The sequence below is a fragment of the Prinia subflava genome, chromosome Z (assembly GCF_021018805.1).
Source record: "Prinia subflava isolate CZ2003 ecotype Zambia chromosome Z, Cam_Psub_1.2, whole genome shotgun sequence".
NCBI classification, from domain to species: Eukaryota; Metazoa; Chordata; class Aves; order Passeriformes; family Cisticolidae; genus Prinia; species Prinia subflava.
In genome coordinates, this window is record NC_086283.1 from 83012865 (window position 1) to 83286700 (window position 273836).

Below are 273836 nucleotides of genomic sequence, written 5' to 3' on the forward strand. Positions count from 1 at the left end.
AGAGAGCCAGGGTGGGTGCAAGCACCCTGCCAGGGCTGAGGGTAGCAAGAATGAGTGGCTGACCCACTGATGCCAAAACCTGGTCTAATGTAGAGCAGCCACAGCTATGATAAACGACCTGGGAAAGTGCCAAAGGAACGGAGCATGGGCATGAGGAAAGGAGGATGAGACCACATGAGAGAGGGCAAGAAGGCATAAGAGCCCGAGTGAGCCACACCATGGGAAGGCCCAGGACATAGAGCCCATCTCATGATGGGGGACCTGCAGACACCATCCCACAGCAGGTCCTGTCCCCTGGCAGGGAACCCACACACCCCCTCCAGCCAGGGTTGTAGAGCCCCTGTGAAATGCTGTGCCTAACCTCTGGGGTCAGAACTCCTCTCCCCCATAAGGAGGGTCAAGCTGTGGGTGCTGAGGCTATGGAAGACGCAAGGCATGCTAGCATGCCTTGCAGCCCGTGCTTCTCCATCAGCATCAAGCTGCATCCAGCAGGCAGCCAGTCTGCAGAGTAAGGTGACATCAAGTTTTTCTCACATCCCCTCTATTTTGTCCCCTTTTTGGAGCAACAGTCTCATTGCTGGTGGGGTTGTACTCCAGCCTCTGTGAGCTATCCCATCTGGCTTGACAGCTGTGGGATGAAGGATGCCATGAAGCAGCTGTCATTCCCTGGGTAGCCCTTTGTCTTCCCTTCCCAGCTCCTGACTGCCTATCTCTTCCTCACCCCTCTGCTCACCTCTCCCCAGGGTCTGGCCATGCCAGTGAGCAGTGAGCATTCATGAGTGGTCATCACTCAGAGCTGGCATCTACCTGCACCTGCCCTAGTGCCCTGGGTACTCTGGTGCTTGAAGCATCCTCAGCGTGCTGGGTAAGGAAAATGCCCACATCCCAGAGCTGCCTCAGGGTCCATAGCATCACTCATTGCAGTTTGGTCCAGTAATAAATTGGGGTTGTGGATTTTTTGGTTGGTTGGTTGTTTTTTTGTTTGGGTTTTGTTGTTGTTGTTGGTTTTTTGTTTTGTTTTGTTTTGGGTTTCTTTTGGTTTGTTTTTTTTTTCTTTTTTGTTTAGAGAGAAAATAAAATACCTTTGGGGAGCAGCAGCCAAACTCCCCAGTGCCTAAAACAGCAATCGCAGCACTTCCTTGGATTTATGGTGTTTGCTTTCACAATGCCAGCCATGATCCTGTTTGCTTCCTGCTCTGCAGCTGCAGCCCCAGCTGAAGGCTCAGGAGAGTCAGGTTTTATAACCCTCCTGGATTCTGCTGATGGCAACTTGTCCAGCATAATTTATTACCCTCCTGCAGTGCTAGGGTGGGCTGTTGTCACCTCATCCCAGCACCACTGGCTTGGGTGCTCTGCCTTACCTATTCATGCCAGGGACCCATCCCTGGCACTGGGCATTCTGCTGCTCTGCTGAGGGATTACTGAGAGAGGAGGCCAGCAGAACTGTGCCCTTGGTGGGTGCAGCATCCAGCTTTTCTCAGACACAGCTACAATCTGTGAGCGAGGCCAGGAAGGAGAGCTCAGTCCTTCCTGCAGAAGGGCACATCCTGAGACATGGATGTGACCTTCTGCGGGATCTGGGGATATTCAAAGGTGGTGACCACTCTTCACTGGCATACACGTAGACAGACACACATGTGATCCCTTATGTTGGGCTCTGCCCAATAAATCAAAGTGACTGAACTTCTAGAGAGGCACTTTTTCCAGCCCCTTTATCCTTTCTGTGGTTCTTCCCCAGGTTTCAGTTGTTCCCCAAGATGTTAGACCAAAAGTGGCTGCTTTCTTTCAGTCTCTGCAGCAAAACCTCCTCCATACGGGCACAGCAGGAGAGGGCGTCAGCTCCTCCTGCCACAGCACCCTCAAGAACACAGGCAGAAGCTCTGAAGCACCAAGTCAAATTGCAAGTACTGCTTTCCAAATAATGAGCCCCCTCCTGTACAACCTGGACAAAAATGTTCTGGATCACCCATGAGGATATGTGTGCTGGGGCCTGATGGGTGCCCAGGAATGTAAAAGTGGGGGAAGGAAAGTGGTCACGAGGGGAGAAGCAGCATCAATAGGCTAAAGGGGGCCACCAGCCCCTTTCCTTATGCACAGTCACAGTATGAATGTTGCTCCACTGCCCTGGTCCCTCTACAATGTGCCAAGAGGTATCCTAATACTCCCCTTTGCATCCGCATTAACCCAGCAATGCACTTAAATGACAAACCCACGAGCCATGAATGATCCTGTGTGGAGGCCCCTAAGCCTCTAAGAGAAACTTCCAGGGCACTGCCTTGGAAGAATCTACCATAGGCTTCATGAAAGCCTCATCGCTTAGGGTGACCAAAAAGGTTTCCCCCAGGGTGTTCTGCAACACGTTAATCTACTTCAGTTTTGCTTTTCCCATTGGCCCGTGGCCCTTGCCCACCTCTATTGTCCATGCATGTTCCCAGTTCGAGAATGTTTCTCCCTTCCCTGTTTTCCCACTGGTTGTGGTATCACTGATGGTCCGCTCCTATGTCCCCTATGGTCACTGCCCTTTGCCTCGCCCTGGTACTGCCCCTGTGTTCAGACCATTGGCTCCTGAGCCCCCTACTTAACCCTGGACATTCCTTTGATCTGGGTCTTTCTGTCTCCCTTTGCTGAGCAAAATAAACCTGGCTGGAATTCTATACAGGATTCCCTTCTTGCTTTCTTCACTGAGCTAACCATGGTGTGTGTAAGCGCAGACTTGAGGGATGGACAGACGCTGCCTGTGTGCGTCCCCCCAAGCGGCTTCTTGAGAGAAGATGCTTTTCTGGGAGAGGTAGTGGCAACCACCATCCCTCTCCAAGCTGCTACAGTCTCATAGCTTTAACTCTATTTTAATGAACTATAATGGCTATAGAAATCCTGAGAATGCCTCTCCATGTCCCTGACGGAGTAGGGGCAATGCCCTCCTACACAGCCAAGAGATACTGTTGCCCCAGGATGAATACTCTTCTGGAAGCCTGTCTAAATCCTGTGGGCCTCTGAGTGAAAACCACCACTTCTTGTTTTTAACATTTGCTGTTCTTGTTGATGAAACAATGATGGATTGTTTCATTGCAGTTACTAGCATGCCAGACTTCTTTTTCCAAACACACAATAGAAATATTAATTAACTGCTCTGATGATGAATACTTTTATCCTCCTTATATAGTAACAACTCTGCACCAAAGGGCAGGTTCCATTTGTCACTGATACATTCCACCATCCCGGCTCACGGCCCAGCGGTCAGCAGGGGAGTGCTCACCATTTCTCTGATTTGTTATCAGCCTTTCCCAACGGATCCCACACTCCCTGCCACTGTCCCCCACCGAGGAACACAGCATCATCTGTGGCACTACAACAGGGCTAGGGTAATTCTCTAAGGGGAAGAAGGGATGCCAGGCCTTCTCCCTCAGCAGCAAGAACTCAAGCTGCACGATGCAATGGGATGGCAAAGGGGCCCAGAGAAAGGGGCCCAGAGCACCAAAGGGAAGGGACTGTTCCTTCAAATCCAAAGGTGGTGAATCCAAAACGGATAAAGTGGATAAAAGGAAGCTTTTTTTTTTTTTTTTTTTTTTTTTTTTTTTTTCTTTTTTTTCTTTTTTTTTTTTTTTTTTCTCTCACTCTCTGCTTAATTAGACTGTCACAGGAAAATCCTGAGGCCAAAATTTAGCAGGATTCAATGAGGGATTGGGCACTTATAGGGATAAGAAAAATATCCAGCTATAATAGTGAATGCCAATACAAATTCTGGAAGGGATATTAAGCCTCACGCGTCAAGGTGTAAATTTATCCCAAACTCTCAGAAAGCAGGGAGCTTAATGCAGGGGCAGATGACCCACATATGCCACTGCTGCTGATGCTGCCTCACTGCCAGCACGGCCTTGCGCTGGCTGAGCCCCCAGCTGGACCATCCCCAGAGCCCTGTTTCCTGCTGCTGGCAGCACCTCTGACAAGGGCTACAAATTTCTTTTGGCAAGTCAGCCCTTTGCTTGTAGCTCTCCGGGGCCATGTGGCTCCCAGGACTCTGACCTCCTTCCTCTTGCACATCCTCTCCCTTTTCCAGCTGATAACAGCCTTATCACTTCTACACAGAGGCAGCCATTCTGGGTGAGGGTCTGTGAGGTCCACAGGCACATGCCTGGGTGATGTGGCATCTTCCCAGAGGTCCATGCTTCCAGTCAACTCCCTTGTTTACCTCTCAGGTTACCTGTTACCCCAAAGCACTTTTGCCTCCTGATTTTATCCCTCCTGTTTCCTGCTTCTGCTGGGGCCAGTCTGCAGCCTGTGAAAGAGGATGCTCAGCTCTGGTACCTTGTGGGTGCTCCAGGTGCACAGGCACAATCCCCCTTCATGGGCACTGCTCAGATGTTCCCCAGTTCTTTCTCTCCTGTTCTGCATCATATACTGTACTGTCTGCTCTGGTCACAGTACCAAATCTGTCAGAGCTCAGTAAGTGTTTGGACAATGTTATTATGCACATTCTTGGGGTGTCCTGTGCCAGGAGTTGGACATAGTGATCCTGATAGGTCCCTTTGAACTCAGTATATTCTGTGATTTTATGATTTTATGATTCTGTGATTCAGTGATTTTAAATCTCCTATCACCCCCCAGCCATGTCTGGCCATGAACCTGGCACGTCTGCAGCCCAGGCTGGGGTGAAAGTGCCAGGATGTAGTACTCAGGAGCTGGGTGCAAGCACATTGCTCCCCAAATGAGGATGGTGCCAGTTGCATCCCACACTGTTAGCAGGATGCTTGTGCAGCTCTGCGAGATGGGAAGCTCCCAAAACCTTGGCTTGCTGTGAAGAAGCAGTGACAGCTCAGCATGACCAAAGGGGAGCCTGGAGCACTCCTGGTCAGGAGCCAGGGTCTCCCGTGCTTGCTGCTTACATGCTCACCACGCTGCAGAGGATAATGCCGCTGGGGACCTTTGGATCTCCCCTGGCTGTGGAGCCTTGCACCCACAGGGGCTTCCAACTGGAGAAATTTCTGGAGGGCATGAATCAGCTTTTCACAGCTTGTTAAAAATCTTGATCCTACCTCTTGTTTTCATGCCTTTCAAATCAGGAAATGAGTTTTACAACTTTTCCAGTGGGGCACAGCTGGTGGCCAGGGTCGTAAAGCTGAACTTTATAAATATCTCTCATTGGGATCAGGGGAAGAGCATTAAAAAGGCAGAGAGAAAGAGAAGGGAAAGGAGCAAAGGCAATAGAGAAGCAAAGCGAACAAGTCCAGCTCAACCATCCATGGCCATGCAAGCACAGAAGATGGGGTGTACTTGGGGCAGGCTTTGTCTGCTTCTTTCCCTCCTTCTCCAGCTGCCAGGCTCCCAGGCCAAATGCTACTTCCAGGCTAAAGGTAAGTGGGGAGGTGAGATGGGAAGAGGCTGGTGGAAAAGGAGGCCTCAGCTTTCCCAGCATGGCAGGGCTCTGCCCTATGCTTGAGAAGTATGGAAGGAACTGTGCTGAATTCAGGAATGGGATCATGGGCCAGTGGTGAATGGAAGGAGCAGTCTATAAACCACAGAACAGCTCCCCAGGGCTCTGGCTGAGAAAAAGCTTTCTGGGCCATGAAGGCTCCTAGCAGGAGCCTGTCTGGGGCCAAGTGTGCAGGACTAGCAGCAAAGGGAGCAGGGTGGCTCACCATCCCTCTGTTGCCTCCACTCAGGGCAGCAGAAATGCCCAGACCCTAAGGGGTGCTGGATTTCTCCTCTCCAGAGAAGCAAGAGCCTTGCTTCTTGCTCTAGACTGATGAGGTAGTGGCGACAGCCACAAGGCAGGGCCAGGAGAGGATGGATGGGTACGTCACCCATGGCAGATGACAGGGCATTCCATATCTGCAGGACAGTGGACAGACCACCGTGTATCTTCCATAACATAAGCTGGGTGAGAGGTCATCATGACACTTCCGTCCCCTCTTTCAGGGCACAGGGGTGTCAAGGAGGCTTCCACTTGCCTCCAGCGCAGGAACATGTGTTCTCATCACCACTGTTTCCTTTGCAGCTCCCTGTGAGTACGAAGGGAAACAGTTCTCCCTTGGGGAATCGTGGCTGAGCACCAACTGCCTGCTCTGCACCTGCCTACACCCCATTGGCGTGGGCTGCTGTGAGACGTGAGTGAGGGGCTGTAATGGGGTGGGCTGTCACTTCACTGCACCCCTGCATCTGAAGTAGGGGGCGTCTGGTGGGTGCAAATGCAGCAGATATCAGAGTCTTGGGAGGGCTGTAGGGCACCAGCTCCCGGGGAACAAGAGGCAGAGGTGGGCAGGACCCCACCAGGGCATGGAGGGTGGTGGGGTGAGTTGGGGCAGTTGGGAAGGGTGTCTCGGCACAGCAAGATGCCCAGATGTGCCAGAAGCCATGTCTCAGCCTGCCTGAGCTGGTCTGGAAGACATCCTGTGCAGGGGGCTGGCAGTAGGAAGCCACTCAGCCCAGTCAGCAGCTTCCCAGCACTAATCAGGGGGTGTGACGGCACCGTGTCCTCTCCCACAGCACCCAGCACCCAATCGATTTCCCTGACTGGTGCGAGGCTCACTACGACTCACAGACCTGCCAGATCTCCGTAGTGCAGAAGGCCAACCCCAGCCTGCCATGCGTGAAGAGCGTGGAGCACGAGTGGGGCTCTGCCGGCTCCCCCGAGCCGCTGGTGAACAAGCTGCTGGGTGCGGGGCTGAGCAGATAGAGGCTCGGCAGGGCTCCGCGCCCCTCGGCGCCGCCCTCCCCCCTCCAGAGCACACCGCCCGCATGCTCCAGACCTGCCCCACCCACCCTGTAGAGGCATCACCGCTGGCACCTTCGAGGGAAACCACTATCCACACACCATGGTACCAAGCTTTGCTTCTGCCTTCAGCTTCCTGAATCAGGGCGCCCTCCCTGTGAGGTGTTCTGCACACTGTGGAAATGCAGATTCTACAGGATCTCCTCCCAGGTGGGCAGAAAACCTTCAGCGACTAAAAAAAGGCTACAGGACTAAATCAGCCTGCCCCCTGCATTCTGATATCCAGCCCCAAGCGAAGCAGCTCCCTACTCCCTCCCAGACCTTTACTCCTCTGCACAGCAGCTGTAGGGAGCTTGCTGGGGTAACCACGGCACCTCGTGCAGCATCCCCACACCCTGTACAGCCCCTTCTCTGCCCCTGGAGTGCGAGGGGCACAGCCCACCTCTGGAACCACTAATGCCCCCACTCCAAAAGCTCCTGGCGTCCCTGGCACTGTAGGCCAGCCCTGGCAACACTACAACAGAGCCAGCTCAGGGTGGGTGGCAGAACAGGATGTCCCCAGGGGAGACCCCCATCCCCACTGGCAAGGGAGCAGGTTGGGGAGGGTTCTGGAAGCAGAAGCAATCCAAGTGCCAGGGTGGAGGCAGCCACCCTAGCATTTGCCCCAGCTGGTGCCATGCCTGTGTTGTGCAGAGCCTTGTGTAGATGTTTCTGTTCTTGCAATAAAGATACTGAACAAAGAGGTCTCCAGCCTGTGACTGCTGTAGAAGTTAGGATGTGTCCAGAACCGGGAACAATGTAGGAATAAGGCTCTTTGGAAAGCTGAGTTTTGCACACTCAGATGTTTATTACGTTACCATACAAAGAGGAAAGCTCATTGGAAGGCTTAGTAAAAATTGGGAGCTGACTGCTGAGCAGGGAGATCTCCATGCCAGCTCTCGGATGCACAGCATGCATTCCCTACAGCCCTCCAGAGACCCAAAGACCAGCGGGATGCCTTCACACCCAGGAGCCCAGGCAGACAACAGCCCAGGGGCTCAGTGCTGCTCAGTTTTGAACAATCACAGTCATACTGACAGAGCACGGGCTTGCATCCTGGTCTCCAGCACATGCCAGCAGCACAAGGCTGGCCTGCCAGGACCTGCCTCCTCCAGGTGAGGGGGCACTAGACTGTATGCATGGGACACTGCTCCAAGAGGCAGGACATGTGCCAGGGCAGTAGAGCAGGCTCTTACCCAGCCCAGGTGGCTACTGTGCTTCACCTGAATGCCAGACCTCTGCTTGCAGGGTCTCTGTAAGGGCAGAGCCTTCACCCAGGGGTGGTATGAAGCTTCACCGGAAGAGCTCCCCTCTCCCCTCCCTGGGCTGGGCCTTTCCCTCTTGGAAGCCCCATATGGGATAAAGGCATATCAGCAATTCCCTGGGAAGGCAGATAGCTTTTTGCTGAGTACCGAGACTTGCACCTTCACCCAGGCAGGAAGGGTCCAGCTCCAGATGACAGTTGCAGCACAAGACTGCATCAAGCAGTGTTCTTCCACCCACTGACAGAGCAGACATGCCCGATGCCCACCTGGACATCACAGATGAATCCAAGGGGACACTGGGATATGTGCACCATAGCACACTGGTGACAGTCCTGCCTGCCATTCCCACTGGTGGCACACGCTTGCAGCTCTGCAGGCCAACAACCTCTCCCTACTTTAGATGGTGATAGAGTTAGTGCTGGAGAACTGAGATACGTAGGAGGCCAGGATGGGGTTGGTGGGAAGAACTTTGATGGGCAAGTCCCAGCTGAAGGTGTCCACTTCTATCTGCTCCACACCAGTCCAGGTGACAGCCTCCGACTGGCTCCCACGAACCAAGCAAGTCTCCGCTGACTCCCCAGAAGTCACAAACTCAAAGTGCAGCCTCCACTTCAGGGACACTGTGGGCAAGAGGGTGGTCAGCACTAAACACCCACAAGGGCATGGACAGCAGCTGTCTCAGCACTGTCTGTTCTGGCAAGGGGACAGCAAATGACCTCACTCACAGAGGCCAACTCCCTCCCAAGGGATACATCCCTGCTGAGCAAGGGCAGGGCTGGGGACATCACAGTCCTCCTGCAGAGACAAGCAGGGGTGGGTCCCTTCCGGGGTACTAACCGACGTTGGTGGTGAATCCTGGGGTTGAGCTGAGTGGGATGGGCAGGCTGAAGCTGCTCTGCGCCGTGTGCAGGCAGGACTCCTGATGGCGGGCGTGCACAGTGAAGGACACGGGCTGCCCCCGTCGGCGCTGGAACTCCTCCTGGATGCTCTCTTCTGTCTGCAGGCTTACTGAGAACTGCAGGGCAATTGGCAGGGTGCCTGCTCTCACAACCTCATACACACCTCATGCAAAGCCTGCAGGCTCCATTTCCCAAATGGACCATTCTCCCCCTCACTTTCCAAGGAGATCCCAGCTGGGTCCCACTAGAAACCCCCACAGCCCAGTACCACCCCAATCCCTTCTTCCCATCCCTCACCCTAAAACCCTGCCTCGCCCCAGTAATCCTTGAGATGGCAATGACCTGCAGACATGGGATATCTCCTTCTGAGAAGTTGAAGGTCCCAATGACATCCTCTCCAATCTTATACACCGTCTTAAAGATGCAGAACGTCCCCACCTTCCCACGAGTGTTGCTGATGTTATAGAGGTCTGTGGAGCAAGAAGAAGGGTAAGGGTTGTGGGAGGACAAGGCTCTGCTCTGTGCAGTGCTCTGGGTAAATGACACGACCCCATGCCTCCTGCCTGGGTGTGACGGTATTCCCTTTGGGAAATTTCTGCAGTGAGCAAGGGCAAACCCTACACTGACTGTGATGTGCTGGGCAAAGGGTCTCTCGGGCTGAAGTAGGCCCTGACCCAAATAGGTCCTAACAGAGCTGCTCCACAGCCATAGCTGGAAATTCACTTTGTCATCAAGAGATATTTTGCAGCTGGCCCTGAGATGTTCTCCATGCCCAGCTTCTTAGGAAGGACAGCAGGTTTGAGCAGGGAATATGACCTACGCAGGCTGCGTCGGGAGGTGGCCACCATGAGCAGTTCTGTCGCTAGGTCTGCCAGGCGAGAATCTTTCTTCAAGCCCTCCTCCTCCTCCAGAAAGGGGTTTGAGGGTGCAACAGCCTCATCCTGTGGGAACTGGTAATCCTTGAGCCCTGGGAAGAAGGTGGGAGTGTCAGCAGGGCAGGGTGCAGCCTGGCTGCCCGCGCAGGGAGGGCAGCGCGTGGCCTTACCGTGCAGCACGAGGACACGGAAGGGCACACGCAGCAGCTTGATGGGAGAGTTGACGCGCTGGCAGCCGATGGTCAGCTTGTACACGTACTTCACAGACTGTCCCCGAAACGAGGGCGGACCATCGACAGGCAGGGTCTCACAGTATGAATCTGCAACAGGTGCAGAAAACTTGATTTCCAAGGCCCGAAGGATCCCACAGCTGTTGTGTGCAGGCTCCCTGCACCAAGTGTTACAACCAGCAGTGCTGAGCTAGGGACAGTGCCTGATGTTTTCTGCTGTCTCCTCTTTCCTCTGGTGGCCAAGCACAACCTGGCTCCCTTGCACCAGGCACACTGCTCCTCACATCACATGCACCATCATCCAGATATTGCTTCCAGCATACACAACCAAACTCTGTCTCCAAAGAATGTGAAATATGTAAAATCCAGGAATACAACGAGAGCTAAACCTACTCGTCACAAGTTCAACCTGAATTTGCCTCTGTGCACTCCTTTACCCGGTGCTCTCACAGCAGCCTGAAACTCAGCAACAAGTTTGTTTCCTCCTGTGTTTTTCTTTGAAGGACTGCAGCTAAATGATCAAGAAACAATTCTGAGACCTTCACAACAACCTGTGGTTTGTCCCTGTTGACAAGCTGATGACTTGACCACAAAGCCTCTGACTCTGAGGGCTCTGAGACACTAGGGCCTGGCTTTCACCACATTCAGCCCTCCTAGAGCCCCTTGGCCACCACACAAACCTCAATGCCTCTTGACACAGTGTGAACACTTCTGCAGCTTTACCAAACCACGCGCTGCATAACAAGAAAGACACAAACAGCGAACTGTGGAAAGTCTCCACCTCTCTGGCTTGCCCACCATAATGCAGATACGCCCTGCCAGAGGAAGGGCTGCATCCTGCTCTGAAACCACAGATCATTCCCTGAATGTTGAGGCTTAGATTAAAAGTTAGGGTTACATTTTAAATATAACTTCTGGATTTAAAATAACAGGACTGGAAGGAAGAAAAAAAGCCTGTGCTAGTGTGTAGTGTCGACAGGATGTCACACCTTAAAACACAAGCCTCTCTTTCTGGACCAGGGTGCAGATAAAGCAGAGAAATATCCTAACAGGGATGAAAATCAGGTATGTCCCAGGAAAGAAGCAGACCTCTGTAATCTCCCTACCAGACTGAACAAGAGTGCTCACAAAGACCTTCATGCCCAGCGAGGATAATTTCAGCAGAGACCACCACAGTCAGAGAAGGATGGACAGTTTGCTACCTGGCACAGGAATGTCAAGACTCAGGAAGTCCTAACTTCCATGCAAATCCCAGAAGGAAGCACATTCCTGGCACTACAGATGCCTTCCTTACCTACCCGCTGTGCCCTCTGGCTGGCCTTCTGGCCTGTGTCCAGGCTGCCTCCATTTCCTCCCCTCTCTGTGATCTACCAAATATTTAAAGGTGTTACAAAAGCAGAGTGGAGGCAAAACAGCCACAGAAATGATTTGAGGACTTGAGAAAAAGCTTCATGGTGACAAATTTAAAGAGCTCAGCCTGCACCATGTGTCAAAGGGCTGGGAGATGAGTCAACTTCAACACATAGGTGCAAGAGCAAGGTATGGGGGAATAAGTTGGTCAGCAAATGAAAACAAGCCCTTTTATCAAGAGACAGTCTGACACAACTTCAGCTGTATGTGCCAGCTCTGGCTGCAGTTTAATAGCATGGTATATTGCTGAAGCAGAATTAAGATTTCTTGGGTTTTCTGGTTTGGTTTTTCTTTCCCCTTCCCAAACTGCGTAGCAAAACTCAAAACTTCTGAAAAACAGGAAATGAAGAATTAAGATACACACCCACACATCCTTAACTCTCCCTCCACGGAGCTGGCAGGAGACCCCAGGAATGGTCTGCACGCATGCCAGCTGCAGTCTTGCGTGAGAGCAGCAGCACCACAGGCTGACGGGATCGGTGTGAACAGCCTGCCAGCGAATGAGTCCAGGGCTGTGATACAAGGATTTCAGTGCTAAAAACGCAGCTCCACCTGTACCCACATCACATGTGATGCATGAAACAGGTGCATCACACAGCCAAGGGGAAAGGCTGTATTGCACAGGCAAGGAACCTCAAAGAATAGAAGAATTTGTGTCTTTCCAGAGGAGCTGCATCCAAGCACCAGGCAGATGCAGGCTACTTGTGCCAGTGCCACCCAGAGGCAGAGAGGACACATACACACATCATGACGTCATTGGAAAGGACAGACAATCCCTAGCTTAGCTGGGGGTTAAATAGCTTCTGCCTGTTAAGCCAGTGAACAGTCAATCCCTCAATCCATTTCAGCCACCTGCAACTTGGGCTGTCGTCAGTGATCTGTTATTCCAGAAACTACCCAGCCTGCCTAAGGTATGCCAGGAAAAGGGACTTCCCTCTGCTCCCAGGGAATGGATGCTCTAGCCTCAAACATGAAAGCAGCAAGGAACACAGGAGAATCTAGGTGAGCCTCAGGCCAGCTAAGATTTCTGCCTCCTCTTCCTTCCTGCTGGCACGGCCAGCTCCTTTCCCCAAGATGCTGCTGTAAAAAAATAAATGAATAACCAGATGTCTTCAGACAACAGCCTCTGCAGTTTAGAGGCACTGCCCCACCCCACTAACCACCAAGCCAAGTCAGCCTGGTTTCATCAGGTCCACCTTTGCCTCCGAGGCCAGAAAGGCAGGAGACACCAGCTTAAAACCAGCATGTCACAACCCTGCAGCTTCTTGGTCTCACTTGCAGCTTTGTTTCCAGTTCTGCAGAGCTCAGTGATGCAGCAGAGCCGGCCCCAGCACAAGCACTGTCTCTCCTCGCCGTGTGCTCTGCAGTGTGAAAGGTCTCCAGCCATTCCCAGCAGATCCCTGGGACAATAACAATGCTCTCCATGCACAGCCTGAGAGGCCTAACATCTCATCACAGGCCCCTGGAAGGCAAAGGAGACCCGACACGACCTGAGCACCTGAGTCACACAGCCAAGAGAGAACAGCACATACTCAGATGTTTCCGCAGCTATCTACTCAGACATGGAGAGCTTTGAGCAAAGAAGATGAGCAGTGCTCGCTTTCACTGCAGGAAAACTATAACATCCAGAAGACTATTATCTCCAGGAAAGCCACAATCTGAAGAGGAAGCACAAACCTTTGGAGGACACCAAGAATACTCCAGTACTCTAAATTCCAAGAATACTCCAGTATGACTGAAGAAATAAAGGTAAAGAAATGCAGGTGTGTGTAGCCATTCATCCTGCTGCAACCAGGTATTTCAAAAATTTTATGCCTTGCACTACACAGTGGACCTGCAGCAAAGGCCACAGGCCAGGCGCAGGACTGAGGAACACGTTGCAGCACACACCCCTAGCGCAGCGGAGAACAGACTCTGGATGATGCAGCAGCTCCTCAGCACTCACACTCCAACCAAAGCACCCTGCCTGTCATGAGCATCAGGATCTCACTTGCAGCATTCAGGCCTGCAAAGCCAGTTTTGAAAGCAGAGCTCTCCTGAGATGAGCTCTGTGAGCAGGGCAAGAGAAGACAGGACTCACAGGACTTGGACTCTCCAGGATCCAGTCGCAAGTCACAGAAGAGGATCTTTGGTGGGGTGGACAGGATACACTGACCCCGCTCTCCTGGAAGAGAATAAGAAACACATGAATGCTGCACAGCCTCAGGCTGTATTCAGGTCAAGCTTTATCTCCATGGGGAGGAACAGGGGGAAGAGAGCCAAGGAGGAAGCATCTCTTGCCCTGGTCATATCATGAGACATTGCCATTGCAGCTGGACAAACAACTGTCATGTTTCAATCCAAGCTAGTGTCACTGCGATTTCAGTATTAACAAGGTATTACAACATCCATCACCAGGAAAGCAACACAAACTTCCCCTCATTTCTATGCACGCTGCACCAAGACACACACATTATGGTCTGCTTGACTCCTGCCCACTGTGCTCTCACTGTCCCTACCCGGCTGACAGGCAGGAGTGGCACTCACCTCTGTTGGGGACAAAGACAGTCTCATTCTCTGCCTGCACGTCGTGCTTGCTGCCGTCAGAGGGAGGGAGTGCCACCCGGTTCTCGCTGGCGTGAAACTGGCAATGGATCTGGGCGCTGGCCCATGCCAGCATCTCACTGAAAGCAAAGAGCAACACTTGTATCTCTGCTTTAAACCTGAATTACAGCAGGCAGGAACTGGGAGAAGAGCAGCTCTGTCCATCCAGCTTGTCTGGAAGGAAGGCCTTGCTTCACCATCACTGAAGCCACTCTCACAGTCCCCTTCCAAACAAGCCTTGGGATTAAGCTCAAGCTGGATGTTGACTCAAAGCCACTTCCACCCCAGCTGCTGACAACAGCTTCACCCACAGCCTGCTCTGTGGCCCAAGGACTCTTTTTAAGCAGCAAAAGCTGCAGTCTGAGCCACAACACCCATCAGCACAGCACTGACACAGCACAAGAAAACACATCTGCCCCAGGAAACATGCTGTACACTCATGGCAGAGGACAACAGGCAGCGGAGGTCAGCAGTCCCTGTCGCCTTCCATGAGGACAAGAGACAAGGTGGCTTGTACAAAACTTCACAGGGATCTTTCAGCAAACAGGCTGAGGTCAAGTGTTCCAAGATCCAGTCCAAAGCCTTCCTTAGTCATTTGTTCATCTTTCTCATCATCCACAGATTGAGACTGGCCACTCGCTGCAGTCTTGGGAGGACACCTCAAGCTGCTGCATGTGGGCCCTGGCAGAGGACACTCAGTCATGAGGAGTTAAATCCCAAGCCAGAAGTGACACATAGAGCAGCACTCTGGTAACAACACCATCATTAAAGAACCGGGCAAATTCTAAAGCAACAAATTCCTGCAACCTGGCCTCAGCTGCCCCTGCCCACAGCACAGAGATGCCCCAAGCTCAACACTCCTTGGGGCAGGCACAGATATGCTCCCTCTGGCTCCACAGCCATCTCACAACCATCCCCCCACATGAACATCAGCTGCTGTTTGTGCCAGACCAAAGAAAGATGCTTATGGGTCTTTCATTAGGACCTACTTCTCCTTATGCAAGGACTTGCTGACGGCAACAGGGGAGGCAAAGGCATCATTTTGACCCCTCTCTGTACAGCCACAGGAATTAAAGTAGGGCCACATATCCAGCACAAAAAATAGTCTCATGTTTTGGACTATAGTTTAGCCAGTGAATAGTTCCTCTGGTGTTTTCTAACATCATGATCTGATTAGTAAGCACCAATAAGAGAACTTTAGGTGGCAGAGGGATTTTTTGTGGCACACGGATGTCCCTCCATGTGACACATCACAGCAGTTACAGGTCTAGATGAACCAGAGAAAAAGGTGTGCTGTATTTGTGTCAGCTGACTAATGATACGCTACCTGATCTTTTGTATGTGCTGGCTGCCCTTATCCAAACACACCTCATTTATTAAACCTAGTTGCTTAGAGCCCTACACCTGTAATTCTGCATTTTCAAAAGTACCAGCATGGCTTTTCCATCAGGGCTACCATATGTTTTTTTGTTGTAAGGTATCTGCTGTATGGAAACAGAGAACTGCTCTTGCTTGAGGCAATGTTTGCTAATTTTATATAAGCTTAGAGTGATTATAGTACCTTCAAGCACCATATTTTGAGTATTTTTTTCTTTCCTTTTCAGTATTGCTTTACAATATGCCACCGGATTGTTTTCATTTTTTCTAGCCAGATACCCAAACCAAATTTGCATGTCCCTTCCTGCCAGCAAAGCCTGCTTGTTCAGCTGGTGCTTGTTCAGCAGTGGAGGATCCTGCACTGGTGCTGAGGTCACTTCCCTCCAGTATTATCTTTCCCCACAACTCCTGTAGCCTACATGGGACATGCTTTGTCTAGCCTCTGGGTAGATGAGATTTGTTTCTTGTACTCTACCATCAAATTAATTTCCCGCCTTTCTTTCAGTTCTGTCCCTGTGCTCAAAATATGGCCCCTCTGTCCCTCCACCTGTCAGCTCCACAACCTTCCAGGCTCTGACAGGTCTATCTGCCTGTTGCAGTCATGGTGCTTTGATCTGGCTCCTGCCTTTACACAACCCACAGCTTCATTTTCCAAACCACCAATCTATTTGGTGTTTCCACTCATTTGACTTAGCCACGCCTCATCTGATTGATCATTTGAGGTCTTCCTTATTAATTTAAAAACTTTTCTTTTTCAAGAGGTAGTCTTCCACAGATCACAACACACCTGAGGTTTTAAATGAAGCTCTCATAAAGGGAGTGCAAACCCCCCAAACTAAGCCACCTGGTACGCTTGTAGCCCCACATATTTCAGAAGCAGGCAAACTAGCTGTTGTCATCACACAAGATGACAAAACTCTGGGAAGCTGGATGCTTATGACACAGCTGAATTTGAAACCCGAACTCAGCAGTCAAAAGGAAACAGGAAGAAAAGATGGGAAGTTAAGGAAGGCAATAAACACAGAAGCCCTCTGCTGCTGAGACTACAGGCCCTGCAAGTGGGCCCACCAACACAATCACATGTGAACATCGTACTGGTGATGAAAACATGATGAACCTGACAAGGCTGGAAACAGACACTTCCCAGGAAGGACTCAAGATGAGAAAGCACTCTCCACTCCCTAAAGAATCAGACAAGGCCACACACTCAGCGGACACGAAGGCTTTGGGTGACTACTTGTGACATGGAGTCACCCCCTGTGAGCCAATATGGGAAGCTCCCATCTTCTCACATTTCCTCAGCACTGCTAAGGGGAAACGCAGTGCTCAAAGGCTGGGCAACAGAAAATGTGGCCGCAGAAGGTGCCCTTTTCATACCTGCCCCTTTGTCTGCCATCTCTGGAGGCAGAGACCACACTGATCTATCCAGCACTGCTAGACAAAAGAGAGCTCCTTCCACAAATGCAGGAAATAATGACGTTGCCTGGATGTTGCTCTATAGGACTGTCACCCTGGCGTGACCAGATATCCTACTTTGACAGCCAGTTTGGCTTCATTTTCTGCCAGTCACTGTCACTGAGGGCTCACCTGAGGGACAGAGAATCTCTAACTGCATACTTCTTTCCTTGTCTGCTTCGTGGGGGCACAAAACCAACAATTACCTCAGCTTAGCCCCCAAAATTGAGATGGCGCAAGGCCTCGTTAAGGGAGTGCCTCGAAAGGGGAAGTCACAAGGGGCTGAGCTGGCACCGTTGCCCCACAATGCAGACATGACTACTACTCCAGAGAGGGGAGAGAGGGTGGGCTGCTCCCTCTGGAGGGACCTAGGCACCTCCAACATTTGGAGGCTCTGTGCATGGACTGGCACAGGCTCCTGTACCTGCTGGCAGAGGTCGATGAGGCTGATAATGGGTTGGTGAAGGTGATCACACACTCCAGCACCTCCCCTGCCAGGAATACGGGCCCGCGGCCCAGCTTGGCCAACACTTCGATCATGGCTTGGACAATCCCGCTGCACACCTGCCAAAAAAAGCCAACAGTGGGCATGTTATCACAGGGTCATAGATTCAAGGAATCACTGAACGGTTTGGGGTGGAAGAGTCCTTAAAGATCATCTTGTTCCAGCTCCAATGCCATGGGCAGGGACACCTCTCACCAGACCAGATTGCTCAGGACCCCATCCAGCCTGGCACTGAACATTTCCAGGGATAAAGCAACCACAATTTCTCTGGGCAACCTGTGCCAGTGCCTCAATACCCTCATAGTAAAGAATTTCTTCTTAATATTTAATCTAAACGTAGATCTTTCAGTTTCAGGCCATCCCCCCTTGTGCTGTCACGGAGGCACAGAGCGCTGGGCAATGTAAGTGAGGGGGAATGGGGACACAGATACATACACAGGAGGTGTGGGGGAAACACGCACAACCCCGTCCTTACAAACACAGACATCTTCCTCCCAGGTCCACATAGTTAAGGGGCATCGGGACACACTGCGATAGTGAGAAAGGACAGCCCTGACATCCCCAACCCCGGTCCCTAACCGTGTCTGCGGTCCCTAACGTAGACACGCACACGGATAACTCCACCCGAGGGATCAGCGACACAGGCCGCAAACTTTCCGCGGCTCCCGCCTCGGGCCCACTCACCACCCGCACAGGCCGCGCTCGCCGTCCGGCACCACTACAGGCCCGGCTCCCCTCAGCCGCTCGGAGGGGATCGGCAGCGCTCGGACAGAGTTCGGCAACGCTCGGGCAGCGCTCGTGTTGTACTCGTCAACACTCGGGTTGTACTCGGCAACACTCGGGTTGTACTCGGCAACACTCGGGTTGTACTCGGCAACACTCGGGTTGTACTCGGCAACACTCGAGTTATACTCGGCAACACTCGGAAGGAATTCGGGCACCCTCAGTCGGCTCACTGGCAGCTATCGGGCAGCGCTCGGTAACTCTCGCACGCCCCTCAGCAGCGCTCGCTCAGCGCTCGGCTACTCTCGGAATCTGCTCGGCCGCGCTCGGCCGGGCGCCCCGGGGACCGGCGTCGGGGCGGGTCCGTGTTTCCGCCGTGCCCCGGGGGTGCGGGCGGGGCGGGGCGGGGCGGTGAAGAAGAGGGCGCGCACGGGGCGGGGGGCGGTGATGGCGGCGGAGGCGGCGGCAGCGGCGGAGGGGCCGCTGATGCGGCGCTACGAGGGGGCAGCGCAGGGCCGCGGCGTGGCGGCAGACGGCTGGCGCGTCTGCCTGGCACACAGCTTCGAGGAGCTGCGGCAGCCCTACGGCGCCGGGGATGTGCCGCTCCGCGATGTCCTGCGGCACATCGGCCTCGCCTTGCGGTACGGCGGGGGATGGAGGGGGCCGGGAAGACACCGGGACGAGGGAGGGCGTCCCGCGGGATACACAGCGTTGCGCTGGAGCCGCTCGGTGCCGCGGGGGCCTCGCCCCGGCTTAGGAGGGCAGAGTCCGGCGGATCACGGAAGGCCCCAGGCTGGCGGGAGCCGCCCGGAGCCACCGGCACCCTCCAGCCTTCCTGGCGCCGGCAATGAGAGCAATTGGTACTGACGGGGCAGCACCCGGCGCTTGGGCTTCTCAAAACGGGGCGAGCTGGGAGGACTGGGGGCATCGCTTGGGGATAAGAGAACCCCATCTCCCACCCCCAGGGCTCCTGGGTGCCGCATCCTCCCCGGCATTGTCCCGGTGCTGGCAGCTGGAGGTTAAGCTGGGGCCAGCCGGGAGAGGTTTGGAGCGCTGTGTGCTGTAGCAGGTTTGGGAACGGGGCACCTTTCCCGGCTTTGCGTTGGAGTGAGCTGGAAGTAACGACGGAGGGCACGCGTGGAAAGCGAGAGTGTTGTTTTAACCTTTAATGCTGGAGTCCGTGTGCTGGCAGTGTTTGTGCAACCGTCAGGCAGAATACTGGGACCAGCGGCGGCATTGCTTATTTCCTTGTGCTGGATTTATGTCTCCTGCCTCCATTTTCTACTGGTGTCCTTGGAGGCAGCTGCTTGCCAAGCTGGTTCCTGCAAAGCTGGATGAAAGGGCAGATTCTGAATTGCTTCGGGGTGCAAGGCATGCTGGTCTGACCTGAGACACCCCGGTGCCAGCCTGGGCATCGGGGAAGGGAGAGTGTGGGTCATGCACCGGAGATAAAGGAAGGCTGCTGGAAAAGCCGCCGTGGCAGGTTGGGATGAGCTGCGTATGTGGGAAAGCATGAAGTTCTGGTGGGGTGAGCAGCGAGGAGAAGCAATCTTTGTTCTCACTGAAGTCTGGAAGTGCCTTTCATCAGTCCTAGGAAAAGGTCTTTGAAAGTGAGAAGCTTGAAGTCAAACTATTGCCTCTTCTGCTGTTCAAGTTTAGGAAGTAATTTAGTTATCTCAAAATAGTTTTGCAATGGCAAGAGCTTTCTTGCTTGGAAATTCCAGCCTCAAGAGTAGAGGAGACAAAGTGCTAGGCTGATGAGAAATACCTATGTGGATTTGAAAATACCTGTGTGGGTTTGATTTAAAACCCAAGGCCAACACCGTTGACTGGAAGGGCAGCCCATTGAGGGATGCAAGAATATATGGGAGGCGGCATGCTCCAGGCATTGGTGGGCACCTCAGCATCTGCCTGGCTGGGGCAGCCAGCTCATGGAAACCTGGGTGCTGGTGCTGTGAGAAGAACCTGGAGCTCAGTTCTGTGTCATGATGCAGGGATCTATGAAGCCCTGCAGACTGGCCTGCCCTTTCCTGAATAACCCATGGTGAGTGGCCCCTGTGCCAGGGATGTTCTGAGAACTTGGAATGGCTTGGTGCATCAAGTGCAAAGTCACTTGGCACAGCTGCTTGTAGCCACTGGGAGTGCCTTGGCAGGTAAAAGCCACTCATTTGAGGTTCAGGACCAGCAGAGAAGCCACCACATCCTGGTTTGACGTTGTTGTGTTGAATTAAACGTGGCAATGGATGCCCTCTTCTGCAGCACCAGCCCTAGATGCAGGTGACATGGCTGGGGGTGTTGACAGTCCTGGGAGAGGATTTTTTGTTAATCAGGGCTCATGGGGGTAACTGGGGCACGTGCACTTCTGGAAAGAATGAGTTGTGCAGAGGACTCAGCTGGGCCTGGCGAGACAGGAGAAGAGTGTGAGTAGCTTTCCGCAGAGTTGGCCCATGTGTCCTGAGAGGGGTCACGGCGTGAATCCAGATCAGCTGGGTGATGTTCAGACAGGTTTTAATTCTACTGCCAGTTTGAAGGGGAAGAAATGCCCTCCAGCCCTGGCGGGGCTTTTGTTGCTACAGAACACAAACTCTTTCTCCTGATTATTCTTCAGCCCTGGCAGAGCTGTTAATAGCCAGCAATTGGGCATTGCCCACTGGATTTCTCTTCTTGGCTTGCATGATTTTGGGAGAAGCTGGCAGGAGAAGAGTTTGCTATTGAGATGGTAAAATGACTTTGGCAGTAAATCCCAAACTTTTTCTACTGTGTTCTGTAAAAACTGCTTCCTGAAATCCATCTCCCGCCTTCTTTCCAAGGAGTCGGGATGCCCCGCTAGGCTGTGCTGCAGCCACTCTTCCTGGGCACCTTATTTCCTGTTGCCAGAAGCCTGCTAGGGAAGCAGCCAGGTTGGTTCCCTGATGCTGAGTTGAAAAAGAATAATAAACATTTCCTTGAGAGAGAGAGCACTGCCAAAACGTTGCCTTGGCAGGGTAAAGCCAGGGCTGCCTTAGCTGGAGAAGAGCAGTTGCAGCAGATACAGCTGGAAGATAGTGGCAGGCCCTGCTTCAGGGCAGTCACGTAGGACAGGCTGGTTCTCATCATGCCCTGAACCTCTGTGAGCAAAACATCCATAGACAGTCAAACACAAAGCTGAGTCTGTAGGATTGGAGAGCAGTTAGGTCCTGTGAGGCTGCAACCCAGAAAATCTCACCCTAAGAAGGATGTGGGGACCTTAGACGTTGGTGAATAAAGGTGAATGCCCCGTAAGCAGCCAAAAAGTCAAGTGTGGGCTGTTTCTGTTTGGGAAGTGTAGTAGTAGAGGTGTCATGGAAGAGCCTCTCCCCCTTGCTCCTGGGTGTACATGTCCCAGGGGGATTATTGCTCATTGCCCATCATTGCCTGTGCTCCGCATCCTGTGAAACAGGGGACAGGTCAGGCTGTGTGCTCCTGGTTAGGGTGGTTTCCTGCTCAGCAGTATGGCGTGTGTCTGCAGGTAGCTCAGGGACACTGCTCACTGTGGGGGCTCCTGTGCCCCCACTGCCCACCCAGGGCCGTGGAGCTGCCAGCTGGGTCTTGCCTGACTGTTTGCTGGGCAAGGTTCAGCAATGTCTGGTCTGGTAGCTGATTTCCATGTGCTGATTATCTCTGTATAGAAGGCTTAACTTGGGGCAGTTTATTAGCTTAAGCCAGTACTTTACAAGCACTGACTCGGAGCCCAGCCCTGTTCCTCTTGCCTAGAGTGCTGCTGGCACACCCACCGCAGGTGTGCCCCTGTTTGGGTGTCTTGATTCCCAGACCTTTGGGTGAGAAATTATCTGATGGGCAGTACCAGTCTGCACAGCTGGTGTGCAGGTGGAGGCAAGTCCCCAGGATCCTGCCAGCTGCAGACAGCAACCATCACTACTTCCAGAGCAAGGCTGTCGTGTGCCCTCTGCCTCTGGTGATGTGGCACTGGGATGTGGTAGTGTATGACAATGAGGATGTGGAGGTAGAAGAGCAAGGCTCTTGTCCCTGGAGCAATGTGTGTCTCCTCTGGACTTGCACCTCTGCTTGCAGGCCTTCCTTGGCAGGACATTGTGTACCAGGTATGGAGGTGGTCCTTGTTGTGCATTCCCACTTCTCCATTAATGTCTGGGAGAGCCTCCGTGATACATGAGCAGGAAGTCCTGCTCTTGAGTTGCCCTTCCAGTCAGTCCTGAGCTGCCTGAACTCTGCCCGCTTGTGCTTACTGACCAGTGCGTGCTTCAGATGGGTGATAAAGCCTTATCACCTGTTGTGCCATGGGCACAGACACACAGGTTCCTATTGTACATCTCTATAAGGAGGGGAAGCTCAACCTGTGCTCATCCTGCTCAGTGACACTGAAGGAATGGTGTTGCTTGCTCCTGACTTCTTCAATACTTCTCTTCCCCTTGCAGATACTTCAGATGGTGGTTCAAGAAAACCCGCATAGAGAAGAAATCCGCCTTCATTGACCTCTTGTGTGCTGTTCCTCTGCAGCAGATCTATGGTCAGCCTCCACTTTGGGCACTGGGATGGGCAGGGATTCACATGGGTTGTCGGGGTGCTAGAGGAAATGAGTCAAGGAGCTTTTTCAGTGTGGGTGGTGTGAGTGGCTCTCCCCTGCGGAGATGCATGGGCAGAGCTCTTCAGCCAGGTGCCGCCGGGGGGAATAATGGGGGGCTGACTATTGGTGTCTTTGCCAGGGTGTCCACTGGGCGGGATCGGGGGAGGCACCATCACCCGTGGCTGGAGGGGAGAGTTCTGCCGCTGGCAGCTGAACCCTGGCCTTTACCACTATGAAACAGTCATCGCCAATCAGGTAGGGTCTTGCAGGGCAGTGAGTGTCACTGCAGCAGCCTGGGCGGTTGGGACCTCTGCCACAGGGCTCATGTCATCCCCTGCATGTGCTCCTCTCCTCCACAGTTCACAGTGTGCCTGCGCTGCAAGGGGCAGACAATTTACCAGCAGGTCTTGTCCGTGGAGAGACCCAGCAGCCTGCAGGGCTGGAACTGGGGCTACTGTGGCCGCTACGCCTTTTACCACGCCCTGTACCCCCGCGCCTGGCTGGTCTACGAGCTGCCGGGGCAGAGCGTGGTGCTCACCTGCCGGCAGATCTCTCCTGTCATCCCCCATGACTACAAGGTAAGGTGATGACGGCATCCGTGAGGGCAGAGCTGCCTGTTAGCCGGGATTCCCAACATTTCCCCGTGTCTGCGCTCAGCTGTGGTGCCAGGCAGGGGAAGCCCCGCAGCCATGCGGGAGCTCGGGATTGCAGCAAGGGATGGCTCAGCACTGCTGCGGTGCCCGTGCTGGCTGCCAGCCCCAGGCGAGGGTGTTGCTGACACGTCTGACCTTCCTCTTACCCCAGCGCAGCACGTGAGCCTGTATCAACCTGCCGAGCAGATGAGCGATGAGACACCGGCTGAGCCCTAAACGGTGCTTTCCGCCTCCTCTCTGCTGCCCGGCGCAGTGTTTGCCAGCCCAGGGCTTCTCTTTTGAATTTTGTCCTGCCTCCCACCCAATTGCTCTGCTCCTGCTGCTGCCGCTCAGCTTGGCAAGAGACTCTGAGACCGAGTTATTCTTGCCAGCGCTCTTGCTCCTGCTGCGTCCTGCAGCGTGTCCCCAGCAGTGGGGGAAATGGTGCTGGAGCAGCAGCCCTGAGGACAGCAGTCTGTGTCTCTGCCAGGACTCCAGCTTGCCGGTGGGAGTGTTCATCTGGGAAGTGGAGAACGGCAGGGATGAGGACGTGGAGGTGTCCATCATGTTCAGCCTGCAGAATGGCACGGGAGCAAAGGAGGACAGGAGCGGCGGGCACTGGAATGAGCCCTTCACCTTCCAGAAGGATGGCGAGCGGGTGGCTGGAGTCCTGCTGCACCACTGCCCGGCCGTGAACCCCTTCACCCTGGCCATCTCTGCCCGGGAGAAGGTAAAGGGCTATCCCTGCTGGGGAGGTTGGGCACCCTGCTGGATGTGGGGGGGCTGTGTGCAGGCAGCTGGTGAAGGATGGGGGTGCAGTGGGTTGGCATTGGCACCGGTTCTCAGTGCTTGCCTGATGCCAAGAGTGGGGACATGACTTCCCTGAGGGCACCCTCTTTGGGGATGGTGTCAGGAGAGCAGCCGAGACAAGAAGTTTGGAGTTGGAGTTGCTGGGCAGCACCTGGGAAGTGAGTGTCATGTCGTGGTGGTGGTGTTGGGAAGCGGAGAGCATTAGTCTTCTCCTCCAAAGTAGCAGCCCCTGATGATGCTCTTGCCTTCCCCAGGCTGGCACGGCCGTCACCCATGTCACGGCATTCAATCCCATGGGATTGGGTAGAGAGGTGTGGCAGGACCTCCTGCAGGATGGCAGGCTGGATTCACCCACCGGTGAGTCCCTCCATCCTCCGTGGGACGGGTGGAGGGGGAGCAGGGGAAACGGGTGGCCATGCTGGTTGTGGACACCCAAGGCAGGGCAGAGTTCTTTCCTGCAGCCTCCTTGGCTGGTAAAAATCTCTCCAGGATGCTGTGGCTTGTTCCCAAATTCAGGCTGTTTCCAAGCTTCCCATTGCTTGTCCTTGCTGTGATTCTTCCAAAGCTGTTCATTCCACGTCCGGACTGTTGTTTGGTATTGGTTACATGTGCCAGTATCTCGTTAGTCTTTGTTTGGTTGCACACTGAATAGAGATTTCTGCTAGGGAGCCGGCCTGCTACCCAGCTACCTTCCCTCAGTTCATGTTTCCAGATAAATGAGCTTTGTCCTGTCAGATTTGTTCCTGCCAGTTTTTATCAGTGCTTGGGTTTTAGTGCTGCCATCACGTGCTGGCCTCTTCCTACTGTAACAGTTCTCTGAATGTCTCAGGTATTCCTTTGATAATTCTACATCCATCCTCACGTCTCTGCTCACTCCGTTTGGAGCAGCCTTGAAGCAGAGTGGCATCTCCAGCCTTTGCTGCTCACCTCCTATTGACATTAAAGGTGACCGTTTCCCTAATGGCAGTCAATTTTTAAACAAGGATAATGCTGACAAACTATTGATGCTGGGTCTTTGCAAGTTTTCTTGAGGCTTAAATTGTGTAAATGAAGTGTTTACTATGTATTTTCTTCCAGAAAAATAAGCTTCCTGCCTAGATGCAATCAGAGCTCTCTGAGCTATTGGGATGTGGTTTTCTTTCATGCATGCCAGACATTATTATAGTCAGGATCTGTGCTTATGTTGCTCTAATGAGTTTACCTTGTACACATGTCAGAACCAGCATATAATTATCCAGCCACCTCAGGGCTTTTCTTAAATACCAGTATGGCTCAAGCACCCTGCAAAAAGCTGGAAACAATGACTGTCCCTAGAAAGTCACAGTGTCTCTGAGTGCAGTGCAGATACAGAGTCATGGGATACTCTGTAGCTTCCATTTGTGCCTGGTGGTTTTTCCTGCCTGATTTGTTCCTGTTCTTGGATAACTGAATCCTTTTAACCGCTCCTGCCATGGAAGGTATTTTTTTTTCTGTGGCAACATCATCCCTTGAAGCCCTGGGCTGTAACTTCCAGGTTGTACAGGGGCTTTGGTATGCCCGCTCTTTTCTCCCTCAAGGTGTGTGTGAACTTCACTTACTCTCCCTTTGGTCTTCCTTGGTTGCTGAAGAATATCTTAATTTTTCCTGGCAGGTAAAAGCAGGCCGACAGAGAAAGGGGAGGTGATAGCAGCAGCAGTGTGTGCCAGCTGCAGGGTGCCTGCCCATGGGCACAAGACACTGGAGCTGGCCCTGGCTTGGGACATGCCCCGTGTTCACTTTGGCTCCAAGGAGAAGCTGCACTTGAGGTAGGTGGGTTGTCTCCAATGGTGTTTGGCTCATGCCCCCAAAGACCCCTTTTCCCTCCTTCTGGACTTGTGTATCATGTGGGGACCTTTTGGCATGCACTCCTTGTGGCTGTGGCTGTGCCAGCTCGGGGAGGGGACCCTTGTGTCCAGCTCCTGCTCCCCAGGGCCCCTGCAGTGGCAGCTGAGTTGTGCTGTTCGCTGTAGCCCAGTGTGCCTCTGTGGTGTCTGTGGGTCTCCCAGGTGGGGCCCACGGGGTGCTCACCAAACCCTCACTTGGCAGGCGGTACACCCGGTTTTTTGGCAGTGAAGGCAATGCCGCTCCTCCCCTGTCCCATTACACCCTGACACACTACGAGGAGTGGGAGAGGAAGATCGAAGCCTGGCAGAATCCCATCCTGGAGAAGAGGTAGGGCAGATGAGAGCACCTTCCCAGTGGCCTCCTGGAGTTGGCTGCTGCAGGAGCATCACCACCTCAGCCTCTGAGGGTGAGCTTCCCTCTTTCCACAGCCAGCTGCCTTCCTGGTACAAGTCGGCTCTCTTCAATGAGCTCTACTTCATGACGGATGGGGGAACCGTGTGGATGGAGGTGCCCCCTGATTGCTGTGCCGAGGACCTGCAGGGGCCAGCGGGGGCAGGACTCTCCCACCTCCTCCCTGTGCTGCGGGAATACGGAAGGTTTGCTTATTTGGAAGGTAACTCACAAGGATGTCAGGGATTCTCCCAACTCAGCCCATCCCATTACTGTAGCCATGTGGTTTTAACCTGCCCTAGGGATGTTTTCCACACTCCAGTGTGTAGGGAGCAATACTATTCCCGGGAGAGCCCCTTGCAGCCCTGAGGGATTTGGCATGAAGTGTTCCCCAGACCCCTGGTGCTCTATGTAGAGAATGAAACCCTCTTGGCATGGGAGCCCCTGAATAGGAGAGATCCCCCTGTTGTGGGCCATGTGGAGGGAGGAGCTTTCCCCCTTTGCCCTCCCCGTGGCAGTCTCCTTCCCCTCACCCTCCGCCCTGTCCTGCCAGGCCAGGAGTACCGGATGTACAACACCTACGATGTCCATTTCTACGCCTCCTTTGCTCTCATCATGCTGTGGCCCAAGCTGCAGATCAGCCTGCAGTATGACATTGGTGAGTGTCCCCAGAGGCCCTGTCTGTGTCCCTGCTCAGGGCTTCAGCGTGGCAAGAGACGCAGAGTGTGAGACAGCTGCTGCTGCTGTAGGGATGTGTGCCATGGAGCCAGCATCCCCCTCCAGCCGCTCTGCTGTGCCCAGGGCTTGCAGCCCTGGAATGTTGCTGCCTCAGCGTGTCAGTGCCCAGCACTGGGGGTGCCTTCTTGCCATGCTGGGGTGCAGAGCTGGCTGTGCCTGCCCTGGGGGAGCCCCGTGTCTTCCCAGCTCTGTCCTTGTCCCTTGCAGGGCAGACACGTGCAGCTATTTGCGGACTCCCCGTGGGAGATGGGCCACAGGCCATTGCTCCAGGCTGAGCAGGGTCCTGCTGACTGGGTTTCCTTCCCAACCCTCCTTTAAGGGGTTAGTGACGGTTGTATGTCCCCTGCTGAGTAGGGGATGGAGGGCAGCCTGTCCCCTCAACCCTTTGCAGAAGGCCGTGATCTTGGAGCTCCAAAGGGCTGCCTGGTGTGCTGGTGTTGATAGCCCTGCCTGTGCTTATGCTTGGACTTTTCTGCAGCAGTTTCTGCTGCCCTTCTTACATGTCCTGCTTTGTCCTCTGCAGCTGTCACTGTGGTGAACGAGGATGTCCAGCCCCGACAGTACCTGATGTGTGGTCAGACAGCCCAGGTGAAGTTGAAGAATGTGGTGCCACATGACATTGGGGACCCAGGTAAGGGGCCTGTGGGGGAACAGAGGGGATGCCAAGCTGTGGGAGATGGGTATGGTGCATGAAATACACTGTTTATTGTTGTCAAGCATTGGAACTGGCTGCCTTGGAAGCTGTGGTGCCACCATCCCTGGTGTATTTCAGAGAAGTGTAGATGTGGCACTTAGGGATGTGGTTCAGTGGTGGCCTTAGCAGTGCTGAGAGTTCTTTTCCAACTTAAATGATTCTGTGATTCTATATTTTCTGGGAATGGAAAGCTGGATGGTGTGGGGTGGTGATGAAGACCGTGCTGCATGGAGCTTTGACAAGGGAGAAGGAGGGAAGTAGCAGGAAGGCTGTTCTTACTAGAGATGGCACAGGGTACAACATATTATTTCAATGCTGTTTGATCACAGCACCCTTGGGTCCTTGCTCCTGTGCAGGAGGAGGGATGTTTTTTGCTTGCTGCCCTGCTGCATTGGTCTGTCCTGGTGTAGGTGATGAGCCATGGCAGCGTGTCAATGCCTACCTGATGCACAACACTGCTGACTGGAAGGACCTCAACCTGAAGTTTGTGCTGCAGGTGTACCGTGACTACTACCTGACACAGGACTCCCTGTACCTGCGGGACATGTGGCCAGTGTGCCAGGTACTGGGAGGTCAGACCACGGAGCATCACCCTTTCCCACTTCCCTCAAGAGCCAAGCAGCTTCCTGAGAGAATGGTTGCTCCCAAGCAGAGTGTGAGGAGCTTCCAGGATGTGAGGGCTGCGTGACCATCTCCTGCCTCTCCCACAGGCTGTGATGGAGTCGGAGCTGAAGTTTGACACAGATAACGATGGGCTCATTGAAAACGGTGGCTTTGCTGACCAGACATATGATGCGTGGGTGGTGCATGGAGCCAGGTGAGCAACGGAGGCAGGTGGGGGTTGGAGCTGGGGGCTGTGGGGTAGGGACGTAGCTCAGAGCTGGGCCCTTGTGTCCCATTTGTCACAGAAGCCTTGAGGTGTCCCGCGTTCCTGATGCTTCTCTCGTTTGGTTCTGGCAGTGCCTACTGCGGTGGACTGTGGCTGGCTGCCGTCTGCATGATGTGCAAGATGGCAGAAGTGCTAGGGGATACTGAGATCGGGCAGAAATACCTGGACATCCTGAACAAGGGCAAGGAGGCCTTTGAGAGGCTGCTCTGGAATGGTGGGTGCTCAGCAGTGGTGAACCACACTCAGCTGGCCGTGTGTCCCTTGGAAGGGAGTGGCTCCTCCTTGAATCATGGAGCCTTGTGGGGAGGAGGGGAAGGAAGGGGTGACACTCTCCCTGTAAGCTGGGGGGAAGGAAGGAAGATGCTGCCCCTCTAAATGGAGAGGAAGGAGCAGGTATCTAGGAGGGAACAGGTGTGGGAAAGAAAGAAGAGTCTTGTGGAAAAAGCAGCTATGCTCCTGCCACACAGGGAAGTGTATAGGGACAGCTCACAGGAGCCAGTATCCTAATCTATTGATTTTAAACTGTTTTCTGCTTTTTCCAGGAAAGTACTACAACTATGATAGCAGTGGAAGTGACACATCCAGCAGCATCATGTCAGACCAGTGTGCTGGGCAGTGGTTTCTTGGAGCTTGTGGTCTGGACCAAGGGGAGTTTGAGGTAAGAGAAAGGGCTGCCTGGTGTGGTTGGGGCGAGATGGGACCTGTGGCAGGAGGGAAGCAGCAGCAGGGCTGCTGCTTGTGTTGGGGATTACTTTTTAGGGCTAGTGTGGGGGGCACCTACCTGCTCTCTCACTCTGCACACCCAAGTGGAGGCTGTTGTATAGATACAGTGAAATTTATCTTAAACCAAAACCCTCTCACAGAGAGGCCATTCTGCAGTGTAACTGCAGATAGCTTTAGCCCCAGTGTGGTTTGCTGTGGGCAAGATGCTATTTTTTTAAAAATGGTAGAAAAAAGTATGAAACTTCCCGTGTTATGCGATGCCTTAAAAAGTCCAAAATTAATATCAGAGGGAACTAAGACTTGTTCCAAGTCCTGAAGGCTGTTCCTCTTCAGTTGCAATGGAAGAATTGGCTGCAGACTCCTCATGTCTGGTGGGATGACCAGAGCAGCTGCTGGTGCTGCAATACCTTAAAGAGAGAGGGCCAGTGGAGAACCACTGGGTTATTTATACCCCGTGGGCAGTTGTCACAGCAAAGCTTTCTGGTGGACATGGGCAGGCAAAGGCCTGGGATGAGTGAAGGGAGGAGTGGCTTTGTCTGTGGAGGGTGACAAACCACTTCACTGTTGAGAAACCAGAGAGGAGCTTCAGGTGACTTTAGCTGGTCATTCCCTCCTGTGTTTAACCCAGTGAGGGGTTGGGGCTGTGCCTGGGGCTCCAGGCAGGATGTGGCCCAGCCCTCCTGCAGCAATACCCTTTTGGGGAGGAAACAGTAAATGTGGTGCTATCCAGAATCTGGCCGGCCTTCCCCCAGCCTCAGCCTTCTGCTGCTGAAGGTGGCACTTCTCCCTGCTCTCTGGTGAGCTCTGAGCTGACTGGAGGCGGGACTGGTGGATTCCTGTCCTCTGTTATATGACATTTCATGGATTTTTTCCATGTATTTTGATCCATTGCCTGGCTGGCATCACTCCTGTCCGTAACCTCGTTAACGTGGCCTTGCTGGGTGCCCAAGTCAGCAGTGAACAAGTCAGAAATGCAACACAAGAACAGCCTGTGCTCCAGTCGTGAAGCAAGTGTGCCCAACAGCCTCTGCCAGAGAAGGGCACAGCAGCCCTTCACTGATTGCCACAGCAGGCCCTGGGCTGATCTCCAGAGCCACACAGGGGAAAAACCTCTACAGGGATGCTTGGCTTGAGCACAGAGAGAATGGATTTGCTGCTTTTGCTTTGAGTCCACCAAAGCTCTCTGGCTGGACTGCCCAGCCCCTCAGCAATCCCAGCCTCTGCTTCCCCAGGCTCTGGTGTCACCAGACTGAAAGTGTCTGGTATGTCCCCAGGCTGTGCTGATGAGCCTCCTGGCTCTTGTCTGCCTTGCAAGTGACAACCGTAAAGCAGATGAGGATGATGTGGTTGGCCAGGCCCACAAAGCAAACCCCCAAGTATTGGGGAAGGGGCTTGGCTGGTGACTGTGGGTGAGAAGCTGTTTTTTGAGATTGACTAGTTGGATGAGCTGTCAGTGTCCTCTTGAGGAATGTGGAATGTGGTTCAGCACTTCTCTGTTAAGTACTTTGGGGGCTTTTTTATCCTTCTGGGGAAAGACATTTCACTTCATCCTGTTATTTTTCTGAGGTGGGAATTTGTTGCTATTGACCCAGCGAGCAGTGTTGCACTTTTCCTCATGGAAAACTTAATCCCCCCTCCAGACCCGGCCTGAGGGGTCCACATGAGCACCAAGCCCATCTCTGTCTGCCCAGGTTTTCCCCAAGAGTCACGTCCTCAGCGCGCTCAAGACCATCTTTGAGAAGAATGTGCTGAGCTTCGCGGGCGGCACCATGGGGGCAGTGAATGGCATGACGCCCGACGGCGTGCCCGACACCTCCAGCGTGCAGTCCAACGAGGTGTGGATCGGGGTGGTCTACTCCCTGGCTGCCACCATGATCCAGGAGGTGAGCGGGAATGGCGCTGCCGCGCTCCCCAGCGTGTGCTGCTTGCACTCCGTGGACGTGCTGATGGTCGTGTTCCGTCTCCTGCAGGGCATGGTGGAGGAAGGCTTCCGCACGGCGGAGGGCTGCTACCGGACGGTTTGGGAACGGCTGGGCATGGCGTTCCAGACACCGGAGGCCTATCGTGAGAAGAAGGTGTACCGCTCGCTGGCCTACATGCGGCCCCTCAGCATCTGGAGCATGCAGCTGGCCCTGGAGCGCCGCGCTGGCCGGGCACCGGCGCCCACACAGCTCCCCGGGGGCCTCACCCACCCTTGAGCCCTGTAGCCCTGGGCAGGGTACTGGGGGCACCACGGGCTGGCGGGGCTGCAGATGGCAGGCAGGGACCCTCCCCTCCCACTCTGTGCTAGTACTCACACTGCTGTTTTCCTTCCCTACCTCCACTACATGCCCCTGACCTCAGGGGGATTCCAGCTGCTGATGCTGAGCACAAGGGGGGACCAGAGGTGTGGGAGATGTCTCCTCAGAGCGTGGTGGGTTAAGGAGTTGCTGCTGGAGCCTGTGCCTCCCCTTCCCCATCGCTCAGGGCTCTGATAGCCGGCAGGTTCCCCAGCCATCCCAAGCTGCAGCTGGTACCTTGTCCAGGGGCACAGGAGACCTCTCTCCTTCAGTCATTGGGCTGGGTAAGGTGGGGATCTGTCCTGCAGGGAAAAAGGGTGTGGGTGAATGTGTGTGTGAGGATATTGAAGTGGTGCACTCAGGCTCGTGGATGCTGTAGTTGTCCTGGGGTGACACTGCACGTACTGACTGGCTCTGCCCCAGGAGGGCCTGTGGCACATACAATCCGAGGGGAGACCCGGCTCCCTGGACGGTGACAATCTGAGCCCAAGAAGCAGGTCCTGGTCTGGTACCATGGCCCCCCTCCCTGTTGGCACCGGGGGCAGGCAGTGGAGCACATTTAAGGGGATAAATCACTTCAGTTCTTAATAAATCTGTCCAGCTGTCTGCTCTCATTTTTCTTCAGTGTCTTCTTTCCACCAGACCAAGCCAAAAGAGGAAATCCTTTCTCCTCCCATGTTTCTTCTTGGGTTGGGCTGGAGGTCTAGGGAGGCAGGGAGGGGACAAGTCCCAATAGTGGTTGTCTCTTGTGGAGTTTTGCTGAAGGGAGCAGGATGTGCTCCAGATGTGGCAGCAGGTAAGACCTGCTTCTTGCTTGGCTCCTGGCTTTGCCCTGCCTTGCATGCAGCAGAGGAGAGCATTCCTCCTGAGAAGGCCTCTGTGGGGAGCAGCTGAGCCACAGGGCTGCGGGCCCTCGACTAAATCGAGTCCCCTCCTGCCCAGCACTGGGCACCTTCCTTTTCCTTCTTTCTCTGCCACGGCAGCTCCTGAGGGCTGTACCATCCTGGTGTGGAGGGGAAAAGCAGGCTCCAGTGCCTGTTCTGCTGTGCCCACAGACACACAGTTCTCCTGGATGGGTACATACTATATCCCTTGGACAGAGAGAGGGACACCCCAGCCTCCTTTCTGTATCAGGTTGCTCTGCCTGCAGTGGGGGCAAAATAACTTGAACAATTCCCTGTTTGCAAAGCTACCAGTGGTGAATGGAGAAAGAGGTATCATGCTGCTTTTGGTATTGAAAATGCTAAGATGAGTGACTCATCAGTCCCCCAAATGAAACAGCCTGATTAATGATGTGAAAAGGTGATAGAACTGGTAAAGAGCCAAGCAACCAGCAAGTGACACTATTGATAATGTATCTAAAGCTGCTGAGCTGCCACAGCTGACAGTCAATCACATTAAACTGTAAAACCTACTCCCAGTTTCTAAGGGCAGGGTCCTTGAACACCCTCCTTCCCAGAGTATGTGTGCAGATTCCTCCCTTGCATGGGGATATCCCCTTCTTGAGGCTGAACCAGAGCAATTTGCCCACAGTTACTGGTATGGGGGAGTAACTTCAGGCTCCACTTTGTAATTTGTTTTGCTAGCCTTAATATTATGAATACTGCTCCAAAATAGTGCATCATACCATAGAAATTGCCATAGCTTCTAATCTGTAGTAGATAACTCTTATTAAGATATTTCTGTCTAATTATCATAATAAATTATTTGATTTTATATAAATATATCTGATTTGCCATCCTCAGTCCTGTGGTACTACATTGTACAAAGTTTCTATTACACCTGTATAATCCTTTAGACATAATCCATTGACAAAACCAAGGGCTGGGTTGGATCCAGCACCGCCCAAACTCTTCACTGGGGAGGATTCCAGAATGCAGGAGAGTCCTTTCTGAACCCCGTGATTCAGTGGGAGGGCTTTCTTAATAAACATTGTCGTAAGCTCCTTTTCCACGTGTGACACTCTCCCGGGCAGACACCCGCACAATCCCATCTCCCAAGGCAGGAGCAGCTGTGTGGGCTAGTTCTGTGCCCACGGACAGGGTTCCTCTCTGGGTGCCATTAGTTACTGGGGTGCCAGCTGGGGGACTCCCCCCTCCCAGCATGGGCAGGGGATTGCTGGCACTGCTGTACCTGAAAACTGCCACTGCAGGGTGAAGCCGAAGGTGGGGTAGCTCTTGTCTGCTGGGCTCCTTTTAGCAGTGACACCAGGATCTACTTTGGGACTGCAACCCTGCAACCACCATGCAGCGGAGCCCAAGAAGGTCCCAGGTGTGTTCAGGGCCAAAAGGGTCATGTAAGAGCCCAGCTCATTTCTCCACAGGCCCTGCAGGTGACCTTGGGGCTTGTGTGGGTGGCTCAGTCAGTGCCAAGGCACAGTCTCACTTTCAGCCTCCCTAAGCAGCCAGATGTGTGTCCCATGGCACAGCCCCTCCACCTGGCAGCTGGGACCAGTGCATGGCCATCAGCTGGGAAAGCAACCCTCAGCCTCTGGGCAGGGCAGAGCTGGAGGTACTGGGTATGCCCCCATAGCAGGGGTAGGTGACCCACAGAACCCCAGGGACAGCTCAGCCAGAGCGGGCAGCCTCCTCAGTCACGGACACTGCCCCGTGGCATGGCACAGCATGGTAGAGGACAGTACACCCAGAACATGCAGCCCCTCAGGCACAAACTCTGTGTGCTGGGATGGCACAGCACAGCATGGCACAGAGGAAACATGCACCTCAGGGATGGCAGCAGCAGGGCGTGCAGCCCCTCAGCCCCCAGCCTGCACCCAGGACAGCACGGCTCGGCACGGCCGGACTCTGCCCCGGAGCTGCCCGTACCTCCCTGCACGCAGCATCACAGGGCACAAGCAGGGCCAGGGCCAGCAGCAGCAGCCCCCCGGGGTCCCTGTGGTGGTGATGGCCATGTGTGGAACCCAGGCTCTGCTCCTTTTATATCAGAGGGGGCTGAGCCTCCTGCCAAGGAGCACCCATGAGGTGGGAGAACCCTGATCCCTCTGGACAGTGATGGGGTCTGAGTGGACACAGAGGGAGGTGGCAGGGAGCATGGCCAGGTCAGCAGGTGAGAACAGCATTAAAGGTATCACAGAGGACATCTGAGGATGTTAAAAATATTCTGTTAAAACAATATATTTAATCATATAGAAGGGTTAGTTGTGATTATCTGTAGAAAATTGCAATGTTATAGGAGTGTTAATAGTGCTTAAAAATGTATTTTAAATATGTTAGCCATATGCAGCCATAGACACCCCCTGCAAGGAGTTACGGGAATTCCTGTCTTTTTCAGGAAAGTGGAGACTGTCATGCACACCAGTTACACTGACTGGAAGTGTCCCACCCTTCCCATCTGGATTCACTATCAGGGATTTCAACCAAACATGGAAACACCCACACTGCACAAGGCCCTGACCAGAGCTGCCACTCACCCACCTGGCAGCAATAAAAAGGAGAGGGAGCAGGAGCATCAGCAGAGACCTGCAAGGAGCACATCCCCAGGTACATCAGCTGTTTGCCTGCTGCAGAGATGGTGCAAGTATCTCCCTTCCTCCTCGTGCTCTTCCTGGCCCTGGGAGCTCACAGCCTCTCTGCAAAAAAGGTACTGTCAGGGTGGGATGCACAGGGTGGGGTGGGCAGAGGGCTGTGGCTGCAGGCACCAGTGCTGAATTCCCTGCTCTCCAGTGCTCCCTGACTGGGCGCTGGGTCAATGATCTGGGCTCCAACATGACCATCACGAGCATGAATGCAAATGGTGACTTCAGCGGCTCCTACTACACAGCTGTGTCAACCACCCTGGAAAAGATCAAGGTGTCACCACTGCTGGGCTCTCAGCACCTCCCAACTCAGCTGAAGCAGCCCACCTTTGGCTTCACCGTCCATTGGACCTTTTCAGGTGCTTAGTCTTAGCATCCTTGTTGTATCCCCAGACCTTCCTTCTGTCCCTCCCTGCAGTGTCCTTGTTGATTCCCTGCCTTCCCCTGCACTATCCCCACCGCTCTCCCTCTCCCCTCCCTGAGGCTCCCAGTCCCAGGGTGTAGCAGAGGCAGCAGGGTAAAGCCTGCACTGCCTGCCCATTTCCCTGTGACACCCCCAGCCCTCTGAGCCCTACTGCCTGCTTTCCCCATCCCCACTGACCCCAGAGGCCGGGGACAGCACGGGTCTGCTGTCCCCTCTGCTGGGGCAGCCACTGACCTGACACCTTGGCCATGCTCCCCTCCGCCTCCGGTCCTGTCCCCGCAGACTCTATCACGGTTTTCACTGGCCAGTGTTTCGTGGATGATGATGGAAAGGAGGTTTTGAGGACCATGTGGCTGCTGAGATCACACGTGGGCAAACGCGGAGACGACTGGAAAGCCACCAGGTGAGCACTCTGTCCCTGCCCTGCACAGGTCCCCTGTGCACCTCCGAGGGGTTGGGGCTGTCACAAATGAGTGTTTTAGGTCACTAAGGAGTCACTCTCACACATGCTAGCAAAAGCATCTTTAATTTCTGTTTGCAAAAGCGCAACTTAGCGAAGTTCCATGGCAAGGTTCACTTGATTTCTTTGTGCATGGGTAAAACATAGGATGGAAAAAAAAGGTTGGAATCAATTCAGAATGATTTACATGGAGACTGGAGTAAATGTGGGAGGACAAGGGTGCTCGTGCACAGCTTCCCTGGATGTCCTGACAAGGTGCAAATGTTTTGGAAGGATGCAGGGCTGGGCCGGCATTGGGTCACTCCTGTGTCCCACCCTTACATCTCCTCTGTCTGTGTCCCCACAGCGTTGGCTACAACGAATTCAAGCGCCTGGAAAAACACATGGAGTGAGGGTGGTAGCATTGGAGTTTCCAGAGATGACGTAGTGCCAGGCTTGTAGCCCTTCCTCCTGCCTCACCTGCTTCTCCCAATAAAGTTTTGCTGCAAACACACACTGTCTTCGCTCTTTCATGGATCAGTGTACTTGTTCCCCTCCCCCACCATGGCACTCCACTGCCTCTCCTACCCCATCTCTGAAGGTCAGTGTGTGACCCATGATGTGATGCTCCATGTCTTGGACTCCTCTTTGTCAGCCCACCCACCACATGGTGCTCCTTGGGACCCCACCTGGTGCAGGTCAGCAGGACCCTGCTCAGCCTGGAGCAATGGCCTGTGGCCCATCTCCCACGGGGAGTCCGCAAACAGCTGCACATGTCTGCCCTGCAAGGGACAAGGACAGAGCTAGGAAGACACGGGGCTCCCCCAGGGCAGGCACAGCCAGCTCTGCACCCCAGCATGGCAAGAAGGCACCCCCAGTGCTGGGCACTGACACGCTGAGGCAGCAACATTCCAGGGCTGCAAGCCCTGGGCACAGCAGAGCGGCTGGAGGGGGATGCTGGCTCCATGGCACACATCCCTACAGCAGCAGCAGCTGTCTCACACTCTGCGTCTCTTGCCACGCTGAAGCCCTGAGCAGGGACACGGACAGGGCCTCTGGGGACACTCACCAATGTCATACTGCAGGCTGATCTGCAGCTTGGGCCACAGCATGATGAGAGCAAAGGAGGCGTAGAAATGGACATCGTAGGTGTTGTACATCCGGTACTCCTGGCCTGGCAGGACAGGGCAGAGGGTGAGGGGAAGGAGACTGCCACTGATAGTGGAAAGTTAGAAATAATAATTTCTGTATAAGTTAACTGCGGGTGTTGGGGGGAAGGTAGAAGACGCAAGGCTTGAACTTGACACAGCCTGGCCTTGGAATGAGCGTCAGCTTTCTGCAACCCGCTTCATACTATGGTTTTAATTGTATCAAGTGTGACTCCAGCCCAGGAGATAATTGAGAAGCTTTCTTTTAACCAAATCAAGTATAACTCAGGGTAAAGCGTAGGTATGATTTAAGATAGTAACTAAGAAATAGGATAACCAGTATCTAGGGGTAGAGGTTAGTTAACATATGTATAATTTGAAATTATAAAAATCACAAATAACTCTGTATTCTTGGGCACAAGATTTGGGCACTGTATGCCCCTGTGTCCCGCCCGCTCAAATAAAGAACCGCATATGATGGCCTTCGTGTGGTTATATGTTTTCCTACGCTAACACCATGGGGAGGGCAAAGGGGAAAGCTCCTCCCTCCACATGGCCCAGAACAGGGGGAGCTCTCCTATTCAGGGGCTCCCATGCCAAGAGGGTTTCATTCTCTACATAGAGCACCAGGGGTCTGGGGAACACTTCATGCCAAATCCCTCAGGGCTGCAAGGGGCTCTCCCGGGAATAGTATTGCTCCCTACACACTGGAGTGTGGAAAACATCCCTAGGGCAGGTTAAAACCACATGGCTACAGTAATGGGATGGGCTGAGTTGGGAGAATCCCTGACATCCTTGTGAGTTACCTTCCAAATAAGCAAACCTTCCGTATTCCCGCAGCACAGGGAGGAGGTGGGAGAGTCCTGCCCCCGCTGGCCCCTGCAGGTCCTCGGCACAGCAATCAGGGGGCACCTCCATCCACACGGTTCCCCCATCCGTCATGAAGTAGAGCTCATTGAAGAGAGCCAACTTGTACCAGGAAGGCAGCTGGCTGTGGAAAGAGGGAAGCTCACCCTCAGAGGCTGAGGTGGTGATGCTCCTGCAGCAGCCAACCCCAGGAGGCCACTGGGAAGGTGCTCTCATCTGCCCTACCTCTTCTCCAGGATGGGATTCTGCCAGGCTTCGATCTTCCTCTCCCATGACTCATAGTGTGATAGGATATAACTAATTGTCAAGAACAGTCTGGATGTGGAATGAACAGCTTTGGAAGAATCACAGCAAGGACAAGCAATGGGAAGCTTGGAAACAGCCTGAATTTGGGAACAAGCCACAGCATCCTGGAGAGATTTTTACCAGCCAAGGAGGCTGCAGGAAAGAACTCTGCCCTGCCTTGGGTGTCCACAACCAGCATGGCCACCCGTTTCCCCTGCTCCCCCTCCACCCGTCCCACGGAGGATGGAGGGACTCACCGGTGGGTGAATCCAGCCTGCCATCCTGCAGGAGGTCCTGCCACACCTCTCTACCCAATCCCATGGGATTGAATGCCGTGACATGGGTGACGGCCGTGCCAGCCTGGGGAAGGCAAGAGCATCATCAGGGGCTGCTACTTTGGAGGAGAAGACTAATGCTCTCCGCTTCCCAACACCACCACCACGACATGACACTCACTTCCCAGGTGCTGCCCAGCAACTCCAACTCCAAACTTCTTGTCTCGGCTGCTCTCCTGACACCATCCCCAAAGAGGGTGCCCTCAGGGAAGTCATGTCCCCACTCTTGGCATCAGGCAAGCACTGAGAACCGGTGCCAATGCCAACCCACTGCACCCCCATCCTTCACCAGCTGCCTGCACACAGCCCCCCCACATCCAGCAGGGTGCCCAACCTCCCCAGCAGGGATAGCCCTTTACCTTCTCCCGGGCAGAGATGGCCAGGGTGAAGGGGTTCACGCTTGGGGCTGGCAGCCAGCACGGGCACCGCAGCAGTGCTGAGCCATCCCTTGCTGCAATCCCGAGCTCCCGCATGGCTGCGGGGCTTCCCCTGCCTGGCACCACAGCTGAGCGCAGACACGGGGAAATGTTGGGAATCCCGGCTAACAGGCAGCTCTGCCCTCACGGATGCCGTCATCACCTTACCTTGTAGTCATGGGGGATGACAGGAGAGATCTGCCGGCAGGTGAGCACCACGCTCTGCCCCGGCAGCTCGTAGACCAGCCAGGCGCGGGGGTACAGGGCGTGGTAAAAGGCGTAGCGGCCACAGTAGCCCCAGTTCCAGCCCTGCAGGCTGCTGGGTCTCTCCACGGACAAGACCTGCTGGTAAATTGTCTGCCCCTTGCAGCGCAGGCACACTGTGAACTGTGGAGGAGAGGAGCACATGCAGGGGATGACATGAGCCCTGTGGCAGAGGTCCCAACCGCCCAGGCTGCTGCAGTGACACTCACTGCCCTGCAAGACCCTACCTGATTGGCGATGACTGTTTCATAGTGGTAAAGGCCAGGGTTCAGCTGCCAGCGGCAGAACTCTCCCCACCAACACTTTTCCTTTAAGAACAGCATAAAAAATGTTTGCAACTTTACACGTGTTGTTTGCTGTCTTAAAAACTCCTACATGATTATGTAAGAGGACCAAGACTTGTTCAGGATCCTAGGTTCTGCGGCTGTTTAGTTGCAATGGAAGAATTGGCTGCAGACTCCTCATGTCTGGTGGGATGACCAGAGCAGCTGCTGGTGCTGCAATACCTTAAAGAGAGAGAGCCAGTGGAGAACCACTGGGTTATTTATACCCCGTGGGCAGTTGTCACAGCAAAGCTTTCTGGTGGACATGGGCAGGCAAAGGCCTGGGATGAGTGAAGGGAGGAGTGGCTTTGTCTGTGGAGGGTGACAAACCACTTCACTGTTGAGAAACCAGAGAGGAGCTTCAGGTGACTTTAGCTGGTCATTCCCTCCTGTGTTTAACCCAGTGAGGGGTTGGGGCTGTGCCTGGGGCTCCAGGCAGGATGTGGCCCAGCCCTCCTGCAGCAATACCCTTTTGGGGAGGAAACAGTAAATGTGGTGCTATCCAGAATCTGGCCGGCCTTCCCCCAGCCTCAGCCTTCTGCTGCTGAAGGTGGCACTTCTCCCTGCTCTCTGGTGAGCTCTGAGCTGACTGGAGGCGGGACTGGTGAATTCCTGTCCTCTGTTATATGACATTTCATGGATTTTTTCCATGTATTTTGATCCATTGCCTGGCTGGCATCACTCCTGTCCGTAACCTCGTTAACGTGGCCTTGCTGGGTGCCCAAGTCAGCAGTGAACAAGTCAGAAATGCAACACAAGAACAGCCTGTGCTCCAGTCGTGAAGCAAGTGTGCCCAACAGCCTCTGCCAGAGAAGGGCACAGCAGCCCTTCACTGATTGCCACAGCAGGCCCTGGGCTGATCTCCAGAGCCACACAGGGGAAAAACCTCTACAGGGATGCTTGGCTTGAGCACAGAGAGAAGGGATTTGCTGCTTTTGCTTTGAGTCCACCAAAGCTCTCTGGCTGGACTGCCCAGCCCCTCAGCAATCCCAGCCTCTGCTTCCCCAGGCTCTGGTGTCACCAGACTGAGAGTAAGTGTCTGGTATGTCCCCAGGCTGTGCTGATGAGCCTCCTGGCTCTTGTCTGCCTTGCAAGTGACAACCGTAAAGCAGATGAGGATGATGTGGTTGGCCAGGCCCACAAAGCAAACCCCCAAGTATTGGGGAAGGGGCTTGGCTGGTGACTGTGGGTGAGAAGCTGTTTTTTGAGATTGACTAGTTGGATGAGCTGTCAGTGTCCTCTTGAGGAATGTGGAATGTGGTTCAGCACTTCTCTGTTAAGTACTTTGGGGGCTTTTTTATCCTTCTGGGGAAAGACATTTCACTTCATCCTGTTATTTTTCTGAGGTGGGAATTTGTTGCTATTGACCCAGCGAGCAGTGTTGCACTTTTCCTCATGGAAAACTTAATCCCCCTCCAGACCCGGCCTGAGGGGTCCACATGAGCACCAAGCCCATCTCTGTCTGCCCAGGTTTTCCCCAAGAGTCACGTCCTCAGCGCGCTCAAGACCATCTTTGAGAAGAATGTGCTGAGCTTCGCGGGCGGCACCATGGGGGCAGTGAATGGCATGACGCCCGACGGCGTGCCCGACACCTCCAGCGTGCAGTCCAACGAGGTGTGGATCGGGGTGGTCTACTCCCTGGCTGCCACCATGATCCAGGAGGTGAGCGGGAATGGCGCTGCCGCGCTCCCCAGCGTGTGCTGCTTGCACTCCGTGGACGTGCTGATGGTCGTGTTCCGTCTCCTGCAGGGCATGGTGGAGGAAGGCTTCCGCACGGCGGAGGGCTGCTACCGGACGGTTTGGGAACGGCTGGGCATGGCGTTCCAGACACCGGAGGCCTATCGTGAGAAGAAGGTGTACCGCTCGCTGGCCTACATGCGGCCCCTCAGCATCTGGAGCATGCAGCTGGCCCTGGAGCGCCGCGCTGGCCGGGCACCGGCGCCCACACAGCTCCCCGGGGGCCTCACCCACCCTTGAGCCCTGTAGCCCTGGGCAGGGTACTGGGGGCACCACGGGCTGGCGGGGCTGCAGATGGCAGGCAGGGACCCTCCCCTCCCACTCTGTGCTAGTACTCACATTGCTGTTTTCCTTCCCTACCTCCACTACATGCCCCTGACCTCAGCCGCTGATGCTGAGCACAAGGGGGGACCAGAGGTGTGGGAGATGTCTCCTCAGAGCGTGGTGGGTTAAGGAGTTGCTGCTGGAGCCTGTGCCTCCCCTTCCCCATCGCTCAGGGCTCTGATAGCCGGCAGGTTCCCCAGCCATCCCAAGCTGCAGCTGGTACCTTGTCCAGGGGCACAGGAGACCTCTCTCCTTCAGTCATTGTGCTGGGTAAGGTGGGGATCCGTCCTGCAGGGAAAAAGGGTGTGGGTGAATGTGTGTGTGAGGATATTGAAGTGGTGCACTCAGGCTCGTGGATGCTGTAGTTGTCCTGGGGTGACACTGCACGTACTGACTGGCTCTGCCCCAGGAGGGCCTGTGGCACATACAATCCGAGGGGAGACCCGGCTCCCTGGACGGTGACAATCTGAGCCCAAGAAGCAGGTCCTGGTCTGGTACCATGGCCCCCCTCCCTGTTGGCACCGGGGGCAGGCAGTGGAGCACATTTAAGGGGATAAATCACTTCAGTTCTTAATAAATCTGTCCAGCTGTCTGCTCTCATTTTTTTTCAGTGTCTTCTTTCCACCAGACCAAGCCAAAAGAGGAAATCCTTTCTCCTCCCATGTTTCTTCTTGGGTTGGGCTGGAGGTCTAGGGAGGCAGGGAGGGGACAAGTCCCAATAGTGGTTGTCTCTTGTGGAGTTTTGCTGAAGGGAGCAGGATGTGCTCCAGATGTGGCAGCAGGTAAGACCTGCTTCTTGCTTGGCTCCTGGCTTTGCCCTGCCTTGCATGCAGCAGAGGAGAGCATTCCTCCTGAGAAGGCCTCTGTGGGGAGCAGCTGAGCCACAGGGCTGCGGGCCCTCGACTAAATCGAGTCCCCTCCTGCCCAGCACTGGGCACCTTCCTTTTCCTTCTTTCTCTGCCACGGCAGCTCCTGAGGGCTGTACCATCCTGGTGTGGAGGGGAAAAGCAGGCTCCAGTGCCTGTTCTGCTGTGCCCACAGACACACAGTTCTCCTGGATGGGTACATACTATATCCCTTGGACAGAGAGAGGGACACCCCAGCCTCCTTTCTGTATCAGGTTGCTCTGCCTGCAGTGGGGGCAAAATAACTTGAACAATTCCCTGTTTGCAAAGCTACCAGTGGTGAATGGAGAAAGAGGTATCATGCTGCTTTTGGTATTGAAAATGCTAAGATGAGTGACTCATCAGTCCCCCAAATGAAACAGCCTGATTAATGATGTGAAAAGGTGATAGAACTGGTAAAGAGCCAAGCAACCAGCAAGTGACACTATTGATAATGTATCTAAAGCTACTGAGCTGCCACAGCTGACAGTCAATCACATTAAACTGTAAAACCTGCTCCCAGTTTCTAAGGGCAGGGTCCTTTAACACCCTCCTTCCCAGAGTATGTGTGCAGATTCCTCCCTTGCATGGGGATATCCCCTTCTTGAGGCTGAACCAGAGCAATTTGCCCACAGTTACTGGTATGGGGGAGTAACTTCAGGCTCCACTTTGTAATTTGTTTTGCTAGCCTTAATATTATGAATACTGCTCCAAAATAGTGCATCATACCATAGAAATTGCCATAGCTTCTAATCTGTAGTAGATAACTCTTATTAAGATATTTCTGTCTAATTATCATAATAAATTATTTGATTTTATATAAATATATCTGATTTGCCATCCTCAGTCCTGTGGTACTACATTGTACAAAGTTTCTATTACACCTGTATAATCCTTTAGACATAATCCATTGACAAAACCAAGGGCTGGGTTGGATCCAGCACCGCCCAAACTCTTCACTGGGGAGGATTCCAGAATGCAGGAGAGTCCTTTCTGAACCCCGTGATTCAGTGGGAGGGCTTTCTTAATAAACATTGTCGTAAGCTCCTTTTCCACGTGTGACACTCTCCCGGGCAGACACCCGCACAATCCCATCTCCCAAGGCAGGAGCAGCTGTGTGGGCTAGTTCTGTGCCCACGGACAGGGTTCCTCTCTGGGTGCCATTAGTTACTGGGGTGCCAGCTGGGGGACTCCCCCCTCCCAGCATGGGCAGGGGATTGCTGGCACTGCTGTACCTGAAAACTGCCACTGCAGGGTGAAGCCGAAGGTGGGGTAGCTCTTGTCTGCTGGGCTCCTTTTAGCAGTGACACCAGGATCTACTTTGGGACTGCAACCCTGCAACCACCATGCAGCGGAGCCCAAGAAGGTCCCAGGTGTGTTCAGGGCCAAAAGGGTCATGTAAGAGCCCAGCTCATTTCTCCACAGGCCCTGCAGGTGACCTTGGGGCTTGTGTGGGTGGCTCAGTCAGTGCCAAGGCACAGTCTCACTTTCAGCCTCCCTAAGCAGCCAGATGTGTGTCCCATGGCACAGCCCCTCCACCTGGCAGCTGGGACCAGTGCATGGCCATCAGCTGGGAAAGCAACCCTCAGCCTCTGGGCAGGGCAGAGCTGGAGGTACTGGGTATGCCCCCATAGCAGGGGTAGGTGACCCACAGAACCCCAGGGACAGCTCAGCCAGAGCGGGCAGCCTCCTCAGTCACGGACACTGCCCCGTGGCATGGCACAGCATGGTAGAGGACAGTACACCCAGAACATGCAGCCCCTCAGGCACAAACTCTGTGTGCTGGGATGGCACAGCACAGCATGGCACAGAGGAAACATGCACCTCAGGGATGGCAGCAGCAGGGCGTGCAGCCCCTCAGCCCCCAGCCTGCACCCAGGACAGCACGGCTCGGCACGGCCGGACTCTGCCCCGGAGCTGCCCGTACCTCCCTGCACGCAGCATCACAGGGCACAAGCAGGGCCAGGGCCAGCAGCAGCAGCCCCCCGGGGTCCCTGTGGTGGTGATGGCCATGTGTGGAACCCAGGCTCTGCTCCTTTTATATCAGAGGGGGCTGAGCCTCCTGCCAAGGAGCACCCATGAGGTGGGAGAACCCTGATCCCTCTGGACAGTGATGGGGTCTGAGTGGACACAGAGGGAGGTGGCAGGGAGCATGGCCAGGTCAGCAGGTGAGAACAGCATTAAAGATATCACAGAGGACATCTGAGGATGTTAAAAATATTCTGTTAAAACAATATATTTAATCATATAGAAGGGTTAGTTGTGATTATCTGTAGAAAATTGCAATGTTATAGGAGTGTTAATAGTGCTTAAAAATGTATTTTAAATATGTTAGCCATATGCAGCCATAGACACCCCCTGCAAGGAGTTACGGGAATTCCTGTCTTTTTCAGGAAAGTGGAGACTGTCATGCACACCAGTTACACTGACTGGAAGTGTCCCACCCTTCCCATCTGGATTCACTATCAGGGATTTCAACCAAATATGGAAACACCCACACTGCACAAGGCCCTGACCAGAGCTGCCACTCACCCACCTGGCAGCAATAAAAAGGAGAGGGAGCAGGAGCATCAGCAGAGACCTGCAAGGAGCACATCCCCAGGTACATCAGCTGTTTGCCTGCTGCAGAGATGGTGCAAGTATCTCCCTTCCTCCTCGTGCTCTTCCTGGCCCTGGGAGCTCACGGCCTCTCTGCAAAAAAGGTACTGTCAGGGTGGGATGCACAGGGTGGGGTGGGCAGAGGGCTGTGGCTGCAGGCACCAGTGCTGAATTCCCTGCTCTCCAGTGCTCCCTGACTGGGCGCTGGGTCAATGATCTGGGCTCCAACATGACCATCACGAGCATGAATGCAAATGGTGACTTCAGCGGCTCCTACTACACAGCTGTGTCAACCACCCTGGAAAAGATCAAGGTGTCACCACTGCTGGGCTCTCAGCACCTCCCAACTCAGCTGAAGCAGCCCACCTTTGGCTTCACCGTCCATTGGACCTTTTCAGGTGCTTAGTCTTAGCATCCTTGTTGTATCCCCAGACCTTCCTTCTGTCCCTCCCTGCAGTGTCCTTGTTGATTCCCTGCCTTCCCCTGCACTATCCCCACCGCTCTCCCTCTCCCCTCCCTGAGGCTCCCAGTCCCAGGGTGTAGTAGAGGCAGCAGGGTAAAGCCTGCACTGCCTGCCCATTTCCCTGTGACACCCCCAGCCCTCTGAGCCCTACTGCCTGCTTTCCCCACCCCCACTGACCCCAGAGGCCGGGGACAGCACGGGTCTGCTGTCCCCTCTGCTGGGGCAGCCACTGACCTGACACCTTGGCCATGCTCCCCTCCGCCTCCGGTCCTGTCCCCGCAGACTCTATCACGGTTTTCACTGGCCAGTGTTTCGTGGATGATGATGGAAAGGAGGTTTTGAGGACCATGTGGCTGCTGAGATCACACGTGGGCAAACGCGGAGATGACTGGAAAGCCACCAGGTGAGCACTCTGTCCCTGCCCTGCACAGGTCCCCTGTGCACCTCCAAGGGGTTGGGGCTGTCACAAATGAGTGTTTTAGGTCACTAAGGAGTCACTCTCACACATGCTAGCAAAAGCATCTTTAATTTCTGTTTGCAAAAGCGCAACTTAGCGAAGTTCCATGGCAAGGTTCACTTGATTTCTTTGTGCATGGGTAAAACATAGGATGGAAAAAAAAGGTTGGAATCAATTCAGAATGATTTACATGGAGACTGGAGTAAATGTGGGAGGACAAGGGTGCTCGTGCACAGCTTCCCTGGATGTCCTGACAAAGTGCAAATGTTTTGGAAGGATGCAGGGCTGGGCCGGCATTGGGTCACTCCTGTGTCCCACCCTTACATCTCCTCTGTCTGTGTCCCCACAGCGTTGGCTACAACGAATTCAAGCGCCTGGAAAAACACATGGAGTGAGGGTGGTAGCATTGGAGTTTCCAGAGATGACGTAGTGCCAGGCTTGTAGCCCTTCCTCCTGCCTCACCTGCTTCTCCCAATAAAGTTTTGCTGCAAACACACACAGTCTTCGCTCTTTCATGGATCAGTGTACTTGTTCCCCTCCCCCACCATGGCACTCCACTGCCTCTCCTACCCCATCTCTGAAGGTCAGTGTGTGACCCATGATGTGATGCTCCATGTCTTGGACTCCTCTTTGTCAGCCCACCCACCACATGGTGCTCCTTGGGACCCCACCTGGTGCAGGTCAGCAGGACCCTGCTCAGCCTGGAGCAATGGCCTGTGGCCCATCTCCCACGGGGAGTCCGCAAATAGCTGCACGTGTCTGCCCTGCAAGGGACAAGGACAGAGCTGGGAAGACACGGGGCTCCCCCAGGGCAGGCACAGCCAGCTCTGCACCCCAGCATGGCAAGAAGGCACCCCCAGTGCTGGGCACTGACACGCTGAGGCAGCAACATTCCAGGGCTGCAAGCCCTGGGCACAGCAGAGCGGCTGGAGGGGGATGCTGGCTCCATGGCACACATCCCTACAGCAGCAGCAGCTGTCTCACACTCTGCGTCTCTTGCCACGCTGAAGCCCTGAGCAGGGACACGGACAGGGCCTCTGGGGACACTCACCAATGTCATACTGCAGGCTGATCTGCAGCTTGGGCCACAGCATGATGAGAGCAAAGGAGGCGTAGAAATGGACATCGTAGGTGTTGTACATCCGGTACTCCTGGCCTGGCAGGACAGGGCAGAGGGTGAGGGGAAGGAGACTGCCACTGATAGTGGAAAGTTAGAAATAATAATTTCTGTATAAGTTAACTGCGGGTGTTGGGGGGAAGGTAGAAGACGCACGGCTTGAACTTGACACAGCCTGGCCTTGGAATGAGCGTCAGCTTTCTGCAACCCGCTTCATACTATGGTTTTAATTGTATCAAGTGTGACTCCAGCCCAGGAGATAATTGAGAAGCTTTGTTTTAACCAAATCAAGTATAACTCAGGGTAAAGCGTAGGTATGATTTAAGATAGTAACTAAGAAATAGGATAACCAGTATCTAGGGGTAGAGGTTAGTTAACATATGTATAATTTGAAATTATAAAAATCACAAATAATTCTGTATTCTTGGGCACAAGATTTGGGCACTGTATGCCCCTGTGTCCCGCGCGCTCAAATAAAGAACCGCATATGATGGCCTTCGTGTGGTTATATGTTTTCCTACGCTAACACCATGGGGAGGGCAAAGGGGAAAGCTCCTCCCTCCACATGGCCCAGAACAGGGGGATCTCTCCTATTCAGGGGCTCCCATGCCAAGAGGGTTTCATTCTCTACATAGAGCACCAGGGGTCTGGGGAACACTTCATGCCAAATCCCTCAGGGCTGCAAGGGGCTCTCCCGGGAATAGTATTGCTCCCTACACACTGGAGTGTGGAAAACATCCCTAGGGCAGGTTAAAACCACATGGCTACAGTAATGGGATGGGCTGAGTTGGGAGAATCCCTGACATCCTTGTGAGTTACCTTCCAAATAAGCAAACCTTCCGTATTCCCGCAGCACAGGGAGGAGGTGGGAGAGTCCTGCCCCCGCTGGCCCCTGCAGGTCCTCGGCACAGCAATCAGGGGGCACCTCCATCCACACGGTTCCCCCATCCGTCATGAAGTAGAGCTCATTGAAGAGAGCCGACTTGTACCAGGAAGGCAGCTGGCTGTGGAAAGAGGGAAGCTCACCCTCAGAGGCTGAGGTGGTGATGCTCCTGCAGCAGCCAACTCCAGGAGGCCACTGGGAAGGTGCTCTCATCTGCCCTACCTCTTCTCCAGGATGGGATTCTGCCAGGCTTCGATCTTCCTCTCCCACTCCTCGTAGTGTGTCAGGGTGTAATGGGACAGGGGAGGAGCGGCATTGCCTTCACTGCCAAAAAACCGGGTGTACCGCCTGCCAAGTGAGGGTTTGGTGAGCACCCCGTGGGCCCCACCTGGGAGACCCACAGACACCACAGAGGCACACTGGGCTACAGCGAACAGCACAACTCAGCTGCCACTGCAGGGGCCCTGGGGAGCAGGAGCTGGACACAAGGGTCCCCTCCCCGAGCTGGCACAGCCACAGCCACAAGGAGTGCATGCCAAAAGGTCCCCACATGATACACAAGTCCAGAAGGAGGGAAAAGGGGTCTTTGGGGGCATGAGCCAAACACCATTGGAGACAACCCACCTACCTCAAGTGCAGCTTCTCCTTGGAGCCAAAGTGAACACGGGGCATGTCCCAAGCCAGGGCCAACTCCAGTGTCTTGTGCCCATGGGCAGGCACCCTGCAGCTGGCACACACTGCTGCTGCTATCACCTCCCCTTTCTCTGTCGGCCTGCTTTTACCTGCCAGGAAAAATTAAGATATTCTTCAGCAACCAAGGAAGACCAAAGGGAGAGTAAGTGAAGTTCACACACACCTTGAGGGAGAAAAGAGCGGGCATACCAAAGCCCCTGTACAACCTGGAAGTTACAGCCCAGGGCTTCAAGGGATGATGTTGCCACAGAAAAAAAAATACCTTCCATGGCAGGAGCGGTTAAAAGGATTCAGTTATCCAAGAACAGGAACAAATCAGGCAGGAAAAACCACCAGGCACAAATGGAAGCTACAGAGTATCCCATGACTCTGTATCTGCACTGCACTCAGAGACACTGTGACTTTCTAGGGACAGTCATTGTTTCCAGCTTTTTGCAGGGTGCTTGAGCCATACTGGTATTTAAGAAAAGCCCTGAGGTGGCTGGATAATTATATGCTGGTTCTGACATGTGTACAAGGTAAACTCATTAGAGCAACATAAGCACAGATCCTGACTATAATAATGTCTGGCATGCATGAAAGAAAACCACATCCCAATAGCCCAGAGAGCTCTGATTGCATCTAGGCAGGAAGCTTATTTTTCTGGAAGAAAATACATAGTAAACACTTCATTTACACAATTTAAGCCTCAAGAAAACTTGCAAAGACCCAGCATCAATAGTTTGTCAGCATTATCCTTGTTTAAAAATTGACTGCCATTAGGGAAACGGTCACCTTTAATGTCAATAGGAGGTGAGCAGCAAAGGCTGGAGATGCCACTCTGCTTCAAGGCTGCTCCAAACGGAGTGAGCAGAGACGTGAGGATGGATGTAGAATTATCAAAGGAATACCTGAGACATTCAGAGAACTGTTACAGTAGGAAGAGGCCAGCACGTGATGGCAGCACTAAAACCCAAGCACTGATAAAAACTGGCAGGAACAAATCTGACAGGACAAAGCTCATTTATCTGGAAACATGAACTGAGGGAAGGTGGCTGGGTAGCAGGCCTGCTCCCTAGCAGAAATCTCTATTCAGTGTGCAACCAAACAAAGACTAACGAGATACTGGCACATGTAACCAATACCAAACAACAGTCCGGACGTGGAATGAACAGCTTTGGAAGAATCACAGCAAGGACAAGCAATGGGAAGCTTGGAAACAGCCTGAATTTGGGAACAAGCCACAGCATCCTGGAGAGATTTTTACCAGCCAAGGAGGCTGCAGGAAAGAACTCTGCCCTGCCTTGGGTGTCCACAACCAGCATGGCCACCCGTTTCCCCTGCTCCCCCTCCACCCGTCCCACGGAGGATGGAGGGACTCACCGGTGGGTGAATCCAGCCTGCCATCCTGCAGGAGGTCCTGCCACACCTCTCTACCCAATCCCATGGGATTGAATGCCGTGACATGGGTGACGGCCGTGCCAGCCTGGGGAAGGCAAGAGCATCATCAGGGGCTGCTACTTTGGAGGAGAAGACTAATGCTCTCCGCTTCCCAACACCACCACCACGACATGACACTCACTTCCCAGGTGCTGCCCAGCAACTCCAACTCCAAACTTCTTGTCTCGGCTGCTCTCCTGACACCATCCCCAAAGAGGGTGCCCTCAGGGAAGTCATGTCCCCACTCTTGGCATCAGGCAAGCGCTGAGAACCGGTGCCAATGCCAACCCACTGCACCCCCATCCTTCACCAGCTGCCTGCACACAGCCCCCCCACATCCAGCAGGGTGCCCAACCTCCCCAGCAGGGATAGCCCTTTACCTTCTCCCGGGCAGAGATGGCCAGGGTGAAGGGGTTCACGCTTGGGGCTGGCAGCCAGCACGGGCACCGCAGCAGTGCTGAGCCATCCCTTGCTGCAATCCTGAGCTCCCGCATGGCTGCGGGGCTTCCCCTGCCTGGCACCACAGCTGAGCGCAGACACGGGGAAATGTTGGGAATCCCGGCTAACAGGCAGCTCTGCCCTCACGGATGCCGTCATCACCTTACCTTGTAGTCATGGGGGATGACAGGAGAGATCTGCCGGCAGGTTAGCACCACGCTCTGCCCCGGCAGCTCGTAGACCAGCCAGGCGCGGGGGTACAGGGCGTGGTAAAAGGCGTAGCGGCCACAGTAGCCCCAGTTCCAGCCCTGCAGGCTGCTGGGTCTCTCCACGGACAAGACCTGCTGGTAAATTGTCTGCCCCTTGCAGCGCAGGCACACTGTGAACTGTGGAGGAGAGGAGCACATGCAGGGGATGACATGAGCCCTGTGGCAGAGGTCCCAACCGCCCAGGCTGCTGCAGTGACACTCACTGCCCTGCAAGACCCTACCTGATTGGCGATGACTGTTTCATAGTGGTAAAGGCCAGGGTTCAGCTGCCAGCGGCAGAACTCTCCCCACCAACACTTTTCCTTTAAGAACAGCATAAAAAATGTTTGCAACTTTACACGTGTTGTTTGCTGTCTTAAAAACTCCTACATGATTATGTAAGAGGACCAAGACTTGTTCAGGATCCTAGGTTCTGCGGCTGTTTAGTTGCAATGGAAGAATTGGCTGCAGAGTCCTCATGTCTGGTGGGATGACCAGAGCAGCTGCTGGTGCTGCAATACCTTAAAGAGAGAGAGCCAGTGGAGAACCACTGGGTTATTTATACCCCGTGGGCAGTTGTCACAGCAAAGCTTTCTGGTGGACATGGGCAGGCAAAGGCCTGGGATGAGTGAAGGGAGGAGTGGCTTTGTCTGTGGAGGGTGACAAACCACTTCACTGTTGAGAAACCAGAGAGGAGCTTCAGGTGACTTTAGCTGGTCATTCCCTCCTGTGTTTAACCCAGTGAGGGGTTGGGGCTGTGCCTGGGGCTCCAGGCAGGATGTGGCCCAGCCCTCCTGCAGCAATACCCTTTTGGGGAGGAAACAGTAAATGTGGTGCTATCCAGAATCTGGCCGGCCTTCCCCCAGCCTCAGCCTTCTGCTGCTGAAGGTGGCACTTCTCCCTGCTCTCTGGTGAGCTCTGAGCTGACTGGAGGCGGGACTGGTGAATTCCTGTCCTCTGTTATATGACATTTCATGGATTTTTTCCATGTATTTTGATCCATTGCCTGGCTGGCATCACTCCTGTCCGTAACCTCGTTAACGTGGCCTTGCTGGGTGCCCAAGTCAGCAGTGAACAAGTCAGAAATGCAACACAAGAACAGCCTGTGCTCCAGTCGTGAAGCAAGTGTGCCCAACAGCCTCTGCCAGAGAAGGGCACAGCAGCCCTTCACTGATTGCCACAGCAGGCCCTGGGCTGATCTCCAGAGCCACACAGGGGAAAAACCTCTACAGGGATGCTTGGCTTGAGCACAGAGAGAAGGGATTTGCTGCTTTTGCTTTGAGTCCACCAAAGCTCTCTGGCTGGACTGCCCAGCCCCTCAGCAATCCCAGCCTCTGCTTCCCCAGGCTCTGGTGTCACCAGACTGAGAGTAAGTGTCTGGCACGTCCCAAGGCTGTGCTGATGAACTTCACAGCTCATCCATATCTTGCAAGTAGATGCTGTGGTTACTCCATGACTTCTGCAATGATAGTTCTTACCTTTATTGTCAGTAATGAAAGTGTTGCAAATGTTATATTCATTTTCAGCTGTTTGCAGGGAATTTTATTCTCATTGTAGCCCTCACTATGCTGCTGCTCTGCTGCTTTTGGCTTGGCATGCAGGTTTTTTCCATGCTCTGGAGCTGGATAGTTGTTTTTGATTTCTTTTTGTTTACGGCTTTCATTTTCTGTTTCTTTGTTCTCTCTTGCTGTTTTGGTAATAGCTTGCTCAGTGTAGTACTTAAGTCTATTCTGAGAAACACTTTGCATTCTTACCTCAGTTTTTTGATTTTTTTTTTCCTTATAGTCAGGGGGAGTTTTTACTTTTTCCTGGTAATTTTCTGAAATAATTGCTTAATCTGGAAGTACAGCTGACCTCTCAGAAGTCTTTAACTTTCTCTTGAGAGAAAAGTTTCAGGTATCTTCATCTAGACACAGTAAACCACCAGGGGTCATGTGTACCTCAGTCTGACCTCTTCATCCCCAGGCTGCCTCTTCTCTCTCTCCCCCTCTAGGTCACAACTCTTTGCATCATCACCTGATTGCAAAACTGAAAGGATTAAAGTACTTTGTAACTCACTCAGACTAAGCTGTTTTTGTTTTTCCTTGACCTGAAGCTGAAATTTTCTTGTACTTTCTTTCACCCAAATTCCCAACAGTTACATAAACAAACCTAGCAGTATCCACAACATGCACTTTGTAGCTGCAAGATAAATTCTGATGTTTATCAGACTGGCTTGGCCATCATTTTTGCCTTTGGCAGAAAACCACCTCCAGGTGATCCTGGACAGTCCTTTGTCCACCTTTGGCCAGTGCCCTATCTTTTGAAGGCACTGTGATGATTCCTGTAGCTGGTGCAGAAGCTGAGAGAACAGCTCAGTGAAGTAGAAAGTGGGGTCCTCAAATAATCCTTATCCTAAGGAACAAGCGCTGGTAACAAAAAACCAGATGCGGGTGGTCTGGTTGGCCAGGTCTCCAAATCAAAATTTCTAGAGTTGTGAGGGCTTGTCTTGGTTTGGAAAGACAGGTATCTTTCAGGGAAAACTGGAGTTTCCCTTGGAATGGAGAGTGTAATACCTCCTCCCTCCAAGTGATTACAATTTTGCAATTAGGAACTTTCAGGCAAAACTATGGGAATAGGAATAACAGTTGTTTACTAGGAATATTAAAAAAAATACAAATGCTGTAGTGCAAAAAAACAAACAAGCAAACAAACAAAAGTCCTAGAAAAGCCTGACAGAGTCAGAGATACAACCTGACACCCTGTTGTCAGGGCTGGAAGCGGTACAAATAAGTCTTCCTGGAGTAACAGATGTTGTATTGTGAAGTAGAGATGATCCTGTAGAAAAAAAAGGGTTCAGTGCTGGTGAGACAGGTCCAGTCTTCTTCTGAGAATTCAGTGGAAAAACCAGCTAGATTGGTGTTTGGGATTGCAGGTTTTATCCCTGTGGAAAGGCTTTGGCTCCTCGCACTGGGTGGTGCATCCCACAATGGAATGAGGTGATGTTATCAGTCATGTGAGAGGCCTTCAATGGCCCATTCACATGGGATGTCCCTCGGAGGAGGATGGGTGGAGGAAGAGATAAGAAGGCATTGCCTTATCTGGTGTTATGAAAAGAAGGCATCCACTCTCTTCCTCCCCTAGAGTTACAAGAGATAAGGAGCAATATCTCCCAACCGGTTTCAACAGATGAAAATAGAATACACTTTTTTGGTTACATTTTTCAACCCAAGACAGGGCTTTAACCAGGGACTGTGGGAGAGAAACTGATTTTGGAGATGCACTAGCTGGATGAGCTGTCAGCCTCCCCAGGAGGAAGGTGGAATGTAGTTCAACACCAGAGTTGTTCATTCACTCAACTGAGCTGAGCAGAACTTTAAAAAATCTTTTTGGGGAAGGAGGGTTTTTCATTTCCTCCTGTTTTTTTCCTGAGGTGCCATTTGGGGACAACTGACCTGGCAAGCAGTGTTGCCCTTTTCCTCATGAAAAATTTATTTCTGCTCTAGACCGAGCCTGATGGGTCCACATGAGCACCAAGCCCAAAGCCCCCCATCTCTGTGTGCTCAAGGCTCTTACAGCTCTTACAGATGGCAAGTTCCCCAGCCATCCCAAGCTGCAGCTGGTACCTTGTCCAGGGGCACAGGAGACCTCTCTCCTTCAGTCATTGTGCTGGGTAAGGTGGGGATCCGTCCTGCAGGGAAAAAGGGTGTGGGAGAATGTGTGTGTGAGGATATTGAAGTGGTGCACTCAGGCTCGTGGATGCTGTAGTTGTCCTGGGGTGACACTGCACGTACTGACTGGCTCTGCCCCAGGAGGGCCTGTGGCACATACAATCCGAGGGGAGACCCGGCTCCCTGGACGGTGACAATCTGAGCCCAAGAAGCAGGTCCTGGTCTGGTACCATGGCCCCCCTCCCTGTTGGCACCGGGGGCAGGCAGTGGAGCACATTTAAGGGGATAAATCACTTCAGTTCTTAATAAATCTGTCCAGCTGTCTGCTCTCATTTTTCTTCAGTGTCTTCTTTGGCAGAGGACCAAACTAGAAGAGAGAGCTCTTGCGATTCCCCTTTATCTTCCTGAACTAGGCTGGAGGTCTAGGGAGGCAGGGAGGGGACAAGTCCCAATAGTGGTTGTCTCTTGTGGAGTTTTGCTGAAGGGAGCAGGATGTGCCTCATTACCCACCTCCCAGAGGTAATGGCAGTAAAGACCTCATCTTTGCTTTCTTCTCTGCTGCCTGCGAGGCACAGTAAGGCCAGGAGTCAGAAAATGCCTCTGTGGGGAGAAGCTGTGCCAGTGGCCGGCCCTGAACCAAACCCTGTGTCCTTTTGCCCAGGGCTGGGCACCTTGCTTCCTTTTCCTCCTTTCTGTGCCAGCACAGCATTTGACAGTTGCACCAGCCCGGTTAGGGAGCGGTGGAGATTAGGGAAGTCTACTGCCCTTCCTGTTGTGTTCCCAGACAGACAGTGCAGGGAACTGTCAGTTTTGATGTATGCCTTGGCCAGTGCTGTGTCACAGCCCCTGCTCCAGCCTCCCTAAGCCGTGGGACTTGGGTCCTGCAAGTGTGGGGTCAGCATGGCCCCTTTTGTGGCACCAGGGAGCAGTGGCATGAGCACCAGCTGGAACAGCACCTCTCCCTCCCCGGGTAGAACAGAACAGAACAGGGAGTGCTGGCTACTCCTCTATACCAGGAGAAGGTAGTCAACCATACCCACAAAGTCAGCACAGCCAGAGCTGGAAATTCCCATGGTCATAGACTCTGCACCATGGGATGGCATTGGAATGGGGTGGGATGGCATTGTAGGGCACAACAAGAGCATACAGCCTGTTAGACAACATGGCACAGCACAGCCAGGGTGTGCAGCCCTCTAGTCTGCACCTGGGACAGCCCAGCATGGCTTGGCATAGCCACACTCTGCCCCAGAGCTGCCTGTACCTCCCTGGATGCAGCATCACGGGGCACGAGCAGGGCCAGGGGTCCCCGTGGTGGTGGCTGTGCTTGGTGCCTGGGCTCTGCTTGCACTGCTGCCCCAAGCCCACTCGGCCCCTTTTTTATAGCAGAGGGGGCTGAGTCTCCTGCTAAGGGACACCCATGGGGTAGGATAGCACAGTCCTCTCTGGAGATGCACAGGAGACCTGTGCAGGGCAGGGACAGGGAGCTCACCTGATCTTGGATAGAGCTGGACAGAAAAAGAGCATGAAGGACATCACAGGGAGGGCAGCAGAGCTCTGTGATCATCACAGGTAGGGCAGGGCATCTCTGAGGACATCACAGTGAAGGGCAGAAGGGCTCTGAGGTCACCACAGGACTGACTATAAGCTCTTTCTGACCACTTTAGAGCTTAGTGTTCCCTAAGTCCTTACCAGCCTTTAGGATTGGGATGGGAAACAACCTATCCTACTTGTTGTGAGCATTCTTCCCTCACTTGTGTGTCTAAGGAGCTAGTGCATGCAGAGGATCACTGTGGTGGCCCAGAGCTGTCAGTGGGCAACAAATGACCTTTTCTTCACTACCCAGGGGAGTGTTCCTGCAACCACACAGGTAGAGAAATAACAATATCCAGGAAGAACAGGTTGTCCTGGATATAGCACTCCCAGAGCAGCTGTTGTCATCCTCATGTGGCAAAGCCCACAGGTGATGGAAAGGGATGGAGATGGAGTCCCTTAGAGTCACTGTGGCAAGGCTGGTGGGATAGGGATGCCAGCACATCAGTGAGGAACACCTGGGGTTCCCACCTCCATTTTTCTTCTGTTGGCAGCTTCCAACAATAGCAGTGATGTCCCGATCCAGCTGGCAAGGAACAAGGGCAGGCACTGAAGCCAGCACAGCTTCTGGCTGCACTGGTGTTGCTTTGACGCACTAACACTGTTTTTTAGCCCCAGGCAATGTACCTTCCAAAGGTTGGAGTTCAGTCTGTATAAAGGGATATTTCTGGTATCTTCTCCACTCTGGGCTGTATCACCTCAATAAGTCTTGTATCTGACAGGTTCAGCTTTCATCAGCTTCTGCGTGGATGTAGCTGAGGGCTGAGAGGACAGTCTCTAGTCACAGACATTCTGCCTGCACCATTGTTTTTCAAGGCTGACTCAACTCCAGTTTGAGCAGCAAGTTAAATTGTTCATTAACTGTTTCTTAGTATTATTCACCAACTCTTAGTTTTCACAACACCCTGAACATACACGGGTTTTAAACCACAACATTGCTGATTTTTAACGTCTTCAGTGCTTCCTGCTTTGGATTTCTTCCATGCCTGTTGGTTGCCCCCACTTCCTGCTGTGCCAGGGCTCAGGTATGGCATTACAGAATTTAGTCATAATGATGATTGCCAGCTCCAGGCCACTTTGCTCTCTGATCTTTGGAGAGCACAAACCCCATGGAGACACCTCAGCACTCAGCTGAGATCAGTCAAGAAACCTGCCTGCTTGAGCACTGAGCTGGTCCATGAACCTGCAAGATAAGCCACAGGGATTGTTAAGTACAGGAAAAAATAAAGGTTATATGAACAAATAAAGAATATTTTCTCTGTGATGCTAAATAAACCTACATCTGTGAATGAGTTGTGGGCTGCCATCAGCAGCACGGAGACTTTGTGTTGTTCATCCACAGGGTTCCAGCAGGAGCTCCCTGAACCATGGTGGTGATGGAGAAGGGATGATGTCTGCCCCTGCTGTCCCCCACGACCTTCCCAGACTGACCTTATTTGTTATCTCAAACGTTGGCAATGCTCTGGCCAGCACCTGCTTGCCAAAAAACAGTCAGAGCAAATGGCAACTAGATGGGAAAACACACATTATTATGTAGTTGATTTCTGAGACAGCAAACACTGGGACAGGATGTCCAGCAAGCAGCCAGCTCTCTCAACAGGGATCTCCTCCAGGCAGGATGCAACAAGGCTGTAGGGCTCCTGCAGGGAGGAGAGGGGGGTGTGAAGGTGCCAACAGCAGAAATACAATGCTGTCCAGCCCAGATAACAATGAATTTTACTGTCAGAGAGAAACCAGGGCTCAAATGAAATGTAAGAGAAAGCAAAGACTGAGAAAAATAAAAATAAATATTGTTTATTTTTGAGACGTTGCAGAGACCTGCCTTGTCTCCAGTTTACAAAAAATATTATTTTCTGGGGAATAGGCTCCATCAGCTTTTGTTAGGATGACTGGGGGGACTAAAATATGTATTTTAGGAGACTGCCTTGAAAACCATTTAGAAAGGGGTGAGAAGCTCTGGGCTGAATCCATTCACTTCAGCCTCCCTGGCCAGAAACAAGTATAAAAGGAATTATGAAAAGATGTTGCTAGAACTGTCTAAGAATCCCTGTGTAAATACTTTTGTCACTCTTAAAATCCAATGTCCCAGAGATTCAGTAAATGTTTGCTTTTCATTAACCAAATAATTTCCTCCCAACACAAACCAGTTTGTAAAAGCAACAGCTTAACACCCACATAAGACCTTTGTTAGACCCATCAGTATTGGGTGTGGGGGGGTGGGGGTGGAGGGGAAAGCCCAGTCCCAAAAGAATTTGGGTTGTAGGTGGGTTGGCATGAGCATGTCTGGGTGAGGAGGAGCAGGGTGAGGCATATACTCCAGCAAATCCTGAAGTCACCAGGGTTAAGGATCCTCAAGACCTGGCAAAGAACTGATGTGGCAAATGGGTGGCAGAATGGACAACAGCTCCAGAGAGGGGTTTTAGAGAGGGGTTTTCCCCGTTGACCATTTCCCGGCAGTCACTGATCAGCAGGAGCCAGGGCACCACTGCAAGGTGCCAGGGGAGCAAGGAGAGACACTTTCAGCACTCACTTCTGGGAATGTTTGCTGCAATTACCCCCTCGTATGGCTGGGAACCACAGATTTGGAAACACCCAGATTGCGCAATGCCCTGGCCAGAGCTGCCAACCACAGCCCTAGCAGCAATAAAAAGGAGAGGGAGCAGGAGCATCAGCAGAGACCTGCAAGGAGCACATCCCCAGGTACATCAGCTGTTTGCCTGCTGCAGAGATGGTGCAAGTATCTCCCTTCCTCCTCGTGCTCTTCCTGGCCCTGGGAGCTCACGGCCTCTCTGCAAAAAAGGTACTGTCAGGGTGGGATGCACAGGGTGGGGTGGGCAGAGGGCTGTGGCTGCAGGCACCAGTGCTGAATTCCCTGCTCTCCAGTGCTTCCTGACTGGGCGCTGGGTCAATGATCTGGGCTCCAACATGACCATCACGAGCATTAATGCAAATGGTGACTTCACTGGCTCCTACCACACTGCTGTGACAGCCACCTCCAACGAGATCAAGGTGTCACCACTGCAAGGGTCCAAACAGAGGGGCACTAACCAGAAGGGCCAGCCCACCTTTGGCTTCACCGTCAACTGGAGCTTTTCAGGTACTTCTTTCTCAGCCTTGTTATGGTATCCTGGACCTCCCCTGCCCTCTCTGTTTTTCTCTTGAAGTTTTTCTGCACTCCCTGCAGTGTCCTTGTTGATTCCCTGCCTTCCCCTGCACTATCCCCACTGCTCTCCCTCGCCACTCCCTGAGGCTCCCCCATCCTTGTCCCTGGAGCTCCTTGGTTGCTGTCAGCTCCCAGTCCCAGGGTGTAGGAGAGGCAGCAGGGGCTGAAGCCTGTGCTGCCTGCCCATCTCCCTGTGACACCCCCAGCCCTCTGAACCCTACTGCCTGCTTTCCCCATCCCCACTGACCCCAGAGGCCGGGGACAGCATGGGTCTGCTGTCCCCTCTGCTGGGGCAGCCACTGACCTGACACCTTGGCCATGCTCCCCTCCACCTCCTGTCCTGCCCCTGCAGACTCTATCACGGTTTTCACTGGCCAGTGTTTCGTGGATGATGATGGAAAGGAGGTTTTGAGGACCATGTGGCTGCTGAGATCTCATGTGGATGACATCAAAAATGACTGGAAATCCACCAGGTGAGCACTCTGTCCCTGCCCTGCACAGGTCCCCTGTGCACCCCCGAGGGGTTGAGGATATCACAAGAGAGTGGTGTAGGTTGCTTACAGAGCCACTCTCACAGGTGCTGGCAAAAGCAAGTTTAATATCTGTTTTAAAAGCACAACTTAACAAAGTTCCATGGCAAGGTTCACTTGATTTCTTTGTGCATGGGTAAAACACAGGAAAAATACCATTCCCAGGGGTCCTGCCAAGGTGCAAATGCGGTAGGGCAATACAGAGCTGGGTGCCTGTTTGGACACTGTCACATCCCTCCCTTACATCTCCTCCTCTCTGTCCCCCAGGGTCGGCACCAACATCTTCACCCGCCTGCAGCCACAGCAGTAAGAGTGGCAGCGGGGCTCCCCCAGGCTGGCAGCGGTGCCAGGGGTGTGGCCCCTGCTTCCGCAGCACCACTTGCTTCTCCCAATAAAGCTTTGCTGCAAATACTCACGGTCTCCTGTCATGGTGTTGCAAAATGTGGGATAAGTAAAATATTTCCTTAGAAAGGTTTGTTCTTTGATTGGTCATTTTATGCTTTCTAGCCTAATCAACAAGAAAGGAGATTTAGTCTGTGAAACAAGCTCTAAGTTATGTTCAGGTATTGGAAAGAGATTTCTACTACTAGGATTCTACTTGGTAGAATTGCCTTGTTAAGGTTTAGGTCTTGATGGGCTTTAATGATCTCAGACCTGGGTGGAGGTTACAAAACTTGGGATGAACAATATATCACTGGTAACGGACATGAAGAATGCAAAATTTACAGGACATTTGGCAAAACCCCCAAGACAAGAAAAAACTAATAAAGACAACTGGATCAGCAAAAACTCAGTGCTGAATGAGCTCTGACAGGGTAGAAGGTAAATTCTGGCAGGGGCAGATCATGACCCACTGAGTCAAGAAACCCACCAAGTCAAGAGAAGAGAAAGGCTGAGCCTGCAGATTAATTAGCATCAGATGCAAGAGAATTCTTAATCAATAGGAGAGAAAATAGTATTTAATAAGAGGAATAAATAACTTGTAGCCAATGAACATTAATGCCTGTGTTTGCTAAAATGTGTAAATACCAAAATGTTTTGATAGTTGGTGTGCTTGATCTTTGGAATAACACGGAGGACCCAGGTTTGCAGAACTAAATAAGTAATCGATGTCTCTCTTAGGGTGCGTAAATACTGCCTTGTTATGCACCAGGTAACAAACCCAGTTTTTCTGGACAACTCTGTCATGGCTTAGCGCACACATTCCCAATACCCCCCGTGGTGTCCTACGGTGCCTCCTGTCAGCATAGCCGGGGCCTGAGGCACGTCCCCTGCTGTGACCCTCCATGGCTCAGAGTCCTCCTTCGCATCCCCCCACCCCACCATGGTCCCTGGGACCCCGAGCTGGCCCAGGGGAACAGGAGCCCGTTCAGCCTGGAGCAGTGGCTGGCTGCCCATCTCCCACCGGGTGTCCCTCGGCCGCTGCCCGGCCACAGCCCCCCTGCTATGAAAGGGCAGCAGCGCCGCAGAGCTGGCACCACACACGGCCACCAGCGCCATGGGGACCGCGGGCTGCTGCTGCTGCTGCTGCCGGCCCTGCTCGTGCCCCGTGATGCAGAGTCCAGGGAGGTACGGGTGGCTCCGGGGCAGAGTCCGGCCATGCCGAGCCGTGCTGTGTTGTCCTGGGTGCAGGCTGGGGTCTGAGGGGCTGCACGCCCTGCTGCTGCCATCCGAGGTGCCCTGGGAATGGCCAAGGGGCTGCCTGCTCCTGCTGTGCTTCCAGGTGCTCTGCCGTGCCCTGCTGCTCCACGCTGGGCTGTGCCACACTCTGCTGTGCCACACTGTCCTTGCTGTGCTCCGCCACCGCTGGGGCACAGTGTGCAGGGCTGACAGGGTTGTGTGTTTTTACCACGCCATGCTGTGCTGTCCTGTGACACCCCAGCACACAGAGTTTGTCTGCTCCTCTTGTGTCCTGCTGTGCCACACCACGGTGCAGTGTCCATGACCGAGGAGGCTGCCCGCTCTGGCTGTGCTGTCCCTGGGGGTTCTGTACCCTGGGGGTACCCAGTACCTCCAGCTCTGCCCTGCCCAGGGAGGGCGAGGTGCTGACCCAGCTGGTGCCCACATGCTGGTCTCAGTTGCCACACAGAGGGGTCATGCTATGGGACACACATCCCACTGCCTAGGGAGGCTGGGGTGGGGAGGAGGGGGAGCTTGGTTCAGGCACTGCCCGAGACACCCACATGACTCCTGCTGTAGCAATGCATCTGTGTAACAGGCTATTTTGATGCACCAGACAAACTGTTCGTGATAAATCTTACCAAGCCACCTGCAGCCTTGTTTTCAGGGTTCTCAGGGACTCATCAAGGTTACTGGGAAAATAATAGGACTAAAGTAAGAACAGAGAGCCTGAGAAACCATCCACAAGGAATGTAAACCCTAGATACAGAAGACACGACATGATGATGGACACTTGACCAATTTGATGTCCTAAAGGAGATGTACCTGTCTCTTGAACCAGTGACTTAGCCAACATAACGTAAACAGTGAACGGCTTCTGGTGAAATCATGTTGGTTTGTTATTCAGTTGCCCATATCCCCCTGCACTCCCGGTCCCCAATGTGACCTGAACGGCCTGTGGAGAAATGAGCTGGGCTCCAGTATGACCATCTTGGCCATGAACATAGCTGGGACCTTCTCCAGCTCCTAGCACACTGCAGTGGCAGCCACCAACAAGCAGATCCTGGTGTCACCCTTGCAAGGGGTCCAGCAGCATCCCAGTGCCAAGAGAGACCCCACATTTGGCTTCACCGTGCAGTGGCAGCGCTCAGGTACAGCAGTGACAGTGATCCTCTGCCCATGCTGGGAGTGGGGATCCCCCATCTGGTGCCCCAAATCCCCTGCAGCACCCAGAGGAACCCTGGCTGTGGGCACAGACAGGCCACACACACATATTCCTGCAGTGGTGGGAGAGCTGTCTGTCTGTGGTGGGTTTCAGGATTGTCTGGAAGAGGTGATGGGGGTGTCCATCTGTCTGTCCAAGGGGCATGGCAGGACTGAACCTCTGTCGGGTTGATGTGGAAGCGGTCCACCCAGCCAACCTGGCAGGGAGGTCCATCTCTCTGTCCAGGGCATGTACCAATGGTGTTTGTCTGTCTGTCTGCCAGGATCAGGTGGCTCAGGCTTCCCTATCTTGAGGTGTAGGCTCTCACCCCACTCTGCCTCTCTTGAACCTTTTCAGACTCCACCACTTCCTTTGTGGGCCAGTGCTTTGTGGATCATCATAGGAAGGAGACACTGGAGACCACATGGCTCCCGCAGGAAGAGGTCTTGTCACACAAGGACACCTGGAAAGCCACAGAGTGAGCTCTGCCCCTGCCTTCTCACCCCACAGCCCTCCCTTTCATCCTGCTGTCACATCTTCCCTGCAGGGTTGGCACTTCCATCTTTACCCACATCAAGTGATAGGAACAGGGACCAGTGCTGCCTGCACCCTGCTGTCCTTCTGCATCCCCAAGTCTCCCCAGTGTCCCAGTCCCAAGCTGGGCTCCTGGCAAGGAAACACACTCTCACCTCGCCCCGCTTCTTCCCAGTGCCTCCCAGCAACCTGCTGGTGGGGCTCCCCATTTCCATACTTGCTGTCCTCACACATGGAGCCAAATAAACCCTTCCCCACATGGCAGAGAGCTGTGTGCCTTGTGTCCCTGGTATACAAGCAGCCACTCTGTGGCCATGAGGAGAGCAAGGTGCTGGCAGGGGAACAACAGAGAAGTGTTTTGGAGGGGCTGGGAAAGATGGGGTTGAGGGACAGAAGTGGGTGATTCTGCTTCCTGATCATGGCTTCAGGCCTCAGCAGGTGCCTTCTTGCCTGTGCACCCATTTGGGATACTCACAGGGGCCCTGTGCCAGGTGGCTCCAGGCAGCACCCACGGTGTGGGGCAGCAGGATACCCCTGACTGTGGGGGTAAAAGGTGCATGTAGGCAAGCCAGCACTCTCACCTGGCCTCATCTGGTGTCTCTGTACCCCTCACTGCCTCATCTTCCCACAAAACTCCATTTCCAGCTACTGCTCTGGTTGGGAGTCTCGGTGCTGCATGCACATATGAGGGAGAGCTGGATGCCAGCCCTCACAGAGGGGAGTCTGGGGTGTTGGGGTAGTCCAAAATCCAGGCTGGATGCTGAGGGCATCAGGAGAGAGACCTAGGACTCCATGGGGCGCTATTGGGCAGACCAGGTGGCTAAAGAAGACAGATACTGAAGGTGTACCTGTTGTATGTATGCAGGTATGCATGTACTTCCCACTGACTGGCTCTCTCCTGATCAGCCACGGGGTGGAACAGGATATGGATCCTTTCAGGATGTTATCTGAACACTAAACTTTATTTTATCAGCACCTTAGGAAAGGAAACAAATCAAACAAGGGCCTGATGCTCTTTGCACTGGTCTAACACTAGACGTCACCAATCCATAATTTCAGCAGCTCACAAATTTCCAGCTCATTAGTTACCTAATCCATGATGCACAGTTCCTAACTCCTGTTCCTGACCACCTCAAGGAGAAGTTGTGTGGGCAGGGAGAGGTGCAAAGGGTGTTAAAGGCAATGCTGCCTGGGGGCTGCAGGGCTGCTGGGGCAAGAGACTGTTGGATGGGGCAGGGACTTTGGGGAAGAAAGCACACAGTGCCCCAAGAAAGTGTCAGGGCCTTTCTGCCATCCTCCTCCTCTGACAGTGTGCCTGTCCTTCCCTAGCCTTCCTCAGCCTTTGCTCTTTTCCCTCATTCCCTGCTGGGCTCTGGTCTGGGGCTGCACCCAGAGTGCACAGACCTGAGACTCTCCAGGGTATGCTTGTACTGACTGAGCACAACGGGTTGATGTGCCTGCTGGTCCTTTGGTCAAAAGTCACACTACATCCTCATCCTCACCCCTGCACCCTCATCCTCATGCCTGCATCCTGCACAGAGCCCTCAGTTCATCCCCATTGATCCTTGGCACTGTCCTGGTCGTGCTGGGCTCGTTCTCCTGCTTCCCCTCTTAAGACATCCAATGTGGCTGCCACCAGCAACATAAGCACCCAAAGACTTCTCCGAGTGGTCTGTTGGGCCTTGTGGAAATGGAGGGTGAGGCTGAGAGCCCTGCACAGTGGGGCATGAGACCACTCAGAACCATGTTGGCCCAGGACATAAGACTGAATTTCTGTCATTTCATTACCCCCACAGTGGCAAATTCCTGGCTTCTGGTTTCTCCTAAGGAGGAAGTCAGTAGGACAGCAAATGATCCAAACATTGTGGTTGCTTAATAAGGAAACTGAAAGTAAAACTGTGGAGTTTACAAGAAACCAGCAGTGGGGGCACCACCCCCTCTGAATCACAATCTGTGCTAATCAGTTGTCCTAACTATTGCACATCCTGTCCCTGACCCTGATGTGATCCTGCCCTTTTACTGACCTTTCATTTGCCTTTTTCTCTTGCCTGTTATGTGCAACCTGGGCTGCTCACCTCCAGTCTGCAATGCCCTACCTAGAGCTTTTCCTGTTGCTGTTGGGGCAGGTTTGCTTCCTTCATCTTCCAGTTCCCTGGACCCACTGCAGATCACCTGCTGTCCCTGCACACATACCTTGCCCAGCCCTCATGACTCTCAGTCCTTCTGTCCATCCCCTGCAGTGACTAGAGGGTGCTTTGGAACACAGGAACTCCTGCAGGGCAGGATGGAAACTTAGAGTCAGCCCTCAACCAACAGGCATGGGGCTAAAGGCCCACAGGCTGGGTGATGTCAGTCAGCAGCCCCCCATAACCCCTCCTGCATCCTTATTTTGCCCATCCCCGTCTCTGTGTCCACCCCTGTTCCAGTCCCCATGCCTACCCTCATCCCTGCCCTGTCCCCATCCCTCCCTACCCTTACTTCCACCCCCATCCCTGACTCTGTTGCTGTCCCCATCCATGTGCACATCCCCCATCCCTCATCCCGACCCTCGTCCCCGCCCCCACCCCAGTTCCCGTTCCCGTTCCCATCCCACCACAACGTACGGCCTCGTCCTGTCTTCATTCCCAGCCTTGTACCCATACCTGTTTTCACCCCTGTCCCTGTTCCCACCGGTCCCTCTCTCCTTTCGTTTCCTTGTCCCAGTACCAGCCTTCCCCGCAGACACGTCCCGAGGCTTTCCCGGAAACCGTGGCGGAGCCGCAGAATAAAAGTCTGTGAGTCACGGTCACGGCGGATTCTTTGCCACCCGAGCTGCAGCCCGAGCTGCATCCCGATGAGCCGCCGCATTTTCTCCGTTCTCGCTCTGCCTGTAGGGGTGTCCGTGGCCGCTGCCGCCTCAGGCTTCCAGGTGGGAGCTCCTGCTGGGAGCACGCCTGGGGATCCCGGTGGTCGGGGTGGGACACGAGTGGCAGACTCGCCGGGGGAGGGGAGCATGATGTGGGAGCTGTAGCGCTTGTTAGGGGTGGGACAAGCGTGGATGACCCACCTGCAGGGGGGAATACTTGGCAACAGGAGGATCCCCTGCTCCAGCGGGTATCCAGACCCTGCCGGGGGAGGTGAGGAAAGTGATGCTCCGGTGTTGTCCGTGTGCCCGGGAGGGATGTGCATGGAGATTCCTTCTCTGGTGCAGGGGCCATGCGTGTGGAAATCCCTCACTTCCCTCACAGGGACTTGGGAAGGAAACTGGGGAAGAAATTAGAGGGAAATTGGGACAGGGGACCCTGCCCCAGCGGGTGACTTGCCCCTGTCTCAGCCAGTGCAGTGTGGGAGAGAACAGGCAGAGCATAGGACTGCAGGTGGGACGTGCAGGGCTCTGGCTGAGACAGAGGCCCCTGTGGATTTGAGGGCTATGCCCATCCCAGTGAGCTTCCCTGTTGTGCTGTATGTGTGCTGAGCACAGCACAGGTACCCACAAACACAGGCAGATGTGCCCTGGATTCACACAGCTCACCTGCCAGGGCTACAGCAGGGGTCCCACCCATGTTCCTGCCTGTCCAGGGCTCCCACCTTTCACTTTTCCTCTTCACCTCTCCCATTTGCTTGGCTTACCCCAGCTTTTGGCCCTCTTGATGTAGCTGAGATAGCAGCAACTTTATGAATCATGTCTTTTAAAAATTAATGCTCGAGCACTCTCAGGACTCCAGAAACACTCTGCAGTGCCACCATCCACAACCTGACCTGTGTTTTTGCTCCTTTTCAAGCTCCTCTGCCAGGAAGGTAAGCACCCTGGGGAGAAAAAGGCCAGTGAGAAAGAGGAAAAGGCAACCAAAAGCAGGAGCTGGCTGGGGAAAGGCACAAGGGATATCAAGGTGAGTGACAGTATCCCACGGGCATCAGGGGTTATGGGCAGGGGGCTTAGCCTGTAAGGGCTGTGTACAGGCAGACCCCAGGGACACATCTGCTTGTCCACAGACATGCAACCTGACCGGCTGGTGGAAGAATGATCTGGGCTCCAAGATGCAAGTGTTCAACGTTGACAATGACGGAACCTTCTTTGGCGAGTACCACACCGCTGTGTCAAGTGCCAAGAAACCCATCCAGCCATCCCCACTGATTGGCTCCCAGCACCTGGATGAGGATGGAAAGTGCACTTTTGGCTTCACTGTCAACTGGAAGAAGTTCTCAGGTCTGTAGTTGCATGATGGCTGTTGTTGGATGGAGTGGTGGGATGGAGAGAGGAGCTCAGGCAGGTCCCAGTGCCCATCCTGATCCCTCTGTTCTCTCTGCTCTCTCCTGTCTCTCCTTCCCTGATCTCTCCCCACTCTGGATGGTGTCTGCAGACAGCAGTACACTTCCCAAAACAAGGTGTGGGTGCGGCAGCAAAAAGGGTTGCTTTGACAACACCTCTGCCACACAGCATTTCCCTGCAAATATTGGAATCCATGCAGGCTCCATGAGCATTAAACCCACTGATGCCTGTGAAGCTCCAAAATCAGCTGGGGTTCTGTTGGGGTGCTAACTGCCACCACTGCTTTAGACTCCACAGCTGTCTTTGTGGGCCAGTGCTTCAATGGGGATGATGGGAAGGAGGTCCTGCACACCTCCTGGTTGCTGCGGGAGAAAGTTGACTTGGAGCCAGATGACTGGAGAGCCACCAGGTGAGCGAGAGTACCCCAGCCCGTCTGGGATCCTTACCCTGCTGCTGGCTGGGTGCCAATGGGCTGCTGCTTCCCCACAGGACCGGCCGGAACACCTTCACTCGAATGGGCTGAAAGGGGGAGAAGCATCTTATTCTGGCAACACTTGGGAGATAGGAGTCCTTTGAGCAGGATCGGTGTGTACCAGCATGCCCTGATGTTTCCAGGTCTGGAGGATGAAGTCTCAAAAAACACCAAATAAATTTAAATGTATTTAAACACAACCTTGTGCAGTCTGTGGATATGTCCTGGAAAAGCAGTGCTAAAACATGGTACAGGGGGGGTGTGGGATGAAACTCTCTTTCCATTATTCTGAGAAGAGACTGGCTCCAAGAAAACCCCTTTTCCAGCCCAAACGGGACGGTGCATCCCCAAAGTAACCCTCTGACACTAACTCTGACCAGCACTCACTTTTCCCTACTGAAAGCCTGGTGAATGTGATGGGAGGGTAAGCTCATCTGTATCCTGGAAACCTGGCTGGAAAGCCAGAGGTCCCTGGCTCTGACACGGCCCTTAAGCAGGCAGGTGATAGATCTTGGCTGCATCCACACTCCTGTAAAGTGCCAAGGGTTGCTCTGTACCAGCCACACAGGGCCAGTAGGTGCAGTACACCCAGCCCAAAACTCTTCCTAGGAAGTGTGATTTACTGGAAAACTAATGACCAGCAAATACCTCTCAAATCTCTGCCCAGTGGACTATGTGAATGACCAAAACAGGCAGTGCCTATGCTGCCTTAGACACTCCTCTAAGCCAAAGCAAATGATTTCCTGGAAATCAGCTCTGGGTCTGAATCTGAAACTTAGTCCTTGTGTCTTTGATTCTCAAAATAACCCGTGAGAGTGCTGCATACTCTGAGTTGGCATACTGCCTGGAATTTGATGAACTTAAAAGTAGGACTGAGCTGCTGGCTCTGCCACCCTTTCTGCTCCCCTGGCTTTTCTGCCACAAATGCTGTGGTGGGAGAGCTTTGCTAACAGCAAATGTGGCTTTAGCAATTTTGCCTGTTCTATGTTTTTGCCCGTCTTGTTGCAAACTTGTATGTGGTTTGCTTCTCACATCTTTCTCCCTGGGGTTCATCTTAACGCTTCTAGAGCAGTGCTGCTGTTCCCTTCCCAGTGCCTCACTGGTATTGCTCCAGCTTTTTCAGTTCCCTTACAGCATTTCTGAGAAGAATGCCTTTACACCAGCCCCTTGCCATGCATTTCTGTATCTGCACAGCCTTTAGCATGCTTTTAGAGGAGGCTGAGAACTGGGAAAAGGAGAGGCAGAGGGACCACAGGACTCTGCTCTCACCTGAGGCATGACAAGCTCAGCAGTGAGGCACCACACTAAGCCTTCAGCCTCACTGCATGCATCCTCCTGACCTCATTATTGCCTTCATGCCAACATTTCCCCAGGGCAGGGCTCTCTTGAGGCTGTGCAGCATTCCCAGGGTGCTTCAGCAAGGCAGCAGTGCTGACCACAGTTGGAGCATCTTGCAAACCCCAGCAGGTAGCCACAGTACTGGTGAGAAAAGTGGCAGCCATGAGCTGGCAGAGCTATTTCCAAGGCCAGTCCCTACACGAGGGCACCCAGCTAGGCTGCAATGCATCCCTGGCACACCTCAGATTTGGGGTAACAGGTGATATGGTGTACCAGGGTGCCTGCAGGCATCTGGGAATGGTTAAGGATGGGGATGTTTCTCCATAGACAGCATCCCTCAGCTCTGGGTTTTATTCAGCTGCAAACCTCTGCTCTCAGTGTTGATCTGCAAACCCAGCACCATCTGTTTCCTTCTAGCACAGCCTCATCAGCAAGGCAAACGTGAGCAGGTCTTCCCCTTCAGCCCCACTGCAGGAAAATCCACTGTTTCTGCTGCATGAGAAGCCTTGATCAGGGGCATTCACACACTGTGAATGCCTCTGGGGGGGGGAGCTTGTGGAGGCAGGAGGAACCTGAAATCATATGGACATGTCTGTGTGGCCCAGCTGTCCATACACCTAGTGTATCAATAAAAAAAATAAACTGAAACCCAAATATATTAGGATCTTGGCATGGGGTGATGCTTTGATGCGTAAGGATCAAATCCCTTCAAACAGATAGTCACTGTTAGAATGGAGAAGGAGTTTCAGCTGCAGGGGTCCTCCAGCACTAACAGGTCTTAACCACACGTGGAAAACTGTCCTACACAAATGTTTCTGCAGGCACTGTTCCTGTCAACTGTTTACAAATGTCCCAACACTGAGCATCTTGGTGCCTGTTGGGGGTTAGATTTGTTTCTTTTTTACTTACAGAATTTTTTCCCCGTAAGTTACTAGAAGACTAACTACTGGGTACTTGTGAGTGCTTGACCAAAGCAAAGAAGTGGCCAAAGGTGAGGGTAGCACCGGGCTACACCCTTTGTTTTTGGGGCTCTGGGAGTTGTCTCTCGGAGAGGGAGGGGATAATGCGGGTTTTTGGGGCAGTTTCTCTCTTTTGCTCTCAGCATCGGAGAGAGGATGGTCGGGCAGCTGCTTGCTGCGGGAAGAGTTCACTGCCATCACTCCGTCCCTTCCTGGGAAATCCACCACCACCTGCTCATGTGCCCAGGAACCCTGAGCTCGCCTCCTCCTGTCCTGCCGGGCTGGCCCTGTCCTGCCGCTGCCGCTTCTTCGGCGCTGCTCGGAGGCTTTTCCGCTCCTCTGTGGCCCCGCACTGCCCTGCCCTGCCGGGACATCCCTGCCAGAGCTCCTCATCTCATCCACCAGCCCGGGACTTTCCATCTTTCCATCCTTCCAGCTCGGCCTCTCGGAGTCCTGCAGGGCACCGAGATCAAACTGGCCCAGGCTTTTTGTGAAAGAAAGCCCTCGAGGTTCCCGGTTCTGTTTATTATTAATGCTGTAGTTGTTGTTTGTTTGCTTTGTCATCCATACTAGCAAAGAGCTGTTATTCCTATCCCCATACCTCTGCCTGAAAGCCCCTTTAATTTTCGAAATTAGAATAATTTGGAGGGAGGGGATTTGAATTCTCCATCTCTAGGGAGGTCCTACCCCTCCCTAGCAGATACCTGTCCTTCAAACCAAGACAGTGCCCAACATCTCCCTCAGTGCAGCTGTTGACCCACCTACGCAGACAGAGCCAGGGAATTCCCAGGTCACTCAAGGGACTGCATGGCTGGTGGGTTTGCGTGCACCAAAACCTGGTACCCCTCCACTCTATAGAGATGATAAAAGAGTAAATTTGATTTTCAAGCCATAACTTCCCTGATGAGTGAAGATACATAGCTCCCATCCCTTCCATCATTTCTGTATGGCCCTCTGGTCAGGACCACATTATACTCTGCTCTTCTGCCTCTCTTCATGGCCCTGTTCCAGCTGTAGCCTTGCCAACCACAGACTGCCATCCTGAGAGAATGGAGGAGCTCCTTAGTTATGTTCTCAGACCTTCCTGGGCCTGGTGTGGAAGCAGGACACACTCCCAGATGTGTTCTGCCTCTCCATCCTACAGCTGAGCTCAAATTTGCCAGTATAAGCCCTTGTGTGGATGAGGGACTGCAGCTTGCCCAGCTTGCCCTACATGGCTCAGAGGGATACTCACTCCTGGCACCCTGCCCCACCCAGGCTGTGCTGTGGCACCAGTGCTGAATCCCCTCCACTGCACTGCACCCTGACCAAGCAGTGGAGGGGCTGGTGGACCTTGGGGGGCTGGAGGGGGGCTTGGGGGGCTGGAGGGGCTTGGAACCCCAAGCAGTGGGTCACTGACCTCGGCTCCAATGTAGCCACCTTGGCTGTGAACAGAAAAGGTAGCTTCACTGGCTGCTACCACGCACCATGAACGAGGTCTGGCTGTCCCTGCTGCCAGCAACACACTTGATGAACCAGAAGAGCCAGCCCACCTTTAGCTGTCAACTAGAGCTTTTCAGCTGCTTCTCCTTTCCCAGCCTTTCTCTTGTATTCTCAGAGCTCCTCTAGTCTCCACTGAGATGTCCTTGGAGTATCCCAGCCCGTCCTCTGATGTCCAGCTCACTTGGGCTCATGCCACCATGCCCTGCATATCCCATGCGTGTTTGAGGTTCCAGCAGGACAGGAGGCTGGGGAGGGAAACATCACCCACAAGCAGTCTTTCCCACTGACAAACTGGGTGCCTAAGAGGGACAGCCCCACCCCTGTCTCATCCCTTCACAGAATGCAGACTCCATCACCGCCTCCATGGGCCAGAGCCTCATAGATGAGCACAGAAAGGAAATACTGAGGACCACATGGATCATGCAAGATGAGGCTGACATACTCGAGGATGAGTGTAAAGCTAGTGGATGGGCTGCAGGGCACTTGTCCATCCTTGCTCTGTGCTCAGGCTGCCCCTGTGGGTATTGCATGGAACCCACAGGGGAGTGCCAAGCCCTGAGCTGGTAGGCAGTGAGTGAGGGACAGTAGTGTTAAGATCCCAAGAGCTTTTGCAGCAAGTCCCCAGGATGGGAACTGAACACAGCTCTATAATTTTTTAATTAAAAGCAAAGTGCAATTTGATCCTGCTTCCTGAGGAAGAGGAGACTTTCGTAGTGTTCAGGCCCAGGAAAGATGAGAAGGATTGTCAAAGCAGATCTTATCCCTTGTGCTTGGGCAGGGGCCAGAGGGGCACCTCACCATCTGGACATGGCCAGATGCCACTTCTGTATTTCCCTGCAGCATTGGGAGTGACATGTTCACCTGGTTAGAGTGGTATCCTAGAGGATGTGTCTGTGCCATGTCCCTGTACAGATGCCAGGCAGTCTGAGCAGCCCCATTACAGCCTCGCACCATCAGGAACTCCTTGGGAAGGGTCAGGCAGGGCCCTGCCCAGCCTCACTGCATCAAGCATGTGGCATCACCTCCCGCGGTGTCCAGGGAGGCACCGTGCACAGAACATACCCTCCACAGGAACAAACAAATTTTAACTTCTACATATCTTCCAGGAAAGCCCCTCTGCACTTGGAAGAATGACTGATTCAAGAGTTCCTGCTGCAGTGACCGTCTTAGGTCCCAAACTCAAAGAAAGCCCAGCACAGCCGTGACGAAAACCAGAAAGAGCAGCAGACGCTTCGGTGCGGGAGGGGAGGGTGAGAGGGCTGAGCCGCTGCGGGCAGACACGTCAGCAGTCAGCAGAGCACGGCTGGCCGCGCTGCGCTTGCTGCAGCCTGTGTTTAGGTGGCAGCACTGGGCCAGCGGCAGCGGGACAGCGCCGAGCCGTGCTCACCCCTGCATCCCCACCTCCCTGCACCGCCGTGCTCATCCCCGCGTTCCTCCGGCGCTGCCCAGGTCAGGCAGACCTCCTCACCTCACCTGGCCTGGGCACGCTGACATCGGGACGCTCACGCCCCAGCTGCCAGCCGTGGCGGCTCCGGTTACAGTCCTATAAAGGAGTTTGGGATGCAGGGCAGAGAGGGAGCCGGGCCGGGTATTTCACAGCCCCGCAGCTATGGGGGGCGGCGCCTTCATCCTGGTCCTCGCCGTGGCCCTGGCAGAGAGTATTGCTCCTGCAGGCAGGAAGGTACGGGGATGGGTGACAATGGGAGCATGGCAGACACGGCACTGGGATGGAGTGTGGGCAGCCAGGAGTTCTCCCTTAAATGCCATTTTAGGCTTAGACAAGCAGGAGAGCTTTGCAAGAACCAAGTCCAGGCAGAGGGCAAGCTACTCCTGGATCACCCTCAGCCACCACGTCAAGAAAGATTTGTTCCCATAAGGGAACCATGCACAGGGCATTCCATCCCCCGGGGTTTGTGCTTGGAAGCACCATGCATGTGGCATCCCCTCTGGCATCTGGGTCTGTGTCTGGGTGTAAGGAGCATGCTGCAGAGCTGGGACGTTCTGAGTTTGCTCCACTATCCTCTCAGCAGCACCCTGGGGCAGTATTTCCCTGAACTGGGATTAGGGATAGTCAATGCCCTGCAACAGCACTCACAGCCGGGCTTGTGGCTCCCCTGGTGTGGGACGGCAGCAGGGATGGCAGGGATGGTTCCCCTGCATGCAGGGAGAGAGAGTATGTGTCTGTATTCCTTCAGTGCCAGCTCAACGGACTGTGGAGGAATGACCAGGACTCACTGATGGAGATTTCCATGTTGAGGGACAATGGGGACTTCCAGGGACAATACCTCACACGAGTAACCCTCTCCGGGGGCTGTGCTCACATCTCCCCCCTGAGAGGTGTCCAGCAGCAGCTTGGAGAAGAGGGCTGGTCCACCTTTGCCTTCACTGTGCGCTGGGACAAGTTCTCCAGTAAGTCCTGGGACACCTGGGGGTGGCACAGCAGTGTCAATGGAAGCCGCACATGCAGCCAGCAGGAATTTTCTTTTGCCAGGAATTCAGCAGGGTGATGCTTTGGTGCAGCTAAGCAGCAACACCTACACAGAATGGGGCTAGGGGGCTTGAACAGGGGAGCTCTTCCTCACCCAACATCTTTGGGGCAACAACGGTGGGTCCAGACCCTGTGAGCACAAGTGGGATGTGGTGCTACAAATCCTGCCTGGTCCGAAGGAGCCACAGGGATGGGCAGGACCACCCCAACATTGGTTTGGGTTTGTGTAGCCACTGGAGCAGGAACACAGCTTTGTCTGGGAGGGGAACAGCTGTGTCCCCAGTGGGGCAGGGGAAGCAGCCGGTTTCCCCACGGATCTCCCAATAAGTGCTTCTTCTCAGATGCCACCACCGCCTTTGTGGGGCAATGCTTTGTGGATGCAGGTGGAAAGGAGACGCTGAGCACCATGTGGCTGCTGCGTGAAGCTGTCGGGTCCCTTGAGGAGGACTGGAAAGCCACGAGGTAGTGAGGGGATATGAGGGGGCACTAATCCCACAGAGGAGTCCTCGCTTGAGGAAACCTGGGGTACATTTAGAGATGCCTCATCACTGCTGCAAGCACTGGCAGCTCCGAGCAGGCTGTGGGTCTGTGGGTCATCCCACAGGAACTCTCAACTCCTCACAGGGTGGGCAGAAATATCTTCACACGTAAACGCACCACAGAAGGAAAGATCCCACCGAACTTGTTCCCTACCTGTGAGACTGTGTCTTCGCCAGCCCCATGATGGGATGGTCTGGCTGCAGCCTAACCCCCCAACAAGGCGAGAAAAACCTGCCTCCCAACTGAGAATAAAATTGAAAAATCATCAGCTGTGGTTGCTTCTTCTTAAAGTCTATCCTTGCTACACCTTCTGTTCCCAGATACTCCTGCTGAGGTGAGGTCTCATCACCACCCTTCTGCAGGGACATCTGCATCTCTCCCTGATCCCACCCATCTGCCTCCCTGGGCTCATTTCCTATCGCATCTAAACCCAAACTTCCACCCTGTGTCATCATTCCCCACCCGCCTGGTGGTGGCAGAGCTAGCAGCAGCATCCTGAATTCATCTCACTTCCTTGCAGTGCCTTTATATCCATTCCCATTAGACCCTTTCCAGTACTGGGACTCCATGCTCTGATGGATTGGGCAATGGAGGCAGCATTATTAGTAGGCTTGAGTTGTTGATTAAGCACTTTGTTTGTCCCGTATGGCACTTCAAGTAAAATGTGCACAAGTTAAAGCCCCTGTCCCACCCCACTCCATCCCACCCCATCCCATCCCCCCGTATTACACTCAGAGATTTTCCTCTTCTCTACCCATTGCATTTTGGCAGTGCCTCTCTATTTGCCTCTGTGGACACCTGCCAAATAGTCAGCTCTTTTGACACAAAGCTTTTGGTAGGTCCATGGGTGAAGAGGAAGCCTCTTGTGGAAGAGCTACAAAAATATCCCAGCCCCAGGGAAGACAGCACCATGGCCACACAGTCCATCGAGCCTGGCCCAGCTCTAGTGAAGCTGCAGCACACTGCCATGAAGTGGAGGGATACCTGCCACCACCCTGGGATCTCTAGCAAGGTGGCTTGTCCCTGCCAAACAACACAGAAAGGCAGGAGCAGGCCAAAAGGACAGGGTGTGGCATCCAGGACAACAGCAAAAGAATCCCCAGGGGAAATTTTTCTGAGTTCCTGTGACAGCCCATGGGTTTGGGACTGAAAAAGACAAAAAGGAGGAGGGATGTATTAGGAGAGGGGTGTTTTCCATTTGGCCCAGTTCTTGAGGCTACCTAGATGAGCGAGAGATGTGCTGAGCAGAAGGTGCCAGAATGTGCCCAGGCTAGCAATGGGCACTGAGAAGTGCCATCCCAAAGGGGCACTCTCCTGCCCCCAGTTTGCACACTGCAGCCCTGCTGCCATGCCCTGCCCCAAATACTGCTGTCTTGGAAACAGCACGTGTTGATTCAGCTGAATTCCACCCGAATTTTCAGCTGCCACAGCCATATGCCTGCTACAGGCATCACAACAAAGGCATGGCTCAGAAAGACAGGGACAGTGCAGACTGCATTTTGCAATCAAAAATCCTTTAGAGCAGCAAACACAGGGAAGAATACGATGTTCTGTGTGTTTAGCAAACTCACTCACTGGGACCTCAGTAATGCTATGCCATTACTTCTTCCTCTAACTCTCATAAAAGTAAGAGCAAAAGCGTCAAAATCAGCAGCTGACATCCAGAAGGGGCTGGAGAAATGTTACTGCTTCTAAAATGAGTAAGCTTTCCCTTCCATGCTGCGCTACAGCACCCTGGTCAGCCAGTAGTACCAGCAAAGCAGGGAGGGCATAAATGAAACAGGTGGTAATTTCCAGCCTTTGTGCATGTTAGGCAGATTCCCAAAGAAGGTATTGATGCTTTCCAGGCTACTATAGGGCCTTAGAAAAAACTTGTGCCCCCACCCCTCTGCCCAGTCGTGCTTATTCCTGCGTTCCTTCAGCCCTGACCAGGTCATGCAGACCTCCTCAGCTCCCTTGCCTGTCCTGGGCACCCTGACATCAAGCCATTCATCTCACAGCTGCCATCCTGGTGCTGATGGGGCTCCAGTTACAGCCCTATAAAGGGTGCTGGGCTGCAGGGCTGGGAGGAGCTCTTAGCAGCCTTGGAGCCATGGGAAGAAGTGCTTTTGCCCTGGTCCTCACCCTTGTCCTGGCAGTATGTGTTGCCCATGTGGAGAGAAAGGTATGGGGACAGATGACAGTGGGGATGTGGTGCTGACATCTTGCTAGACCCCAAAGTCTGCTGCTGGGGCATCTTAACTCAGCAGGGAGTCAGGGCTGGGCTGCTGGAACTGGTAGGAACAATGTTGTGCAGCAATGAGGTTGAGCGGATGGGACTGCTCCTGCAAGGATGCTTCTTGCTGCAGGAAATCATTCAGAGGAAGGCTAACAGAACCATATCACAGACAGTCCTGTTTTTCCCCACAGAGTGTAGGGAAAAGAGTGGACTGCAGCAGTGGGGGGGACTCACTCCCCCTTGGGTGGGTGAAACCATCCAGAACAGCAGCTGAGCTGAATGCAATCAGAGCTCAGGCATGATGCTCACACTGAGATGGGTGATGCTGGTGGCACATCAGGTCGTGGCACACCACTCACTGTTGCAGACATCTCTGGGCAGAGCCAGGGTGGACAGGTGGGAGCGGGATGCCTCCCTCCCTGCCTGGTCCCTCCAACCCACAGTACTAGCCTTGCAGTGTCTTCTCTCTGGGTCATGGCGGAGTGACACCAGCTGCCGGATGGTTGTGTCCACCCTGGACAAGAACAACAGATTCTCCGGTTTTTACCTGCCGGGACCTGCTGCTGGCTACTCAGAACTCCTCACCTCACCACTGGAGGGGTCCCAGCAAGACACAGGGCTGGTCTCACAGCCCACCTTTTCCTTCACCGTGAACTGGCAGCTCCGAGGTAGGCAGCAGGGGCCATCATCCTGCAGCGGGGATGCCAGCAGGGCACAGCGTGACTTTGTGCCTCACTGCCTGACTCACATCCCCTTAAACCCTTCCAGACTCAGAGGCTGCCCGGACAACTGTCTTCCTGGGCCAGTGCTATGTGGACACCAACGGGGAGGAGACCTTGCATGCCCTGTGGCTCCTGCGAGAGGCAGCCAACAGTCCTGCAGAGGACTGGAAAGCCACACGGTGAGTGCTGGGTCCCAGCCACTGCCCTGCCAGGGTCTCCTGTAATTCAGGCTGGAGGTGGGAGAAATCCCATAGGGCGAAGGGTGGGAGGACCATGAGGGTGGAGTGGGTTTGTCACCAGTGATATGCAAGGGCTAAGGAGCATCCGTTTAACATGGTCCACCCCTGCATGCCAGATGTGCCTTTAGGGCAAGGGGATCCCAGGATGGGGTCTGGTCACAGAGGGCCCTCCCTGGGACCTTCTTTCCACTCTCCAAAGCAGAGAGAGAGGAGGAAAAGTGCCAGCACCTGGCACAGCCTTTTCTACAGGCTGTTGGAACCTGTAGTACCACAGTCCACACAACGCTCCACTTGGGTTTCACCTCGGGTTTCCCCTCTACCTGTCACAGCATACATGACCCCATCCAATTTGGTGTTTTCTACAGGATTGGCACCAGCATCTTCACAAGGATAAAATAACAGCAAGTGGGAAAATCCAGCAAGCTCAGGACAGCAGGGAGTTCCTAGGCAGACTTTTCCTGCACCAACATGCTGCACTTTAGCAGCTCTCAGTCCAGAGCTTCATGCTTTCTTAGGCAACTCCACCAGATGCAAAATAAAGGGTTTCTGTGGGGATGCAGGGCTTGGCTCTGTCTTCTGCCCTAACTCAAACTTGTGAGGTTTGTCTCACCCAGCAGCCACTGTCGCACAGGGAGGTTTCATGCTGCACTGGGACTGAAAAAGACAAGGCTGAGGGCAGCAGGGTCCCTGGGGATGGTGACTGTCCCAGCTCCCCTCCCTGGCAGTGTGCAGCAGTACTGTGCATGCAAACGTGATGCTGTGCTCTGGGTAACTTGTCCTTCGGGAGCACTCCCAGATGCCCCTAGAGATGAGGGACAAACAGGGCTGTGGCCAGGCAGAAGGATAAGGCACAGCCCTATGTGCTGCCGTGGCCAGTACTGCAGAGCCTTCCCCGTGTGAGCAGAGCAGAGGAAGCTCTAGGTGCCCGACTGCACGGGGTGGTTGCAAATGACTCTTGCAGAGCCGTCAGCCTCCGGTTCCCAGCCCTGGCGGATGTGCAGGGTGGCAGGCTGCCAGCTGCCTCCCATCCCAGGCCCGGGGAAAGCTCCCAAATACCCCGTCCCCAGAGTCCCTTCGGCAGGGCTGTGTCCCCCAAGTAATGCATGGGGGCGTGTCTCCAGCCAAGACCCTGATGTCCAGACATGGCCAGGTAAAGAGAGTAGGGGAAGGGCACATCTGGTGCTGTCTGGACTTTTTTAGGCATCACAGCACGACCTCTCTGCCCTCTGCCTTAGAGACTCTGCCAAAGCAGTCCTAACACAACCCTTGAGGGTTCAGCAGGCCCAGGGCCAAGGTGTCCAGCTGTGAGAGCTGGGAGGAGGCAGTGGCTCCATCACTGTATTTCCAGCTGCTTTTTAAACCATTTTTCAGATTTCTGTTAGTTTTCTCTTTCCACCAATACCCAGCAGCTGGTGCTAGTGGATAAAAATAGGATGGATGATGATACAGGATTTAGATTTCCCTTAAGAGGTGGATATATCTTGTTTCTGGCACTGACTGAATTTCCCATCTCTCTAAAAAACCCCAATTCATTTAAAAAAAGGGCAAACCTGATTCCTTTAAATATTATTATATTTAGGAAGTATTTTACCTTGGTTACACAGCCCAGGACTTTCTTGGCAATACGAAGCAAATTTCATTTTACGCTTTCACAATTTTCAATACATCATTATCATGAAAAGGAGAAGCTACTCTGATACTTGAGGAGTCACCAAGCAAAAAAGATTCTATTTCCATTGGGTAACACCCATCTGGGACTTTCCAGGGACTGTTCAGGATATTTTGCCCTGAAAAGCTCATGCTTTCAGTCTGCCAGTGTAGTCCCACAATGCTGACATAGGCACTTGCTGGGACTCAAGGGAGATACAGGTTGACGTTGGGCATAACACATGGAACAAGGTGGGACGAAAGCTGGGACCATACTGCCAGCCTAAGGCAAAGTGTGGGGCTCTGTGTGCATGCAAGCAGCACCAGTGCACATGCAGATGATGCTCTGGTCCCTGAAGTATGCTAGGGAAAAGAACAGGGACTGCAGCAAAGAGGACTTGGAGGAGCAAGGAGGGTGGCAGGAATATCAGGTGGCTCCTGCTCCTCTGCTTGATACAATAAAGTCCTCAGACAAAGGACTCATTGTGAGCACTTTTACAATTGCTGCCCTTTAACCCAAGGCATGAGGTCCAGGCTGAGCTTCATTCCTCTCCTCAGCTCAGAGCTGCTTGTTGTGGGACTGACACGAGAACACAGAAAGCAATGAAAAACAGCAGACCTGGGTCCAGACCATGGAGTAACCCTCTCCAAAATTCCCAGCTCCTGGCTCCCAGCCGCCTTTCCCAGAGTTATCTCCTTTCCTGACATCTGGCCAAGCAAGCCAGACTGCTACAAAGAGCAATACTGACCCCAGCGTACCCAGGCAAACACCAGCGCACATGGCTGCTCACAACTTTGCTGGCAACATCACCATTGCATTACTTCACATGGCTCATTCAATATTGATTAGTGCTGGGTCTGGGACACTGTGTAACATCTGTGACACTACACTCTCTTGAACTGCAAAAAAGTGAAACTAAAGGGGGAACAGGCCATTACACACACCAACCTTGAACTGCAAAAAATGAAAGTAGACTGGGAAGAGGACATTATGTACCTTGGCCTCAAACTGCAAAAAATTAAAGTGTAGATGGGGTTCTAGATCTTCCTGATGCCATGCACACCTCCTGGGGAAAGAATTCAAGTAGTTCCCTGGTGATGCTCAAGGGCTGTTAGTCCTGGCCGGGGTAGAGCTGTGACCCAGCCTTGTTGGGAGGCAGAGGCCCTGGGCAAGCCTCTCCTTGGCTGTCTGCCCTCCCGACAGAATGTTGTCTCATACCTTGTTTGTTTTTGCTCCCTGGGTGGGATGCAAGTGTGAAACTTCCTGCACTCACTGCCTTGCTGACTGCCATGCTCCCAAATCCTACATTGGGCTCTGTAGCCTGAGCTCAGGGTCTGCCAGTGCCTCCCGTGGACCCAGTGAACCCAAACAGATGCAGGAACAAGCCCGAATTTAGCAACCTCACAGCAGGCAAGGCCCACCCAGTGGCTGTTGCAGCACCCTGGCTCTGCTCCACTTCCTGCGATTGTGCAGCTCCCCATTACGAAAGCAGCGGTGGGGGCTGACACTGGCTCCTCGCGCTTCCTCCGGGGGAAGCTGCTCGTTTCCGCAGTGCTGAGGGTTGTGTGTGTGTGTGTGTGTGTGTGGTGGGTGCTAGGGTGCTTTTCTCCAGGAGTGCTTTTGCACCCTTGAAGCAGGGTGAGAGCAGAGCAGCAGCCCTGCAAACCCACGCTGTGCTCCAACAAGGCCCTCTGCCGACACACCAACGTGGACTTCCCCTGCATTGGTCTGAGAGGGAGAGCCCCCGAGCCCCCCCGGGTTTCTCCCACAAGGCTCCAAGCCCCAGGTGCAACTCCCAGCCTTCACCCAAAAGCCCAGCACCCTGCCAAAAGCAGAGAGGACACAGTCACACACCATTAATATTTATTTAGACTCTGTTAATGAGGAAGCTATTAATCACTGTTCTGATCCAAACTGAAGCTATCCCTGCTCATTGCAGGGGGAATTTGACTAGGTGACCTTTAGAGGCCCCTTCCAACCCAAACCATTCTATATGAGTCTATGGAATGTCCTGCAGTAGGACAAGGAGAACTCTACAGGTACCACTAAGCTGCACTCTGGCAAAGACACTGCTCACCAGCTCAAAGTGTTTCTGTTCAGCCCAGAACCATTGACTGAATCATCAGCCAGCACAGCAAGGCCTGGGCACACAAGGACATGGCTTTGAAACTGTCCCGTGGCCAGGAAAGCCTTCAAAAGAGCAAGGAGCTGTTTGCTCTCTGAACGTGCTGCCTCAGCAGTCTGGCTCAAGGCATGCCTGCTCCCCGAAGCCCAGAAGCCCGCAGGAGATGAAAGGCTCAGCCCTTACAGTAGGCAAACAGCACACATGGCTCAGGAAGGACCTCCTCTAGCCAGGCTGGGAGCTGTGGCCATGGCTCAAAAGCTGTCAGGAACAGGCAACATGCTGGGTCTGCTGCAGCAGCCAGCGAGACTACTTGTGTGAGAGCACTGAAGGTCAGCTTGCTCCCTCACGCCTAGAAAGCAGGCAGCACTGCAGGATCAAGCAGCAGTGACATGCAACACATGTTTGGGGCCACAACACAGACTAAGAAGTACCTGTTCATCTCCAGCTGGGCAGTAAAGAAGCAGGGCAGTGGCCTCCATCACCAACTGCATCCAGTCGGACCAAGTACTGGCACATCAGTCCAACTGCCTCCACCCTCCCTGCCACAGCCCATCCCCACAAGACACTGGGTGCACTCTGGGCTGCAAGCCACATCAGCAGCTACAGTGGAGTTCTCAGAATTTCCTGTCCCATCTCAGATAGAGCCTGATAAAAAATGTCAGAATGATTCCTCCCTGATAAACCCTTTGAGCTGCTGTCAATCAGGAGAGTATTCAGAAGGACTTGGATAGATAATCTGATAGTGCAGTTCTATCCCTGCCCCACAGGATGCTCAGTATCATCCCAAGGAGCAGGACGCAGCATTGGTCACATCTCATTGGCATGGTGCTGCTGGATGAGAACTCTGTCAGGGTGTTCCATCCACTCCTGACCCTTGGGTTTCCATGGCACCAGCACTGCTGCCGGCAAAGGATCACTCTGGGGTGAGTCTGGCTCAGAGCCTGCTGCTGCTGGAGGGTCAGAGGATGAGTTGCTATTGAAGGATCTGGGACCGGAGTTAAGTGGACTCTGCCCCTCTTCCCATGACTGACTGAGGTTGCCTGACAGCAAGGGATCTCCAGGTTCTGGGCTGAAGCCCTCCAGCTCAGTGTCATGCTGCACATCAGGTGCTCCCTGGTTTGGAAACTCGCGGATCTGCCGTGACAGCACTGTAAGAGAGGTAGAGCCAACCCTGTCATTTCCAGCCTCCCACCCTCCTGTGCTGAGCATGGAGCCACCACAGAGCCCAGAAGAGAGGACAAACTGTTTAACCAGGACTTCCTCTTCCCAGGGGAGGTGGGGAGAGGATGCTGCACAGCTGCCAGCCACAAGCACAGCTTGTGCTCCAAGAGGAACCGGAACTCTCCTGTCCTTGCACCACCCCTGGCACAGGGCCTGCTTTCCAGGCGGGCCTCTGAAACAGGGCTGAGGAAGAGTCCAGAGCTGGGGCAAGACAGTAAGCCAAACCTCGTGGTCACCCCAGGCAAGGAGATGCTGAGTTGGAAGTGCCCCAGAGTTCAGGCTGTCTCTGGGGAAGGTGCTGTGCTCTGAAGGGCAGCAATTCAGCTGGAGCCACACCTCAGCCCCAGCCTGGGCACCTCAGCCGCAACTGCACTCACCCTTGAGCTCCCGCTGCGGCTCTACACTTCCGGGTGAGCGGATGCTGGGGGACAGGACAAGGCAGAAGGACAGAACCACGATCTGGAAACAGAAAGATCATAATAGATCTCAGCAAATGAGATGGAGGAGCAGCACTAAATGCAATAAATGCCTCTCTTCCAAACTTGTGAGGACACCAGAGACTCCTCCACATAAACTAGGGCTGAAGCCACTTACCATGGTGCAGGTTTTTCTTCTGGTAGTTTTGGGTGCAGACCGTCTCACCAAGGCCTGCAGTTTTTGCAACTGCCTGAGCAGTGACCTGCAGTAGAGCAGGAAATGCAGGTTAGCACAGCAGCTGGACCTAGAGCTGAACACTTCCCTCCACTTTCTGCAGCCAGAGACAGGCCACAGTCTTGAGAAGAACAGCCTTCCCCACCACATCTCACACCAAACCCAACAAGACAAACTCACATGTTCTGCTTCTGCAACTGCTGCACCTTCTTCTCCAGTTCATGGTTTTCAGCTGTGCAGGCTGCCACCCTTCAAGAAAGGATGAGGCATGGGGAAAATACAGAGAGATTTTGTTCATCAACACTGCAGACTTAACATTAGTCACCACCTCTAGGTGGCTGAGGCAGACAAAATGGTCCTGGGGTCCACTGGTATCACCTGAAGCAAAGCCCAGAGAGCACCACCTCATACTAGATATGGGAAGGGATGAAGCCCTGCCAGTCCTACAGAGCAGCAGTTGACTAACCCTAATGAATGCTCGCTCCTAGTGGCACACCAGCCCTTCAGATCTGTGACATCAGACTGTATTACTAACTAGTCTGACTTGGAAAACACATTCGACCTGGCAGGTTGGTTATCTGGCTTGAATAGAGCAAGCTCTGGGATATCTCCAAGCACAAGAGCACTAAGCAGGCTTTACACTGATGCTCTGAACCCTCTCCAAAGAGCTGTTGCCCCTGAGGGCTGGCCTCATTTTCTGCCCAGGGTGGCATGAACCCAGCAGCTGAACAGCACAACAGCTTGTGTTTCACCCGCTGTTGTGACAGGCACCCCCTGTTCCTGGACCCAGCAATGTGGTCAGCACAACTAAGGCCACGCAGAAGGGGAGCAGACATTCTGGTACCCACCAGGTCATGTATTCATTCCCTTCCCCTCGTTATCAGGCCCTGAAGGTCCTGTGCACCAAGTACCAAAACAAACAGATTTCTTCTTCTCCTCCATGCCAGCCTGAAAGTCCCTGGGCACCAGGCCCTTCCCTTACCGGCCTTGAAGGTTGCAGGCACACAGCCAGCTCTGTGCTGCTGACAGCCCCATCAGAGAGCAGGGAAGCACAACACCACAGAGTGCACTGTCCACAAAATCAACCAATAACAAAGTCCTAAGAGGCACCTTGGGAGTAGAATTTCTGATGGACAGTTCAGGACCCCACTGCTCAGGGACACATCTACCATTGTCTACTTCCTCCCATAACTGAGGGAGAGACTTGTATCTTTTGTATCACTTTTTAATCTATGTTATGATCATTATATTAATACACAGAATCATCTATTAAGATGTGATCCAATCTGCAGAGGGCCCGGGTGACTAGAAGTTGTAAGTTGAGATGTATTAGAATGCAGATGATTAGAAATTTTAAGTTAAGTTGTATGATAAGTCCTGTATTACACTGCTTATAGACTGTACTACATTGATTCTGCTTGTAGAAATACTGTGCCATTCTAATCACAAATCCTCTGCTATCTGTTACTAATTGTAACATGATAGGAAATTGATTGAAACTACAATTTAGTGCCATCACAATTCTGCCAAGGATTCCTAAAAGAACATATGGGTCCCTTCAGTGTTGGATGACACTGCTGTGACCATACCTGTTTTCCAGGCCATCCACATAGATTTTCCGACGACGACGACTATCCTGAGCTGCCTGCTTGTTCCGAATCTTACGACGCACTTTCCTCAGAACTCGCTCTTCAGCCTGCAAGGATCATCTCGTTAACAGCAATCCCAGGCTGTTGGCAATCCCATCCTCTCAGACCATGCACACATCTCAGTGCCCAGCCTGAGTGCTTGTGTGCTTTGTCCTTCCCACGCCACTGAATAAACTGCAAGGCCTGCTGATGCAGCCAGCAGCTTCCATGATGTAGCAAAAGTAAGGCGTACCTAAGGGAAATGATAAGCACACAGGTCACAAGCCACTAGGCAAGCAGGAAAAAAGAGCTGGTGGCATTTGTGGTGCAACTGCCTCCTGCAAATAATGAGCAGGGAGACTGACAGCAGCCAGAAGCTGCTGTGCATATGGATGACACCCTGGACTCAAAAGGAGGAAAAGGTCACTAAACCCAGATGAACATTGCCCTGAACATAGCACCTGAACAACAATGTTCCCATCAAGGCACTGTCCTGTAGTTTCAAACTCCTACACTACCTGACACATTTGACTGGTCTGTTTAGTCCTAGTGAGGACTCACTTTGGTCAGTGGCAGACAGGTTGGTAATGTAACACCTTCTTTTTCCAGGAGCTGCTTCTCCTCCTCTGTCAGAACCAGCTCTGGGAAGTCAGACTAGAAAACAGCAAAAATAAGCTTACTGAGAATGCAAACTACAGGGAGACCCACCCCAGGCCAGACAGGGCATGCAGCAAACACAAAGAACTGGAATTAGCTCTCCCAAAGCAGTGTCACATTTTCCCTCAGAGATATCCCTCATACAAGCCAAGTCAGTGAGCAGAAACAAAGACTAGGGTCCACAGGCATGGGAGTCAGTACCTGTACAATGGCTCCAGGCACAAGCTGGGGTTCATCTTCCACAGCAACAGCAATAAGGGAACTGGTGCTCTGCTCCAGTGCCTTGCTTGTGCCTTCCAAACCCACCCATGCCCCTGGGAAAGGAAAGATGAGTCAAATGCTGGGCCTCAGTGAGGCAGCACCTGACCAGCCAGCTTTGAGTAGCATGCAACAACAATTTTACAGCAGCAGAAAGCCTCTATTCTTGGCTCTCTCCATTACTGCCCGACACCCACCAAAACAAACCAATATGGGACCGCTTTTCTCTTTTCTGCCTGTAGCCAGGACAGAAAGAGTCCATACACATCACTCACCTAGCTCAATGGTAACGTCTCCTGCCATGTCAGACCTCACACTTTCCGATGCAGGCCAGTCCTGGTGAAGGGAGTAGTTATGATCTACCTGCACAATGTCTCGGCTGGCAAAATTGCTACCAAGGGAACGGGACAGATGCTGATCCCCAGAAATGCTGCTGTCATTGCTGGTAGGCAAATAACTGAGCCTGTCCGGTTCATCTTCTAAGGGGCTCAGCAGTGAGCTGATGAAGTCATCCATCTCCTTGTCCAGGAGCTGCAGAGGAACAGCTTTTACTCAGCAGGGAGACAAACCTCCTAAACCTCAGCTCAGCAGCAATTCCTCACAAAGAACTCACCTCAGGCATTGGCAAGCCCCAGTCTTCCAGCAGACCATTCTGCTCCCCTGGGATTTCAGGGCAAGGAGCATCATCCTTCAGGAGAAAGTCAAGCAGATCCACATCTGCCAGGGCATCCAGTTCCTCTGGGCACGACATCTAAGCAAGACACCCAAAGTGAGCACAGGCACAATGGGAGACACCAGCCTTGCTTTAAGGTGTCTCTCAGACCCTACAGACAAAGTATACCCACACAAAGTCAACTGCAGGGATGGCCAGTTCACAAGTACTTCTCCAGCCATGTTATTATAGCACCACTGGTGACAACAACACAGTACTTTCCCCACAAGGTTATTGTGACCCAGCCACAGGAGCCATGCTCCACCCAGAGCGTAAAAGCTGCAGGATTGAAAAGTGAAACAATCCCAGACTTAATGGTGTGGAGAGCATGCAAGATTCTGCTGTTCCACAGAAGCCTGAAGGTGCCATACCCCCTGCTGTGCAGCCAGCAAGGAGAGCGTCCTGTCCCAGGAAAATTAAGAACAGTCACTGTTGAGGTTTTAACTAAAGGGATTCTGTTAATGATTAAATGATGATCAAATTCTAAGTAATCGATTACTGAACAGAAATTAAATGGTAATCAAATGGTCATTAAGCAATTACTTAAGGGTAACTAGTGAGTGATCTGACAAAGACCTAAATGATGACTTAGTAATTCAGACACCTGTCAAAAGCTGTACTATTTAACACCCTTGTAATAAATAAGTGGATATTGTAATAAATAAATAGATGCGTACATAAAAAATGTCACTAGCACACAATATACCTTCAGGCTGGAAGTAAAATGTTCCTTACCTCACTGCAGAGATCAGACACTGGTAAAGCGTCTCTCAGCCCTGAGGAGTGACCTGGAGAGCTGTCCCTGCTGCCAGAGAGGTCAGGGCCTGGCAGCACCACAGTGGCAGAGCTCAGTGGCTCGAGGTGGCCACAGGTACTTAGAGGGCAGTGAGGGACTTGCAGCTGAACACCACCCTGGCACCTGTGCACCTGTGTGGCTGTGGCAGCTTTAGCTTTGTCTGGTCGCAGCTTGGGCTGCTGCTGTTACGTCCTGGCAAGACATGGCCCAGGAGCCTCGGTCCCTGAGGAGATGCGGCCTTTCATGGCTCTCACCGGGATCAGCCTGGCCGGCTCATGGGTGATGCCTGAGCCAGGGCACCGCTCAGGCTGTCAGAGCACAGGCATCCACTGCACCTCTCCATAAGCACCGCTAAGATTTCACATTTAGCTGTCAAGTGTCACAACCTAGAAAATAAAACCAAGATAGAAAAAATAGAATACCACCAAAACCACCTGAAACCCCACCCAAAACCAGAGGGCCAGGGCAGTCCCCAGCCAGGGCGGCTGTGCCAGCTGACTGGGAGGAGAGCTGTCAGCAGAAAGTGGAGCAGCAAGAGGAAGAGGAGCTGGGCAAAGCCGAGCAATGCCAGGGCCCGTGGTCTCCACAGACTCGGAGGAGTTTCCCCCCAGGAAGCGTGTGCCGGCCAAGCAGCATGGGCAAGACAAGAACAGGAGGAGCAGGTGCGGCAGAAGGAAGGGTGACCGGAGCGCAGGGGCCGGGACACCCACCCGAGGAGAACCAAGCAGCCCCTCTCAGCCCCGGCCGCGAGCCGGACCCCGGATCCCCGGACCTCCTGGACTCTCAGAGCAGCGAATCCGGCACCCCCGTTCGTGCCCGCCGACTGCCGCCCCTCACCTGAGCGCCGCCGCTCCAACGCCCCGCGGTGACGTCACCCCGCCTCCCGGCGGGCCCCGCGCTGTCCCTCCCGCGCTGACGCCCCCGTCCCCCATTGGTTGGGAGGGGAAGGGGGGGGCGCGGGCCGGCGGGAGCGCGCGCGGGGAAAGGAAGGGAGAGGAGGGGATGGAAGAGATGGGTTGAGGGGAGGGCGGTGGGCCCGGGGTCATGCTGGGCTTTGGGGGTGTCCCGGGAAGGGCGGGGGCGCGCGCGCCTTGAGGCGGGGTGCGAGCAGCCGGCGGAGCACGGCCCTGCTGCGCGGGCGCGGAACCGTGCTCAGCCCCGGGGCGTCGGGCCGGGCCGCGCGGTTACGGAGTAGCGCTGTCCGCGGGAGCGGTATGTCCGCGGCGCGGTGTCCGGGCGGAGCGCTGCCACGGGGCACCGTGCGGGGCCATGCCGTGTTCCCCGGCGGCGGGCCGTGCCCCGGCGCATGCGCGGCGGGGGGGCGGGAAGCGGGCGGTGCCGCCCGCCTAACTCCCCTCAGCGTCGCGGGGCCGCCGCGCTGCTCCTGCCCGCTCAAAGGTACGGGGACGGGGGACGGAGGACACACGGTGTCCCGGTAACCGGGGAGGGGGGACTGCGGAGTGGGGTCCTGCGGACCGGCAGCGCCCTGGCTCTCGGGGGACTGCCGGAAACGGATGTCCTGGGGACCCTGCCCCGCACCCCGCCCGGTAAATGGCGGGGCGGCAGGGAGGAAGCAGCTTCCCGGTTCCCGGGGCTTCTCTGCTCCAAGCGGGGCTTGTCCGCGGGGCTGTGGTGACCCGGGGGCTTTAAGGGTTCACTCAGGCTTTGGGGCGTGCCCAGATCGCCCCTGGGGCCGGCGCCACCCCAGCACGGACGCCCACCGGAGGCTCCGGGGCAGCACGGGCTGGCGCGGCCACGTTATCCCTGGCCACGTTATCCCTGAGCCTGCCCTTGCCCTGCCCCACCAGGACCCGGGCTTGGAGTCCGCCCTGGCCGGGCCTGGGCCGGCATCCCCACCTCGGGGTCCCTGGGGACCGGACTGGACAAGCCTGGCCATGGCCAGCGGTCTGTGGACCGTGCGGCGACCTTTGGGGCAGGCTAGGCGCAGCTTTTCCCCCGGCACCCCGTCCACCCTGCCGGGACGTGGGGAAAAGCGAAAGGCAAGGGTGTCTGTGTCCTGTTGCGTGGTTTTGGGTGGGGACACGAGGGCACAACGCTTCCCATAGCCACACCGAAGCCAGGGGAGTGACCGCAACAGCTCCCACCAGGACAGACAGCTAGCCATAGGCTCTGGGTTCCCATGCGGGGTGGGACCGGCCCCAATCGAGGAAGGCCTGGGTCCCCACCATGTCCCGGCCGAAGCAACTAACCAAGCAGGGGAAAACGCTGCCCCTGCATGTTCACTGCTGGATCCTGCCCGAGACCCTGCAAGCTCCCCATCCCTTTGAATCTGCCGGCAGGATGTCTACATGCTTCTACCGTGGCTTCATTGCTGGCTGTTAGACCCATATTTGGTAGCGATAACTGTTTACTCCCTTCTCTCTCCCCTGGCCTCGCTGCTGAGAGGGGGAGGGCGCATATTTTTGGGATCTTTAGTTTTGCCAAAACCTGTGATATGCCCAGTAAAGGGTCCAAACCACCTGCCTCTCCCCAGGTCGTGGGGTGAACCCCCCCGCCAAGTGCTAAGTGAATCTGTGATGGTGCATGTGGAGCACCAGCCAAGCACTCAGTTTGCTTGCTGAATGGCAGCGGCAGGAATCTGGTGTTTCCCGATGTGATGCATCCCATTAGATTTAGGGAAGGGGGAGTGGGAAGACTGAGGAAAGGGGAAGAGGGTCCTGGCCCTTCTTTTCAGAACTGAGCTTTGCTGTCTGTTGGGTGAAATGACCCCAAAATGCAGCCACGCTCTCTTCTTTCTTTCACCTTTCTGCCTGTCTGGGAGCACAGTGCTAGGCAAGTTTCTTGTTGTGGGAAGCATGGGTGCCTGGATCAGTGCATCCTGTGTTTTCCAGAGGTCATGACAGCATCCACTGCACCTCAACCCCTGCTTTTGGAGTCCTGTGCTACAGGGCCAGCTTTCTAAAGATACAGGAGACACTGTGGCTGGAGTCCCAGTGGCCCCCATGTGTGCCTTCACGGGCAGAGGTGCCATGATTTCTGCTCCATGCCTTTGTAGGTCAGGGGATGCCCAGCAGGAGCAGACAGGATGTGAGATGTGTGTGAAATGTGGGCAGTTAATGGCCAGGGCTGCTTCAGCTCAGTGCGTGTGATCAGGCAGGCAAGCTGTGGCTGTGTTCCTCCAGCCCAGCTGTCTGGCCTCTGCCCATTTCCGATGCAGAGCAGGCCTGCCTTCCCTGCAGGTGTCAGAGGATGCTCCTGTCCTAGCTACAGATAACCATTCAGAGTTATGACCGCTCCTAGCAGAGCGGTCACGGGGCTGCTGTGTCTGGCCTTGACAGCTGCTCATGCTCCCCAAGAGCAAGTTTGGCCTTAGCTGGAAGAAACTGTCGTCCCATCTCATGTGGGCATGCAGCTGGGAAAGAGGAACTGGGCTGAACGGTTTCAGCAGCGTGTGACACTAAACCATCTGGGGCTGCTGGCTCAGCCTTCCCATTGGTGCAGGGCTGAGCCCTGTCAACCTCAGTCCCTGCTTTGGCTGTGTATACTGGTCCTGTGCAGGAGAACACAGGAGAACCCAGCCAGATCTAGTCTGGCTTCTTACCAGCTTAATTTTTGACCCTGTTGATGGTGCTGGAGTGCAGATGCTGACATGCTGGCCAACCACTGCTGCAGGCGTTGAGTTTTGGTGGCCTGGTGTTTTCCTGGCTGTGCCAGTGGCTGTACTGACTGGGCTGTGCCTGTGGAAAACCCCAGCACTGGGATGGTTTGCAGCTGATAAAGCTTCCTGCAGCCAGCTCCCAGTCCAAGGGTGGTCTGCAGTGGGGCCTTTCCCAGGTAAAGTTTGATATTGCCATAAAAAAAAAGGAAAAAATCAAACCCTGTTACCAAAACTCTTTTGGAGTATCCCTTAGGAGACGGCGTAATAAAAATGGCAGAGCAGTTGCATCTGAAGATTTGCAGCTTGTTCAAGAAACTCGTCACAAGTGTTCCAGCTGTCTGCAGTTGAATTTGGTTGATTTTGTTGTCTTTTAAGACACAAACCCTCCCCTGTAACCGTTACCACACCAGTGAACTCGTCTGACAAAAATACAGCAATTCCATCACGTGACCAAAACCTCGCTGTCAGTGGTCCCCGGCAGTGACATGGTGGTTCCTTGCGCCACACAGACGGTGCTGTCTGCCCGCAGCCCTGCCTGCACTGGCCCTCCCTCAGGCCTCCACCACTGCTTTGGTTTTGCTCACCTTGCGTGGGGTGAGATGGAGGAAGCCACAGCAGCTCCTGGAGGAAGTGGTGGGACCCCATCAAGGTTACCCCCTCCCCGTCATCATCTTGGGATCAGCTCAGAAGCATGCCCACAGCTCAAAAACGGTTGCACACAGCTTGCTGTACAACGCAGAAGTGTGCTCATCCGGCTGCTCCGGTGCCTTGTCTGACTTTGCATACTGACAATGTGATTGAGAATAGGTTTGACTGAGAATGAGTTTGCTTTCTCCAAAGCTGAGCCAGCAAAAATTTGGTGTATGTTCACTGAGACTTGGTTTGTTTGGGTTTGGTTTTTTTTTTTTTGTCTTTCTAGGGGGACAGCTTGAGTTTCACTATGGGTTTTGTTGTGTTGTTTTTGTTTTTTGTGGTTTTTTTGTTGGTTTTTTTTTCTGGTTTGCACTGCCCAGCTCCCACGCTGTCTCATTTGTTACGTCTAGTCCAGGTTTTCTCTTTCCACATCCAGAGGGGAGAGGTCTGTAGGGGCTGAACTCTGCGTTGATGCCCCTGCACTAGGCAGCAGATTTGCAAACCTTGTGTGATTAGTTGCCACGTTTTGCTGACAAACCTCACCCTGGTTTGAGGAGGCGTCCTTTTGCAGCAGGGAATGTTTCTGCTCTAGACCCTGCTGTCAGCAGAGTTCAACTGCTAGAGCCTGGACTTTTTCCATAGAATATGGAAATTAAAGTGAACCATCTCCCTTTCTCTGAGCTCTTCCTTGATGTCATCAGCATCTTCCCTGCTGAGCTCTGTAATTTTTTTAAAGGTATTTGTGAGTGGGAGGGCTTGAATAGTCATCTTCTGGGGTCTTGGGAAACACATTGACCTCTGTGAATGGTGTGCTAAGGGGTGCCTCTGGTGCAGTGCCTGGTTTTGGAGGCTTTGTGAGGACAAGAGGAGGATGCAGAAATAGTGGTAGATGTCCTGGCTCCTCTCAGTTCCTCTCTACTGTCCAACGTCCTCCACTCCTTCCTCCATGGTCTCTGACCTTGTCTTGTCAGTGGCATGTTCTCCTTTTCCTGCAGAGGGGTGGAAAGCAGCTTTATGCTCAACTTGAGAATATTTTTAGATGTAGAGAAGTTGGCCTGGTGACCGCAGCAGCCTGCCCTGCCTATAAAATACTTGGAAAACCCTTTCCATGACAGGGTGTTCCTCGTAGGTTCAACTCCACAGCTTTGCTAGTGCTTCTGGATACATGGCAATGACACAGGCGGGTGCCTCTGCTACCTCCTTCCCTCTTCCTGATGGGCTCCCTGGCTCTAGAGCTGAAGTGCATTTCATTCCTCAGCAGCGGAGACAGTGGGGGCCACGGGCCTCCGCAGAAACATTGCAGAACAGCTCAGGAATGCAGAGCTGGAGCCGCTCCATGTGCTGGCGGAGGCGGCACGCTCCTTGGTCCCTGCCTCCCACCCTGCACCACCAGCGTGGCTTTATGGCTCTGCAGGAGCAGGGCCCCTGCCCTCTGACTTGCTCCTGGCCAAAACTGGACACGGCTCCTGCCCCTAGGCTGCTCAGGTCTGTGTTTGGAAGCAGCCTGCACTGGTATACCCTCTCCCAGGGGCACCAGAGCTGGCAGCGCCGGGCAGGGATGCACGGACTCACCAAGTGCTGCTGTACTGCGAGGAAGGCTGCCAGCACATTTTGCCCAAGAAGCTTCCCAGGCCAGGCTGAGGATGCAAGATCAGCTTTCTCTGACATCCATAATAGGAAGTCTGGTCGGTGCAAATCAAACTCGTAGAGAATAAGCAGATGTGCATCCCACCACTGCTCTTGCATCCTCCCATCACTGGAGTTTAAGGACATGGCATCCTGGGTCAGCAGAACCGGGGACTCCATTTGTATGAGCACACTCGCAGGGAGGGGAAAAGGCATGTCACTGCTGGAGAGCATCGGGTTGGGGCCAGACAGGGACAGGGTATGCTGAGAAGGGCATGGAGAGGAGCAAAGAACTTGGTAGGGACTCTGAGGCCTTTGGCAACCTGGGAAGGCACCGAAAGCTGTTGCACAGTGGGTAGACCCAAAGGGAAGGGCTCATAAACTGCATCAGGCAAGTGGGACACTTAGAGATGACCTTCTTTTACTTCTGTTATTTCTTTCAGCTTTTACTCTGCAATACAGATACTGCAGTTCTGATTAGGTGTTATTAAAGCTGGTGTTTTGGAGTTCTGTTGAGGGGCACTTTCTCTGAAGGTGCTCTATGCAATCCTTTAAGCCTCAACTCTGGGACTACCTGGAAGGAGATTGTAGTGAGATGGGGGCCAGTGTCTTCTTCCAAGACTGCAGTGACAGGACGAGAGGAAACAGCCTTGAGACAGGGAAAGTTGATATTAGATATCAGAAAAAAAATTTCATTGTTAAGGTGATGAGGCATTGGGATAGGTTGCCCAAGGAGGTGGTAGAGTCACCATCCCTGGAGGTGTTTAAAAGGCATCTGGATCTGGTGGTGGGTGATAGGATCAAGTGATTTAGGAGTTACTGTGGTAGTGCTACGTGGGTGGTTGGACTGCGTGATCTTCCAGCCCTGTGATTCTGTGATTTTATTCTGTGAAGCTGATCCTTCAGGCTGGACCCAGCTTGAGTCCTTTTTCAAATGGCATGGTGTGGTTCTTGTATGCCCATGCAGTGAGACCTGCCACAGGTGCTCCATTGCCCTCTTGTGCATGGTCCTGTGCCCTGGGTTGGTGCGGGAGCTGCTGCCATAGACCCTGATCTCATGAGCACTCCCTGAGTGTGAGTGGTGCTTTTCTCAGGTAATTGTATTTAATGTGTGAATTCAATGCCCTTATCTTACCTCCTTGCACAGCTTCAGGCTTTTCCATCCCTCTGTGTTCAGGCTGCCAACTCAGCACTGTCTGCTGGCAACATGAGGGGTCCTGATAGCTAGAGTAGAGCCCTGCTAGCTCTGGGTCAAAGCTTGGTTTTCCTCTTGTGGCTTCTGTGTCATGGCAGGTTTAATTATAACCCCTTCCATCACGCTCTCACAAATTATCTAGTGTGCTCCCTTCATGCTCACTTCCTCCCCCTGGCAGTATCTCTGTGGAGTACCAGCTGCTGTCACAGGCAAGTAGAATTTTCTTTAGGACCTTAGGCCAAGGAGGTGGGGGTTCCAGTGCTGGTCTCAGGTGCCAGGGTCTGGAAAGTGGGACCTCTCACAGGCCCGCCAGCACAGGCTGCAGTCCTTTCTTGCCACTGGAGGCTGAGTCCTGGCTTTCAGGTGCTGCTGGAGGAGGAGGGAGCAAGCACACTGCACACTGCTGGGGTCAGCAGCCAGAGCTCACCCGTCTGTCTCCTCTGGCAGGTGACGCAGGAGAGGGGACAGTCCAGCCGCCACCATGGTTGCCCTCTCACTGAAGATCAGCATCGGCAATGTGGTGAAGACAATGCAGTTTGAGCCTTCCACCATGGTGTATGATGCCTGCCGGATGATCCGTGAGCGGGTGCCTGAGGCACAGACAGGACACTGTAAGTCCGTGGTGGGAGAGCTGCCATGCCAAGCTGCCTTGGCTTAGTTCCTAGCATTTCACTTGTCTCCCTTTTCTTTTCTATCTGTGCCTCTCTGGCACTATCCCCGAGAAGTGGTGGGGCAGGGGGACTGGGGTCCAAGTCCTCTTGCCCAGTTGACATGAGGGTCTGAGCTTCTCAGTCTCCCTCCTCAACACCCCAGCAGAACGTTTGTGTGTTTAGAAGCTAGGAAACCACATTTGGAAGTGAAATAACTCTTTAAGCAATTTGCATACGCTGCCCTTTTTTTCTTTGCTCTTCTGTCCTATGTGCATTCGTCATCACTAGCTAGGGCTACGTGGGTTTAAACAGTTTCAGGGGTCATAGCAAACATTAATAAACCTTTGAGTTAATTTTTCCTTTCTCGGGATATATATATAATCTCCATTGCGTGTGTCTCCCACTGATAGCGCTCTGCCAGACCCATGCTAGCACTCCGTTACCTTTCTAGGCTGCTTCAACTCCAGGATTTTTTTGCTGCCGCTAGGCTCACAATTTAGCCTATGGCTCATGAGCTCATGATGTGACTCACGCCCACGCGGATGTGGCCTGTCTCCATCGTGGATGGGGGGTTGGAGCTCTGGGATGCTGTCTCAGGGGCTCTCTTCAACCCCTGAAAGCGGCTGTGCCATGGAGGAGAGCAGCAAAGTGGAGGTCAAGAGTCGTGGGAAGAGGAGGGGGAGTGCAGTGACATCTGGGAGCAGCACATTCCTTGAGGCTGAAAGGAAATGCCTTCTTGCACCGTGCCCGGCTGGTCAGCAGTCCAGCAGACCGTGGCTTTCAGCTTCAGCAAGGGACTAGATGTCTTTGGATATGCAGGGCTATAGTGGTGTTGGAAGGAGCATTGCATTTCCTGCTCCTGGGTGTGAGCCAGCCTGTTTATAAAAAAAGCAGCAAGGGGAAGGCCTTAAAGGGAACTTCTTATTCCTGCGTTCCTTTTCAGTTGCTCACAGCTTTTTTTTCCTACGTGTTCCTTGCAGATTTATTTCTCTTTGCTCTCCTTACACTTGGGCGCTTGGGCTCCTTTTTTGAGCTGCCCTGGTTTTTTTGTCACATTTGGGCTGGGGGTAAGTTTCCAGCTCTGCTCTTGCTCTGTCTCAGGAAGTGCCTCTCCCCACCCAACCCACGGATCTGGGGCAAGCTGCTCAGTTTCCAGTGCTTTGGATTTATCCTCTTGGAATTTGTTTTGATAACAGTTTGGTTTTTGGGGTTTTTTTTAACTTCAAAAATAAGACGGCAAGCTTTCATGATTTTTCTGCTCCCTGTTTAGTCAGATCCTAACAGCAGTGTTAGCCAGGCAAGCGCAGGGCGGCTCAGGAATTTGTCCCTCCCCAAAGAGAGCTGCCAACAAGATGACGACTTACAAACATAGCCAACCAAGACAGCCTGCGGCGCAGGATTGTTGCAGAGGTGGAGAAGGACCTTTCCAGGGCAAAGCCAGGCGTGGTTCTGGCCTCTTGCTACGTGAAAACAGGCCTGTCTCTGTCTCTGTGGGTCTGAGCTGGGAAGCCACTGCCCAGGCTCCAGCAGCAGGCGTTTCACCAGGTACCCCACTCTGAGGGAGTTGGATCTGGTGAACAATATTTACTCACCATCTCTGATCACCTTGTAAGCCTTGAGCCCATTCTCCTTCAGCCCTTTCTTCTGCAAATTGAGGAGTCCTAGCTCCTCTAGTCCCTCACACCAAGATTCCATCATTCAAGTTGTCTCTCTGTCTTTTCAAACTGTACTGTGTCCTGAGGAGATGCAGATCCTACCACCAGAGACTACTCAAAGTGTGGATCTTATAGACCAGTTCCCAGCACCCTTCTGGGTGATCTCCAGCATTTTACTACCTTATTTTCACTACTACTACACATTGCACTGAAGATTTCAGAGAGCTGTCAGCCACAACTGCAAGCTCTTCCTTCTGTTGTGTCTGTCAGTTCCAAGTTCAACGATGCGTAGGCATGCTGCAGATGATTTTTTTCCATAGATAACCGTGGTAAAACCTCAGAGCTTGCGTGCCAGCTTTGTTGCCCACTCATTAGGTTTAGGCTCCAATGTTCACAGAGCTGTTGCTTCACCCACTCAGCTGCATCAGTGCATATCCTTGAGCACAGAGTGGCATCGTGGGGCCCTGTGGTGCTCAGGACTACCCTCTCAGAGACTTTACCTGTTTTTTAGCCAATGATTTTGGGCTCTTCCTCTCGGATGAAGACCCAAAGAAAGGAATCTGGCTGGAGGCTGGGAAGGCTCTGGACTACTACATGCTTCGCAATGGGGTAAGTATCCATCCCACATTCTTCCAGCTGCATCCTTTGCTCTGTGGTTGGATGTTTTGCTCGCAGCGTGGAGGTGGTGTGGGTGCCTGCCATGCTGCTTTGCATTGTGCTCTGCAGCACGCCCTGTCACCCCTGCAGTTGCACCGGGCAGGGGGGAGCTGTTGGCCTGGTGGTGGGATTTGGGTGCCCTGCACCGGTGCCACTGCTGGTAGCTGTGCTCCGCTGTGCCTGCAGGATACCATGGAGTACAAGAAGAAGCAGCGGCCCCTGAAGATACGCATGCTGGACGGGACAGTGAAAACGGTGATGGTGGATGACTCCAAAACCGTCACGGACATGCTCATGACAATATGTGCCCGGATTGGTGAGGAGAGGACAGCAACAGGGGGTAGAAGGGAGGTGGGGAGAGAATGGCAGAATCTGACAGGCTTCTGGGGGAGCCGCAGCGGATGGCCTGGCAGCAGGGGTGTCTGAGGGGTGCGTGACACCGGGGAGAGGACATTGCTCTGCACCCCTGCGTTGCTTCATTCTGTGTGTTTGGCAGAACAGTGCTGTTGAGTTTGGTTCTCTGCTCTCCTGCAGGCATCACCAACTATGATGAGTACTCACTTGTACGGGAGATCATGGAAGAGAAGAAGGAAGAAGTTACTGGCACCCTCAAGAAGGACAAGACCTTGCTGCGAGATGAGAAGAAGATGGAGAAGCTCAAGCAGAAATTGCACACAGATGATGAGTGTAGGTGCCTGGATGTGCTGGGAATGGGGTCAGCCTGTGCTGATGGCCTTGGGGAGGGGAGCAGAGACCCCTGTGAGAGGAAAAGGATGTGGAGAGGAACATGTGGATGAGGCAACATGAGCCCACTCTCCTTAAAATATGTTCTGCCTGGGCACCCAGAGGTGCATCACTCAGACATCCATTTCTCACCTATCATAAGCAGCCCTGGGGCTGGGACCAGCCGTGCCTTGGTGCCTGTCCCTGCTCACACCCTGGTATTGTCTGCAGTGAACTGGCTGGATCACGGCCGGACGCTGCGTGAACAAGGCATTGATGACAGCGAAACGCTGCTGCTGCGGCGCAAGTTCTTCTACTCTGATCAGAATGTGGACTCTAGGGATCCTGTGCAGCTCAACCTGCTCTACGTGCAGGTACCGCTTCCCAGAGCACCTGGTTCCATTGCCTCCTGCCAGCCCCTGACAGGGCTGGTGGCTGAAGGTTTTGTCAGGAGCCATGATGCGGGGGGGGGTACTTGGGGATATCCATTTGTCTCCTGGGTAAGAGTACTGGCAATCCCAGCCCTGTCCTCTGTGCACTCCAGAGCTCCTCACAGAATTCCATGTCAGCTCTCTCTGGTAGGAACCATCCTGAAATTCTTCCACTGTTCCTCTCCCAGGCTTGATGCCTGTAGGGAACAGCCTGGTCCTACATACCTCTGTTTCTCAGAGCCACTTCTTTAGGTCTGTAAAACATGTGCTTGATATGGAGGAGAGCAGTGACAGGGCTGCCTGGCTGCCCAGTCCACAATGGTGTCTTCTCTTCCCACACAGGCTCGTGATGACATCCTGAACGGTTCCCACCCTGTCTCCTTTGACAAAGCCTGTGAGTTTGCTGGCCACCAGTGCCAGATCCAGTTTGGGCCATACAATGAGCAGAAGCACAAGCCGGGCTTTCTGGAGTGAGTGTCCTGATGAACCCCTGGGCTTGTTTTGAGGCAGCCGGAGCAGCTTGGCAGCAGCCAGTGCCACACCGCCTTGTGGGTCTCTGTGGGGTTTGGGTGCCTCTGGTGCAACTCCTCTGCTCTGCACAGCACAATGCTCAAATGTAGGGATCCACACCAGCTGTGAGGGGTGGCAGCCCCCGATCCTGCTCCCTCTGGCCAGCCCTATAGGGGCATGCAGTCAGTTGCTGTGGGGGTGGCCCCAGCACACGCTCTGGCCTGCCTTGATGCTGCACAAAGGGCTGTGTTCTCAGCACCTTTACCCCGCTCTTAGCTAGGACAACTCCAAGGACAGCCTTCATAGCTGCAGTAATCTCTCCCACATTCTTACTGCTTCCAAAAACTTCCAGCTTGTGCCCTGGCAGAGACTTGTCTGAGGCTTTGGGTTGGACTTTTTCATAGTCAAGGACAGACAGTGGCTTTGGGCTCTGCTGCCAACAACTCACTTGGCTGTCTCTTGGCAGGCTTAAGGATTTCCTGCCCAAGGAGTACATCAAGCAGAAAGGAGAACGCAAGATCTTCATGGTATGTGCAGTGGGGAGGCTGAGATCTGGACCTTTTGTTCCTCCTCACTAAAGATTGGGGTTCTCCTGTCTGAGGAGGCAGCACAAAACAGTCTGGTGGGTGAGAAACAGGAGCAGGAACTGTAAGTGGGCAGACAATGCAGGTCCTGGGTCTCAGAGATCAGAGCTGGTGCAAGGGATGCTGGTGGGGTGGGGAGAACCCAGAAAGGCTGTGCAGTGTTGTCAAGGCAGAACTGTGGAGCTGGTGTAATGTTCTGTCTTTGCTGTTGCAGGCCCACAAGAGCTGTGGGAACATGAGTGAGATTGAAGCCAAAGTTCGCTATGTGAAGCTTGCCCGTTCCCTCAAGACCTACGGAGTCTCCTTCTTCTTGGTCAAGGTAGAGCAGCTGCTCTCCTGGTCCCACTTCAGACTCACCAAAATTCTGCTTCTTCAGTGTCCATCTGTTGTGTCTCCAGCCACTTCCCCTCAACCTATGTTGCTCCAGATTTTTCTGCATCTCCCCTGTTGCATTTCCCTGTGCACTGCCTTCCTACTCCTTGGTTCATGCTTTTTCTCATTGTCAAGCTACAAGCGATAATTGTCACCACTAGAAAGTGTGCCTTGCGGGTGTTTTGGTAGCTATGGCAGACCTCAGATATCTCTGCCTCGATGGATCCATCCCAGGAATAGCCTACAGCCCTTCTGTTGTGGCCCACAGGAGAAGATGAAGGGGAAGAACAAGCTGGTGCCACGGCTGCTGGGGATCACCAAGGAGAGCGTGATGCGTGTGGACGAGAAGACCAAGGAAGTGATTCAGGAGTGGAGCCTGACCAACATCAAGCGTTGGGCAGCCTCGCCCAAGAGCTTCACCCTGGTAGGGATCAGCTCTGGTCCCCCATGCCTCCTTCCCAATGGTGCCCCTGTCGGGGGCTGCTCTCACTCCAGCCCCTCTCTTGGCTGTTGCTCCATGGTGGCACAGCCTTGCCCTCCTCTGGTGCCTCTCCCAGTGCTTGCTTTGGAGGCTGGTGATTGGGTGCTTAGTGCATACCACAGGGGCTCAGGATGACCGCCAGTGCCCTGCTCCAGTGCTACCCTGTGCCCTGCTATTGCAGGATTTTGGAGATTACCAGGATGGTTACTACTCAGTGCAGACGACGGAAGGGGAACAGATTGCCCAGCTGATTGCTGGCTACATCGATATCATCCTCAAAAAGGTGAGGCTATGCTGAGAAGGGCACTGATAGCTCCCCTCCAGAGAGGTGTACAGAATGTGCCTTCCAGCTGCCCCCAAACAGCCATTGGCAGATGGCACTGCTGGGAAAGCTGGAGACAGGGCAGGGGGACACTGTGACTCTGGTATGGTGCCTGGGGTGCAGGAGGAGGGAAGGGCTTAGGGATATCATTTTCTCTTTCCCTTTGCAGAAAAAGAGCAAAGACCACTTTGGACTGGAGGGTGATGAGGAGTCCACTATGCTGGAAGACTCTGTGTCTCCAAAGAAGTAAGTCTTCCAGGAACAAGGCAGCTGCCAAACAGAAGTTAAATGGAGAGTGTGCTCCAGCGAGGCTTGCAGCACAGCAAGGAGGAAGAGCTGCCACACCCACAGAGCCTAGTGCCAGGGCTGTAGCATCCCTTTACCTGGTATTTCTACCCTTTTCAGGTCAACAGTCATGCAGCAGCAGTTTAACCGTGTAGGCAAGGCAGAGCTGGGCTCAGTGGCCCTGCCAGCCATCATGCGGACAGGAGCTGGAGGGCCAGAAAACTTCCAGGTGGGCACAATGCCACAGCCTCAGCTGCAAATCACCAGTGGCCAGATGCACCGAGGGCACATGCCTCCCCTGGTAAGCTCTCCTTTTGCTCACCATAGGTCACAGACTGTGAGAGGTGTTTGTCAAACTTGTGTAGACCAATCTGTTTGGGTCCATGACCAAGCATTGTCTTGCTGTGAAGAGCAGGGGCTCTGTGCCACTGGCCTTGTATGCTTTTTGGCCTGGCTGAGCCGGCATCCTCCTGCACCTTCTCTGCAAACTTCAGCCATACCCCAGCGTTTTTATCTGGCTAGTGACTGCAGCTTCTCATTCAGGTTGTGGCTGGACAGCCCTGCTAGGTCTGTGATTTGCAGCAGAACGCAGTGCCGTGTTTTGGTGCCACTGTCTCCTGTGCAGCTGGAGCACAGGAGATGGGGGAGCACTTGGAAAAGGCCATGAGGAGGCTGATTTCTTTTGCCCCATGCATCCTGGTGTGGGGGCTTGCCGTGAAAGCCTTGTGGGATCTCACAGCATCTTCTCCCCACTTCCTGAGAGCTGCTTAACTGTGAGACTTTATTGTAATCATGGTGGGATGAGGCATTTTCCAGTGGGAGGTGCAAAGGGAGACTCCCTTTTTGCTAAGTGCATCCCACTTTGTGGAGACCTGCCTAGAGGAGTGCCATCAGCAGCACGTTGCAGGGGAGCATTTGAGCCAAATATGTAATCCTAGATTCCAAGCCTTTGGCATATCTCATTCAGTGTGTCTCTGTGTTGCAGACCTCAGCCCAGCAAGCCCTGACTGGCACTATCAACTCCAGCATGCAGGCTGTGCATGCAGCTCAGGCCACGCTGGATGACTTTGAGACCTTGCCACCTCTTGGGCAGGATGCTGTGAGTGCTGGGTGAAGGTGGGGTGCTGGGGGTGGACCTTGCTGGAAGCTGGGCTGGGTGAGGCTGGCCACATGCGCAGGAGAACTGTTACCTGCTCCTGGGAAGATCTGCCTGAAAAGAAGTGGGATTGTATCCCACTGTGTGGGCAGACATGGAGGGACACTTGGTTATGTTGTTTCATCAGGGTGGACTAGAAAATCTGGGTGGTTACAGGTCTTCCCTCTCTTTTCCTTACGTCTTATTCCTTGCTCTTCTCTGTGTGAGCATGTGTGCAGCAACCCATCACTTCTGCCACCATCTCCTGATCCTCTTCTCCCCATTCAGGCATCAAAAGCTTGGCGCAAAAATAAGATGGATGAGTCAAAACATGAGATCCACTCCCAGGTGGATGCCATAACTGCTGGCACGGCCTCAGTTGTCAACCTTACTGCAGGTATGTGGAGAGTTGGAGTAGAGGGATGCCCCAGTTCAGGAAAACGCTTGATCTCTCTTGTCTGAGCTGAAAGACTCCTGCTCCCTAAAAAGGAAAACCACATCAGTGGCAGGTGTGGAGATGCTCTTGGAGCATCATTTGGAACACGTCCCATCCTGACTCCTCTCTTCCCTGTGCAGGGGATCCAGCAGACACGGACTACACTGCCGTGGGCTGCGCCGTCACCACCATCTCTTCTAACCTGACGGAGATGTCTAAGGGTGTGAAGCTGCTGGCTGCGCTGATGGAGGACGAGGGAGGGAATGGGCGGCAGCTTCTGCAGGCAGCCAAGAACCTGGCAAGCGCCGTCTCAGACCTGCTGAAAACAGCACAGCCTGCCAGTGCTGAGGTAGGGGGCTGGAGGGGCTGTGGGACCAAGAGGAACAGGGAAGCCAAGGGAAACCACTGAGTGAAGTTTAGGGCTTGTTCATGAGCCTGGTGTCAATTTTGCCTTGTTCCCTGCAGCCTCGCCAGAATCTCCTGCAGGCTGCTGGCCTGGTGGGGCAAACCAGCGGGGAGCTGCTGCAGCAGATAGGGGAGAGTGATACTGACCCTCGGTTCCAGGTGAGTGCACCCAGCAGCAACCAGGGACACCCACTCCCTAAAACCATCAGCCTTTGTGCAGGACCTTGCAGGAGAGGTCCAGGCTGAACATTCGCCAGTGCCCGGTTGTAACTTTATAAGGGAGGTGACAGGCCATTGCCCATCTCTGTCTCTAGAGTGATATAACACCTCTTACCTTGTGGATTCTGTGTAGATCCCAGAAAACCGATGTGCTTGGATCCTGCCTGCCTCTGAACCAAAGACGGTAAACAGGCCTGTAGGCTTGGCTTGGTGGTCCCTGCCATCTCCAATGTGAATGGGACTCCTCTGGGAACTATCATCTGAAATCTCTGGAGAAGGGCTCTTGCAAAATTCTACTTTTCTGGTGATTGGATCTCAGAAGTTCATGCACTCGGGTTGCTGCTGGAGCAGGTGCTGCTCTGGAGGTCATCCCTGGCAGCCACCTCAGCTCCTGCCTGCTGCTCTCTGCCTGTGGGAGCTGCCTGCCTGCCTCCATCACAGACCCAGTATGGGTGGAGCCCTGTGTGGCACTTTTTTTAGATGAGCTGACTGCCAACTGGCTTGCTTTGCCAGGATTGTTCCTTCCAGCAAAAAGGAGGTAGCGCACTGTGCTGAGGAGGACAAACTAGACATACTATAGACCAAAATACTCCGGAAAGAAGATATTTCTGTTCATGGCAGCCACACAGCTTCAGCTGAGTAGAGAGGCCTTGAAAGATACCCAAGGGGAGCAGAAAAGCTAGGAGCAGGGCAGGAAGCCATGTTTGGCCATGCAGCAGTGCCACGACAATATCCCCAAAGGCCCGATTTGGGACCTGAAAGACAATTTACAGTCAAGCAGCAGGATGTTCTGCCTCACAGTTGTCAGACCCGAGTGTATGTACTTCCATGGGCACAGATGCGGTGGTTGGGGACTCTGGAATTGGATGCATGCACTCTCCAGTCTTTCCTCCTGTTGTAAAAGGTGATGGATTGCAGTGGGAGTAGTCTTGGCTTGCAGGAGGTGAGGGGATGCTGTGACTCTTCTGGTTTCGTGGCTGGAGGCTTACTTGTTGTGGGGTGCAGGGCCATTTGCTGTGAGCACACACAAAGCAGGAGGCTGGCACCTGCAGCAGGCAGTGAGCCCTGTCCTGCCTAGCAGGGTTATTGCTATTTAGTGGTGGTGCTGCCAGTTTTACCTGCAGTGTACCACAAGGGGCTTGTCCTGAAGGCTGCAGTGCACTGTCACATCTGATGCCTTGCAGGAAAGCAGTTCACCATGTGCTGTGTACCTGCCACCGGAGAGTGGAGGCTGGTTGCCTTGTCACACCTTCCTTTTAGCTTTGGAAATCACAGCAGAGATGTATTCTAGCTTGTCAGCCAACAAGTTAGAATTGAAAATAAAAGTAGTGGGCATACCTGCAGTACAGGTGACTAGCATGAGAGCATCTCCCCCTTGCCTCTTGCTGACAGCTGCCCACAGTGTGGGTGTGCCGTGGCTGGCTTGTGCCTGCTGTTTGGCAGTAAGGGTTTGTCATCTTTTCGCTGTGTTCAAATGTTTGCAAACCAAAATCAAATACAGGCAGTACCGGCAGCGCCTTGCACCAGGTTCTGGCTGTGATATAATTGGGGACTGGTCGTTGCCTGGGGACTGGGTATTGCAGTGATGCTGAGCATTGCCCAAGCTCCTGCGGGTGGTGTTTGTGGCAGTGCAGGCTGCAGCTCAGGGCCAGGCTACAGCCTCACTGCCAGCTGTAGCACACAGTGGAGATGGGGCCAAGGTGTTGCCAACCTTTCCAGGTATTCAGTGCTGCTGGTGCTGGGAAAGAGTGGATGAAAGGCCTCCAAGGGCTCACATTTCCCATCTGAATATTTCACGAGAGCCCTGCAGATGGTTGCGGCTGCTCCCACTGCCATGGCTGCCTTGTTGACCCTTTCTGTCCCTTCCCAGGACATGCTTATGCAGCTGGCAAAGGCGGTGGCCAATGCTGCCGCTGCGCTGGTGCTCAAAGCCAAGAATGTGGCTCAGAAAACAGAGGATGCCGCGCTGCAGACACAGGTGATCGCAGCAGCCACCCAGTGCGCCCTCTCCACCTCCCAGCTGGTGGCCTGCACCAAGGTAAGCAGCAAGGTTAACCCTTGCCTCAGCATGGCTGTGAGCTTCACCTGGATGGGGGGCAGCTTTAGCAGAGTCCTAGGTGTGTCAGGACCACATGTCCTAAGGCAGGACATTGGGAATCTGGCACAAGAAGTGTGGGCTACCTCTTGTTGGAGTCCCAGCCACTGTGCCCCAAGCAATGAGGATCCTCTTTGGAGGAGCAGAAGTTTGGGATAGCTCCTCACAGAGCATACCATGCTTTCTGCCCAGCCTTTCTCCTCCCTTCCAGGTTGTGGCTCCCACAATCAGCTCCCCAGTTTGCCAGGAACAGCTGATTGAGGCTGGCAAGTTGGTGGCCAAATCGGCTGAGGGCTGTGTGGAGGCCTCTAAGGCAGCCACCAGTGATGACCAGCTCCTGAAGCAGGTGGGGGTGGCAGCCACGGCTGTTACCCAGGCCCTGAACGACCTGCTGCAGCACATCAAGCAGCATGCCTTGGGTGGGCAACCCATCGGACGCTACGACCAGGCCACTGACACCATCCTCAATGTTACCGAGAATATATTCAGCTCCATGGGTGATGCAGGTGAGAGTGAGACACCCAGGGCAGAGCACAATGGATAGGGAAGTATTAGAGAGCCTTTGGGACTTGATAACAGGCCACACTTCCATTCTGTTCCAGGGGAAATGGTGCGTCAGGCTCGTATTCTGGCGCAGGCTACCTCTGACCTTGTCAATGCCATCAAAGCTGATGCTGAGGGAGAGACAGACCTGGAGAATTCACGCAAGCTTCTAAGTGCAGCCAAGATCCTGGCTGATGCCACTGCCAAGATGGTGGAGGCTGCCAAGGTCAGTGTGTGGGGGAGGATGGATGCTGGCCTTGGCCTCAGCCCTGTCCAATGCTATTGGCTCAGTGCTGGGTAGGGGATGAGCAGCCTCTGGTTGAGCAGCAGTTCCCATAGCGAGGTCTTGCACTGTGCCAGGGACCTGTGGGCTGGGCTCCTCCTGTGAAGGAGCTTCAGGAAGCTATGGGTTGTAGCAGAGGAGCTGTTACCTCTCCTGCTGCTGTACTCTTCCAGAGAGGCTTTGAACATCTCCTAAGTACCATAAACAGGGCTGCCTTGTGGGAGCCAGAGCAGAGGTGCTACTTCAGGAGGAAAAGTGACTCCATAGTCCTTGAGAGGTGTGATGGGTTTTCTGTTTCCAGGGAGCTGCAGCCCACCCAGACAGTGAGGAGCAGCAGCAGCGGCTGCGTGAGGCAGCAGAAGGGCTCCGCATGGCCACCAATGCTGCAGCCCAGAACGCCATCAAGAAGAAGCTGGTGCACAAGCTGGAGGTGAGATGCTGGGCAAGGATCTGCCGAGGGCAAGCAAGCAGTCAGTAAGCAAGACCTGACCAGGAGCCCCCATATAACTCCTCTTTCCAGAGGGGTAAAGTCCTTTTCATGTACAGTGTGCATGCTGCATCACAGAAAGATCTCCCTTCCCTTGTGTGCACTGTGTTGCTTTGGGGTGCTGGGGATGCTCAGGTGCCACAGGAGTAGGCACAGGAGAAGTTGTCTGGGGGATCTGGGCCCTGATCATGGTGGGGGAGCTCAATACAGACTGCCAGTGTTAACCTGTGCCTCCCTGTGCCAGCATGCAGCCAAGCAGGCCGCCGCCTCGGCCACGCAGACCATTGCTGCCGCTCAGCACGCCTCCTCCTCCAACAAGAACCCTGCTGCGCAGCAGCAACTGGTGCAGAGCTGCAAGGTAAGGGCCTGGGACTGATCCTGCCATCTCCTTTGTTCCCTCTCCCTGTCTTTTCTCCCATCAGCCATACTGGTGCTTCCTGCTCCACCACAGTGGTTAGACTGGGTCCTGGGGTCTTCACATCCTGCAGGAGATGATGTTTCCATCACTGGTCCTGAGTTGAATCCATGTCCTTCTGACTGATTGTCTCCAGTGACCCTTTTCTCTGCTTGCAGGTGGTGGCAGAGCAGATCCCAATGCTGGTGCAAGGTGTACGAGGAAGCCAGTCCCAGCCAGACAGCCCCAGTGCTCAGCTGGCTCTCATTGCTGCCAGCCAGAACTTCCTGCAGGTACCCATGCTGCCCAGAGCCTCCCATGCCAGCTCTGGCATTACAGCTTTCCTACCATGCCTGTCCCTTTTAAGACCCTTGGAGATCTTCTGCTCACAGGCAGCTGAGACGCTGCATGGTTGTCTTCTCACTGCTTTATTTCTGGCCCAACAGCCCGGTGGGAAGATGGTAGCTGCAGCCAAGGCCACTGTCCCCACCATAACGGACCAAGCCTCTGCTATGCAGCTCAGCCAGTGTGCCAAGAACTTGGCTGCAGCTCTAGCTGAGCTCCGCACAGCTGCCCAGAAGGTGAGAGGCTGAGTCGCATCCTGCAGTGAGGCACCAGCTGTGCAGAGCAGTGGGAGATGGTGGGGGCAGCCTGATGGCAGGTTCTGGTGTCTGCTGCAGCCAGGTGGGCTCAGTGGTCACCTGCTCACCTTCCCTTCTGCCCCATCACAGGCTCAGGAGGCATGTGGACCCCTGGAGATAGATTCTGCACTGGGTCTGGTGCAGAGCCTGGAGAGGGACTTGCAGGAAGCCAAGGCAGCGGCCCGTGATGGCAAGCTCAAGCCGCTGCCAGGAGAGACGGTGAGGGTGCAGGGAATGGTGGCTCAGGGTGGACTCTGGGGCAGTGGAGTTGCCAAAAGGTGCAGCTGACCAGCATGTCCCAACTTGGCCTCCCTGCAGATGGAGAAGTGTGCTCAAGACCTGGGGAACAGCACCAAAGCTGTCAGCTCTGCCATCGCTCACCTCTTGGGAGAGGTGGCCCAGGGCAATGAGAACTACACAGGTACTGGCCTCCACCACAAGGCTGGGGGAAGGGGCACTGAGCTGACAGGCACTGACCTCTCCATCTCCCCAGGAATTGCTGCCCGGGAAGTGGCCCAGGCCCTGCGCTCGCTCAGCCAGGCTGCCCGTGGTGTGGCAGCCAACACGTCCGACCCACAGGCACAGAGTGCCATGCTGGAGTGCGCCAGTGATGTCATGGACAAAGCCAACAACCTCATCGAGGAGGCCCGGAAAGCAGTGGCCAAGCCCGGTGACCCAGAGAGCCAGCAGCGCCTGGCCCAGGTGGGGACAGTGGGTACCCCAGTGAGCCCCATCAAGCTATGGGAAGGGTGTGGGGCTGGCTGGGAGGTGGTGACCTCTCTTTGCTTCCCTGCAGGTGGCCAAGGCAGTGTCACAGGCCCTGAATCGCTGTGTTAACTGCCTGCCAGGGCAACGGGATGTGGATGCTGCCATTCGCATGGTGGGAGAGGCCAGCAAGAGGCTGCTCTCAGATTCGGTAAGCTGGGGCAGCAGGGCAAGGGGGAAGTCTTCTGCCAATGCAGGCTGGTCCAACTGCATCAGGTTCCTCTAGCATGTCCCCAAGCATATCCCCAAGACTTTCATCTGCTATCTCCACTCATCTCTCTGCCTCTCCTAACCTTTCTCCTTCCTTCCAGTTCCCTCCCAGCACCAAGAGCTTCCAGGAGGCACAGAGCCAGCTGAACCAGGCAGCAGCAGGGCTCAATCAGTCCGCCAACGAGCTGGTGCAGGCGTCGCGTGGCACCCCTCAAGATCTGGCCAAGTCCTCTGGCAAATTCGGCCATGACTTCAATGAATTCCTGCAGGCAGGAGTAGAGATGGCCAGCCAGTCCCCGGTGAGAGGAAATGCCTGTTGAGGCATCCTGAATGCAGGGAGAGATTTGGGATGTCTGAGAAGGTGGCTGACCAAAGGCAGGGTGACCAGGCAGTGGTGGTTGGGGTGGCTGTGGCAAATGCAGCCAAGGAAATGGGGACAGGAGCTGTGCAAAATCACAGCAACAGGGAGAAGGTGGCTTGGGTTAGTTCAGCAAGAACTCACGTAGCCTTGCTGTTGGTGGACAATTTGGACAAGGGAACTAGCTCAGCTTGAAAATCCCCAGAGAAGACCCAGGATGGGTGTGGACTTTAAAAAGGTGCTGCAGAAAACTCATCTTGGCTTCTTGCAGAATAAGGAGGACCAGGCACAGGTGGTGTCAAACTTGAAGAGCATTTCCATGTCCTCCAGCAAGCTGCTGCTGGCTGCAAAGGCTCTCTCTGCTGACCCTGCTGCCCCCAACCTCAAGAATCAGCTGGCAGCAGCAGCACGGTGAGAGGAACTGCTCCCTGACAGCTGCTGGCCATAGCGGTGGGGCTGGGTGATAGGGCAGGCATTGATCTGTGGATCTTTCTCCCATGTCCCTGGTAGGGCTGTGACAGACAGCATTAACCAGCTGATCACCATGTGCACTCAGCAGGCCCCAGGCCAGAAGGAATGTGACAATGCCCTGCGGGAGCTGGAGGTAAGAAGCCACATATTGACAAGGGCACTGGAGGGCTCAGATGTTGGGTGTGGGGGGAGCTGCACCCCACTGCAAGCAACAGGAGGGGATGAAGAGGAGGTGCAAGTAGAGGATGCAGAACTTTCCTCTGGGTGTGACACCTGTGTCCCTGCAGACGGTGAAGGAATTGTTGGAGAACCCCACCCAGACTGTCAATGACATGTCGTACTTCAACTGCCTTGACAGTGTCATGGAGAACTCCAAGGTAAGCCCTGAATCAAGGTCTGGGGGAGAACAGGGAGGGCGTGGGAAGAATATGGGAACAAAAGAAAAGGTCATTCCTGCCCTAACAATGAAGCATAGCGAGCTGTGATCCTGGGAGCACTGCGGGAGTCAGACTGTCCCTAACCCGTGTGTGGTGTGTCCTGCAGGTGCTGGGAGAGTCCATGGCTGGCATCTCCCAGAATGCCAAGAACAGCAAACTGCCCGAGTTTGGTGAGTCCATCAGTGCCGCCTCCAAAGCTCTCTGTGGGCTGACAGAAGCAGCTGCCCAGGTGAGACACACTCAGTCCAAGCCCTGAGCCTTACCCCAGGGGCACAGTTGTTGCATGCACCCCAGCCTTGTCCTTCCAAATCAGTGGGAAATACTGCCAGACTCCTTGGCAGCCCATGCAAGTGTATACCTCCCTGTGTACCTCCCTGCAGTGTGCAGGCTCTCTCTCACCACGTCTCCCATGCTCCTAGGCTGCCTACCTTGTGGGGGTGTCAGACCCCAATAGCCAGGCTGGACAGCAGGGCTTGGTGGACCCCACTCAGTTTGCTAGAGCTAACCAAGCCATCCAGATGGCCTGCCAGAACCTAGTGGACCCTGCCTGTACTCAGTCCCAGGTGAGTGTGGGGTGGGGCTCTATAACAGGTATTTGCTTGCATCAAAAGGAGTATGAGGCTAGTTGAAAGTGCTGCATCCCAAGAGTTGGCCAAGATAATGGCTAGTCTTACCAGGCCCCATCAGCTGCACTGAGAACCAGCTGGTAGCTTTGGTGCAATGGTGGTAGTGCAGACAGGTGACTCTGTGGGCATGCAGGAGCTTGGTGATCCTTCTTGGGTCCAAAAAGGGATACCTGTGGTCACTGGTACCTTACATAGGGTGGGTGAGAGGGGAGAGCTGTAGGAATCATGTGTCATGGTGGATCCTACCTTACTCTGCTTTCCCCTGCAGGTGCTGTCAGCAGCTACCATTGTAGCAAAACACACCTCAGCTCTGTGCAACACATGCCGTCTGGCGTCCTCCCGCACTGCCAATCCCGTGGCCAAGCGCCAGTTTGTCCAGTCGGCCAAGGAGGTGGCCAACAGCACGGCCAACCTGGTGAAGACCATCAAGGTGCAGAGTCCTTTCAGAGGCAGTGTGGTGGTGGTGGGATTTGGGGTACAGTGGGGGTTGGGTAATTGCTCTGGTCTCTCCACACCAGGCCCTGGATGGCGAGTTCAACGAAGAGAACCGGGAGCGCTGCCGTGCTGCTACTGCCCCTCTTATAGAGGCTGTGGATAACCTGACAGCCTTTGCCTCCAACCCAGAGTTTGCCACCGTTCCTGCTCAGATCAGCCCAGAGGTGGGATGCTGCTGGGACAGGGAGGATGGAGTCTGGCTGTGACAGGCTCTGTTCTGGGGTGAAGAGAAACTGCCTTCCCCAAGCCAGGGGGGGCCTGCACTGAGGGGGTGTGATAGGGAGGTGCCAGCAAGCCTTCAGCTTCAAAGGGCTGCTCCAGGGTGAGGGTGCATGGGAGAGAGAGCAGCTTCCCATGCATACTCCCGTACCTCACCAGCCTGTTGTCTCCCTGTGCAGGGCCGCAGAGCCATGGAGCCCATTGTCATTTCAGCCAAGACCATGCTGGAGAGCTCTGCTGGCCTCATCCAGACTGCCCGCTCTCTGGCTGTCAACCCCAAGGACCCACCACAGTGGTCGGTGCTCGCTGGCCACTCGCGTACAGTCTCAGACTCCATCAAGAAGCTGATCACCAATATGAGGTGAGCAGAGTTGTTCTGTGGCTGTGTCTCTGTCCCTGCTGGCACATAGCCTTGCCCTGAGCAAGCATTCGTGGGGATGTTTTGGGTCAGCATTCGTGGGGATGTTTTGGGTCATCATCTCCTTGGATGCAGCTGGAGCAGGCAGGCAAGGGACGGGATGGAAGACGCTATCCCTTTTGTCCTTCCGGGAGCTACTCCTCCAGTTCTCACATAGGTTGGTGAGAACACACATGGATGTGCCCAGGCTCTATGACACTGGGTTTTCCCAAAGCCCAGGAGAGGGGTCTTGCCCCTCACCAGCACCAGCTGAAACTGGGGGTGAAGAGGTGGTGTAGCAGCTGCCAGTGCTTGGCTGATTCATCTGTTGCTCAGGGACAAAGCTCCAGGACAGCGGGAGTGTGATGAGGCCATTGAGGTCCTGAACAGATGCCTGCGGGAGGTGGACCAGGCATCCCTCGCTGCCATCAGCCAGCAACTGGCTCCCCGCCAAGATATTTCCCAGGAGGTGGGTCATGGACATGCTGTGGACGAGCCTAAGTGACTGGGCATCCTTCCCCGGGCTCTCAGCAGCATGAAGGGACCCCAGCCCTGCTTCAGCCACATGCAACATACTCTCTTTGCACAGGCATTGCACAATCAGATGATCACAGCTGTCCAGGAGATCAGCAACCTGATCGAACCAGTGGCTGCTGCAGCACGGGCCGAGGCCTCGCAGCTGGGGCACAAGGTAGTGGGGGGTGTGGCACTTGGTGCCTGGGGAGGAGAGGTGCAACGCAGCTGGGGCTGGAAGCTGCTGGTGCTGACACTGCTCTTCCCTAGGTGTCCCAGATGGCTCAGTATTTTGAACCACTCATTATGGCAGCTGTGGGCGCTGCCTCCAAAACACCCAACCACCAGCAGCAGATGAACCTCCTGGACCAGACCAAAACACTGGCTGAATCTGCCTTGCAGATGCTGTACACAGCCAAGGAAGCTGGTGGGAACCCCAAGGTGAGCAAGAGGGGCACGTGTCAGTGGCATGCCCTCCTTTGCATGTGAGTGCTGCATGGTGCACACACATGTGCCAGACATGGAAAACTCATGGCCAGTGTGCAGCATTCCTGTTGGGAGGGGAGCTACTGCCTGCCTTCCGTCACTCTTGCTTCTCCTTGCAGCAAGCTGCCCACACTCAGGAGGCTCTGGAAGAGGCTGTACAGATGATGAAGGAAGCGGTGGAGGATCTGACCACTACCCTGAATGAGGCAGCCAGTGCTGCAGGTGTTGTGGGGGGCATGGTGGACTCCATCACCCAAGCTATCAACCAGGTGAGGGGAACAGGGAGAGGACCTGGACAGGGCTGGGTTTGGGAGAGAGGAAGAGTCAGGGTCAAACTCTACAAGCTAAAGACCTTGTGGGTCAGAGGTGGAGCCAGAATCTCCTGATGGTCTCTTGCAGCTGGACGAGGGCCCCATGGGTGAGCCAGAAGGTACCTTTGTGGATTACCAGACCACAATGGTGAAGACAGCCAAGGCTATTGCAATGACTGTGCAGGAAATGGTGAGTGCAAGCAAGCCTGTCACTGTAGAATGCACTGCCTGCCATTCAGTCAGGCTGCTGCCCTCCTTGCCCTGTCCAACTCCTGCTTTTCTTCCATCAACAGGTCACCAAATCCACCACCAACCCAGATGAGCTGGGCATACTGGCCAACCAACTCACCCATGAGTATGGGCAACTGGCACAAGAGGCCAAGCCAGCTGCCCTCACTGCCGAGAACGAGGAGGTGAGAGCCTGGGGGAAGTGCTGGAGTGTGCTGTGAGGCAGAGCAGGAGCTGTTGGGGTGTGAGAACAGAGAACAGGGACACTTGAACCTCCCATGGCAGCTGGAGGCAGGCAGCTTTCACACCTCCCCTGACACATGGCATAGAAACAAGGAGCAAAGCTGTGTTTTCCTTTTTCCTTCTCCTGAGTGGGAGGATTGGGAAAGAGGAGCTGGGTGGTGGGTGTTTCCCAGCACAGATTTGCACAGATGCACAGATGCAAAGCTTAGTTCCCTGTTGACTCTGTCACACACACATTCCTCTGCAGATTGGCTCCCACATCAAGCGCCGGGTGCAGGAGCTGGGTCATGGCTGTGCTGCCCTGGTCACCAAGGCTGGAGCCCTGCAGTGCAGCCCCAGTGATGCCTACACCAAGAAGGAGCTGATAGAGAGTGCACGCAAGGTTTCTGAGAAGGTAGGTGGTCAAGAGAGAGGTTTGACAGCGTGGTGAGGTGGGAGGGATGCTGGATTCAGCCATGTGCTCTTGGAGCTATGTAGTGATTTCACATTCACCTCTGTTTCTGTTGGCTAAATTTAGTGTAGTGGTCTAAACATCTTTTCTGCTGTGAGATAGGATTAGGAGAAAAAAGGCAAAACAGGCCCAACTTAAAGATGTAAACAGTTTTAATAACACAGACTAAAAGTGGAAAATTAGAATTAAAAAAAATGAAACTTTCAAAACACTCCTCCTTCCCCTAACAAGTATTTACTTTCCCACTAACAACATAAAGAGACAAAACCTGTGATTTTCAGTCAGTTTCACCATTGTAAAAATAATCTTTCATCAGTTCTTTGGGAGAGGAGTCTCTCTTGGAGTCCTATGCAGACATCGCCACAAGAGGAACAGTCGTCTGGTGGCTCCCATGTCACGATTGTGTGGCTCCCGTGTCTGCAGTTGCCCAAAAGAAACCTCTGCAAACTGTGAAATCCCACCCGTTTGCAGCTGTCCCAACACTGCATATGGGTCAATGTCTCCTTATTTTGTGTACTGTTTAAGGATGCCTCTTGTAGGATATAATCAAAATTCTCTTCTTCCATCTCCAAAATCATCTCTAAAACTAGAGATCTGCTTTTGCCCTAGGACTGAAAGATTTCATATCACTTTTCTTCCTCTACCTCCAAAATCATCTTCATCTCTATGACCAGAATCTTCTTTTCCCCTAGGAATAAAGGGTTTCAAATCACTTTTTCTAGAGCCTTACATCCCCCCAAACAGCATTCATAAGTTACAGGAAATAGTCTATTCTCCATAGTTCACTAGAGAAGTCTAGCCAATAAGGCAGCTCCTCACGCCCTTCTTCAAATAGTATTTTCACTCTCTCTTCACTGACTGTCCACGTTGTATCTTCTTATAGTTCAATCACTTTGTCCTTTTCTTCTCTCTCCGGGAAAAGGTTGGAGCTCTGAAAGCTTCATCTTGTGCCAAGAAAGAGTTAACATTCTTGCCCGGGCTGCAGTTTGTCATGTGATCTCCGCCGGGCTGTGGCTCTAGGCTGCAGGGCTGTGGAAGCTCAAAGCCTGCTGATGGGGGAGGCTGGTGGATGCCTTCCCCTCCACCCCTTCGCCTCATGCTGTGGGCCAGCTTGGAGCTGCACTCTGGGGCCTGGGGAGGGGGCGGGCTGGGCGGGGGGGAACATCTTCCCCTGGCTCTGGCCAGGGAGCAAGCAGCTGCTGGGGTGAATTTAAAACTCTGCTAGGTGTTAGTAGCCAGGGCTTTTTCCTCCCCTCCCCTGGCCGGCCCGGCTGCTGCCCTGTGTTACCTGCTCCACTAGCCAGAAAGAAAAGGAACTCCCCAGGCATCCTGGGCTGATTTTTAAGGCTGTGTGATGCATAGGTGTATGCCTGTATTTAACTGGCCAATCCAGCCATCAGTCTTAAAAGTAAGTCACTAATTGGTTTTTATACGAATGTGCTAAACTAACACAAGCTACCATGTCAAGTTCTTTCCTGGTCCGTTTGGATTCTGTTGGCTTTCTTGGCTGCACTCTCTCTGCCCAGCTAATGGGGTGAAGGATGGATCCCCCTCTGCAGACACTCTAACAGCAGTTGGTGCTTGTGGTGGGTGAGTGTGATGTCCAGATGCTACGCACTGGTGACAGGCCAGGGCTCTCCAGATCAGTTGTTGCAGAGTTGAGCAAAGCATCTGCAGCAATGCTTGCAGCTCATGCTCAGTGATCAGTCTCCCCTTCACCTTTTGCTGGCATCCTGTCCATCAAGCCAATCTAAAGAGCACACTTCTGAAGAACAGATGAAAGTGTGGCTTAAACAGTCTAGTTGATAAGTGTAGAGCAGCAGTGCTTGTAAGCAAAAACACAAAAGTAAACACTTGTCAGTTGTGCCTGGCATCTGCAAATCTTACTAATTTAATAACTAGCAAAGTCCAGCATCTCGTAGGCCACCAAACATGTTAGGTGCAAAGTAAAAATAAATAACTGGAAGCTAAAAGGGGTGTGCAGACCAAAATATTCTCAGTTCCTCTCCTTGGAATGAAGCAGTTCCACCCTTGGAGGTGTTGGAGATGTGTGCAGTGAGGGTTCCCCAAACCTGCTCTGCTCCCCCAGTCACTTTACTTGTACCCCACAGGTGTCTCATGTGCTGGCAGCTCTTCAGGCTGGGAACCGTGGGACACAAGCCTGCATCACAGCAGCCAGTGCTGTCTCCGGCATCATTGCTGACCTTGACACCACCATCATGTTTGCTACAGCAGGAACCCTCAACCGGGAGAACTCTGAGACCTTTGCTGACCACAGGTACCCAGACACCGTGTCCAGCCTCTGCTCAGCCAGAGACAGGGGTGGCAAGCTCTGTCCCGTGGTCTTTCTGACCTGTGGACCAGCCCCAAGGAGAGCTTCATGCTCAGGTTGTGCAGGCACAGTTTCCCAAAATTCCAGCTTGTACATGGAAAAACTAGGATCCACAGTCTCTGTGTACCCAAGGACCATGTGTGCATGGCTGTGTCCTCCCTGATGCACTTTTTCTCTCCAGGGAGGGCATTTTGAAGACAGCCAAGGCACTGGTGGAGGACACCAAGGTGTTGGTGCAGAACGCCACAGCCAGCCAGGAGAAGCTAGCCCAGGCCGCCCAGTCCTCCGTGTCCACCATCACCCGCCTGGCAGAGGTGGTGAAGCTGGGTGCTGCCAGCCTGGGATCCGAAGACCCAGAAACTCAGGTATGATTGGGTATGGGGGCTGAGTGGAGGCGGCTGGTAGCGTACTCGGAGGGATTGAGGGATGCAGATGTCGTATGGTGCTCCGGCTGGATCCCAAGAGTTGGGGAGAGAGGGAGCTGGCCTTTGGCTCGTGCTTGCTGAGCTGGACTCCCTGTGTGCCTTGTGGTGCCCAAATCTCTCACTGCTGGGCCACACCACCCTCAGCCTAAGTGTGATTTTAGCTTAGCCATTGCCCTGTTCTTGCTCTCCCCAGGTAGTCCTGATCAATGCCGTGAAGGATGTGGCCAAGGCACTTGGAGACCTGATCGGTGCCACCAAAGCAGCTGCTGGCAAAGCTGGAGATGACCCTGCTGTCTACCAGCTGAAGAATTCTGCCAAGGTCTGTGCTGGTTGTGATGGGACGAAGGGGAGGAGGCAATGGGGCTGGAGAAAGAGAATGTTTTTTTTTCTACCTATGTGGGCACAGGACCACAACTGGGGTGCAGTCAGGTCAAAAGGGTAGGAAGGGACACATAAAAGGTGGAACACAGCATGCAAGGAGCAGTTGAAGCAGTATGGGTGCAGTACAGGGATGGAGCAGTTTTGGACCAATCCACGGGGGAAGGAGAGGTGCTGGCAACAGACCAGAGCTTGTGTGGGTATTCACCTGGCTCTCTTTCTCCTTCCGCAGGTAATGGTGACAAACGTCACTTCCTTGCTGAAGACAGTGAAGGCTGTCGAGGACGAGGCCACAAAGGGGACACGGGCACTGGAGGCCACGATCGAGCACATTCGCCAGGAGCTGGCGGTGAGTAAGGCTGTGGTTCTGCGGTGCTGCAGCTGCCGTGCTACTCACGTACCCCTCCATGCCTCACCACTGCCTCCCTCCTCTGCCTCTCTCCTCGCAGGTCTTCTCCTCCCCGGTGCCTCCCGCCAAGGTCTCCACCCCGGAGGACTTCATCCGCATGACAAAAGGCATCACGATGGCTACAGCCAAAGCCGTGGCCGCTGGCAACTCGTGCAGGCAGGAGGACGTCATTGCCACAGCCAACCTGAGCCGCCGGGCCATCGCAGACATGCTGCGCTCCTGCAAGGTGGGATGGGCGGTGGGTGTGGATCTCTAGCACGGATTTGTGGGTGGAGGCAGGGATGGTGCTGGATGTGAATCGGGGTTTCCCTGTCTCTGGGTTGCAGGAAGCAGCCTACCATCCGGAGGTGAGCGGGGACGTGCGGCAGCGAGCGCTGCGCTTCGGCAAGGAGTGTGCTGATGGCTACCTGGAGCTGCTGGAGCATGTGCTGGTGGTGAGTGTCCTGGCCTCGGTTCCCATGGTGGGCAGAAGCTGACTATGGATTGCTGGGGTGTTCCCCAAATCCCCCGGGTCCTCCGGGCTCTTTAGCTCTTCCCACTGAGGCCTTTGCACAGCTCCTTTCACTGCCTGTGCTAGCACAGCGTGTGTCCATGCCCTTGCCATGGAAGCAGATGTCATAGAGCTCAACAGGCTCTAAGAAAGGTATTTTGCTAACAGCAGATGGAGATTAACTGGCTGCAAACAGATGGAGGCTGGAAATCAATAACATGGTCGCATAATCCTGTAAAAATACAGCTTCCAGTAAAAGTGATAGGAATAACAGATCTCAGGCAGTGGGAAAAAAAGCGTCATGCCCACAGTACTACGTGTGGGAGATGGACAATGCCTGCCATAGCAAAGGTAACGACTGCAAGCGCCTGCTGCACCCTTTTGATCTAGTCTCCCTCTGAATGAGTCCTCCCAAGGACTTCAGCTGCAACATTAGTTTACAAGAAGTAAATTAAGCCTCTAGCATGGTAGAAAAGATCCAGTGAAGTTCTTCCAATAGTTCACATTCTTGGCAAGACCACAGAAGTGGAGTCAGGGGCACTGTGGGAATGTACACACTCAACCCATGGGGCTGTGAGATCTCTCAAACTGGGGTCAGGACAAAGACTGACAGTGATTCAGCTCTGTGTCAAGGTTGCACTAAGCTGGTTAGTGACAGCCTGCTGTCTGGGATCACCAGCTACAAAGTGGTGGAGTCCAGTCCAGGTTTCCTGCAAGGAAAGCCCTTTTAGGCACAGGGTAACCAGCACTAGCAGCAGCAGGGGGAGGTGGGCAGGAATCGATGGCTGGAAATTGAAACTGAGTAGCGAAGTCAAAGGGTGGTTTTATTCAAGGGAGGTAACCACTGGGATACATTTCCAAGGGGAGCAGTGACTTTTCCATCCTCTGCATCCAGATCAAACGTCTGCCTGGAAGATGCTTCAGGCACACATGAATAATGGCAGCCAAGGCTGGAGTGTGGAGTAGAAATTCTCTGGCTGACCTGTTAACAGATGATTAGGCTAATGACTTAGTGTGGCAGTGCCTGAGGTCAGTCTACTTGCAGGAACACGCCATTCTCATGTATTTTGGGGTGTTACTATCCTGGTGCCTTGTAATGTTTTGACTATTATACATTGGAACATCCCTTAAAATGTTCACTGGAGGTGCCTCTTAGTAAGCTCGTATCCTCCGGGCTGCCTTCAGCTCCAGACAGATCATTTAGCAGTTTTCAACATGTCAGAGCAGACAGTAGGCTTAATAATAAGGCATTTAGACTAGATGTGCTCATGAGGGCAAACCAGCCATCACTGTGTGCCATCAGCTTGACTACTCTAAGCCTCACACTGCTCTGGTTGCTCTGCAACACAAGGCCAGGAAAAAGCCATGACTCACCTCAGTCTCCACAGCACTCTGGTTTGTGAAGGCAGGAGTGAAGCTTATGAGTCCTGTTTATCAGAGGGCAGCAGATTCCTGGGAAACCACAAGCAGGAAGGATCTAGCGGAATGGGAGAGGAGACGGCAGATGGCAGATGGGGTGCTGCCTCATTCCCCAGCAGCAGCAAGGTCATTGCTGTACACTGTGTCCCCAAGGGGACCAGTGCCCTCTGCGGAGCATGAACAAGTGTGGTTGGGGTTCAAGAATAAGGGTTATTTGTCTCGGGCTGGAAAACATGGCTCCCGGCAGAGGGATGGGAAAGCCTGCATATTTCACTGGGGAGGGACAGGAATTTGAACCTCCATGGGGACTTGGTATTTGGTAACAATAGGTCTCTCCCTCCAAAAGCAGAGAGATTCTGTGGCTCAAAACTGCAGTGAAGCAATTCAGGGTGGGGAGAAATAAGGTGTAAAGGGTGTGAGAAGGAGAGTGGATCTATGGCTAGTCTTGAGTGTAAGTGGCTCCTCTGGCTGTGGGAGCCTCATCCAGGTGCTCTGCCTTGCCCAGCCCTGCAAGGCTGGGGTATGAGCTAATGATAGCAGCACAGCTCCCCGGCCAGGATCTCTGATCCTTTGTCTCCACTTCTCCTCTTGGCTGCCCTTCAACCCTCACTGAAAAGCACCCACCTTCCCCTACCCTCCCCTATTTCCTGTCTTCCTGGCTTGGGCGTTCACTGCTTTCTTCTCTTTCTTCTCCCTCCTCTCTGTCAGCCGGTGAGTAAGGCAACACTGGGGTGTCTGCTAGTCTCTAACCTCAGCATGAGCCTTGCTCATGGCATGTCTGTGTGCCCAGCCCAGTGCTGGGGTGGGACTTGAGTGTGTCCACAGGGACCCTGGCGTCCATGTGTTTGTGTTTGTGTACTCACCCCTGCTCTAGCTGATGGGCAGCCTGTGTGGTGCAAGTTGGGCCAGCAGTGAGCTCTGCTTGTGCATACAGACCCCACGTGTGTGCACACGTGTGCTGTGGTGTGTGCATGTGGCCCTCCAACCCAGGGGAGGACCCTTAAGGCACTGTCTGTCGCCTCATCCTGATGGGGCCAGCCCTCCTCATCTGGGACGTCACTCCAGGGTATGCCCATTTGCCCAGCTTATGTTTGCAAATAAACCTCCAAAATGGGGACAGAGATGGGGATATGCTTCTGGAGCTTGAAATGATTTGCAGGGGAGAAATCTTGGCGTGGGTAGCTGCCAAGTGCAGAAAGGCTTGTGCTGAGGGTCTTGTGTCTGTAAGATGTCCCAGAAGCTGAGGATGCAGGAGGGCTATGGGGAAGCTCATCTGTATTGCAAACTTCATCCTGTCCTGGGGCACAAAGAGAATAGCCAGAGCCACCTGAGAAAGCATCTCAGAGAGTGCCTGATGTGTACACATGTGGGAGAGGGCTGGGGGATCCCACCCTACTTCCCTGGGGAGCGCACCCCAAACAGACCTATGAAGCCCCCCCCTTTTCCAGGTGCTTACATCTGCTCCTTCCCCCCAGATCCTGCAGAAGCCAACCCACGAGCTGAAGCAGCAGCTGGCAGGCTACTCCAAGCGCGTGGCCAGCTCTGTCACCGAGCTCATCCAGGCAGCCGAGGCCATGAAAGGTAAGGAAAGATCCTGCTCAGAGGGCAGGACCTCCACCCTGGGATCAGGGTCGAGGGCTCAGCAGCTGCTGGACAAGGCAGGGAAATTCAGAAATGAGGCTGTATGCAGGTGTAACCTGCTTGGCTTCCTGGTGTTCCTAGGGACGGAGTGGGTTGACCCAGAAGACCCCACTGTCATCGCTGAGAATGAGCTGCTGGGGGCAGCAGCTGCCATTGAGGCTGCAGCCAAGAAGCTGGAGCAGCTGAAACCAAGAGCCAAGCCTAAGGTAGCAGTGCTGAGCCTTGTTTGACCTTTGTGTTCAGCTTGGGGTGGGCTGGGCTCTCCTGCCTGTGCTTTAGCCGGTTTTGAAACCCCATCTGACAGCTGGTCCCTCTTCCTGTACTCCTGCTACCTCCCACATCCCCACCTGGACTCTCCTCTGGTAGCCCATGCCCTCCTGCACCCCACAGCCCTTAATCCAGCTTTGTATGTTTCCCCTCAGACCCCTGCAGCCATCCTTCTGTTCTGCTCCATCTGTCCCAGCACTCCTGCTTGGGACTCATCCTCTGCTTTTGCCCACAGCAAGCAGACGAGAGCCTGAACTTCGAGGAGCAGATCCTGGAAGCTGCCAAATCCATTGCTGCAGCTACGAGTGCCCTGGTGAAGGCAGCCTCAGCAGCCCAGCGGGAATTAGTGGCCCAAGGAAAAGTAAGGCTATAAGAGGGGAACAAGAAAATGTAGAGAAGGGTTCTCCCTTCTTCTGGAGCTTGTAACCCTCATGCCTGTGACAAGAGATGTGCAGGTGGTGATCCTTATTCCTCCCCTCCATCTTCATAGGTGGGTGCCATCCCAGCCAATGCAGTGGATGATGGGCAGTGGTCCCAGGGTCTCATTTCAGCCGTGAGTATCAAGGTCATGCTGAGTGGTTGAGGGGGAAACTTTGCTCTTGTCTCCTGCTGCAAACATGAGGATACTCTGCCCTTTTGCTTGTCTTCAGTGGAAGAAGCAGCCATGCTTCTTCCTTCCTCTCCCATATGCTGTGGAGGCTGGTTCTTTCCATGCCAAGCCCCACAACTTCCATGGAGCTGATAAGGGCTTCTGTACCTCCCCTGACAGCCTCTCTTGATGCCTTGAGAAGGCTGACCTGAAACAGAGACTGGACAGAGCTAGAAAATAACGTAGGTATTTATTGAAAAGCCTTTAAGGGTACACCTTGGGCAGGACAAGAGCCTGACCAGGGCTACACCCAAGGTGGACTAAGAATGCTCACAAAAATGGACCCCTGGTCACAAGGTCTCACACTTTTATAAGTTTTGGTCCATTTGCATATTGGGGTTTAATTGTCCAATTACAGCTTCAGCAGGAAAATTATTTGTTTTGTCTATCCACCCTGTGAAGAGAGCTTACTAGCACTAGATATGAGGCTCAGAACTACACCCCTAGGTAGCACAGAATCTGAAAAACATGCAAGCTAAAACTTAAGGCGTCACTCTTGCCACAGGCACGCATGGTGGCTGCTGCCACCAACAACTTGTGTGAAGCCGCCAACGCTGCAGTGCAGGGCCATGCCAGTGAGGAGAAGCTGATCTCCTCTGCCAAGCAGGTAGCTGCTTCCACAGCCCAGCTCCTGGTGGCCTGCAAGGTGAAGGCTGACCATGACTCGGAGGCCATGAAGCGGCTCCAGGTGAGTCCTAGACTGCCTCTTCAGCCCATGTTGTTTGAAGGGTGGCTGGGAGTGGGGTGAGGGCACCTGGATGCTGTCTCGGGCTCATGTTCCCCACCTGGATTTCATCAGTGGGAAGTTCATTGGAACACAAGCAACAGGGTGCTTGGATTTCACTGCTAGCTGTGTGCCAGGCATGTGAGTGATGCTGTGCTGCTCAGCCTGGCAGCATTCAGGAACAGTGACCTGGCACAGGAATACCTGAAATGGATGCACTTCCTCACTGGCATTCAAGAGGTTAATGTGTGGGGTGGGTGTAGCACTGTTAATCCTCAGAAGTCATGGCACACAAGAGGTAAATGCCCACGTGTTGAGGGATTAACATGGGGTCTCAGCACTGGGGCCAAGGGCTGGGGAGAGGCGGCAGGGCTGCCTCCCAGTCCCTGCCCTGCTGCTCAGAGACTAGCCAGAGCCTGGATGGGAGCAGAAGCGCCTGAAATGGTCATGAGCGGGTGACAAGGCAGCGAGCCATGTAAAGGAATCCCTGCCTGCAGCTCCTAGCACTCCTGGCTGCCAGTCCTGCCTGCTGCCCAGGGTGGGACAGGAGTTCCTTCAGACCCCTGGGCAGCAGTCATACCCTGGGGCTGTGACTCACATTAATGCTCTCCTCCTGACTGCAGGCTGCTGGAAATGCCGTGAAGAGGGCATCAGACAATCTGGTGAAGGCAGCACAGAAGGCAGCTGCCTTCCAGGACCATGACGAAACGGTGGTGGTGAAGGAGAAGATGGTTGGAGGAATTGCACAGGTGAGGAGTGAGGCTGTTCCAACAGGGCAGGAGCAGCTCTAGATGCCACCACAACCTGTGTGTGCTGGTCTCGGAAGCATGCCCTACCACCCATCAGCATAGGTCATGAGAGAGCATCACAAAAGTGCTGTGAGTTCACCCATCCCACTGAGGACCAGTTAAATAATGAGGCCTCATCCCACTACAAGTAGCAGTGGGTGATGGCACATGCTCCCAGGAATGCAAAACCTTGGCTTCTCCTTGGTACAGAGCCCACAGTATCCCAGCATCTGTGACACATGGAAAAAGCAGAACAGTGGGTAGAGGGTGAGATGTCCCTAGTATGGCCTGCCGGATTGCTGGTGCTGGCCCCCTGCAGCTGTGACCCTCTACCCAGCACATGGGGCTGAGACTTGAAGCTGTGCTGTTCTGCTTTATGTCCCGAGTACCATGCTCCCACTCCAGGGACAAACAGCTCTCGTGCCTAGTGAGTCAGTGGCTGTGATGGGCTGGAAGCAGCAGCCACAAAACCTAGCTCAGGGGTTGCCATTGCTGTGGTAGAGGCTCTGGCCATCCCTGTGGGAGGCAGCTGTGACCCTGGGGCTCTCTCCTTGCAGATCATCGCCGCCCAAGAGGAGATGCTGCGCAAGGAGCGGGAGCTGGAGGAGGCGCGGAAGAAGCTGGCGATGATCCGGCAGCAGCAGTACAAGTTCCTGCCCTCGGAGCTGCGGGACGAGGAGCAGAACTGAGCCGCACGCCCTCTGCTCACCGCACAGACTGCTGCCTGCCCACCTGCCCACCTGCCTGCTCCTATTTAAGATGACCCGCCATAAGCGAAGGGCTGTCTGGGCTAGACCAGAGCTCTGCCCGCACCCAGAGCAACAGGACTAACTCAGCTGCCCCTCCAAGCCGGTGCTGCACCAGCAACTCCGCTTTGCTGCCCAGCCCACCTTCCCATGCACACCCAAGGCACAATCAGAGCGCTCGGAGGGACTCGGTTGGGGTGGGAGCCGGGGCTGCACTGGCTCAGGGCTCACCCGCCAGCCCCGGGGTGCGGGCCCACAGAGCTCTCCACTGCAAGGGGATATTTACTTGTGCCTTCTTCCTTCCCTCTTGTGCCCCTTTTTTCTCTCTCCTCCACGTGAGATGGAGACAGGCGAGTGGCTTGCCCTTTCCTGTGTGCAATGGCATGCTGGCAACAGTCACCACTCGCTGAGCTCCCGCGTGGAGATGCCTTTCACCTCCAATGCCTTATTGCTGGTTGAATCTTCCTCTACAGCTACCCTGGAAAGCCCTGAGTGTCCACCCCATGAGTATGTTTTTCAGCCCAGGCCCCTGTGGGGAGCAGCAGGGCTGGAAACCACACTGCCTCCACTCAGGATGGGGGATGATGTGATGAGTTCACCCCCAGAGCTGTTTTTTGCCTTCCTGCAGGGCTTCCCCCCAACTGCGGCCCCAGCCAGCTCTGCCTTCCTCCTTCTTCCCAAGTGCCTGCATTGTTTTCCAAGATCTGCAGTATTTTTGTAACTTTTCCATTTCTCTAGTATTGAGCCTGCAGCTTTCAAAGTTCATTTATTTCCCTGCCAGCTCATGCCCTGCCCACTAACACCCAGCTGTCGCTGGGGTCCTGTAGCCCAGCATCCCATCCCTCCTTGGCCCTGGGACCCCTGTCCCTTCCCCTTTGCACTCGCTGAGGCTTCTCTCACCATTTTGATACTTTAAGCATCCCATATTAAAGATTGAAGGAAACCAGCTCCCCCCAAGCCTCTCGGGTGGGGTGGGGGAGGCCAGTGTCTCCTCAGAAAGACGTATTCATCAATAAAATCTGGTTTTCCTGCTTTCTTGCCAACTGGGTATCAACGGGCCTCTCCAGGAGAAGGGGAGAGCAGAGGGGCCTGGGCGCCTTCCCTCTCGGCAAAGGGAGGAGGGAGTGTACCACGGGTGCTTATACAGCATGGAAAATATTTGAGGCACGTCCAGCCCCAGGCACCCGGCAGGCCGGACCCCTGCTGCCAGCCATGTGCCGGCCTCGCAGGTGCTGCCGGGGGGCCACCACTTCAGGAGGGGATCTTGGGGATTTTGTTTCTGGGGGATTTGGGCTTCAGGGAAGGCGGGGTGGGTATTTGTGTGTGGAGCTCAGCTCCTGGCCCCATTCGTGCTACCAGCCAAACACACTCCTGGGTAGGGTGCAATAGGGATGCATGTGGGGGACCTCCTACCCCACAGTCACTGGTGCCCCATCAGTGGGGAAGCAACAGTCTGGAGTGGTGTGGGTCTGGGAATGTGGCCGGAGCCTTCCTGGCTGCCAGCATTGATCTCACGCCCTGAAATAGCCCCCCAGAGCCAACCTGTGCAGGCAGCAGCTGCCCCAGCGTGTCGCCACCTGTTCTCACCCTGTCACTCAGCAGGGATTTGGGGGGCCTAAGCAGTGGCAGGGCAGGCAGGGGTGATGTGGGGTGCAACAGGGACATTGTGGGGTGGCAACATGGGCACAGGCAGATTGGCACGTCTCCTTTGCCTCTGGGGCTGTTCCTGGTAGTGTGAGCTACAAACATCAGTGGCAAGGGCAGCATCCTGCAGTATCGTGGACAGCAACCCCTGTCCCCTTGTGATCACATCCCTGGGGGTGTGGAGGGGCTGTTTCTCCTAAGACACTTAACCCTGGCCAGGCTCCAGGGTGGATTTGTGACTCTCGCAGGCATCCCAGTCCTCCCAGCTGTCCCCTGACAATCTGCGCTGGCCTGACCTGGCACCAGGCTCTCACCCAGGTACCAGCTTGGACTTGGGCTCTTTGGAGTGTCCAGCAAGGACAGCAAGCGGGCACAGTGTGACAGCAGCTCTGGCCTCATCCTGGCATCCTGGGGACAAGGCAGCTCCAGCACCCCCTTGCACAGGGCTGTAAGCATATCCACTGCTGTGTTCTCCAGTTGGGTACAAGCCAGAGGTGGTGGCATAAAACACCAGGGGAGGGACATGGGGCTGGGATTAACCACCGCCCCTCAATCTCACACACTGATCAAAGGGTTATCCTGGCAGGCAGGTTCAGGAAATGTACTTACAGAGGTTTGGAGCTGGGATGACACAGTCATAAGGTACCAGGCCTCTGCAGGGATCCAGATTTAGCAAAGTTGGAGGTTAGTGGGCAGACTATGTCCCAACTTCTTGTGGAGCCCAGAAATGGGGCAATAAGCTGCAGCATGGATTGCACCTGGAAAGGTCCCACTAGTTGACAGGACAAGCCTGTCCTTGTCGTTGTTAGGATGGACACAACACAGAGTGACATGGTAAAATCTTCAGAAGGCTCTTTATTATGGTCCCATACTGTCTTTCAGACAGTTTTTACAAACCTTGAGGACAATTTCTAATTGGTTAACAGCTTTCTTGTTAATTATTCTATTGGTTAGTAAAGGTGTTTTACTTGTCCATCAAATCTATCTTTTCTTTGATTGTTTACATATTTTCTTTACTGATTCTCTTCATGGGACAAATCCCTTCTTATTAGAGGTGCGTTTATTTTTCACCCTCAGAATAGATTGTTGCGTTAAAGGAACTTCTCATTTTCAAAAAACCTTAATATGTGAACTTACAAATTGCAGGCTAGCTTTTTACCCTATTCCTACATTTTCTTGGGATTACAGTCTGACCCTAGTGTGAAATATAGAGGGGATTTCCATCCTTGGAGACCTTAGCCCAGGACAAGCCCTGGGGCTTGGGGCAGCAATGGGAGAGATGTGCACTCACACCTCTCTCTACCCCTTGTCCCACAAGTTACCACAGAGGACAGGCTTAAGGGCAGAGTCATGGACCTTGGCTCCTGCATGATTCCAGCAGTGTCCATCAGACATGGCTATGATGCCTGGAGCAAAGGGGAGGGGGCAGAGAGGGAGAACAGCATCCTTTGGGGGCACGTCTGAGGGCTGGCCTGGCTCCAGGGCAATTTCCTTGCTTGCACCATCATCTTCTTTGCCCCATGCACTGAGCATGTGAAGTTGCACAAACCCATGAAGTTGCTCCAGGCTGAAACATCTTGCAGAAAAACAATTATTCTCTCCCAGGAATGATGGGAGATGAATCTTTCCCCTCCCCTCAGAAGCCACATGCTGGCAGTCACAGACTCTCCTTGCCCAAATATGTGCCTAATTCATCAGTACTAATAGCTGCTCTCTCTCCAGAGTCCAGCAGTGGCTCTTCTGCTTTCCCCATGGAGCCAGCAGCCTGTTGGTCCTTGACTGCTCACACCCCTCCTATGCCCTCCACCATCCGGGCCTGAGGGCTCCTAAAAGGCACTTTCTCCAGCTGTCAAAAACTTTTTGTTCCTCTCTTCTTGGAGCACTCGTGCTGAGAAGCTGCGTCAAGCAAGGGCTGGCTGCAGCCCAGGGGCGATGGGCTGGGGGAGCCGGTGCACCCCTCCTGTCCCCATCCTATCCCAGCCTTCCACACGTGCCACACGGCTCCCATGGCCCCTCCGCCAGCTCCTTCCAGCCCCCCCGACCCACAGCCCACCCTGCAGCTGGGAATGTGCCAGAAGCATTTACGATCGTTATTAAAGTACAGGTTATTTTTGGAAGAGCTGGGATTTGAAGGGTTTGCATTTTTCTGCCTGTGGAATACAGTTTATTTAGAGCAGAAAGATGAAGAGGGGCAGTGAGCTCTCTGTATGCCCTGTGTCATTCTAAAATGCCACTCTATGGGCTGTGCATGTGCCAGGTGTCCTTTTGGGTGCCCTGGACAGTGGCACCAAAGTGCAAGGCAGAAGGAAGGTGGGTGTCAGGAAGCCTGCATAGAGCTCTGGCCCTCCTCTGGCCCCACCAGCAGCTGGATGGGAAAGTCAGGAGCTCTGTTCACTTTGCTCCTGGGGGATTTGCCCCATGTGGGCAATGCCAGCCAGACGTGTCCCTCAGTGCAATCATAGCCTGTGTATGTCCCCTACACCTCAGTGCCAGCCCATTGGTGTTCCCAAGTGCCATGCCAGCCCTTGAGGTGTCCCCGAGCCAGTGCCAGCAAGCAGGGTCCCTCAGGGCCCTAGGGGTGCTGTGACAAGGCACGTGGTGTACCTAGGGCACTAGCATGAGGACAGCTCCAACTGGAGCCAGTGCCACCGGGGTACCCATACTCAGTGCCCCAGGATGTCCCTTGCCCCGTGCCACTGGAGTACTCCTAGCACAGTGCTACGAAGTGTCCCTCATCCAGTGTCACAGGGTACCGTCAGAGCATTGCCGCGGGGTGTCCATCACCCAGTGCCACCAGGGAATCCATAGCACAGTATCTCGGGGCGTCTCTTGCCCAGTACCACCGGACTGTCCCTAGCGCAGTGACCCGGGGTGTGCCCCGGTGGGTGCCAGGCGCCAGGGCAGCGACGATGCCTGCCGAGGGGGCCGCCCCCCCGTCCCGGTCGGTGCGAGGGCCGGTGGCGAGCCAGTCCCTAAAAGGTGCTGGCGGGCGGCGGGGGAGGTACCGGGGCAGCCCCCGCCCGGCACGGCCCCTCCCCAGCTTTTAGGCAGTTCGGCGGGGCGGGGAACGCAGTGCCGGTGCTCCCTCCGCTCCCGGTGCTCCCGCTGCTCCCGGTGCTCCGCGTCCCTCTGCCGCCCCGCGCCCCGCCGCCGACACCCCGCCACCATGGAGGCCATCAAGAAGAAGATGCAGATGCTGAAACTGGACAAGGAGAATGCCATCGACCGCGCCGAGCAAGCGGAGGCTGACAAGAAGCAGGCGGAGGACCGCTGCAAGCAGGTGGGTGTCCCATGCTCTTCCCCGGCATTACCTGGGTATCCTCCACCCTCGGGCTGTCCAGCCCTGGAAACCCCATCCTGCTGAGTGCCCAGCCCTAGGGATTCCGTCTTACAGATCATCCAGCCTGGGGACACTGCACTCTTTAGGATCATGCGATTCCCATATCCCCAATCGTACTGATCTCCCCACACTGGTTATCCAGCCTGGAGTGCCCCGTCCTAAGCATGTCCTGGACCAAGGACCTTGCCCCACTGGTGTTCTGCTTGTGGATGCCATCTCTAGGGATTGACAGCCCTTGAGACCTTACCTCCTGTGTCCCCAGTGACATCACCCCATGTGGATCTGTCCCCAGGAACCAACACTTCTGTCTCTTTTCCTTGACCCCTTACACTGGTTCCTCCAAACATGTCTTACCTTAGTGGGACACCCCAGTTCCACCTCCCTATCCCCAGGGATAGGTGCCAGGGAGAACCCTGGGGACTGCATACTCCCACCACAACCACAAAGAGATGGGAAGACACTCTGGTGTCCCCAGAGCTGTATCCCAAAGTCAGGAGTTTTCCAGTCCCCTGTAGAGGAAGGGAGACCACCACCCTCTTACCTCCACCAGGCTCAGGGATGATGGGGGTCCTGGGGGCTGCTCTACACCAGGAGTCCCCCAAGGACCCGAGGACTCACAGCTGTCAGAGTACACGTCCACGTTTTCCTGCTGTGCTCCACACAGGCTGAGTGACCCCAGGGGGAGAATGGGAGGACAGATCCCCTTCCAGCCTTGCAGACACTGCCATCTCCCCTGACCCCCACACTTTGTCCTTTCCCCAGCTGGAGGAGGAACAGCAGGGCCTGCAGAAGAAGCTGAAGGGCACTGAGGATGAGGTGGAGAAGTACTCCGAGTCTGTCAAGGAGGCCCAGGAGAAGCTGGAGCAGGCGGAGAAGAAAGCTACAGATGTAAGTAGGCATGCCAGCAGCTCCTCCCCAGCACAGGCTGTGGACCTCGGGGGGGTTAAAGGAAGAGGGGGCCCTTATATGGAAAGCGTCCGAGGGGAAGACTGTCAGGATCCCATTCCTTCAATGTTGACACTAAACTGGGCTGACGGGTCCTGCGTGGGGTGCAGGGGCCAGGCCAGCTGTGGTGGGCAGTTGGTTGCTGGTCCTGTCTTGAGCTTTGTAGGTAGCCTACAGCCTGGCTTCCCAAAGCTAAGGGGGACAAGTGTCCCAAGCTGTGTCATGAGTCCCCAGGCACGCACCTCCTCAGTGCTTGCAGGAAAAACTGTGGTGCCTGTTAACTGTGGCACAATAGAGGAACAGAAAAATGTCTTGCTGTGGTTAGCTGCTGAGTGCTGGCTGCAAGGAAGAATGAATGCTCGGGGTGTGTGGAAGGGGATTTGGGTGGATTTGGGGTCCAGTGTGCTACTTCGTACCCTGAGAAGGGCAAGGCCAGGAAGAGTTTTATTTAGTGCCATGACGGATGTTTCTCCTGGGAAATAGATCCCTCTGGGGAGATGTTAGGAAGGTGTTGAAATTGGCTTGTGCCTGGCCAGGATGAAGGGTGGAACAGCTGTGTGCGGCCACGGGGCCGCTGGGGAATGGGGTATAACGACCTGTGGTGCCACACAGGGTATTTGACACCCTATAAATAAATCCTCCTTTTGATAGCCAGCCCCTCTTTGATGAAAACCAACCCTGGAAACTGGAGGAGAAGCTAAAGGAGAGCCGTCTGGAGCACAGCCAGAAGGGCATGGCCAGGCTTTTCAGGATTGAGAACAAAAAATTCAATCCCAGCTGGTTTATGGAGCTAAATGGGGGAGATGCATCAAATCTCTGAGGCTGCTGCCAAGGACAGGGGTGAACAGACAAGGACGAGCAATGGCAACACCAGTCCTGTGGCAGCCCAGAGTCCCTGGGCAGCAGCCAGGAGTCTCCTCAGACCTCTTTCTGATCCTACAGATGACTTTCCTTTAAAACACTGAGAATACTCTGGAAGGGCACATTCAATCTGGCATGAGGCAGGCATGTCAAGCTGGGCAAAGTGGCTGCTGTGTGCAGTGGGGTTCACATTGATCTAATTGGTTCTGTGCTGATATGGGACAGGACAAAATCAGCGTGGCTGAGAGTGGATGTGCTGTTCCCAAAGCAGGACTTAGAGGAAAGGGCAAACCGTGGTACTGGGCAGATGTCAGCTGTGTGGTGTGGAGTGCTTTGCTGCTGGCAGTGGGCTGTGCGAGGCCATCCTGGGAAGGGAAAGTGTTTCTCTGCTCTTGGTCCACAGCAGTTTAGCAAATCTGTGGGTGTCCCATGGATGAGTCCCATACCAGAAGACAAAGTGGATGGGAGCCACCAGGGAAGGGGCAGAACAGGAGCCATGGTGAAGGAGCAGTGTCCAGCTGGAGGTTGGCTGCAGCAGGGCTAGGGTTCCATCACCAGTACAGCCCTCCTAGGTCCATGCCAAAGCCTGGAGAAGCTGCACCGTGTGTGGGCTCTGGGAGTCACCTCTCTGCGCCAGGGACCTGAATGTGCTGACAGCTCTAAGTGCCAGCCAGGGCTGGTGTCACCTCCTCCCTGGTGCGAGGTGCAGCACTGCTTCTGCTTCCAGTAGGGGAAGCGTTGGGTGGACCCCCAGAGCACACCCACCCCAGGCACCCCCGTGTCCTCCCTGGCTGCCAGGACAGTGGGTGCCTGTGAGCACAGAGTGTCCTAATTCCTCAGATGGCTCAGGCTCATACCAACAATCCAGGCAACCTCCTGCTCTTGGCAAAAATGTCAATGCCTTAAAAGAATAAACACCCACCTCAGTATGGCCCTGCCCTGCTGCTGGCACTTGATGAAGTGCATGAAGGCCATGGGGACTGCACTAAAGAGTGCAAATACCCCAGGCACTTGGAGAGGTGTCAGATTGTGCACAGAGCAGGGAATGCCTGACTCTTGATCAGCAACTCCACAGAGCTTCCCAGCAGCTCAACGAGCCCATCGTGGTCCTAGAACCTCTTGTCCCCAGGAGAGACAGCCCAGATCAGGATGGGCAAGGGCTGCTGGAAACGGTGCAGCTGGAACAACAGGTTTAGGTCAGAACAGCCCCCTCATTGCACCGCATCCTCAGCACTGGCCTGTCCCCATCCACCCCAAAGGCGTCTTAGAGAAACTCTGCTGTTCCCAGGCCATGATCCCAAAAGCTTCACCCGTGTTCCCGCCCCAGCTGCTTTCTCCAGCCAAGACTTTGCTCTTATTTGGCGATTCCCTTAGCTGGTGGGAGGGAACTGGACTCTGCTGGGAAGTGACTGCATCTCGGGGTGGGGCCACAGCAGGAGGCACCTAGCCTGGCTACTGCGGGATGAGGGCGGCTGCCCTCAAACTTGTGCCCCTCCTGCCTGCAGCTGGCTCATCGCTGCCCCACTGCTGCCAGGAACCCTTGTTTCTGCTCTGGGCCCCCATGTCCTGGCTTGTGCGTTACTGACATCCAGGCCTCGACTGGGAAGGGGCAGTACCAGCTGGGCTCAAGGCCAAGCCCAAGGCTGTGTGCTCCCAGGGGACCCACGGTATTGACTCTTCCGCTGCCTCTTGGCAAGGGGACTTGGATCTGCGGGGTGTAGATAGCAATGTGGCTGAGTCACCCCCAGGACCCCTGGCCCTGGAGCTGATGCCAGCTGGTGAGGTCAGCCTGGGAACTGGCATTCCTGGAGGCAGGTGTGAAGTGCAGCCAGGGAGCTGTCAGTACGTCTTAAGGGAGGATTGAGTGCCACCAGCTCCAGCTTCTGATGGATCAAGACATGTGCCTCAGACAGGATGAAGAGGCAGGAGCTGAGGGTTTGACCTCACCCATAGGGCACAGTCCCCATGGCAGGAGGTGCCAGGGTCTCCATGGGCCCCATGAATTTCTGTGGGGCTGCAGTACAGGTCCTTACATTGGGGAGCAGATACCAAGTGACTGAACATGATGGATGCTGGGCACCTGGCTGCAGCCCAGGTACTCCTGGAGGATGCCCAGGAGCAGGCTGTGCTCATGCTTCTTACTGAGTTCCCATAAGGGAAAAGAGCACAACCTTCCTTAGTTCTGCAGCAATGGTTGGGGAGGGCAGCACTTGGGGAGTACTCATGGGTACATTGCTCCTCTGGCCATAGGGGCTCACACAGGACAGGCTCCAGTGAGAGCCTCACAGACTCCATGGACTGCTGGAAAAGAGTCTGTTTTCCTGGGCTCTTTTCCATTGCTCTGGGGAATTTCAGTGGGACTGTGCACCCCTCCTGGGGAGCAGCATGCATCCTGGGCATGGAGAGAAGTGTGTGCCCTGCCTTGGGGCCACTGTGTTGTCTCTGGGGTACACCATGTACCCTTTCAGTGGGGACCATGCATCTGCCTGGGTCCATGCATGCTGACCCGGGGTGAGGGGGCAGTGTGCCCTGTCCAGAAGCAACTGTGCATCTTGACTTGGTGGGGATGTGGAGACAGTGACCAAAGCCTGGGGAGGACCACGCACCCTCCCCGGGGGCACCCTCTGTCCTATCTGGGATGAGGGGCACTGTGCATCCCTCCCGGCTTGGGAACTCTCTCCTGCCGCGGGTGAACACCGCACGCCTAGCCCGGGGGAGCGGCAGAGCAGGTCGGTCGGAGGCAGCAAAAGCAGGAGCAGCAGCAGCAGCAGGAGGAGGAGGAGGAGGAGGAGCAGGAAGGGATGGAGGCAGGGCGGGCGGCGGGAGCGGCCGCTGCCTGAGCGCTTCCTGCCCGAGCCGGGCGGATCCCACAAAGGGCTCGGCGGTGTGGCCTCGCCGCCGTCAGCCCCCGCCATGGCCAGCGCCAGCTCCATCGATGCCGTCAAGAAGAAGATCCAGAGCCTGCAGCAGGTGGCCGACGAGGCGGAGGAGCGCGCCGAGCACCTGCAGCGGGAGGCCGATGCCGAGCGGCAGGCCCGGGAGCGGGTAAGGGCCGCTGGGATGGGAGGACGAGGGCGGGGGCCACCCCGGCAGCCCCTCGGGATGCCCCGCCGGCTCCGGCCCCGCTGCCGGCATCCCTTCCGGCGGGCCGGCCCGGGCCCCCCTGCGCCCCGGTAGCTGGGCTGGCTGCCCCCGGGACGCAGGAGCGCTGGGAGGTTCCCGGGGAGCCGCGGGGAGCTACCACCCAGCTGGCGAGAGCCCCGGGGCAGGGAGCTCAGCGCAGTCCCTGCCTGCGGGCAGCCTCCGCCAGCCTCCTCCCTCCTCCGTCGGTCTGGCGACGGAAGATGCTGCGTGCAGCGGGGCTCCCCAGGGCTTCCCGGCTGGCCGGGCGCTGGGAGCGGGCAGCGACCAGCCCTGCCTTGGGATCGGGTGTCTCCTGGGAAAGGATCGCTTCCTTCGGAGGCCGGCATGCACAGCTCAGAATCCCACGCCCAGGCTCTTGTCTGGCTTCCAGCAGACTCTGCCGTTCGGATCGCGGAGCTTTAGCTCCAGCCTGTCCCTTTGTGGGGACAAGCCACCCCTTCACACTGCCTCAGGCCAAAATTTCCATTTTGGCAGCGGGATGGCATGTCCAAGCTGCAGCATTTTCCTGGTTTGTCTTTGTAGTTGTTGGACCTTTCGGTTTTCTTCTTTTCTTTCTGTTTCCTATGCCCACTCATTCAACATTCTCACCATATCAGGAGCGGCAGAGCTGGGTGCGGTACCCGGGTTGTTGTCACTCGGGCTGTGTGTGGAGGAAATGGCCCCTTCCTGAAGCCTCAGATCGGGTTCCCCGGTCACTGGGAGCTGCCGCGAGAGCTCATATTCCCAAGTATCCATCCGGGCGGCTTTGACCCACTTTGGGGGTGATTCCCTGGGAAAAAAAAAATCTACCGACGCAGTGAGGCTGATGCTGCAGGCAGAGCACCCTGTGGGTGCCAGCACAGTTCCCCATCGGGCAGTCTGGCCAGGGACAAGCTCTCACAGTGTTTGTAGAAAGGGTGATCATGGGGTGGAGGCGGCTGTGGGGCTGGCAGCCGTCTCAAAGAGGTGCTGGCTGTGCTGTCCCCACCCTTCCAACTCCCCACAGGGGATTCCAGTTGCTCAGTGGGGCCAGGCAGGGTGAACAGCCCCTTGCAGCTCCCATAGTCCCTGTGCTTGGCTAGTATTCCCTGGGGCATTCCCTGTGCTGGAGCATGAGGCTGGATGTGTCCAGATACTGCAGCCAGCCAGTCCTGCTGCAGCCTGTGAATAAGCAGGAGCCACTGTCTCCTGGTGCATGGAGCTGTTCCTCACAGTGAGGTCTTACTGACACCCATCCCTTGATATATTCGGGGGTTTGTCTTCCTTGCACCCCCCGGTGAGAAACGGGGCTGAGAGCTGCTGAGGCAGCATTTCCTGACTGTGGCGATGGAGCAGGAGGCCTTTACCAAATGGAAAGAGTGCAAGGCCAGGCGTCAACAGGCTGGCGGAGGGCCAGGGCCACTGCTCCTGGCCAGCCCCAGCTCCCAGCCCTGTGCGTGGGGAGCCTGGGAAAGGGAGGGCTCTGGTCCTGCCAGCCTCATCTTGGCCAGGCGCCAGCCTGCCGAGGGCGACTCGCTCCACTGCCCCCAGCACTGTGCTGTACATCAGCTGGGGGGGCTCCATGCTTGGCTTCAGGCTGCCCCGTTGCACAGGGCCCTGGGGGTTCCTGCAGGAGAAGCTCCCAGCTCACTCCACCACCTCTGTAAACAGGAAATCCACAAGCAGCTCCGATCTCCTTTTTGGGAGTGAAGCCACACAGGGCATTCCTCCCCCTTTACTCACTGCTCTGCAAACCCCAAATACCATCCCTGTGATGGCACAGCTGCTATGGCCACCCTGCCCAAGTGAACGTGCCCTGTCCCCCTCCAGGGTGGGAGCTAGAGGTGTGAGGACATGGTGGGGGTGCACATGCCAAGCTGGCCCTGCAAGGTTGGGAGAAGTCAGCATCAAACAGCCAGTAGGAATGGAGATAACCCTATAGAGAGGCAAGGGAATGCATGGTCAGGCATGTCATTCCAGTGAACATGGGCTTGTTGCACAGTGCCAAGGGGTGTTCTGATGGTAAATAGGAGTAATCATTGAAAATGCTTTTTTCAATATATGTATTTGACATGGAGTGACTGAAGGGTTTCTGTTCCCTCAGGCTGAGGCTGAAGTGGCTTCCCTCAACCGCCGTATCCAGCTGGTAGAGGAGGAGCTGGACCGTGCCCAAGAACGTCTGGCCACTGCCCTGCAGAAGCTGGAGGAAGCTGAGAAGGCAGCTGATGAGAGCGAGAGGTGGGATGGAAAAGCACAGTGGGACTGGTATCAGGTCACCATTGATTGCAGACAGCCCCTTCATTTTGCAGTGGGGTCCCTCTGAGGTGACTTCCTTGGGGTTTCTGTTGGTTTTCCTGCAGACTTCAAAGGGGGAGAGCAACACCACAATGCAAAGAACTCCCCCAGATACAGACACCCTTATCCAGAGCACACATAAATTCCTGAAAATTTTTATCTGGTATTTATAAAAGCACCAGACTGTAACCAAAGCCAGAGGAAGATATGAGCATGATTTATTCCCCAGAGCAGCTTTCTATGCTCAAGGACACAATAACAGCCCAAGAGGGAACCTCTGTGCTAGTAGCAAAGGTCAGATTTGAGGACAATTTGAGCCTCATTCAAAATGACTTCTACAGAGTGTATGTTGCCCCATCTTCATGGCAAGCAGGTTTACCAGACTGGAGCTGTGCAGGCAAGGGCACTCAGGTTGTACGGGAGTGCCCAGACATGTCACAGCGTTCCTGGCAGTTACATGAGCTCTTCCCTCCATTGGCAAAGATCAGTTTGAGCAACAGCATTTGAGTGAGAGGAGAAGAGTCTGCAGGAGTCCCTTCTGTGGGGGTTTGATAATCTCCTGTTTGTGAGCATCACCTCGAATGGGAAAGGCTTTGCCATTGGATGTTTTCCAGTATTTCCCAAGGGCTACCAGCCTGTCAGGCTGTTTTTGTGGAGGTTGTGGCTGGCGTATCCTGGGTGGCACACCTTTTCCCCCCTAAACATGAGTTAGGACCTGCCTGCTTGAAGGCCACCATAGCCATACCTCACTCTGGAACATAGCCCTGGCGCCACCTCCACCACAATTCTGGACAGGAGCATTTTTGGGGTACTGGTGGTGTGCCATCCTCCCCGAGCAATGTCCCGTGTCTCTGACTCTAGATAGTGGTGGGGTTATGGTACAGGATGTGCAGATGGGCAGGCAGGATGTGCAGATAACACTTTGATGCACAGCAGTGACATCTGGCATGGTCTTTCCTCAGAGGCATGAAGGTCATCGAAAACAGGGCCATGAAGGACGAAGAGAAGATGGAACTCCAGGAAATGCAGCTGAAGGAGGCGAAGCACATAGCAGAGGAGGCTGACCGCAAATACGAGGAGGTGTGTACCCCATTCCCCAGTCCTGACACCCTGGCAGCACCCAGAGCCATCTCCTCATAGCCCTGTGCCCCCAGTTGGGGCAAGCACAGGGCTAACGTGAGTCACTTGCTGCCATGAACAGGTTGCCCGCAAGCTGGTTGTCCTTGAGGGAGAGCTGGAGCGCTCAGAGGAGAGGGCAGAGGTGGCGGAGAGGTGAGTGGGGCTCCTGGTGGGCAGCGTGTGGGGTCCCACACAGCCCTTGTCCCAAATCCCTGGCAGACATGGGGATGGGGATGTTCGTCCCTGGAAGCACCAAGGTCTGTCACTGGGGTGGTCTTTGGGATTGCAGGCTGGGGGTAAGGGTGTGCCAACCCATCAGCATCACATCCTTGACCCTCTTCTCTGCTGTCCCCCTCCCGGGGTGCCCCTCTTCCACCCCAGCCGAGTGAGACAGTTGGAAGAAGAGCTGCGGACCATGGACCAGTCTCTCAAATCCCTCATTGCCTCAGAGGAAGAGGTACTGGGGCAGGGGCACGGGGCAATGTGCAGCAGCCCCCTCTCTCTGTCGCTGTCTCTCGAACCATGTGAGCCACCTCTCTCCTTTCTGCACCACTGCCTCCACCACTGGCCTCCCCTCGCCTCCCTCTCCAGTAGGTGCAGGCTGGGTATGCTCCTCCATCCCTCCATCCCTGCTTCCCTGTGGTGGGACCAGCAAGAGCTTGGCTGGTGGTGATGCACGAGGTATCCGTGCAAGGAAGCACAAGGAATGGATGAACAGATGCGTCCTGGCAGCTCCTGCTCACAGTGGCTCTGCTCCTGGTTCACCTGCACTGAGTTTTCTCCTCTCTCAACTTGTTTTCTCTCTTTCTTTCCTGCTTCCCCATGCCTGTTCTTTCTGCTCCTGCCTTACTCCTGCCCTCTGGCCCCACTCCCCCCCTCCTGCCGGCCCTGCTTGGGATTTAGTAAATGTGGTGACCTAGAGGAGGAACTGAAAATTGTCACCAACAACCTGAAGTCCCTGGAGGCCCAGGCTGACAAGGTAGGACCTAGTGAGGCCGCTGGGGTTGGGAAGAGTGTGTGGGGTCTGGGAATGCTGCAGGCTCCTGCTGGGGTGAAGGACAGCTGGAGGCATGCCTTGGGACTCACAGGTGTCTGTCTCTGTCTATGCAGTATTCCACCAAGGAGGATAAGTACGAGGAGGAAATCAAGCTTCTAGGGGAAAAGCTGAAGGAGGTAAGGGGTGTACGGCTGTCACTGAATCAGTGCAGGCATGAGCTTGCCATCCTGAACGGGTTTTGACCCCATTATGCCTGTGTCCTCTCATGATTTACTAAATTGCAGTCCTGCATCATAGCAGGTACCTGGGCCTGGGATGTTCTCATTAGTCTGTTCTGATTTAGGGTGTGAGGCTCTATGGAGCCCTAGTTACTTCTTGTCCCTTGCCTTTCCCACAAGAGGGCTTCTGGAGAAGGGTGCCAATCTGGAAATGGGGCAGATTTGGAGTGCAGTGCAGCCTGCACCACCCATTGTGTCCTGCAACTCATCCTTTCCCCACTGTGCTTCTCATAGGCTGAAACCCGGGCGGAGTTTGCAGAGAGGTCTGTGGCGAAGCTGGAGAAAACCATTGATGACCTAGAAGGTAAAATGTCCCCACCAGCCATGTGTCCCTCTTTCCTGGAGTGGAACTGGACACACCATGCCCCTGGTGGGGCTGGACAGTGCTTGACCAGAGGGGAGGGTGTGGGCCAGAGTTCTGGAAGTGGAGAGCAGAGATGCTGTGGCATCTGGTATGGGAGCACAGAGCTCCTGGGGTCTGAGCCCTGCCCTTGGGTGGGAAATAGGGTCACATCCTTCCTGCCTGTGCCCGCACACCCTTGCTGCCCTCAGCCTGCTGTTCACAGCCACCCTTTCTCTCCACTTTGTCTTCCACTCTGTTCCACCATCTGCTCCCTGCCTGCCCCCACCTGCAGATGAAGTGTATGCACAGAAGATGAAGTACAAAGCCATCAGCGAGGAGCTGGACAATGCACTTAACGACATCACCTCCCTCTGAGTCCCACGCTGGGCACCAGCACTGCACCCGCTCCCTGCCTGTCTCTCCTCTCCCCACCTCGGCTGTTTGCCTGCCTGGCCATCCCACCTCTCTCCCTCCCCTCTCTGTCCTCCTCTGTCCTACCTAGCCTGTGCCTGTCCATCAGCTCCTTTGGGACAGGAGCTGACTCAGGTGTTCCCGCTGTACCCCTCTTCGGGGAGACAAGATGTAGGTGCTTAGAGCTGTTTGTTCAAGGCAGGAGAGCAGCCCCACATACTGACTGGACAGTGTAGTTGTAGGCCCATGCCACAGCATTGCCCTGGGGATGAGGACTGTGCCCAGAAGCCCTTTGTTCCAGCAGCTCCCTCCTTAGCTCCCCAGCAGCAGAAGCACTGGGGACTCTGCAGCTCCGGGGCTGGGGGGCCATTTCCCACCTCCCATATCCTTCCAGCAAAGTCCCCCGGCGCTGCCTGCTGGCCCCAGCATGGGGATGACCTGCACTGGGGAAGCAGCACCTCCACTGCCAAAGCTCAGGCCTGGGGGATAGAGGGTTGGATCCAACTGTGCAGACACCTTGTTCCCTGGCAGGCAGGCGACCCCCACTCCTCCCTCACCCTTCTGTCCTTTGCACATTGCTCTTCAGTTTGCATCTCATGACTTTTCTTTTGTGTTCTGTCCCTCTGGGTTAATGAGTTGATATCAATAAAATTTGAACATTGGTTTCTCCTTTGTTTTCTTCATGCCGCTCTATCCCTCATCTCCTGCCTGTCTCATGTGGGTACTGTCAGCAGTGTGGTAGGAGATGGTTGCAGGCTGCTCACAGCCACAGACCCCTCGGGCTGACAGTGGCTGAGACCCAAGAGGCTGCCATGCTGCTAGGCTGAGCAGGACAGGGCCATTATGCTCACCCCAGCCACCCTCTGACTCTCGTACACAGCTTTCCTCATCTCATGCCATCTTCTTCATGACTCTTTTGGTGTGAAATGTCAGGGTTAGACTGGGTCTTCTCCATTCCCTGTCTCCACTCCCAGACATTGCTTACAAGCACCAATCTCAGCCCTGTCATAGCTCCAGCATTACTTTCCCTTGGTGAAGAGGCTGGTGCTACCCTTCAGTAGTGATCTCTAAACTGGTCCTGATCCACCTCCTCCTTCCTCACCACTCTACTATGTCCCAGAACCCAGCTTCCAAACTGATGGACGTACAGCCTTGTCCCTGCACCAAGACTGGCTGCCTCCTGCCAGTCTAGCTGTATCCCACCACTGCCTGGGTAGCTTGTGGTGTTTCCAGTGAAGGCTTTCAGAAATGCTGTCTCTTTTCACTAACTCACTTTTTTCTCTCTCTTTCCTGTGCTGCGTTGATGTCTCCATTTTCTCTAGAGCGCTCTCAGCAGGAGGCCGAGAAAAACCGTGTTCTCACTAACGAGCTGCGGGTCATCCTTACTGAGCTTAACAACTGAGCTGCCCAGACCTCCTGGCCCCGGCCTCCCTTCCCCGTTTTGGCCAGGCTGGCTCCGGGCCGGGAGCCCCTCCCCACTGGGGTGAGGCAGGGTGTGAAGCCTTGCCTTATCCTCATAGGGATAACTACCCTGCTTGGGCAGGACAGGGAGCCTCTCTGGAGTTGATATTTTGTGGGAGAGATAAGGAAGGGTTTTGTGATGTCCTGGGATGCCCACATAGTGATAGCTGTCCTCTGGCATCATCCTGGCTCTGCTGGGGAGAGATGTGGTGGTTTGTATTGCTGCCTTCCCCCTTGTCCCAGGAGTCACTGGGCAGCCTCTTCCTCCTCACCCTGGCCACGCCAAACTGCACAGGGAGGATACCCTTAGAAAGAGGTTCTTGGAGGATGCTGAGAAGGCTGGGAGAGGAGCTAGGGATCCAGCAGCAGCTGCTGCCCCGAACTTGGGACAGGGAAGAGGCTAGCAGGGCACACTGGGAGGTGGGGCTGGATGGACAGCAGTCTTCTTCCATCCCCATCTCTGCGGCAAGCAGGATGCCATTTGGAAGCGAACACTGGAGAGAGACTGCCTTGGCAGCAGACTGCCTGGCAGAGCTTACCCTTGTAGCCTTGTTAGCTCTGCTCCTTATCTCTCTGCTGTCCTCTGCCCACTCTCCTGGGCTGTTATTGGGCTGTTTTCTCACTCCTTTTCTTCACGGAGCACTGCTGGGTCATGCAGCAGGCATTGGCTTCTCCTGGCCAAGGGTTTGTGCACGTGCCCACAGCTGGCCACTGGTGATGCCTCAGTGTATGGCCAAATAATGGTACTCGCCAGTGGCACTGCTGCACAGTGCTCAGCCATGGGCAGCAGGGCACCCTGGAAAGATGGAAAGGCTGAAGAGTGGTAACTGCCTGCCCCAGTGACCAGCCTGACTGGCCTGGCTTCCCTGGCAGATCCCATAGTGGCTGGACTCATCCCTGCCAGAAATGGGGTTACTTGTGTGGACTATGCTCCACAGGGGATGCCCCATTTGACTGGAGGCCATTGCTGTACTGAAATGTCCATCTGTGTGTGTGTGTGTCTGTGCTTGGTGTGGTGTGTGTGGGTCCTGCTGCACCTGGGTACATTTGGGCTGTGTCTGTGTGCGTGGCTGGGTGTCCCTTGTATTCACAGAGAGCCTGGCCAGTGCCAAAGAGGAGAACGTGGGGATACACCAGGTCCTGGACCAGACCTTACTGGAGCTGAACAACCTCTGAGCTGTCCTCGCAAGCCCCTATCCCTTTTCCCTACCCAACACATGCACCCCACTGGCATGCTCAGGATGTCGTCATCAGCTGAACTGCATCTTGGCCAAATCCACACCTCCGTTGAGAAGGGAAGCTCAGCAGCCTTGCACTGTTGCTCAAGGGGATCTTGTTTGTGCACAGCCTAACTGGCTCTGTCCTGTCTTTATGTCCAAATATTAAAGCAGTTTGACAAGATAGATGGCTGTGTTGGTTCTTTGCGTGGGTACAGGCACTGGGAGAGGAGGTGTGGGTGACCCTCCCAGTTCATGCACGGAAGGTCCGCAGGACCTCTGTGGCTCTGGTGGGCTCAGAACAATAACCACATGGTTTGGACTATGTTCCTGTTGGAGTCCAGGGGATCCCTCTGACAGCCCTAGAGAGTCAGGGGGCTGTACAGGGGGGTCTGGGATCTGTACAAGGGGGTCAGCCAGCCTCCCACAGAGCCCAGAAGGACTCTGATTCTGGCTTCTATCCATGGAAGTGAATGCTCACATGAAGGAAGAATCACAGATCCTAAGAATTTAGAAGTAGATAGTAGTTTGTCATAGAGTATAAATATAGAGATTAGGATTCATAGTATACGGGGCTGAGAGGACAAGATGGAGGAATTGGGGAGTGGCCCCTAGTTTCCTTGTTCTTGTTCTCATCCCCCATCTTTTGCTGATTTGGACTTTAGAGATTGGTTTAGAATAGAACTGACATGTTAGCGTAGCAAGTTAGTATTGGTAATGTTCTGTAAACAATAAATACGTCTTGGACTGTGGTTGGGTCGGGGGTACGGTACATAAGGTACGGGGCTCTCTGATCCGCCCCAGTCCAGCGGCAGCCCAGCGCCAGTCCAACGGCGTGTTTTGCTTTGCTGGGGACGCCTTGCAAAGCCGAACAAGAACTGTTAGATAATATGAAACAAACAACCTTGATAACTTGAGCTGCTGGACTCACAGTGTCGTCTCTGCCTTCGGTGTGAAACGCTCAGGGCAAAGAGAAGACAGAAAACCTTATTATCTTGGGGAACAGCAACCCCAGGAAAATACCCAGGGAACAGCAACCCTGGGGGAAGATTTCACCACCTCGGGGAACGGCCGCCCCGAGGGGAATCTCGGGGAACATAAACCCTGAGATGTTCCCTCATCTCCATCACTTCCTTAGAATGTAGAGGAAACCTCCAGGTCTCAAGCTCACTCCAAACTCCTCATCCTCACAAGTACAGTGATAAACCATGTCAACCATGTGTTCCCTTCTATAGTCTGCAAGCTACTGGCTTGACAGCTGGGGAAGCTACAAGGTCCTTGACGTCTCCATGGAGGGTTCATGTTTATGACAATGAGAAAACACACAAACACATGATCATGCATGCACAGATTATTAGTAGTAAGGGTCTTCAGGTATGGGATTATCTCCTCACCCTTTGTACCAGTTGCAATTTCTATTGCCAGTGACTGATTGCTTGCCTCAGGGACAGCTGTAGAAGCTAGCAAATATTAATGCAGCAGACAAAGTGTTAAGGAGGTTTCTTCCCGGCTTGCTCTATTTTCTCCAACACAAATTGAAGACCAGCCAGATGTATCTCATTGCTGTTACCAAAATGGGCTGGATTTCCTGGAGATGCCCAAAGCCATTATCTAGTCCTGCCCTTTGCCTCAGACTCCTCCATGATGTGGACCAAGCCCTGTTGTCCCACGCTACCCAGCGGATATCCCTCTTAAAGCACATCCACATACTGCCAGGAAACACAATTCATGCTGACCCCTTGTCGAGCCAGACCCAGCAAGAGACTGACAGGGATAGCTTTTGTTATCTGCTTTCCTTTATTTGCTGTGCCTCTCGGCTCAGGAAAGGAGGGTGTTGAGATTGCATCTCTTTCCTGCCCAGGTGCTGCTGGCCTCCTGCCCTCTCCGAGGCCCAATTCTGTTTTGTGGTCCTAAGGTCTTCTACAGCAGGCAAAAAAACTCCCCATGCATGGGGCACTCATCCTCAGTTCATTCTTCCAAGGTTGCAAAGTCTGCTGTGAGCTGCAGCCTCCCACCCTGGGCCTGGAGGAGCTGGAGGGGAGGACAGTACATGGTGTCTTGGACTGCTGAGCTGTCTCTGCACAAGAGCTGGAGCTCCTCCTTGGGCCCGCCTTCGTCTTCTGCAGTGCATCAGCTGAGCCATTCTGTTGTTTAGTCAAAGCACCTTCCAGGCAGGAGGCTGTCTGCCTTCGAAAAGAACCAGCATGTAAAAGCACGTCTTCTCTGGAAGCCAGCACCCTGCACTGCAAATAAGCCTGCCCTGTGCCCTGGTCAGGGTGCGTCCCAGTGCCCAGCCTCTGGGTGCCCTTCGCCTTCCTGCTGGGACAAAGAGCCCTTTCACACCCACTGTTTTTTCCCCATTAGCTGCTGCTGCCTCCTGATTTGGACCAGTCCACTTGGCTTAACTGTTTACACCTTGCTGCAAGAGACATTTTAATCCTTTGAACTGCCTCTGATTTGGCAGTGAGATCCTGACTGCTGTTCCCAGGTGATGCTCAGCCTGAGAAAGACATGAGCTATATTATGGTTCAGCAAAGCTTTGCAATACCTCCCTTCTTCCACCCATCTCCTTTCCCCTGCTGCCCCACAGAGAAATAGGTAGGCCATGGAAATTTCTGGGAGCATGGGGCACTGTGGAACTGCTGGCATGGGATCATGTCTCCCCACAGGTGTCACAGAAGCACACTGGGGACTGAAGTGCCTGTGCCCTCCCCCCTTCCTCTCTCCCCACCTCTCCCATAGAATATCAACCTTTGGAATTGTTTATTTTGGCCTGGCAGACTGAAGATATCCCCAGAGAGCTTTCAGCCCTGCTGTCGGTTGCCACCCCATTGATATACAAGCATATTAACTTTCAGCAGCCTCTCACCTCTGCTTTCTGCTCCAGTTTTCTCATCTCTCCAGTGCCTCATTTCATCTATGAATCCTTCTTGTTCAATGCCCTTGAACTACATGCTGAAGTGGGAGGACCACACAAAGAGCATCTGAGATATTTTGATGAGACATGTCAAGCTGTGCAGAGCCAGGCACAGACTACTGCCACCCCTCAGTCTCTCCCTGCACCTACAGCTTGAGACACTGGGGTGAGGGCCAGAAAAACTGTGTTGCCAAGTTGTGAGCATTTTGCAAGGCTCTGGGGGATTTCAAAACCTGATTTAGGTCAGGCCCCCTAAAGCTAAGTGCCACACAAATCTCACAGCTTCCAAATCAGTATCACTGACTCCTCAATGCCAGCAGAGGACAAGGCAGTTGGAGGGAAGCGTGGATAGCCAGGACCATGTGGCGCCGTCTCAATTTTGAGAGCATATAGAGCATGCCCTATATGCAGTGCTGGGAGCTGTGCTGCCTGTGACAGTGGAGTGTGCAGTGCAGGAGGACATGTGGCTCCTGCTCCGTTTGCTATGGGGATCTGGGATCAGCACTGGAGCATCTCTGCTGCAAGACAGGTTTAGGACAGGGTAACAGGCAGACAGAGATTCTTGTGGACAAATCATTGCATCAGTTTAGTGGGTGCCTGTCACAAGGTTGATTTATTGCCTTTCAGAGCAAAAGAAAATAAATAAAAAGCACTTGTTATCAGGGTTCTGTTATGTGATGCCTTTCTTGCAGGATGTCTTCCCTATGCTGATGTTTATTGTTTTTGGGGATTGAGCTAGGATCATCATTTTGGTGAACTTCATAGTATTGCTTTAAGATAAAATCACTGGTCTTGAATCTATCATGCTAGTCCATGCTTCAAGTGCTGGGCAGGTCCTGCTTTAGAATCACAGAATAGCTGGGGTCAGAAGGGATCTCTAAAGATCTTTGCCACAATGATGACGGACACTCTCAAATAGATCATGTTACTCACAGCCCCATCAGGCCTTAGCTTGAATGTTTCCATTAGTGATGAATGGGGTGATGACAAAGATCTGAGACCATTGTGGACACCTTTGAACTTCTTCTGGCCATTGTCCTCCTCCTTGCTGCTGGAGCTCTCCTGCTTCCTGCAACTGGCAGAGGCATGCTTCCTTTGCCTGTCCAGCCAGCAGCCCACAGTGTCCAGGACCACAGCTGCTACAGCACCTCAAAACAGCCCCTGCTGCTGCACTGGAGAAAGGCTTGGGGCTTCCATGGTGTGTCCCTCTTCCCCTCTATCACCTGCAGCAGCCAAGTCATCTCATGATGCAGATATTCCTCACACTCTTCTGTCTGTTTTGCTGTGTCCATGTTGGCCTGGTCGTGATGCTGCAGTCTGGGCTGGAAAGTCAGCAGAGCCAGGAAGAACACAAGTCTTGGAGTCAAGGCCTGGTGCATGGAAAGGGCATGTGTGGGTGGGAGGAAGCAGGGCTTCCTGGTGTGAACACCCAGGATGTCCCACAAAGCCTCTCTGGGCACCTGCCACCACTGAGAGGTCTAACCTCCTCTTCCTTCAGCCCCAAGTACAGTTCTCAGCCCTGTCCTGCCTTGAGTTTGTGTTTCTTCCATCAGAAACACCCTGGCATTGCCTGCATCCCTATCCAGCCCAGCATTCCTTTGCATGCACACTCACTAGTCACCAGAATCCAGGTGTGGTGGGGCTGGGGCAGCCTGGTGATGTCCCTGGTGACAGCCCCTGCTGTGACCCATCCTCCCTGATGTTGAAGCCACCAGAGCCGCATCTCCCAGCTGGCAAGCCCCTCCACCCCCCATGGGTCCTCACTCAGGAGCAAGCTCCCAGAGGCTCTCTTGGCCAAGCGGGCAGAATCCCCACAGTTGTAACAGAGAGTACCACAGGGATTGTAAGTGGATGTCCCTGGCTTACAGAGTGAGTTGTGACTTTCTCAGGGCCAGGTGGGCTGGCTCTGGGCTGTTTTGCAAAGTTATGAAGTCTTAGGCAGGGACAAATCTATTTCACTCTCTCCCCCTTGTGCTGGGCAGTGACTTGACTTGTAAACCTTGGTGACCAAGCCAAATGTCAGTTGTGTCCCCAGAACAAGTGGAAAAGATGCTGTGATTCCCACTGCCAGCTACCAACTTGCTGCCTGTGAGGGCAAGCCCATGAGCTGGTGGGGATATGCCGGAAACCACATCTCACTGCTCCCCTGGGATTTCCCTGGTTCAGGAGAGCCCTCTGTATTCCACACTGGAGTTCTCTGTTGTGAATTGGACCTCTTAGAAACAGGGCCTGTTTTCCACGACTTAACAAAATCCAGACCCCTCAAAAGCCTTCTCTGACCTTGCTGCATGTGCCAAGACTGGCATGGGTGCGGTATTTCTGCTGGTTCAGCAGGTGCCGAACTCTACATCCAGTGCTCCTGTCCAAAGTCTTCTGGAGGCGGAAAGGGTGTGTGTTGGGGTGCCATTGTCTGCAAGAGGGAAGCGCCCTGAAGTGCCTTTCTGTGCCAGTCTTGTTGAAATGGGGCTGGACTGGAGGTGCCAAGTGGAGGAAACACAGAACCACCGAGGGTGGGACAGCCACCACACCTCGCCCAGGCCCTGCTCCTGGGGGGCCACACAGGGCCCCATTCACGGGGTGGCCGTGGGGACGAGGCCAAGCTCCCCTGGGCGCGGCCTGCATCCCCACGGGATCATGGGACGTGCCAAGCTGGGAAGGACCCACAGGGATCATCGAGCCCAGCTCCTGCTCCTGCACAGGACCCCCAAGGGTCACACGGGGTGTCTGACAAAGCTCACCCAACGCTTCACTGCTGCGCCTCCTGCCCTGGGCGGCCCCGCCCGCTCCGGCCGGGCCTTTCCCGGCATCCAGCAGCCCCCGTGACTGACGGGCCTGGGCCCGCCCCGCGGGCCCGCCCCGGGACGCTGCTTCCGGCGGCGGCGGCGCGCGCGCGTGTGACGTCATCGGCCCCGGAAGGGCGGCGGAGGGGGAAGGGGCCGCGGGGCCGTCCGGTCCGAGCTCCGGGTCCGACCCCGGTCCCGTGTCCCTGCGCCCGCCGAAATGACGCTCGCCGTCTTCTTCGGGTGCACCTTCATCGCCTTCGGGCCCGCCTTCGGCCTCTTCATCTTCACCATCGCCCGCGACCCGCTCCGCATCATCATCCTCATCGCCGGGTCAGTCCGCGATGCCTGGTGCTGCCCTGGTGTGCGACCGGGATCGCCTCCGGGAGCGGCGTGGGCGCGGCGGGGCGCTGGCACCAGCGCCGGTGCTGCCGCCAGAACGGTCGTGGTGGGGGCACTGATTGTGCTGCTGGTGCCGGTACCAGTTCGGATGCGATGGAGTGCTAGTCCCAGTGCCTCAACACGATCACTGTCGTCGGGACGGGGTGCTGGTACCAATGACGGTGCTGGTATAGTATGGGCGTGACAGGAGTACTGGTACCAGTATGGGTGTGACAGGGTGACATCAGGGGTGTGATAGGCATGTGACTGGTAGTGGCAGAAGCACCATCGTGGCTGCATCAGACGTACCAGTACTCATGGTGGTGCTGTGGTGGGCTCACTGGAATTGCCAGTACTCTTGCTGGTGCTGGTGCTGGTGCTGTGGTGGACTCACTGGAGTCCCCAGTGCTCTTGCTGGTGCTGTTGTGGATTCACTGGGGTCACTATTACTGATGCTGGTGCTGTTGCTTGTGTGACAGGAGCACCGATATTGTTTCTCTTACTGTCACAGCACATCGTAGACACCAGCACTCATACGGTATGAGTGGAGAGTTGGTAATGGTACTGGTTTATGTATGTGGCTGGGAAACCACTGTGGGACCAGAAGGATGTCGTACTGGAACTGATACTGGCATGGATATGAGCCTGGCACAGGTGCTGGTGCTGCTGTGGCCACAACAGGGGCACTGGTGCCAGTTCTGGTGACCAGCGGGGCAGAAGTGCAGACACAGCACAGGAGTGAGACCAATAGAGACACCACCTGCCCAGCACTGGTACCAGAATGGCACTGGTGCTGGTTGGAGAGTAGGCAAGGCTGAGGCACAGCTGCCAGTGGCAGTCCGAGCATGGCAGGGGCTCTGGCACAGCACTGATGCCTATAAGCTCTGTCTCTTGCAGGGCTTTCTTCTGGCTGGTGTCACTGCTGCTCTCGTCCCTCATCTGGTTTATCGCAGTGAAAGCCAGCAACCCCCAGGATGAGCGGCTGCAGAAGGGGCTCCTGATTTTTGGGGTGATGTTCTCTGTGCTGCTGCAAGAGGCCTTCCGCTTCCTTTACTACAAGCTCCTCAGGTAACAGCATCTCCCCCACTGTGCCAGTGCTGCTGACCAGTCTTCCTGCCTGTGGTGGTGCCAGATTTTTGCCTGTGAGCTGCTGGACTGGGGGTAGTGTCAAGTGTGGCAGGAAGCTGCCTCAGTGCTTACCATGAGAACATGGGTGGCACCTGTTTCGGTGTGTTGACCTTAGTGGGTATTAGGTGGTGGGGCAGAGCAGCCCTTAGGTCTGGAGGATCTGGTGCCCTGACCAGCCCGGTCACAATCATAGAGCAGCCTGGGAAGCTCCCAGCCTTCCTGATACCATTGTCTTGGAGCACAGGGGGTTTTCTGCCAGGGGAGCACGTGCTTCACTCTGTCCTGTGGATGGTTGGACACTGTGCTTGGGCTGGGCAGGCAGACACATGAGGTGTCCTTTACATTCCTTGGTCTTCCTGGATGGAAGCCGGGACAGTGCTGTGGGGGGAGCCGTGTTGGCAGGCTCGTGCTGCTCCCTGCGGCAGGGCACTGCCGGAGGCAGGCAGGCAGAGGGTAGCAGAGCTCCACGGAGCAGCCTCTGACATAAAACCGCTGCGTTTCCTTTGCCTTGCGGATCTCTGGTCCCAAGCACTGCTGTCCTCCCCGGGCTGAGAAGCTGCCTGGCATCCTCCTCACCTGTCACACCTCTAGTTGGCACATACTATGAAGCCTCTCCTCTCCCAGTTTCTCTCCCCATAGAATTTTTCTAACTCTTCGAGCTCTTCCTGCACCTCCTCCATTGTTACTCAACGTCTTCGTTAAGTGCGGGGATTAGGTACAGCCTCCCACGCCTGCAATGGGGCTGCTTTCCATGCGGGGGTGCTGCTTGCCTTACACCCAACGTCCCGCTCACACCGGTCCTGCTCTGCCAGGCTGGCTGGCACCCACATTCCTCTGTGGAAAACCTTCCTGTGTGGTCTCACATGATTTTCACATGCCTGGTTTGTCTGGTGGTACAGTCACATGGAAATCTCCGTGGTGGGTATTGCTTGGGGAGGAGGAAGTTGCCAGGAAGGTGGCATGCTGCAGAGTTGCACCATGCCTCGGGAGATGGCTTGGCTATGCTGGGCTCCAGTGTGCTCTCACCCCACAGGAAGGCCATCGAGGGGCTGGTGGCCCTCAGCGAGGACGGCTGCTCCCCCATTTCCATTCAGCAAATGGCGTATGGTGAGTGCTGTGGAGAGCAGCGCACCCTGACTGCGGGGCAGGGGGTGAGGCTGGGCAGGGCTGAGCATGGTTCTGGGAGCAAAGGGAGATTTCTCATGCCAGAGCTCGCTTGAAGGTGCATGGGGTGACCCTTGTGAGGTTCAGAGCTTAACATGTCCCTGTCCCCGCAGTGGCTGGTGTGGGCTTTGGTCTCATGAGCGGCGCCTTCTCCATGATCAATCTCCTGGCAGACGCGTTAGGACCTGGCACCGTGGGCATCCATGGGGATTCACAGCTGTATTTCCTGACCTCAGGTGAGTAACTGGCACCCTTCGCTCACGTCTCTGCCCCACCATAGAAGCAGCAGATGAGGCGCTGGAGTTTTCCTTCTTACATAGTCTTGTCCATGCTGCACCCTCACCCGTTTATAGCCCCTTATAGTCCCCTGTCACATATGTCTGTGATAAACCCATCTTGCTCCTCCCTGCAACCCTCCCTGCTCTTTTTTCCATGTCTCCCACACTGAGAGTCTGACCCAGCACCTCCCAGTACAGCCAAGGTGTTTCTTTACCTTCCCTTTACTGACATCTCCATCCTTTCCCCAAGCCTGCAGGCCAGGTCAGGTGGGCAATTCCCTGGTGACGCCTCTGCTTCTCCCTGCAGCTTTTATGACCATGGTGCTGATTTTCCTTCACACCTTCTGGGGGATCCTCTTCTTTCATGGCTGCGAGCACCGGCGCTGGTGGGAGATCGCAGCAGTCGTTATCATGCATCTCACTGTTTCAGGGTTGGTGAGTAACTAGGAGCAGGGCTCTGTGCTGGGACCTATATTCAAGGTACTGGTCCCCATGCTGGGAGGAAATAGCCTTTGACACTAGCAAAGGAGCTGGCCCTTCACAAACCAAATCCTGGGGTTGGTGCCACCTATTCCACTCCATTCACTGAGGTGATGCCACATGTCCTGTCCCTGTTCTCTCCTGCCTGCTCACCCTTCTCTTCTCATGCCTCTCCGCAGTCATTTTGCAACCCCCTGTACGTGGGCAGCCTGGTGCCCTCCTACCTGCTGATGGCTGCTGCTGCTGCCTGGGCTTACCTACTTTCGGGGGGATCTGCGCAGAACCTGCGGCGCTTCCTGCTCTGTAAGTGCTGCTCCAGAAATGGGGGTGGGGGACACTTTGTGTCTCATGGGGTACCAGGACTGGTGCCGAGATGACGAGAAGTTGTCCCAATGGCTCAAACAAGTGTCCCCTTGTCTCCCAGACCAGAGGAGCAGGTGGTTTTTGAGGCCATGCACAGGTTGTTGCCTCTCCTGGGAGAAGTGGAGTAGGTTTTGGTGAAAACTCACTGTTTCTCTTGGTTCTTGTAGGTTTACGGAGCGGAGCCAGCCCCCAGCCAGGATCCTGAGGCCCTGCAGGATGTTCCGGTCCCCAGCCACCCCTCCCCTCCCCTCCTATCCTGGCGGCAGGATGGGTCATCACCTTCTTTGCAATATCTTTTCTCCTGGACTGGGGGACCCCAGCCAGCCCTGGTGGGGCAGGCACTGGGGTCCAGCTGTGGCAGCCAGCCGACTGATGTGGCTGAGACTGGCTCACTCCAACACCCCTTTGGGAGTCCCCATAAAACACCTCTGTTTTGGGGGACCTGACTTTGCTGGCCCTGCTGTGAGCTCAGCCCCAGTTAGCCTGTCTGTGACTGCCGGAGGCTTGAGCCCAAAGAAACCCATCGCTTCTCCCCCCGCTGCCACAGATGTGCTGCCCCCATGCCAGGGCAGGGAGTCTGCATTGCCTCCTCGCTGCAGGGTGAAGGAAGGGGCTTTGCAAAGTGCTGCCGTGCCCTGGGTCGTGGCTGACTGCTGTAGTGCTCCTTTCTCCACCTCCTTACCCAGTCCTGCTGTCCCAGGAGCCACAGCCGTGCCAGGGCTGAGCTGGCATCCTGGTGCAGCAGGATGGTGCTGGGGCACCCACAGATACTGATAGCATGCAAGATGGGAGGAGGAGAGGGAAAAAGACAGTATCCAAAGGACCCAGTGGGTATGGAGGGTGGTAGAGGGCTTGGGAGGAGATGCAATGCCACAGCTGTTGCCGGCACAGATTTGGGAGGGGGTTCAAGGGATCATTCCAATGGATCATTGACCTCTCCTGTTCTTGGGGATTTTCAGGCGGGTACCAGCCCTGGTTCTGTGCCACAGGGCTGGGAGGGAGAAACTGCCATCGGGCTGAAAAGGCAGTTTTATCCACAGTGGGCTTTTATACCAATAAAATTAAATACCACAGACAAGTGGGGTTGTGTGTGGCCAGCAGCGCTGCCCTTGTGGGGAGGGTACAAGCAGGGGTAACAGTGGCTTGTGCTGGTGTGACTGAAGGAAGATGGTCTGGCAGTTGCAGACCCCATTTGCCTGCTTGCCTCACACCTGCTCTGTCCATTCTAACAGTGGCTATGCTCTGATTTTGCAGTTTTGGGGTGGAGGCTGCTAAGGGCTGGAGATTGGCAGGTTCCTCTCCTCTCCCAGATGGGGCAAATTTCTTTTGGTTTTGCCATGGCCCTAAAGCTCCATGGGACTTGGCTCCAGCTCCACAGGAGCCACCATGAAGGGTGGGAGGTAGCCACAGATCTAGGGTTGTTCTGGCTAGTACAGCTCTGAAAGAGCTGGAGGTGAGTTCGGTGGGGGCTGGCCAGCAAGCAAGCGGTGGCTCTTGCCACCTTCAGCTCTGCCTTTCTTCAGCCTTACCAAGCCACAGCTATGTTTTTCCAATGCTTTGCACAAATAAGAGGAGGAAGAAGTCCCAGAGTGATGGAGGGCAGGGCTGGGCTGTAGAAGAAGCCTTGTGCTGTTTACTCTGGAGCTCTGCCTAGTGCACAGAGGCTGATGCTGTCTTTGCTGGTTGGGAAGGGGTCCCATGCCCACCCCTCTCCACTGTAGTTCCAGCTGCACCAGGGTGGTGCTCTTTCCTGCCCCATGGCTTCCCACAAAGGCAGCAGAGACAGCTGGTACCATGGGGGGATTTTACTTCTTTTTTTTTTTTTTTTTTAATAGTTTTTATCCTTTTTTATAACAAAAATATCTATTATGGCCAAATGCTGCCCTCCAGACAAATAGTCCATGTGGACAGCCCATACAGCTGAGGCGTGCTGGAGCAGTGGTCTTCCTTGACCTGGGGTGGTGTTAAGGGGAAGTGGAGTGGCAGGCCGAGCCAGTGGGGCTGGGACTGCCACAGAGGTGTGGAGTTTACGCAGTGTTCTCAGTGCTGGCTGCCGTGTAGATGACTTTGGATTTGGTTGGTGAGTCCAGCCTGGTGGGGAAAGAAAGAGGAGGGGACTGTTAGACCAGGTGGGGTCTTGTTGCCCGAAACCACCATTAAACCCCGTTCTCGTGCCCTGGACCCAGCCTGCCCCCAGGCAGTGTCCTCCTGTGTCCCCCATTGCTCACCGTGCATTCTGGCTGCGGTGCTTATAGATGTACAGCAGGAAGGCCAGTGCTGTGACAGCAAAGAGCACTCCAAAGAGCACAGCCAGCACATCTCCTGCAAGCCAAGCACAGGCATGTTACTCTGGGGGTGGTCCCCTGCAACTATTGGCTGAGTAAGAGGAGGCAAGGAGGAGGGTGGTAGTCCAGGGGAAGAGGGGCCACAAAGGACCAGTCTTGGCTGAGCACACTTACCTGCATGAAATGAGCTGGAGTGTCCTTCTGAAAAGGAGACAAAAGACCAGAGTATGAGAACCAGCAGCATGGATGCTAGAGCAGCCCTACAAACCCACTGTGGCTGCCCACCCCCAACTCAGCACATGGATTGAACAGGACCCCAATTCCCAGGCAGGTACACCCCCTGGCCACCTTCCCCATGCTTTGTACCATCTCCTCACCTACCTGCTGTTGCTGAATCATCACTACCTGTAAAGAGAGACAACGCAGTCAGGGGGTTGCCTTGGAAGTATTTGGGGAGGTAAGTCTCAAGCCTACAGGCCTTTGGGCCCCACTTCTAAAGTAGGGCTGCCCACAAGGCTCCCCATCACCCATGAGCAGGGGAGAGCTGCCTGCCACAACCTGAGCAGCTCACAGCATCTTGGTGCAAGAAGTCCAGCCCTGGCACCCTACCAGAAGCATGAGAAAAGGGGAGAAAAAAGGATCCCTGAACCACAGCCCACACCTGAGCCTTGCTGAGCCCACTGTTGTTGCCACAGCCTAGGAAGCAGGCGGGGTGCTGAGCACTGCAGCACCCCATGACTACATCAGACCCCACAGGAGACCCCAGAGGGGCACATGAGGTGACCCCAACTGGCAGCAGCCTTGGGACAGTTGCCTGCAGTGAAATGGTGAGCAGCTCTGAGGGAGGAGCAGCCATGCATTGCAGGTAGGGCACTTGGCATGGGGATGGCTTGGTGGCCTTATGTGCTGGGTGAGACCTGTGCTGGACAAATGTTTGCCCAGTATAAAAGCATGGCTTATCAAGAGTTGCATTATCATCTGTACATGGCTCGGGTATGGTGCACAGAGTGGCACTATCTATGGGCTCTATCCAGCTACATGGCTGCTGCAGGAAAGCTGCCATCTCCACCTAGCAGCTGGGAACAGGCGCAGTTATCCCGAACTGGAGGTGACTGGCAAGAAGTTCCACAAGCATGGGCACAGAAGGTGAAGCTGCAAGCAGAACAAGATGTGACCTCACAGCACTCCATCTCAGTGCTCAGCAGCCTCAGGGCTAAAGCAGGCAGCTAGCACTGAGAAACTCCCAACAATCCTGTGCACACAAAGCAGGGGACAGTAACCTCATTCAAGAATACTGGGACATTCTCCTGGCACTTCTGGAACAAGACCTTTGTGGCTTTGCTACAGTGGGGATTTTTGTATAGAAATAGCAAATAATGGAAAAAAAAAAAAAAAAAAAAAGCAGAGCTGGGCAACTGTCCCCTTGCCCCAGCACTGGGAGGCTTTGGAACAGCTTCTGCAAGAAAGTAGTAAAAGAAAGGCTTGGAGGTAAATGGAAAATATGATAAAGTATCTAAGAGGTTTACCAAAGATAGAGCATGCCAGCCTAACCTGATATCCTCCTTTGATAAGTGATATTCTAGACAAAGAAAATGCAGTAGATTTTATCTCTCCCAGCTTCAGTGAAGCATTTGATGCTGTGCCACATGGGAAACTGCTAGCCAGGCTGAAGACCACAGTGATTAAAAGCCTAGAGCCATTAGTGAGCAGGCTGCAGGTGGAACGGTGAGGGAAGTACCTTGCACCACATTGTGTGGTTATCAAGGCATTGCCCAGAGGCCTGGGACTGACCCTGTACTGCTCCCATTAGTCACCTTCACAAAAGGTGTAGGAATTGCCACCAGAACAAAAAAGGAACAGGATGTTGAACAGAAAACCCCCAGTGACCTCAGGGAGCGGCAATGGGCAAAAATTCAGTGATGCAGAGTGATAGTCACACCTGAGGATTAATAGCGATTTCTACTCATGCCTGGAAATCACGAATGCAAGAAAGGCCTTCAAGGAGAAATAGAGGGTGAGCGTTGAGAGATCCCTCAGGCTGGGGACTGTGTGTCTGGCTGGGATGGCTGTGAGGCCCCACTGGCAGAGCACAGCCTTCAGGAGGGGTCCCCAGCACTGCCTGTCCTGCAGGATTTGGAGGAGGGGTGTTCACTGCAAGCTTGTACCTCTGGCAGCTCCTACTGAATTATCTATTGCATTTGGAATTGAAGTAGCTAGCTGGAGTGCTACAGGACCTGCCTGTTTGCTCTTGACCATGCACCCCCTAGTCCTGCTACTGTTACATCTGCAAGACTAAGGATAAAGTATGTTTCTAGAAACCAATCATCCCCAGGCAGGGTGACAGAAGTGGGAGAGACCAGGACCCTAAGCCTAGTGCTGCCACATGTCACTTGCCAGGCAGGTCTAACCCTTGCAAATGCTCTGTTTCTGTAAGATACACAAAGCACTGACTCCTGCTGTGGTCCCATCACTGCATCCCTGCTGCTGGGAGCAGCCTGAGAACACTCATGCGCTCCTTACCAGGAGAATGCTTCACTGAAGGGGTGGTCTGGAAACTCGCCAGCACCCGTCGCCCATGCAGGTTCTGCACGGGACGGTAGTTGTTCTGCAAAAGCTCATCGTCAGGGCTTCTCAGGGTTGAAACCAGCATTGACATCTGGAAGGAGAACAGTGTGAACAGAGCAGCATCCATAGCACCTTTGGGAGCAGATGAGCTGCAGAGCACTGGCACAGGGCACCTGCACCAGCTTACAGGGAGAGGCGGAACTCATTGCCCTGACAAACCTGGTGATGAGACAGCAGCATGGTCTGGTTGAAGATTGTCCATTTGACTGTCTGGTAGCAGGGAGGGGTGGTCAGAGATCCATTATAGTGGAAGTAGAGCTTCAGGTTGGCAGGCAGCAGACCTGCAATGTTGAATCCAGGCACAAAGGTTTCTTGTCCTGGGAGAGGAAACATAGTGAGAGTGAGATTGGTACAAACCCCTTGGAGGACAGCAGCATGGAGATCATGGGCAGTCTGGTGCTGTATGTGCCACTGCAGTCACTGGAGAAAGAGCAGCTGGTTTGCCCTGTGGAGGGCAGGGGAAAGCAGGTGGGCTGCCTGCTGCAGCCTTGCTCTGATGAGCTGGTTTCTCTGCTGGGCTGCAGCCCCTGAGACAAAGCATGAGGTGGGACCAGGCCTTACCTACTTCTTGGATTTCAGGCAGATGCTTAAGTATTTCATGGTAGTATTGGTTCTCCCCATGCCCAACCTGCAACACAGAGACCCCATGGTAATGGCAAGGCCAGGAGCCAAAGGGAGACAAGATGGTGATGGCAGTGCCAGAAGGGAGGTATTGCTCCTTGAGAGAGGCACCCTATCCCAGTGACCTCTTCATTCTTATCAGGGCTGATCTGCCCTTTCTCTCCCCTTCTTCTAAAGTACATTTGCACTTCTGCCAGTCCCCAAAACAGTGTCCAGCTCTGCCCACCCCAGTCCCATCCTTCCCCTGCTGATCCATAGAATTCACCTCCAGAAAGGCTCCCAGTACAGCCAGGCCATCAGGGTGAACCATTGCCTCTGTGAAGCTGTCATACTTGGTATTGTAGTGGACCACGTGGATCTGGAAGGGAAAAATGCAATCCCAGTGCCAGATGGACACCACTGGGAGATGCTCACTCACACAGGGCTGCAGCCTGCTGACACAAGGGCTGTGAGAGACATATAGGTGTGATGAATACCACTGCAGGGGAGGGAAAATGCTGGTGGGACCACGAAAATCTGCTGCTGCAAATCAGCTCTGTCTGCAGGTACTTCCCAGGTCAGGATCAGCAAACCAGTGCTCTGTTCTGCATAACAGGGGCTAACACTGCAGAGCCAGGCTCAGTTTGAGGACAGAAACTAGAGAAGGAGGGATAAGACCAGATGGGAGCTGGCAGAGCAAGAGGACAATGTGTACAGAGTAAACAGTCCCTGTAGCTCCCAAAGCAGGCTCACAGCCTCCAGGAAAGCTGGCTTCCAAAGCCTGGGGACTGCCACAGCTCCTGCTCAATCAGCCCAGGACCAGGCTTCAGCATGAGTCTGGCTCAGCACTAAAGTTTGGCTAGCTACACTGAACTCCACTGCTGCAGGTCTGCCCAGGATCCTGGCCAGGAGTTACAGCCCACATTCAGTGACAACCAGAGCCATGGGCAGGGAGCATGACAGCATTCTAGTGCCTTCTCTGCCCAGCACAGTGAGGGAAAAGATGCATCCAGCACTGTGAGGGCTCCTTACCTCGGCAGCAAAGCGTCGCCCATTGACGGTGTGCTCCGAGCCAGGTCCCGACGGGGAGCCCCAGTGCAGGTGCAGCTGCACAGCTCGGTACTGCTGGGCATAGCCACCAGTGAGGGCCAGGGACTCGGGCAGATCAAGGACAACTGCAGAGGCAGAAGGAAGAGGTCGGTAATGCAACATAAAGCCCAGTCCATTCCACAGGTATGCAGGGGAGGTGTCTCAAGGGAAACAGTCACCCTGGGCTTCTAGAAACTGGTCACAACAGAAGACCTTGCTTTCCTTCTGTCATGAGGCTGTGGGCAAGCCTGCCAATATGTCAGGGTTCAACCTCTGACTTCAGCTTGTAGGATACTGCAATAAATACGTCAGCTTCAAAAATAGCTGCTATGAAAACGCTGGAAAGTGAAGAGCCCCTCTGCAAAGACTCCCGGGGCCAGCTCCAAGCCAAATGTTATCCAACAATTTATTCAGTAAGTGAGAATAATATAAAGAGACCACGGAAAAAATTCACAGAGAAAGATACTGGCAGAGAGGTGAATGTCTATGAGCAGGGCAGCTGGACAGAGAGCTGCAACTCTTGGCGAGCTGGGACCTTTCAAATGAGGCAGTCCGCAAGTGTACGACGACACTGAAGCTAGTGGCACAGAAACATTAAAAATTTTGAAAGTACTTGAAGCTAAAATTTTTGCCTCTTTGGATACCATACATTCACACCTTGTTTTTTCTTTACTTGAATGTGGTTTATACAGCTATTTTGGACTTACGTAGCAATGTAGCAAATCTGAAACTGAGTTACCTGGTCATGTGGCAAAAATATCAGGAGCATCCCTGGACTCTGAAAAAGGCTGTTGCATCCTTTTAAGTACCATTTCCTAATTTTTAATGTAAAATCCCTTTTTAATTTTCAGAGGGGTGTCCCTTAGTAACATCACTGATGGGGCACAGATTTGGGATTAACCACGTAACAGGGCTGTGATGAGTCATTGGCCATCTAGAGTTCCTTGCCACTGGGTTCAGAGATAGAAAACTCAAATACAGGAAGTGAGAAACTGTTCACTCCCTATGAATTTATCTGGTTTTACACTTCTTTTGTCTAAGTAAGCCATTGTTTTCCTTCTCCTAACTACCTGAGTCATTTTCAGGTCCTCAAAAAAGCTTATATAACATATATACTTTGTTACCAAAATGAGTAACTGTACAAATATCTTACTGGGCTTGCAACTTTTTATTTATTTATGGCTTTTCATAAAGCAGACCAGTGGTTGCCACAATAAAAAAAGGCATCTTAAAAGCATGTGAGAAAGTACTTCCCCCCTGCCCAGTGAAAATGCTCTCACTGCTTTTCTAAACACCAAGCAACACCAGATGCCAGGGTGTCTAAAATAGCAACTACTGAGCTCAACTAGTTTAACTCTGCAGGCACATTAGGACAGGAGGCCACAATATAGAGCTCGGTGCATGCAGCACGCAGCTAATCTGACCATACAAAGCAAGCCTGACCTGTCAAGTTTGCTGTATACACAGGTCAGCTCCAGCTCGTTGGCTACCAGGGCAAGGAGGTGCCTTATCACACCGTCAGCAAGTCCTTAAGTCCCTTTCTCCATAACCTTTTCTTAGCTCAGGGACTGGTGGACACCAGCGTGCACAAAACATTCTGCCTCCTCCAAGAAAAAGCTGGTAGCAACCAGGTCAAACCATCCTCAGCTGTGGAAAGATGTGGTTTTCCTCCATATGTGGAATAATGAGGCTGATACTAAAATAATGTGAATAAGTTGTGTCCAGAACTTTACAAAAAAACCATTCTAATATTGAAGAAGGAAAATAAAAAGACCTATTATAATTTCTTAAGATCTTGAGATAGAATCCTTAAGTACAGACAAAGTAAGGTGGTTGATGTTGTGCCCTAAAAGACAGATGCAGGTAGCTTAAAGTCTAAGTCTCATCCAGAGACTGATGAGTCCTTTGAAAGTAAAATGCAGGGGAAGAACCAGTGGCTGAAAACCAGCATCAGAAATATCAGGGACACGTTGGTGGAGTTAACAAACTTCTGGAGCCAGTTTCCAAAATCTCTGGACACTTTGGGGCTTTCTCACCTCATCCAGGAAACAAATGGACCTGTAAAATTTCTACAGCCTGTTGCTTCCCTTTTGGCCTAGAAGGCAACAAGGCTGCAGCCTGCAAGACAATCTCCTTCCCGGAGCCCAGGGGAAGGGCATTGGAGCAGCCCAGTCCTATGGGGAGAGTCTGAACATCCTCTCCTTGTCCTCCAGCCCCTGCAGTTGCCTCTGCCCCCCACCTGTGTGTCCATTGTTCTTCAGCTTGAGCTGCTTGTTGGCAGGCAGGCTGTAGCCAGAGAGCTGGATCGGCCTCAGGTTAGGGCTGAAGATGGCCTGAGCTGTGTCGACATTGATGGGTGACTGCTTGGTGCCCCCACAGTCCAAGTAGTCTGTACTCCAGTGCTTCAGATCTGGTGCAAGAAGGAAGGGAGAGACTGTCAGTGAGATCTCCAGCGTGAGGACACCTCCAAAAAGAAGGTTTGGAGGTGTTGGGGAAGGGGACTGGCAGTGGCCAGGAAAGTAGCCACGCACATAAGTTTAGCTCCCATGAAGTTAGCTTGGGAGCAGCTTTGTGCAAACATGTGACTGAATGCAGCTGTATCAGGAAAGGTCTCAGAGCATGGTGAGCTGCCAGGAAAGTCTATTTTTGGGGTGTTTAGGAAGAGTGCAAGAAGATCATTTACAAGTGGACTTGGCAGGCTGAGGAGCTGCTGCCCTGCAGCTCATCACACACTTGTTGCTTTGCACAGCCTGGCCTCTGGCAGGTATCGTTCCCAGTGCTGCTTGAGCAAGGTACCACAGTGCTCCTGGCCTCTGGGGAAAAGGGCCAGTTGACATGAATGGGTTGGCTGCTGAAATAGCCACCTCTCTCCAGTACCACAGAAACCTCCCTTTGCACTGCAGAGGGCTGCTTCTAGCATGTCCTGGGCCAGTGCAATCCCAGGCTTGTCCCCAAGCCAGCCCCTTGCAGGACCCCTGTAAATATGGAGCTGGGCATTAGCAGCTAAACCAAACCCCAGAGTGATGGTGCAGTAAGTAGTAAGGGGTGTATCTGTCATAGCACTGTGGTGATGCCCATCATGGGTGCTGTGGAGAAGCCCCCCAGGCCTTAATGGGGGACCAGCACCAGGCAGGATGGGGAGGGAGAGCAGAGGGCAGAGGTGAAGACAAGGTAATCCCTGGGCTTGTTAAAGTCCCACCATGGGCTATGAGTCCAGCCTGGGAAGAGCAGCCTTTTCCCCCACTTGGCACAGGGTCAGGAAAACTCGCATTCAGGGAGGAGCCCTTCCCTGACGGGCATCCCCCCACACCCAAGGGGCTGGGAAAGCCCTCGTTGGAGCTGCTGCTTCCTGGTGAAATCAGATCAACCCCTGGCTCTTCAGGCCATCCATGCCGGAGCACGGGCACTGTGTCAGGGTCAGGCAGGAGGGAAGGGTGAGTTGTGGAGTGCACACAGAAGCCTTGTAATAATTAACCACAGCTGGCTCAGTTCCAGGATCTGCTGGGTAGTAGGAAAAAAGCAGAAGTAACTGCAGGGTATTTACCTTCATAGCTCCAGTGGCTCTGGCCTTGAAAAAAAAGAAAAGAAAGAACCACATGAATGGAAGGGAAAGGTTGTCAGCAAACATACCTCTGCCAGGCAGCAGGTCTCTGGGCTCCCGCTGCCTTCCATCCGCCTCCCTGCCTTTGTTTTCCCAATTCTCCCTCTGTCCCAGCAAAGGACAGGTTTCCAGAGGGTACTGCCTCCTCGGAGCACAGCCAGGTCCCCTGCAGTTGTCAATCAGAGGGAAAACCCTAGGGCTGACATTTTGTCATTATCATTAAAAAAGAAAAATCAGAGATACTGGCTTCCATTATGGAGCAGCTGTACCAGCAGCTGTTCCAGAGCAGTCAAAACCTCCCATTGCCTCAAGACAAGACACTTCACAAGTGCAGCTCTCACACTCTACAAGGAGTTTGGGCAGCAAGATGCACTGCACCATGCAGACATCCTCCTCTCACCTGAGAAAGCTGCCCTGGGACTGACAGCAGAGGAGGAAAACAAGCATCAAAACCTTCTCTTTACATCTGTGAGTGTCCCTGTGGTGGGAATGGACTTTCAGAGGAAAATGCACCAGGCAAAATGCTTAGCTTCTGTCCCCAGTTCTAATTCATGTCACCACCCAAATTCCCAAACAGAGCTTCATAATGTCCTACCATGCAAGACCCTTTCCTTAGGAAAAGCAGGAGAGATGATGGGGAATCCCATACCAGGACCTCTGAATTTCTTGTGTCACCAATGGATCACACTGTGACCACACCAGGGCAAGATATGACCTGAGCTTCCCATAGCTGGTGGTGTGCCCACTGTGCAGATCTAGAGGGGACAGGGCCCTCCTGGGAAGGTCCTGAGAGTACCCAGTACTCAAAAGGCTGGCTCCTGCACTGAAGGGCTGCCAGCAATGCCTGGATTCCTGGCACATCACTGGAGCTGGCCTTAGAAGTGCACTAGAACCTCCTCTCAGAGCCCTTGACCAAACACCTTGGCTATCACCAGCCCTTCTAGACAACCATCTCCAGGCAAAGGGACGTGGGGTCAAATCTGCCCCAAGCAGGGAAACGTGGCCCGAACGGATTATGTGCCTCCTCTCACTGGCACAACAGGTTATGCATGCACTCCTCCTCTGATTTGTCCTTCCCAGCAACACTGCCACTGCAGACAGGCTGTTGGCACTTCCCAGCCCATGAGTACAGGAGTGGAGAATGCCAGGATGGGAGAGGCTTGGGGCAAAGGGGGGCATTCATACAGCAGCAGTGACATGGAGGAGCACTTCAGAGATGCAGCTGAGCCCAAATATCATCTCTGTCCCTTGGTGGGGCCATTTGTCTGCCAGCCTTGCCAGGATGCAGGAGGGTCTCAGCAGGAGCTGCTCCGGCCCCCATCCTTGCCGATGACAAGAGCTATCGACACACACTTGCTATTAATAAGAGTGGATTCCAGCTCAGGGGTGAGAAAGGAAGAGGCAAGCTTTCCCAGGCCCAGATGTCCTATGCAAGGCCCTAAGCCCAGCAGGATCCTGCCCTCCACTCAGCGAGGATCCAGGCATGGGCATGGCTGTGTGTCTTGGTGCGTCTGCTGCTCAGTAGAGTGGATGACCACAGCCAGACTGGGCTGGAAAGGGCTGGAGGATGTTTAGAGGCACTGTGTGTTGTAGAGATGGGAACAGATCTCAGAGCTCCCTCTGGCATGAGTGGTGATTCACCTCTGCCGCTTTTCTGACACTCAGGAGAAATGCACAGGAATCTCTTAGGTATTCCCAAAGGCATAGGAAGAAGGAGCAGTAAGCAGAGGACTGGACAAGCCTCAGCTGCATGCACCAGGATACATGTGCCCTAGGACACACTGCAGTGCCCTCTCCACATCTGCTGGCATGGCACTGTCTAGGGATGCATCCAGCTGCTCTACAGCAAGCTGAGAGTTCTTTATTCTGCCTACCTTGCTCACACTAAAGAGACCTGCTACCCAGACACTGACTTTGCACAAAATCCAGAGAACACAGACCCTCCCCTGGAAACACTGTGTATCTTCTACCACACTGTTCCCACTCTCCTACCCCTCCTGGCACTATCTGCACAAAGAAACGCTCATGTTGGGGCAGTCCTGGCACAGGTAAGGCACAGCACTCCAGGGCTGGCACATGGTGCCTTGTTTCACTGTACATGCCTCAGCTGGCACAGCCTGCCCTGACACCCCACTTTTTGCTCACCTCCAGGGACTCTGCCTGGACAGAAAGCAGTTCAAACATCGTATCACAGATTGAGAAATAACCCCATGCTGACACCTGCCCTGCTGTGTCAGCACAGTCCCGTTTACCTCAGGTTCCCACATCTCCCAGCACACTCCTATTCCCACAGCCAAGGGGGCTCTGAACCCTTCTCAGTGCTTCCTGCCAGCTCAGCCCAGCAACTTTGGACACCCCGAAGGCTGTAGCTGCCAGGAGCCAGTTCAGTCCACCCCAACACAACAGACTTCCCCAGAGATGCCTTGCATCAAACCCAAAAGGATCTGTGAGCTCTTATCCACCCACTGAAGCCCCCTTGAGTGTGTTTTCCCATCCCGTGGATCTGAGGGCAGTGATGGCACAGCCAGGCCACCCCCTCGGGCAGGCATCTCTCAAGAGCAGCTCTGCAGTCTTGGGCTCCCTTGGCACAAACACCGAGCGCCGCAGGAGAGCGCCGAGGCGAGCCCGGCGGGGGCGCTGGGTCAGGCTCTCAGCCTCAGCCCCTGCCTCGGCGTGGATCAGAGCAGCCCTGCGCTAGCTACTCCGACCCTTCCACCTGGGGGCATTTGTAACCTCGCACCCCTTTACCGTGAACATTAACCCACTGCCCTGCCCAAGTGTCGGTTTGCGTAATTCAGTCTGCCTCCCACACTTCCCGCCGGAGCACGTCTTCTCCTTCGAAAAGCTGAGTGATGCCAGGTCTCCTTTCTACTGAACTGCTGCTGCTCACCACAAAAGACGTGGCTGCACCTCGGCAGCGGGTGCTGCAGCTCTTTGCATGCCCTGCCCTTCCTCTGAACACCTACTGCCCCGGCACGGACTGCGAAGCGCTCCCGAAAACATGGGGGAAACAGCCCTGGTGATGCGATGCGCACACCTGGAGATAACGTGCAAGAAGAACCCCTTGCAGGGATTCCAGCAGGAGAGCACAGTGGGGTGCTGACAGGAGCTTCCTGCCCTTGCAGGCCTCCATTCCCAGCTGTGCAGAGCCCCCCAGTCCACCTGAGTACTGCCTGCCACTCGCTTTTCCCCAGCAGCCCACGATCCAGCCAAGTTTCCCACGAGTTTCCCCCCTTCACACCCTCCCTTTGTGCTTTCTCCTGCTGTTCCTTGCTCCCACTCAGCCCTCCCATTCTGGAATACAGACTTTGCTGCAAGTGCCAGCTCCCTTCCCTCCTTGACATCCAACACCATCCAACAACACTTTCCTGCCGAGCTCAGGCAGACGCTGCCATTACCAGCGTGCTGCTCAGCATGTCTTGCAGCTCAGGAGGAAGGGTAGGAGCAGCTTTTGGCAGCTTGAAGAGCCAGCTCAACCACTGGCTGCTGTGAATCCCACATAGGAAAGGCACAGATGCAGCAAGCTGCACCCAGTAGACCTCACCAAAGGCACACAGGAATGGACTGTGCACCCAAAGGACTCAGGATCATTTGCACAGACCCAGAGGCAACCCTCCGCAGAGCCAAACAATAAGGAAGGAGACCAGGGGGTTTGCCCTATGGATCTGCAACTCTCATCCTGACTTTTCCATATTTTAGGGTCTGTGTAGTCTGAGGCTGCTGCAGGGCACCTGACAATGCTGAAAAACATGTGCTGTTCACAGCGTGGATGCTGCCTGACAGCAGCACAGCCACTGCACCTTGAACTTCAGCAGCTTCATGGCTTATATGTGGCAGGCAGGACAGTGGGCTTACTTCTAGCTCTTCCATCCTGCTCTCTTATCAGTTGGGCACATGGTGGTGCCTTGTGCTCAGGCACAGGGAGTGCTGGCATCCTGCCAGAGCCTCCTCTTCCCACTGGGACCCAATCCTGAGCCACACCTGTCTCAAAGTCCCGGGGAATGGGTTCAGCTCACAGATGCTGGATCAGGACCACCCTGCTGTGCCCTGTCTATGGATCAGTCCCAGGCTATGAAAGGATCAGTGGAGTTCATGACCCAGAAGAGAGGGTAAGTGGAATGTTTTTCCTGAGAATCAGTAGGCCAGGATGCACCAGAGATGCATAGTGTGCAGGTCCCAAAGTAGGGACCAGCCACAGCAGCCACATCCCAGCCTACAAGACACACCCAAACACCCTGTCCCTTGCGAGTAATAACCTGACTGTGGTACTGGACTGTGCCACTGTGCTCATGCTGACCAAAGCCAGCTCTCCAGCCTGTGGCAAATACAGCAGAGGCAGAGGGGCGCATAACCTGAGCATCCTTCTGCCAAGCCTCACAGGAAGTGTCTCTATGGGAGGGCTGTGCCATCCCAGACCCATCTCCTCCCTGGTTTCTCCATCCAGACACGCCCCTGTTCAGCAGCACCCATGTACTTTTAGCCCAGGGCACCACCCTGTGTGCAGCTCATGGGGGCACTGATCCCTCCCAAGCCTGGCTGCATTAAAGCCCCTTTGTGTTTATAAACTCTGACCCACTGGAAGCCTTTGGGATCAGCCCTTAATCTGCCACTGGTAGCACAGGTCGCTGCAGGGCTTGTTCTTTGTTCTCCTGGGGGAGGACTGCTTGGGCTGTGGAGCTCAAGACTCTGCTTGGGCTGTGGAGCTCAAGACTGTGCCAACTCTCTATGAGAGGGGCAAGAGTTTGGGTGGAGGAAGGCATAGGGCAGGCTTTACTCCAAGGCATATTCCTGCTCCTTCTGAACCCAGCTGCCCCAGCAAGTGCTGGGGGAAACAGGAAACAATCAGAGTGCTGCCAGAGAAAGGGCTATCCCAACAAACGGGATAAAAGTGGGGAAATCCCAGAGGACAGATCAGTGCTAGGAGCTGGGGAGAGAGATGGATAAGGAGTATTAAACAAGAAAAATAGGTTCACTTGGAGGAAAAGGACTTTGGGGAATGAGCAGGAAGAGGACACTGAGAACAAAACACATCTGAATAAGAGGAAGAAGAAGCAGGGAAAGGGACATACTGTTTCCTAAAAATACAGCATGGAACTCAGGTTTCTGGGCACACCAGAGTCTTCTCAGGGAGCAACCCCATAGCAAATCCCTGAGCACATGCTGGGTGCTGTGGGCTGGGGAGCCACTAGCCCTGCCTCATGCACAAGCATCTAGGAAGGGGGAACCAGCTCATCACCCAGCAGAGATGCTGAGACACGCAGCTCCTGGCACCTGGCAGGAGCCTTGGAGGGTTCCAGCCATGACCTGTTTCTCACAGGATTCCATCCAGACCTTAAGCCTCTAACACCTTCAGCCTCTAGCAAAGGCTAACTTGCCTGTTTCCTACTGACCTCCTGGCCACCTCCTTTCCCCTTCTGCATCCCAGTGCTCCCACCCACCCACCCAACCCAAGCCTCATGCAGTGTCCAGCCCCTTGGCCCGCACGGCGCAACGGTATCCTGAACCCCCGACACCACCCACCCTGTGGCCTGGGTTACTTAATCTCTGTGGCAAGAACCGTCTGCATCCCCATCTCTGTCCAGTGCTCAGCCCAGCAAGAACAGCTCTGGTAAGAAAAGTGATTCATCGCAGTAACAAAAGTAGCTCCTGGCATGAAACAATTCCTGGTCCAACCACATGGCAGCTGTCCTGGCACAGGTCAGGACAACTCCTTACCAGAGGCAAAATCAAGGACATACTATGAAGCTGAGCCCGGGAAACAAACCTGTGGGCAAAGTGGGGGCATGGAGCATGACCAGGGACAACAATGCCCCAGTGCAGCACTCAGCCTCAGAAGAGCAAATCCACAGCACTTCCCAAAATCCCTGCAGAGAGCTGGCAGTGCTGTAGCCTCCAATCAGAAAAGGGACCGAGACCAAAAACCCAGGACTTTTTCCCCTGAACCTGTAGCTCTGAGAGACCCCACATCACCACCGGCAAGACATCTCACGGGGAGGAGGAGGGGCACACAGCCCTGCAGCCCTGCGTTCTGTCACGTCCTCAGCCATGAGGCAGCCCCCCTCCAACTCTGCAGTGGGGCCAGACCCCGTTCTTGGTGGGCCGTGGGGGGACGAGATGGATGCAGGGCAGCAGGATAAAGGGGACTGGCCACAGTCCACCGCGCCGGGGTGCAGGGTTGGAACATCCGGGCAGTCCCCCGGAGCAAGCAGGGACTGCTTGGTGCACAACCCTTGTACCCCCATCTCAGGAAGCTCTGAGCCCCTCAGTCTGATGCAAGAGGGAAGTAGTGAGGGAAAAGGGCTGAGGACAAAGCGAGAGCCCAGCCCCTGGGCAGGGGTCGGGACAGTCGAGCCGCATGGGAGTTGGCGGGAGCAGGGACAAAGGCAGGGACTTTGTGCTGGGGGGTGCAATGCCCGCAGCTGGGCGATGCTGAGGGAGACACTTCTGCACACGGGCACCTCATCCTGGGGCGTACCTGGGGCCCTAACACTGTGCAGCAGGAGGTACAGCAGCCCCCCACCCCCAAGGCAAGCAAGAGGAAAACTCCCTGGCACTGGGGACACTTCTCTACAAAGCAGCAGACATCCCAAATCCAGCACCTCTTGCACTGGGGCGCTCCACTTATCAAGGACCCCCAGCCCAGCAAGGGAGGGAACCTTGTACATCAGGGCAGCCCATGTATCAGGGACCCTAAACTTAGATCAGGGTGCTGCACGCATCAGGATGCTTAGGCACTGGTGATCCCAAACTAAGCTCCGAGGCTCCTCGTGCACGGGGACCCCAAAGGCAGCAGCGGGGTACCCCACGACTCGTGGAACCCCGGGCACCCAGGGACCCCTGCTCACCTTTCCCCGGAGAATGCGGGGACTCCTCGCCGCCGTGTTCCTGGTCACTCTCGCTGTCGGAGCCGGCATGGCTCGGGGCGGGCAGGAGCAGGAGCGGGAGTAGCAGCGAGACGCGCAGCGCGGCGCGGTTCATCTCCAGCAAGTGCGCGGGTGCGGGACGGCGGCTCCGTGCCTGCCCGCCCGCTCGGCCGCACGTAAGTGAGAGCGGGCGGGGAGGAGGCGGCGGCTCTGACTCACGCCTCCGTTACCTTTTATAGGGGCTGGAGCCAAAGTCTGCCGCTGCACCGTCCAGCCAGGTGAGCCGACCGACGCGGGACTCGAACTCTCCACTGCCCCCGGGGGTGCCCCTACCCCACCCCAGTCTCCCTGCGGAACATGTGGTGTAGCCGGAGGGGGGGAGCCCCGTCGGCTCCTCGGTCCCTTCAGCTGTGGGGGTCCCCTCTTCTCAGTGATGGTTCAAGGACCCCTCAAAGGTGGGAGCCCCTCTCCCCAGCAGTGGGTGAAAGATCCCTGAGCCAGTGGGCGTCCCCTCTCCTCAGCGATGAGTAAAGGGACTCTCAGTAGTCGGTGTCCCCTCTCCTCCGTGTTGTGGTTGGGGTCACTCAGCAGTGGGTATCGCCTCTCCTCAGTGACGAATTTCGGATCAGTCAGCCATGGGTTTCAGCTCTCCTCAGCAGCGGGTGTCTGCTCTCCCCAGCAATGAAGTTGGCACCCCTCAGCCCATGGCTGTCCCCTCTCCTCAGTGGCTGGTCAGGGACCCCTCCATCGCGGATGTCCTCTTTTCTCAGAGTTGGGTGAAGAACCCTTCGATAGTGGCTGTCCCCTGTCCTCAGTAATGGTGTTGGGACCTCTGAGCAAAGGGCCTCTCTGTGGTGGGTGTGCACTCTCCTCAGCAATGGGTGAAGGACCCTGCTGTATCGAGGTGCAGACCTCCCCGTGGCTGTCCCCTCTCCTCAGTGGTGGGTGAGGGACTCCTCAGTGGTGGATGTCCCCTCTTCTTGCTGATGTACAGTTAAGAAAAACATTTCTGTGGAGGCTAGAGGATGGCACAACTCCACTGCTAGGCAGAAGCCTTTCTCTCACTCTTCAGAGATGGCAGGAAGCATGTGGGTGCTCAGTGTACATATACAGAGTACCTGGATACCAAAAAGCTTTGCACAAAGTCCTACACCGAAAGTGACCAGGCACGTGGAAAACAGTGGTCCCTGTCGGTAGATGCAAAGCGCTGCACATTTGGTGTAATCAAGGATTCACAGCAAGAGAGTGGGTTTTAATCAGCTAGTGAAATACTTTAGAGAAGAGACCAGAGAGTCAGCTTACCACTTGCCAAGAAAAAGGTGATGTAAGCATCAGGGATTATCAATAAAGAAACAAAACCCAAACCAAAACAAAAAAATCCACCCCATCCTGCTGTTGAATAAATCTTGGGTGAAACCTCCTCCCATTTTTTGCCTATGGTTTTGTTTCTCCCATCACAAAAGGGTCAGGAACAGAAACAGCATGCATGGGGCCTCAGGGCTATTTGGGGGCAAGAGTGATTTTCATGTAAAGAAGGACTGAAGCAGGCATGACTGCCCAGCCTGGTGGAGTGAACTCTGCCCATAGCATCCTGGCTTGTTTCTCACCAGAGACCAGAGAATGAGCACTTACTCTTTTGGGATAGCGGATTTAGAGAAAACCAATGAAAATCATCGAGTAAGAAGTTTGAGTCCAACAGCAAATTATTTTTTTCATGTGGTACAGAGGGGAATGGGAAATTTCTTTCCCTCAACATGTAATTTGTGCACACACAAAAAGGTATTGGACAACTTAATGGGATATTGTGCCTTGCTCTGTGGCATTGCCAGAGTCCCAGCCCTGTGCCATGCCCCATAGACTCCACACCTCTGCTAAACCAGTTTGCCCAGCTCTTTCCCAGCCCAAATCACTGCTCGACCCAACACTTTCCTTTATGAATGTGCTCACCATAGCTGTGGGAATACATCCATATCCACAGGCTTGCCATTGCTGCAAGAAGGCTCAAGTTCCATCAAACCGTACAGAAGATCTGGCTGGGGCTGGATTTTGTGCTGAGCAGAATGAACATGTGCCAAAAAGTTGGCAGCTGGGGACACAGGCTGCTGGCCATTGGCTACCTGGCACTATGGGCTTCTGCTGTGGGCTGTGCCACAGATGGTCCCTCTCTCCTGGCCTTAACAGAGAACTGGGGTGGGGCTGCAGGTAGGATCAGTGCAGTTATCCTGATCCACCTTCTTCCTTCTAACACCAGATAAACTAAACCATCGGATAAGAAGGCATTCATTTCTGCATAGAGATAAATTTGTGAAGGGCTGTGGGGGAAAAACAAATCGTAAACCGTAATTCCAATGCTCTCTCCTGCTCACGATCCTGTGGTTTATCTAAACAGTCTTCATCCTGAAGGGAGATGAAGGAGGCAGTTCTGTACAGCAGAGGAATGACAGATTCAGTCTACACCTTTTTCAGGACAAGCCCCATGAAGTTTCCCACCTCACACCTGAGACTATCAGTTCTGCTTGCTTCTCCAGGGAGGTTACCCTGCATTCTCTTTGCTGCCCTGACTTTCTTAGGTTTCATTGTTCTCCCTCTCTGCTGCTCTTTGAGGATGAGCATATCATATCACGGCGGCTGTAACTGCGTGTGTCTCCTTTCCACCTGTGATCTCTTACACTTTGTCAGCTCTTTTGTAGAGATGACACTTGGCAGCTGTGGACACTTAGAATGAAAGGTGACTCCATCATCAGGGCATTTGGTCCGGATAGTGCCTCCTGGGAGTGCTGGAGTTTGTAGATCACAGCCACATTTTGTGAGCTTTGCAGACCACACAGGGAAGAGCTCAAGGGGTTTGTTGTCCTGCACAAGGTACACACCAGTGCTATATCCTCACCAAAAGCTGTCTCCTGGGATTTCCTGTCAGAATTATGCCAGGGGAAATCTGATCGGAGGGATTCAGCCCTCTGCAAACAGCCCAGCACTGTGCCCTTCTTTGCTGTGAGCTATCTGGAAACATGCAGCACCAAACTTGTGCTCGGCTCAGCACGGATCCAGCCCGAGGCACAAAGCACTGGCGTACCAGGGAACTTCTCCAATCCTGCACAGTACAGGATGCACCAGGCTGAGATAGAGTGGGTGTACTTCTGGAAACACTGGCTGGTCTTGTTTTAACTCCACTGCTGTAGGGAGGGACAACCTCTAAATGCTTGTAAAAGGGTTTATTCTCAGGAAAGGGATGTCATTCCCAGGAAAATTAACTCATGCTAAGGAAAGGCTTGGATGTCTAGAAGAATTTTGGCACTCTGGGCCTGATTCAAAATTGTACCAGGAATCCTTTCCCACGGGATATACTAGTGAATTCCTGAGCTTATTGAGGGTTTTTTTTCTGTTATTTTTAATGTAAAAGACTATCAGTGCTGCTGTTGTGCCTATTCACAATTCAAATTTAAATTCCCTGGATGATTTCCAAAAACATCAGGCTGATCTATGCCACTCACTGAAGTGCATCCCAGGTACTGGCACCTGCAGCTTGTATTTCATTACTGAGATTTGGGTAGAATTGACTAAACAACAGTCTTTCCTTTGAGGTGATGTTAGCCTGCTTTGCAACTGCAAAAGCTGCAGGAAGTGTCCCCTCACAGGTACCTTTACTTTCATCTCCACATCTGTGCATTCGTTGAGCTGGTGCCATCAGCTGCCCAAGCTCTACACCAGCACAGTACTTGTCTCCAGCAAATAACCAACTTCCAGTGCCTGGGGGTAGGATGACGAGGGATATTTTGAGGCTGGAGTGTTAATTAGTTGGTTGCTTTCCCTTGGATGTCTGGGGTAATAGTCACAAGTTTCAGAGTAACCCCAGGACCTGTCTGTGGGGTACTAGACCCAGTCTAGATCCTGGTCTGCTCTTCTCTGTGGCCAAACTGTAGGAAGCAGGTAGCCAGGAGGACAAACTGGCCTGGGACCTGCTGGACTTGGGCCAACCTGAGGTATGTGAGCTGCTTTAAAACTATGAATTACAGCAGCTGTAGTTGGGGTGGGTTTAAAATTCACATTTTAGTGTTTCTATACACAATTGTAATGGATAATGTTTACATGCTCATTGTTGCCTAATTGTTAAAAACAACTTGAATAATGGGAAGCAGAATTTTATTTTAAGAAGCTTGCATCCAAATCTGATATCAAAATATAAAATATAATAACTTCTTTAAACTGAAAATGTCCGACTTGGAGCAAAATTTACATAAGAGCCTCTGGATCCTTATGTCAGTGCATTCCAGGGAAAGCAATCTCCCCAGCAGCTGCTGGCAAGCACCAGCTATAGTGTTGTTGCAGCAGGACAAAAATGTGGAGATTTGAAACTGGCAAGAATTTCCAAGAACCCTAAGGTGTGCCATGATCTGTCTTTAGCAGTGAATACATCAATCTTTTTAATTACAGTAAGCAGAAGAAGAGTTTGCCTATATCTGTGTCCAAATTAGGACTGACAATCTTTGCCTGGGCATTGAGTTTGATCCCTCTTTTTAAAAAGCAGCTTCGTGGTGTCCCTCACAAAATGATGAATCCACATGTGGAAAGCAGTTGTCATCCTCCTGCCCTGCCTTTTCTTGGTCTTATTATAAAAGCTCAGAGTTTATAAATCTTCTTTGAATTTTCCTTTAAAGTGAATTTATTCATTCCTATATGAAGGCTGCCCTTTCAGCAGCATTTATTCCTGATATATTTATAGGCAGCAACTCTATCCCTTCTCAAACTGTGTTTTGAAAGTTTAGAACGAAGTCTGAAAGAGTTTAGCTTGTCAGAGAGTAAATGCCCCTTCTACTCAGGATCTCTGTACCTCTTCAAGGTTCAAGTAATGTTTTCTGAGTGTAGAAATGTTAAATTATACATTTAACCTGCATGGAAAACCCTTATCCTGCCACAAGTGAAACCAATCACAGTAAGCACACAATTAGATGGTTTGCATGCTCTTCTGTTTTTTTGTTTTCCTGCAGGAGTTTGTAGCAGGGGTTCTAATTTGCAGTTCATGAGCACTCAGGAACAATGTTCCATGACAGGCAGTCTTCACACCTCTGCTGCAAGCACTTGATTTTCAGCTGCACAGCAGTGTTTCCCAGTTTGTTTCGCTGGCATTCTCCTCCCTTGTGAAGGTCCCTAATGACAGTATTTATCAATGTGGGTCCTAAAACCCACTTCAGTGCATTTCAGTAACATCTGCTTTACTGTGCAAGGCCTGTTTGTTTTGTTGGGGGTTTTTTTTGGTGGTTTTTTTTTTTTGGTGGTTTTGGTGTGGTGTTTTTTTTTTTTTTTTTTTTTTTTGTGTGTGTGTGGGGGGGGTTTGTTGTTGTTGTGGGTTTTTTTGGTTTTTTTTGGGTTTTTTTGTTTTTTTTTATTTAAGATGAACCATTATTTTTCCCTTTTAGAATTGTACCTTTGCATTCCTTGTCATCTTGATCCTAATTAACGTGACTTTAAAAACAGGTTGAAATCCTTGTAAAAGAACCCACAAAATTTCCTTTCTCCGGAGAGAATCTAGATTAGTAAACTAAAAAATCATTGTAGCAATTTTGCATTCTTCTTTTTATTCTTCTTCCTGCTTATTCCATAACTTCTCTTCTTCCAAAGACATCCAGATCCCTTTTCTCCACTGAAAGTGAGGTACCTTTTTTAGTCTCTGCTGTGACACCATCTCTGGCTGAACACCAGACCTGTAGGCCAGCTATTGATTCTTTCAGGTCTCAGGGTGCAATTTTCAAGCCCTTTGAACACCTTAATCTCTAGACTTTATTCTGGATGGGTGGCCTGTCCTTACGCCTGCTTTTTGTTTTGTCCTTTTTTTCTGTTCCTCTGTTTCACAACATGGAGGTGGATGCTTGTTCAGTTGAGGATCACACCTAACACTGGATTTTTAATCTTCACACGGTTTCCCCTCCTCTCTGCTTTTCTCCATCAAAGACTACTAAAGACCCTTTCATGGAGCTTTGGAGCTTCCTCTGCAGCTTCTCAGCTGGGAACAATTCTCAGGTTTTCCATGCATAACTTGACCACTGAATCACTGCATTCTTTGTTAATTTGCCACTTTTATTATTGCTCAGATTCTTTGTTCATCCTCAGTATAATTCACCACAGATATAGAACCAGAGAAGGATGGAGTCACCTCCTAAAATACTTAGACATTATTGAGGACACAAATTTCAAATGTTTTTTATATTGAGAGAACTAAAAAATTCCATGTCAGTCCTTGTTCCATGCCAAGTCCTCGTGACTTCATTAACTAGTTTCTGTAATTTATTGCTCTAACTTCCGTCCTTGAAATTAAGTATCATGATTGTAAACATTCGTAACCTTTCACTGTGTGTAATGAAACTTTTATCAGTGGATATAAGGTTCTTTTCTGTAACATGTCTGCATACGGGAGGAGACACACCTAACGTCCACACACCTAAGAAACCATGTTAATGACCACCAGCTCTGGCTAGTTCCCTAGATGTTTAAATTGAGCAAGTCTGGCTGGTGCAAGTGGCTTCAGAGCAAGCTCTGAGTTGTGTTATAGTCACAGGAAGCTACCAAGCTACTCCTCTGTTGAGAACTGGCACTAGGGAAAGAGAAACAATGTCTCAATGAATAAGTAATTAGCAGAGTTGAGGATCTTGCCTGTAATTTACAGAAAATTGTGAAATGCTTTCTGGTGAAATTTCCCCAGCACTGCAAACTCTATACCCTAAAAACCAAACATGTTTTTGCTGCTTAGGACATACTTGATTCTGGTTGGGACTACTCAGACAGACCACTGGCATTGTGGATGACTGTGTGGTGTCCTGCATGATGACTTTTTCTTCCATAAGAGCTTCTCCAAAAAGGGGACTAGAGTAGTAAAGCCTCTGCTGGGACCTTAAGACTACAAGATAAATGTATAAAGGGGAACTTGTGGAAGAGAAGTTTAAAAATACCCACTCTAAACTATTGTTACAGTGTCTTATTGACCTAAAGCAGTTAAAATAAAATAAAAGGTACCTGTGATGGAAGATCCCAGAGGCAGGTTAGAGACATAGAGCTGCAAAAAGAGTCTCCAGACCATTCTGCCAGGCATCACCTTACCCAATCACCCTGGCACCCAGCCTGGCAGCTTGCACATGATCCAGTGTTCACTTCTGGGAAACACATAGCCAGAGCTCATAAACCTTCAGGGGACTTAGGATTTTTCTCAGAACTCTCCTCCAATGGATGTTGAAATTACACACTTCATATTTGTTTTTCATTAGTCTGACTAACACCATGCTGCTGCTTCTCATTCTGCTGTGTGGCCAGTCCAGGATTCTGAACTGTCCCTGTGTATTTTCCCATATTTCACTTGAAGTACATCTCAATAGCCACCGTGATAAATTAATAAAACAAAACCCTTTAAATGAATCTCTGGAGGACTCTTTTCCAGCCTGAGTGTCCATAATTTTTTCCTGTGACTTCTCCAGTTTTCCATCACAGCTATTTCAAAGATGTGGGCACCAGAACAGGACACTCCACATGAGCTACAGCCTCACCAAAACTGCTCGTGGAAGAGGAATCCCTTACCTGTTCCTACATACTAACCCAAGATCCAGGTTGGAAGGTGTCCTTGCCCAGGGCAGGAGGATTTGAACAAGATGATCTTTGAGGTCTCTTCCAATTGAAACTATTCCGTGATTCATTGTAATTCATCCTTGTCTGGAAAAGCATTACCTCCTTCTGGCACAGCATCCTGCTAGGAATTCATGTATTCTGCTTCAAACTCAGTACTGTTTTCTAACATATGGATTTCCAAGGAAAAACCCATTATTTCCTAAGCCTGCGCTGCTCTTTGTCCTCATGCTTGGCTTTCACGTGCCATGATTTTGAAGAGACCCATGTCACTCAGGCTACACAGAAAATCCTCACCTTGAGCATCTGTGATTTTGCCAGAGGGTCCTGGTATCAACCTCCAGACTAGAGATGGTCCCCACATAGAGCCAGTTTCAGCAGAACACCTGACGGTCATCCCAGCAGGTTGTTTAGAAGCACGAGAGAACTGCTCTGCTGTCAAACACCCTCAGCAGCTGGGCTGTGGAGTTCACATGCCCTGAGCATCTCTGGCACTGCTTTTGTGGAAGCCCACAGACAGAGAATTGAATGTCTCTTTAACACGTAGCAGGATATCCCAGGGTCAAGGGATGTCAATGCACTCTTTCACCCCTGTTCTTAAGAACCATCCTTGTCATAGATGAGCTGGCAAAACAGGCTGAGGAAAAGGAAGTCAGATTCACAAATGACACTTTCAGGGTTGTGACACAGGAGAAGAGATCCAGAAAGACACATGGAAATCATGAGGCTCTAACGTATGCCGAGGAGACTCCCTCAAGGCAGTACAGTACAGCACAGCTCATGCCCCGGGGATTCTGCAGCCTGCCAGCACCTCTCTGTGCCTCAGTGCCAGCTGCACACATACAGCCACAGGGCAAGGGCTGCATCTTTCACAGAAGGGCAGATGCAGAGATGCAGCACACAAATAAATGATGTTTTACTCATGGCCACCTGGCTTCTAGAAAACTAAGAGGTCTGAAGTCTCCTCAGCAGGTGCCAGTCCTTATCTTGCACATCTGCACGTGGGGACCAAGCTCTGCTGCATGCAGCGACAAGCAGCAGAGGAGATTCAGGCAGGGATCTCAGAAGGGACGTGCAGCCAGAGCTCCCACTGGCAGGGCTCACTGCCACGTGATGGCTGCAGAGCAAAGCTCACACCCATGACTGCTGCATAATGGTGTAAACATAAAAGACCTATATATCAAACAAGCCAAACAGCTCTGCACAGTGGGGCACAACATGTCCTTCATAATAACGGGATGAAACTTGATCTATCTTGCCAGACCTGGGGATGAAGAAAAGGTGGAGGTGAGCCTGCTTATCACAGCCACAAAGTCTTGTTTTCTACCATGCACCCAGTCTGGGTACCACAGGTCGGCTGTGCACATGTGGCCAATGTCTATTCACACATCAGCTGGAAACAAAATCACCATGGAGAAGGCTGGGAAAGTGTCCCAGCTGGGCAGCACCCCCAGGGCCAGTCTTGTCTCCTGAGCAGGATCTAATGCTGCTGAGTGACAAATAGAGATGTGAGATACCATCACAGAAACAAATTTCTTAGAACAGAAGCAGTACAGCCAAAAAATGGTCTGTTGGGCTGAAAGGACTAGGATCCTGCTTTGTGAATACCATACCAATACTCATGACCTCTCAAGTGCATCTGAGACTTCATAAACCCTAGGCCAGACCTGGCAAAGCGTCTATTTTAGCCTTATAGTATTACAATAATAAAATAATTTAGTCTGGAGAAGATCTCTAGTCTCTCTGGACTATTAAGTCCAGCCATTAACCCAACACTGACAGATCCACCACTAAACCATGTGCCCAAGTGCCAACATCTACATGGTTTTTGCACTTCTGGGGACATCAATTCCACCGCTAATCTGGGCAGTCTGATCTAATGCTTGATCATTCTTTGAATTAAGAAATTTTCCTCAATATCCACTTCTAACCTTCCCTGGTGCAACTTGAAGCCTTTTCCTCTTGTCCTATCAACCTTCCCTTCCAGCTCTGTCTCCCCTGGTTTCTGTCTGCTGCTAACTTCTGGCACATGGCAGTGCTCCACCTCCAAGTGACACAGCATTTTAGGAGACAGGCGAGCCTGGGGTCTTTAGACCAGAGGGGCCTGGGAAAACCAGCCCCCCCAGCCTGAAGGCTGTGACTGTGTCTGCTGGGAAAGGAGTGAGCAGCCCAGCACCTCTCGGGTGAAGCCTTTGGGGAGCCAGCAGGACTGTGTTGCCAGACCATGTCTGCATCAGATGCATGACACCAAGGCACTGTTTTAATTTAAAATGGATTAGGCTTTGTTTTCTTTTTAGCACAATAACATTGCACGCATTGTTGGGCGATAAAGCCCACAGATAGCTCTGCCAGCAGGGTGTTGGGGTGGACGTGATCGGCCGCACAGTCTGAGCTGACATGGCAAAGAGCGTGGGGAAAGCCTATAGAAATGTGCTGCTGCCGGGTCCTGGGGAGGCCCTTGCACAACTGCTGAACAGCTCCTTCCTCTAAGAAAGCAGAGGGGCAGCCCAGAATTTGGATAGCAGCTGGAGCAGGACATGGGTGCGGGGCAGCAGGGACATGTGTGAGCCTTGTGTCACTCCTACTCACAGCTGTGCAAGGGGGATGGTGCTGATGACTCCTGGGAGGACACTGGGAAAAGGAGGCAAGGATGTCTCAATTCACCACAGCATCTCTTAGTTAACTGCTGTTTTTCCCAAGATAGTTCTGCCTCTTCCTACATGCTCCTCTCCTGGTTTTCCTGGCCTTAAGCTCTGCATTTAGCTCTGGTGTGTGAGGGGAGCATTACCTGAAGAAGCCACATTGGCAAAAATCCTTTTGTTCCCTGGGTTTCTTGGCAGGACCTTGGAATCACGTGAACCAGGTTTCTTTACTACCCTAATCCGTGCCTTTTGGCTGGCAATAGCACAAGGCAAATGGGTGTTATTCAGCAGCACTGCCCCTGAGTTGCAGGAAGCACTCCTAGAGCAGGAGGGCTTTGGGGTGTCTCAGGGCCCAGCAGCTCAGCTTGGGGACAGTTACCTATAGCCCACTGTGGTGTTACAGACCAGCTATAATTTTTGCCTTCTACAGAAATAGAAGGTTCCCTAACAAATCTTTCTACAGCTCACCAAACTAGTGCTACCAAACAGGCTGGCCTTTGCAGATCTCTGACCCAGTTGTTCCTGAATCTCCTCTTCAGTCACGTTTGCTCTTCACATGTGTGATGCCTGGGGAAGGTGATGCAGGCAGCAAAATGCAGCAGGAGTGTTCCCAGGATGTTCATCTAGCAGCTGGGGACCTGACACCATGCAGCTTGCTGCACAACATTCTCCCAGTACTTTTTTGCCTGAAACTCTTTATAATGCCTCATGGCTTTTTTTAGCATCAGTTTTGCTGCCGACGTGCTTCAGACCAGGCAACCCTTGGTTCAGAAGTTGACAGAAGGCACCAGCCTCTCCTGGGATCATTTGTCACTGCTAAAGAGACTGCTGGATCTGATAGGGGCAAAACTTTTAACAGAGCCTTTTGTGACAGGACAGGGGCAATGAAAAACAATGAAAAATGGCCAATTAAGATTAAATATAAGGAAGAAATTTCTAATAATGAGGGTTGTGAGGCCCTGGCACAGATTGCCCAGAGAAGCTGTGGCTGCCCCACCCCTGGCAATGCTCAAGGCCAGGCTGGCTGAGGCTTTGGGCAACCTGGTCTAGTGGAAGGCATCCCTGCCCATGGCAGACATGACCTGGATTGTGTCCTTTCTAATTTAATCTATCCTGCAATTGTACGAGCTCCTGTGGACATTCTGTGGGTTGGGCTCAGAGCATGCTGCAATACAATATGTAGTGTACCATGTATGTACTAATCCATAGCATGTAGTGTAACCATTTCTGCTGCCTCAGGCAGGAGTGCAAGACCTCCGGGCAGCATGAGAAAACCCCTAGCTCTAGATGACGCCAGTGTCCATCTGCCCTGACCTGCCAGGAAAGTGGAAAAGCCCAAACCAGCCAGACCATAAGTCTGTGCAGGGCCTCGTAGCAGTAGAGAGCAGTATCAGCAGGCAGCCTCTCCTGGCTGCCCAGGGAACAGAAGGAGGGCAGATGTTCTGAACAGCACAAGAGAGGGCAACCAATTCCCACTGCTGCTCAAGTGATGCCTGGACAGACCAGAGCCATCAGGAAAGGAAGCTGTCTTCAGGTGGGGAAGCAGCCCCGGGTACTTTGCAGAGGTTGATGCACAACTACAGTGTCAAGTGGACAGTCTGAGAAGATAAAAAATGAGATGGGATGAGCCGAGTGTTAGCAGCAAAGCCAAGACACCCCCAGAGTCTGCCTGGCTGGAGGTCTTGCATGATGTGAGGACTACATGAAAGCCTTCCCCTGGGCCACCACAGACTTCTGGCCAGGTGGTTCTGTGGTCTCCTGTGAACTTGATACACCATGAACTGACAAGTTCTTTCCTGGTTGCAGTTTAATTAGACATTCATTTTACACAGAGACTTTTCTAACAGGTATAATTACAACAGGAATGCAGAGAGTACAGTTTTAGTTCCATCAGATGCAGATAGTTTCCTCATCCCACAGTCTTGCAGCGTAATTATTTGTCTGACACATGAGATCCCATTTTTTTAGAGGGTGAAAAAGAGTCAGCAAAACACTTAGTAATAACAAATTAAGTGTCATTAAGTTGAGCAATCACAGGGCTGTGACTTACTGCCCCATTTGTCTGCCTCTTCCTGCAGAAGTGCTTCTAAGTGCTATATCCACTCCTGTTGTTGATGGATATTTTTAGGACTTAAGAGCAATGAAGATCCTTTGCATTTGATCTGGACTGACATTCTTCCATCCAAAAAGCTCCAAGTTTCACCTCCTGTAAGGATGACCTTGACAGGACTCTACCAAGTCAAAGTTCATGCTACAAATTAAAGACGGAAAACAGTCCCCAGTTACTGAAGAAAAACTCTGCAAACAGTAGATTTCTCCTCTCCTAGATCAATCATCTCTTTTGGCAGCAGCCCCTACAGGAAGCGACAGAGTTTACATGAAGGAGGCAAACGAAGAGCAACTGGGCAGTTTTGGGCTGAGAGAGGCATGGAAGGACTCATTCAAATACAAACTGACCATGCACAGAGTATACCAAGAAAGTGTGAAGCAAACCAATGGTAAGGTAACATTGAAAGAAGATGTTAATCACCAAAACCATTGAAAGAACACAGAATCTAATGATTAAATTTTAAATATATACATGTATTTAATACATATGTGAGAAGAGGAAGTAGAAAAGCTTCACAATACATTGAGTTTGGCCAGCACAGGCAGAAAACACCAGGTGTTTATTACAAAACCTGAGCAACTGCAAAGTCATCTGCACACGCTGCAGGGAACCTGGGCCATTTATTATTAAACGGCAAAGCAACCTCTTTCTCAAACTATATCTTCTACAGATGACAAAAACCTGTCAGATAATAACTGGACATGGCAAGCCCCAGAAAAACCCAAGTAACTCCCACCACAGAGCCTGGAGTCCCCTGTTCCCTGCGATTCGTTGTTTTGCTCTCCTTGCTGTGATGCCCATGGCAGGGCTAATGCCCGGGGACAGCCGTGGGGCCCACGGAGCGCCCAGCCCTGCGGAGACCCAGCCTCTCACTCTGCTGCAGCGGGACCACGAGGGCATAACAGGATCAAAAGAGCAGTAACGAGCTCTGGGAACTTTGTCAGGCAAATGTGTTTTTAACCAAATCCCAAATGAGCCGCTGAAGGGAAGCATTAGTGCTGTCACGTGGAGCACATGATTTTGGAATTCATTAAGCCTTTGATGCAGTGTTAGCAGTGCCGTCCCCTGCCCAGCCATTAGCCATCTGGCTGAAAAGCAGCCAGGTTTCCTTTGTCCCAGAACCAGAGGAATGGCCTGTGCTCGCAGCTTACGCCGAGTTAGAGCACGCATGCACTAGACAGGGTGATTGCACTGATCTTGAGGAAAAATGGCATCTCTTCCTGGAACCCTCAGCCCAAACATGCCTCTGCTCACGTCTTGTGATGCTTCCTCAAAGAAACCAGATGATTCCAGAGAAGTTCTCTTCCTTCTTTCTCTAAGACAGGTTAGAGAGGAATGAAAATTTAGTTAAGGAGAAGTGGAACTAAGGATAGAGGTCCTGCATTTAGATACTGAGAACTGGAACAGATGCACCTAAATTTGGATGAAATCAAAAGAACTGCAGGTGAAAGCTAAAGGTAAATGTTGCTGAATGTTGTTGGCTACAGCACAGAGTTCTGTTTTTTCAGCTCTATCTCAAATACAAAGTCCCCTCCAAAACTCCAACTCTCCCTTGTTTGAGGACAGTTTGTAAATTAACCTTGCTGTGGATGTGAAGACACAGAGGAAGCTCCTGACTGATGTGGGCAATATGGTGCAGAGCTGGCTTGGAGCTGGAGCAGCATCCATGATACCAAGCCCCTGCCCCAGCTCCGACATTAGAGAGCACAGCAGGCACCTTAAACCAGCTCTGAGGAAATGACTTGTGTTGGGAATACTGAGCTGTGGATCAGCGGTGACAACGCTGAATACAGGCTTCTACAGAAGCATTCCTGTGTCTTGCACTGGCAAATATTTTCCATTATCTAACTCATCAGGATTGAAGTCCATTCCACCTCAAACTTCATCCAGGATACCAGCAAACTTGTAGATGTACAAAGACACAAGCTACCTCTTACAGCCTTAAGATGAGGTGATAACTGTCTATTCCCAGCTGAGATCTGCCTGAGGTCATGGCCTCAGTTCCTCCAGGGAAGCCACCTCATTGTCCCTGGGGTGTGCAGGGCTCCTGGAGTACCTGCCACTGTCCCCCCCTGCTCTTCTTCCAGGGCAGTGCATGTGGTGTGGTGAGGCCAGTGCAATCCCAGCTCAGCAGGCCCTCAGTTGTGCTGTTGCTGTCGTTCCAGCCAATATTTGGTATGACAATGCCTCTGGCAGGGACTGAGCAACAGAGCTGATGCCTGCCAGACCAGCCACAGCAGGACTCAGTTGCTGGCAGACACCTCCAAAGCACAAAAGCAGCAGGAGAAACACTTTGAAACTCTTGCAGGTCTCCTGACAGCATGGTGTTTCTTACTAATTTTCCAACATCCTAATTTGTCAAACGTTTTTGCTTGACTGGAAGCCAAGCACAGCTTTGTGAACAAAATCTGTGGTACACAGGGGGTTCCCCTGGCTGTCAGCTGCTAGGATCTGTGATACAAAGAACTGATGCCAGACACAGTAAGCAAACTGAACCAAAACAGTTTGGTGAAAATCTTTTAGCCTGCCCTGCCCTGTCCAGAGCAGCTGTGAGCCCCAGATGTGCTGTGTTTCCTCCAGAGGTTCTGATGTAAATATGCAGCATTACCAGTATGATGAGAGCAAAAAATGCCCAAAGCCTCATGCAAGTGTGAATGTACCACAGAAGGGACTAAAGGCTTACCATAACTTTGCTGCTGGACTCAGGTCCATGGTGATGCACGGACATTAATTCTTGCACCTTCTCTGTAGACTCCATAAAATTACAGAATGGTTTGAGTTAGAAGGGGCCCCAAGATCATTTATTTCTAACCCCCTGCAGTGGGCAGGGACACCTTCCACTATCCCAGGCTGCTCAGAGCCCCATCCAGTCTGGCCTTCAACACTGCCAAGGATGGGGCACCCACAGCCTCTTTGGGCCACAAGTGCCAGTGCCGTACCAGCCTCCCACTAAAGAATTTCTTCCTAATACCCATTCTAAATGTATGCTCTTTCCTCTAAAGACCATTTCCCTTTGTCCTATCACTATGTGCCCTTGTGAAATGTCCTCTATGTTCCAGCCTCCTCCAAAGTGACTCTAAAAGGGTTCAGAATGAAGCTACTGAAATCTGAAGTGGTGTTTAAAGTCGGCTGCAAGAGGTTAAAGTGTGGCTGACAGAATTTTCTAATGGGTTTCCAGGAAACTCAAAATTCTGAAAAATTAAATTAGTGTGCAAAAGGGAAAATGAGACACATAGGAAGAGACAACTCACCCTTTTGAGGCTATTTCAATACCTCCAGCAGCTCTCTGAAGACGAGTAACCAAAATAAATTAAATGGAAAACCATAACAGAGTCTGTTAGAGTGATAAGCTGAAAAATTGAAAAAAAAAAACCAAACCAAAACCCCAAACCACCAAACCATTTAAAAAAAATCACCCTGGAAGTTTGCCATAAATAGTATAACAGAGGTGTGAAAGACCGTTCAGAGAAGGTAGAGGCCCAGCAGAAAAGCAAAATGAGTAATCCACACCAACAAGGAATGAAGGGGAACTCCCATCCTACAATCTCCTTTTGGAGGGACAGATGATTCAAGTGAAACCCTGATTCAAGTTAGCAGGGTATGTTTAAAAACAAATTGATAACACAAAGAGTAAATGATACAAACAGCATTTATCCAAGAGCGCTGGAGGAATTCCAAAAGAGTGCCATGGAATAGCACCCCTGGGCACATTGAGAAATGGGATTAGAGAGGAAGAAAGAATCCCACTTTAGCAGAAGAAAGTCATGTCTCACTCTTTAAAGGAATGAGGAGTCTAGTTTAATTAATGTGGCTGTACAGATGGATGTTACTGGATGCCCAAAACATTCTCAGAAGGATCCCACACGCAATGTCCTTAATTGCTCTCCTCCACAACATGCCTGTTCCCATGGTTAATAGCAAAGCAGAAGATAATGAATGGAAAATGGTCAGTGTTTAAAATGGAACACACCAGTGTGTCTCACCAGGATCTATGCTAGGGCTTGTGATTTTTGATGTATTCATAAATGGTCTGTGTGTGAGCAGTGAAGGGGAAGAGTTTGATGGTAAGGCTGAAGAATGCAGTGTAGTGCAAATGAGCAAGATCTCAGAATGAAAGCTGGGGGATAAAATGACAAATTAAAGTGTGGGTAGGTCTAATTTACAAGGAGAAGCTCTAACTGCACAAAGTAGTTCAGACCAGTTATCCTCATTGAGGAGAACTAATTGAGAAAGTGGCCTGCGGATCAGTTACAGATTTTCTCCCTTCCTTCTCAGAGAAAATACAGTGGAATTAAGAAGCAGAAAAGGCTAAAGGGAAAATCAAATGCATAGGACAAAGAAGACAGCCAAGGGAGAAAAACTAATGTGTTGAAAAACCATTTGCAGTGACTAAGGTCATTTTGAAATGATTACCTGTTTTGTTTTACAGAATAGGAACAAAAACATGAATTAAGTAATGACGCAGCAGGTTAAAGTAAATCTAAGTACTCTTTCACTATCCATTCAGGAGTCTCCCTCACTGGAGATATTCAAGAACCATCTGGACTCAATCCTCTACAAAGTGCTCTAGGATGACACTGCTTGAACAGGGAGGTTGGACCAAATGTGGTCCTTTCCAATCTTACCCACCCTGTGACTCTGTAAGTCTGAGGAATTAATTAACTAGGATTTCTGGATGCAAAACCATGCAGAATGGATCAAAAGCAATCAGGTCCTCTTACGGAAGAACAACCCAGCAGGGACTGCTAGAAAAAATGATGCTTTGGTCAGAATAAGATTATGCGGAGCATTGCTGGAAAAGGGTGGAGAAAGTATGGCTTTATACCTGCACTGCTTTTCCATCTGCTCCAAACACACCCCAGAGGCCACCTTCACAGCCAGAATCTGGTGCTGGTTTTTCTCCTGAGACCACTTCACAGCCAGAAACTGGTGCTGGTTTGTCTCCTGAATCTCATGGTGATTTCTATGCTCTTGTGGTGCACCAGCAGGAGCGATCTGATAAGCAAAGCCCTCGTCAAGTAGGCAGTCTTAAAAGTTGTTGCACAGCAAAGTCACATCATACCAGGACTCAGTATGGATAACAGTTAGCTAGAAGATAGGAAAAGACTGTATCTCAGAGATGCTGTCACAACACTCCATGGTCACTCGAACCAGGCTGGAGTGAGGCTAAGGGTAGCGTGGAGTAGCCCTTGTCTGGGCTGAGGGCCAAATCAGTCTTTAAGACACATTTGGGGAAAGAAACACGTCAACATACTCTATAAAGTTGCCCAGGAAGAAAGCAAACAACACAAAGGCTGCCAGTTTTGTGAAAAGAGTGTTAAGTGTCATACCAGTACTTGGGTTATGGGTTTGCATACCTAAAACTCAAACATACATCAGAGATGATGGCCGGACTAAGGAGAGGAGGACGAAAACCAGAACTGTGCAAATGGAGACCAGGAAAAGTTGAGAATGGAAGGAGAGTGAAAATTTCTGTTTCAGCCAGCCTGATGGAGAGTTGCTGGCTAGATACCTCAAGGGCCAAAGGCAAGACAGAGTTCTAGTTTGGACAGGACAAGACCAGCCTGGAGTAGATCTTAGTCCAGAGATGATTTGCTACAATGTCTGCAGCTAAGATCATTCAAATGCAAAGGATAGAGGGAGAAAAAAAAGGGGCACAAAACCCTTCTGCAGAAACAAGGAAGCAGGTTGGAGGATCTCTGTAAAGGATGTTATGAAGCACCAGTTATAGAGAAGGAGTGTGGGGGATGACTATTAAGGCCCAAGTTATGAAATAAAATTCCTCCTAAGCCTTCAGGCACAGAAGAGCACTTCCATTTCTCACTCGTGTGGATTACAAATCCTTCTTGCTGCTCTTCCCACTTTCCTGTGTGCTAGCTCTTCCCAGCTCCCCACGCCTGTCTTTCTGTTCCTATCTTCCCTTTCAGTGCTCAGTTTAGGTCCCATGGGGAATGAAATGTGGTGCTCAGGGGAGCCACAGACTGCTTAACCATCCTCTGGGTGCTGCCTCTGCTCACTCGGTCCAGTAAGGGCTGGTATTTGCTCTCTCTGTGAGAGAGCAAATCTATAAATCCTATACATTTCATCATACACCAGCTGAACTATAGTGTGATATATCATGAAAAGTGTTCCCTGGCTTACATGATTTATTCTTTGCTTTTTTCTGAGACATAACTTTCAAAGTGCCATGAGGTAAGATGGTAGGAAATGAGGTAGGGCTGCTCATGGACCTGCTCATCTTCAATGGATAATCAGATCACAGAGTCATAGAAAGCCTTGGGTTGGAAGGGAGCTTTACAACCATCTTCTTCCAACTCCCTGCCATAGACTGGGACACATTCCACTAGACCAGGTTGCCCATCCAGGGCAAGTGACCTTGAACAAGACCAGTTCAATGCCACGTGGCCTTCTTGAACGCTTTCAGAGATAGGGCATCTACAGCCTCTTTAGGAAACCTATTTCAGTGCCTCAACCACCCTCACAGCAAAGAATTTCTTCCTGATACCTGCTCTAAACCCACCCTCTGTTAGTCTGAAGATATTGCCCCTTGTCCTACCACTACAACCTCTTGTAAAATGTCTTTCTTCAGCTCCCTTGTAGCCCTCTTAGGTATTGGAAGGTGCTATAAATTCTCTCCAGATCCTCGTCTTTTCCAGGCTGAACAATCCTGACACTCACAGCTTGTTTTCATGGGACAGGTCATCTTCAGCAAGAAGATGAAATAAATTCTTAGCTTTAACACAGTGCTGACTTTGGCCATGAGCTGGGGGCACACAGGCAAAGACCACAGTAGAGATATCAAATCTGCATTTTATTCTTCAGCCTATTGTATTTCCAGCTCTTCCTTCAGTTCTTCCCAACTGCTGGCACACATCTGTGCCCATGACAGCCCAACACCAGCCACGCTGCTCTCCATAAGCTTGGCTAGACTTTGTGTGTACTGCAGGGCACTGACTGTTTGCTAATGACTCTGCAAACCGGAGCCTTGAAGAAATTATGCCAATGTATCCTGTGTTGCATAATGTCCTCTGACCAGCAGCTTGCCACCTCTCTTCCCTTGGTTCCCCTCTGCCTTGTCACAGAAAAAGCAGAAGTAACAGATGTGAGAGAAACTTGACCTGCCAGCACAGGTGTGCTGCCTGGGTCTGTGCCAGGCTCCTGGCTGCACACACTGATTCAGCGTGCACCCATTGCAACACAGGCAACAGAAATCTGTGATTGATCTGCTCTAGTTTGAGGAAGCTTGCCAGATGTGCCATGCAGAGCTACCAGGGAATTCTGCTGACCCTCCCCTCATGTAATTCCTCTCACTGTCACCTCTGTGCCGTGCCTGCAGCAGCATCCAGGAAGCACTGGAGGCACTGCTGCAGAAGACCTCCTCACCACCTTCCTTGGCTCGGCATGCTCCCTGCCAAGCTACAGGAGCCGTTCTGCAGCTGGATCTTAGCCCTGGGCTTGCACCATGTTCTTGGCACAGGAACTAGGAAAGAATTACTGAAGGACTTAATTATTGACATGTATTTCTCATACATGTCTCAGCTCTGTGCATGAGTTCCTAGAAAAGTTCTGACCACAACTGGTTCTATGTGCTGCCCAGAAGGCAGGCTTCCCAGCCGCCCAGTGGTGGAGAAAACTAAGAACACTGGAAAGGAGGCCAAGGCTACTCAGAAAAACATCCCTGGGCTCAGCCAGGAAGAATCTGCCAACAGCAGCCTTTGACTGCCTGGACTGGTTCTCTCCTGAACAGCTTCAAAGCAGCTGCCAAAACCCAACATGAAAAAGGGAAAGGTGTGTTAACGCTGCAGGGCAGTGCTGGGGAGAACCAGGAACAGCCACTGCTTCCCTGTCTTGCAGCCAGCAGCACTGCCTTGTGATCCAGCACAGCTCAGCACCAGAGTCAAGGGAGGGAGGAGAAATAGCCCTGTGACTGAAGGCAATGCTGAGACACTGCAACTCACACCCTATATCATATTGATAATAATACCAGCCTGGACACAGCCATGCTTGTGCCTCCCAGGGAGGGGGGAGGTGGGGAGGGCAGTTTGGCTTTCCTTCAGAGCAGAGCCAGGGAAATACGAAATGAGGCTGGCTGGGAGGGATGTTACAGGTGGAGTAAGGAGCACTCCAGAAGTACTTCAGGCACAGGTAAGTACAGGAGGAGTGGCTCCTACAGGTAGCAGTTAGTGCCCCACGTGCCATCAGCCACTCCACTGAGACACTTCACATGATCCCATGTCTACCCTCAGAGATGTTAGCTGCTCTCTTTGATTCACCTTTTGTGGCTGAACTGGCTGCTGGTAACAGCAACAAAGAAAACAGTAAACTTCTTACAGGCAAAAAAAAAGAGATTTATTTTAAAAGATAGGAAAAACAGTACAAGTGGTATGGTCATTTATGTTCCAAGCCCCCTACCCACCCTAAGTGTAAAGCAGAATGTTGTCCAGCTTGGACTTGTTGAGCTTTCAGCCAGGATGAGTGAGAGGGTTTTACCTGACTTTAGCTCTGGTTAAGGACCGTGGAGCAGTGTGCCAGCACACTTATGCAAGGGCAGTGAATCCCCTGTACTGAAAGATCTTCTTGACCTTATCTCAGCTTTTGTTCAAGTGCTCCTGCACTCAACAAAAAAGACACTTTGGTTTTACGTTTTACTGCCCAAGCCCAACTTCCCTTGGCTCCCAGAGCAGCAGATACACAGGACCAAACCAGAGAATATTTAAAGAGAAAGAGGTAGGTTCAATATTTGTGACAGAACAGGTTGTTGGGAGATACCCAATCTGTGACTATTGACAGTGCTAGGTGAGGAGTCTCCAGGAGCACTGAATACTGACACACAGACTGTCAGGCACTGTGGGTCTGTGCAGAGTGTGACTGTTCCCATCCTCTCCCCTCTGCCAGGATCAGACTGGTCCAGATACTGCAGTCACAGTACTGCTCAGTGCTGAGGAAATTGAACTTCTGCATCAGCCCTGTCTAAAAGCACGGGGCCAGCTGGGTGCAGAAAAAAAAAAAAAAAAAAAAAAAAAAGGAAAAGAAAAAGAAAAAGGCTGCTGTATGTCTGGACGCGTTCACTGTTAGGTAAGGCCCAACAGCACTGGAAGAGGACAGGTCTGAGTCACTTCAACCTGCAAGACAGTCAAGAAACACAACTCAGTGGAGGACACAAAAGGGTTCCACTTAGCTGTCCTAGTACAACAAGCTTGCAGTTATCTACGCATATCCCTGTGTTATATCTTTCTTCTGCCTAACCTCTGACACAGGGAGCATCTCCTGGGTACATCAATGAATGGGACATAGAGGAATGAAGAAGCAATTAAGCCAAACACTTTAGGGAGAGAGTTTCTTCAGCTATCAAAGAGATCCTGTCTTTCTCAGCTATGAAGAAAAAGACAAGATAAGACCCAGCTAAAAAGCTTTGCTACACCATGAATTCCAACATGGGAGCAGAACCACACAGGAAATTTGGCAATCCTGGTGTATGGTTGGAAGCCCTGCAGTGGGTCAGCAGCCAAAACCATGGTCTTCTGATCCCTCTTCATGCTCAGCTGACACATACCAAGATTCTTCCAGAGAAGTACAACAGCACCACTACAGCTCCCACCTGCCTTCAGCAGCTGAGTGGGACAGGGGAGCTGCTCATCCACCAGATACTTCAGATAACACGGAGTCTGCCAAAAGGCCTCTTCTGGCCCACTCCAGACTCCTGTCACCCATCCACTGCATCACAATCTCAGTCACTAGCTGCGTTTCCACTGCTGAGACTTTGTTAAACTTCCCCTTTATAGCAACAAAGTTGCTGCCTCCAGCCCGCTGCCTCTGCCACAGCACAGGGCTCCCCAACGCTGCTGCCTCTCCACCCCCGGCAGCTACTGTAGCTGACTCTTGTGGCATGCATTCTGATAGCCCTTGTCCTTCCAGCCCCAGGCCTCCAACAAACTGTGAGCTCCCTCCAGCAGACTGGCCATAGTACTGCAAGAACCCCGTGCACCGCAGCTGCTGGGAACACAAACTTCGGCTGATTTTCCCCGTTTTTCCTGGTCTCTGTGTAGTCCTGGGATGGAAGCTGGCTGCTGCTCTCTGTTCTTCCTGCTCTATTTCTATACAGCTTGTGGCCAAGAGATGCTACAGGTGGAACACAAAGGGAAGAGCTCCTTTGCTCCTTCATTTCCCAGGAAACTGCAATTGCTGTTCTCCCTCCTGTGCACCACCTCCTCTTACCATGTCACTCAGGCTGTACATCCTCAGTGTCGTGAGTTCCTCTCTTTAGGCATACTCATGGGAGTGGAAGTGAACTGTGGTGAGAAGCAGAGAAACAGCATCGGCAGGGGAGCACAGGCTGGCAAGGAATATTCCAAGAATACAGTCTTGATCCCAAGACCACCAAATAAAACCTATGACCCAGGAGCTAAGAAACCAAATGCTAGCTGTGGAACCCTCCTCTCTCCAGCCTCTGGGCAGGATAACTCCACGTGTCCCAGAGAGGCTGTGGCTTGGCAGAGGATATGCCCCAGCTCACCTGCTGGATTTCCTGCATTGCCAGGCGTATGGAAGAGCGGAGGCGAGGGAAGGCTCGTTGGCTGCTCTCTTGAGAGCTAGGCTTTGTTCTACTCTTCTCTGGGGTCTGCTGGTTTTGGAAATTCTTGGTCCTCCTGAACCACTGCAGAGCAGGTTTGCTGCTGGAAGGCATGGAGGGGCAGGACTGCTTCTCTGGAGGGGTCTCCCCTTTGTCTGCTGGTGAACTCAGTGTGAGACCCTCCAGATTTTCGTAATTCAAGCTCTCACTACTTTTCTGGAGAAAGGAAAAGTGGATTCAGCAGTGGTTTGCAGATCCTTCATATATGTGCATGTGTGAACAGCACCACAAAGAGAAATATCCAGCTGTGTCCACTGCTGATATTCAGGGGTCAGCAGCGTGTCACCCAACTGCCAGTGCCTCTCCCCCATCCCAGAAGACCCCTGCATTTCTCAGTGCATGCAGAAGCAGCCAAGCTGCCTGGCCAGAATGGGACACCCCTCAACAGGAACACAAAAGTGATGCTGCTGCAGTGTCTCTAACCACTCACTCATGGCACAGTCCATGCCCCACCCTCTTTTCCCACTGGAGACCCTCGATATTCACCTGCCCACAGGGAACAGTCAGCATCTCCATAAAGGGCTGGATGCCCACGCCCTGGTGATACCGCACCAGCTCTGTCAGTGAGGCGTGGGCCCGGTGCTCCCCCAGGATGACGTAGCGGGCATTGGGCTGCACCTGGATCATGTAGTGTCTGCAGCGGCCTTCGCCCCTGCGGAGAGGGATGGGCAGGAACAGTCATGGCATGGGGCCTCAGTGTGTCGGGACCTGGCTTCTGCTTCCTGCACCCCTGGCCTCCAGAGGCCAGCTGTGATCAGGATCCTCAGTAACAAGTGCCACAGAGGGGCAGGAGATGTGCTGTGCACAAACACGTGCTCGTAGGTGCTGCAATCTTCTTCCAACCTGGTTTGCCCTCTCAGCCACAGAGTACAGCCTTAAGCAGGACTTCTACCCTTGGAGCCACACCAACCCACTCACAGACAGGTCTACATTTTCAGTAAGAGATTCTGCAGTATCCCATCTGCTACTTTAAACTCTGAGGCACCCACTACTGAACAGGCTGAACAAGATCCTCACTGGACTCCTCTGTGGAGCAGGTAATCTCCTCCAGTCGAGCAGTTTTATAGAATCACAGAATTCAAGCATTCTATGACTGTAGAATTCTACGATCACAGAATTTCATGTAGTGCTCAGTTTCATAAATCACTTAGGATGGAAAAGCCTTTAAGATTCTCAAGTTCAACCCTTAACACAGCACTGCCAAGTCCACCATTAAACCATGTCCTCAAGTGCCACATCTACACATCTTTTAAATATCTCCAGGGATGGTGACTCCACCAGTGCCTTGGGCAGTCTGTTCCTGTGCTTGACATCCCTTTCATTGAAATTCCTCCTGACGTTCAGCCTAAACCTACCCTGTCACAACTTGAGGCTGTGTCCTCTTGTCCTGTTGCCAGTTGCCTGGAAGAAAAGGTTGACCCCCACCTAGCTACAACCTCCTGCCAGGAGCTGTAGAAAGCAATAACATCTCCCCTGAGCCTCCTCTGCCCATTACCTACCGATATGTCAAGATGTAGCCTGGTCGGCTCTGGCTGATCCGAACAAGGAAGCAACCCAAAGGCTTGTCAATCAGCAAGTTTTCAGCTTCCCTGAAATCAGGAAAGAGTTTTTCAGCAGAGAGGCAGCAGCTGCCTTGCCACACAGCAGGGATTTGCATCCTCTCTCATGTGTTACCCCAGTGGTGTTCCAGGGAGCCCAGCACCTGCTCCATGTGTTCCTGGCTCCAGGTCTCCTGACTCAGGCTTGTTGGTGCAGGATGCACTAACAGGCTGAGGAAGCACAATACTCTCAGCAAAAGCTTCTCCACGTAGGGCTAATCCAAACCTTCTCCAGCAGTCTTATTGTGCAACAGCAACAGCTACCTTCCAGCAGCAAGCATGTCACAAAGCATCACTGAGATGAGGAATCTGTGTATGTGTGCTCTTCCTATGGTCCAGGGATGAAGAAGTCAGGATGCTGTGGGGTACTGGGTAAGCCCAGCACCTTGGAAAAACACCAACTTGGACTATACCACTCTGGCTTTCTAAACTTCCTGTTGGAAGGAGGTCTTCCCCTTCTCTGCCCAACAGACAAAGCCCTGCTTTGTGCTTTTCATGTGCCTTGCTCGAGGCTAAAGTTGACTGCAAAATCAGTACAATTTGGGGTTGCTCTGGTTGCTCCATTTCATGAAGCTGAGCTTACACTGCCTCATAAAAACATTGGTCTCTGCTTAAGCACCAATGTCTTTGGGAAGGATCTGCCATGTCTTTCACTGTGCAGTGCTCATGGCTAGTCTATACCTGAATTTAGACAGTTTTGTCTTGCAGACACTAATTCCTCTCCTACATTCTTTCATCTGTGGACAAAAGCATTATTACAGGTTAGGCCCTCAATAACTATCTTAAAAATTTAAAAAGAAATGCAGCTACCAGGGAGCTATGAGCTACTGTGTGCCCTTCACCAAGCTGTTGTGCTGTGTAATGTCTTTGAGTAAATGTACACACTGACAGCGTGAAAAAATCCAAGCACATAAATCTAATAAGACTGAAGGAGAATTGCAGTTTGAACAGAAAAAAATAGTTATCAACTGGAGCAAGATGATGAGGGTGTTCAGATGGCAGCAACCTTGACACAGAAATCCCACCAATTACAGGACATTGGCAGTTAACAAGTGTGGAGCACCACAGATCAATTTTCACTCAGGTGAGACTACACTGCCATCCTGCTCCTGTCTGATCACTGGCATAATCAGCACTTCTCTGGTTATGCCATTGCTTGACTCAGCCAAGAGAGTGAAGAGTGAGGCAGACCTGGTAGAAAAACTTCCAGCATTTAAATAAAGCCTTGTAAACAACTCCACAAAAAAGAAGGGCTTAGTGGATGTGTCTCCCATACTAAGTAGAAGCAAATGCCACATATGCTATACCCTCCTTAGACAGACAGAGGTATCAACAAAAACCTTTTCTTTTCCTGTATCAGGGGCTTTGGTGGAGTTTTGCCACTGAATATTCACTGAAGTCCCTCCCTACTTTTTAAAATAAAAGTAAGCTGACTTCTATATTCTCCTGCTGTAAACTGGGGTCTCCTCCTGACCTACACTGAAATATGAAAAACAGTCATAATGAATCAACCCAAAAGTTCACCTTCATGTCTCTGCAAATGGTCCAGAACAGAGAAAGTGCACATGTGCATTTCCTCTCTGATTACTTTACAAGCCTCCCATCCCTACCAGGATGTGTATTTAGGGACTGACAGTGGACTTAAGTACAATGGAAAGACTTTCCATTGTCTTTCCATGGACCCACATAAAGTTTCAGCATTTACAATCTGTGACAGGGATTCCCAAGCTTTCCCCTAAGGGTTTGATTCTCAGAGACTAAAATGGACAAGTTATGCAGGTCACTCCCATTCCTTAAGTGAAGCCTGGCCAACCCAACCTACACAGTCCTAAGGACACACTGGCTTCTGCCTACGGTCACTGTGTCCAGAGTACTCACCTCCGACTGATCATCCCATGCAGCCAGCTTGGAAAGGCCCCATCATCCTGCATGACCTTCTGGGCCTGTGTCTCTTGGAACCAGCGGAGAGTTGCTCCTCTCTTGAGTTTCCTCATTTTTGCTTCTTCCCCAGTCTGTTCCTCAGTTCCCGGAATAGGACAAGGCACCGAAGGGTTTAAGAAGTTATCAAATGGAGTGGACTGAAAGGAAGGAGAGAGGAAAAGTCAGCACAAAAGCAAAGTCAAAGGCAGGGGACGTTTGCAGGGATTACTTTGGCAGGTGACCCCATTCCTAAGCCCCTTAAGAGAAGATCAGTCACCAATTATTAAAAGCTGCTGTTAGTTCATCAAAGGTCCTGACCATGCTTTTTATCTAAGACAGGACTCACACTTCTCGTAACAAGAATGACACCATTCTCGTGCAACCACAATCAGGAGAACATGTGAATGCAGAAGGTGGATGGAGCAGGGAACCAGCTCCTCTGGCTAAGGGGCTCCCAGCAGAGCCAGTATTGCTACCTCTGTTAGTTTGCTGCGTGGCCGTGGCACTGGTGGCTGTTGTGACTGATCAGGATGAGGATTAGACTGAGGGCGCCTCTTCCGTGGCATGGGGATGGGAAGGGAGTTTCTGTCTGCAACAAGAAGAAATAAATAGTGAAATCTAGCACACAAGATCCATGATAGCTATCCTTTACAGGCGTAGGACTGCGATAGGCTCTCCTGCATGGATTATGTGGTAAAACCACAGCCTGGCCTTTCTTCCAGCACAGCCAGGAAAATGACCTTTACCATGCTGCTTCTGCTCCCCACAGACAAAGCCACACTACCAAAGAGCAGAAACATCATCAGGCCCCTGCCTACCACACTGGTGGAGTTCCCATGCCAGGGCAGGCCATCGTGACCTGGAGCTTACAGCACTTCAAGGTGACCACCACACCGGTGGACATGCACTTGGTCAGTGCGAGTGCAAACAACTCACCCTGGGCCTGTGCTGACAGTGCCAGCTGCTGGATTCTTTCTCTCTCTGCCTCCTCCTGTAGCCGCTGTGCTTGAGCTCTCAGCTCAGCCAACAGTTTTAGGAAACTCTTCTTGCATCTGAATCCCCTAAAAACTGTTCAGAAAAAAGTGGTGGTTAGAAAAACAACACTGTTCGTACTTTTGTAATTCTCTCAGGGAAGAACACTGGCTGATAATTCTTCATCTAGTGCAAAGCCCTCAACACCTGAATCATATTAATAAAGAGCAATGGAAGTTCTACTGTGAGCATAGCCAAAATCCTGTGAGAACTGTCTTCTACTCTCTAAGCTGCTAGAGCACAGACTTATAGAAGTCAAATTACAGATCTATGTTCTCATCTCTAATCCCAGGGCACTGAATACCTAAAAAAGAAAGCCTCACAGAAGGGCCTGTTAACCATCCATCTCTCTGTCCTTCTAGACACCATGAAGGAGGCAGGATTTCCTTGATGCCAGCCCACGGGAAAGCCTTTCCCATAAGCAGCCACTGCAAGAGCATTACAGACATTGTGTGATCCCACCTACTCTACCAGTTATTAAAACACATGAAATGAAAGCTGCGCCCACTCATTTCCCACTACCCACACATCTTCCCCATGGATGGCAACACTGCACAGCTTGTGACAGCCTGATGTTTGTCACACTGTAATGGTGCACAGTTGGAAGTTGCTCAGGTGCTCCAGCAGTGCAACAACCCATACAGAAGAGAAGTGCAACAGCAGAGGGGAGCTAAGCAGGGTGACAGCAGCCTCCTCCTCATCCTCCTGTAACCTTTGCAAGGGGAAGCACCAATCTGCCCACAGCCATTCTGAGAAGACAGGCTGCTAGAGCAGATACTACCTGGAAAGGAAAATAAAAACCAAACCAGACCAAATTTTCACCCTCTTTTGCCTGTCTCTGAAGGCAGCAACGAGGTCTGCTTCACTCATTTCCCTCTCCCCAGTTCAACACAACTCACAAACAATCCACAGCCAAATCATGTGCGTGCCCTGCTCAGCCCAGCTATCCTGCATTTCCCCTTTCCAAGGCTGACACTGAGGGCTCTCCCTGTTTCAGGATGAGCACTGGGAATGTGGACATTTGCAATAAGCACTTCGACTTCACAGAGCCTTGACACAGAGATGCCACCTGCCCTACCCTTCTGTCCTCTGCAGAGATGGAGCAGGGACTGCAGGAAAGGTTTTCCTTCCCCTGGTCTGAGATCAGCTCCTCTCCCAGTGCTCACCTTTCTGTATGATAACTGCTGCTCTTTCCAGTTGCTCCACACACTTTGCCAGCTGTTCCTGATGCCAATATTTAAAGAAAAGTCGTGACTTTCTGTGAAGTTGGAAGAGAAAGATGCAGTGAGAAACACTGTCTAAACTTTTATCCATCATCCTTGAAGAACCCATTCCTACAACCACAGAATTCTCCCTGAAGACAACCAGGTGACAGCTTACATGTGTAAAATCCTAGGCTTCCCATTCCCAATCGCAGTGATCCACACCTACCCACAAATCCAGCCCTTCAGCTCTGTACTTTGCAGTATCTTCAAGCAGCTGAAAGAGATGATAAAAGTAAAATAAACAAATTTTCCACCTAAAGCGAACACCAATTTTTTTAGTTGCATAAAGCGGCATAAAGCACCTCAGCAATTCCCAATAGTCAGTAAACCAGCTGATAATGCACCTTGAGATACAGCTAGGACTACATTTGGGAAGAACATCTGCAAAGCTGTTCCCAGAGGCAGATTTACTTCAACTCCCTCAGAGGCAGCTCTGTAGAGCCTATTTTATTCTCAGAAGTGCTTTTCCTCATTTTGTTTCCAAGCCCTTTGGAGGACACAAGTTGCAAGGTCAGCACAGCAGACTTACAGGAGAAAGTCTGTTTTCTAATTCCAGTTTCATTTTGTAGACTCCAGTGATAAAATTTGGGTCACTCGGAAAGATTCCCTGAGACTTGGAACTGAAAGCAGCTCTAGCTGCAATACCCAGACAGCTTCCTCCCTCTCCTGCTAATCCAGGCTGTGAAATCATAGTGGCACTTTTTGCTAATATCTCACACAGGAAAGCAGAAGTGTTTTTTTTTTTTAATCTCTGCCAACTTCCACAGTGTCATAATCCATACCCACAGGATTTTTTTTCTGAAATGCATCCCATGATTTTTGTGACTCCAAACACACCACACTGCCTGTTTACAATAGTAACAATCTCTCCTCCATCTATGACATTCTCTTGTGACCTTACTCGGGTTTGAAATTCTTACTATTCAGGAAGCATCAGGAAGTTCAAGGAAGCACTGTGAAGGCAGGAGGAGTTACTGCCAGGAGAGAATTGTTCCAGGAGATCATTCAAATTCTTTTCTTAAATGACTAAAAAAAGCCCTCTCAGTTGGCTTCTTTACATGATTCATTCTCACTATCAATCACAGTTGACACTGGCAGGAAGGAGAGGCTGGGAAAGTGGAGAAGAGGAGGTGGGGAACTGCTGTCCTAGATGTAGGAAGGAAAACGCTGGCAGAGTAAAACCCTGTCCCTCTGCAGAGCTAGAAGGGGAGCTGGAAGTTTACGTGTGTAACAGTTGGGTTCTAAAAGTGCTGATGGTATATTTTGCCCGTACAGAGACCAAACTCTTGGTTTAGAAACCTCTTCCCTATCCTGGGAGACATTCAGTGCTGGCTATTTGTTCAGCATTGTCTTTGTCTTCCTCTCCCACGTGGCCATCAGGGAAAAGCCTGGAGAGGAACCTGACAGCAGTGCTTGAGTGCCTGCCATGCTGAGTTCAGTGAACACCCTTGACCACTATTGTTATTCTCTAAATTAAATACATGGATCGCTTTTCATTTTGCAGCACAACAAGGCTTTACCGTAATTGAATTTAATTGCTACATAACAATTCAAGAAAGATTTAATTTATCATGTTACCAAATGGCCTTTAAATATTAAATGTCCTTGCCTGGGATCCCTGTTCCCCATCACCACAAAATCCCACCCTCTTTTTGTGCCTGTCCCTTTTATTCGGTTTCCTATGCTATTCAGAGTACAAGCCTCTGAAAAACAAACCAGACTGCACACAAGAAAGTCAGTGTTCCTACCTTTCTTTTGTGAGGGGAACATCAGGTTTAACTAGAAGAATTCCATATCTGTGGAAAACAAACCAATACAAACACATAAAAGCCACATCCTTGATGGGCTGAGCTGATCCATATCACCCTGACAGCAAACAACAACATATCTCCCACTCGTCCTCCCACAGCAAATAACTCCACGACCTCAGACCACATGAACTTTGAAGAAACTCTTTGACTCCTTGCCCATATCTGGTTATCAGGGTCATTTCCCAAACAATATCTACCAAGGAATATTGAGAGGTTTTAAAAGACCTTTCAGCAAATTCCTCAAAGGAGGGTCTCCAGGAGAAACCATCTCTTCGGATACGGATTGTCTCCAGCAGCCCATTGTACCGCAGCTGAAGCAGCACCACAAAGAGGATCAAAGAAACAAAGAGAAACAGGTCATTAGGACATTGGCTTGCTCCTTTGTAGGCAGAAATTACTTCATTCAGCCCTAAACTTCTCCAGTTCAAAATGAAAACTTTTTTCCTGAAAATATTTCCTTGGTTAAGGGCTGAATTTACCTTGTCCTGTAACTCTGATGATTAACCACTGAGTTAGAAACTGGAAACTATAAAAACCAATGACTGAAATAACTTCACCTTCCAGCCATGGGTACAGCTTTGCCTCTGTCCCTTAGAGGATAGCTTCATATTTCCAAATCTGGACATAGAAGTACTCTGAGGCATGGATGAACTTCCTCTTAATCCTATCCTTTCTTATATACATTAAAGAGGCTGCTGAGCTTTCTGAACTCTTCCAATCATTTTCTGTATTCTTTAAAGCATCCAGACCTCAGACCTGACAGAATATCCAAATACAATTATATCACTGCATTTCAGATCCTATCAAAGCAATCCCCTCTTGGTTTCTATTCAGAGTTGCCCTGGCTGAGGGGTGAGAACAGTCTCCTCCGGGAAGCAATTTTTCTGGAGTACTGTCTGTACCAGTCTCATCCAGGGGGATATGCGAAGATGAATCCTAGTGCTTGACAAGCAGATCTCATTGCATTCATGAAAAAGAAATGAGAGAGATCTAAGATTGCAAAAATCTGGACCTAGCAGTCTGTGTCATAAAAACAACCAAGTACTCAGAATCTTTACACATTTATAAAGTGTGGCTACTCTTTCTCTTGCAAAGAGAGAATCAAGTGAGTCCCCTTGCACAGTCTTTTAGTGGAATCTGCCCTCGCATTGAGATGTGGCAGAAGTCCCTGTAAAGGACATTGTTTTTGCTCACCTGCAGCAGCACCACCTGGTTGTCCAGCACACCTGGCTCCTTCTGGCTGTTGGGCTTTATGCAGCGCACAAAGTGTGGGTTGGCAGAATACATCCTCTCCATGAGCACCATCAGAGAATGCTGGCAAGAGCAGAGGAACATCAACAATCAATCAAACTAAAGCACTGCCAGATGTGCAATATCCTGCAGCAAGAACTGCTTTCTCACCCCACAGCAACTTCCAGGTTTTGCCAACAACTGGACCCGTCCCACTGTGATCAGCCCTGCTTGGCAATCAAGAAAATCCCTGTCTACACAATGTCTGCTTTAACCATGCTTAGCACTCTGGAAGTAGTGCAGTGATATTTGCAGTGGTAAAATTATCACTGCTCCCATCTCACGGCGCACCTCAGGACTGCAATACCATACCCGGAACTGAGCTCCAGCAGACTGTTTCCGTGTGCTGTTGAACTTGTCATCTGCTCCTGGAAAGACCTGAAACCAGACCAGAACAAAGGATCAGCCCCGGAAGAAGTGCTTGATTGACAGCCAAGGAGCACATCTGCTGGAAGGCAGATGGCAAAAAACAAGGGAGAATAGATCTAATGGGAGAGAAGACAAACTAAACATATAAATGGCTGAAGCAAGCACAAAACACAGTAAAAAACAAAGGAGAAATTGTTGCAAGCTGATTGCTGTCTGCTCTTATTTTAAACCAACTTCTGCCTGCCCTTTTTCAGCCAGTTTCTCAAATAATAATTATCAGGTAACATTTATCAATTATGATGTGGACCTGAAATGAAATACCTTGGCTTTCACATGAGGCATCAGGGTCCCTGTCCTGGAGATAGTGGCTGGAAGAACAGAGACAATTAGTTACTTTTGTACCTTTGCTTGCAATCCACTAGGGCTAAACATTCAAATCTCGCTTCACACACACAAACCTCCTTACAAATACTGAATCACAGGGTATTAGGTTTTGCCATGTGGAACTACTAGGAAAGAGGTTAAAAAGGGAAGAAGAAAATGCAAGTGTATGAAACACACAAGGCAGGCAACACTAACTTGTGCCACTGAGAAGACATGACAATTAGGTTATTAAATAAACCTAAATGATTTTCAACAGAAATATCATCAATGGGCATCGAACAGTGCAGAAAAAATGGCACAGGCAGCAATGGGGAGCTCACAGCACTTAGGAGGTTATTTAAAGTCCGATAGCTTATAATTAATTCAGTGACAGGATGAGAAAATCAGAGAAGTTTCATTTACTAAAGGCTCTAGTAAGAATCTTGTGCACCCTTGATGCAATGGCTTCATGTGAATGATAAAATCACAAAATCAGGTTGGCAGTGTCCTCTGGAGGTCATGTGGACCAAACCCTTTGTTCAGTACCTAAAGCCATTGCCCAGACTGGACAACCAACCCTTGAACAGGTTATGTCTGACATTTATGAATTTTGAAAGAGTTGGGACTAGGTTAAGTAGCTTCAGTAAAAGTGTAGAAATTATAATGAAAATAGTCCTGAGCACTAGCTGAAAAACACAGTGGAGAGTAGAAATGAAATTCATCAGTGTCTTGTAAATCCCAGAAAGTGGCATGGACTGAATGGGACAAAGAAAATTGTAAAATTTCCATACCAGAAGCACTGTGTTCAGCCAGCCAATATCCAAGGAAGCACCCATCTGACCTTTCTCTAAATTTTAAATTTAATTAGAAGCCTTGGAGAATCTGAAGGCTTATCGATAACTGGAAAAAGAGAGTGTAGTGATAGGAGAAAAATAATGCATGACCTGACAGTTTTTTTAACAAGTTGTACAGCTCCATTTTTAGAATCTATGATCTTGACCAGCTTCCTTTCTAGACAAGAACAGTGTGTATAGAAAGGATCAGTGGAAACAGTCCTGCATGGGCCTTGGAGAAGATGGGAAGGCATCTGAGCGGTGGCTAATTCTCTGGAAGGGGATACAACCTGCCTTGCTTTCCACGGCAGGGAATAAACTGATCTGACAGCTCTGTATGTGCCAGCAGCCCCACTCCAGGCTGCAGAATTCCCAGAGTCCCCCTGGTGCTGCCAGCTGTGAAACACACTGAAACACACGAGCCTCATGCCCACACTTAACTCTTGCCAAGGTGGGCCTTGGCTCACAGTGGATGTGCAGAGGGACTTGCCTGTGAACAGCACACTGAGCAAGGGGGTGACGCTGTTGATGAAGAGCCCACGGACATTGGCTGGCAAGGTGTCTCTGTTCTTCTCTAGAAAGCCCCTGGCAGCATATTGCACCTGTGGAAAGGGCAGCAGGTCACTAACGACAGCAGTGCTCACAGGCTGGCTGTAAAAGCCACTTCCACAGCCTGCGGGGAGCAGAGTGTACCTTAAACTGAATGTACTCTGGCTTGCACAGGAGTTCTTTAAACATACATGCACCCCATTCAGATGCCAACTCTGAGGAACAAAACCATGCACATGCCAGAGGCATCAGATCCATGGGAGTGCAGTATAACACAAATACATCCACCTTTTACATGCTAAATGTTAATTTTTGTAATAATGAATGTCACCAATAATAATTTAGTCAACAATGCTGAGATTAGATTACCAAAATGCAAATTACAATGAATTGTCATATCTGACCTGATTTGTCACACCTGGTCCTGTTCCAAAAATTATCTCCAATCAATTCAACCTAATGTGGACCAATGCTTTCAATACTGGTGGCGGTAAAGTTACATGCAATAGTGCTAAATCTCAAGCTGCTTAGATACCAGTGAATGTGTAAATAACTGCCTTCTCTTTCAAAACATTAATTACCCTGCTGTTTACACAGTGTTCTCAGTGTTTGCAAAAAAAGTCACTGCTATGCTCTGGTACCCAATAGGTAAAGAAAAAGCCTTTAGCCTGTCCTTCAGTGCTGCACAGTGGACACAGAACTTTTATTTATGAAGGATTTATTTTAGCATTAGAGTTCTAATAGAATGATGATTAGAAGAACAGCAAGTTCTTATAATGCCCTACACTTCTGAGAGGTAGCACCATTTTACTCAGGGGTCTTCTCTTCCTGTACCTTCTACATAAATCCCAGGGAATTCTAGGAGACAATCCATTGGAACACATCACTTCTGTTAGTATTATCCTCAGACCACACATTCCTTAACATCAAAGCCTTATTTGTCAGGCAACACTTCCACCCCTCCAACATACACTAAACAACATTCTTCCTGCAAACAGTACATACTTTCCCAGCATAGTGAATGATGCTGAAGCCCAAAACACGGCCTCGGGCTGGCTGGAAGTGTAAATTCCCCTTAAAGCTGCTGTTTAGTTTATCCACAAATGTCTTATCAGTTGCCTGCAAGAGAGCAGATTTCATAAGGTGCAACAGAAGCCTGATGAGGACACATGGAATCAAAACAAAGTGTTGGAAGTATCCTTGGCTGTGCAATAGTCTTCTGCAGTATCTTCTCCTGAATCCTCTCAGGGATGCCAATGCCACTAGACTGCCCCTGATCTGGATGTCCTGATTCATAAGTCACACACAGGGACATCTCTGTTCATCCTGCACTCCAACCCAAGAGCTTTCTTTGTAGCCCACATATTCATTGATGTATTAACCCCCAAAATATTTTCTCTGCCTCCTCTCTCATACATACCTGAGGGAATGCACTCTGCTCATCCAGAAGAGACAGCAGCCCAAGTGGCTTGGCCAGGAGCAGATCCTGCAGGAAAGAAGATGCATAACACATATGCAAAGCAGTGCAGGACATCCCCTCTCACCCTCACGACACTTTGCAGAGGTTCTTCCCAGGTGCATCTCCTCCCCGTGGTAGAAAGAGCAAGACTCTTAGCTGGATGCAGCAATTATATTCTATCAGTCTTCTCACTCACCAGAATAGGTTCATTATTGTTGAATGTGATGGTCTCCCAAGGCAGCCCTTCTTCCTTATAGGCAGCCTGCTCCAGCTGGAAAATGTGCTGAAATAAAGAAAAAATAGGTTGAAGCACCTGCCAGACTTAGCTAAACAAAGTCTGAACATCTTCCTTTCTCCCTTGAACAAGACGATGGAGGTGTAGCACTCTCAGCCACAGCATGAGAGGTCCAAGATTTAGCTGCTGTTCTCCATGGTTCTCTATAACCCTGGCACTCACTGGTCTTGGTGTGTATAGCAGGAACACTTGTCAGAGTGTAGGTGTTCCTGCTATTACAACTTTGGTTACTGTTTGATCCCTCTACCTCTTCCTGTCCTGGTGGCTCTCCTGCCACAGCACAGAAAGTTGCTGCTCTCTATACTGCTTCACTATTCACTATTTCTGTCCTTCCAGGTAATAGATATGTTTTCCCCCAAACTTTCCTGCATGTGCCAGGTAGAGCAGTGTTCTGCTTTCTCTGCAACACAAGGTGAGGTCACCCTCAACAGACTTACATGGTTGAAGAAATGCTGCAGCTGCTCATTGGCCAAGTTTATGCAAAGCTGTTCAAAACGATTCACTGCAAAGTTTTCAAACCCAAAAATATCCAAGATGCCTAAAAAAAGGGAAGAAGAGCACATCATGGAGCCTGCAGACCGTGCCTGCAGATTACTGTGTACACCAATACACAGCTAAATCCCTTGTCACACAGCTCTTGTGGCACAGGGAAAATGCAGCCAAGACAGACACCAGTGGCAGGCCTTCTACAGCGTGGAGTTAGTTAAGAGAAGACCCACTCCAGCCTGGCTTCTCTGCTAAGACAGAGTGCCCCTGAACTACAGCCTCACAGTTGCTTCAGATCAACAGACTGCTCAGAGTTGAACAAAGCCCTCCAGACTTCATGCTGCTGACTCTTATCTCTAGCAGGATTACAGTTTTGATAATGCCTCCCAGCAAGCTCTGTGAAACCTCATGCTGTGCCTGTCCTTCGTTGTGGCTGAGGGATGCACAACTGAGAACAGGAGTAAGGCAGGCAGAACTCACCTATCTCCCTGAGTTCCACCTCAGGGTCCACGTTCTCAGCCAGCAGCTCATTAATCTTGCAAACAATCCAGCCAAACACTCGGCCATAAGCCACCTTTGCAATGGAGTCCCGAGCATCTGCACAGAGGGAACAACAGCAGCTCCCTGAAGGGCTTCACAGGAGAGCAGGGGACACGACACACAAGCTGGCTCAATACAGCCACCTCCAGCAACCACTTCTGTACAAAGCTACTTCAAAGATCAGATAAGCATTGCATTGTCCCCACCCTTTGTAAGTGAGAGCTGTAAAACCAGCTCTTTAATTCTAAAATCTTCACAATCTTTCTACAAGATTAGCCACGCCATACCATGGCATATTTGAGTCATGCCACTTTTTAGAATATCCAGAGGCTTGCTTTCTCCTCTGAAGATATACTAAGTATGGATCCCCTCACTGCTTAACCAAGAGAAAAGCTCCAAATTTTACTTGAAAAATTGGATGGTTCTCTTCCTCTAAGCCCACAGTTGCTAAGTTTTTAAATGCTGTAGGCAAGAAAAGGACACTATTCATGGAAGGCTTGCTGACATTCTAAGAAGGAGACTAAATTAAGATGACTTATGATTAGAGATGTATATTTTACTGTCTAGAGAAATTTGTGAAACAATACTAGTGAATACTATTTCATTTTCATTTTCTTCTTTCATTTATTTGAAGCAATAATCTCTCTTAATTAGCTCTTTAAATACCATAATTTAAATGAATCTTTTGGTACAGGCTATTTTAGGTTATTTTCTTGTTTTATTGAAAGGGAAAATAACACCTTGTGCTTGCTACTTTACTCTTCTCACTCTGTTCCTGACACTGTGACATCTCATTGTTCTTGTGGTTGTTTCTCCATTATTACCTAGAGCTCTGCACACTGCCAGCACTCTGCAACAGGAGCCTTCCCCTCTTTTGCACAAATACCCCGAGTTTCTTTCTGGGCTGGACTGAATCAGAAAGCAAAGCTAATTCCTTGGTTTCTCATTTAATCTCTGCAGTCTCCTGGAGACCAAACAAAAGCAGCATTCATGGCCCTACATGTCAGTAAGAGACTAAACAGATAAATACTCACATACTTTCCTCTGTGTGAGAGGAATGCAGGGACACAGAAGGACATCTTTGTTCCCAACAAGCTGCACATGTGTGGGGATACCCTTCCATCAAAACCCAGTCTTTTAGCCGGTACATCTGCAATTCATTGTGTTTCCTACCTTCCGCCTGCTGCTGGGTGTGAAAACGCTGGATCTGCTCGCCTCGGGTCACTGACGTTGTACAGATCAGGCATTTTAACAGCTCGTCTTCCTGGACTCCAAACTGACCCTGGGAAACAGGAAACAGAGGAGGACAGTCAGCTGTAAGCCCTTACTCTGCTTGTGGGGATTGTGTCTGTCTGACTGTGTGTAACAGGATCATGATTCAGGCTCAGGCCTTTGAGCCCCACTGTAAGGCAAGTGCTACTGCTGGCACCAGAGTCAGATGTGGGCTCTGACCTGCTCCACCCCGCAGCGATCAACCTCACACACTCGCCCTCACACACTTTTTGTTTTGCTTTCCCAGTGCTGCCACCTTTCACCTTCTTTGGGAGCGATGCCAGTCCCCTCTGAGCAGTTTAATGACTTATTGAACAGCACCACACGGAGGTGACTGTGAAGGTGCTGAAGTACCTGAGCTTCAGAGTTACAGGAACCCACATGAGAGGCAGGAAACAAAGGAACCCAGAAACACCGAATCCCTCAGTGATTTAACAGGAATTCCCCTCCTGTGGGCAAGAAATGAGGAGCAAGCCCTCACAAATAAGACAAAAAGAAGTTGGCTGCTGAACAGACGTAGGTGGTTGTTTCAGGTATGGTGTAGGAGGCAAACAGGCAAAGAGATGAGAGTGAAACCGAAGAGCAAGAGGGCTGGGATTTCAAATAGGTCAAAATGAAAAGAAATAAAAAGGGGAGAAGTCTCTATCCTGTGTTAATAAAGCAGGATAATTTCTCCTTCCCATATAACAAAAATGGAATGGTTCTGGGAAATATATATTTCTTAGTCTGTGATAATTGCATGCAAAAGAGTAGAAAGCTTAATTCAAGATAATCAATAAAAAATGACAGCACTTAGGGTGGTATCCTTGGACAAAATCTGATGAAAACACAGAACTAGTGTGCAGATATTGTCCACCTGAATTTCTGCAAGGCATCATCACACTCACTAACATAAAACATTTAGTTTTAAAAAGCTTGTGTTTCATGAAGTCAGCAAGGCCTATGCTGACTATATAAGACAGTGGTCCTAGACACACAAGAAATAAAAGCTGAGACACATCTTTTTGGGTATGAATAGCAGTGAACACAAATGCTGTCATGGGATCAAACTGTACATCTCCAAAAAAACATTGTTCTTTAGAAACATTCACATTCTGAGGCAGAAACATCCTCTGGCAGGAACAGCTCCTGCAGTCACACAGCCAGTGGGAAAGAGCACCATACCCATGAGGTTTCTGTCAACATTTCTTGTGACTCACCGCTGCAGCCTTCAGCCATCCCTGGGAGGCTTCACTGACTTTTACAGACCCATTGCTCTCCTCAGGCTCAAAGGTCACATTGCCCAGAGACAACACACCAGCCAAGATAGCCTGCATGTCCACTTGCTCCTAAAACACAAAAGAAAGGTGACTGAAAAACCTACCAGTATGTACATGTGTAACACAGATGACCCAGAAGTCAGAGAGGTTAAGGAAAGAGGCACAGGCAACCTGTGGGAAAAAGCTCTCCACGAAGTCTGGCAAACTCACGTGGTCTGAAAGTGGAAAATCTAGACAAAGAAATAGGACTGAGCTTCAAAAGAGACTAGAAAGAAACCCTGTGCCTGCAGGAAGCACAGATGGAAATGAAACAGCCCCAGAACTAACCTGTTCTTGGAAGCCCACCATGTCAAGGGCATTGCAAACCTCTTGGTATTTGTGCTTCCAGTGTTCAGCTTCCTGTGTACCAAATCGTCCACTTATGTACCTGAGAAAGTGCATATCCCATAAAAATTCTCACACCATTGGTACTGTAACTCAGTCCTACCACACAGGAATAAAGCAGATCACCAGAACTGGAGACAAAGGGGAAAGAAACTTTTCCAAGGTAGTGCAGCAGAGACTCCAGACCTCCCAGCTTTCATGATGACCCATAATATCTCTTCATGTAGCTCCATTCAGATCCCACTCCAGCTTCTACTCACTCATACATAAAACCCCAGGGCAGAGAAAAAGCTCCATTATGCTGTTTTCCCCTTCACCACCCATCACAAAGACTAAACTAGGGTCTGCCTTTGACGCACCTGTAGAATGAAGGATCCAATAACCCATACATCTCCTTTTGCTCTGAAGACAGTCCAGCAAACATGTAGTAGAAGATGTGGAAATTCCTCTCCCCAGTATCTTGTTGCACCACCCGTGACTTCTCTAACAGGTACTCATTCAGCTTTGCACCTTGCACTGCACACAAAAAGGTGACAGGGTGGGGGATGTGAAGCTGCCTGGGCTGTCCCACATCTCTTCTTTGGTGCCAGGAGCACAGAATTGTCTAAATTAACTTTTTTATGTGCAAGACCCTCTAGGCTTCCTAGCACACTAGAAATGGGCTTCTCCAGTCTTCCTGAAGTCTTAGAGATTTCTGTTAACCTCTTCTAGCAGAAACAAAAGCTTCTGGATTCACAGAGTATTACTGACACTTACCTTACTCTCACCACCCTATCCTTGCCGTTCTCCCACTCTGTTCAAACCCAGGCCTAATCCTATCCAGGTCCTATCCAATAGTGGTTTCTGTGAGATTTTACTTAATTGCACACCATTGCCACGGGGAGTCATGCGTCAAAATTTTGCCCTCCACAAATTTTGGCTACCCAGACCACTCCTTCCAGTTCCTAACCACTCCCCAGACTAGTAAGTGTCCTTGCCTTTACCTGTATTTTCCTGGAAACGCAGCTGTATGTATTTTCCAAAGCGGCTGCTGTTGTCATTCATCACTGTCTGGGCATTGCCAAAAGCTTCAAGCAATGGATTCACCTAAAACAAGTGAAGAAGCAGAACAACCATTATTCAGATTAAGTGATCCAATCTAACTTAGACAAATGTATCTTTAGCATTTGCTATTCAGAGTTCAGCTGGAAAGGAATATGCAATACGGATCCATGAATATGGATCAGCACCTATTTTATCTCTGCCTGGATAAAGAAATTCAAAGAAGCAAATAACACAAAGACTAAGCAGCATGAGATTAATGATGATCAGTACAACTGAGCTGATGGGGTCTCAGTAAGATCACTGAGTCATTTGTTAGAAGATAAAGCTGGTATAACCTATTTCCACACAGTATCTGTTGTCACTAGATAATTTGAGTGCTATGTAACAGCAATAAGCAAAGTCACCATGGCACTCAGTTAATATGACAGTTTAGCTACTGAAATTTATAGACATAAGGGCAGTGCATTATAAAGGAATTAACAGACCAATCAGACCAGCTTGCTAAGCTGGATGCAAAGGTGGCAAAATGACAGTTTTTCTGTATTTGAGCAAAGAGTGCCTGTCAACTGGAAGAACAATGCCTCATAGTAGATGCTGAGCAGCCTGTTGAAGACTGCTTTAAGGTATGACTGTAATCCCCCAAAGGACTAACTAAGTACTTGGATAAATCTGCAGGAACCAAATAAGATGCATATTATTTCTTCACCGTCACCTCTAGGCTTCCAAGGGCAGCCCATCCGGGCTGAAGTGAGTTATTTCCAGTGGAGGAACTGCAGGCTGGCTCTAGGCACTCTGCTGAGCAAACACAGCTCTCCTGGCTGTGGAACCTGCTCAGGTCAGAAGAAGCCTGGCTGTGTGGTCCGAGCTGGCTCTAGGCAGACAGCAGATGTGTCAATGTCACGTTCCCACAGTACAGGCATTCACCTTGGATCTTCCATGGATGATACCACACCGAATTAATGCACCATTCCAGAGCCCAAAGCACAGCATGGGCCATTGGGTTTATGTGTCAATACATTGGTTGCAGGAGGAGCTAAAGCTGTTTTCTGTGAGCAGATGCCAGACAATTTCCCAGTGTCCAACACAGCCAATGCCAGCCGGCTCCAAGACAGAACTATCACTGGCCAAGGCTGAGCCCACCAGTGACAGTGGTAGTGCCTCCGGGATAATAACTGCTGCACACCCACAGAAGGGAGAGAGGAGTGAGAGTGTGTGAGAGAACAGCTCTGCAGACACAAGGTCAGTGAAGGAGGGGCAGAAGCTGCTCCAGCTGCCAGAGCAGCAATTCCCCTGCAGCCTGAGGTGCAGCCTGTGGTGAGGCAGCTGTGCCCTTGCAGCCCTTCGAGGTCCAGGGGTGGAGCAGAGATCCACCTGCAGCCCCTGGAGGAGCCCACACCAGAGCAGGTGGATGCCTGAAGGAGGCTGTGATCACATCGGAAGCCTTCCTGGCAGGACCCGTGGCAAGAAGCTCATTCTGGAGCAGGTTTGCTGACAGGACTTGTGACCCTGTGGGAGGCCCATGCTGGAACACCCTGTTCCTGAAGGACTGTACCCTGTGGAGTGGGGCCAGGATGGAGCAGTCTGTTCCTAAAGTACAGAGGTACAAGTACCCAATGGACATTATTGTCACTGGAGCAGCCTCCTCCTGAAGGACTTCATCACGTCAAGGCACCCACACTGGAACAGTCTGTTCCTGAAGGACTGTCTCCTGTGGGAGGGACCCCATGCTGAAGGAGGGGACATGAGGAAGAATACAGTAGCACAGACAATCTGTGATGAACTGACCTCAATACCATCCCCTATCTGCCTGTGCTGCTGGAGGGACAAAGGTAGAGAAAATGGGAGTCAGGTTGAGGCTAGGGAGAAGGGAGGAGTAAAGGAAGGTGTTTCAAGACTTGTTCTCATTTCTCATCATCCTACTCTGATATTAACTGGCAAGAAATTAAATTAGTTTTCCCTAGGCTGAGCCTGTTTTGTCTGTGATAGTAGTTGCTAAGTGATCTCACAGTCCTTATCTCAACCCAGGAGTTTTTGTTATGTTTTTCTACCTCTGTCCAGGTAAGGAAGGGAAGTGATAGCGTGGTTGGGGGGGGGGACTGGTTGATGTTAACTTTCCACACAGAGAAAGATCTCTATGTTTCTACAGGAAATCTGAGAAGGCGGACTTTAAAGTGAAGTCACTCTTCAAGAACTCACTCTTAATCTATTACATGGAAGGTTTAAAGTATGATTTGTTTAAAAAACCTCACAACTCCCTGGGGAGAAATTCAAGTGGAAATGTTTCAGACCAAAGAGTCAAATATGTTTCAGAATGAGCTAGCAAAGATAAATGAAAAAAGCAAGGATGGCAGTTAGCCAGCTAGCAGGCGTGTGCCTGGCAGTGTAAGTAGCCAAGGATAGGTTACTAAAGAGTGTGTGAATTCTTCATCTCTCTGTACCACTAAATAAAGATTTCATTTTTCTAGTGGAAGTCCTTGTTCTACCTCAAACAGGAAATTATTTAGAAAAATGCCACCAATCTCTTGTAACAGAGAGCATGATAAATGATTACAATAGTTTTCTCTAATTTAAAATCATCTCCAACAAGCAAAATTACTGACCTACTAATGCTTCTAATTTGTGGCCAGCTATCTCACCATCCTTATCCACTGTTTTCTCATGTGTCTTATGTGTGGCTCCCTGATTTCCAGTGGTAATTCACTGGCAGGCTTCCTAAGCTTAATGCAAGTTGTCTTGCAGCAGTGTTGTTTCTGCACCTTCAAGCACCATCCTGCAACAACCTACCTGAAGTATCTGCTGCTCCAGCTGCGAGTTGCCTTTGCATAGGTTCATTATGTGCTGCAACAACAACTTCGTACTCTCTGTTTTCCCAGCACCACTTTCTCCACTGCCAAGAAAAAGCAAAATGAATTCCATCAACCTTAAAGTATAGTTGTTCTGCCCCTTATGGCTCAAGTGCTCCATTGCTTGAGAGTGCTCTACGAGAGTTTCACAATTTTTTCAGCAAAATCACATGTGTGAGTTAAAAACTCATCACAGCTTTACATAGGGTGTCCCATGATGTTCTGGTCCTTCATCAGGGAACTTGTTTCCCTCTGCAAGGGAGTACAGATATATCCCATGCTGTCACTTCTGGATGGGAGGTACCAGACAGACCATTTGCTCTGCTTCAGAAGTCATCTGGTACATCAACTCCCTTGAATATGCTGGAGACAACAACTTCCTCTTTCTCCAGAGAGGTCTGCCCTATCTGCAACACATCCACACCTGGATACTGATCATGACATTCTGTGACAGTCTCAGATCTCAGGTGTTTCACACATCCATGTGCCAGACAGCTGGGAATGCGGGTTTAGAACTGCCCACACTCCCACAGTGGCAGCAGTGCACGTCACTGTGCTGTCACACATCCACGGCGCCTCCACCTCCAAGTCAAACAACCAGCACTTGGAAAGTGCTGTTTCCCCTGTCCTGGGAGAGGGAATGTACAATCAGTGAGACAACATGTCCTTAACTGACAACATCACGTCAGCTGAGAACTTCCGCATATGCATGGAAAAAAAACAAATGCAGGAAAATGCTGGAGGTATACTTGAGGGCAGGTCCCCATTTCCTTTGAGCTGACCTTTGAGCATGTGGTGTGGCTTTATTGCTTTGTAGCTACCAGTGGCTCTGCGCTTGGTATCAAGTATGTGTCATAGGTGGCTGAAACCTTCAAGTACTACAGCAGGTCCCTCATCTCAAGCACAGGTCAGACCAGCACCATCCAAATACATACAAACAAAATAAGACCATTTTGCCAGCTGAGAACATGCCATCCAGTGCCCCTGCTCAGTATGTCAGGTTCATTTTTATTTTTCAGTAACTTCCCTCCTCCACAAAAAGAAAAAGAAAAGAAAAAAAAAAGAAAAAAAGAAAAAAAGAAAAAAAGAAAAAAAAATTCCAATGGCACTTTCATGGTTCAAGCTTGACTTTAGACCCTCCAACAAGCACAACACCTTCACAAGGTCCTGCAAGCACAGCAGGTGTGTAGCTGCCCTCAGCTCTGAAGAAATGCAAAGTCATCTTCAGGTGGCCCAAGTGCTGTACATGCCGGCTATGACTAATGTCTTTTGGGGCTGGGAAGGCAAGAGGAGCCAGTGGGATTTGTAGCTGAGGACAGTTTGCTAGCAATGAACACTTATGATCTGGCAAGCAGCTGCTTCATCCTGCATCACCTCTGAAGGATGCTATCCAGACCTCCCAGACTCAGCTGGAGACACCAAAGAGAACACAAGGGACAGTAGATCCTGGTGTGCTCCTGTGCTGTTGTGGTGAACTGTGGTCTAACAGGAGTGACCTCATCTTCCCTGTTCACCCCAACTGTGCACATGTAGGAAAACTTGGTAATTAGTGTTGCACCCCCCACAGAGAGGAAAACCACACATTTCCTGTGACAGAAACACACAGACCAGGTAAAAGGCTGCAAGATGCATAGGAGTGTATCAGACTCATCTCTGAACTGCTGGCAGAAAACGACGAGACCACTGACCACTTGGTGAATTCTCACAGGTTACTCTTTCTTGTCTTACACCTCCCAAGACAAATACAATGACTGTTCTCTGTCTCCAGTGCCCCACCAGCAGTGCCTCTTGCACCTGTGACTCCATGGCCACCACTTCCTGAGAGCACTTCATGTAAAGCACAGGCCAGAAGGCTACAGAAAGGAATGGGGCTCAAGTGCCCCTCAAAGTCAGCTCCCAGTCCCACCAAAACACTCCACAGTGATTCAGCAATTGACTTCCACACCATGTAGACTGAAAGTACTGATAGAAAGATCAGAAGTCAAATACAAAGGAGAATTAAATCAAACAAGTTGGCAAGTAGCATTTTAACAGAGATGACATTTAGACTGTTCTCTACAACACCGAGTTGTAGAGAAGAGGCAGTTAATATTTCAAGGCTTTCTCCTTGCTGTTCAATGCTTTCTCTGCCAGTTGATATTGTTTGAGGGTTTCTCTGCCAAGCAATGCTACCTGCTGCATTGCAGAGTTCCAGCAGAACAAGAGGGACAAGATGGAACGAGATGTTCATGATACCGGTAGGCTCTTTGGTTAAAAGAATCATTGTTCCCTTACTTCTAGTGCACAGAATTGCCCACAACTTTAAGATCCTCCCTGACCAGATTACCGAAGGTCTTAGAGTGGAAAAACATGTTTTAATTCTTCCTGCTCTTCGGTTACACTCGGGAAGCACCACTTTGTGAAAACTGGTTCCTTCCATTATCATCCTTCCAACTTCTACTATAGTTTTACCATGGCAGTTGTGTTGCTAGAGCTGAGCATCCACTAGTTTTTCCCAGAGTTGGATTCCAGTGGCTGGTTCCCCACCAGAAGTGAACCTGGAATCTTTACTGTTGTAAAGACTGCTGGCCGAGCTGCTCCATGAAAGCCAGTTTTGTCCGCTCACACGTCCTCAGGACGTGCCTGCTAAGCTGTCTCGAAAGCAGTCGGGATGAAGGATGTGTTGCCAGCCCAGATGGATTTTGACTCACCAACAGAACTGGAGAAGAGCTTCACCTGAACCTTGGGCAGGGAGATCCCAGCGAGAGCTGGGGGGCCGTCCCCAGCCCCCTGCCGGCCCCGGGACCCCCGGCCCCACTCACCTGATAAGGATGCACTGGTTGCGGGGTCCGCCGCCCCCGCGACCCAGCATGGCGGGGTAGGCGCGGCTGGCCACAGCGAAGATGTGGGGCGGCAGCGCGTCGGTCTGGAGGCTCTGGTACCGCTCGGAGACCTGCGGCGAAGCGGCGGCGGAGAGGCGTGAGCGGCCGGGGGGCTGCGGGGGGCGGCGGGGGGCGTGGCACTCACCTCTCTCCCGTATAGCGGCAGCGGCTGGAAGGGGTTCATGGCGACGAGGATGTCCCCGATGTCGGTCTGTGGGGACGGGAGAGCCGGTGAGCCGAGCGCCCGCCCCGCCGCCCCCCGCCCCGGGTCCCGGCACTCACGTAGATGTGCTGCTGCAGGAAGCGCTCCCGCAGCCCGGCCAGCAGCGCCGCCTCGTCCAGCTCGGCCAGCGCCGCCAGGTCCCCGGCCGCGCCGGCTGGGGGGCCACGCTCCCCCAGCGACACCATCGCCGCCCGCCGCCGCCCGCCGCCGCCCTGCCCGGCCCGGCCCGGCCCGGCCCCGCCGCCCTCCGTCCCCGCTCCGCCCCGGGCCCGCCCTCCGGGGCGGGGCCGCCGTTTGAACGCGGGGCGGCGGCGGCAGAGGCAGGTAACGGGCGGCGGGGGCGGCGTGGGGCCGGGGCAGCAACTAGAACCAGAACCAGAACTAGAACTAGAACCGCGACCGTGATCGGTGTTGGTGTCGTGGCGTGTCCCTACCTCCACTCGTGGAAAGGTTCTGCGCAGCCCAGCCTGACTTTGGTGGTAGCCCCGCTCCGGGCACAAGACTCAGCTGCATGACCGATACAGATCCCTTTGGCTAAACTAGTCCCTGATTCCACCAAGTATTTTCCAAATGCGTGTGACAGTCAGAGAAAAACATTTGGTAAATGGTTTAGTAAATTCTTTTCAGCGTGCTCATGGGTTTTTTTTTTTTTTTTTTTTTTTTTTTTTTGTGTATGTGTGTGGTTTACTTTGGGTTTTTTTGTTTGATTTTTTGTTTGTTGTTTTGTTTGTTTGGCTGGTTTGGTTTGCCTTTTTTTACTGGAAACATTTATTTCTTTAAAAGCTATTTAGTTTAAATGAAAAAAAAAATAAAAAGAACCCCCATAAAAACAGAACCCTGATAGTGAGTAAAATGATTCAGTTTTGGTCAAGAAAAGCATTCTGTTAAATCCTGCAAGACTTTTGCTAGATCTTTTCTCATCTGCTGAAAAAATATAATACCCTTGGTTTTAACAGATCCAAACCACACTTTTAATACCCTGCAGCACAGGAAAATTGAAGGAAGCCTAGGTGCATGTTTTTCTTCCTGTATTAACTCCTGCAGTATTTACTCCTTGATTCCTCAGAGTGGCTGAGGAGTGGCTGTGGGCTCCAGAATTTCTCCCTTTCTGTTCCCCTCTTACCTCACAATGTGGGGTCATGTGGCCCTTGGAGCTGACCCACCATGTGTTTACACTTCTGAGACTTAATTAAGAGAGGCTGTGTTGCAATAAGAACAGGAGATTTTTTTGAGGGTACTCAGAAAATTTAGAAATGGTGAAGGGAATGGTGTTAATGGTGCATTATAAGGTCGTTAACAGTAAATAGAGGATGCTGGTTTTTAGTGTTTTTTGAATGTGATCTGGGGAGAAGCAAGCTGGAGCAGTTCTGTCACTTGCAGGTGAAGTGTTTTCTACTGGACCCACAGGCTTCTGACAGCTCTCACCCTACAGACCCGACACAGAATGTATTGTGCAATAATGGGAATGTTTGAACTTCTTTATGTGAGCAGTATATGGTGAAATCTGGTATAACTTGTTTGTTTTAATTATTGTGTATTAAAAGAAATTGGTCTGCAAAATGAAGACCTACCTGGGCTAGAGGTTCTCTGTGAATGTCAGCGTTTTAGTCCATTACTGGTGAGTACTTTACAACTGCACTAGAATAGAAACATGGGGTGGTTTGGGTTGGAGGGGACCTTAAAGAACATCTCGATCCAACAGCCCTGCAAAGCTCAAGGACACTCTCCACCGACAGGGTTGTTCAGGGCTCCGTCCAGCCTGGCCTTGAACATTTCTGGGGTAGAACTAATCTTAAGTTTAAGGTGGTGTTCCCTGCAGTGCTGCCTCTCCATCTGTGCCAGGTCTACCCTGTTTGACCAAGGTGTGGTCTTGGCTAGGCTTGTGGTTGTGCTGTAAGTGAATATGAGGGTAAACCTCTGAAGAAGCTGCTGCTATTATAAAAATCTGCACGTGTCCCTCAGCTCTCTGGACTTCTGGTAACTCATTAATGGAGTTGTGGTACTCATTTGATGTGAAAGTTTTGTTTCAGACATTGATATATGTATCTGAAATTCTCTGGAAGATAGTGTTTTACAAATCTCCTTCTCTATTATGATACATCTTTCTGTATTAGTGTATCTTGTCCGTGTGGGAAACAGAACTTTTCAGAGGCAACTCAGCTTCCAGTGAAACTGCAGACCTGATGCTGGGGCAAGTGTGCAGCTGCCTGCACTCCTTTTCATCAACAGAACAATATCTAACTGGTGTTCTGCTAAAACTTGTCTCTTTCTCTGCGTGCGATAAACAATTTTTTTTCTGTGCAATAATACCGTGATACTGTATCAGAAGAGCAGAAGCAAAACTGGTTTGATTCACATCAGTTGCTCCGCCTCTCTCACCTCCAGTGGCACAAAATATTGTTAGAAAATGACAAAGCAAACTACTTGCTTCTTAGTAACCTCCACAGGAAAACAAGCAAGAGTGCTCTCTTCTCTTTCCCTGTAATAGGGGGAAGTCCTCCTACATTCCACCCCCCCCCCCCCCCCGCAAGACAAATCTTAAGGTTATTTTCTATTCCTATCCACAGTACCTCTCCCACCCACAAACTCGCTTGAGTTTAACAAGAATTTCACACAAAGAATGGGGAGGACAAAGCACAGGAAGCAGTGGTCTGCAGGTGGGATTGTGCACTGAGATTTGCTCACACGAGGATACATGTATCCTCATGTACTGCTCTTGCTTTGGCAGCCTGATCTCTAATGGTGTTCCTCTGATGCAGGGCCCCTGTGCCCATGGGAGGGAATGCAGAAGGAAACTGTTAATAATGGTTGCTGGCAACTGACTTCCCTTATTTCCTAGGAAACTGTAGAATTTTTACCTCCTACCCTGTGATGTAGGTGATTCTTTTGTTGTGTGTGCATCTTGGTTGGCTCTTCAGGATCCTTTACGTCACTGTGTATCAGCCCTGACTCTGCCATGAGTGCCTCATCCCTGCCCTTTGTGGTTGGAGGAAACACTGTGGAAGACCAGCGGGCTCGCTGGGAGAGAAAGCGTAGCAGGACAGCCAAAGAACTGCTGGAAACGGAACACAAATACCTTGAGCAGCTGGATTTGGTGCTCACAGTGAGTATTTCTGACCCTTCTGATATGTGGGTATCTTCAGACAGCACATACTTATTTGTGTTGTCAGGGGAAAGGGTCAAGAGCAAGACTGGTACATCCTTAATGTCTGGGATACCTGCTGTGGCTGAAAGGGGTTTTTGTTCTTTTTCTTTTACCTCCTCTGTAATATTCAATAGCTCATGGGTTTGGCTTTTTGGCCTTGGTCTGTACACAGACACAAATCTTTACAGTTTTGACTGAATAGGGGGCTCGTCCTAAGATGCCTGAGATGCATGAACTGTAGGGACACAGACAAGAAAAGAAATTATGGACAAGATGGTGAAAAACAGATGCATTGGAGGATACTGAAATAGACCGTTTTCAGTGCTGTAGTACTGCTCCATGTGTTTACAGTTATGGTCAAAACTACAAGTAAGGCTTACAGTCTGATGGAGGATATCTTAGTTAGATGGTCACAATATTTGATAACTTTCTAAGCCAAAGAGTATTGAGGCTGCAGCTTCTGGCTTCTGCTGTGTGCCACAAGTGGTGTTTGAGTGACCTCAGAGGTTAATAACCTTTGCAGCCTTCCAGTACTTAGAGGGGGCTTGTAAAAAAGAGGAAGAGGAACAGGCGCACAGTGATAGGACAAGGAGGAATGTTTTTAAACTGAAAGACAGTAAATTTAGATTAGATGTTAGGAAGAACATTTATTTACAGGTTGGAGGTAACTGGCACAGATGGCCCAGAGAAGCTGTGGATTCCCCATCCCTGGAAGTGACTGGCCAGGTTGGATGGGATTTGGAAGGTGTCTCTGGCCAGGCTGGAACTAGATGGTCTTTAAGATCCTTTCCAATCTAAACTATTCAGTGATTCTATGGTGATTTCTGAATACTACCTGTTTGATTTTTTTTTTCCTGCTTAGTACTTTGTGACAATTTTAAAGGCCAAAGGAACGCTGAAACCTGCTGTGTTGGAAACTATATTTGGACCCCTGGAGTCATTATATTCAGCCAGCCAGTAAGTGGACACAGGGTGCAATTCCTGTAATTGTGTTGGAAGGACTCTATGTTGATGAGAAAGAAGATTTGGAGAAATAAGGCTAACATCTTGTAAAACAGGCATTCATTCCTAGCACTGTTAGCCTTGGTGGCACTTGGAGGTGTCCCCAGGGAAATCCTGATCTGTATCACATATCTGGGTACCCAGTGACTGGGCAGTGGTTTAAGCTCAGTAAGTCTGCTCCACAATGTGTTCTGTGGCTTACTCTCTGACCTCCAAGCACAAATTTGGCATAGAAACTGGATGTGAGATGGAGAATGGTAAAGGCAGGTCAGCAAGGGAATGAATCAGAAGGAGCTGTGAAAGTGTCAGTAGTAATCACAAGCTATCTTTGCTCCTCATGCACAGTGTTCTGTCACTTCACCTGGAGAAAGGGAATCTGGGACCAGGACTAGAAAATTTTTGTCAGAGTCTGGATCTTTATGGCCACTATGCTGAGAATTGGGAGCAGGCAAATAAAACTTTGAAGGTAAATATCTACTTTAGTCTTCATATGGTTTCTCTTTTTCCATTCTGTGAAACTGCCATATCCTTCCATTTGTCTTCTGTTTCTGGAGCGGTCAGTGTTCTTACTTTTTCTGGGTGGATGAAATTCAACCTTTCTTCCACAATAAAATGGTGAAAACTTCTCTACTTATTTATAGCTTCAAATTTCTGATGCTTTTTTCAGGTGTTTGTATATGTATGTGCATATGGTGAGCACTGCTTTCTCAAACAGAATTCTGTATTTACGCCCACTCCTTCCTAACTGGCAAGCCTAGAGAGTTTCCAGGTTTTCACTATGATACAGTGATCTCTTTCTAGGAATCGTCAAGTGTCCTAGTCTTTCCCACTACCACCAACTATATCCTAGCAGTGGGATTTCCTTTTCCTTCACATTTTTTTCCAATGTTGAAGATGTTTTTTTCCTTCCCATTTATATCTTCAAATATAACCTGTTTTCAAGAAATTTCTGCAGAATATATATTTATTCTGAAGTCTGGACAGCTGTGTCTGCAATTTAAACCACTCAGCTCCCAGTTTTGTGTGTGCTTGTTCCCAGATGCAGAATGTATCAGGACGTTACCCTCCTCTTGTCTTTGCATGCATGTATTCATGTTTTTCATTTTCCAAGAGAAAAAGACATTTTGGTTACTTATCTCAAGGTGATGTGAGTGCAGATCTGCATTGCTCTTTCTTAAAATGCATGGCAAAAAGCCACAAACGCACTCCTGGTTTTCTTAACTGGATCAACCTTCTATTTTTATTTAATTCCATGTATGGTGGGGATATATCACTTCCATTACCCACTGGAATGGATGGTCAGGAGGAAGGGAATGGCTTGCCCATAGCCACAAAGGAGTTGATGCTTGTGAGACTGGAGTCCTAAACTCTAAGGTAAATGTTCCAAGCTCTGGTACAGACTAGGGCACATAGTTCTTTCTGTAATCTCAAAACTATATCCTTTTTTTGCTTCACACAGGAGCAAATGAGGAAAAATAAGTCATTCCGGCAGTTTAAGAAACTCCAGGAGACTCGACCTCAGTTTCAAGGGAGGGAGCTAGAGGATCTGCTCTCTTTGCCTCTGCAGAGGCTGCATCAGTAAGTAAGCAACTGTGAGTCTTCAAAGGACTATCATAAGAAGAGAAAAACGAATATAACACTTCGTTGCTATAAAAGGGAAGGTTGCCTATTGTGTCAAAATCAGAGCATAGAGACAGCAATTAAACAGACCTGAGGATGTACCTGTAAAGTGGTATCAATGTACACAGATGAGAGATGTGGCAGGAGGATAGTTGTCTTTGGCCCCGGCTCCTTATTCTAGCTTTTGGATAGAATTGGAAGCTTTCTGCTGTCTCAGTGAGCTACTGAAGTTTGGCCCTGAATGAAAGCAAGTTGACTGAAATGCTGCAGAAGTGGTGGTCTCTGCCTGTGATGCTTTTGCTCCATTTTTATGCATATTGCTGACCTGGAGCATTGTGAGCCTTGTAGATGGCTGCTTTTGGAGAGAAATGAGATTTGTGAACACAGGAGAGCTTCTCTTTCCTCTCTGGTTATCAGGGCCATATGCTTTCCTCAGATTTGATACCTAGCACATTTGTCTGAGTCCAGACAGATCCACTCAGTATTGCTGCATCTCCCTTTTGAGCCACCAAGCCTTCCACTTTTCAAGAAATATTTAGACAACACCACTGGACACATGTGGTTTTTAGGGTTGTCCTAAAAATGCAAAGGCATGAATTGGACTTGATGATCCTTTGGATGCCTTCCAGCTCGGATGTTCTGTGATCATTTCCTCTTTGAAGAGGCAAACCAACTGCCTGAGGAGAGTGCTGCACGCACTCATGGGCAGCCCTTTCTTGGGGAGGACGTGTGGGTAATCGAGGCTTTTCTGGAACCCCAGATTCTGCTGTAGATCCAGGAGCTGTTTTCAGCCATGATCTTATGTACACTAAAGCAAATTTGAGAGACTGGGCACCTTGTTTCTTTGAAAATAACTTGGAGAGCTCATACCACAGTCTCTCATGTAACTTTATGTAATGTTTTTAGTCAGCTTGGCAGAAGTAAACATTAAGCTGATTGGTGGGTTTTTACTGTAATTCTTTGGATACTTCTTTTAAATTTGCAAAACAGCAGCACATTTTTTGCTGTCCAACTATTTGGAAAAATGTGAGCTTTTTGATAGAAAGTCTAATTTTTTCATGAATCAGCTCTATCATATTCAAATTTCTATAAAATTCTGTTAATATATGCACTAGGTCCTATAAGTTCTGCTAGTTTGTGAATCTGTTCTTTCTGTTTGATGTTACTGGGAGAAAGCATTTGCAGAGATCTTATCCTCTCCAATAAAGACTGGAAAGGCAAAAAGAAAAAGATGGGGGTTAGTTCTTAGAGAAATGCCTTTATTTTCTTATGTGGGCAGGAAATATGGTATGACTACCACCATTCATATACTATTAAAAATAGTTCAAAGAGAAATTTGTCTCTTATTGAAGACATGTTTATGTGAATTCTGAGAAAACCTCATGATCTTAAATGATTTGTGAGTCTGTTTCTATTGGATCCTCAGGAAAACCAAAGGCTTTGCAGATGTACAAAATACTTGGGTTATTTTAGTTGAGATGTTTGATAATAAAATGAATGTGAATGGAGTGTTACCAAAACTACTTGGTTAGGCTTACTCTGTCTCCTGGCTGAGTGTTGCTCACCATGCTGTTACCAACAGGAGGTGCTGCTGATGTTCCTGGTATCTTGTGGTGAACTAAACCTGCTCTCTTTACCTCAGGTACAAACATTTCTTCAGAGATCTGCTGGAGAACACCAGCCCAGACACTGCTGAGCACCAGAAACTTGCAAGTATGATTCCCCCTGTAAATGGCACTTTGATCAACGATACTCTCTTTGCTAAGAATATTTTGACTCCCACCTACTGCCTGCTTCCAAGGGAAAAAAAAATTCCTCTCTCTATAGGGTTCTAGTGGGTTACTATTTTTCTTCTCCATCTTGATCAAGATGTCCCTTTGAATACATTAGGAATAAAAACATAGAGTAACTGCCTGTGAAAATGGCCTAATACTTAGGTTGGAGAAATGGCAGCTCTTTTGTTTTAAAACTCTGCTGCTTGTGAGGCACTGGAACAGGTAGCTCAAGGCCTTTTTTGATGCCCCGTTCTTGGAAGAGTTGAAGGCCAGACTGAATACGGTCCTGAGCAATGTGATGTTCTTGAACGTGTCCCTACCCACAGCAGCCAGGTTAGAACAAGATGATCTTTAAGGTCCCTTCCAACCCAAACCATTCTCTGACTCTCTTGGTCACATGCCTCAATTTTCTAGGATAATTCATGTCCTTCATGCTATATCCAGTCACTAGAGGTGTCCCCAAGGGCTCAGTATCAGTCCTATTTAATATCTTTATTGATGATCTGGATGAGGGAATTGAGAACACCCTCAGCCAGTTTGCAGATGGTACCAAGTTGGGTGGGAGTGTTGATCTGCTGAGGGCAGGAAGGATCCCTCTCTGCAGAGGGATCAGGACAGGCTGGATCCATGTGCTGAAGCCAATGGTGTGAGGTTCAACAAGGCCAAGTGTTGGGTCCTGTCCCTATGTCACAACAACCCCTGCAGCTCCAGGCTGGGACAGAGTGGCTGGAAAACTGCTGAGTGGGAAAGGACCTACCAGTGCTGATCCACATCATCTGAACATGAGCCAGGGTGTGCCCAGGTGGCCAAGAAGGCCAAGGACATCCTGAATGTATCAGCAATGGTGTGACCAGCAGGACTAGGGAAGTGATTGTTCCTCAGTACTGGGCACTGGTGAGGCCACACCCCAAATCCCATGTCCAGTTTTGAGCCCTTCACTGCAGGAGAGACACTGAGGTGCCGGGGTGAACCCAGAGAGGGCAGTGGAGCTGGGGAAGGGTCTGGAGCAAAAGTCCTGTGAGATGTGGCTGAGGGAGCTGGAGGTCTGGAGAAAACGGGTGAGCTGATCACTCTCTACAAGTACCTGAAAGGAGGTTGTGGCCAGTTGGGGATTGGCCTCTTCTCCCAGCTGACAAGCAGCAGGACGGGAGGAAATGGCCTCAGGTTGTGCCAGGGAAGTTCAGGATGGACAATGGCAGGCATTTCTTCCTGGAAAGGGTTGTTAAACACTGGAATGGACTGTCCAGGGAAGTAGTAGAGTCACCAGAACTGAAAATGTTTAGGAAATGACACTCAATAACGTGGTCTACTTGACAAGATGGTGTCCAGTCCTAGGTTGAACTCAGTGATCCCTGGTATCTTTTCCAATCTAAATGATTCTGTAGTTTGTACAAGCAGTTAACACCATTTGTAGGGCATTTTCCTGTTTTTACTTCCAAATCTAGGAAATTATTCCTCTCTCTCTGATGTTTCATTGGCAAATATTTTCTGGACCTGTAGAATTGTTGGTTGGAAAGAGGCCTCTGGAAGTGGTCTAGTCCAGTCTCCCATAGAAATTCCTGAATAAAGCTGTTGTTGATACTTGGTTTAAAACTTTTCTTTCTGATTTCATATTGTCTTTTCTTAGCAAGATGTATAAGGTGAAATACGCATTTCTTTGTGATAACTTCAGGGCATGCTGCTATAATTTCAGAGACTGTGCAATCTGTTAGTGAGGTATCTCACTGGGTCCAAGACATCTTCGATAAGAGAGAGAACTCCTTGCAGTTACTTCGGGTTCAGAAGTTGCTCAAAGGACAAAAGACTCAGGTTTTGACTCCAGGTGGGTCTTAGAGCGGTTTTTCTTTTGTCGTGCTAAGATACATGGATGTTCTCCTTTATCTCTGACTCAACTCACATTAACCAGTTTTCCCCTTCTGCCCAAATTCCACAGATAGGTGGTAAAGGAATATCACTACTAATTCAAGCACTTTTTTTTTTTTTTTTTTTTTTTTTTTTTAATTAAGAATTTTTGAGTAAGGATAAGCAACAGCTTAATTGCCTGACATTCAGACAGGAGAAGCTGATGACATGTGGTTAGAAAGTTAGGAACCTAAGAAGATCAGGAGTTTAAGTCCTAGGTGATAATGAAAGACAGACACTAAATTCTTTTGGCAGAGTGTAAGTAGTGGTATTATCCCAATTCCATTGTGGGAACCAGAGATTTCTGAGTGTCAAGGGCACAAGAACTGTGTTGTTGTTTACATTAAGCTACAAGATTAATGGCATTCTGCTAACACCTTTCATATGAAGAATTTTCTTTTATCTGCATGCTTAAGCAGAGCCAGAAATCACTGTATTTGTGTTGATAGCTAGATAGATAAAGCCACAGTCACTGGCATGTAAGAACATTTAAATGGATAATAAGTCTCTTATGTGACTGGGAACTCTCCATGCCCAGACCACACTCTATGAAATATTGTGAGAAATGTGCACAGTCTGGGCAATTATGAAATGGTCATTTGGAGCTTCACCTGTACCCTCACTCAACTCTGCTACTGCAGAGGTTATCCAGGCAAAGTGCTGCAGCTGGAGAAGAGTGTTAAAGTCACTGCCCATGAAGGTCTCTAAGACAAGAACCTTCAGGTACTTGTGAATGTGGTTGTAATTAATACATGTGGATTTTTGGATGATAAAACTTTCCCAGCTGGTATGGGGAAAGACTCAGAAAGGTAAAACTCAGAAAGCTCATGGGCTGAGATGGACAGTTTAACCAGTAAAGCAAAAGCTGCTCATGCAAGCTGAGCCATGCAAGGAATTCATTCACCACTTACCATGGGCAGGCAGGTGATCAGTTATTCCAAGGAAAGGGCTTTAACCAGGGCTCTACCACACATTGTGGTTACATGGCAAGACAAGAGTCATCACTTTAAAACTCCCCTCTTTCCTTCTTCTTTCCCAGCACAACAGGCTGAACATGATATCGAATGTCCCTTTGGGGATTTCAGATCAGCTGTCCTAGCTGTGACCCTTCCCACATTCATGTGCACTCCCAGCCTCCTCACTTGTGGCTTGAGGAGCAGAAAGACTTTGATACTGAGCAGTGCTTACACAGCAATAAACAAAAGATTCCTGTGTTGTCAATAGTGTTTTCAGTGCAAATCCAAACCTGCCACATACCAGCTCCTATGGGAAAAATTAATTCTATCCTAGCTAAACCGGCACAGGTAGAGCAAAAGTCACTTATCAGAAGTTGTTCCCAAAGATGCTCAGTCAATGAGCAAATTGATTTACAATTCTCTTTCTTGTTTTTAGAATCCTTTTGGTGCTGCCAGGTGAAAGGGAGCTAACACAGGTATACTCTGCTTATAGCGAGCAGAAGCATGTGTGAAGGTGCCTGGGCACACTTGGGGTAGTGTGTTAAGTAAAAGGATAAATCAGTTATCCTGATTAATGTTAGAACTAATGTTAGAACTAATAAGATAACACCATGAAAACAAACACCCCCAACAGTATAATTAGACCAGAGATGGCCATTGTTTGAAAGTGTTTGGTCCACTGATTATTTTGGTCTCTGGAAATTCTGAGATGTAGTAGGATAAATGTTGAGGGTCTGTAAAGGCATTTCCATTATCTAGGACAGAGAATTCTTATAGTCATGTTTTCCATTAGCTGGAGTTACAGTTATCATGGGATATGAGAAGCAGAAATGTAAGAGGCAGCTGGGGCTTGCTAGTTTTGGGCCAGCTTTCCAGAAACAAGACAGCTTTTGCAGGACAGTTAAGATTGTGTCCCTTTGCCAGAAGTGAACAGGAGAGAAAACAAAATGCTGTAGATTCAGAACAAAGGGGGAGTGTTGGAGGTGGATATTTCACATTTGCCAGTGTCTCTGAGAATGTCCTGCTCCCAGTGAGGGAGCTGCTTTTCTTGCAACCTTCCATATTCAGGACAAATACTGTATCATCCAGAACTGCCTCCTTAACTGAGCACATTGTTCTGTCATCCAGAGCTTCCCCAGGGATATTTTCTTGCCCTTCTTTCACAACATTTTCCTAGAACTTGTACACCTGGGAATGCTGGACATGGATCTATATTACAAGACTTTCAGTACAGTCTGGGCCAGACTGTATGCCTGTGAGTCTGATCACAGCGTTGCCTGAGGGAAACAGCTGCCAGCCCAGCCTCATACTTCTGACACCTTCCTCCCATTTGTTTTCTTTAACCTGGATTGATGCCTGCACCTTACCCTCCTCTTCCTCACTTTGTTATTCAGATAGGAGGAGTGGTTCCAGTGGAATCAGCTAAGCAGGAATTCACTTGCTTCTTTGTTTTGTGACTATAGCATTCTAATAAGACACAATCAAAAATGAAAACAACACTATGTTTTTTCACTAAAAGGTCTTTAATAGCTCATGCAGAAGCTAAGGCATGAAGGAGTGGTTGAAATTCCCTGGCAGATGATTCCTGTACAAGAGCAGGTGGCAATACCTTGTTATGGCTTTACATTTTTATAAATAATCTTACTAGCAGGTGTCCTCATAATTCCCATGAGTTGATGGTTATCTTCTACCATAATCCTAGTAAGAAGTCTTGTTTAAGTTATTTTATTATTAATTTTTTAAAATTGCTGCTTACAGCTAGGCTTATCAAATTGTTTTGACTATTTTCCTCATGCTTCCTTTTCCTCTTATTTTATCACAATTTCACAAGTGGATCACACTGGATGCTGTTCTGCGAGAGAGATTAATAAGGTTGTCTATTCAGACCTTCCTCATTTTCTATCTCCTTTCATACTTTAGAACAGTAATCTGCAATCTGTAATCTCTTGGCTACTGTAGGTCTGTATATGTTTAGATGACCTGTGAAATATGGTTTTGTTTTGTGGAGATTTTTTGAGTTTATTTAATTAGCACACACACACACAAAACCAAAAAAAACCAAAAAACCAAAAACCAAAAAAAAAAACCAAAAAAAAAACACAAAAAAAACCAAAAAAAAACCACAAAACAAAACAAAAAAAACCCACAACACCACGCAACAACAACAAAAAAACCCCACAAACAAACAAAAAACAAACAAACAAAACCACCAAAAAAAACCCCACACACCAAAACCCCAAAAACCAAAAAAAGCCAAGGAAAAAATTACAAATTTTCAAAGCTGAAGCTAGTTTCTGCTATACCACTAATGACAAACAACTGGGCAACACAGTTTAAGATAGTTCATATTGTGTTTTCTGAAGGCTTGCTTTAATTTAAAGGTATGCATACCATTCTCAAACCGTGTTTTTGTTCTGATCACTTTAAACAGACTTGCATATGATAATATACTCTTATTTAACATAGCAGATTTATACGAACTTCAGCTGCTCCTCATACACTAAACCTTTTCGGCTGGTTACTGCTTCTGCGTGAGTGTTATCCCTGCTGGTGGGCTGGACCCAGCTGGCATCCAGTGCCTTCTAGTGGCTGGAATTGATGTAGAACACGGCAACCTACAAGGGTGGCTCACTCTGTATTCCTCTTTGTCTCATTGCATCCTTATTTTTTATTCCTGCCTACCCTCCCTCAGATCTGACAGCTGTCTCTGTTTCCCCGGCATGCTCAGGGCGCTGGTATATCCGTGAAGGCTGGCTTTTGGTGGTGCCTTCAAAGGGAGAAGAGCTGAAGCGCAGGATGTTCTTCCTGTTCTCTGATATCCTCATTGCAGCGAAGCCCTGCCACCCACTGCACCCACTGAACTCCAAAAAACTGTCCTGCCAGGCTGTCTACCCGCTCCACCAGTGCTCAGTGGATAAAGTGTTCGGCCACACGTGGAGCCAGGGAGGGCTTCTCAGTGTAAGTCTTTCCACCTCTGCCAGGCAGCAGTGCCAGTGGAGTCAGACCTGGAAGCAGGTCTCCAGCTGTCTCAGCAGTAGCGGGACCAAGATGATGACAGGGGGTGACCAAAGGCAGTGAGCAAGTCTGAGTTAGGACAACCCTTCCTTTCTTGAGTGATGCAGGTCCTTTTCCTTTCATGGCATGGAGCCTCCTGCGCACTCTGGGGTTACAGGCTGCTGGTTGCTTCACTTAGCCCAGGTAAGGAGGCTTCACAAGGACTCTGATGTGCTCTCATCAGAGACACAGTTTTGGGGGGCAGCCCCACAACATGGCAATGAATATGGAGCATTACAATGACTGAGCAGAAAAACAGAGAATGAGAAAGATGTGGATGTTATTACAAAAGATGTTGTGCATCTAACTCAGGGCTGCAGATTCCTTGACAGGTACCAGAGTCTTCCCTAGGGGTTTCAAGGTCAGTTCTTCCAAGGTTGCATCTGGGGCTGTGTTAGCTCTTTTCCTGCAAGCTATGACAAAGAACTCATTGAGCAAGCTGCGACCTGTAGATGATGGTAGTGGAAGGACCTCTAGGGACAGCTTGAAATATGGCAGAAAACCAGATGATGAGCTGCTGAGAATTCTCATTGCTCACCTCCAAACAGGTCAGAATGAGCTGTCAGCTATGACTGGAAACAACAGACAAGACTGACACTTGTTCTGTACTGTACAACCTCTGGCTTCACTCAATATTAAGGCTACATTTTTCTATCTTGGAAGGAAAAGAGTGAAAATCATTGTGCTGGGACTGAATTCAGTGGTGATGATTTTCCTTTTACTACAGTTGCTGCCTTGGCAAGGAATGCCACAGATTCTGTTTGTCTTTCAGCTTTCCTTTCCAAAGAAGACACTGCTGTTGATGTCCAGCAATCAAAAAGAGATCAATGACTGGTACCGGAGTCTCACAGCTGCGGTCAGGTAGGCATCCATGTCCTGAAGGTACAAGAGGACAGGACATAGAAGTGACCATTGGACCTGAGTGTGGTAATAAGGGTGATAGAGGTGGCCTGGTGCTGGCAAGGGAATAGTAAGGACAGATTTCCCATATTAATTGTTTTCCTCTACAGGCAGCTGAAAGTCTGACCCACCCGAGTACAGACTGGCAGGGCAACCACCTTCATGGGAGAAGCTTCCACAATCTTATAAAATGTTCAGCGACATATAGTAGCACTGAATTGAGGACTACACATCGTCTTTGTGAGATGATGAGCAGCTATGTTAGCTGCCCTAATATGCATACAGATACTGCCAAAAATGCATTTGTATATAAAATGAACATGTATCAAAGATTTCCCCAATTTAGCTTAGAAGCTTCTAGCTTTTTGTACTTTACTAAACTCAGATTATTAACTTAAGGTCAAGCAGATGAGAGTGTGACTTGTTTCCCCTCATTAAATGTTTTTTAAAGGTGTTTTTGTATTTTGTTAAAGCCTCAGCATGGACTTCTAATAATGTGGAAGTTGTGCAGCAGTTTACTTCAGAAAACATTTGAATATGATCAACTGCAAAGAGAACAATTTCAAGGTTATTAGAAACATAAAGTCTCTCTGAACACTGACCTCCTCTTAGCAGTTCAACTGTTTTTTCTTTTTCCTTAAGCAGTACCACCCATCTTTAACTTCTCACTTGTGTTTATTAAAACAGAACTGGTACTGTGTGAAATAAGTGTCTTGAAGAGAGTATATAATGAAGGTTCTTTGTCTTTCCATACTATTAGCTTGCTACACAGAGCCACTTATTTAAATCTCTTAAGATTGTGAAACTTTGGAGCAACAAGGTTTAGGAAGCCACACTAGTTCCACAGTATTTTGCCAAGAAAGGTTGGACCTAGTGTTCTTGAAGTTCTTTCCATCTGGGTATTCTATCCTGTGACATTATGTTGGAGTTGGTTTTGTTTTGAGTTTTTTCACTTCAAAGTCACAGCTAGAACTTCCAAGTACTAGCTGTGCCTGAAATTAAAGACGTAGCTAACAATTTAAGATTCTTATTGCTCAGTATTTATATCACTCTGAAAAAGTTCTGCTACTCCTTTTTTTTGTTCTAATAGAGTAATATGATGTCTTGCAATCCTGCCTTTGAAGCTGGAGTGTCTGTCAAGCTCTTGCTAGATTGTTATGACTTGTGCCTATGTTACCACCTTATGACAAGTTTCTTTGGTTGTCTCTTTATAGAACTTAGCTCAGTGTTACCATCCTATTTGCATTCAGTGCTTTTTAAACAGCGATATCTTATTTCTCACTAAACTTCCCACCCTGAAATGCTGAACCCTGGCTCATACCAAAACCATTTTTCTAGAATAAGCTACTAATTTACAAGCACAGGCACTACGGTAAGTCAGAGGAGGTTTGTGTAGGATATTAGGAAGAATTTGTTCACAGAAAGGGTGAATAGACACGAATGAGCTGTGTAGGAGGCGGTGGAGTCACAGTTCCTGGAGGTGTTAAAGAGTGGATGTGGCACTTAGTGTCATGGTCTGGTTGACATGATGGTATTTGGTCTTAGGTTGGATTTGGTAACTTCAGAGGTCTTTTCTGACCTAAATGATTCTCTGAATAAAACTCAAATACCAACAACCTGACTTTCTGAACAAAGTTTATTTACACAGAAGGTATCAATCATCAGGACTCCTAGCTTGATTTCCTTCTCCTGCTGAGTCTCTGTTCAAACCACTGGAAGCAGCCAGTAAACTCAGCCCCCGCCACGGCAACTTCCATCACCCTCCAGCCCTCCTGCCACACCTTCCCTTCCCGTGCGCCAAGACAGCACCCGGGGCTGGTGCGCGGGCAGCTCCCGGGGGCCGCTCGGGGCCCCCCTAGACGTGTGTGCCCCGGGGGGCGGCCGCCCGCTGCGCGTCCTGCCGGTACCCCTTGAGCAGCTGGTTCAGCAGCGTCTTGTCGGAGTCGCGGCGCGGGCGGACGAGCGGCGGGAGCGGGTTCCCCTTCAGCTCGATCACCGCCATCTTAGCGCGGTCCAGCCCGTCCCGGTTGGGGATCTGCAGCAGGCGCGTGTAGCTGCCGGGGTGCGGCTGGAAGCGGGGCGCCAGCACTTTGAACAGCTTGTGGATGAGGTCCTTCTCCTGCGGGACGGCACGCTCAGCCCCGGCTCCGCGGCGGGCCGGGCCGGGTGTGGGGCCGGGGGGTACTTACGGTCAGCCAGAAATCCGCCATGCGCATGGCGCGCTCGTCCTTGTCCCCCCGCTTGGCGTAGTCGATGAGCTGCGGGGAGGAAGGAGGCAGTGGGTCAGGAAAGAGGCGGCGGGTGAGGAGGGAGGCGGTGGGTCGGGGTGCCTCGGCAGCCCGCCGCCCTTCAGGCCGGCCCGGCGCTCCGCCGCCGCTCACCCGCTCGGCGTAGCCGCGCATCTCGTCGGCCCGCGCCCAGGGCGTCTCGATGCGCTCATGCCGCACCAGCGCTGTCACCAGGTTCCGCAGCAGGTCCAGGCGCGACCGCGGGCTGAGCCCGAACCGCCGGTAGACGCGGCCATGCGAGATGGCGGCCGCCACCGACAGCCGCATCCCGCCGATGGCCCGAGCGCCCCGGCCGCGGCGGCCCGGCAGCGCCCGCGCGCCGCGCAGCGCGCCGGGAACTGTAGTCACAGCCAGAGAGTCCCGCAGGCCGGAGCGGGTCAGGGCGGAGCGGCACCACGGCGGAACAGCCGGGACAGCCCTCCTGCTCGAACAGCGTCGTCCTGGAGCACACGGCACAGGAACGCGTTCATTGCGTTCTTGAGTATCCCGGGAAAGGGAGTCTCCATGGGCTCTCCGGGAAACCTGTTCCTGTGCTCGGTCACCCGGACAGAACGAAGTTTTTCCTCCAGTTCAGGTGTAACTTCCTGGGCACTGGTTTCTGCCCGCTGTCTCGTGTCCTACTGCTCGGCACCACTGAGCAGAGCCTGGTTGTCCCTCTGCCCCTCCCTGCATACACTGACAGGCACTGATGAGCTCCGTCTCCATCATCTCCTCAGGAGGCTGAACATGCCCAGCTCGCGCAGCCTTTTGTCATAAGAGATGCTCCAGCCCCTTAATTACTTTGCCACCCTCCGCTGTCCCCGCTCCAGCAGGTCCATGTCTCTGTTGCGCTCAGGAGCCCAGAACTGGACACAGCGCTCCATGCTGAGTAGAGGGATACGATCACCTCCTTCTTACTGCTCTTCCACGTGGAGTTCAGCCCGCAGCGGTGTACCGGGACGTCTGACCCGGCGGAGCGGGGGGATGCTTGCGGGCGTGCCGCGGCCATCCAGTGTCCAGTGTCCAGTGTCCAGTGTCCAGTGTCCAGTGTCCAGTGTCCTCTGTTAGTTCTTTTTAAAACTAACGGATGTAAGTTAATTAAACAGGCAGATTTTAAAATGTCTGACTTTATTACACTGCTGTGTAACTGGTTGAAATTAAAAGGACTGCATCATCCTGTCATACGACTACCATCTGGCTTTCCCCAAATGAACACATCAAGAAACTGAGATTCTGCTTTCCATGAATTCTTTACCGTTCTGTTCTGTTATCCTCATACAGTCACGGAACAATACTACTAGCTGGATCCCCCCAGTACAACCACGAACTCCTTTGTCTACCTTTTCACTCCTAGATCTGCTAACCACAGATTTTTGTCTTTAACATTTTGCTTCCAGTATCTACTTTCTAAACCCGAAGACAGTTGTTACTATACTGTTCCAACTTTTTAATTCTTTCTCCTTTCTCCCCACCCATGTATAGATTTATAGATGCTTTAAGGTAGATGATTTATAGATACTTTTCATTTTACTTTGTTTACACATTTACCCTCATATGGGTCATCCTGGATTCTGGTGGTGAAGTGGAATCCTGCCAGAGATGACAGCCAGTCCAGTGCGGTACCAGCCCTGCGTATGCCCTTGGGCCATTGTGCAGGCAGCATGTCCTCTGCAGGGAATAAGGAGAATGGTGGGCTCGTCTCTGACCCTCAGTGTTGGAAACAGCGTCCTGGGGCTGTGGGGAGGCGCTCAACTGAATGCATGCGAGGGGTAGGTAAAGCCTGATGGAGTTTTTGTGTTATTCCCACTTTCCCCATTACTGGTGGTAGGATGCCAGAGAGTTCCGGACCCCTGTATCCCATCCCCAGGATGTGCAGAAGCTGGGCACACCCAGCAGTGTGGGGTGGGGCTGCTGGATCCAGCCTCATGTAGCCCTGATGTGGCACAGGAGCCACCATCCATCCGCAGAGCAGAGGTGGCTCTGTGCTTTATCCCCACAAAGACTGAAACCCACCCTAGCTTGCAAGAGCTCATGCCCCAGAGTCAAAGAACTATGATGATATTGTTCAGCTCCGAGAAAAATGCTAGAAGGCAGTGTAAGGAGATTTCCTGCCGTCTGTTTCTTCCAGCCAACATCACTGTGTTTCAGAGAAAGGGCAATGTGTAACAAAAAAGTAGCTACCAACAGTGTAAGAAAAAATATCTTTGTTATTAAGAATACATCATAAAGTCACAGTCATCTTATACACATTTTAGTATTTCATATATAAATAAAGTGAACAGTGTAGTTATTGGAATGTGTAAAAAGAACAAACATAGGAGTTTAAAAAATGTGAAATTAACAGATAATTGGACCCCACCCCCACCTTTTGTTGCTACTTCTGGGAGTCGGTACATTAACTCTGAAATACTTCTAGGCAAAAGGCTATGCAAGCTGTGATGCTAACAGCAACTCCAGGCATTACCCTAATTCCATTTACAATCAATTTTCCTCTCCTTTTCCTAATTTAGTCTGACTCTATAGGAATTCTTGTATGTCAGAACTACAGCTTTGAAAAAAGACTAAACCTTTATGTACTTGGCACAGTGTTGAAAGCAAACATTTTTCAGGATTCATGTTTTTATTAAACCCACTAACAATCAGAATTTTCTCATCACTGCACACTCTTGAAAATGTTCCCATTAAATATATTTCTAATATTAATAAAATAACAAATTCTTTATTATCCTTCTGCTTATAATTTGATGTCTTAACATCAAAATAATATTTCTTTATAATAAAATTATACATAACATTTGTGTGAAACAAAGTTGTCATGTGAATGAGCCTGGTAATGAGACTAGCCATGAGTGTAGAAGTTTCCACTTTTTTGGTTTGGATTCTTGGGAGAGTTTGTTATTTTTGAATAGAGCAATAAATAAGTTGCAAGATAATGACTTCTCTGGCTTCCAGTAACAAAACTTAAGATTGAAAATGATTCCTCTGCCCTGGCTTTATGAAACATTGGGTATGATGAAGAAAATGACACTTTTCTGAGTCTTCATGTGTTAACATTGAAATCTGTATGAAATGTTGTGATACGTTTTATGAGTTATCACACAGGTAATCAGGAATGAGAAAGTTCCATGCAAAGATCTCAGCTGGATACAGACCAAAGGCTGACCCTTCCCAGCCAGCTGTGCTCAGAGGGGCTTTCCCTGTTGCAAGAATTCCTATGTCATGTCTGGTGGTGTTTGCCATAGTGTCCCTTTCTTGCTGCTGGGACTCAAACAGTTTTGAGGCAGTAAATCTGGACAGACGAGAGTAAGGACAAGGGCAAAACCAAGGAACACATTCTGTAACCTTTTTTTTAAAGTGCTGTGAAAGCCAATAATGCCAGCTGCAGAAAGGGAAGCCATTGAGGTTTCCATTCAGAAAGGCATGTAAACATGTGCTATGTTTATATTCATGAATCTGTAGGACAACTTGCTGTACTTACAGTGGAATATGTATTTTATCTGCTTTTCTGGTCCCGTCTCAGAACAGCTCTTTCCTCATCACTTACACAGCAGGGCAGTTGTCACCTCTCCCTGAATTTGATGGTCAGACTATGGGAACTGTTCAGCTTAGAACTGAAATAAGTGCCTTTTTTTAGAGTACATCATCTTGTGGGCAGCAGGCAGTAGAATTTATTTTATATGTAGGAAGTGACTCATCTAACATAAGTTAGATCATTTAGTATCTGATGGTCAAAAACCTGCAGTTACTAATTCTCTAGTGGGAACCAACCTGATCCAGCAGGGTGCAGTGGTAAACATATGCAAGTGTTTCATAATTTGCTAAATATAAAAATACATCTGACATTCAACAAATTTAATTAAAATTGCATATTCATAAATGATGTAATTGATACTCACTTGCCTGATTGAAATTAAGAAAATAAGACACAAATGCCTCAGTTCATGCTATCTTTGAGGTTTTTTCCAGCCTGCTGCATATTAAACCGTCCCTCTTTTGGACACAGGTACCTTCCTCAAGTCCCTCTTATTATGTGATTCACAAGATTACTTGGATCTGCAGCTTCTGGCAGAGTTCCTCCCAGACAAAGGAGAAGCCCAAAGGACCACAGGGTTAGATTACTATAATTTTTTTCAGCTATCCCTATGACTTAGGCATTGCTTTGTAAATACTGATACAGATAAAATGTGAAAAGAAATACAGAACACTCATGTTATTAAAAGCTGGTGCCCTGGCTTGTGGCTTAGTGGCAGTGATACGTTGGGAAATGGCTACAGGAAAGAACACATCCTCTTAAGACAACACACAGAAGTTATGGAAAAGTCTAGACAGCCAGCTGTTTATGCAGCATGACCTGTACTGATGCTGTCGGAATTACACCAACTTTTTTTTGGCCCAGAGAATATAGAAGGGAATTCAAACCTTTACATATTATCTGAAAAGGTTCTTCTTATATTTTTACCTGTATTTATTCTACTAGAACATGCAAGCCTTGAAAAACAGGGCAAAGTAACAACTTTTTCTTTGCATTTGTGACATGGACACTACCGAACACTAAACATACTGCAGAAGTAGCAGCTACACAGACACAACATTGAAATTTTCTGCTTAATATACTTCTTTATATTCTAAGCATGGCAAAGTCCTCAGCAGCTGTGGTAATCCAAAAGAAATGGCAACATACGTCATCCATGAGGTATGGTATAACTTGTGCATCCAATTTTCCAGTGTAAATAAAGGGCACTCCCTTTTATCCCCATTCACAAGTATAGGATCCCATGTGCAGTACCTCACCTTAGCCATCCTCGTACCAGTTGAAATGTTTTGTCATGTGCACTCCTGCACCTACTCACACTCCTCTTACACCCAGCCAAACACGTTGTCACTCTGTGTTCCAGTTTGGTGAAAGCCATTTAGGTTGGTCTCATGCAGCAGAAGAACAAAACAGGTGGAAGCTCTTTGCGAACATGAGGCCTCTCTCTGGTCTTGATTTCACTCTGATTTCAGAATTTCACCAAGGAAGACCTGCACCTGCAGGAGGTCGGAACCTGACTCTTTCGCAAGGCTGGGATATATTTTGTTCTTGCCAATAAGCCTGCTTGATTCACTTTTGGTTTGGTTTCCTGCTTTAAACATCCCCTTTATCTTGCTCATCTTTGTGTAATGTCTCCAACAGGAAAGTGTTGAGAAAGCAAACTGGCCTTCACACTGAGCAATGAGACAATGGTAAAGAAACAGTGTGTGTGTCCTAAAGTAATCTAGGACATACACATTTTTTGACTGTCTTTGAACAATACTCTAGCAACACAAAGCCAAATAATTTCCCTATCAAGCAGCAGCACCCTTATTTAACCCTTCAACTTTTTTTTTTTTTTTTGCCTTTTTCTGCCTTGATGAGTCATAATAGTCATAATAGAGGACACGTCTCACTTACTACAGATGGCCTCTGCTGTGAAACAGGGATCCACTTCTCACACTCTCCTAAGCCTGGGGACAGTAGCTGGAGACTTGAGCTCAGTGGTATAATTTATTTGCATTCATAAACTAACTGTGGACCAAGGTGTTCATTATCAACATCATTCAGGGATGATGTTCAGCTAACCCTCTGTCCCTGGCAAAATTTGTGTACTGGGTCATTTTGACATAGAATGCAAAGTAGGCAGATGGAATACTGTGGTCTGTGTTGTTAGCTAGAGCATGCCTTAAGTGTATTATATGCCAAGAAGGTTTTTTGACAGTGCAGGTTTGGCGATATGGAATTTCTGCAAGGAGGCTACCATGAACCAGGAAAGCTACAGTACAGGCAGCATGGTTCAGGAAAAGCAGAAAGAAAAATGGGAAATAATATATATATATATATATATATTACATTGTCAGTGCATTTTTTTATATTGAAGAATTCTAAAGAGGCTTTGTTTTTCAGTAGGAATATCTAAGGATGGTCTGCCTTCTGTATTCTGGCATTTCTGGATGTTGCCCGAGGTTTGTAGTCTTCTCCAGATCCAAAGTCTACTGTGTCATGATAGTTTGTGAATTCCTGAGGTAATGGAAACTCTTCTGTTGACGAATGAGTCCTGTGCCCAAACACTCTCTCTTGCAGCTCAGCGATGTCATTTCTGATGTCTGCCATCATCAGCAATAGGAAATCAAATGAACCCGGTGGGCCCTGCAGTCACAAGGCACTGCCATTAATAACAATCCACCTTGCTCTTACAGTTTTCAAACAAGCTAGAATTACTCCTGCAGGGGTTGTTCAGTAAAATTCTGCTTTGCATCAATTGCCAAAAGCTAATGTTCTCTTTCATAACCAGTTTTAGTCAGGAAACAATTTTCAAAAGGATCAAATGCTTTTGCAGACACAGCCTATGTTTACAAGATGGTCAGCCCTTTTGTCATTTAACAAGATGGTCAGCCCTTTTGTCAGCTTTCCTTCATAAGAATATCTTGAGACCTCATGGGAATAGATGAGATTAATCTTGGTTTCTTGTCTTCTTTCATATTAAACTGTCAGAAATTACTTTCTTAGAATGATTAATCAACAAATTCTTTTAAGACTGCTGTTATTTGGCAAGTGTCTTTTCAATATGGTAATGTCATTGCCATCCATCACTTACTAAATGTATTGGTAATTATTAGTAAATATTACAATGCAGAGAATATCTGATTTTAGAAAATCATTATTTCTTTTTAGCTGACTTCACACAGTAAAACAAACCTTTTAATACTGAGCACATCCTGCTGGGCACACTCTTAAAAAGCCAACTCCGTCAATGAGAAAATACCATAAGTAAATGAATAGAATCATAGAGTGGTTTGAGTTGGAAGCGACCTTGAACACCGTGTAGTCCCAGCACTTCTGCCATGGGCAGGGACACTTTTCATTAGACCAGGCTGCTCAGAACCCCATCCTTCTTTATCTTAAGCACTTGCAGGGATGGGGCATCCACAGCTTCTCTTGGCTACTTGTGCCAGTATCTCACCACTCTCACTGTAAAAAATATCCTAATATCCTAATGTCTAATATTTAATTTAAACCTGCCTTCTTTCCATTTGAAGCCATTCCTTCATCCTGTCACTACATGCCTTTGTGAATAGTCCCTCTCCAGCTTCCTTGTGGATTTTCTTCAGGTACTAAAAGGCTGCAATTAGGACAACCTGAAGCCTTCTCTTTTCTAGGCTGAAAAATCCCATCTCTCTCAGCCTTTCCTAATAGGACAGGTGCTCCAGCCCTCTGATCAAGTTGGTGGCCTCCTCTGGACTTGCTCCAACTGGTCCATGTCCTTCCTGTGCTGAGGATCCCAGAGGTTTTTTTAAAACAAGTTCACCTAAAAACAGGTCGTTAATACTCATTCCTTTTTCTGAACTCAAACCCTATAGTTTCCCAAATCTGAGAGAGATGAGGGGCAGGATTTAAAAAAGTTCCAGGGATCAAATTCCCATTGGGAGCAGAGATCTAAATAGCAGCCTGCATGGTTCTGCCTTCTAAGGGTTTCTCAGCACTGCTGTAAGGCAGAGGTGCACTTACAGCTGGGTGCTTTCAGTCACACACCCAGCAAGGGAAGAGGTTTGTAGGCAAAAAAATTTGGACGAAAAAATTAACTTCTTTGTTTCCAACAGCATTTTCTGTGTATGTAAATTATCTGTTAACTGGATACAGGAGGTTTTTTCCTTTAACTTTTGGCTGACCTGTGGTTAATAGTCAACATCACTCTATTGTGGAAATTCCTCCTATGTGGAATACTTACAGGTATCCCCTTTGGTCCTGGTGCTCCTCTCTCCCCCTGTAATCAAGACCACCCCAGTTAGTTTGTTGTGACTAAAGGAAATTAAAAAATCACCATTTGCTTCTGCAGCCTCACTTACTGTCCCCAGATCAAGAATCATCAGCTGGTGCTTGTTTGGAAAAAGAAAAGGAAGTCAAGGAGGAATGCAAGGAAATTTCTGCAGATTCTATTGGGAGCAGAGTGGGCCATTCTGATATTTCTCCTGGACAGTAACAAGTGAATCAGTGAATGGGAAGACTTCACAATGAACGAAACAGGCTAAACATCACCATTTCTTCATGGAAAAGCCAAAAGAGCTGCAGAGAAAGAGGAGAATGCTTTGTGACCTATAGCCTGGCAGGACTATTTGCAAGACTTTAGGAATGGCAAACTCAAAATAGCAGGTGGATGACATGAAGAAGTGGGACAACAGGATGCTTTCATCTTAGCAAAGGAAATGAAGTGGTGAAAGGATGTGACTACAAGTGTGTAGAGTCTCTCTATCAAACCTGCACTTCACAAGTTCATGTGCCCATCTTATGGAAATTAGTACCTCTCCTCACCTTGCTACCATCTCTCCCTGGGGCTCCAGGTGGGCCCTGCAAGAGAAAAGAAAGTATTCACAAGGGTGTGAGAAGTTGTGGAGCTAAGGGCAATTGTGCAGTGCACAGCAGGAGACAGGAATACTGACCACAGGGCCCCGTCTGCCCTGCTTGATGTGTGAGATGTCTGGAGATGGGCCCATAGGTCCCATTGATCCACGGGGGCCTGGCTGTCCGGGAGGTCCAGGTAATCCAGGAGCTCCTGGACTCCCTTTAGGTCCTGGAGCCCCTGAAATCAAAACCAAAAGTTATGTGCCAGAGAAAGCCTTCAGGACACTTCATTAGTTCAATAAGTGGGAAACAACCATTTTTTTAAAGATCCAATGGGCTGGTTACTTTAACATACCCAAATCCATAACAACACAACCAATTTATCTGCATCTGCACATCAGTAGTCATCTGAGGCAACATTAACTCTTGTTAAAGTAGCTGCAAGAGATGACCACCAAACAATTAAATCTTCTGCATAACAAGAATTTGAGTCTGCCAGGTACTTAGGGACACAGACTGAGAATGAAAAGAAAAGCAAAAATGCCTCATTTTCACACAAAGAACAAATCACATTTTAGGAACATCTCATAAAAAGAAAGCCTCAGAAAACTCATGGGAATTTTGGGTCATGGGCATATATATTACTGACAGAAGCAAGATCATTCCAGTGGGGAGCTGCACTTCTCTTTTGCCTAGTGCAGTAGCCAATGTATTAGACGCAAAAGAGGCTCTGTTCCTCCATTTTGCTTTCTATTATTTTCAACTTCTGCTGGTTCAGCAGAGCATGTTTTTAGGAAGCATTCAGGCAACAAAACATATATTCAGATCAAGAGAAACAGTAAGAAATGCAAACCAGAAAATCAGGCACCTGAATCAACATTTGCAGACAATAAAGACCATTAAAATGTCTGTAGCTGAAACACTTGATTGGGGGTGAAACACTTCTCTTCACACTGAGCGTACACAAAAGACACAGAAAATAAAAGCAGAGAGTAAAAAGCATTCATCAGGACTGAATATATACAGTTAGGATTTACAAAAGGAAACAACTCAAGTTCAGGGATGATTCCCTGGGACTCTTCCTGGGGCGGGGGCAGAAGAGGAGGTGAGCAGGGGTGGTTTTAGGGGGAGCAGATTTCTACAGTACCTCGGACAGCTCAGTCAAGAGGAAACTCAGTGGGTGGAGGAGTCAGGGTCAGGCCTACCTTGGAGGGATTGCAAAGCAACCCACTCTTCCCTTCAGAGTCTGTTGCAGAACTTCTAAACATACTATCCTTGCATTAATGATGAACAGAAGACTGAAGATACTCATCCTCCAGGAAAATTACCCATCCTCCAAGAAAATGAGATAAAGACCCAGAAAAAAAAAGCAAGACTGAAAAAGGGGATATAAATTGGAAAGTTGGGTGAAGTTCAGGAGGGAGTAAATCAATCCTCATAAGGAATATTTACCAGAAATCTGTAAGAATCCTTCTAAAATCCAGCACAATGCTTGGATTTATTGCTGACCCCAATTTAGATCTGCATTCAACAGAATTTGCAAAATTTTGAGTATTGCTGGCTGCCAGGTACGAGGTGTGGATTACGTTTGGGCTTTAGGATCTCTCTGGTTTTTGCTTTGTTTCAATCTATGACTTAGCAAAGAAGGTGTGAGTGGAGTTACACTTTTCTTTTCAGATTCTTTTCAGTCTGGGATACAACGTAAAACCAGCAGATGAATCCTCGCAAATCAGACAGGGAAAAATAAGAGTTGGCACAAACTCCTAGAAACTGAAAGCACATTTTTTCCTCTACTACTGATGGTGAGCTAGAGCAATAGATATTTCTGAAATGAAATGGAGAGTGTTTTAAGACAGGGTTAAAATACAGGAAATGACAACTGAAGCAGGTGAGATATCCCAGGGAGAGGGAGAAATTTAACATGGACAGGACAAATACAGCTTGCATGCCGAGAAACACATGGAGTCACAATGGATGATGTCAGACTGTTGGCAAAGGCTGACCACAACAGCCATAAAGTTTTGGGTTTTTTAAAATTTAGCACACATGCAAACATAATATATCAATCAAAATATGAATGATATGAAATCATATCACACTGGAAGACTGAAGTTTACATTTGCAGTCCTAGTGCTATTGCACATTTCCACTCCTGGTCTTACCTGGAGGGCCTGGTTGTCCAGGCTGGCCTGGGGGGCCAGGGATATAGGCATTAGAGGCAAGCACCTTTTCACCAGTGATTTGCTTGCTAAGATCAGCAGCATTATTTGGCAGCAAAGCAACCTGTCAAGACAAAAAACCCAAAACAAAACAAAACAAACCACAAAACAAAAACAAACAAACAAACAAAAACCAAACAAAAACCAAAAACAAACAAACAAACAAAAAACCCCAACAAAAATCCGTGTAAGATATTTATTGTTCAGCCAGATAAATCACATTCTTATTTAAGCTTTCATGTGAACAAACAGCTATTTAAATATTTCAGGAACATATAAAGTGTTTATTCATATCCTTGATTGATGTAATCAGAAGAATGTTCTTATTCTGTGAGTCTTTTCACTTTTCAAGTCACTGTGGAAATATTGCATGCCAATCCAAGAGAGGACAGAGGAAATTCAGGAGAGATACAGCAACAAGTTCTGAAAAACTTGAGTCTCATTACTGCTTCTTGGGAAATTTATTTTTCCTTACTTGAAGTTTCCTCTATTCATTTACTGCCTTTCTCAGGGCAACATTTGCTCAGATGTTTAAGTTCTGAATTGCTGCACAAGCCACTAACTTCCCATAGGTTTTAATGAGAACCCTAAATCCTTTGGGCCCTGAATCTGGCCCTGGAAAGTAACCACACTGTTTAACCCATCAGATGTCTGGATCTGCTCTGCACAGAGACATAAAGATTAAGTAAGTGAGAATGTGAGGAGAACTGCACACTACAGTTTAAAGTGTCATTGTCCATTACCTGTTTAATTATCCATGAAACTTTCATCTACCCAGTTGGATATATTTAAAAATTAAATATATTTAGAAATATGTGCAAATGTTTAGTTTCTTAAGAGGCAGCTGAAGGGAGATGACAAGGCAGGAGACTGGTCTGCAGTGAGGAAATTTTATTAGTGGTGTGTGGCTGCATGTAGAATTAAGGATTTTGCTCTGCCATTTGAACTGGAAAACTATTTCAGCAATAGTGGTGCAGACATACCTCTGGGTGAGCTTTGTTGCTTCTTGAATGAATTTGGCTCACTGGATAATTTGATGCTGAATTCTGCAACATTTGCCTGTTAGAGCTGCATTGAATAAAGCTGATGTTGACTCCTCCTATTTGACAAAGCTTTTCATCAGCTATCTGGAATTCTCTGAGCTGCGCTGTTCTCAAAACTCCTACCTGTTTCTGTAATTATTTGACATACATTCTTCTGCCATTACTGCAAACCTAATGTTTGTAATGCACAGATTAAAACACAGTGTTATGCACCTGCAGTACCTACTTGAACTGTGAAAATTTCCTTTGGCAAACAAGTTATTGCTTAAGGATTGCAATTTAAAGGCAGCCAGTGCTGCTTGTACTTTGGGGTTGAATGCACAGAACAGTTCTGAAGAAAAAAAAAGTAAGGAAAAAAAAAAAAGTTGGAAAGGCTGAGATAGTTCCTGGTGGCATTTCCGAAACATCAGTTTGATTTTGAGACTGGAACTCAAAATGTGATGACAAGGGCACAAAGATTTATCGGCCATTTGCGAGTTAGGTTTTGGAGAGAACTGCAGTTTCAAAGACCAGATGACTGCACTATAGGCAAATTAAGAATCATGATGTAAGTCTAACAAGAATTTGGTAGATTTACTCCACCCCTGCAGAAATCAGTGGCTGAATGAGGTAATATTTTCACAGAAGTTCCACAGGGTGTTTCTTATATTCTCACTCTTATGAATTTGCTTTTCACACAGAAAATGGGGATTCAACACACCTGTAGCTCTGGGGTAAGCTGTCATCTCTGCTTTTTCAAAGGAAAATATATGCTTTGTTTACCAGTGGCCCTGCAGCTTTCTCAGCCAACTTCCCAGCCAATGCAGCACAGACCAAACTGTGTGGCTACTGAAGGTAGAGGGCTACTCTGTGGGACACAACACCCTGCCCCTGGGGCTGAAGAGGAAAATTCAGTAGTTGGGGGCTCTCACAGCCTCACTGGCCAGGGATCAGCATGAGAAGATCTACTGGCTGGCTCTAGTCAGCAAAGATTTGTTTCGTAGAGCTGTGTCCTGTCCAGAGCAGGTTCCTGGCTGGATACAAAGGAAAGGCTTGCAAGGACTGTGGTGCAAGACCTCCACTAGATGACACAAATCAACCAAGAACTCTGTAGTGCCAATGCTGCCATGCTAAGACAGAGACAAAAAGTCAAATTATGTGGCTACCTGAGAGCATTGTATTTTTAAAGTGGTTTTTGTGAGAATATTTTCAGTGTCATCAGTGAGTGCTTCTCCTTAGGCGTGGGCACAACTGAGTGACAAACTAGTCAAAGTCCTCTTTTCAGCTTGTGTGTAAATTTCTCAAAATGTCTCATTCTGGGGATCTATAGGTATATCATTTGATAAATAGATGTCACTTAGTACATAGACTCAGACATAAATATTCTTCAGGTTATACTGCAAATGTATACCGGTAAAAAGGTGCATTTAGTGGCAAAGGCTCATCATGAGGAGGATTTGGAAGTGTATTCCTTTCTGATGCTTATGCCTGGCATCTTCCTGCCAGCTAGGCTGTTGTAACAACTGAGTAAGTTAGAAAAGAAATCACATAGCTGCTGTGAAAGCATCTATGCATGCTTCCCCACTGACTCAGCTGGACTTGAAGTACATACTAGGAGTGCCAAAATACCCAGGCTCTGGTCTAGCTCACTGCTCTTTGGTATCTTCTGGCCAGAAAATGGTTGTTACATGCACTGGGCCAAACCATGTGTTTTTGTTGTTGACTCATATCCTCTTAGCTATTGGCTATAGTCACTGGCCTAATTTCTGTTTCACCTTTTAACTGAACCAAGATCCTAGTCCAGGGTAACCTTGGCTTTCTCCATCTACAGCTCCAAATCCTAATGGCCCTTGGAAAAGAATGGGCTTTTCCCCTCCATGTGCCTGCAAATATTAGCAAGGGTGAATTCTAAAGAAAGACTGTTCTAGAAACAAGGCTTCCATGTGCTCTGTTTCTTCCTGCATTTGGAGTTTTGCATAGTTTCTAGGAGGTCTGTGGTTTAGAAAATTGGACAGTGCTTGTCAGGAGTGATGTTGAACATGGCTTTCTAATTAAGATGTTTAAACACATCTGTGCAATAGGATCAAGCTTACTCATTTTTTTGTTTTTTTAATCATTGGCTGTGTGTCAGCATGCCAGATATCTTTCCCCCAGTTTTTCAGCTTTCCACTCTTCTTCCTTTCATCAAGGTCCTAGATCAACCTAGGACTGCCCACAGATCTCTAGTCTGCATCTCACTGGATGACAGGCTTTTCTGCTAGCCACAATTTTGAATAAACTTCATACAATCTGAAACCCTTAACCACAAAACTGAAGACTTATTTCATAAACCATCCCCCTGGCAGACAGAAATGAACTTTTCTATGCAAAACAGAACAGCTATAACCACAACTATTGATAGATGTCCTCCCCAGGAGAACTTGGCCACAGGGAGTGGCTGGTGAAGCATAAGGGTTGATGTCTCCCTGGGCAGAGAAGCACCATGGGGCCAAGTCTACACTCAGCAGACACAAAACCTCTCTGTTCCGTGGGGTAACAGTTGCTGAAGGTATCAGGGGCCTTCTCTTTCACCTCTTTGTGTATGGAGCAAAACTCAGTGGGCTCCCTCTGAAGACGCCATGTGGATCAAGTCTCACTAGGGGGATACTGGGGGAAAAATTAAGTTAGCCACTGTCACAGGCCTTAGCTATGAAGCAAGAGTGAGCTGCTTTGTTTGTCCACATCTACTGTACAAATGCCCACAGTGACAGGTATCAATGGTCTGAGTTTTCCTGGAACGAGTTTTGAACACAAACATCTAACAGAGAAGTTAGACACAAAAAACTTCCATTACTTCCATCAATCAATTCTTGAGCAAACAATGTGGCCAAAAATGTGACCCCCAGATCCTTCCCTGGAGGTCAGTGTGAGCCTGCTCAGCATCATGGACAACAGCTGGAGGAAGAGCAATCCAAAAGCATAGATCTTTTTTTAATGTCTCTGCTCCCATATTTTTGGAAAACAGAATTTCCATCACACATGAAATTCTGTCACTGCCACATTTGTGTTCATACTGATTCAGGAGGAATTCGTGATGTTGTGAGATTTTGGCGATACATACTATCTCCAACCTCAGTGAATTTCACTTTATGAAGAAGATTTCTTTCTTCCTAATATTAAATGAGTAACATCAAATGCAATAAGTGAATACACTAAATTGTGTTTTGACACAATGGAAAGAAATAATGGAGTACCCTGGGTGAAATAATTACAGCCTGTCAGCATGAATTGCTGAGAATATTCCTACAGAGACCTTCAATTTCAGAGAACCTCAGTGTTCAAAGAGATACCACCAGAAGAGGCATTACACCTGCAGCCCTGCGTATGCATCTCCAAATCTGAGGCTGGGTCTTTGCATTATTTCAATCCTGCTAAAGTGCAAAAGAGAGCTACATACGGGAGCAACTAAAGCCCAGGATAGATTTCTAAATGCCATGTTCTCTACTTGCAAGGGAATAGGTGAGAACAAAAAAAAAAAAAGTTTGTGACTAAGGGTTTTTCTTTTTTCAGGGGAAAGTCATATTTAAAGCTAGTGATATTTTTGTTTAGTCTCACACCTATTTGGCAAGAATCCTGTATTAGCACCCTATTAATGAAAAATCATGTTCCTGCTGAACATCTCGGAAATGTCTTGCACGTGCTTGCTCTGAAGATGGATCATGTCCAAAATCCAGTGCATTCAGAGTGAATGAAAAGCTCAGGCCAGCACAGATTGCCAAGAAACCTGGGCTCAGCCTGGGATGAGAGTTTGTCAGACTCTGTTATCACAAGCTTGGTAACACAGCTCCGTGAACTTGGAGAGCTTGCTTACAAGTTGCATAGGAGCATGAGGGAGAGATGCTATTCCTACATGATTTTAAATTATATTGCCATCCTCTTTTGTATTGTACAAGAACCACATGTCAGTGACAGCTCCAAACATAGAAATTAACCTCAGTTGTTGTAAAACATCCAGGTCTGGTAAAGACATGACTGATCAGTGTTCATACCTTTTGCTTCAGCTGTAAAACTGTCTGCTTTATTTGATGGAATTCCTTACAAGAGGCACAGCATGTCCCCGGTTTTGCCACATTTTCAGATTTCTCAGGAAGCTCAGCTGAAAGAAAGCAGTTTCCGCTATTAATATAAAAATCCAAAGGAAAGAAATTCATAAAGGGATAACAAAAGCAACTTGAAGGTTGTTATATTTCCCTGGACTATGAAGAGAGGAGGGAATCCTGCCATTATTAGATCTCTGACTCTGAATTTCTGGGTAAGACTGAGAAACTGTACAGGGACAGCTCTGAGCACATTTTTAAAGCATCTGTTTCCAGTTAACAGTCCCCAGAGAATTCATTTGTTTAATACCTGGAAAAGTTCACACCCCTTCTTTTATCTTTTTGTTTAGGGTAGAGTAACCCCATAGATCTGAACAGATTTACAGTCCCCCGAAGGGCAAATTTTCATATGCTATAAATTACGGTAAAATCCCTCAGAATATGCTTATTTTGCTCATTTTGCACAAACTGCTCTTTATCATCATGGGTTATTCTCCATGTGATGGAATCAGCCTGAGCAGAGATGGGGATTGAGATTAATGGCAGGGATTTAAATCTGCGCAAGAGGAAGGGTCACATCTGTTGATACTATGCATGAATAGGATCTTTTCAAGAATCCATTAAATTATTCAAACTGTGAGAGATATTGCAAATGTTATTTTTGTCCTTTTCCCAGTACCATACACAGTCAAGTAGTTCTGCATTGCAAGCAAACAAGCATTTTTGTAACAGATGTCTGCTTAAAGACAAATCTGGATTCCAAACCACAGAGTGACACATACTGGCAAACTCTAGGTGAGTTTTTTTCACTTCAGCATTGATGGAAAATATCAAGTCTGTTGAGGCTTTACATACGATGTGCGGCCCTGTATGATGTTACCTGGGAGGGTTGCTGGGCACGTTTGAACAGACCTTTTAGAGCATGTCCTGCAGTGGAAAAACCCTGCTGGTGTTCCTGTTTAAAGCCTGGGAATCTTTAAAATCTTCCAATAGGGTCAACTGCATTGTGCTGAATTACTGTGTTACACTTGTCTCTTGGACAAACCCTTAAATGTCCTTCATCTTTTCAGAAATGTGTACTGATTTTGAAATATCTGACTCTTTTTAAATGAGTCCTGAAGTTTCCAATACTAAAAATATTGTATGTTACTTGACTTTAAACATTTGCAGGGTCTAGTATGGAAGACTGCAACCATCTGATGGTCATCTGTGGACCATCTATGCACATATTTAGGAAAGGCTGATTTTCGATATGTTTAGTCCATTGGCTATAATGACATATAAGGTATGCTTGATTTTCGAAGACAAAAATTTATCTCACTTATCTGCTAATAAGTCAGGAGAGAGATGTAAGAGCAAGATGCTGGAATAACCAGGAGCATTAAGACTGCTATTAGTACTGAACTGATTGGAAAATTGGGACACAAGGGCTTGGGTTTTTTCCCCAGTCATGAACTGCCTGTTCTCATGGCTGCACTCCAACAGCCTTACAATATTACACACATTATTTACCATTTTTATGGCAGCAAGCACAACACTGCTGTTTGAGCTTCCCAGCCCTTTCCCCAGCACAGCTTTGGTACCTGATCAGCTTTCTGTGCAGTGTTCAGATGGCTCAAAGATTTAAGTCCTGATGGTACTATTTGGTGTTTTCCAATGGACTTTACACAGCACAGAATAGAATTTCATCAAATTTCAGCTATGCTGGATCCAGGACTATTTAGTCACAAGGCCTCCCAGAGGAACTCCAGCATTTTTGTGAAGGTACCGGAATACACAGCATATGCTGCTTTCCTTCTTCTCTCCTATATTCCTAGAACTAATCATTTTGCCTTTGATTCCCTCCAAAGCCTCTTTGTCCATAAACCTTTCTCCTGTATATGAAATAATCTGCACCATGCAGGGCTGTTTTTCCTTAAGAAGGAATTGATGTGCTGTAATGAGGACACCACTTTACACTTCTGTAAAATAAATCTGCTCTTGACCACAAGTCAGTTTTGCAAAGTTCTTCACCCCTCTTCAATTTTTCATCTTCCTTTAGAAAAACCCAGTGTCTTGACATGCCCATTTTTGGACCTGTATAGGAGTTACAGATGGATTTATATGGAGCTGTTAGAAAAAAGAAAACAAAACTCTTCTTCCTTTCTTTTTCAAAGATCAATAAAATCTGGATTTTGTACTAGTCTCAACAATAATTTCTTTTAATAGCTATCTCACCAAATGAGTTCTATCATTGTGTTAAGAAATGTTGCTGAAAGCAGCACACAATCATGGGGAGAAACTGCCAGAGCCTTTGCTATTGAAAACCTAAAGTAATCCCACCAGAATCTGTGGAATTATATGCAGATTAAGAAGCGGTGAATTTGGCCTTGTGTTTCATTATAAAACCCTGTTTAACTTCCAGAAAGATGAGACACACAGGGCTGACCAGTACAGATGAAACAGGGCTGTAACAATCCACGGAGAGGGATGCTGGGGGGATCAGCTAATGTTTGGGAAATGTCATACCAGTGAGATTTCTGCAAAGCCGGCTGGATTGACTTGTTGGAGAAAGAAGTCCAAGATTGTTGTATGAGCTGCATCCCAGGAGAGAGGTGGAATCCCCCTAACTCATACCAGACAGAGGTGATGATTTGCCCGGGGAAGGAGTCATCCATCAAACATTCGCTCTACCCCCGTCCAACCCTGTATCAGGACCAAACTACGAGTAAAGCCAGAATAAAGTGTGGATAAAGCCAGAAGTCACCTAGGACAGGCCAGCAGAGGCAAAAGGCCATTAGACTGAGCCACCCACTCATGGTGCAGAAACCGAGGTCACCTACCAAGGTTGGCTGGGCCAGCACTGAGCAAGGCACTTACATAACTTGTTTCCATTGCACAGACCTACATAAGGAAACTGAAATTATTTTGAAACAGGATTAAAGCAGCCCCATTTCATAAAGGTTCTCAGAATACCAAGTTTAGCTCACACATGATGTGAGTCCTTTAATCTTTGTGAGACACTGGTGAGCCCCGTGGCACCTGTTGCTAAGAGATCAGCTTGGGGGAGTGATGTGTTTTCTTTGTGTATGGGCTCGGAGGCCGTGCCTTGCTGGAAGAGGAGGAGATGCTGGCAGGGGAGAGCTCTGCAGGAGCTCTGCTGCGGGCGGTCTTTGCATGGAGGCTCTTGAGCTAATCATCTGTGTTGTATTATGTGGGCTCAGCCTGCTGAGATGGTTTCATCTGTCTGCTTCTGCATGGGTAGCTGTATTGTCTCCATCAAATGGGACTGCGGATGCAAGAAAAAAATGCTCCTTCTTCTTGCATCCACTAACCAACCCAAAGCTCTCTGTCAAGCCACTTACAGAGCCAAAAAAAAAGTGACCACATTACAGTCACTTACAGAGCCAAAGAAGTGTCTGAATTGCATCGTTCACGCGTAGAACGATGAAAATGTGTCTGTATCTCACGGAAAACATGCTCCCTCGTTAGAGATGGAGAAGGACACAAGTGTTTTTGCCTTTCACACTAAATTTTAAAATAAAATGTGAGTGTTCTGGCTACGATGCAAAGCAAACGATGTGTTCATTAGGCAGCCGCTCCGGCCCGGACGCGGTGCAGGGCTGGGGCTGGCCGCGGGGTGGAGCGTGGCTGCAGCTGGTTCCGAACACAACCCTCTCCCTCGGAATGAGCCACGGACACGACTCCTCCTTTGCGCCAGAGGTCTGACAACTCGTAACATGTACGTGGAGTAAAGCATCCTTCTTTACCTCGCACAGCTGATTTGGGAGATACCTGGAGAAATGGTGGGTATTTAATTCCAGATTATCTGCTGGAACTGACATTTTTAGGTGCCATGTACATTCAGTGTAAAAATGGTGGTTTTCAAACAATAGAATCATTTCCATAGCCTTGAATGTTTTGAATAGTTATCCCGAATGCTTTGGACATTACTCTACCAAGAAATTTGAACTACCCAGGGGAAAAGTTTCTTTTAAAAACCCCTTATTTGTAAGGGGATTATCTAGGTAATATATCTTTCCTAACATGCACTCACATGCACACTCTGATAAGGAAAAAAAATTAAAACTACAAGGAACAATTGAAGTTAATGGAATGGCTCCTGTTACACATTTTCAGATGAAAATCAAAATTATAAATTGCTCTGGCCATCCAGAGGGAATTGGATCACCCTGTGGTACCACATTCAGGCATTAATTGATGAACCCGTGGTAAATCATCATTCATCAAAAGTTGTTCAGATTTTTTTTTCCAGAGCACTGTTCTCTTCCTCTTTTCTTTTTAAATTTTCATATGAGTATTTAATCTACAGCATTCTAAATGCTGTAATTTAGTAACTAGGATGAGGTCAAAACCTTTAAAGTAATCTGTACACAGTACATGTACACATTTTGAAACAACAGAGAGATGCAAGAACAAGCCCTTACATTTACCCCTTTCCCATCACATTTCATTTTCAAAAAATAAAATAATAAAAAAAATTGACCCCAGCCACAGGACACACAGACTAATGGCAGGTCAGCAGCATTTGGTCTTAGTCAATGTAATTTAGAAATTGATTTAAGCAAAGCTTGGAAAATGTGTTGCACTCCCAAGCACACATTTTCTGAGCCTCTAAGGGCAAAAGGGCACTAGCCATCCAACCCAGGGCCATTTGTTAATCTCACATTAATGGGCTTGTAAATACAAATTAAAGTTACTGAAATTATTTAATTAACAGGTAAAATCAGTAAAATTTTTTAAGGCTCATCATCTGGTAAGATTTTTTCCTGTGTCTCCTTAGCTCTGGACCACGGAATATTTATAGTCCAGGCTGGTATTGGAGCAAACTATGGCTTTTAGCAACTGGATCCAGCAGGAATGATCTAACTGAAGCTGTAATGGTAAATTTCATTATTTAGCTCTTCTGCCTCCCTAGGAGAAGATGACTTCTATATCCTCCAGTGTACTTGTACATTGGAGGAGAGAGTTTGGCTGCTCCACAGGTGCTCAGGTGCCCAGCGAACAGCCTGGCTGACCCAGGAGCATCAGCTATATCCCAGCTTCGGACCCTCAGCTCCAAGTATAGCTTTGGGAGCAGTTCCTCTTCATGAAAGACCAAACCTGTAGACATCCACTGGGCCCAGAACATTTAGTCTACACTAGCACCTGCCTTTGTCTCCTTTGGTGCATGTCCTGCCATCCTCCTCCCGGACATAACCTTCGTGGCACTCGCACCTGTAGCTGCCCACGGTGTTGACACAGATCTGAGAGCACAGAGTCCCGTTGCTCGTGGCACACTCGTCGATATCTGAGAGAAGCAGAAATTAAACATGTCCTGTAGCTGGAGGTTTCAGACCTCCAACACAATAAAAGACTTCCTTTAGAGGTAAAAAGAGATTTTGTGGTTAAACAAACAAGTAATTGCAGAACCGCAATTGCAGCTGGAGCCTTTGGTCTGGAGCTCTGGAAAAGCTGCACTATTATTATTATTAACACACTTGGTATTTTATCAGTGAACATTGCTTGACATTCTCCTTGCATTGCAAAGCTCACAACCAAAGCCAATCCTACAAAGCTTGGCACCCTGGCATGGCAAACCACTCAGGGCAGGGCAGGACTAGCCACAGCAGAACCACATGTAAATGATCAGTCCTGAATTACGTAGTGGCCATCTGAATTAAACCCCAGGGATTAGTTTTAGTAGTTAGGCCTGGCAATAATGTTTCAATATTCAGCAAATATGTCTCACAACCTGCAGGAGGAATTAAAGGGGAAACTATGTCAGCCCAGCTCTTCAAAGTGTTTGGGTGTGTATGTCTTGTTGTAGGTAATGCCTCCTAGCAATTCCAGGGGAGTCTAGATCTCTCAGTTCTTAACATTATTAACTCTCCCATTTCTTCTGTAATAATATTGAGAATAAGAAAGGTTTCAGATCCAAACTGACTCCTAAAAGACCCAAGGAAGCAGGATGAATCATTAACCAGGGAGGAGCTCAACATGCTCATCTACCCACCCAGGCAGTAAGGCTTCTCTCTGTTCCTGTGCCTCTCCCGATCGTAGCGGTACCCAGGATAGCAAGTGCATAAAACTCGCCCAAAATTATCTGTGCACTGCTGTTCGCAGGGAGCTTCGGCACAGACATCGTAATCTAAGGGAGAAAAAAAACATGGTTAGGAAAAATACATAAAGTCAGTAGTATATTGGATGATACTTAGATTGCATTTCATCTTTCTGATAATTAATATAAAGTTGAGTTACATTGTTTTTAAGGACTGAAGGAACCTTGATATAAAACGTTCATGAGACATAAGCAAAGGAATATATTAAAATTGTAATTGCTATTCACAGCATTACAGTAGTTAGACTATTTCTTATAGTTTAAGCAAGGATCACTTTTGCAGTTGGCAGATTTTAGGAATTCTTTTCACAGAAATATTAAATTACCTAAAACTTTCTTTTAGTTTTCTTCAACAGATTTTTAAGTCTGATAGCAACATTTCCTATGCAGAATACTGTGAAAACCCATGAGATTAACTGCCAAAGCTAGGCAGATAGTATATCACAAGGAAAAGTTAATTACATCACATGTTAATTGTTCAAAGAGAAATTCTTCTAGCAAAAAGTTGATTGTTACAAACCCATCATCTCTCTTAATAGCTGCAGTGTGCAAATCAGGATATGTCAGTGAAATCCCAAGAGACTGAAATCCCTGTTTGAAACCCAAAGGAGGGAAAATCTGTTTCTAATTTCACTGCTGTATAGCAGCAGAACCAAAGCCTCAGGGGCAGACATCAGAGTACAACAGGGTTTGACCTGCACCCCTGTCCTGTCAGGGGCTGGATGTAGCCCCTGGCATGGCGCTGGTGGCAGGGCTGGGGGAGAAGGACAGCTCCCAGCTGTGGGTGTGAGGGTTTTGCAGCACCATGGGGAACACCTGCCAGGAGACCCTGGGAGCTGAAGTGGCATCTGGTGTCAAAACCAGCTCAGGCACAGCCTGCCCAAGGTCAGGTTTTACAGCAAAGCAAGTGGCGGTTTCTGTGACCATTTCAGAGAATATCACCCTGCAGAGAGCATCCAGGTGGCTGTGACAATCCAGTGAGTGGGTGCTGGGGGCCACAGCAGAAATATCTCATCCATGCTCCAGACCAAACATGTCCAAACAAAATCTAAGTGGTTCAAGCAAGTTCCCAGCAAAGCACTGTCTCTCCATATACATAATTAAAACTAATTATTGACTCATCCTAATGACTAGCAGATACCTCTGGGTACGATGGATGTTCCAAACAATTCAAATGAGCTAAGAGGTGGTAAATAAAATAAAAACACATTTTCTGTACAAAGTATATGGGGCACATTCATAGCACTGGGGTTAAAAGTGACCGTGTGCCAAAATACAGAAAAGCACAAAATGACACTTAACAAGATGCTGTGTGTCACACCAGAACGCCTTAGAAAAAAATGTGCTGTTGTAATAAACAAACTACTGTAATAGTGCCAAGCATTCTGCTTGTCACCTCCTGGATAATGGGCATCCTTTCTTTCCTTCTTGCTTCACAACTTGCAGTCTGCCCACAGTGCTGTGGTGGTGAATGGCAATGCTAGCACTCCTTGCAGTAACCAGGGTCCAACAGTGCAGAGCCATGAAAGGAGAACATAACTCTTGCCTTCAAACTGTTCAGTCTGGGGGTAGTTTGGACTCTTTAGGTGTCGCTGGGCTGTAAACCCTTGTTACATTTGGCACTACTAAATAGTCCCAACTATAAAGCATTACTGGTGTTTTTCCAGGGCATGTTTGCAATTTTCATTTTCCAGCAAAACAAAATCAGAGTGAGAACAGGATGGTATCCAGCATGGAGATGAACGTGCTGCTCCTTACCCAGTCTACCCTCTCAGGTGCGGGACTTGGCCTGTGCTGTGTTCAGCTATTCAGAGCAGAGTTAAAAAAACTCTGGCCTCCTTGTGCTCCCATGAATAGATGTGCCCTAATAACATCAGAAAAAACAATGCTGGAAGGGGCCATCTCCCATCACAAGCAGGAATAGCTATGCATAAACCTTTCCTAGTTTTCTTTTTCCTATGGGATGGATATGGCATACCTTGTAGACTAGTCCAAAGATGAAATATCCTTGCAGACAGAAAGCATTTTACTCATATCTAATCCAAACTCCCCTTACAGCCACTTAGGCCCGTTATTTTTGTCCTCTTCTCCTTGGCAATAAAGAACAATTTACCTTCCCTCTTGCAGCAAGTTTTCACATACCTAAAAGCTCTTATCATGTCTCCCCTCAGCCTCCTTTTTTCTAGACTAAACAATGCCTGTTCTTTTTATCCGTCTGTTGCCATATTTAATGTAACCAGTCTTTGAACATGGCGTTTATGTCCACCTCAGCACAGCTCCATCACGTCCATTGCCTCACACATCATGCCATTTACTTTCACACAAAGCTGGGGAAGGGTTCAGGAAGTACAAATATCCCTGCTGGTGGTCCCACACAATCAACCAGGTCACACAATGGTTGTAGGCAGGTCCCAGGTCCCAAAGCTGAATTCCTAGGGCTGTGGTCTCAGGTAGCATGACTTCCTTAGAAACACTTCTCACAACTGAGGTGAAATTAGGCAAAAGCTGCTGGACCACCTGTGTGTGCTCTTCAGAACTGGAGATGAACATTCCTTCCTGTGTTCAAGCCCCTTGTTTGCCAGCTCAGCCTAAGAAACGTGGTTTGAGGATGAATCAAAACCATACAATGAGGATCAGATGTTCCAGACCTTAGGAAAATGCAAAAGCCAAAGCAGAATAACAAATGTCTCTATGTAAGTTTCAATGAACTCAGGAATGATGGTACAGCATGGAAAGTTGTACCAAGAAAACTTTTAAAACAACATTAGTAAGGAAAGAGCAGATCTGACTATAGTTGGCCTGTAAGAGAGTATTTTACTCTGAATTATTCCACAGCCAGCTCAGGAAACAAACTAGCAGTAGGAAGAGTGGTCTCCAAAATAAGCTGCTCCATACTGCATCTGTCCCTTCTTCACTCTGTGACACCATGAAACAGGACCCAAGACTGGACTTGGCTGGAGCTGTGAGTCTCCAAAGCAAATAAAAGGGGGATCACACAGAAGAAAAAATCACACAGAAGAAAAAGGTGAGTAGCTGGGTTTTTTTATCCACTTTGCTGAAGAGGTGGAGCAGGAAGAGATACTGTAGAGAGGCACATGGAAATTAAGTCCACTCAACATTTCCTGAGGATCATTTCTCCCTGGTCCTGCAGCTGAAAGCCACAGTGAGAAGGTGAGTACAAAACAAAAGAAATGCAGAAACTGGAGGCATAGACTAGTACTGTACTACACTGATTTCTGTTCCTTTGCAAGGGCAGATGAAAAATAACAAAAGTCGATAAGGGACATGGACCAAGCCACAAGCCTTTGGGAGTCTGTTTAAGGAACAGCTGTTCCAGAAGAGGATTGGTGTGTTCCCCAGGCAGCTACAAAAGTGTGGAAAAGGGAGGATCTATACCTCTGTCAACCCTCCTCCCTGCAGCCACTGCTAAATCACAGGGAAGACAGGGCTGGAACTACTTCTCACAGTTTCTATGTGCCAGTACTGGATTAAAAGGTGCAGATGTGCTCTAATAAACTCACATCTGTAATGCATTTATGTGGCTGTTTGGAGATATAGATTTCATACAGCTACTCTGTCAAGATTATGCCAAAACAATGTGTGAAGAGCCAAGTGATGTCTTGTAACAGAGCAAGTGAAACGAATACTTCAGTAAATCATGTTTCTCATCCCTGTACCAAGAGCCTGAGATTGTCTCAGATGTTATAGCAACTGCTGTGGCCTCTGAAGTTCCAGGCAAAATACAGATAAAGCTGAAAAGGAGGAATGAAGAAACAAAGAGAGAGAAGCCACTGCCAACAGAGAATTGAATTAGGGGCAGAAACTCTCAGGTTACTAAAATGCAGTTAAAAGACCGTATTAGACAAAGTTGGTGGCACGTAATAAAAGCTGCTTTCAAATCACCTAACATTGCAAGAGATGAAAATTAGAAGCTAAAGTAATTAATTGCCATGGCTCTAATTTTATTTTTGCTCCTATTAGTTCTCCTGCTGTATCCATTATATTCAGTGAATAGCCAGTACATAGAATTCTTAAATCTGTAGGAAAGCTGGAGGCCAGACTGTAGAGTCCTGGCTTCTTTCTACCCTGAAAGGATTCAGGACTTCTGCCTCCAGTTCACACAACTGCCTCATCCAAGTGTCTGTCACACTGGAGCTGCCACCTGTATTGCACACGCTGAGACAAAACTCACAGCAAAACCATGGGATGAGGAACTATGTGTGAGCATCTATTTCACCCAAACCCTACCCAGCTTCTCCAGGGACTGAGTCATCATAAGCTGTTTCCCTCTTTTTTTTTTTTCCCCATCCCCACCCCCACCAATCCACCAATTGTTTCTAGCCAGCAGCAAAGACAACTCGAATTGAAAACAACAACAGCAACAAACCCACAACAAATCCACCAGGATTAGAGTTTGGGTTATTATGTGTTTTGGCTGGACACTGTAACTCAAAACCAGCTGATTCTCCAGTATGTAAATTTGTCACTTTTTTTTTGAAACATCACAGTCACAAACTAGTAAAATTCTCAGACCAAGTCAAAGTTTTCCATATATCATCAAATAGAAGAATGTGTTGCCAGAGATTGACTTTTTAAATTACTTTTTGTTGAAAAAATGTTTATTGGCGTGTCATCTCTAGGCATTTGTTCCTGCCTGGTGGTTCCTGTGGTCCAATAACTTCAGAGCCAGTTACATCCAAATCAGATGCATTTTTACTACTGCATGAACTATCCTGATTAAATCTGCATCTTCCTTGGCCCCTGGTGACAAGGAAGCCATGCCCATTGGAAATTAAAGGCAGGACTAACTCACCTACTCACCATTTCCTTGTGCACTGACAAGTCAAGTCAGCTGTACCAGATCTGAGGGATAAAAGGATCATCTGGAAAAGCCATCATCCAGAAAAGGTGTTCTTCTGGGTGCAAAGAGTGCTCACAATTACCCAGCCAAGGGCAGAACACGTTCCTCTGTCTGCAATGCAGCAGGTCATGGCACAAGATCTGTGCAGCCACATGTACTCAGGGGAGGATCAAGGCTTGGCATGCTAACCAGAACTTTTGGAAGTTGTTGATATTTTTATTTTCCCAACAATTTCTGGGAAACAGTTCCTCCCCACACTGATACAGAGATATGGCCAAGACTGTGCTTACATTAGGTTGCTCTTCCAAACAGACAATGTGGAGAAGAGGGCAGATGGGGAAAGACAAATGTGTGGAGATACGATATGTAAGAACAGTGAAATCACATACCTTCAGGGATGCACTGTCCAAGAACAAACTTATAACCCTTACAGCATTTTTTCCTGAAAAACAATAAAATAAATAAATGAATAAATAAATGTATTCTTTATATATAGATTGGTGCTGTCTTTGTAAACAGCCATAAGTGGATTGTGGATGTGATGAACCAAACAAGACGAGGACCCTGAGCAGCTGGAGCTCAGCATTACAGAACACAACAGGGAAATGCACTTGGCCCAGGAGGGATTTCACATGGCAGCATGTCCAGCCACCTCAGGAACCTGAGTCAGAGTACCCCAACACTGACCCACCCCATATCTGAAGTAATTTCCAAAAATCCTGCTTTCTCGTGTTGTCTGGATGTTGTCTGGACAGCTCAGTGCTGTCCTAATACACAACACAGGTCATCATTTTCATGGTACAGTGAAGGGTGTTTTCACACATCCGTGATTACAATGTAAACTGGCGGGAAGGGGTAAGTCTCAATGAGGAGTACACAGAGGATAAATATTATTAGTAATTTCTCATCTTCTAATAAACCTGGAGGAGGGAAATTAAATATAATGGGTATTTCACCTGGAGCAATGAATAGGATCTTATATAGTCTGAGGGACAAAACTGCAGTGTAGAGTCAATAGGAACATGCACTTTTTATGTACCTATGATATGAACAAAGTCTGAATGCTGAGAAATTACTATTTCTGACACACTCGTCTGTAATGATATTTAGGCCTCCAGCTAAACCTGCTGGTTTTTTCTCTAGGCAGCAAACCACATTAAATCACCAAGGCTCCCAGCAGCACTCAGGAGCCTTTAAAAATGACTTTGTCCCTTATCATCCTGAGAGTGTCTCACTGTAGGGACCTGGTGACTTTAAAGGGTTTTATGTTGGTGACTACCAGGACTGCTGAAAAAGAAAAAGACTGATGTTCAGTCCATTATTACTTCAAGTATACATGATTCTGAGGGGAAAAAAAACCCCTCTGTATTTTACAAATTCACGGTTTTTTCATGCTCTGTGAACATGCAGAAATATCTCCCAAACTGGGAAACCATTCCTTCTATCTTTTCCTTTTATTAAATAACTAATGCAGAAGAGTGCTAAAGCCACATCAGTCAGTGACTCTACACTCTCTGGGACAAAATGTAGCCATCACAAGTCATCATTATGTTGAATTTAAATCAACTATCAATTGCAACTTATGAGTTAAAACAAACAATGCATTTCTACAAACAGTGTAAAAACAAACTTTGGCTCCATATTTTACCCTCTTCCAAAGATTAGCTGGAATATAAATTATGCTTAATGAGTGTTGAACATCTGAAGAGGAAGCCTTGCTTTGTTATGCAAACAGTGGTGCCTCATTAGCCTTCTCTCCAAACACTGCTGTGAAGTTTTATCTGCAAGACAAACAAATGCAGGAGGAATGAGTTCAAAGGTGCATTGGGGAGGCCGTTCATATGCTGCAAGCCCTGCTTATGGCTTTCCAAGTGCACATTGATCTCCTCCTGTCAGCAGAAGAGAGGCTTGCTTGTAGCTGCTCTTCAGGGGAAGGTACAGCCCAGCTTGAGAGCGCTGGGAGATGAGCAAGGAGAGGAGGACAGGTCTGCTATGAGATACTGACCTCTGAGGTTGTGCTAGCCAGAGCTAACCAGCCATAGCAAGCAGCAACTTCCGTAATTTATACCCTACTCCATGGAATTCCTGACTTATTTTCAGGGTTAGGACCAATAAGACCTGTATCAGCAGATGATGTGATAACCTGCTCCTGGGTAAGGGATCACCTGCTGGGAATCTTGCAGGAGCTGCCCCTTGCCTTCAGCTGGTCTGGTGATGGCTTTTGGCTGGACTCATTGGCTTTCTTGTGGCTAAAGTGAGGTTTTATCTGCTTGACTGGATTCTCCCAAAAGCCAAACACTTGTCCTGATCCAATCCTTCTCCCACAGCCATACATTGAGAAGCAAACCACATGCCAAGTTGTTACAGCCATTAAACTCTGCCCTGGCACCCTGATATTGCTGCAAAGCAAGCACAGCCTTGTGCTTTAGGTTTCACTTAACCAGAAATTCATGTTCCCCTGGCTGATATCCAAGTGTTTGCTGAAATCCCTCTTTTCAGTGACTTCTTGCAGCAATGGGCTCCACAGTGGGATGAGATGGTTTTGAGAAATGATTTCCTTGTTTTCAGTCTTCCTCTCAAATTTTTTTGTTTTAGTTTTCCCAAGTCTTACTGGTAAGGAAATTTTGAAATATTTTATCTAATGTGTGAAGATTATTCTGCATTGTGAGAATTTTAAATCCTACTTAATGAAGTGTTTAGAAGAGGGATGCCCTACCTTCAGACCACATTCCAGAAACCAACTTCCCATGATAATATTTTCCCAGCTGAATGTTAGAGACATCTGCATTAATGCAGCCTGTACTCAACAGCACTCTTATCAGCATGATTTTGCCAGGGAAACTGCTACTTTAGGGTTAATACAAAGGAAATACAGTACAATACCTGTTTCTCTGAACATTGCATTGCAACCCTGGGATTCCTGCATGCTTTAGCTTTTTATATTCTTAAACTGAAATCTGTCAAAATGATGGACCCATGAGCATTAGCAAAGGCATTTTAATAGCAAGACTCATTTTCAGACGTCCAGGTCTAGGCTGACATGTCTAATCAACGTTGCACAGCAGCAATCTTGTTGTACATAATGAGAGGTAAGAAGGGGTTCCTACTGATAATTTTAGCTACTGGATAACTTTCAGCAAGGTGGTTGCTATGCAGCTGGGGATGTGGCCATGCGAGAAACACAAACACACAGCTGTGTAAGAAGCTCCACCACCAAAACCTGGATCTCTGGGGAAATTAGGTTGATTCATTAACCTGAAATCTGGTTTGCGAAGGAGGAAGCTTCTGGCAGAGTTTTACCTGTTACAGCTTTTAATGGGGTACTTCAGCAATTAAAAACATAGTAACTTTTGATTCTCATGCAATGTTTAATCAGGAATAAGAACAAGCCCAAACTGGCAGAGAGTTTGGGGCACCATGATTTTGATTAATGCAACATCCAGATTTTGTGGTTGTAGGAAAGTCTGTAGTGATAGGGACACCCCCAAAGTCAAGTCACCCCATCTTTTTTCTGGTCCATAGCTGCTGGAGAAGCAGCTGTGCTCCTCCCCTGTGCAGTGGAGGTTGATATGCTTCTGGATCACTAAATGCCAGAAGATGGGATTTAGGGTCAAACTTTTGATACCAACAAATATATCCATGACTAGGCAAGTGGCAGATCTGTCTCTTTTTTTCAGGATTTGTGGCCCATTACCTTAAAAGCTGAGAAAGGAGCTGAGCTTTCCAGGAGCTCCCCTGTGTCCTATCCCCCATAGGCCCCCCAGAGTGACCAGCACAAAGGAGTGCATCGGCACAGCACCCCTGCCCCATCCTGCAACGCAGTAGCTGCTTGATAGCATCGCCTCAGACAGGCTGGACGGGAGGCAAGATGGGAGGAATGCGGCTTAATTAAGCCACTGCTTTATTAAGTTAGCTTATCTGGCAGCTATCAGCAGTAACTCATCCAGCAAGGACCATGTTTTTTTCCTATAATTGCTTCCACCTGGCGCAGAGCTGCCATCACCCCAGCCCACCTCCTGCTCTGCACGGGACACCGCAGCGATGCTGGAGACACCCACCACCGCGTGCTGAAGCCAGAAAATAAATACACTGTGTGAGAGGGGAGGGAGTCACTCAGGGTCCTACAGCTGCTGAAAATCTTCAGAAATGCAAACAATAAACATTTAAAATTATGATTAACCTGCATCTGTCTGCACTACACGGCAGTGAGTTGGGTTATAACAACATCTGCTAGGTGCATTTATTGAGGTTTGGAGAGGCAGCTCTAAATTTCTGCCATGAGTCATGCTGAAAAAGATACATGATGATTGTTTAGTGATTGAAAAAAGGGAATGCAAAGGGGAAATGCAAAGGGAAGAAGAAAAAGACAAGTTTTAAACCAGTTTCAGGCTAAACATCATATGCTACAGAAGCTCTTGCTAAAGATGACAAAAGTGGAAAGAGAAGAGTCTGCTCTAAGAAATATTTGCCTCCTAGGAGCAAAGCAGACACAGAAATCTCTATGCTGAGCCCAAAAGTGAGCTCTTAGGATAAAATATTGCCCTTATTTTATCCCTAAAATGCTGACAGGCAACCAGTCTCTGGGCTGACTCTTCTCAGACAGAGGTAGTTCAAGAAGAGGAACTTTGCCTCCTGTTCACTGGGGCTAGGGGAGCACACATGGACAGTTTATAGAACTCAGCTGAGGCCTGAAGTCACGCCACTGGAAGATGCAGCAACTCTGTAGGTGGTCAGGCAGGTCAAATCCCTCCTCCCCAGAACACTCTTTCTGACCTATGAATGTGAGATCAGCTGCAATTTAGGGGGCAAAAGAGATGCTTAAGATTTTATATAGATTTAAATGGATCAGCACTGTTCTTTGAAGTTGGTGCTGGTAGAAAGTAATGATAATAAACTCAAGAAATGTCTTTAATAAAAAACCAATTTCCTATTGGGAAAGGAGAGAATTTTTTTAACACTAGACTTCTTCTCCTAAATCATAACTTGAACTCAGAAGAACTTGTGCTGTGTTCTGAAGACCTGAGTTAGCAAAGGCCATGGTATGTTTTTAACTGCACAAAGGGTCTTTGTTAGGTCCCTCTTCTTATTGTTCCTGCCCAGTGTTTTTTTTTTAACCACCCTGGCTTTGAGAAATACATGGCGTAGCAAAAGTGCAAATATAAAATACAGAAATTAATGTACAAAAAACAATTGGACATCTATAAATGCAACCCAGAAAGGTACACTAAAAAACACCCTTAACAAAACCAACAAGCAAACTCACTTTTCTTCTATATGAAATCCAAATGAGCAACAGGTTTGTCTGCCAAAGCATGCACAGACAAAGCCCATATGCAGCACAAGTGCAACAGCTCAGTAGCTGTGCACAGTTTCTCCATAATTCAAATGGAGACAAGATTTATGTCAACATGGTGTAAAACTGAAGCAATGCACTTTATTTTTGTTTGCCTTTCTGTGGGACACATACCGAAATCTTGAGTAAGAGGGGATAGCCTCCCTGTAGACACTTGCTCAGCATACACTTTGCCATGATTTCCAGACTTAGTCCTTTTTCAGTTTTGTAAAGAGATAATTTATGTTCACACTGGGTGTAATGCAAAGTCCAAGGCCAGCCCAAGCACTTCCTGTCGTCATCCCAGTTGAGGATGAATAATCCAAAATACAGTGAAGTCTTCCAATGCTGCAGCACCTATGACTGCTGTGTGTACCTGTGTGCTTCTTTATTTCTTTTAACTGACTGATCAGAGCACGATTTGCCTGAACAACCCTGGGGAACTCAGATCTCTGAGAGCAAATCACTGCAACTTACTAGCTGATTTCTGTAGTAGTAAAAATTTTCAGTGGTAAAAACATTGCCTTAAATAGTTTTTTGTTAGCTATTAAAGTTAAATAAATTTGCACATACATAATGGTTTTCTTTCTCTTAGGGAAAAAAAATAGAAGTGCTATCTGCTCTTTTGCTCAACTTTGGCTATTAAGACAGATACCAGAAACAAAATCACATTCCAATCATTGCTAATGGGAAGGTTTTGATAAGATTCACAGTTCCTGGACTCCTCTTGTGTGAATACAAGCCAGGGATCAGATCCTCCCTTGGCAAAAGCCACATACCTCTCTTGCCTCTAAGGAAGTGTGCCAGTACTTACCCTGGGAGACCCTGACTGATGCTCTTGAAAGCATTCAGACACGCTCCTTGGCTGCTCCTTACTGTTAACTGACCCCTTCCCTCCTCAAAGTGCTGTTTCATGTCATCTTTTTATGGCCAAAGGGATTTTTATGATGGCAGAGCATAAACTGTAGTTCCTTCTTCTCAGAATAGACCTTCCAAACTGATATGATGGTTTACAGCCCCTGCAGAGCACAATATTTGAAAATCCTTGAAGCTCACTCCTCTTTAAAAGAAGCCCTCTACCCTACATGGGTATGAGTGGGGCTTGGAGGTGCTGACCTGCATGAAACTGAAAGATGCACAGAAACCCCTCCTCAAATGTCTGGCAAATTTAACCACCAATAAACAAGTCTCTTCTTTTGGTGGGACACCCTGGGCCTCTGTTCCCCACAAGCACAGTGCAGGATGCCTCTCCCAATGGGGTTTGTGGTTTTGCTTATATAAATGAGATGTGGTGAGGTATACAATAGTGGTTTCAAACAAAATCAAGGCAGACAGACCATTCCCCCAACACATCCCCCTGCATCAACACATCAGCAGTCCCAGGGGGCCATCATTTGGGGACTTTCCTAGGGCTTCAGGATGCAGAGAAAGAGGTTGGTGTGAAAACCCTGCAGACAGCCACACCAGAAAAACTTTCCCATGGGCTTCTGCTCAGTGCAGAAAGAAGTGGCAACTAAACCTCAGATTTCTATCTCTCTTTTGGGCAGAAAAAAGGGACCTTTGTAAACATTTCCTGTGATTCTCCCTTTCAGTGTGTAGTGAAACAAAAAGATGATGTTGGGATTTCCACATGAGCCACACAGACCATGGTTCCATCCTTTTGGGGAAGCCATAACACTGTGCAACAGGGCCAGAACCAGTGTTTTCCCTTGTTGGTTCCTGGCCCACCCAGAGCCTTGGGGGCTGCAAATACATTGACTGAACACAGGGTAATCAGCATCTTTTTCTGCACTGCAGACCAGCTGGCAGCACTGGTAACCATCAGGGCCTGTGTCTCAGTGTACCAGTGTCCAAAAATGACAAAATAAAGGTCTGCATGGGAATGTCCCCTAAGCAAAGAAGGAAACTCTCAGCAGGAAAATATTACGCAACTTCAAAAAGATAATGACCTCCACTGCCACTGGAAAAGCCATTTGTTGGATATTTTACATGCGTGTAAACATCATCCTCGAAATCACATATGAGATTCCTTCAGTGCTAGACTGTGCTTTCTTCTGCTCTTCTTGGATTTTTATTTCTAGGTTGTTTTTTTTCATAACACAAGGGAATGCTCATGTGGTTTATCACTAGACAACATGTCAAAAATAGCAGAATGATTAAATAAAAGGCTTTTGACTGTTTTCATCTGCTTAGACTCAGCCTTATATACATGCTGTCAGCTTTGTCTTGCTCTCTTTTCTAACAAATTTCTTTTAGTTTCTGGCATTATACCAACAAAATGATTTGTTTAGTTTTGCAGGTGAAATTGTTATGGATTCTGCAGAATAAAGTCAATGTTTGACAGGTATGAAATCTGAGGGGAAGGAAGAAAGGAATTTTATACAACAGTTTTTATAATGTTTTTATACACTGTTTGCATTTAATAAAAGGTCTAGTGAACTGGCAAAGTATAATGCATCCTCATAAATATATATTCATTTCTATGAACAAGTAGCCTTCTAAATATCAATTTAAATGATCCAAGATTAAGCCTGAGTTTTTTCACTGCTTTGAGATCTAAAGCATGAGAATCGAGAAAAATACTTTTTTCCACCCTCTCTGACTTCCAATTAGAGGACTGCAGGCCAATTTTCCTTCCAAGTCTGTAAGTAGTATGTTTTGCTGATGGCACACATTCAATTATTTATCTAACCCAAGGTGAGCCAGAGTACAGGACTAATCACAGCACATCTGTCCTGTCTCGGATTTTTTAAACTTCTATGACTCTTCATTTCATAGCTCCAATTTCCTACCAAGTATCCATGTGAGATAGAGAGTAATAAATTCCATTTCAAGAGGGAAGGCAGAGCCAGAGCAGTGCTGCGAGGAGCTGCACTCATGGGCTGGCTGCTGTGCTGGTGCTCAGTCGCTGGAGTCAAACAGCAATAAATTACTGGCGAGCACTCAGACTTACTGAACCCGGTCCAACGCAGCCCTGTTTGTATAGCATCTTTCATCAACAAGATCACAAAAATGCTGCATAAGCAATGTCTAATAAGCTCCTTTCAATAAACAGCAAGAGGAAAGTGCCTTTTATGCACGCATGCACAGAATATCACATCACACAAACTGTGCCAGGAAGTCAGATCTCTAAAGCTGGATCTCCAAAGAGGACATAAATCCCAATTAACCTTCAGAGACAAGCTAGTCACTCCGTCTACGTTTACTTACCGGTGTGCTGATATTAAAGGGCCTGATCCTGATTCTGCTGCAATCCCTGGCAGCTTTGCCAGGAACATGTGTCAGATTGGGAATGGGCTCAGACCAAGGCTTAGAATGGTGGATGAGGACATGCTCAGCTCTGAGGATGTGCTACAATTGGACTTCTTGGAAGAATAGTTTCAGGTAATCACACAAGACATAAACTTGATCAATTCTTGCTGACATTTGTCTTTGAAACAGTTGCAAGACTCTTCCTGGTCTTGATGGATTTGAGATGTAACATGTATCACTGCTCCTGTACTCCCCCGCTGGGCACAACATACATGTATACCTTAAACCATCCATCTACACCCTAGACACAGACCCAGATATTTAATCCAGATATTTAAAAGATCTTTTGATTTGTTCTTTGAATGACTTTTGAAATTCCACTCCAGGAAAAAGGTAAGTGAATTAGTCCAGCCAGGCTAACACTTCCAACTTAAATAGCCTAGAAGTGAGGAGAGCCAAACACAAAGCCTTCAGCTTTTAAGGAAGTCAAATAGCACGGAAAAACACTTGAAGAGATATATCTTTGAGCACCTTAATCTCCACACTGGCTCTCCATGATGTCCAGACAACATTGTGGTTTCCAGCATTTGGCTGGAAACCGACAGCATGAGGGTGATGTCTGCATTTGGATACTCTGCCTCTCTGTGGAAAGCTCACAGTGAAAGGACAAGGGGCATGCAGGGCACAGAGGTTTATGTGGATTATTCCTGATTATTGGAACAATGTGAAAATCTCAGTGGTCGCTCTCCACACCATCTGTAGATAAGGGATATGTGATGGTTCCTGTCTTCAGAGCGCACTTTGTGCAAAAGGCACAGCAATCTAATTTTATACATTGTGAATCGCGTAAAGGTGCTTAACAACTTCCAGGACTGGCTTAGAGTCACCAGAGCATGACCCTGCTTCAGCACAGCCAAGGGGATTTTTCAAGACAAGGTTGCAGCCAAGCAACAGAAACAAACTCCCCATAATTTTAGAAAAATAGATTCACAGCATTATTTGAGTGGCAAGGGACCTTTGGAATGCTTGTGACCCAAGTGCACCTGACAGCAGAGAACTGCTCACAGACTTGCCCAGAGGAATGTTAAATGTCTTCAGGGATGGAGATTGCCTCACTTCTCTGGGCCCCTCTTCCAAGTGCTTAACTAGTTCACTGCCTATTTTCCCCTTTATACCTGCTGAAAATGTCCCTGCTGCAACCTGTGTCTCTTGTCTTGTATTGTTTTGCAGTGCACCTCTGAAGAAAGTCTGGCTTCATCTCCTCCATACCCCCAGCACGTCTTACCTGAAACTCCCCATTAGTTATTGGGAGACACCAATTAAATTTGCCCCTTAGCTCCCTCCTAACCAGACTGAGCAAACAGAGACCCCTTGGGCTCCCCTTGAATACAGTGTGTTCCAGCCCCTGAACATCTTAGCTCCAGCTTATTGCTGAGTGCATGAAACTGCACATGACCAAATCAAAAATTAATACTAGCAGGTATTCTTTAAAAATACAAAAATACAAAAAAATAGTAATAAAAAAAAGGGTACGGACAAAAAAATAAAAAAGGAGAAAAAAAGAGGTGATCTGCTAAACTCTGCCAATGCAATGGCAGCTTTGGTCCTCTATCACTATTTTCTCTTCCCACTTCATTTCCATAATAGAAATTTAAAAGAAGAAAAAAGGTAGCAAAACTTGAATGAAATACAAAGAATACTATTTTTTCATTAAAGTATTGTCAAACAGAAGAGTTGGCCAGTTATCATCACTATCTAAGCAACAAGAACTTAGAGTTGTTTTTTTAATGTAATTTCAACATCAATAGCAGCAATGGAATTAAGTTCTTAGTGTAAGCCCTTGGAAATATCTATAAAGACACTAAAAAGATAATATTTCAAGAGTGTTTCACTGATCCAGATGTTTCTCTCTTTTTTCCCCCCATTTTATTGTTCCCGGAGAAGACCTTATAAATGCTGAAACTGCTTACTAAGTACACAGACTTAATGAATTGGACAAGGGAAGAAATAATTCTTAACATAACATGTTCACAAGTCAGACCCGTGTTTATTGTCAGTGGAGATGATAGCAAAATACTCTCTATGCAGAGTAGTCTCTGTTAGGACAGAATCTGTCTCCATGAACCACTTCCATACTGAAAAGATTAATTTCTAAGACAACATAGTATGGAAGTTTGTTGAATTATGTAGTGATGCTGTACCATGGCCCCAGCGCCAAGGTTTATTTTTAGAGCCACACATCTGCAGGTTATTTGTTGCAGTATGGGGTGGATGGAGTGAATCCTTAAACAATTTTCTAAGTAGGGAAGCATTGCTGGAAGGAGCAGTTGTTTATATGGTGTCACTGGAAGGCTGGGATCTGGGATGTGGCAGTGGTGTTGGAGCTGCCTGGATAGCTGAGACTACTCCACTTATGCTGCAGTTAGCAGACAGTGGGAAGTTCTCAAAGCAGCTTTTTGATGTGGCACTGGGCTCCTCTGTTCAAAGTGGCAGGAGCAGGAATGGCATCCAGCCATGGGCTGCAGTGATTTTGGCACAAAGTACAGTGCCCTCTCAAAGCCAGTGCATCCTGCTCTTTAATTTATAAGCAAATGAGTGGCACTATGACAGTTCTAAACATAAAAAGCAAATCTATTTTCAGAAACTTCACTGCATTTCCCTACCATGCCATGTCCTACAAAGGGCTCAGCTTTCAATTCAGCCTGAGCCAGCCAATTGCCTTTTAGCCATGTGCTAATTGCAGGAGCAACCACACCATGACCTAACTGATCAAACCATCTCCCCATTCCCAGATTTTATTGTCTAATTTAATGGGACTGGCTTCAGCTGCTGCTCTTCTTTTTCATCCTTCTGCTGGAATATGGTTTTAGCTCTGAATAACCTAATGAGGTTGAAGACAAGACTTCCAAGAGATGCTGAAATGCTATTGAGACAACTAACCTCCATTTCACTTTGTATTGACATTTGCAGCCATGTTCCACTTGAAAGACTGTCCTCCCCCCCAGTCCCCTCTAACCCACTGCCTCAAAAATACGAGTGAGGTCTTCTACCAGGCATGACACCTGGGCAACTTGAGGCAGGATCAAGAAGCACTTTGCTCTAGACAGCTATGAAATACTGAGAGCAAAAAGGTAGAAATGAGCCAAAGGTTTCGTGGGACAAAACCTTGCTGCTGGGACAGAGACTTTTGCTGAAGGCAAAAACTTCTGGGATGCACAAGGGAGCTGAGAGGAATGGTCACAAACCCAAACCTGGACCCTCCCATCCTCAGATGGACAGGGAAGATGTGGTCCTAAGCTGGTGAGGGTGACTTATGATGGATGCATGGAGAGCCTCAAGGATGACGAATTCTGAGAGGAAGCCTGATGGCTTGCAGCATTATGTAATTGCCCTTGTAGTAATTACATCTCCCATTAAAATGGGGTTGTGTTTTCAAATACTGGTGCCTAGAGGTATACACTAAATTTGTATTACTACACACTTTCCTAAAACCAATGCACACTGTGGATGACTCTGCTGGAACTGGTGCAGCAGTTCCAGTTCCAGGCAGCAATTCAGAGCTGCAGGTGCTGGAGCGACTGGCATTTGAAGCATCAAAATGGGCTCAATATTTGGGGTCAATATTTAAGTGAAAAAAACTGACACCAGGGTGAGAACAGAGTAAGGATTATTGAACAATTTGCCCAGGAAGTTTGGGTAGGCCCCTCAGTTTGCCTCATTTCAGCAGGTTTCCCCTCCCTGTGGGTCATCCTGGACAGCCGCCCTGTGCACCAGCCCAGTTGTGACATTCAGCCTTTTTTTCTGTGACTGCAAGGTGTTTTCAACTTGCAAACTTTTCTTTTCTTCTACTGATGAGACTTTGCTTTGTCTGCCTGATTTCTGTGACCCACAATGAGGGCAAACATCCTGCTGGGTGTCAGTTTTAAGACATGCTTGCTGCTGGTCATGTTCATTTGCCTGTGGGAACACATCTCTCCCCATCACTCTGTGATGGGCTTTTGATATTTCTCTCACAATGTCACTTTTTTCTGGCTAATCTGGTGGTCTGGGTCAGGCTGCTGTTTCTTGACAATGCTCAGTGCCACATTTCTGGTTCTTCCTTTACCATTAGGACATTTAAAGTACTACAGTATAAATATCTTGCTACTGTAATGCCTGTTCATACCTAGGAAATACATGGAAGGATGGTCCTTGTGTGAAAGAAGGCTGTGTGCACAGCCTTCACTGGAGTGCCACCATGAACCTGAAAAATTGGTGTAGTTAACACAAAAATTACACAACTGCTACAATATGTGCTTTCATCTCTGCTAATGCTTTATTCTCTATACAGTATTTAACTTCTTTTCCATATTACAACATTCATGGCTGAGAGGGGGCCCAGGACAAACCATGACCATGGCCATAGGCAAGAGTCATCACATTCATCTAAAGCTAGTAACCAGGGAGAGTTTGGGTGATTTCTTCCTATTAACTTACCCTCCTCAATTATGTTTCATGCTGTGTCATTACTCAGCTTCCAGATATTTTCAAGCTGATGTTGCACTTAAATAAGTAAATACAGTGTGACTGCTAAGGAAGTGTAGGAGATAAGAAAGCAGTGCATTTTTTCTGACTGGCTTGTCATGACTGGTATGACTGTGAGTGACAGTGACTTTTGCTCTCCACGAGTGAAATTTAACTCTTTCTGGAAAGTGCAAGTTGTGTCCAAAAAGTGGTCTTGCAGGTAAACACACTGTACACCAAAGGCATCTCTCTGTACAAGCCTATAGAGACAATGCTAAATTTAGACCTGAGGCTAAATCAGTATCACTAAAAACAAGATTATAATTGCTAGATACATACCTCAGAACATTCATTTTGTGTTTCTGTTCCTCTTGGAATATGCATTGTGTGTCACTTTGTACTCCTTCTACATTACCACCAATTTATCTACATGTAATACTTGTGCATTGTCTTTGAGTGCACTGTTCACATCAAAATAATTTTGTAGAGGTAGTATTTTATTCAGAATAAAACAAACTAATTGTTTTCTTTCCTACTCTATTCATGAGTTGATTTTTGTTTCTGAGGCACTCCAAGGAAAAAAGCTCAACATTTTTACAGGCTGAGATATCAATCTGAATCTATAAAGCTGTTTGAAAGCACTATAATGTAGCTAGCCCACTCAAATATATTTGGAATAAAGGTTTGGCATGTGGTGTAAAGCAGACTCCCCCAAACCCAGGAGTGCAAGCAGCAAAGTGAAATCAATATTGTGTGCATTCCTTGAGAAATTTCATCTCAGTATGGATTTTTTCCCACCTATTCTACTAATGAAGTGCTTGTTCATCAGTGTTACAACCCAATGGGCACAATATGTATTACAATCTCACCATCTGCATCATTTACATTCCCAAATGTGGAATCTCAGCCAGATGTCTGACTTATCTCCAAAGCGCTGACTTTAGACATATGGTTTTATTTAAATGAATCACAATACTAACAGAAATCCAGTATCTATTATCTGTCACAATTGCAGATAATAACTCAGAATAAATTTAACTTGAGCTTTTTATTGTTGCCTGCATAGACACTTCTGTGGATGAGTCTCCTAAAGTACAATAATAAAAATCAAATGAAAGTTAAGGCAGAATATTAAGCAGAATATCTCGTTACAGATGAAGTTTCAGATTCTATTGGAAGCACAATAAAAATGTGCAACTTTTAGTAACATAGAGAGCCTGAAGCAATGCATGACACTGAGAAACAATTCAATCCCAGGACATTTGGTAACCTCAAGCCATAGTTTTGTTAATTCCTTTAAGGATCCAGCAAAACTCAGTGCACTGGTGCTCAGCAGTAAAGATTGCCATCATGCTTGGGGAAGTTCATAACCTGAAAATAGCATCACGCTCTCCTGTTTGCACACAGAGCTTGAAGCTTCTGCTCAGAACTTGTGTGGTGTTTGCTGGCACAAAACCACCCACTTGACACAAAATGTACACATTAGTTTAGAAATGTGTTGTGTTACATATTTAGCTCTGACTTGGATTTCTGGACCTTTCCACACTCTTAATTAGTACTGGTAGTAGTAACAATATGTTTTTACTTCCATGATGTTAACCACTAGGGGATGAATGCTGCAAATAGAAACTAAGTTCAACATAAAGAAAATTGGTAGTTCCTTACTTAGATGTTTTTCTTCCCACTTCAATAATTCTATTATTCTAATTCCTTAGATTTGCTACAAATAAACACCGCTCTTCACATTT

General features: G+C 50.5%; 20 protein-coding genes and 1 pseudogene across 32 annotated transcripts in view; 13 read left to right on the forward strand and 8 right to left on the reverse strand.

The window, feature by feature from the left end:
- Positions 1-5167: 5167 nt before the first annotated feature.
- MSMP (microseminoprotein, prostate associated) lies at positions 5168-7417 on the forward strand. The gene is made up of 3 exons (XM_063423541.1): positions 5168-5351; positions 5996-6104; positions 6484-7417. The coding sequence occupies exons 1-3, from the start codon at positions 5240-5242 to the stop codon at positions 6671-6673; spliced, it is 411 nt and encodes a 136-aa protein (XP_063279611.1). The 5' UTR covers positions 5168-5239; the 3' UTR covers positions 6674-7417.
- Positions 7418-7536: 119 nt separating this feature from the next.
- On the reverse strand, positions 7537-18349 carry RGP1 (RGP1 homolog, RAB6A GEF complex partner 1). Of its 3 annotated transcripts, XM_063423933.1 has the most exons (9): positions 18032-18336; positions 17267-17406; positions 13954-14090; positions 13508-13591; positions 9958-10107; positions 9733-9879; positions 9255-9382; positions 8851-9028; positions 7537-8633 (listed from the first exon to the last, which is right to left on the reverse strand). In XM_063423933.1, the coding sequence occupies exons 2-9, from the start codon at positions 17380-17382 to the stop codon at positions 8410-8412; spliced, it is 1164 nt and encodes a 387-aa protein (XP_063280003.1). In that variant the 5' UTR covers positions 17383-17406; positions 18032-18336; the 3' UTR covers positions 7537-8409. The 3 variants fall into 3 exon arrangements, with proteins under 3 accessions (XP_063280003.1, XP_063280000.1, XP_063280001.1); XM_063423930.1 differs by having other exon boundaries at positions 9733-10107; positions 18032-18349; XM_063423931.1 differs by having other exon boundaries at positions 9733-10107; positions 17958-18106.
- Positions 18350-18413: 64 nt separating this feature from the next.
- On the forward strand, positions 18414-32263 carry GBA2 (glucosylceramidase beta 2). Of its 2 annotated transcripts, none has more exons than XM_063423929.1 (17): positions 18414-18431; positions 22483-22574; positions 22771-22886; positions 22991-23209; positions 23754-23993; positions 24328-24430; positions 25704-25857; positions 26138-26263; positions 26365-26549; positions 26880-26984; positions 27588-27695; positions 28169-28320; positions 28469-28575; positions 28719-28861; positions 29190-29305; positions 31062-31253; positions 31341-32263. In XM_063423929.1, exons 5-17 carry the CDS (start codon positions 23829-23831, stop codon positions 31566-31568), a joined length of 1884 nt encoding a protein of 627 aa, XP_063279999.1. In that variant the 5' UTR covers positions 18414-18431; positions 22483-22574; positions 22771-22886; positions 22991-23209; positions 23754-23828; the 3' UTR covers positions 31569-32263. The 2 variants fall into 2 exon arrangements, with proteins under 2 accessions (XP_063279999.1, XP_063279998.1); XM_063423928.1 differs by lacking the exon at positions 18414-18431 and adding an exon at positions 18479-18711.
- A 1620-nt stretch (positions 32264-33883) lies between these two features.
- Positions 33884-36551, forward strand: LOC134564776 (avidin-like). Its single transcript, XM_063423938.1, has 4 exons — positions 33884-35249; positions 35333-35543; positions 35891-36011; positions 36415-36551. The coding sequence occupies exons 1-4, from the start codon at positions 35178-35180 to the stop codon at positions 36458-36460; spliced, it is 450 nt and encodes a 149-aa protein (XP_063280008.1). The 5' UTR covers positions 33884-35177; the 3' UTR covers positions 36461-36551.
- A 494-nt stretch (positions 36552-37045) lies between these two features.
- Positions 37046-38335, reverse strand: LOC134564552 (non-lysosomal glucosylceramidase-like). Its single transcript, XM_063423446.1, has 3 exons — positions 38288-38335; positions 38002-38182; positions 37046-37221 (listed from the first exon to the last, which is right to left on the reverse strand). The coding sequence occupies exons 1-3, from the start codon at positions 38333-38335 to the stop codon at positions 37046-37048; spliced, it is 405 nt and encodes a 134-aa protein (XP_063279516.1).
- A 2796-nt stretch (positions 38336-41131) lies between these two features.
- LOC134563716 (non-lysosomal glucosylceramidase-like) lies at positions 41132-41801 on the forward strand. Its single transcript, XM_063421932.1, has 2 exons — positions 41132-41347; positions 41435-41801. Exons 1-2 carry the CDS (start codon positions 41234-41236, stop codon positions 41660-41662), a joined length of 342 nt encoding a protein of 113 aa, XP_063278002.1. The 5' UTR covers positions 41132-41233; the 3' UTR covers positions 41663-41801.
- Positions 41802-45174: 3373 nt separating this feature from the next.
- LOC134564775 (avidin-like) lies at positions 45175-60290 on the forward strand. Of its 2 annotated transcripts, none has more exons than XM_063423937.1 (4): positions 45175-45332; positions 45416-45626; positions 45974-46094; positions 60147-60290. In XM_063423937.1, the coding sequence occupies exons 1-4, from the start codon at positions 45261-45263 to the stop codon at positions 60187-60189; spliced, it is 447 nt and encodes a 148-aa protein (XP_063280007.1). In that variant the 5' UTR covers positions 45175-45260; the 3' UTR covers positions 60190-60290. The 2 variants fall into 2 exon arrangements, with proteins under 2 accessions (XP_063280007.1, XP_063280006.1); XM_063423936.1 differs by lacking the exons at positions 45175-45332; positions 45416-45626; positions 45974-46094 and adding exons at positions 58828-58986; positions 59070-59283; positions 59702-59822.
- LOC134563753 (non-lysosomal glucosylceramidase-like) lies at positions 46819-50754 on the reverse strand. The gene is made up of 7 exons (XM_063421999.1): positions 50641-50754; positions 50204-50306; positions 48777-48930; positions 48371-48496; positions 48085-48269; positions 47200-47304; positions 46819-46912 (listed from the first exon to the last, which is right to left on the reverse strand). The coding sequence occupies exons 1-7, from the start codon at positions 50752-50754 to the stop codon at positions 46845-46847; spliced, it is 855 nt and encodes a 284-aa protein (XP_063278069.1). The 3' UTR covers positions 46819-46844.
- A 1087-nt stretch (positions 60291-61377) lies between the features above and the next one.
- LOC134564553 (avidin-like) lies at positions 61378-63185 on the forward strand (annotated as a pseudogene).
- A 2712-nt stretch (positions 63186-65897) lies between these two features.
- LOC134564773 (avidin-like) lies at positions 65898-68152 on the forward strand. Its single transcript, XM_063423934.1, has 5 exons — positions 65898-66145; positions 66999-67106; positions 67210-67423; positions 67775-67895; positions 67976-68152. Exons 1-5 carry the CDS (start codon positions 66071-66073, stop codon positions 68007-68009), a joined length of 552 nt encoding a protein of 183 aa, XP_063280004.1. The 5' UTR covers positions 65898-66070; the 3' UTR covers positions 68010-68152.
- Positions 68153-73107: 4955 nt separating this feature from the next.
- Positions 73108-74995, forward strand: LOC134564774 (avidin-like). The gene is made up of 4 exons (XM_063423935.1): positions 73108-73418; positions 73933-74146; positions 74567-74687; positions 74850-74995. The coding sequence occupies exons 1-4, from the start codon at positions 73347-73349 to the stop codon at positions 74947-74949; spliced, it is 507 nt and encodes a 168-aa protein (XP_063280005.1). The 5' UTR covers positions 73108-73346; the 3' UTR covers positions 74950-74995.
- Positions 74996-76827: 1832 nt separating this feature from the next.
- Positions 76828-78536, forward strand: LOC134564485 (avidin-like). Of its 3 annotated transcripts, none has more exons than XM_063423371.1 (4): positions 76828-76929; positions 77441-77651; positions 77752-77884; positions 78310-78533. In XM_063423371.1, the coding sequence occupies exons 1-4, from the start codon at positions 76858-76860 to the stop codon at positions 78341-78343; spliced, it is 450 nt and encodes a 149-aa protein (XP_063279441.1). In that variant the 5' UTR covers positions 76828-76857; the 3' UTR covers positions 78344-78533. The 3 variants fall into 3 exon arrangements, with proteins under 3 accessions (XP_063279441.1, XP_063279442.1, XP_063279443.1); XM_063423372.1 differs by having other exon boundaries at positions 76834-76929; positions 77427-77651; positions 78310-78536; XM_063423373.1 differs by having other exon boundaries at positions 76846-76929; positions 77433-77651; positions 78310-78534.
- Positions 78537-81441: 2905 nt separating this feature from the next.
- CREB3 (cAMP responsive element binding protein 3) lies at positions 81442-88606 on the reverse strand. Of its 3 annotated transcripts, none has more exons than XM_063423559.1 (11): positions 88478-88606; positions 87580-88026; positions 86746-86883; positions 86408-86663; positions 86076-86188; positions 85779-85871; positions 85179-85285; positions 83770-83838; positions 83533-83617; positions 83316-83397; positions 81442-82865 (listed from the first exon to the last, which is right to left on the reverse strand). In XM_063423559.1, the coding sequence occupies exons 3-11, from the start codon at positions 86881-86883 to the stop codon at positions 82525-82527; spliced, it is 1284 nt and encodes a 427-aa protein (XP_063279629.1). In that variant the 5' UTR covers positions 87580-88026; positions 88478-88606; the 3' UTR covers positions 81442-82524. The 3 variants fall into 3 exon arrangements, with proteins under 3 accessions (XP_063279629.1, XP_063279631.1, XP_063279630.1); XM_063423561.1 differs by having other exon boundaries at positions 88413-88499; XM_063423560.1 differs by having other exon boundaries at positions 88351-88488.
- A 155-nt stretch (positions 88607-88761) lies between these two features.
- On the forward strand, positions 88762-125531 carry TLN1 (talin 1). Of its 2 annotated transcripts, XM_063423557.1 has the most exons (58): positions 88762-89038; positions 95161-95324; positions 97530-97627; positions 97862-97991; positions 98210-98362; positions 98630-98772; positions 99172-99299; positions 99806-99866; positions 100138-100242; positions 100564-100719; positions 100958-101059; positions 101268-101344; positions 101504-101684; positions 102369-102482; positions 102807-102915; positions 103095-103303; positions 103420-103518; positions 103712-103762; positions 105449-105616; positions 105885-106179; positions 106276-106442; positions 106801-106929; positions 107231-107344; positions 107560-107673; positions 107827-107961; positions 108112-108240; positions 108340-108442; positions 108515-108723; positions 108818-108937; positions 109098-109295; positions 109626-109765; positions 109865-109958; positions 110113-110202; positions 110369-110491; positions 110682-110825; positions 111157-111318; positions 111407-111547; positions 111782-111963; positions 112336-112468; positions 112589-112690; positions 112783-112953; positions 113118-113267; positions 113398-113499; positions 113603-113722; positions 114028-114174; positions 116343-116509; positions 116745-116928; positions 117182-117307; positions 117599-117715; positions 117816-118001; positions 118102-118209; positions 121160-121265; positions 121407-121531; positions 121828-121953; positions 122083-122145; positions 122747-122929; positions 123589-123714; positions 124311-125531. In XM_063423557.1, the coding sequence occupies exons 2-58, from the start codon at positions 95195-95197 to the stop codon at positions 124440-124442; spliced, it is 7677 nt and encodes a 2558-aa protein (XP_063279627.1). In that variant the 5' UTR covers positions 88762-89038; positions 95161-95194; the 3' UTR covers positions 124443-125531. The 2 variants fall into 2 exon arrangements, with proteins under 2 accessions (XP_063279627.1, XP_063279628.1); XM_063423558.1 differs by lacking the exon at positions 103712-103762.
- Positions 125532-129192: 3661 nt separating this feature from the next.
- On the forward strand, positions 129193-142696 carry TPM2 (tropomyosin 2). 4 transcript variants are annotated; one of them, XM_063424020.1, is made up of 9 exons: positions 129193-129423; positions 130246-130371; positions 136496-136629; positions 137649-137766; positions 137888-137958; positions 138187-138262; positions 138916-138978; positions 139315-139384; positions 139716-140499. In XM_063424020.1, exons 1-9 carry the CDS (start codon positions 129310-129312, stop codon positions 139796-139798), a joined length of 855 nt encoding a protein of 284 aa, XP_063280090.1. In that variant the 5' UTR covers positions 129193-129309; the 3' UTR covers positions 139799-140499. The 4 variants fall into 4 exon arrangements, with proteins under 4 accessions (XP_063280090.1, XP_063280089.1, XP_063280092.1 ...); XM_063424019.1 differs by lacking the exon at positions 139716-140499 and adding an exon at positions 142389-142696 and having other exon boundaries at positions 129194-129423; XM_063424022.1 differs by lacking the exons at positions 129193-129423; positions 130246-130371 and adding an exon at positions 134090-134334.
- Positions 142697-148317: 5621 nt separating this feature from the next.
- On the forward strand, positions 148318-153098 carry LOC134563680 (gamma-secretase subunit Aph-1b-like). Its single transcript, XM_063421848.1, has 7 exons — positions 148318-148542; positions 149488-149658; positions 150752-150825; positions 150996-151118; positions 151468-151595; positions 151820-151943; positions 152171-153098. Exons 1-7 carry the CDS (start codon positions 148430-148432, stop codon positions 152206-152208), a joined length of 771 nt encoding a protein of 256 aa, XP_063277918.1. The 5' UTR covers positions 148318-148429; the 3' UTR covers positions 152209-153098.
- A 690-nt stretch (positions 153099-153788) lies between these two features.
- LOC134563679 (carbonic anhydrase 9-like) lies at positions 153789-169286 on the reverse strand. Its single transcript, XM_063421847.1, has 12 exons — positions 169049-169286; positions 162147-162170; positions 160842-161012; positions 158546-158688; positions 157800-157892; positions 157475-157541; positions 157073-157230; positions 156809-156944; positions 154670-154693; positions 154463-154489; positions 154232-154325; positions 153789-154094 (listed from the first exon to the last, which is right to left on the reverse strand). The coding sequence occupies exons 1-12, from the start codon at positions 169179-169181 to the stop codon at positions 154031-154033; spliced, it is 1134 nt and encodes a 377-aa protein (XP_063277917.1). The 5' UTR covers positions 169182-169286; the 3' UTR covers positions 153789-154030.
- A 20467-nt stretch (positions 169287-189753) lies between these two features.
- On the reverse strand, positions 189754-216004 carry LOC134564164 (myosin-IIIb-like). The gene is made up of 30 exons (XM_063422842.1): positions 215809-216004; positions 215672-215737; positions 215467-215597; positions 212607-212709; positions 209762-209864; positions 209138-209294; positions 208722-208821; positions 208335-208463; positions 207037-207145; positions 205804-205920; positions 205275-205375; positions 204739-204825; positions 204504-204569; positions 204089-204202; positions 203025-203136; positions 201660-201706; positions 201282-201347; positions 200874-200993; positions 199905-199990; positions 199617-199664; positions 198035-198082; positions 197770-197861; positions 196508-196639; positions 196048-196160; positions 195530-195729; positions 193553-193642; positions 192540-192705; positions 191937-192209; positions 191639-191712; positions 189754-190545 (listed from the first exon to the last, which is right to left on the reverse strand). The coding sequence occupies exons 1-29, from the start codon at positions 215932-215934 to the stop codon at positions 191662-191664; spliced, it is 3153 nt and encodes a 1050-aa protein (XP_063278912.1). The 5' UTR covers positions 215935-216004; the 3' UTR covers positions 189754-190545; positions 191639-191661.
- A 49-nt stretch (positions 216005-216053) lies between these two features.
- ARHGEF39 (Rho guanine nucleotide exchange factor 39) lies at positions 216054-231663 on the forward strand. Its single transcript, XM_063422843.1, has 11 exons — positions 216054-216073; positions 217294-217367; positions 218668-218852; positions 219757-219851; positions 220242-220362; positions 221356-221474; positions 223159-223229; positions 224985-225113; positions 228878-229107; positions 229976-230064; positions 230214-231663. The coding sequence occupies exons 3-11, from the start codon at positions 218706-218708 to the stop codon at positions 230227-230229; spliced, it is 1017 nt and encodes a 338-aa protein (XP_063278913.1). The 5' UTR covers positions 216054-216073; positions 217294-217367; positions 218668-218705; the 3' UTR covers positions 230230-231663.
- Positions 231664-231721: 58 nt separating this feature from the next.
- MRPL17 (mitochondrial ribosomal protein L17) lies at positions 231722-232708 on the reverse strand. The gene is made up of 3 exons (XM_063421873.1): positions 232485-232708; positions 232293-232361; positions 231722-232222 (listed from the first exon to the last, which is right to left on the reverse strand). The coding sequence occupies exons 1-3, from the start codon at positions 232656-232658 to the stop codon at positions 231959-231961; spliced, it is 507 nt and encodes a 168-aa protein (XP_063277943.1). The 5' UTR covers positions 232659-232708; the 3' UTR covers positions 231722-231958.
- Positions 232709-234569: 1861 nt separating this feature from the next.
- CCBE1 (collagen and calcium binding EGF domains 1) overlaps positions 234570-273836 on the reverse strand; it is a 96527-nt gene continuing 57260 nt past the window's right edge. Inside the window, exons 3-11 of the mRNA XM_063423325.1 lie at positions 259391-259443; positions 254036-254170; positions 253193-253330; positions 247993-248099; positions 242886-243006; positions 240822-240961; positions 240694-240729; positions 240113-240148; positions 234570-238533 (exon numbers count right to left, since the gene is read on the reverse strand). Coding sequence (XP_063279395.1) covers positions 238300-238533; positions 240113-240148; positions 240694-240729; positions 240822-240961; positions 242886-243006; positions 247993-248099; positions 253193-253330; positions 254036-254170; positions 259391-259443 — 1000 coding nt within the window. The 3' untranslated portion in view covers positions 234570-238299. The remainder of the gene's footprint in view (positions 238534-240112; positions 240149-240693; positions 240730-240821; positions 240962-242885; positions 243007-247992; positions 248100-253192; positions 253331-254035; positions 254171-259390; positions 259444-273836) is intronic.

Excerpts from the sequence above, each read along its gene's own strand:
- MRPL17 (XM_063421873.1), bottom strand. The coding sequence starts at position 232,658 with ATGCGGCTGTCGGTGGCGGCCGCCATCTCGCATGGCCGCGTCTACCGG. Across the intron at positions 232,362-232,484 it reads TGCGCGGCTACGCCGAGCGG|CTCATCGACTACGCCAAGCG; the intron begins GTGAGCGGCGGC and ends TCCTCCCCGCAG. Across the intron at positions 232,223-232,292 it reads TGGCGGATTTCTGGCTGACC|GAGAAGGACCTCATCCACAA; the intron begins GTAAGTACCCCC and ends GCCGTCCCGCAG.
- LOC134564774 (XM_063423935.1), top strand. The coding sequence starts at position 73,347 with ATGGGGGGCGGCGCCTTCATCCTGGTCCTCGCCGTGGCCCTGGCAGAG. Across the intron at positions 74,147-74,566 it reads GCGCTGGGACAAGTTCTCCA|ATGCCACCACCGCCTTTGTG; the intron begins GTAAGTCCTGGG and ends GCTTCTTCTCAG. Across the intron at positions 74,688-74,849 it reads GAGGACTGGAAAGCCACGAG|GGTGGGCAGAAATATCTTCA; the intron begins GTAGTGAGGGGA and ends AACTCCTCACAG.
- LOC134564775 (XM_063423936.1), top strand. The coding sequence starts at position 58,915 with ATGGTGCAAGTATCTCCCTTCCTCCTCGTGCTCTTCCTGGCCCTGGGA. Across the intron at positions 58,987-59,069 it reads ACGGCCTCTCTGCAAAAAAG|TGCTTCCTGACTGGGCGCTG; the intron begins GTACTGTCAGGG and ends CCTGCTCTCCAG. Across the intron at positions 59,284-59,701 it reads CGTCAACTGGAGCTTTTCAG|ACTCTATCACGGTTTTCACT; the intron begins GTACTTCTTTCT and ends CTGCCCCTGCAG.
- LOC134564776 (XM_063423938.1), top strand. The coding sequence starts at position 35,178 with ATGGTGCAAGTATCTCCCTTCCTCCTCGTGCTCTTCCTGGCCCTGGGA. Across the intron at positions 35,250-35,332 it reads ACAGCCTCTCTGCAAAAAAG|TGCTCCCTGACTGGGCGCTG; the intron begins GTACTGTCAGGG and ends CCTGCTCTCCAG. Across the intron at positions 35,544-35,890 it reads CGTCCATTGGACCTTTTCAG|ACTCTATCACGGTTTTCACT; the intron begins GTGCTTAGTCTT and ends CTGTCCCCGCAG.
- CREB3 (XM_063423559.1), bottom strand. The coding sequence starts at position 86,883 with ATGTCGTGCCCAGAGGAACTGGATGCCCTGGCAGATGTGGATCTGCTT. Across the intron at positions 85,286-85,778 it reads CCTGTCTGCCACTGACCAAA|GCTGAAGAGCGAGTTCTGAG; the intron begins GTGAGTCCTCAC and ends TGATCCTTGCAG. Across the intron at positions 83,398-83,532 it reads GAAGAAAAACCTGCACCATG|ATCGTGGTTCTGTCCTTCTG; the intron begins GTAAGTGGCTTC and ends TTCTGTTTCCAG.
- RGP1 (XM_063423930.1), bottom strand. The coding sequence starts at position 17,382 with ATGATCGAAGTGTTGGCCAAGCTGGGCCGCGGGCCCGTATTCCTGGCA. Across the intron at positions 10,108-13,507 it reads TCCTGGAGAGTCCAAGTCCT|ATTCATACTGTGAGACCCTG; the intron begins GTGAGTCCTGTC and ends CACCTGTTGCAG. Across the intron at positions 9,383-9,732 it reads CACCTCCCGACGCAGCCTGC|ACCTCTATAACATCAGCAAC; the intron begins GTAGGTCATATT and ends CTTGCTCCACAG.
- LOC134563753 (XM_063421999.1), bottom strand. The coding sequence starts at position 50,754 with ATGCGGGAGCTCAGGATTGCAGCAAGGGATGGCTCAGCACTGCTGCGG. Across the intron at positions 50,307-50,640 it reads CCATCTCTGCCCGGGAGAAG|GCTGGCACGGCCGTCACCCA; the intron begins GTAAAGGGCTAT and ends TGCCTTCCCCAG. Across the intron at positions 46,913-47,199 it reads CAGCCTGCAGTATGACATTG|GGCAGACACGTGCAGCTATT; the intron begins GTGAGTGTCCCC and ends TGTCCCTTGCAG.
- LOC134563716 (XM_063421932.1), top strand. The coding sequence starts at position 41,234 with ATGGGGGCAGTGAATGGCATGACGCCCGACGGCGTGCCCGACACCTCC. Across the intron at positions 41,348-41,434 it reads CTGCCACCATGATCCAGGAG|GGCATGGTGGAGGAAGGCTT; the intron begins GTGAGCGGGAAT and ends CGTCTCCTGCAG.
- TPM2 (XM_063424020.1), top strand. The coding sequence starts at position 129,310 with ATGGAGGCCATCAAGAAGAAGATGCAGATGCTGAAACTGGACAAGGAG. Across the intron at positions 138,263-138,915 it reads TCATTGCCTCAGAGGAAGAG|TATTCCACCAAGGAGGATAA; the intron begins GTACTGGGGCAG and ends CTGTCTATGCAG. Across the intron at positions 138,979-139,314 it reads TAGGGGAAAAGCTGAAGGAG|GCTGAAACCCGGGCGGAGTT; the intron begins GTAAGGGGTGTA and ends TGCTTCTCATAG.
- LOC134563680 (XM_063421848.1), top strand. The coding sequence starts at position 148,430 with ATGACGCTCGCCGTCTTCTTCGGGTGCACCTTCATCGCCTTCGGGCCC. Across the intron at positions 148,543-149,487 it reads ATCATCATCCTCATCGCCGG|GGCTTTCTTCTGGCTGGTGT; the intron begins GTCAGTCCGCGA and ends TGTCTCTTGCAG. Across the intron at positions 151,944-152,170 it reads CCTGCGGCGCTTCCTGCTCT|GTTTACGGAGCGGAGCCAGC; the intron begins GTAAGTGCTGCT and ends TGGTTCTTGTAG.
- LOC134564164 (XM_063422842.1), bottom strand. The coding sequence starts at position 215,934 with ATGGTGTCGCTGGGGGAGCGTGGCCCCCCAGCCGGCGCGGCCGGGGAC. Across the intron at positions 209,295-209,761 it reads GCGTTTCCAGGAAAATACAG|TGCAAGGTGCAAAGCTGAAT; the intron begins GTAAAGGCAAGG and ends TTTTGTGTGCAG. Across the intron at positions 205,376-205,803 it reads GGTGGAACTCAGGGAGATAG|GCATCTTGGATATTTTTGGG; the intron begins GTGAGTTCTGCC and ends CCCTTTTTTTAG.
- TLN1 (XM_063423557.1), top strand. The coding sequence starts at position 95,195 with ATGGTTGCCCTCTCACTGAAGATCAGCATCGGCAATGTGGTGAAGACA. Across the intron at positions 101,685-102,368 it reads GAGGGCACATGCCTCCCCTG|ACCTCAGCCCAGCAAGCCCT; the intron begins GTAAGCTCTCCT and ends TCTGTGTTGCAG. Across the intron at positions 117,716-117,815 it reads ACATTCGCCAGGAGCTGGCG|GTCTTCTCCTCCCCGGTGCC; the intron begins GTGAGTAAGGCT and ends CTCTCCTCGCAG.
- LOC134564773 (XM_063423934.1), top strand. The coding sequence starts at position 66,071 with ATGAGCCGCCGCATTTTCTCCGTTCTCGCTCTGCCTGTAGGGGTGTCC. Across the intron at positions 66,146-66,998 it reads CTGCCGCCTCAGGCTTCCAG|CTCCTCTGCCAGGAAGGTAA; the intron begins GTGGGAGCTCCT and ends CTCCTTTTCAAG. Across the intron at positions 67,896-67,975 it reads GATGACTGGAGAGCCACCAG|GACCGGCCGGAACACCTTCA; the intron begins GTGAGCGAGAGT and ends GCTTCCCCACAG.
- LOC134563679 (XM_063421847.1), bottom strand. The coding sequence starts at position 169,181 with ATGAACCGCGCCGCGCTGCGCGTCTCGCTGCTACTCCCGCTCCTGCTC. Across the intron at positions 157,893-158,545 it reads GGCGACGCTTTGCTGCCGAG|ATCCACGTGGTCCACTACAA; the intron begins GTAAGGAGCCCT and ends TTTCCCTTCCAG. Across the intron at positions 154,095-154,231 it reads CACCGCAGCCAGAATGCACG|GCTGGACTCACCAACCAAAT; the intron begins GTGAGCAATGGG and ends TTTCCCCACCAG.
- GBA2 (XM_063423928.1), top strand. The coding sequence starts at position 18,518 with ATGGCGGCGGAGGCGGCGGCAGCGGCGGAGGGGCCGCTGATGCGGCGC. Across the intron at positions 23,210-23,753 it reads TCATCCCCCATGACTACAAG|GACTCCAGCTTGCCGGTGGG; the intron begins GTAAGGTGATGA and ends TGTCTCTGCCAG. Across the intron at positions 27,696-28,168 it reads ACATGACATTGGGGACCCAG|GTGATGAGCCATGGCAGCGT; the intron begins GTAAGGGGCCTG and ends GTCCTGGTGTAG.
- ARHGEF39 (XM_063422843.1), top strand. The coding sequence starts at position 218,706 with ATGAGTGCCTCATCCCTGCCCTTTGTGGTTGGAGGAAACACTGTGGAA. Across the intron at positions 221,475-223,158 it reads CCTCTGCAGAGGCTGCATCA|GTACAAACATTTCTTCAGAG; the intron begins GTAAGTAAGCAA and ends TCTTTACCTCAG. Across the intron at positions 225,114-228,877 it reads GACTCAGGTTTTGACTCCAG|GGCGCTGGTATATCCGTGAA; the intron begins GTGGGTCTTAGA and ends CGGCATGCTCAG.
- MSMP (XM_063423541.1), top strand. The coding sequence starts at position 5,240 with ATGGCCATGCAAGCACAGAAGATGGGGTGTACTTGGGGCAGGCTTTGT. Across the intron at positions 5,352-5,995 it reads ATGCTACTTCCAGGCTAAAG|CTCCCTGTGAGTACGAAGGG; the intron begins GTAAGTGGGGAG and ends TTTCCTTTGCAG. Across the intron at positions 6,105-6,483 it reads GGCGTGGGCTGCTGTGAGAC|CACCCAGCACCCAATCGATT; the intron begins GTGAGTGAGGGG and ends CCTCTCCCACAG.
- LOC134564552 (XM_063423446.1), bottom strand. The coding sequence starts at position 38,335 with ATGGGAGAGGAAGATCGAAGCCTGGCAGAATCCCATCCTGGAGAAGAG. Across the intron at positions 38,183-38,287 it reads AATCCCATCCTGGAGAAGAG|CTGCCTTCCTGGTACAAGTT; the intron begins GTAGGGCAGATG and ends TTCCACAGCCAG. Across the intron at positions 37,222-38,001 it reads AAGGTTTGCTTATTTGGAAG|GCCAGGAGTACCGGATGTAC; the intron begins GTAACTCACAAG and ends CTGTCCTGCCAG.
- LOC134564485 (XM_063423371.1), top strand. The coding sequence starts at position 76,858 with ATGGGAAGAAGTGCTTTTGCCCTGGTCCTCACCCTTGTCCTGGCAGTA. Across the intron at positions 76,930-77,440 it reads TTGCCCATGTGGAGAGAAAG|TGTCTTCTCTCTGGGTCATG; the intron begins GTATGGGGACAG and ends CTAGCCTTGCAG. Across the intron at positions 77,885-78,309 it reads GAGGACTGGAAAGCCACACG|GATTGGCACCAGCATCTTCA; the intron begins GTGAGTGCTGGG and ends TGTTTTCTACAG.